General features: G+C 38.9%; 8 protein-coding genes and 1 long non-coding RNA gene across 10 annotated transcripts; 1 reads left to right on the forward strand and 8 right to left on the reverse strand.

The window, feature by feature from the left end:
* Positions 1-205: 205 nt before the first annotated feature.
* On the reverse strand, positions 206-40,563 carry LOC131993646 (collagen and calcium-binding EGF domain-containing protein 1-like). 2 transcript variants are annotated; one of them, XM_059359640.1, is made up of 11 exons: positions 40,201-40,563; positions 37,627-37,707; positions 7,363-7,415; positions 4,975-5,109; positions 4,598-4,735; positions 4,025-4,158; positions 3,382-3,493; positions 3,082-3,221; positions 2,609-2,644; positions 2,410-2,445; positions 206-1,429 (listed from the first exon to the last, which is right to left on the reverse strand). In XM_059359640.1, the coding sequence occupies exons 1-11, from the start codon at positions 40,311-40,313 to the stop codon at positions 1,241-1,243; spliced, it is 1,167 nt and encodes a 388-aa protein (XP_059215623.1). In that variant the 5' UTR covers positions 40,314-40,563; the 3' UTR covers positions 206-1,240. The 2 variants fall into 2 exon arrangements, with proteins under 2 accessions (XP_059215623.1, XP_059215629.1); XM_059359646.1 differs by lacking the exons at positions 37,627-37,707; positions 40,201-40,563 and adding an exon at positions 12,330-12,381.
* Positions 40,564-41,820: 1,257 nt separating this feature from the next.
* On the reverse strand, positions 41,821-61,897 carry LOC131993662 (uncharacterized). Its single transcript, XR_009396340.1, has 4 exons — positions 61,839-61,897; positions 51,296-51,421; positions 44,287-44,400; positions 41,821-42,136 (listed from the first exon to the last, which is right to left on the reverse strand). It is a non-coding gene; the product is annotated as an uncharacterized LOC131993662 (long non-coding RNA).
* A 9,211-nt stretch (positions 61,898-71,108) lies between these two features.
* LOC131989801 (synaptotagmin-5) lies at positions 71,109-84,327 on the reverse strand. The gene is made up of 5 exons (XM_059355136.1): positions 84,279-84,327; positions 81,451-82,445; positions 76,689-76,860; positions 73,961-74,127; positions 71,109-72,730 (listed from the first exon to the last, which is right to left on the reverse strand). The coding sequence occupies exons 1-5, from the start codon at positions 84,298-84,300 to the stop codon at positions 72,581-72,583; spliced, it is 1,506 nt and encodes a 501-aa protein (XP_059211119.1). The 5' UTR covers positions 84,301-84,327; the 3' UTR covers positions 71,109-72,580.
* An 11,229-nt stretch (positions 84,328-95,556) lies between these two features.
* Positions 95,557-108,065, forward strand: LOC131981243 (semaphorin-7A). Its single transcript, XM_059345461.1, has 12 exons — positions 95,557-95,713; positions 95,822-95,863; positions 95,954-96,064; positions 96,760-96,870; positions 96,988-97,127; positions 97,281-97,453; positions 97,978-98,080; positions 98,236-98,419; positions 100,041-100,156; positions 100,385-100,530; positions 104,274-104,338; positions 105,684-108,065. Exons 5-12 carry the CDS (start codon positions 97,095-97,097, stop codon positions 106,082-106,084), a joined length of 1,221 nt encoding a protein of 406 aa, XP_059201444.1. The 5' UTR covers positions 95,557-95,713; positions 95,822-95,863; positions 95,954-96,064; positions 96,760-96,870; positions 96,988-97,094; the 3' UTR covers positions 106,085-108,065.
* Positions 108,066-112,652: 4,587 nt separating this feature from the next.
* On the reverse strand, positions 112,653-162,020 carry LOC131992723 (AT-rich interactive domain-containing protein 3B-like). Its single transcript, XM_059358394.1, is given in 10 exon segments — positions 112,653-113,508; positions 113,676-113,768; positions 114,114-114,386; positions 116,782-117,041; positions 118,700-118,883; positions 136,766-136,838; positions 137,518-137,592; positions 159,754-160,386; positions 161,719-161,766; positions 161,768-162,020. Coding segments are annotated over 10 exon segments (1,929 nt in total). The 5' UTR covers positions 161,861-162,020; the 3' UTR covers positions 112,653-113,311.
* Positions 162,021-164,271: 2,251 nt separating this feature from the next.
* fam219b (family with sequence similarity 219 member B) lies at positions 164,272-170,385 on the reverse strand. The gene is made up of 6 exons (XM_059323972.1): positions 170,195-170,385; positions 169,414-169,522; positions 168,291-168,384; positions 168,113-168,190; positions 167,611-167,662; positions 164,272-165,787 (listed from the first exon to the last, which is right to left on the reverse strand). Exons 1-6 carry the CDS (start codon positions 170,267-170,269, stop codon positions 165,638-165,640), a joined length of 558 nt encoding a protein of 185 aa, XP_059179955.1. The 5' UTR covers positions 170,270-170,385; the 3' UTR covers positions 164,272-165,637.
* A 2,797-nt stretch (positions 170,386-173,182) lies between these two features.
* On the reverse strand, positions 173,183-176,226 carry LOC131989433 (cytochrome c oxidase subunit 5A, mitochondrial-like). The gene is made up of 5 exons (XM_059354650.1): positions 176,068-176,226; positions 174,496-174,612; positions 174,047-174,168; positions 173,530-173,652; positions 173,183-173,312 (listed from the first exon to the last, which is right to left on the reverse strand). Exons 1-4 carry the CDS (start codon positions 176,138-176,140, stop codon positions 173,539-173,541), a joined length of 426 nt encoding a protein of 141 aa, XP_059210633.1. The 5' UTR covers positions 176,141-176,226; the 3' UTR covers positions 173,183-173,312; positions 173,530-173,538.
* Positions 176,227-179,654: 3,428 nt separating this feature from the next.
* On the reverse strand, positions 179,655-224,948 carry LOC131985691 (synaptosomal-associated protein 25-A-like). Its single transcript, XM_059350850.1, has 8 exons — positions 224,756-224,948; positions 204,589-204,695; positions 203,204-203,245; positions 194,590-194,638; positions 188,393-188,510; positions 184,540-184,659; positions 182,662-182,806; positions 179,655-181,106 (listed from the first exon to the last, which is right to left on the reverse strand). The coding sequence occupies exons 2-8, from the start codon at positions 204,658-204,660 to the stop codon at positions 181,038-181,040; spliced, it is 615 nt and encodes a 204-aa protein (XP_059206833.1). The 5' UTR covers positions 204,661-204,695; positions 224,756-224,948; the 3' UTR covers positions 179,655-181,037.
* Positions 224,949-233,826: 8,878 nt separating this feature from the next.
* Positions 233,827-239,882, reverse strand: lrrc28 (leucine rich repeat containing 28). Its single transcript, XM_059324014.1, has 10 exons — positions 239,737-239,882; positions 238,953-239,192; positions 238,749-238,789; positions 238,576-238,613; positions 237,939-238,076; positions 236,356-236,562; positions 236,168-236,270; positions 235,240-235,424; positions 234,272-234,428; positions 233,827-234,088 (listed from the first exon to the last, which is right to left on the reverse strand). Exons 2-10 carry the CDS (start codon positions 239,118-239,120, stop codon positions 234,019-234,021), a joined length of 1,107 nt encoding a protein of 368 aa, XP_059179997.1. The 5' UTR covers positions 239,121-239,192; positions 239,737-239,882; the 3' UTR covers positions 233,827-234,018.
* Positions 239,883-244,888: the final 5,006 nt, after the last annotated feature.

A 244,888-nucleotide genomic window follows, 5' to 3' on the forward strand; every position in this document is an offset into this window, starting at 1 on the left:
ATCCCTGTTTATAGTGGTGAACTACACTGCATTTCCAGCTGCGACCAGACTAAAAGATACGTTCCCATTCATTGTGTATGGGGTGCAACCAGTTCACTGTACAATGCATGCTGGGATTCCTGGCTGGCAGACACGAGTTAAAGCAATTCGGTCACATGAAGTTGGCATGTACCGTGAGGCAGCATGAAATGAAAAAGTTAAAATCTAGATTTATACAAATTTTTATTAATCAGTGAGTTATCCCAGTTGACAGCTGCTTCACAGTTCAAAACTTTCAGCAGCCTTCTTTCTTTATGTCTCTTGTTTCTGGTCAACTCCCTGGTGAAAGTATGAAAATATGTGCACTCCTTGTCCCCCTGAACAGTTCACTTCAGGCCATCTCTCTGATTAAAAATATGTTCACAGTTGACTTGCCTGATAATATATGGGTTATAAAAGTCATTTAAAAAATATTTTTCTCCCCGGACCTTTTCCAATGCATAAATCCATTAAATCTTTTTAATGTCCTCATTTAAAATAATCTGTCCAAAGTTTGCATGTATTATATATATTTAACATCTTTCTTTGCTTATATATGGTTGAACATAATTTGTGGTAAAAGTTTTAAGTTTTATATATTTAAATTTGTTTCATTGTAAATTTTGAAAAATCGATCAGACATGACTGCTTTTGTCCAACAGCACAGGATTGGGATTTGTAATTCTCATGAATCTCGTGAATTACTCTCTGAAGGTGCCTGAGAGCTCAGACTTGAGGGCTGGATACTGCAGGCAGGTGCAGGGGGGGCTCACAGTGCGGGTCCTGGGTCTTTGTACCAACGCCCTGCAGGCAGACTGTCAGTGGCAGCAGAGCTTCCATGGGCAGACTCAGGAACAGGAAGAGATGTAGACGATAAAGTCCACCGTTTGAAGTGGTTCAGTTCAGATACCCAGCTCAGACATAAAGCCATCTTTCTCACTCTATGTCCTGCACACAGACCCCTCACTCACACCACAGCCTATGAAAGGCAGCCAGACTGGGCTTGCAGTGGTTCAGAGACTTTGCGGTTCAGTTTCTGTCTTCATAATCCTCGTGTCTCTCAGTTTCACTGTATGTTGCAGTGTCAAGAATGCAATCAAGGCTCCTTACCCAGGATTAGAGATTATTTACAGCCTCCTTTATCAAAGAAGAAACAAAGGGTCAAGTTTGGTGTTTGTTTGCTGGGTTTGAGTGACTGTTACTGTGTGCGGGAGGTCAGAGGTCAGGTACTGAGCAGGAGGTCTCCTTGTCCAGAGCCCCACTCTACAAAATCCATTTCTCCACTGGAATGAGGAGGACTGTCCAGAGAAATGCCCCGCCGCTCCCCAAACACCTTCTCCTGCAGTTCAATTATATCATTGCGGATGTCAGCCATCATTAGCAAAAGGAAGTCGAAGGAGCCGGGCGGTCCCTGTGGACAGAGGGAAAAGTGAGGAATTGATGATGGGGCAATGCATTTCATTTTTCACTGGGTTTAATGATCAATAAACTGGGAAGCCTTTTGGGAGGTGTGAGGATCAAAAGTCCTTTTTCTGGTATGTCATAACACGGACAACTGACAACACTAACAACTAGAATTCCCGCCTTGCGGTCGTCTGCCTCTGCCAACCGGTCGAAGTTGCAGTTTACATCTGTGACTGTCCAGAAAAATGCTTCAAATAAGGCATAGAAGTTACATATTCTAAAAACACACTTCACACACAGTTTCGACCTGGAAGCACAGAAGATGTTTACAATCACCACAGTTTCAAGGTGGACACCCAATACAAGTGTCACCAAGTGTCGTCCTATAGATGCAGAAGATTATTATAATAATTTTATACACAGAAGTTGGCTTAATGTGCCACTGAACAACTTCCATAGGAAAGAACAGGACCCTGTCAACACTGATTCCAGTTCTCTACACAGCTTCCTGCTATAACCAGTCAAAATGTCTGCTGTGAATTAAGGCATTTCTATATACTGTATGAATCTTAAAATATTATTAATATTATTTATTGACACGTGTATAAATTAGGCTGTCCTATGAAAGCTACAGTCCCTCATCGATTACTGCATCTACATCAAACATGAAAATAAAATGAAACCAGATGAAAGCTGATACAGATGCATCATACATGTACAGAGCTGAACATTTTTCTTTTGTGAAGATGACTATTAATAGGTTTACGGAGAAATATTCCAGTTAAAAAAGTGTATAGTGTATGCATCCTAAAAAAAAGCATGCAGGTATACATTTGTCATTCAAAATTTGTTTACCATTTACATAATAGAATATGTATAGGAGGTAGGTTAAAGACTGGAGCACTTTAAGAGCATGATTATGTGCATTTTTATATAGTAGCTTTAAAATGTGAATTTACAGTATGTTTTCAGTATAATGTTACTTACAGGTGGACCTCTGGGACCAGGAGATCCTCTGTCTCCCTGCAGATTAAACAAACACACAAATTAACTAGAGCTGTACAAGCTAAACAGTGCCAAATTGACTAATGTAAATTCAGAATATGTGAGTTTTTTCCACACGTGCAATCGCAAAAACAAGAATTCATAGCATGCATGAGAAAAAAAAAAGATGTGTAACATTGACCTTTAGTCCATCTCTTCCTGTTGCCCCAGGAGGTCCCTGTATGAATAGAAAGACACATGTATGTGAAGGTTAAGCAATATGAGGTGAAACTAAAATTTATGTTGGTTGGAAGTAACATTCCATTGGCAAAAAATACAATTGATTCTGGGATCTCTCTTATCTTCAACATAACAACAGGCAGATGTGTGTAGTTGTGTTTCTGACAAACATGTGCATGCATGGCTCATATATGGAAATTGTTTACAATATATATTGCATCTACTGTATTTATTCTTTTAGCCACTTTTACACGCTGAGGACACATGCGATTTCTCCCCCATTTGACTTCCTATGACTTACTGACAATGTCATTAGATAATAAGCTGTGACCTCCATGTTTTGAGATGACCTGAAGTAGGGGCTCCGGTGGGAAATAAACTGAAAAACAGATGTGGTGACCCCTACATTATGGAATTCAGTTTGTTTTATCTTACCACCGGCCCCCTGCGGCCTCTTTTCAAGTGTTTCAGGTCAGGCTCTGGACCCATGGGTCCCATGTCTCCCCGCGGGCCCCGTGGGCCAGGCAGGCCCCTGTCTCCTGGGTCCCCTCTCGTTCCTGGTTCTCCTGGGTGTCCTGAGGACAAAAGGATACAGCGATAAAGATAGTTATTTAGAATTGAGTGACGAACTGAAGAGCATTACTTTCTACAAAGCTTCTCAAACAGACCATGTAAAACCCTGATCTTCAACTTGCTTTGCTTTTACTTTACTTTCTACAGTTATATCTAACTTACCTGGAACCCCAGGAGCTCCTGGAGGGCCTGGAAGACCAGGAAGACAAGGGCTAACAGGACTTTTTCCTGCCCTCAGAGAGCGTTTGTCACTACTGTTGGCCAGTCCGGGTACCTACAAACACAAAGACCATTTAGGCGAGACTACTATCAGTAATACAGGAAAAGCAAAGCAGTGTGTGTAGTTTCCCACATTTTGATTTAAACTTCTGTTTTCAAGTCTCTTCCATGCTGAACATCTTAACACATTGGCTGTACTATGTTTAGTAATCAGTCGATTAGTGTTATCAACCATATCAAATGTAAAAATCATTCAAACATTCATTCATTCATTAACCTTAACCGCTTATCCGCAATCGGGTGAGAGGCGGGGTACACCCTGGACAGGTCGCCAGACTATCGCAGGGCTAACACATAGAGACAGACAATCACACTCTCATTCACACCTACGGGCAATTTAGAATCACCAATCAACCCTAAGTGCATGTTTTTGGACTGTGGGAGGAAGCCGGAGTACCCGGTGAGAACCCACGATGACACGGGGAGAACATGCAAACTCCACACAGGGTCGCCGGTTCACCTCATTCAAACATTGTTTTCACCAAATCTTTGAATTTCTGATATCATGGTCAAAATAATCAAGTACCTGGTTGGGTGACTGTGTGTTGCCCAGCCTTAACTTTAGCTGCAGCAGACTGCTTTTCATGCTCATAAAGTCCTGACAGGTGAACGAGCAGGTACCAGAACTCATTAGGGTGTCTGACTTCCCTGATGAACTTACTGCAAAACAAAACATGAATTTAAAACATTTATAGGACACACTTAGAATAACAGAAATATTTAATTACACCATTGTAGATGAGGCAAAATAACACATTTATACTGCATGGGATCAGCATAAAGTGGGCTTGTCTGTGTTTAAATTTGTAATTTTACAGTGCTTTACAGGGCTTTACAGTTTTCTTCAAGTCCTTAATTACATAATTCAAACAAATAAGCGTAAGATGCTGCCTCTGACTGGGCAGAGAGCCAATCAGAGTTCAGGATAATCCCTGAACACGCCCCTGATCACTGGGAATCACATCCCTAACATTCCTGTTACTGGTGTGACACTGTACTGACCAATATAAAGTAAAATTACACTCAGCAACAATCAAAGTTCATTTCCAGAGTATAAATTGCAAAACGATTAATTTTGACTAAAAACGTATAAACTCACAGTTGTTTACGGGGATGCAGGATCGTTGGTCCGGTGCGAGTATGTAGCCACTGTGACAGCGACACAGGAAGCTGCCCATCGTGTTCACACACTCATGGTCACACATGCTGCTGCCTGGGTGCTCACACTCGTCAATGTCTGTATGTAATATACATATTTAAAAATAAATCTCACAAAATGGAACAAGGGCGCAGTTTTTCAGTTAAAAATGCGGGGGAAAAAAATCTCTTCCAACATGTTAGTGCTGTTTAAAAAGGCACAAAGGATTAGTTTGAAGAACTTTAACATTTGAATATGCATGTGGATCCCTGTGGTGAAATGGCTGAAAAAAAGCCCATGACAGTATTAACCGAGAGATGAGAAGGGATTGTACTGACCCAGACAGTATGGAGATTTGTGGGTGCGGTGTCTCTCCCTGTCGAAGCGATAGCCGGGGTAACATGTGCAGACAACTCTTCCAAAGTTATCAGTACACTGCTGCTCGCAGGGCGATGCTTCACACACATCCACGCCTGCAGAGAGAGAGAGAGAGAGAGAGAGAGAGAGAGAGAGAGAGAGAGAGAGAGAGAGAGAGGAGAAGCAGAGGGCATGTAATAATAATAATAATAATAATACATTTTATTTGGAGGCACCTTTCTTGGCACTCAAGGACACCGTACAAAAGGATAGAAAAGAAACAGCAATAAAATACAATAAAATACACAGAATTAATAACAATACAACACAATAGATATATTGGGCAGGGTAAAAGTCATCAGACGGAATAAGCAGTTTTAAACAGATGTGTTTTGAGTTGTGATTTGAAATGGGGGAGTGAGTCAATGTTCCTGAGCTGGGGTGGTAGTGAGTTCCAGAGGCGGGGAGCAGAGCGGCTGAATGCTCTGCTCCCCATGGTGGTGAGACGGGCGGAGGGGAAAGACTTATTTATTACTGGATCACTATCATAAAAAACAGAGCATTGGCATTTATTGAGTTCTGCATTTGGACATCTCACAGTATGTAAAGCACAGGTGTAAATAAAAACATGAGTGAATGCTGAATTCCAGTTAGGTGCTTCGGTTTCAGGGTCCATTGGTTTGTGGGCATAAGTGACCATTCTTTAGACCAGCTATTCTCAACCAGCTATTCTCAACCCCCAGTTGGGGTCGCGAGATGATTTCTGGGGATCGCCAAATCATTTTGGAAGTCAGCGTGTGTTAATGTGTTTTAGTCTTTTTGGTAACTTAATGTCTTTTTTTGGTCATTTTGTGTCTTTTTTTAAAAATCATTTTGTAGTCAATTTGTGCCTTTTTTGGTCATTTTGTTTCTTTTTTTGGTCATTTTGTGTCTTTTTAGGTCATTTTGTGTCTTTTTTTGATCGTTTTGTGGTCAATTTGTGTCTTTTTTGGTCATTTTGTTTCTTTTTAGGTCATTTTGTGTCTTTTTTTGATCGTTTTGTGGTCAATTTGTGTCTTTTTTGGTCATTTTGTTTCTTTTTTGGGTGATCTGAACTGTGCGTGTGAGATTATGTTCAATGAGCTGGGGTCACGGACAACATGCATGTTAAATTGGGGGTCGCGACTCAAAAAGGTTGAGAACCACTGCTTTAGACAAGAGGTTGCATCTGACTGAGTACACGAGGACAAATACAAAGCCATCTATAACGGCAACCTGACTGCACCTGGCTCCGGGCTTCACCCTGCAGGGCTAACAGAGTCCATAATTACAGTCTATCCTGATTGAAAGGTCACCATGGTAATAACTTGTAAATCACAAGGTTGTCTGTCCTGAAGCATAAAACACCATGCTGTATTGAAGAAAAATTGTGATTGAAAACTAGTGATTGAGACCATGAACTCATTAGGAAAATGTTTACTGAGGTAATCAATTGAGCAGTAGAATCATTTTCTCATTGGCTTCTTTACAATGAGACTTCTTTTTGCAAACAGTGTAGCTGTTATTCAAATATCAAGTAAAACTGTCTGGTTAAAAGATATATACATCAATTAGGATACTGATCTTGATCAGACTGTGTGGTAAACTGGTGTGGTCCACATCTTGAGTTACTCTGTGGATTTTAGCTGGGTTTGAACTTTAAAATGTTAGTAGATCCATATACCTGTTGTACATGCATCTACATACATATATCGTATGTGCATGTAAACACCAATATAATAAAAATAAATACATATAATTGTTCAAGAACTTCCATGTTTAAAAGGCTGGTGTGCTGATGGAGGAACAGCGTTCTCTAGTGGCCGATGTGACTCACTGTTATTCTATGAAGCAGTTTACAGTCTATATGCCAAGTATCAGTGCTATAGACACCAAACCTGTTTGTCAATACTTGTATAAGTGTTCCTCATTATGGTTATCTAAATCTGATCTGATCATTTCTTACAAATACCAGATTTTTTGATATGGGATGGTCACAACACAGCCTGGCAGCTTTCTGTGCCAAACCTGTGAGCAGTTTGTTCTTTGGTCGGCCCTCATGTTGTTTGTTCCAGTGCACTGCCATGTGTTAAGTTATCTGAAACGTCTCCTTACACGTAATTACTCCAAAATGACAAAAAATTGACCACAGCATGTAACCTATTTGGACTTCTTTGGAGGTCCACACAAACAAATGTGGTCTGTACATTTGTAAATTAAACCAGGCTACATTATGTGCAGCCTGGTTTAATCTACAAACTGCTGTTGTGGAGAAATCATATCAGATCTGGAGCTTGTGAATCAGATGTGAGAGTTCATGAGCCAAACTTCGTGTAGTATGGTTTACCTACTTTCAGGTATGCACTGGCCCATCACAAACCTGAATCCGTCACAGCATTTCCTCCTGAAAATAAAACAACAACAGAAAGTAATCAGATGTTTGTGTTTTTCCCAGCATCTTAGAGTGTTCCAGTCTAGCATCATTATAGTAATAGTTTGTCATTTGTGAAATAAACTTAGTCGCTTTCTTGCTGAGAGTTAAATGAGAAGATTGATATGCACTCTGTGATGAAAGCTAATATTCTATGTTATTCATGTCTGTATGGTAAATATAAAGCAACAGGTTATCTTGGCTTATTCATTTAAAAAAAAAAAAAGTCTCATAATTTGTTTTTTGGGTTGATACTATTTATTAGCACAACATTTTGGTGGTAACTTTGACCCTTTTTTTTTTACTTGACAATTGATTAAAAAAAAACACCAAGACTCTGAGGAACACCGTAGAAAAATCTGTGCTGTAGTTTCCAAAACATACTTCTGTTGTGTAAACGGCTGAGAAGCCCCCTTATTGTCTATAAACATAGCAAAGCTATACATCCTCTGAATGCTCTCGATCTCTAGTTTGTGGTTGTTTCACGAGGCTGTGATTATGCTACAGGTCATGGCAGGTCATTTTATACAGTGAGGTCAAGTAAAAAAAAATGCTCTTAGAAGAATGAAATGTTGCTATGGTGACTAACATCATCACACCTGAATAAGATTGAGCTCAAAGAACAGAAACATTAAAATATGAAACAGTGTGGTTTCTTCCCCAGACTGTATGGGAACCCAGTGAGACTGCTTTAGTCTCTGAAAGTCAGCGAGACCCACCAGAGGGCAATCAGAAAGCTGACGGGATACACAGAAGCACTGCAGCCAGAATATATTTATTACAGTATATGTGGTGCACTTATAAACATGCTGTTTGAGCTTCTGGTCTGTTCTCTCATTTTCACTCCACAGCAAAAAAAAAGAAAGGAAAAAAAAAGTTGACTGATAGATGTAAATACTCTGTAGATGTGGAATAGGATTTTATTTGGCGTATATTTTTTTCCCCTGACCAATACATGAACCCTGACCAAATAAGAAACTAAAAACTATTACTTAAACTTAATTCATTTCCAGTCACTGCCTTTGTGATGTAAGCTTGTACCAGTTCAGTAGATGCAGTTTTTTTGAAACACAGCATTGTGCAATGAATATTGGGAAACAATTTCTCCCCAAATTGATTTATGGTGTTTGGCAATGACACTCGTCCAGCCATCCCGCAACAATCCACCACATGTTACAGACATTACAGTTGGAAAAACAGAGAGGAAATGGCTCAGAAACTGGAGCAGCACAGCCATGCAACAAATATAAAACACACACGCACGGACGCACACATGCACCCACGCGCACACACACACACACTTGAAGTGCATGCCGTTACCGGAGTCAACGTGCTGCCTCATTCACGGCCCCCACAAGACAACAAGTTGCTTTTATTCTCCTCCAGCCTCCATGCAGCATAACCCTAAATCACTCTGAGATGCCCCCTCCTTCTCCTGAATGAAAAATAACCTATAAAATGGCAATGCCGGTCTAAACTGATGAGATCCAGATGAGAGCAGCTTTAATCTGCAGCCTGTAGCTGGAAGTGTTGAGAGGCATGGATAAGTCTGGGCATGGAGCTGAGGTGGAGACAGGAGAGTGAGTGCTGGGATGTCACTTGTTCAGTCAGTCAATCAGTCAGTAAATCCATCAATCAGTCGGTCATCTCGGATGGGATAATGCAATGCAGATGCAACCAAATAGTTGTTCAACAGTCAGAAGGGAATGCACCGATCAAATACACCAGATTAGTATTGGTGCCACTTTTAAGCCATGACAGTTCCAGATTAAAGTTTCTTTCATTTTAGTGCCACAGCAATAATCTCATGTTACGTAACATAAAAATGATTTTAAAGATGACAATTTTAGCTGGATTAAATGTTTTAAAGAAACAGACACTAATTTCATCGGAGTCCCAATAACTTATTTTTACAGGTGAGTGCTTGCAGTACAACTGATAAATGTTGCTAAATTCGGTATTTCTCAGAAATGGAATCAAGCAGCATTAAGATAATAAAATGCCCACTGCTCTCTCAGTTTAGGGATACTGTCTAAATTGTAAGTCTGTTGTCCATTTATTTTAGTGAACATAGAAGAGAAAACGATACACTCAACACTGGGGTGTGTGTTAGTCCAACAAGTACCAAAAGTGTAGACTGTAACTAATACATTTAAATGAGGAGAAGCATTCTGGAGCTAACGTCAGCATGCTAGCACAAGCTTGTATTACGCATTGAGTAGGTCATGAAACACAAAACTTGCTGCAGCGTGGGCCAAGGAAAAACCCATTACATATTGGAACAGATCTGAATTGCAAGGCGGATACAAAAATGTATAACGTTCGTTAACATTGCAGAACAGGGCATTTGTGCTGCGTCATGTTCAAAACATTTGTTTCCAAGTGGGACATTCACATGAACGCTGGAGCATTTTTGTTTCCTTTGTTCTTCACTGTCATGCAAATACTAACAACTAGGGGTGCACGATTGCAATTTTCTGGCCGATCACGATCACTGATTTTAAAAAAGCCTGACCTGCTGATTCCGATTTTGGCGGATACTGATTTTTTTTATAACTCACAGCATACACCTTCAATGTTTGAATCTTATTTTATTGAAAAACAATCACACGGCATTATTTTTCTTTAACAAATAAAGGAAATCACAATGTCTGAGGTAGTTAATAAAATGTTGAACTTAAGATAAATAGCAACAATTTACAGGACAAATTAACAAAAGAACTGCAACCATAAATAAAGTGTCCTGAGTTTTTGATTTCGTTATAGTACAACATACATACAACAGAAGCACACATACGTGCAGACACACTTTCAGACCTTTGCGGTGGTAGATCAGATCGCTAGATAAGATCGGTTTGATGTAAAAGAATCGGCAGATAACCAATTACACAAAATGAAGGAAATCAGTGCCAATCGATCGGCCGGCCGAACGATCGGTGCACCCCTGCTAACAACACTCTGAGCAAGAAAACACAACAAATCTTCTACACTACTAAGTCAGCAGACTGACTTCCCAACTCAAGAAATGAACAATCCAAGGCTCATGTGAATGAATCATTGACCTTGGTGGAGGTCTGTCATTCTAGTTTCCTACTCGATTTACGGCATCAGACTTAACTCTCACTTCAACTCTGGATCCTACAAGGTCACTGCACGTACTTTCAAAGCTTCCTCACACACTCACACACATATACATCCTTACATACTGAGACCCTAATGTTAGTGGTACATTTGCACAAATGTATTACTCTAAAACAGACCAATTGAAAGCTCAAACAAGAGATTTACAGAGTCAACAGGGAAGATAAATTGAGAAAACCAAAGACAGAACGAAGAGTTGTAAATAGTGGAAAACACTCATAACAAAGACCCACATAGCAGCCGAGGCAAATTGATATCACAAAAGAAAGTTCTCCAACCATTACCACCACATCTGAAGTTTGTTCCTAAATTTTGACACATGGTTAACGTGAACTGCTCAGTTTGCTCAGGTTTCGGCAACAAAACTACTTATTGAGTATAGGTTTAGGAGAAGATCATGGTGTATTTAAAATGATTACACTAACTAAATCAACAGAGGAAAATGCACCCCAAAAGAACGTATCACAGGATAAAAGTTCTAAGTACTGCCACAAGAATAAAAGGCACAAGTGTGGAACAAAAGGATCAGGCTGAGAAGCACAAAAACACAAGGCAAAACAATCTAAAATTACTTTTAACACCAAGACTCGAAAACAAAAAATACGGCAGGAATGCTTACTGACAAAAATATAAGACACACTGGCACAGAAAAAGGAGAAGACAGAGACTAAATACACAGGGAAGGCTGGATAATTGGGAACAGGTGAACACAGTGAGGGATGGGGCAGGTAATCACACAAGGCGGGAAAACCTTCAACCAGGACACAAACAGTGGTCTCAGTCCTGCATTTACACATAGCCAGGTATTTACAGAAACAAATATTTCCCCTCCTCAATTTTCACTAATAATGGCATACATCAGATCGTTTTCAGAAAACTTTTCATTTACATGAACCTGCATAAATATGCCGTCAAACACCATCATAACCATGCCAGACCTATAGGCAGCAGCGTCACAAGAAGGATAAAGCTATGAAGGCCAATCAGAATCCTCAGAATTAACAACAACGAATGACATGAGTGACTTCCTGTTCCTTTCGAGGGTAAACATAGCACACACATGATGCTAATGTATTTTCTGTTGCATACTGTGATGTTCGGGAATCTAAAACGCAAACAGGAAAACAGCATTTTCACAAATCTCCACTTTGGCTGGAGTTTTCAGAAATTATTGTCAGTGATAAAACTTAGTTTTGGTGTAAACAAAAGGCCAAACCGCATGAAAATATGTGTTTTTCCTACGGGTCCTCAGTCCTGCAAAAAAAATGTTTCTTGTCCATCCGTCCTGATCTCTGCCCTTTGACTAGAAACAAATTGTATTGTGTATTCCTGCAGAAAATCTGTTTCCCTCTAAACATAATTGAAAATCCAGTTTTGTTGTATCGCAACCGTGTGACAACCTCTAAAAAACTAAACAAACATGGAAGAGCTGAAAACTGCAGTTCTTTGAATGGCCTCTTGAGTGAGTCATTCCCCATAGACCCCCATGTTAAAATGCCCAACTTTACAAAGTAAACATTTTTACAGCCAAAAAAAATTTTTTTTTGTCTCTAGGCTAATTACTCTCTTCATGAACGCCTTTTTGCCCATTTTTGTATTAGCCAGGAGTTAGGCATGGTAGTCGTTACTACTAAGATGGTCGGAGCCATAACACTTATCTTCATGTTGGCTCTCTAGAAACATTTGTGATAGGAATGTAATATTCAAGAGCCAGGACTGGATAAAGACATGAAAGCCTCAACTCACGTCAAAGATCCACAGAGCAGCGAAAGCCAAGTGATCTCACTGCCTCACACACACACACACACACACTGACAGACCGTCTGTCGGTCAGAAATGCAGCAGCCTCATCAGCTCTCCCTTGGGTGTTTGTGATAGACAGGACTGGGAGGCCGGAGGCTCTGAGCAAGCAGAAGAGGGCGGAGGGAGAGATGACCCGTGTGTTTTTGTTTTGGAATGTGAAAGTATGTTGGTCAGACCGACAACAGGCACGGTCGACATGACACAGCCTCTAAAACACAGAGCACTGCCCTCAGTGGGATCTGACTCATGTGTATGTGTGCGTAGAAGTTTGTCCGTTGGAAAAAGTGTGTCTTTTATCAGAGTTTATAATAGAAGTAGAAGTTGCAGTAGGATTATTTTGGCATGAAAGTGAACAAACGCTTAAAATGGGCAGAAAACACTGTCTGCCAGCAGCGTTGATTAAAAATACATCAGTAACCTACCTTCCAAAAACCCAGAATAATCATGTGTGTTCACATCTGCACATGCAACATGTGTGCATGTGTGTGTGAGTCTGTGTGAGGGCTGGGATACCATCCAGTAATTGGGTACAGCCTTTTAATGTCAGTCAGGGTTTATTAGTGAGAGCTATCCATGACGCTAGCAAGCTCCCTCTCGTCCTCTCTCCTTTTTCATGTCCTCTCTGTGCACTTTACTTCACTCATGCTACATCGAGTCTGTGATTTGAAACATGTCGATTTATATTCAGGCCGTTCAATCGGCCTCTTGTTTCACAGTACACTCCATTGGTTCTCCAGTTGTTGACATAATCTCTGTCTCTCTCTCTATTCTCTTCAGACTGACATGCTGTTGGCCTCGTGTTGCCCTCTGTCCATGAAACCTGATGAAGTGTCGACTTTTCCATCTTTATTTCATTCAGAGGAATATTTTTCTGTCCTCTGAAGACTTGTTGAGGCCAGGAGGAATGGTCATAGCTTTAAACAGCCACTAACTACTGCAACAATCAATATGAAGATTTCCACAAACAAACAACACACTGCATCCTAGTTGCATACACTGCAAAAAAAAGCCAACTTGTTTTTTTTGGCCTAAAACAGTGATTTAAGTTGGTTTAACTTAAAAAAATAAATTATTGATATTTAGGGCAATAATGTAAGTTAGCACAACAAAGGAAGCCAGTTGTATGCTCAAAAACAAGTTGGTGAGTTGTTGTTACTTATATCTTTAAGTTGGGGTTCACAACAAGGGACAATAGTTCTACTAACTCTTATTTCTTTGTTGTGAAATGCAGGAAAGTGGTGAAATTCGGTCATTAGCGAAAGCTAGCGGCTAACTGATGCTAGCGGCTAACTGATGCTAGCAGCGCTGCTTGTTACAACTACAAGATAGTCATTAGCGTATCTATGCTAACTCAAAATTGTGGTCGCAACATTAGCTGACATTTCATAGCGGCGTTACAATCGTGCCAATTCAGCACATTGCAGAAGTTAGCAGAAGTAAGGATTAAAAGTTATTACAATGTAAAATTGTGAGTTAGTACAACTTACAGTTGAGTTGACAAAAATCGGAATTCAGAGTTGAGCAAACTCAAAAACAAAACTTAAAATATTTAGTTTAATTGTCCAACTTAAAATTTTATTGAAGTTTGTTGCCTTGAAATTTTGAGTTCACCTAACTTTTCTTTTTTTGCAGTGTAGCAAGCGGGATGTGAGATGATCACATATGTAAAGTACACTTTTAAAAGTATTTTCACATCACATCAGGCCAAACCTATTCACATATAAAGTAATTCCTGTTTACATATAGAGGCATTTCCAGCCCACTTTATACTTTTATATCACTAGACTTATAGTTACTTTTTACTGCTTCTGTGAGTCAACTCTTCACAGATTTCTCTACCAACAGACAGCTCAGTACAACAGCTAATGTCACATTCAAAATGCACAAATGAAACCACCGATCAACTTCTATACCGTAAAACTGCTTTCAGACATCAAGTGGTTGCAGCCGCCACTATTGTCGTAGCAATATACAGTCTTTCCAAAGGTTTAATTTTATTTGACTTACATACAAATGGCAGTAATATGCGAAGATATTCTTCAGTGTGCGAGTAAAGGAGAGTAAGAAGAAATTAGCAATGGAGGATTCATACAAAGATCTAGAAGGACACACAGGGATTGCAGACCTCCGCCAAAGCGTGCCTTATCTTGCAATGTTGATGTTCCAAGTTGAGGGAGCATTCAAAGAAATTATTCTTCGTTTATTTTTTTTCGAGTGATCCAACACCACATGAATGCAGCAAAAAGCCCTATATTCAGTGTTAATGAAAGTCTAAATTAATTTGTGTATCCACCTGTGAGTTGGATCTGCTCCAAAATGAAATATGCTCTAAATTAACCCAAGTTACACCCTTCCACCAATTTTTATGAAAATCAAACTGCCGACAAACAGACAAACCAAAAAAATACCTTTTTGGTGGAGGTTAAAATTAGATTTGCAAATGTTATATGGTGCTCAAGGATACACATAATGTTAAAAAAGGAAAAGAGCCAGGCATGGTTACATCCTCAAAAAATTAACAGAACTAAACAACCACAGGACTGTAGGAATGCATTTTGACCAAAATTAGTAGTGGATTGCTTAGTTCTTCACAATTATTGCAACACTTTAAAAGCTCTGTACTAATCAAGAGCTATGTTTTTTGTAACTAGGCATTGTACGTATGTCAGATTGAGACTTTAACCTTGGGTTGGGTGAACTTCAGTATTGGCTCCTCTGTCTGTGTAAGCGAACATTAAAATTCAAACATGTTGTAATTAGTCGTAAATTGCGTATGTTTCACAGCTAATTAGCTCCACATTGAGAAAAAAAACATGATGATAGAAAGGTTTGGAGAGGATTTGGACAGCTTCTCTTGGCTTCCGCTGACACACTGTCAGTGTGGATATCAATAACTGTGACTGCTGGCTGCTGTCTTTGACAGCTTGTGTACCCAGAACGCAATAAATTACAATAAACAACGAAGTGGGAACAGGGTGGACTTTACATAGCTCATGCCAATTCGTTAAAAAATGCCTTAATTGGCTGTGATACAGATCTTGCAGAAGGAAAGAATCTGTTGCAAGCAGCAAAATGTTTCTTTCTGGTTTTTGTGAGCAAGATATGCAATATTAGTCACCATGACAAGATTCTGACATGACACAGTGGTGTCTCTTAAGGATGGCTGATGCAACCTCCAGCATGTAATTACTACTCCATATTCAGTTTGCATGCCAACGATCTCAGAAGCCATCTGCTATCAGTCTGATGATGGTTCCAGTGGAACCAGCAGGTATCCCGATAACAGATATCTGGGCCAAGACTTCCTCTGAGTATCAATCCTTGTTTAAAGTTCTATTAGCAAGTAGCCAGTTTTACTAAGCTTAAGCTTAGTTACCTAAGCTACTAAAAGTTAAGCCAATGGTTCCTGAGATAGCATTTCGACCAATGCATTCCCTCTATTTTGCGCTCAATACGGACTGTTAATCTGCAGTCACTCAAAGTCTGCTCAAATGTGATTGGTCAATACCACTCGTACTCAGTGGTGGAAGAAGTATTCAGATCCCTTACTTAAGTAGAAGTACTAATAAAACACTGTGAATTTACTCCACTACAAGTAAAAGTCCTGCATTCAAAACATACTGAAGTAAAAGTACAAAAGTATCAGCACCAAAATCTACTTAAAGTATCAGAAGTAAAAGTACTCGTTATGCAGAATGAACCCACTCAGATTGTTTTATATATTCTAAATATATTATAAGATTATTTGTATTGATGCATTTATGAAAGTATCATTTTACTGTTGTCCAGATAGGACTAATGTTAATTACTTAACACACTGTTATGTTTTATAAATGTGTAATCATATTAAATATATGGTATTTTTTCATGTTGAATCTGAAAAGTAACCAAAGCTGCCGGCTAAATGTAGTGGAGTAAAAAGTACAATATTTGCCTCTAAATGTAGTGGAGTAGAAGTATAAAGTTACATACAATGGAAATACTCAAGTAAAGAACAAGTACCTCAAAATTGTACATAAGTACAGTACTTGAGTAAATGTACTTAGTTACTTCCCACAACTGCTCGTACTACAAACAGACTACAAACGGAAACCAGAAGGCTTCAAGTACCAAAATCATGTCCCAATGGCTACAGATTCTGCGTTATTTAACATTCCACATAGACCTGATCCTATACAAAGCATCCTAACCTCCACCCGTCTATCCTCTTCTCTAGTCTTGTGTAGTAATTTTCTCCCACCAGCCCCCTGTGTTGGTGGTGGCTGATCCAGCAGCTACCTGCCTAGCCAGCGGCGCAGGCAGGCTCGGGTCCGACCCCAATCTGCTGCAGCAGCTGCAGCCAAAATCAGCACGGCAGCACTGGAAGAAACACGGAGACAGGATCCAGAGGCAGGCCTGGGCCTGGATCACTTTACACTGAAGATTATGTACTTTAGCAAGGGGTCTCCTTCAAGGGGGGGATGCTCACTGTTATGGTTTCCCATCTCGCATTACTGTGATTTATTTGTGCATTTGCAGGCAGGAATGCGCTACAAAGACAGGATATTCATTATAGCACCCCAAGAAAACTCCACTACCTCCCCGAAGTCCAGACAGTGCAGGGGTCCTGAGAGCAGGGCACAGTATGGATGATGCTTTCCATAGACGCTGCTGTCACTATGCAATATGAATCCCACTCACATTAAAGAAGGTTTTTCTCCTCGTTCGTAGGTAAAGTTTCTACATGTGAAAGGGATTATAAGAGGCTTCGGTGATGTCCTTTGAAATAAATCACATCTCCTGCGTATCGCCTCACATTGCAAAAATGTGGGATGATCTGAGGGGGATGTTCAGATGATGTGGGAGGAAATGAGTAAGAAATGAAGGAGGAGGGCACTGACAGGAGGAGGATGGTTAAAAGACAGCGATGAAGGTTGTTGTCAGTTTAAAGTTTCCCTCTTGGGACTCTGGTGGGAGGAACACAGGAAGTGGAGCTCAGTGGAGGTCAATGGCCTCTTGACACGCCAGGACAGGAGACCGGCCATGTGTGTGTACATGTGTGTGTGTACGTCCTGTCACTTTGATGGATGCTTCCTACTGATGTGGCTTATATGTGTTACAATTACAGCATGCTGTATTCATCAGCCATGCTGTAATTGATTTATTTGCTCAGCAGCTCACACAGTCGCGAAAACAGTTCAGAAACTTGGCTGTTCGTGTTGCGTTCGAGGGTGTGATGATGGATGACGCTGAAACGGATTAGCATGATGAGACCAACAAAGAAACACATTTTTGGAGGGCTGCCGTGTCCTTTCTTTAAATGTATACTTTTTTGGAGTGTGTTTTGAAAGCACATTTAAACTACTTTATATGAAGGCCATAATAATTTGTACTTTTCCACTCATTTGTCTCAAATCTTTATATTCAAAATGCCCTAAACTCCAAAAAAATCCTCTCATGATCTTGGAGTCTCCTCAAATTAAATAACACCAGCCTCACTCTCCTCCTCAAGGTGTGAAGGTGTTGCGCACATGCCCAGCTCTTTTAGTGTTGGCGTATAATTGCGTGTGTGTGTATTCTTTTCAAACGCTTGTGAGTATACATATGTGAAGGTGTTAGTGTGGCGAGCGAGCGTTTATTTGTTTTGCCAGCCAACTTCCAGGATCCAGGCCTCAGGGGAAACATCAGAGCTCCGGCCTAACAGAGGAAGCTTTGACTGGGAGCACAGGAGGTCTGAACCACTTCCACCAGAATCCAACTCGACCTGCACTTCTCCTCCCCTCTGTTATGCCTCACCTCTCCCCGCTTGCCTCATCTTTCCATCATTGCTCCTGCCAGTCTCCCATCCTGAGCCCCTCTTTAAAAACACACTTTAACTTTTCATCACTTGCTTTTATTTTCTCACTGTCACCATTAAAGGATCATGGCAGTATTTTCAGACATCCACTGAACGTTTGACACACTCAGCTTTTATATTAATCAGATGTAATTTCATCAATGTCTGTTAACTAGTGTTGTAATTAGAACTACTAGTTGTAACTAGTAATGAATGTGAGAAATTTCACTGTTAAGATGAAACAAGTTTTATTTTATGAAATAGATATGAGTTGATACACCGACCATGCTGTAATTTTACTCAAGCCAACAGTATTTTTCATTTAGTTGCCTGCCTTCAGTGTTGTGGTTGTGTGTCAGAAGCTGTCATAAATTTACTTTTTATGCAGTTTTAAGCCACTTTTTTAGGATGAACTTTTTAGATCTTGGCAGTTTTAATCGTATATTTAACCCAGGTGGAGAACGTTTACTTCTTTACATCTTTCCAATGTCTGAATCTTAAGTTTTCAGAAAAATAAGCTGAGCAAACATGGAAAATTGACTATAGCAGCAAACGCCAAGAGAAACTGACTGCAATGACAGCTTTGCTTCATTGTTTGCTATTGTTTTGTTTGAGAGGCCCTCATTGGTAGAATGTTACATAATGCAAGTATAAAGAATGTGAAATATATAAAAGGTCAACATTTTGGGAAATACACTTATCTTAGATGAAGTTTCATTTTGTAGCTATTTCTGTCAACACAACACTTTTCCATCTGCTCAGCACTTCCCTGCAGCGAGATTCAACATTCAATAATTTATTGTCATATCAACCAAAGTTGATTTGTAATTTGTTTTGGTGTGCTTAACAACATCAACATACATAATCACATAGTACACACATCAAGGAGTGTCCACAATCCACACACTGCCATTATTATAATTCACTAACAATAGAATAAAATAGTGCAACAATATGGCTCAAGCCCTTAAAGTGACAAGTTAAAGAGCATGTGCTTGTTTATACAACTACTGACGCATTTAGAATGCATACTGCTTTGGAATAAAAGCTATAGTAGAAGTGAAATGTTCTAGTTTTCATACCTGTTGAAGAAAACTGAATAGACGGTTTGCAGGATGTGTGTCCTGCAAAGTCCTTTAAAACATTTCAAACCTTGTACTGAATGCGATGTGATATAGTTCAGAAATGATGGGGAGTACACAGGCAATTATTTTTTAAGCTGTGTGTATCACTCTGTTCATCCATTTTTCTCATTGGCTGTAGAATTTCAGACTATACAGTCATTGAGAGTAGTGATGTGTCGTTCATGAGCGTTTCGTTCACTTTGAACTTATCTTTTATATGACTGCGGAGTAATAGGTAATCTCAGTGTGTGATTCGTTCATTTTTACGCGGTATGTTCACTCGTCACATGGCAGCTCCATAAACTCAGTCTGGACAGGAAAGGGAAAGGATCTATCGCGACAACTATGCATCCTCAAATTTAAGTCTCTTGTTCATTTGTCATAGCTGTAGAGGTGCAGCCACAGGGCTGTGGGCGTTGCACAAGTTAAAATGAACAAAATTACTTAGAAAAAATGTGTTCAATTTACCAGTCAGTCAGCGATTCGAGTCAGAAAAAAGACTTGAACTTCCCAACACAAATTGAAAGGGTGAACACACTTTCTGGTGCTCTGTAGAACTTTAACATTTCACTCACTGACACAAACAGAATAGTCTTTGATGAGCTTTCTTTTGGAAGATTGGGAAGTAGAATCATTTCCTAGCTATAGCATTGGTTGCAAGGTAAAGTTTTACAAATGTGTGAACTTCAGGGTTGCTGGTAGGCCTTTTTTCCCCAAAAATAATGAACCACTTCTTAAAACCAGTCAATCCTTAAGATATGATGAATAGCAAAGAAAATAACTGTAATCATAGAACTTTTATAGTTATTTAAAGAGTTTGTGTGAGACCAAACCCCTTTCTTCCTTTCTGTTCATTGGACCATTAAACACAAAACCTCAGATACCACAAACCAGATTTCCTGATGATTGAGAATGATGCAGAATCTCACCACCTCATTGTGACATTTTGTAAATTACCCTACATTCTTTCTTCCTACATGTTTTCCCACAAACCACTGACCAGACTTTAATGAAACATAGGCGAGTAATTCATTTTTACACTTCATGCCAGATTTTCAAATTGGCTCATAAGTACTATGGATTGGTCTGTAAGTGCTCTGCCATGAAGAGACAGTAACATTTATGAGTCAATATTTATGGCGCAACATTTATGGGGCAACATTTTTACTATTGCCAGATTTTCACTTGTTTAAAAGAAGAATTTCCTGATTGTGCCATGTCGTAAGCTCTCCCAGTCATCCCTGGCCTCTTGGATCTCATCCAGGCTCAGTATCACTGCAGGAATGTGGCTTCTCTGATCCTCTGAAGTGTCATTGTTAATTTCAGACCAGCGAAGTTGTCATCTTCGTCTCCAGTGCCAACATTATGTAAGAAACAAATGCGCTTGCACCTTTCTATGTGCCCTTGTGTGGAAAATAAGGTGTAGTCAGGTGTATTGTTTTTTTACATACTGTAGCTATCGTGGGGCAGCAGAAAGAGATTGCATCTTTGACCAACAGAAACCGGGTCTAAAGTCAATGGGACAGTTCCTGTTATTTGAAGATGCGGCTTGTGATTCTGAAGAAAGACAGTTGATTGATGAGTTTCATTCCCAGGGCGTCATATATCGATGTTGCGTCCCAACTACCAACCCAAAGCGTCAGTATTTGACAACCTGGGGATGAGACTCGTCAATCAACTATCATTCTCCAGAGTTGCATACTGCACCTTCTAAGGGCCCATGATTCAGATAGATGTGCCAACATAGGTGGATTCACAATGCACGTACACCCTGCTCATTAAACACACAGGGAGGTGCAGCAGCTAAATTGGTTATTGGTGAATTTGCTCATATGCATATGGACGGAAGGTTGGGAGAGGCAAAGAACACTTGCTTGCTTCTTCAATTTGCCAAATACTTTAAATCTTTTAAAGTTAATGGGAGATAACGATGAGTGGTTTAATTCTTTAACTCCCAAAACACACTTATGATTAATTTGGAGAATAAATAAAACCACTGTGTCCCGTTAAACTAGCAAAAGTTGAGCAGGCACTCAATGCACTTGCACCATGCACTTTAGACCGTACATCATTGATTATTTCAATAGGGCCCATAATCTGTTTTGCTCAATTCTACAGGGAAAAAGACGTCTGGTATCCTACTGTACTGACAGTGAACAGCAGTTGGAGATGTGTGGGAGGATATGGGAAGTGAATCTCAGACGAGTGATGTTTCCAGCTATATTTCTATCTGGACAAATGGAATAAACTGTTTGAAATGTTGGCAAAAAAAAGGTCAATTTAACTACTTTCCATCAGCATGACTGAAGTGAACTTACTAATCAGAAAACACATCCACAGCGTGTTGACAGTTTTTGTTATGATAAGTATTGATCTTACAAGTCTGCTTAACACATTTCTTCCTGCTGGATAGAAAATATTTGACAGATTGCAGTTTAATGTATGCAACAGCTGCAATGTTTTAGACCAGAAAGATTTATTCACAGGTCCAATGATACCAGATGTGAATGCCTCTTGCCCACATTGTGAATGTATCTGGGAAGCCACAGGAAGTATTGCGATATCGCTATTTACCAGGTCAACGTGTTTCCATCATTATTCATTGTATCATTTCTGGCATTAAATGTTGGCATAAAAATATGTGGGTGGAAACCCAGCTGTAGACAGGTAGAGCGTATCACGTCGGTCGTCAAATGTGTGACAGAGAGACAAGCTGTCAAAAGTAACACTTATATATACACAAATGCCAATAAAAGCTAAATGATGGAAACAGTGACCAAAGTGGGATGGGTAAGGCCAAGATAAGGCGAGTAAGAGGAGCTCAGGAGTGAGGTCAAGCTAACGACAGATCATTCATAATTATGTGTCTGGTTGCGTTTTCATGCCAGACAGGAAAACGGTTTTAAAGAAGGATCTTTTCACCAAAATGCACCGCAGGGAGTAAAACTGAGGCTCAGAGTAATGGACTGATAAGACCACGAGGGTCCTCTCGGTCTTCTAAATCAGCTTGCGATTGCCTTGATGTTGAAAAATCCTGGAAGTACTGAGAGAGTTATTACTGTTTTCAGTTGTAACTCCCCAGCTGTTACACCCCACACCTCTTCTACTCTTCTACTATTTTCAATTTTGTTACATGAGACAATGCTCCGTGCATACAGGAACACGCTCCCTGCTGGGCTTGCCAACTTCAAACAATACTGCAACAACAATGTAGTTCCAGTCTGTTATCAATTGGCTAGCGATTTGTTTTGTTGAGCTATTGACAGTGACAGCGCAGCCATAAAGGGAGTAAAAAGGGCTAATCTAGAGCAGATTGTCCACAGAATAGAAAGTAAAAAAATCCCAGCCATTGTGCTTGTCCAGAGGGGCCGTTCAGGTGCACACTAATCAGAAAAAGATGGAAGAAGATGACTGGAGTTTTTTGGGAGGTCTGACTCTGGTCTACAGCTCTACGAAGACAATTATACTTCCATTAAACACAGGAAGCGTAACTCAAAGGCCTTGTAAAAGTTTTCTAAGAGAAAATTAAGACAGACGACAGCTTCTCAGTGTAATGAACAGCAAAACTCAGAGTGGAATAGGTCCGCTGAAAGAATCTCCGAAGTGTGAGAAAAATGAACAGGTTGCTGTTCCCACAGCTTGAGGTTTGTTGATCGCAATCCAAAGTATACAGAGAGAAAACGCCAAAGGGAGAAAAGAGAGCGATAGTTTGAATAGGATGCCCCTGTGGACTTCTGGATGCAGTGCAAACAATCCGTAAGTGGATCGTGTTCGCTCCGAATGTGTTGCCCTCATGTGCGAGTCGACCATTTGTTTCCACTTGATGAGAGCAGAAATTTCACCAAGTGTTTTAACATTAAGCTGAAGACAAAAAAAATCACTCTATTCACTGTGTTAATGACAGGGAGTGAGGTGAAGACAGAGCTGTCAGTGCCTTGCTAAAAAATCCCCTGGATGACAAACAGTAGACTGCTGCTGGACGGAATTTAAACACCAGAACACACATACACACTATATGTACAAGCCACACACACAAACACACACACACACAAGTTTACAGTAAATGCAAAGTCCGACTCAATACCGCCAGACATCTACAAATTTACAAGCATAAAGGATGATCTCATTTATGTGCACCTGTGCATACACACAGACAGACACACACATAAAAGAATCGAATGTCGTGATATTCAATCCAGACATCTACAAAGTACCACAACACGCACACAAACATATTCACACACTACTCATAAACATATGTCCAGACACATGCAACACACACTGATGCAGGCATCTGGTCCTTGTTACCTGTTTGAAACCAAATCAAATCACCTCCTTCCATTTCAGTCAGAGGTTTCCTGCTGTTTGACTTAACTGGCTTCAGCACCTAATTTCACTGTTTAATGTTTGTCAATTTTTCTATTGATCCTATCACTGGAGGACATGCCACTGGGGCTGCTGATGGTTTGTGAGGCTTATTGAGCAATGATAACATGTACTAACAGAAGATTTCTTAGAGAGGTAGAGATACACAGACACACATTTAAAATTCATGTGAGAAAAAATGGAACATCATATATGCAGCAGGATGTTTTTTCAAGTTACAGCAGCAATGTAATAGCTTGTTTTATAGCTTGTAAGAGCGGGACCTCTGACTGCAGATCCCAGCAGGCCTTGCAGGGAACAGTGTGACACACACACACACACACACACACACACACACACACACACACACACACACACACACACACACACACACACACACACACACACACACACACACACACACACACACACACACACACACACACACACACACACGTCTGCTTCTCATCACCTGCTATAGAAAGCAGCCCTCTGTCTTTACAACCAGATACAGATGAATAGCACTTCAATGATGTGATACATTCTGCCTCGTTTCTCATTTAACTCTTCATCTGTCTCTCAGACACAGGGAGAGAAAAAGCCACTGTCATGTTGAAGTCCACCTCATTGACATAAATATTAGCTAACCAGCAAAAATAACAGCAAAGCTAGTGGTTCTGTTAGCATAAATATGAAGTTTTGGTCATTGGAAAAACAGTCAGAGGAACAAGGGTTGCTCTACGTCTGCATTCAGTCTCAATGGCTAGAATAGCCAGGCAAATAATATAATTGCTAACGTAACACATTGTATATATTCCTACTCACTGCCAACAAGAGTTAAAAACTCTTCAAAACGCCAAAATTCAAAATATACATTTTTATACATTTTCTATAGCCTATAGTGCTCCCAAGAATTCCCACAATAACACGAAAAAAAGTTGTTTTTGACAAACATTTCTTGCTTACAATCCAATGATGTAATGCTTTACCTGTTATAGCCTAGAAAATTCCAATTGTCGAATAAAACTTGAAAGATGGCTAGCAAGTGTCCACAATCCCAGTTTACTGCTGAGTATAGAGTAAACTACTGAGGGTCTATTAGAGGAGTAGTGCATGAGTGAATGAGAGAAGGATTTCTGATAAAGTCTTAACATAACAAAGCCATTAATATTATGGGTAACACTTGTGGCTTCATAACTATGTCAAATGAAAAGGTCTGCTGTAAAAAAAAAGAGCAGTGCCTACTGGGTAATGTAGTTCAATGGGCTATCACGTATTACCCAGAGATGACAGAGGAGAGTAGCAGCAGCTTGAAAGGAGTGTTGGTGTGAAAGAGACTGGCAGGAGAAGCATAAGCATAAATGATGATGTCATAAATGTGAGCCATCATGCACAACACCAGGAAGCTTCAACTTAACACTTCAATCAAAACAACAGTGTTGAATTAGTCATAACTGATTCCATACAACATAAATGTCCTTTCCTCTGCTCTGTCTGTACATATTCTAACTTTCTACAAAACTCCTGTCTGTCTAAATGTTGCTCTGCGATCTCCTTTGGTGAGTTCAGGTCCTCTGGGAGCACCGTTTCTGTGCACCGTATGCTTTTAGACTTAACAGCACTGTTACACACATGGAAAGTTAAGCATGGTGCTCTGCATTTCATGCTATCTGGGACCAATTGACCAGGAACCATTCCAAATATACTTCTTTACTTATAAATTTATTGATGTTTCTGATCCAAATGGGGGGAAAAGGAGAAGCAGAATAATACAGGAACAGAAGACAGATAGGGGAAGTACAAACTGGAAAAAATGAATAACAAAGAAAATTACAGAAGAGAGAAAGAGATACAGAGAAAAAAAAGTAAGAAGAAGAAAGTTGGGCAGGATGGATGGAGATGTATAAAAGGAAAGGAAAAACAGGGAAAGTGACAGCAATAGACACAAAAAGACACGAATGAGAGGAAAAAATCTGAGAGGGAATCCAAGAGGGAGCATGAAATGAATGTGTGGATGTCTACTGAGCGGAGCTGCTGAACGTCAGTCAGCATCCCACCACATGTCCTCATCGAGGTGGGAAGCCACTTACAGAGAGAGAGAAAAACACTCAGCACCGTTCCCCCTGCTCTGATTTCCCCTTCTTGCTCTTTTTTAAGACTTTTACGTGGTTTTCCAGGCAAATCCCCCACTGAGCAGTGCGCTCGGCCTGCCAGGGTGCAGCTTTATTTCGTTTGGATCAAACAAATACCTCCACTTCCAAACCCCCCCTCTCTCTTTTACTTTACTTTCTTCCCCTTTCTACATCTGCCACCTTCCTGTAGTTTTTCCTGCTGTTCACATTTTTATTATGTTTTTGTGTCACAATCCTCACTACACTGTTTGCTAATGGTTTTGGAGCTGTCAAAATTTTTTAAATTATAATAAAATATATGCTAAATGATCCGTCTTAGCACCGATTAGTCCAAATGAAAAACATGAATCATTATGTAGAAAAGTACATTGGATGGAAAGATATACATTTCTCCACAGCCAGACACTTTAAAGAAACCGTTCCCACCATTTCTGAGTTTTCTGGAATATTGTCCATGCTGCAAGTCCAAAGGTGAAATACATATTTCAATGAAAAATCAGTTTTGTTATTGTTGTGTGGATGAATTTCAGTTGTTACTCTCACATAAATCATTATCACAGTAAAGTGTAGTAAACAAAGACTGTATAAAATATGGATGTAGTCTAGTGACCCCTACCCATAGACTGTATAAATAATGGATGTAGTGACTGTGACGTCACCCATTGGTTTGTGGTTTGTGAAGCATCAAGTTCAGCGCTATACTCGTCGCCATCTTGTTTCCGATACGGGAAGCAGACCATATTTGGACTGTGGAGGAGCGAGAGGGATCTGACGACACTGACTACACGCCTCTCTACACCTCAACCTGACTGAGAGAAGTCGCTGCTAATTCATGTTAGCATTAAATGTAGCATTAACTGGGATGTTAGTTCTGGCTAGCAAAAAACAAAAACAAAATGTATCTTTCTTACCTCAGAAAACTGAGCAGCGACTCCTTGGAGTGTCTGTTAGTCCAACCAAATGCTGAACAAGACATTTTTACTGAACAAAACATTCAAATAAACTGTCATTAAGTGAAAATACAGTGTGAAAGGGTCAAAGTTATGAGACCAAACCAGTAAACGTCCTTTTTATATCTATATAACGTTATACATATTATTGACACGTTGCCATGGATACGCATTGTTCTGCTTCTCTCCTGATGACGGCTCGCCTTGTTAGTGACCTGTCAATCAAAGGTGGCCACGCCACAAATCATACGATTCTTTATCTTCTATTTTCTTCTAAATGGGGCCATTATTAGAACTATTAACATCAAATTGTCTTGAAGAATATTTTTTTACTAGCTATTGAGACCATAGTGTTGTCCTAAAAAAATTCTGAGGTAATAAATCAAGTGAGAAGTTTTCTCATTTTGCAAATGAATGGACAGAAATGTTTTTGCAGCCAAACATAGCACCCCCTGTTGGAATTTTCAGCAGAGTGCAGGCTTAAGGCACTTCCTGGGTTGCCTCACTGCTCAGAGGCCGCCTGCACCACACCAATGAGCCCCCAGGGACGTGCTCTTAATTATGCCCTTCTAACTTTAAACCTTGATCTAAAATAAATGGGTAAGATATTTTATAATGGGGAATTAGCTATAAGACCAATAGCCATCTTTTTTTGTACCAGGTTGTAAACATGTTTATTTCTGTAAAATTGGACATCTTAATATCGGTGCTAATGAGAATACACTGCTTTTTGGAGCCAGCCTCAAGTGGCCAGTAGAGGAATTGCAGGTTTGACACTTTTTCAGCTCCGGAGGTTGCTGCTTAGCGATGACCGCAGGTTCTCTGTGTTTAATAACTGAAATATCTTTTATGTTTCAGCCGATTCATTTAGTAAGCTGACTGCATGAGAGTCACAGTGATGTGGGACGCTGTGTCTCTTATGTGGCTTCATGTCTTTATCTGCCCTGTTTACTCTGTATGCGTCCTGTTAGTCTCAGTGTTTGTCATGTCAGAGTCTGGTTAGCTCTAAAACTCATTACCTCCGTTTATGTTATATCTAATCTGACTTGCTGTTTCTCTCTTCTGAACTGCTGATGACTCTTTTGTTTATGCACTTTCTTCTGAATAAGTCATGCTTTCACTTGGCCTGTTTTGCAACTAAGCGATGCATCACTACTACTAACACTGGGATTTCACAAGTGTGTAATGGAAGGAAGGTTAGTAACTTTGAAAGTATGTGCAGAGACCATGTAGGATCCAGAGTCGAGCTGAGTGCCAAGTCTAATGCAGTAAATCCAGAAGGAAACAAAGGAGAGGAGAGGGAGTTTAAAACTAGGAGATAAGGTTACTTTATCTTAAGACATGCAATGAAGCTGTCAAGAAGCAAAGTTCACACACTCTCACGCATGCATGACATACAAAATGCATCATAAAAGTTTGGATCAAAAGTGTTTCCTGTCATTTTTTTTTTCTTTTGCCCTAAAATGATCATTTTTGACAAGGACAAGGTCTGGATCAATTTCTCAAAACTAACCTCGATGACCTTCTCTGGTTAACATAAAGTTTAACAACCATCAAAGTTCTGTAATCACACTCACTTCAAAACAACACTTAGCACGTACAAAACTTGTTGTATATATAATTTGACCTGACCTCAACCCCGGCATTAATACTCAGGCTACTAGACGGAGGCCTGGCTTCTGTCTCTCCAGAGCAAAACAGAGAACCTGAGTCCAACAAGAAAGGGGGACGCTGTGGAGGGGAGATGGAGTCCAGGCCTGGACCTGAGTCAGCCTCCGTCGCGTCTCATTAATGGACACTTTAAATGTTTCTTGGTGACACACAGGGCAACTATGGGTGGAGGGGTTGTACTTGGGGCTTGGGAGGGAATGTACGCCTCTTATAGACCACTTTCAGAGTTTCCTAATGTTAACAAGGTCTTTAACATTTCCACCTTGTCCTTTCAGAACAAAATAACAAAGAAAACAAAAAAAAAAACATCCTGCCAACAAAAGTGCAGCATCACTTTTGATGGCAGGATGTTCAAATTATGTTTTAAACATACTGTGGCATGACCCTCAAAGCAACTCATTCATAGGGTACTCATTCTCCAGGCATCTCGTGACGGGCCTTCATGTCCGAGACGGATATGATTACATGAGCTGGCATGGTATATATAATGAGCAAAGTCTTTAAACTTAAGTAAAGAGTGGAAGCAACTGATGATCAGCAAACAAATAGCTAATCTTCAATAACCCCTTTTATGAAGCCATGCAGATTGCATGAAACACAAAGCAAAGTCTAAAGCTGCGGCCCACAAACTCAACCCAACAAAGATACACACTGTGGTTGTCTTAGTGAAGCAAGCAAAGCCCAACAGTGCAGCTCAACAACTAAAACCAGCAAAGATTTCAACTCACTGAGTCAAGCCAACAACAATGTTCACTGACTGAAAGCAACCAAGTACAAATTTAAAGCTGATGTGGTCTTTACAAAGTCATGGCTTCATATCTCTGGGTCTGCATTGGAAAAACTTTACAAGCTTTAGATGTTGATATTGTCTCATGTGTCGGTGATCAAACTGTTTATTAGACATCATAAAACCAGACTGTATGAAAGAAGTGGATGTAGCCTCCGGGTCTGAAAAGTAAGGCCAATGCCGTACTGCCTGCATTATTTCTAATGGCTAGCAGGGGGAGACTCCAGTGGTTGCAAAAAGAAGTCAGATTGTAAAATGATACAACTTCTGATTTGATTTATTACCTCAGAAATGTTTTTGTAATGAGTTTATGGTCTCAGTTCCTCGTTTTAGGTCTTCTTCAATACAGCAAGATCTTCCTTTTATAAATTGTGGTCCGAGTTACAGTAAAATGGACAATAAAGCAGGGTATAATTTAGGGGGTACTCCCTCACTGACAAGACACTTCCATAGTGACTTGTCAGTCAGGATAGAGGCGTAGCAATTCATATCCATGGCACAGTGGCAACATTGGCAACATTCTGTTTTAAGCCTGTTGTCGCTAGTCAAAATTAGCATCCTAATTACTATCAATTATCATGAACTAAATATGGATTCACCTTGCTAACCAAGCTAGCTTGCTAACATGTGCTGTGTTCCAATACCCATACTTCCCGTACTTACTATACTTAGTTTGAGTACGCAGGGTGTCCCGATTCCGATCGCAGCGAAAAGAAGTGTACCTAAAGGACCCGGATGTTGCCCTCATAACGGTCAAAACGCTGAGTGTGGAATGATGTACACTATACGCACTCAACGGCCGCCATCTTGTCTACGTAGTGGAAGAGGCGGAGCCAGGCGGAGCCAGGCAGAGCCGCTCAGCTCGAAAAAAATGCTTGTAATGGCGGCCGACGACGCTGGCGCATTCTCCACATATGCTGCGTTAATGGAGCCATATTGCCGGATTGTAGAAGTAAAGATTAAACAACACAAAGGATCATTCTTTCGCCGTTCAAAGCCGGAAGTTTTTCGCGGGTGACGAGCCGCGGCGGCTGTCGCGAGCGTCATTTCCAGTAAGTGCACCACGGAGTATTAGATTTGGAACAAGGCTCACCTGCTGAAATCTGCGTACTCAGTAAGTGCGGATAGTGTACTGCGTTTAAGTGTACTCATGGAAGTATGGGTATTGGAACACAGCAATGAGCATTCGTGAGCATTTGCTATACGGTACTTGGCCTGCTGGGCTGTTAGCCAGTTTAGTTAAGTGTTTCCTAGCACTAAATACACCATACATCTGTGACTGATGGGAACATAATTATCCATTATTTATGGAAATGTTTCACTCAAAACCACAAATTTCAACCTCACTGTGGTTTTAAGTTGAAAAATAAGGATCTCACCATAGCCAGTATTGCAAATTGCAGTATTTTCTTTTTTGCTGCCATTTTTCTTCAGTAGAATTAGTTAGGCCTACATTTTACAATTTCCAATACTGACACCAAATAACTGTGGGAACTTTTGTTTTGTGGTTGTGAGGGGTGATACACAAAGAGATTGAAAACCACTTTAGTTGCAGAAAAAGTTGGATTAATCTGGTTGAATTGCGGTTTGCTCTGCCTTGGCTTGTAACAATGGTTGTGATCTGGATTGCTTTATGTGGAAAAAGATTGCACATGTTTTTCAAATTATATCATTTGTTGCATAAATGTAAAAGGGATTGCGGCAAATTATAAAATCTGAAAAATGAAGCTGTGATCAGTTAATTTTGTGTTAATTCCTGGAAGAACTGAAAGGGTTTTAAAATCACACAGCCACAAAGACAAAGACAAATGTCCATCCACATTTATCCAGGAAACGGGGGAAAAACAACTTGGATAGAACAATACTTTACCATGTATGTTTTCAGCATACATGTGTATTGTTTTAAAGGCTGGAGATCACAAGAATGCACTCGCCCCAAACTGTATTTTGGCAACAGAAAGAAGAAAAGGGAAAGCAGCTACAGTATATCTGATGTGGATACAATCCACATATGAAACACATATGAATGCCAGTTGTTAAGAGGCCTTCCTGCCTTTAGCAGTCAGCACGCAATCACATTTTCACAGAGGCAAACCCTGTATGAGTAGTATAATGAGTCAAGACAGGAAGTGGTTGTGGTTAAAATGTAAGCCAGTATTACGTTTTTGACCAGTGGAACTTTTTCATACCAAAGCATAAACAGGCTCAAAGGATGAGAAGCAGGTAAACCATGTCAATAAGGATGTAGTCAGGTCACACACAGCTGTGTGAACTACATGGGCGGAAAGTAAGTGAGTGAGTATCTTATCTATAACAGATGAATGGTGAATTTGAAAGCAAAAATGTGTGAAAGGAGCCAGCAGTGTAATGATATCAGAGACCCCCACAAAGAAGCTTCAGAGGCAGAAATTCAGCCAAAATGACCAAAGCCTGTGTGACTCAGCCTTGAGATATTCCTTCAGGGAAAGTCAAGAAACAATGATTGTAAGCATTCCCTTTTTTGTAACCTCAAATTTTTAATCTCAATCAAATACAGTTGCACACTTTTCATCCAACCACATGCTCTGTTTTTTGTTGTACTGTGTGTGTGTGTGTGTGTGTGTGTGTGTGTGTGTGTGTGTGTGTGTGTGTGTGTGTGTGTGGAGGAAAGTGGGAAAGAGAAAATCAAATGGGAGAAGTGGAAGAAAGAGGACACATGATCCTAATTTAGTAACTGTCTTCACCTGATTATATCTTATAACTTAAGGCGCAAGAAATAGATGCACTTGAAAAATGACAGGAAAGACAAATCAAGGAAATGGATACAGCGATACAGCATTACTTATGCGTTATGAAACGTAATCTTTTCTCAAGTTGCCAATGATGGCTGCACATCTGGATCAGCATCTTGGCTTTTTGTCTTTGCACACATCAGCCACATTTGGCACATTTTCAAAGGACTTATTTTGCCTCACCATCAGGACAAAACCAAAGGTAATTCAGTTTATTATCACAAACATTATCAACTGTCATATAATCATGTAGCCAATGTAACTTTTGATGAACTGTGGCCATTTTACCCATGATGTACTGTTTTCTGCAATTATGGAATAATACGTTTGCTAAAATGTAGCGTACCACTAGAGCCAGGACAAAAAGGATTCCACCAATGTGGTCACTTTTTTCGCAAATGTGCTCAGTTATATGTGTTATTCAGCTGTCTCTAGCTAGAAGGCACATGAACCTCACAATTTTAACTCAAATGTGTAGGTTAATAGCTTCTGCAAAAAAAGAAATGTTGGGTGAACTCAAAATTTCAAGGCAACAAAAAGTTGGACAATTAAACTAAATACTTTAAGTTTTGTTTTTGAGTTTGCTCAACTCTGAATTTCTCTGGCACGATTGTAACACCGCTATGAAATGTCAGCTAATGTTGCGACCACAATTTTGAGTTAGCATTGATACGCTAATGGCTACTCTTGTAGCTGTAACAAGCAGCGCCGCTAGCATCAGTTAGCCGCTAGCTTTCACTAATGACCAAATTTCACAACAAAGAAATAAGAGTTATCAGAACTATTGTCCCTTGTTTTGAACCCCAACTTAAAGATATAAGTAACAACAACTCACAAACTTGTTTTTGAGCAGACAACTGGCTTCCTTTGTTGTGCTAACTTACATTATTGCCCTAAATGTCAATAATTTATATTTCCAAGTTTTACCAAATTAAATCACTATTTTAGGTAAAAAAAGTACAAGTTGGCTTTTTTGCAGTGTGTGCATATAATGTCATACATTAGTGCACTTCCCAGATGGAGGCAGGTAACTGAAGGCAGACAACAATTACCAACGCTGCACAAATGCTTAAGACCTGCAGCATTTATGGCTGTTTCAATGGATCACATTGGGGAAAAACAACTGATACTTTTGATAGATTGGATAACTCTATTCCCAATTTATACCTAAATTGTATTATCTTTATTTCAGGGGTTTTACTTGTTTTATTCTGTTTCACCATAAAGTGTCCACATTCTGTGTGTGACTACTGAAAACACTGAACACTTGAGATACTTCTAATCTCAGTTACTGCTGCTGTTCAGTGACTCTTCCAGGTGATGTAAATAATACTTTTCAGCTCTAGCCAGTTCCCATGTTTCTTCTCCAACAAAACAGAACAACACAATGCAATAAAGATGCCACAAGGAGAGCTGGATCATTGTAGCAACAAGATCATAAAGTATGGAAACAATAAAAATCAATCATGTCACCATGGCTTTTATCATCATCCATTTAATCTGACTAAGAGTCTGAGCTCACATATTGGAGCACGATATTATGGGTGTTATCTGCTGCAGTAATGAGCCATGCTGGGCATTTAAACCAGAAGAACATGCCAATCAACTGAAAGGATGGTTTACAGTTTAGTGGAGCCCATCTGTCCTGTCAGAGTTGGACTCCACAGCTGAGAGTGTTTAGAGGCAAAGGGTTCAGAAAGTAGAAGAAAATGAACTCTCATCATCATAAACCTGCTGTAACTGCCAGCACAGACAATACGGAGACAATTCATACAGACTCATACATAAACATGCAAGCTCACACGCACTCACATCACTCAGAATCTGGGTACGAATCATGTATATTTGGCTTGGCATGGCTGAAATCTGACCTCCAGCGAAGACAGAATAAGAGCACAAAATGGCCAGAACAATAGCAATATAGAAATCGAGCTGATTCACCCTCAATGCTGTGAAAACCACAGCGGAGGAGGAGGGGACCTGCGGCTGGCAAGGTCTTTGTTTAGATGGGGAGAGCAGTGACGGTTTACTTCTCCACAACACCACAAAACCCTCTGAGACAGACATTACATTTATATTTTGAGCATGTAGCAAACAGTCTTATCCACAGAAGAAGACAACTTGGAGACCGGGAATATCACAAACATTAAAACTAAGTGCAAGAATTGAACTGACAACTGCTTGGACACATTTAATACAGTTAGTTTCTGTTAAGACAAAATAAATCATCTCAACAATAATTGTTCAATATTTCTTAAATATCAGTATTAGACCTATTATAAAATATCATGCCTCATGGTAAGTGCTGCCATCATTAAAGGACCATAAGTGCTATAATTTGCTTCACTGTTTTGATAGAAACTAAGCCCATTTTCCTTTGGAAGGTGTGAGGTTTTTTCAAATGGTTAACATGTCATCTTCAATAAAAACTCTAGAAATATCACAGTTTCCCACAGATTATTTGAATATGAGAGAGTAGTGCCAGGTGAAGAAATAAGAGCAGAAAACCAGAAATGATTGGAAAGTGTCCAGCAGTCTGAACACAGCAGAGCTGTGGGTAGAGATTAGACTGTTACTCTGACCAGGTCTGGGTCAAGTACAGTTTAAAAACATCAATTGTTCAATCATAGTTGAGCAACCGTAACTAGGCACGGCAGGCCTGTCAAGCTTGTGATTTCTATACATGTTGCAGTGTGCTTGGGGCTGTAGAAGTATTGCCTAAGAAATATTTTACTAAGTTGTTGTTCCAAAATAGAGTATCTGTAACCATTAAAAAAAACTATCTAGAAACTGCATTTTCAATTTGACTCATGACGCCAGTGTTAGCTTAGTTAGCTATCTAGCTAGCTACAAGAGCCAAAATCTTGCAGGTGGTTCAATTTACGAACCTTCTTGACACCTGTTTGCTTTTCCACAGGCTAGAGTTATGTCAATACGTCACTGTAACACGACACAACACACTGGTACAACATATTTGTGCTGCTCGTCTTGATTGCTATGGACGTCGATTACGTTCTTATTAACACTGAATGTAAGATGTTATTGTTAGCCTTTGTTGTAAGCTAGTTAGCCCGCTGGGTCTAACTAGCTTACTAGCACAGACTACCTGGTATCAATCACATTGTTGTTAAACAAATAAAATAAAATTAATGATACAGGTTATAGTTGGTCTGGTTGGTCATGATAATCTGGCCCTCAGCCCCAGAAGTGGTTCGTGGTTCCAGACCAGCAAAAAGTTGGTGTCACTCTGGAACCAGTTTTTCTGGCCGAGAGAAAGATTAGGCACCGGCTACGACCCAGAGCTCGAACTGCCTTGGTTGAAAAGGGGTATATGTACACTATAAAATACACCATGGCAGTGTAGTCAAAAAAAATGTTAAAGCATCAACAGCTAGATAAGTATTGCTACTTGATTCAAACCATTGTCGATTATCAAGTCAATCGACCATCGGCACAAGCCTACTTCCATATGTAACTTACTTACATAGCGTCAATAACAAAGTTGACTTTGGTTTTCACGGGACACAAATAGCTTTCTCCTGGTGAAAGTGGTTTCTGAACGATCCATCCTGACCTCCTCCCTATATAGACTTCGCTGCTCTTTATACTAGGTGGCCTTATTTCCTTCTTTGCTCTCGTCATAATTACTACAGCCACTAGAGGTCGACTCTTAACAACAAACATTAATATGAGTCAAAATAAGCTGCATGTGCAGGCTCATGATTACGAAGGTTATATTTGAATTATACTGCATTATTTTAGGTAAATAAGTTTGAACAGTGAATAAGAACAGCCTGTCATTTTAGCTGGAAAAATTGATTGATGTCTAGAAATGAGAAGCCGGTTTTTGTTTACGTAAAAAGTAAACTGTAACTGGTTTCAGACCTACAAGACAAGAAGTAAACCTCACCCAGACAAACTATAACTTATAACATTCTTAATGTATATAAATGTGTGACGGCTGCTTCATCAGCTTTGTGTGGACAACATACTGCTCTCATTGTTAAGCAATATTTATGAGCAGACACAATGGACCAATCTGGTCGCCCCTGAAGTTATTTGCAAAATCAATTTGATCCAGGTCTGTGCTGAAATGCCTTAAGAAATATGGCAAGGAAAATACAACCTCATCTAATCCACCTCCTCCAGCACCACACATCTCTTGTAGAGCCAGAAATTAAACAAGACGCAGAGCCTGTTACAGTCTAACCTTGACAGTAAACAGATCAGATGGTCTGGCCTCACACCAGACCTGGTGCCTCATTTATTAAAGGATCTTCTTACGCCACCAACCATATTCAAGCCAAAGTTTGGCTTCAGAAGAAAGTTATCTAAACGTCAAAATGAGCGATATACATTGAGTGTCTCCTGTTGTGTACGATGTATCATGAGCTAAAAGGCTTACAACCTGACACGGAGTCTGCATTGAATTGATTTATTTCCTTTAACGTATGTTTCAAGATGCTCATACGATATGATATCAAAGGATGTTTTCATATATTAGACCCCTGAAGACAAATGTAATGGAGAAAAAAAGAGCCAATTTCATCAAGAAATATTTCATACCTTTCAAAAGCACCCCCATATCCCCCTTTCGTATGTTGTATTTATCTAAATAACAAAAACATTCATGATTCAAAAGTTAAAGCAAATTTGTCATCTATAATCACTACAAGGAGGGTGTAGTTCCTGTCTTGCTATAAATAGATACAGTAAAATAAAAATAACTAATCATATCCTCTTCTGCCAGACTTCTACTTTTTAGGTTATAATACAGGCTGAACTCCCTAAGGGGGATGCCTTCCTTAAATGTTTTAGCTCTGGACCTAAGCTGAGCAAGTTCAAGTACAAATTCTGTTTACTGTCACGAAGCCAGGCTGGTGGAAGTCAGTTCAGAGGGGAGAAAAACTGCATTACAAGGAATAACATAGCAATGTTAAAATCTGGAATTAGTAACCCCTGTTTTCTACCACATGAAGTTAGAATAAATTATGGTAAAACAAATATTTTGGCCTTTAAAGTGTAATTTAGTTATCAAAGGGAATGAGGAAAGTAAAACATCTTAATCCTAAAATCATCATTTAGTCTCTGAGTGATGATCTCCAGGAAATTATTATTTTTCTCTCTCAAGTGGATATATAGCTTCCAAAAGGGGGATAATATGTGTGGAGTTCTGGAAATGACACAGCTGGGTGGTTTAGTGGTTACAGAAACCGTTCCATAGCCCCAGAAAGTTTCTGGTTCAAACCTCACTTCAGGCATCAGCAGCCGCTTGTCGAAGTGTCCTTGAGCAAATCACTGTTTTGGGAAGTCAGCTGAATGCTGAAATATAAGCGTATAGGCTATAGTAACTCCCTGATGTCTCATGTGTACCCTCTTTTCCCCGGATCAGGATTCTTGGAACCTTGGTGGTATCTAGCGAACCAGAACAGCACGACTCAATCCTTTTTCCAAGCTGTACACTATGACACAGGTCACACTTCAGGTCAAGGAAAACCTGTGATTCGTCGGTAATAGCTGGGAACCAGCTTTTCAGTTTATTTTTGGTCAAAGTATTCCTTCCAGTTAAAATTAGGCTGGCTCAGTCTGATCTGACCCAGAGGAAACATCAGCCGCCATCCTTACCTGAAACAAGTGCTGTTCTTCCCCCCAGCTCTGACACAGGGATACTCCACGGTCAAAATCTTACTATCTGGACACTCTGCCCTAAGAGAAGAAAGACAGAAGAGAGAAAACAAATGTGATCAACTGGCACACTGCAAAAAGTTGGGTGAACTCAAAATTTGAAGGCAACAAACTTCGATAAAATTTTAAGTTGGACAATTAAAGTAAATATTTTAAGTTTTGTTTTTGAGTTTGCTCAACTCTGAATTCAAATTTTTGTCAACTCAACTGTAAGTTCTACTAACTTATAATTTTACATTCTAATAACTTTTAATCCTTACTTCTGCAATGTGCTGAAGTGGCACGATTGTAACGCCGCTATGAAATGTTAGCTAATGTTGCGATCACAATTTTGAGTTAGCATTGATACACTAATGGCTACTCTTGTAGCTGTAACAAGCAGCGCCGCTAGCATCAGTTAGCCACTAGCTTCAGTTAGCCGCTAGCTTTCGCTAATGACCGAATTTCACAACAAAGAAATAAGAGTTAGCAGAACTATTGTCCCTTGTTGTGAACCCCAACTTAAAGATATAAGTAACAACAACTCACAAACTTGTTTTTGAGAAGACAACTGGCTTCCTTTGTTATGCTAACTTATATTATTGCCCTAAATGTCAGTAATTTATATTTCCAAGTTTTACCAACTTAAATGACTGTTTTAGGCCAAAAAAATACAAGTTCTTTGCAGTGCAGCAGTTCCATGTAAACTCATGGAACAAAGGGAGAGAGAGGCAACAGAGGTTCAGGGCTGGGAGTAAACAGGGGATGTTGCCTTTCATTGTCTGCCCCTTAACCCCAAGGCCACCAGGGCTCCCCCATATTAATAGTTTTAACCAATTTCACATGGTAGCTGTCCAGTGCATCAGGAGGTTAAACCTCCAAAGACATGACTCACTTAATTATACAGTAGGCTATTATACATAAATGGCATTAAACAAGAGATTAATAACTCAGATGGCGATATATTGGCTAATAAATGAATTTGCTGCTTTTCTTTTTGTTTTGTTGTTTTATATTTTTATGAATTGAATATCTTATAAATTAATATGGGTTTTGGGCTGTTTATTTTGATGACTTCAGCTTGCAAACTCCTTGCAAACTTTGCATGATGAAACTGCTCACAACAAGCTCTGTGGATAATCTTGTTTAACTGGGTTATGATTAAAGAGAAGCTGCTGTGGATTTTTTCAAATGTACTTTTTGGCTCTAAGAGGACCACAAGCCATGTGCGATTGTGTGGCATTTTATTCGAGAGAAGGCAGCCATCAAAATTATCTAGATGATGAACAGCACTAAAGGTAAGAGAAAATATATATATATATTTTGGGGGTTCCTGTCTCTAAACAGAAAAAAAATCAGCTTTCCATAGAGATGCCTTAAATTTCATTAATAAAAAATCTTGAGCAAGATAAAACATTGTAGTTACAGTTGAAAATGTTTTGTAACATGTCAGTGGTCTCTGCTGAAGAAACTAGACGATAAAGACATCATTACTAATAACCTGAAACATATCTTTGACATTTCTGTACTGTTACTTACCAGCCTTTACTGGTCTAGCACTTTGCATGAAAATGACATTAAATATACACTGTAAATTTTAAGCTGTAAACAAAAACAACATAATTTTTAATTTTCAGCCAATGTCCAATGTGTTACAGTGTAGTCAAACCCAGACTTAGTATCAAATAAATGATGTAAAGAGCTTAAGCTATTTCTATGACTACAAAAGACGATCCCTTGATGACAGTATACATGTGAGTTTACACTCAACATAAACCTATGTACATAAACACACACACACACACACACACACACACACACACACAAGCAGCTTAATTTGTGTGGTTTCCTCACAGTATTGGTCGCATGTGCTCCCTCACATCCTCTCCTCACCTCCTGACTTACTGTGTCCGGGCACCTTAATAGCATCTGTCATGTTTTGTCTGAGCACAAGTAACATTTGGCTCCGTGCACCGCGACCGATTCCAACCATTTGGAGTTTCCCTTTTGCCTGTTGAATTTCCTTTAAAATCACATTAGATTAGGCGCGCTCCAGCGGTTCATCCAGGGGTCTGCTCCCTGACAGGCTGCTCTCACAGTGTGTCGTAAAGAGCACAAAGCAATAAAGCACAGACTAAACCATATTATGGCTTTTGGCACTGTTGGCTATAATCTGACAGGGAAATACTTGTTTGAGTTTAAATTAAAAACCGAAACAAACGCATAATATTAGTGGATGTTCCCAAGACGTTTACAGAGCTTTTAAGTCATTAATCTGTAAAACCACATAAGTAAACTGTTATTCAGACGTTGTGGTTCAAATTGAAAAAAACAAATTAATGTTGTTTCTGAAGAGTTGTTTTTTTTGGGGGGAGTTTTGCGGCATGAAGAAACAAAAAGATTAGTTAACCACTACATTACCAAATAAAATTAGGCTATTAAAGATGAGGTTGACATGGATCCATCAGCAAACTGACGTTCACGCACAAAAAATAAAGATTTTTAGGATCCTCTCATCAGGTCCATGAGACTTACCTCGAGGTGTCCACTGCAAGCGTTGTCCTGATAGAGCTGGCACCAGATTCCCACAGGAAAACAACACAGATAGCGCCAAATGGTAAAAGAGTCGCACCATAAAGTTGACCCATGTCCCCTCTGCGCTCCGGGACAGATGATCTGTTCGAGGGGAAAACGCCTTCACATCAGCAAAACGCCAATGTTGTTCATCTGTCACTGACCCGCGCGGGTGGTAGTATCAAAATATCAGAAATCCTCGTCAAGTATCCCGCAGAGGTGACGCACATGGAACCTGTGGGAGAATAAGTGCTGCGCGCTGCGTCCGGAGCCCCGTCCCAACTTTACGCACTGAGGCAGAGACCCCTTGGAGAGCTACTGAAGGCTTCACAGCCCAGTGTGTTCTCACTAATCCCTCTGGATTTACATTCCTGCCTTTAAAGAAGAGAGTCAGTATACACCCGCACTGCCCGTTGCTGATGACGTATAGCCTAATGATTCAGCTACTACTCATAATTTAAAATAGTTAGAGCCATTTATCCCCAAAATAGCCTACATTTAAGTTTATGCTGCTCGTATTTTGAACAATACTATACAATTGAATTCAGGCATTAGGGGGCGCTATTAGAGGCTGTGGCGCGTCAATGGGGTTAAAGTACATATTTGTTCTCTTTCCTGTAGTACTATTTATCAATCTAGATTGTTTCTGTATGAGTTGCCCAATGTCTGAGATCAGCTGTAGAGATGTCTGCTTTCTTTCCAATGTAATGGAACTACACCCCCAATTACAAAAAGTAGGGATTCTGTGGAAAATGTAAATAAGTAAGTAAGTAAGTAAGTAAACTTTATTTATATAGCACCTTTCACAGACAGAAGTCACAAAGTGCTTCACATAGAAATCATACACATAACATAAAAATGTACATACAAGTTTTAAAAGACCAAAACACCAGCAATTTAAACAACCATAGCAGTCCCGAAACAATTAATCAAAAGCCTGAACAAATAAAAATGTCTTCATTTGGCTTCTAAAAGTGACAACAGAATCTACTGAGCGCAGTGAGGGAGGGAGGCTGTTCCAAAGCTTGGGAGCAACAGCCTGGAAAGCTCGATCACCTCTGGTTCGAAAACGGGTGCGTGGAACCATGAGCAGATTCTGATCTGTAGACCTCAGAGCCCGAGTGGGGGTGTAGTGTAAATAAAACCATAATGCATGCATTTAAGTGTATATATTTGCAAAAAGTTTCCCTTTTGAGCATTAGATGTCTTGACTTTGTACGGTTTGCAATTAAGTGTAGGTTGCAACAGATTTATAAATCATTACATTCAGTTTTTCACAGCATCCACACTTTAACAGTGATGTCTCTTTCCAGAAATCATGACCCAGTTACCCAGTTATGATAATCCACAGACCTTGTTGTGAGAAGTTTAATGTGGGAACTGTCCTAAAGACAAAATAGTTTCTCTGTTATTTCCATTTATGGTGGTTTCATTTAGTTTTTTTTTTGCCTTCTCAAGAAAATGTCCTGCCCCAGCTTTAATGCACTAAAACCATAAACGTTGACTAAATTACAAAAGAGATGCAAATACGAGACAAATTGAAAAATAAATGAAAAGTCAATAAGATTAAAAGACCATATATAAAATTTGCCCAGAATTTAATAAAAGAATCAGCTTCGATTTAAAAACGAGAAACGTTGACGAGTCACAGATCTTCTGCTAAAAGCAGTTTCGCCATGTTTGAATTTAATGTTTGGGAACAACCAGACCAGTGCCGACCTCAGAGGTTCAGTGAGTCGATACAGTAGCAGAAGATCCAAACCACTTAGTGATTTATAAAGCAGCAGTAATTTGCCATCAGTTCTTTGACAGACTGGATTTCAATGCGGATATTTGAAATTTGCTATGTTGTGGTCTTCGTTGGGGCTCGAGCTGAATGAGCTGCAGCTGGCTCTTTCTGAAAAGACCAGAGACAAGCTTGTTATAAGTTATACAGAAATAAAGACATGGATTAACTCTTAAGCCCCATTACAACATGGATTCTGACAGCCATTATGATTCACTGACAGAGTTAAAATGAGCACCAAAATGTAATTTTTCACATATATTCAGCACACCCTACTGTGGGTCAGTGCATTTAATAAAGCAATTGATGTGACAAAACTACGATTACCATAAAGACATTTAAATCTGATTAATTATGATTTGGAATTTATTCTACCAAGCACCCAAAGATACACAGTGCAATGTATTTCTGAAGTCACATCTGTGTCCTATATTTGAAGGGATTGGGAAAATTTGTTTCTGATGTTTGAAAAAGCAAAAAATAAATTTAAAAAAATGTCGGCTGTTGTCATTGCTGTAACAAATCCATTGTGTGAGATGAGACAAGACTTGGTTTAGGGCCTAGAGCAAAAGATTCAAGACAGTGTCAGAGTGAGGAACAACTGAAAGATGTGGTAATCAAACTGACAGCCAATCAAATCGCAGAAGATTTACTGTGTGTTTCTGTCTCATGACCTGCCGTGTCTCATGCACATTATACACAACGTGACACTTTTATACTAATAAGTAGACATTTTTCTGTGATTGGACTGTACTTCTCATTGAAATAAATGAGAGTATTCAGTGTGTGTAATGTTTACATGATTGATTTTCTGTCTAATCCAATTTAAAGTGTATCATAATGCAAAAATGCAGGTTTGGAAATAAACAAGATAAACCTTAACACATTTATCTTTCAAATTTGGTTTGGAAAATAGGCTAAAAGACAAAGGAAGGAATTACATAATAGGAGAGGAGAGAGATTTAAATAAATAGCCTCCATGGAGAAGCCAGTTTTCTAATTTTCCGCTCATTATTTGTGTTGTTTTAATCACACTTGCAATCACAGCCTGATTACATGAGTTTTAAAGTTGGACTGCACACACTGCTATCTGATTAACCCAGCAAATTATGTACGGAATTTGTATTTTCACATTATAATGATGAATTGCAACATGCACGTTAACATCTTGACATTAAGGATGTTAATGAACTCATGTGAGTGACCCTGTTGACTGTACAAGTCATTTTATTTTTATTAATGCTGAAAAGAATATTCTTCATTTCTTTCAAAGCATATTAGTGTGGGATGAAAATGTCTGTACTGGCCAGCTAAGAACATGCTGTCTCTTTATTCCGCTGTTTGACATATGGCTAATATACAATAACATTAATACAAATTAGAGCCTACCTTAGATGAGTAATTGAATTAAATCAGAGCCAAATTGTACAGTATTACTCAACCTTTTCAGCCAACAGAACCTGTTGGGAAAAAAATCCTATAATACATCTCTACTAAACTGTGCATTCAGTAATGTATAAATGGCCAGGGAGTGATTTTGTGTTGAAAAGTTGTGGAGACATAAAAAAAAAAAAAAAAATCAGGCTTTTTCAATTTAAGGCAATGTAATGGGGATCAGTACAAGGTTAGAGTAGATAAATACGGCAGGCTAGGAAAAAATATCATAATGATGAATTAAAAGGGAAAGTATAAGCTACAATAGAGATAACAGTACAAAAACTAACTAAACTAATCTTAAAACTCAACATACCCCGAAAAAATGGTCATTTTAGAAACAGTAGGCTCTTGAGATTTTTTTTGTTGTTGTCATTTGTTAGTTAATGTTTCTTGGGGCAAGCTATTTTTCACAACATTTTTAACAAATTATGCCGTTACAAATGATGGGGATAAAATCAGCAATTTCAAAAAGTGTTGTGCACATGTCTCCTGCATCACAAATGTAAATGAGACCTGTGATTAATTGTACTAATAGTAATTGTAATAAAATTTAATTGTAATTAAAAAAAATTTAAGTGAAAGGTAGGATAAGGCCATCATTTTATTTCTTTTACACGAGTATTGCGTGATACTCTATGTAAAAAATGTTTAAAAAAAACAACACAAAGTCCCTATCTGAATGAAAAACACTTTACTGTTCCTGAATATGATATTTTATTCAGTGTGACTTGGTTGCCAGTTGCATTACTTGATTTTCTGATGATTCCTCAGAAGAAATAAAGCGTTATTCCAGTGTTGTGAGATCACATCTGACCAATAGTCACCTCAGTGGAAAGCACGGCGCAGTGGTCAGTGGATGGTCAGCCGATGTTAGGTAACTCTGTACTCCGTGGTCTCTTACACCGTCTATTCCCTCTGGTGCATGGGGTTCTTGGCCACTGTTCAATAGAAACAGCTGGTTTTATTCACCACAAATGAATCATGTTAGAAATACACATGCACTCACTTACACACATACTATGTACATGCATGCACAGGGTAACATGGCCTAGCACATCAAATTAAACTGCACAGTCTCCGTTGGCTCCGTTCCCTCTAGAATCAAATGAATTCATAACATATATAAAGCAACATTATAAAAGAACCGCAGAAAAAGGCAGCTGTTGAAATGGCAGTCTCTGCTTCATTATTACGACCACACAGGCCTTGCTTTCTCTTGTTCCCACGAAGGAGAGTCTCCTTTCTTGGTTGACTTTGGTTGTGTTTTTTATTTGGTGTTTGTCTATCTGCTCATAAGCAGGCTGGAAGAAATATGTTTTTCATTGAGGGCTGGAGCCACATTCTGCATCGCAACCAACTTGTTGTCATTCATGGATAAAAGTGCTCACTTGCGGAACACATAAAAGCCCAGACGTTTATCCTTAACTTCCCAGCGGAGAGGGAATTTTAAATTTGTGGCAGAAAATGGGCACAGCTTTGTTGCTCAACACCTTAAGTCATTGTGAATATACTGTACTGCATTTACCACTTCGCATTAGTTGAATTATATCTTTGAATTAATATTTTTTAATGCACATGAATCAGCTATTTACTACTAATCAGCTACAAAAATGTAAATATCTCAGTACCTTAAGACGTGAACCGTTTGAGCTGACCTGTTTAAAACATTTGCACGTGTCAGTTACTGAAACACTGAGTAGAAATGCTGTTATATGATTGGGACTTTAATCAGGATGTGACAGCTGAAATTAAGCCATTTCTAGTGCATTCTGCCAAACGGCACCACTCATTTTCTGTTGGACATGAATACAATTCCTTGCAGTGCATTTTATTTTATTGTAATGGTTTCCTGGTGCAATAGGAATGACAAGTACAACAGAAAAACATCAAGGGTGGTGAAATTTGTCTGGCGACTCAACATCATTACTAGGGTTTTTGGGTTTCCTCTTTGGTTTGTCCCTGGCCTCCAATTAAACTTAAACAAGTCCTCCATATCGAAAAAGTAGTTTTGTCAAAAATGACAGTATATGACCATTCTACTGACACTGAAAAATGGTTGCAGTTGTAAAAACATGGTTAACATTGTGACACAGAACTACTTAGGGTTAGGCAACACGACCATTTGATAGGTTTAGGAAAACATAAGGGTTTGGTTTAAATAAGCACGTTACATTAGTTTACACCCAACTATGTTTTCCTAAACCTAAACCCTGCTTTTGTACAGTGGAGTTGCAGAGGGGTACATTCTTAAGCAACAATATATACCTTTTTTGCAGTAATGTACGATTAAAATGTCTTCATTTAAAATAAAATATATATTCAGAATCAGAATCAGAATCACTTTTATTGTCACTGTACCTGGGTACAATGAGATTAATAAACACCACCAAGTCAGTGCGAGAGACAATGTCTCAGAAATAATAATAATAATATACAAATAATATACAAACAGACATAAGGACATAAGGTGCACACTTTGAATTGCAGCAGTGAAAAATAAATATGGTCCATATACACGTGAGATATTGCACTTGTTTGGAGGTATTGCACAAGAAAATATATATTCTCCTGGAGGCCCATTTATGAGGTGCACCTAAGTAACTAAGACATACACAAACAAGATGACTGTCAAAACCTGTACTGTAGAAGACAAACTGCTAATGACGAGGGAAAGTTTTAAAATAAGCTCAATAAATAAAATAGAGTTAAGACCAGTTTTCCTACCTCCTGGGACACTCTTTTTTAGCTCTTAAACACCTATTTTTTCCAACAACAGACATATGCAAACCCAGAGCCAGATCCCTGGGGAAATGTCCAGATAGCAGTGATGCATTTGAAAGAGCAAAACATTCAGTGTTGTTGTTGCATTTTTGTGATAAAATCTTAGACTTACAAGTACCTTCACTGCAGGATCAAATGAGTTTTTAGCAACAGCACACCATCAACAGGACTCAAATGACATCAGGAGCACCTCAAGGATATGTGTTGTCCCCACATTAGCTCCAAGAGCACTGTCCTTGATGATTATATCTGTGTTGGGTATGTTGGAGACATTAGCCTCTCTGGAAACCTTATCTCTTAACTCTCTTCTTTCAGACAAGTCGATGCAAGTTGAGGTTCAGCTTCTGAACACTGAAATGGTTTGACCCTGAATGACAGGAGATGGTAGGCAACTAAGTTGTTGCTGTTGTTGCTTGGTGGAGAGGCTGGGTTCATGGCTCAGCCTTTATGGCTGACTTTAAGTCTGTCTGGTTCTGGTGCAAGTTTAGATCATCAAACAGGGCACCGCCCAAAAGGAACCATGTTGCATTCTCTCATCTTCAAGACGTGATGAATCCCACTCTCCCACTACATGACCTTCATCTGAGAAAGTAATCCACCCACCACAACACAGTACATCCAGCTGTCCAGTATTACACACTGCGGTCTCTAAACTTTGACTGTAATAAGCTGGAAGTCTTTCTTTTAAACACTGTATGATTTTAGTCTTTCTTTGCCTTTTAGCAACTTTCAAACCATCAGCCAACTCAACCCATTCCCAGTCACAACAAAAGTCAAATACTGACGTTTAATCAGTGCCCCATAACATCAGATGTCGACGTCACAAGGTCCCTTTAATTAGTTAGTCTGTATGAGACACTCAAGGGACTCCAATGTACAACCATTCGTGCCATTATGAGACACTCAGAGCAAAAGGTTCATTTAGGTTGAATGAGATATGAAGTGGATCAATGTTCATGTCCTGTGTGAAACCAGAAGTCACCATTGTTATTTAAGGTTATCATCTCTATGTAGATACATCAAGTTCTACATTATTTTCTGTCACCCACGTAAGGCTACGTGTAGTTACATTTGGAAGTAATTATCTTTTTTTATTTATTTTTTATTTTATTTAACCTTTATTTAACCAGGAAAGTCTTATTGAGATTAAAAATTATTTTTTACAAAAGAGTCCTGGCCAAGACAGGCAGCAGCACAGTTAGTTACAGACAATCATTTAAAAACAACAGAGAACATAAAAATAGAGTCACAGTCAGAGCATCATCAAACAAAGCATGTACAGACAGAAGAGCCAGCTTCAACATCATGAAGTAAGGACTTAATCTTCACCCGAACCCTGTTTGTTTTTCATCTCCTTAACCAAGTAGTTTTGGTGTCTAAACCCAACGGTATGTTCCCACAGACACGGAAACTGACAGCACCATCCCTGACAGATGAAAAACTGATGCTAGAGTGTCACTTTTTGAAGTGCAAGGCCACTGACCAAGGCAAGTTGGGAGTGAGAATGGAAACGCTCACTCAAAAAATCATGATTTCCTGCTCTTTTAAGAATGGGTATCCCTTTTCATAAAGTAAGAAAAATGATCTTATACACTGCAGACATTACACACATTTTTTGACATTTATTGATATTAAATCCAGTGAAACACCTGCACATCAGAGACACTGTTGAAAACTTACATACCAAGTAAAAGCAGAAGATCAGAATTAGAAAATAACTGTGACTAATTCTATTTTCTCATCATGTTTTTTGTCCTTACAGTCCAGCATGATATGCACACTGGACAAGTTACATTTCCCAGTCCAGTATTCAAACTGTTGGCAAAGTATTAAAATCTCCCTTGCCTGATCAACGTAACACAAGTATCATGAACTCTTGTCACAGAGCTGCACAGAGATAACTTATTTTTACATGTGAACTCAGAAGACAAATAGATCTGTGTAACCTCCTATCATCTGTGGGATTTATTCATAATTAATAGTCTTTCACTGCAACACGAACCATCGAACGCTGCTTGTCAATAAAACGCTGACAAGGAGATGTATGAAGCAAACCTGGCCAAAGTTTTCACGTCTGTCAATTGAATATATTGCTGCAGCTGTTTTTATTGTAATTCTGTTGCCTGGAAACTGGGGGACTTTCAGAAATATGAGTGTTGCATGTCTCTCTTATCACAGTAAACACCTGACTGTTCAAGCCAAATAACACAGAAGTGATCCATCAGTGACAGAGCTGATCATGTGGAAGGAAAACTCTATTTTGTAACACGACTTGCATTGCACAACTCATACGTTTTGGTGTTGGTTTATGTTTAGCAGAGACAAAAGTTAATAAATTGACATTTGGCTGACCTTTGGACAAATGCTTTGGCTTGCTACTTTGTTTCTTTCAGTCATCATTTCTGACAATTTGTTGGTTTTATTACAACAGAAAGCAATGGATTTAGCAGAGCCTGTTCTTAAACAAGCATAGACTTCTCCTTTTGAATGTCTTCATGGGATCAAGGTGTTGTGAGGTGCAGTCTTTATTCGCACACCGGGGCCTTTGCTCCACAGGGACAATGCATGAACTTTTAAAAACACAGTGGCATCATTTAGTATTGTTTCATGGAATTTAAACTGGGAAAAAGTAGATTTTCAAGCTTATAAAAAGCTCTAGAGATGTGGCACAGCCAATGGAAAATTATTTTTCAGTTTACTTTAAAAGATTTTGTCCTCCAGCCTTCCAACTGCTGTTCAACATCTGACTTTCAGCTCGAGAACAAAGCTCTCTTTTGGAAAATGTTATTTCTAGTAACTTTGTTGCAGGTTTGCTGTGTTTATTAAAGGTGAAATACATGAACAGTATGAATCACCGACACAAATTTCCTAGAACTGTCAAACTCCAATTTCGTTTGCCTGCAGTATATCAAGCACTGTGAATCATAAAATCCTGTCTCCGGCCTTTTGTCTACAGAGATTTGGTTTCCAAGCAGCGCTATTGTGGGATGTATGTGGAATCTAATCAGAGTGACTGAGAGCTTATGGGGAGATCAATACGAAAAGCCTTAAAACTGTATGAATCATCAAAGTGATGAGGGAATATCCCAAGAAGGAAACTTCTGTTAACGTTACAGTAGTGTAGCTGATAGCATCCATGTATCCTGGTCAGATACCTGGCCTTTAATAAGGTGGAAGTAATGCCTGTTTAAGCAGCTCACGTTACTGTAGGTTATTGATTTTTAAATGAATAGTGCAAACGTTTGTCAGGCTCTGAGAGCAATGCTGTGGTGATCAGTGTGCATGTCAGTTACAGCCGATAGAGGTGTCAGGATGGAAAATGCATTACCACCTTGTGGTTGTTTGCCTCCACTGTCTGTCCAGACTACGTAGCCATGACAGCTAATGCTCCAAATATGGCTTATGCTGCAAAGCTACACTGCAAAAAGCCAACTTGTATTTTTTGGCCTAAAACAGTGATTTAAATTGGTAAAACTTGGAAATATAAATTACTGACATTTAGGGCAATAATGTAAGTTAGCACAACAAAGGAAGCCAGTTGTCTGCTCAAAAACAAGCTTGTGGGTTGTTGTTACTTATATCTTTAAGTTGGGGTTCACAACAAGGGACAATAGTTCTGCTAACTCTTATTTCTTTGTTGTGAAATTCGGTCATTAGCGAAAGCTAGCGGCTAACTGATGCTAGCGGCCAACTGACGCTAGCGGCTAACTGATGCTAGCGGCCAACTGATGCTAGCGGCTAACTGATGCTAGCGGCTAACTGATGCTAGCGGCGCTGCTTGTTACAGCTACAAGAGTAGCCATTAGCGTATCAATGCTAACTCAAAATTGTGGTCACAACATTAGCTGACATTTCATAGCGGCTTTACAATCGTGCCAGAGAAATTCAGAGTTGAGCAAACTCAAAAACGAAACTTAAAATATTTAGTTTAATTGTCCAACTTAAAATTTTATCGAAGTTTGTTGCCTTGAAATTTTGAGTTCACCCAACTTTTCTTTTTTTGCAGTGTACAAATTTAAAAAATTGGTAGCTTCACAGACATGGACTGCAAAGATTAGTGTCACCAATTTAGTATCCCATCAAATGTTGCCATTGAAAAAAATGTGTTGTTACAGTACATTATGATGTCACAGTGAAGTTGACCTTTTGGATATAAAATGTCATTACTTCATCAGTTTATCTCCCTGGATATGTGTGTGAAATGTTGTCACATTAGCATATGAATGCTTCAGTTATGGCCCAAAATATATTTTATGAGGTCACAGTGACCTTGATCTTTGACCTATAAAATCTAATTTGTTCACTCTTGACTCCAAGTGGCCAAATTTGAAAAAAATGCTTCTAGGTGTTCCTGAGATAATGCATTCATGAGAAGAACACAGTCAGACAACCCAAAAACATAATGCCTCCTGCCACGGCTGGCACCGAGGGATAAAATTAAAAAATGGGTATGCAGATTCTTTTCTAGAGATCTTCTGATGAGTGAAACTTTGATGGTAAACTTAAAAAGTTAATACAGCTAACGTTAATATCCAGGGGGAGGGCATGCTTTTAGAAACAGGCCAATGGCAGACTCAGACCAACAGTCTACATCCAGCTGGTCAAACAAAAGCCACGGAAATGCAACTGCTTCATGCATATTCAAGCCTGAAAAAGTAATTTTCAGCAGGTTGCTTCATTTTTACACAGTGAAAACTTCAATACACTACAGGCTATACATGATATGGTTCAACTTTATTTTTCCACCTCACACACTCCTTCAGTTCTTTGTATATTCTATGTGAAATACAATCCTAATCAAAACAATTTATGAAATGCTCATTTATGAAGTAATGGCTGAGATGAATTGCCATAATCAAAACCTGGTTTTCTTCGCAGCTCACACCATTCCTCCCGTGTGTATTAACGCCACCATTTAGCCCCCTTTGAATTGTGTCGCCCCCACTGTACCTGCACCATGATTTATAGTTCGCAGGAGGCTTTGAAAGGGAGAGTTTCTTTTGCTCTCACAGGTGCACCCAGCAGTCAGCAGCTGAAAACACAGACACTCACAAGCAAGTCCGGCTTTGACGTGACTCAGACCTCAACACATGTCACCCCGAGCAGCACCGCGGCCATGTGCTGAAGCTGTGTCAACTGTGATGGATTTGGCTCAGCTCGGCGGAAGATGACGTGAGCCTTCATAAGGAGAAAGGACAACAAGAGAAAGGGTGATGTGGGGACAAATTACAAAAGAACAAAAAAAAAAATCTTTCTTTCAGCCAGAGCATTGTGTTATCACAGCTTAGACAGTAAAAGACATCAGGCTGAGATGTCATAGTGAACAAAAAAATTGCAATGTTGGAATATGCTATAATATTTGCTGCTCTTAATGTGCGTTCTTTATAAGTGTTAGAGCCATTTTGTACATTGTAGAGAAGCTGATAAATAATTCAGATTTGTATTTCATAAGTTCATAGTTCTTTATTGAAGTTGTAAGAATGCCTATTGGTTCGTAGGAATTGCACTCTTCTTATTGGCTGAGATGTGTGTAACGTCATAATTGCTTACTTTGTTTTAATTAGGATTATGGAGACGAGGAGAGCTTATTATTATTTTGGATTGCTGCAGTTTATTGTTTGTAATGCTCAAACGAAAGGTTTTCAATAAACCATAAGAAAGAAACTGTGGGATTTTTTCGGCTTAAGACACGCGTCAACTACATCCTCACGCTCCATAATTGAAGTGTGCGTTTTAAGTAAAACTAGACGGAGCCACACTAACAATAAGGTCTTCCTCACTAAAACGTCTGCTGAAAAGTGATAACAGCAGCAACAACTGAAGTTTGTTTGGCACACAAAAAAGGAACATTTTGTTAAATTTGACTTCTCACTGAGAGTTAGATGAGCAGATACCAATACAAACTTTAAGTCAAGACAGCCGTTTCTGCTTTTTTTTTCTTTCATTTATGCTAAGCTAACCAGCTGGCTGTAGCTTCATATTCAGTTGTATCAATCTTCTCATTTGAATTTAGGCAAAAAAGAGAATATGACGATTCCCCAAAGTTCCCTTGTTGATATTCATTTCTTCTGGGGTTTTTTGTCTTCAAAACCGGTCAGATGGTTTAAACTGCCAACGTGTCTGATGTTCAGACTTGGTTTTTCAGACCTGGCAGGCACAATTTACATTAAAATGTTGTCTGTTGGAATCTCTACCAATTTGTTCATGAAACTCTTTCAAATATTCATATGAACTGGCTTCAGCATTAGCATGTTGCACATGCCGGCTGGTGACATAAAACCTTTTGTGCACTAAGTCTGTATAACTATAACTGAACTAACGAATAAAGATCACTACCTGCGAAAACATGTCACAATGTTCTGCAAGAGATGCCGAATTCAGGTTAGAAACACCACCACAATGAGTCAGACAACAAGGAACTAAAAGATTACAATTTTAATTTACTGACTGAAATGTGAAATATGTTTTCAGATAAAACTTTGAGTTATTAAGATGACCTTAAACTAATGTTGCAATAGTACAAATACTCCCTAATGATTTACTCACAGTGCAAGGTCTTCTTTTAAAACTCGGAGGGAATTTATCTTTTACTTAAAAAAGGAAAAAAAATCCTGCCCCATGTGTGACCTCCATCAGTCATGGTGGTGGTACTTTATAGTGGCTTAGTGGGAGGGTGTATGTTGATGATTGAAAAGCTGTGTAAACTGATTCAGGTGGGTTAACCCTCAACTACATCCTAATCAGTCAGACCCGAGGGGGATCCGTGACCCAGCAGCCGGGCGGAGAGCTCACACATTGTGTGTGCTCAGTGATCGGTTTAATGGGGTAGAAGCGGTGGCTATGTCTGGAATGCCTCCCAATGCGGCTGTGACCTCTTTGGATGGGAGGGATTACAAGCTGTGGGAGAGGATGGACCTCTTTTTTTTTTTTTTTTTATAAACACAGGTCCTGCGGTCAGACCTGCAGATCAGCAACATCACAGGACCACCAAAGGAAGTCTGGGACTTCAAGGTGCTGGCCTCAACAGTTTTTCTGCACGTGCAGACTTACAAGGTTTACAAAGACCCCCTGACTGAATGTAGTCTGACTGACCCACAATACAGACACTGTAGATTAAGGGGGGTTTAGCTCTTTGCATCAGGATCTCTATAATGTAGGGGTTTGACGAGATTAAAGTCCACAATATTTCTCGTTGCGTTGAAAATCAGTCTGCGAGATTTCAAATCAAATCAAAATTACTTTATTCATCCCCGAGGGGAAATTCAGTTAGTCTGGTAGAATCTCTGTTAGAATGAGAGAGCCTGATGGCTGTAGGAGAGAAGGATCTTTTGAATCTCTCCATCCTGCAACAGAGAGAGAGTAGCCGTCCACTGCTGTTTTTTTGGTCCATAAAGGTTTTGTGTAGCAGATGATCCGGGTATTTCAGGATTGCCTCGAACATCAAAATCAAACAAGATTTGTGAGTTATCCATCTTCTATTTGTGACCTGTGCGGGCAGTAAAATGAAAAGAAGAAGAGGAGGAGAAGGAGGGGAAGCAGCAAGCAGCCAGAATGAAATCGCAGGAGACGGAGGCTCATTAAGAAGAGTAAGAAGGAATCGAAGTGGCACAGTCCTCCTGCAGCAATCTCTCCCAGCTCAGAGTTGGAGTCTGCAAATTGCTAACAGGCTAACAGTTAGCTCTGCAGCAGTACAGTGTGTATGTGCTGCTGCTGCAGGAAGTGTTCACTTAGCGATCTCTGTTTGTTTACAACAAGCACTGGACACTTTGTGCACAGTTAGCGATGCCGGTTAATTCAAGATCACTATGTTTATGATAATTAGCCATGCTGCTTTGTTTTGATCAGCTGCTGATGTTGTGCAGTTAGCGAAGGCGGCCACAGTTGCGTCTCCCGTGTTTAATCCGTCTTGTATGTGATCACGGTCGAAACTGTCGCTAAGCAATTATGCGACGGTCGAAAACCATACGATACCTCCAGAGTCTCATTAATCCCTCTGGGGGATTTTATTTTTTTATTTAACTTTTATAAATTTTAATTTTAGTTTCAATTTGTGGAAGAAGAAAGTTATCAAAAGCTATTGCTTACATCATGCATGTAAAGAGTTATAATAAAACATTTAAAAATGCATGTGCAACTCGGTTAAATAAAAGTCTGTTGGTCCAGTCATATATTGTGTCATTGTAGTTTTCTTAAAATCTCGTCTTGTCTCATTCTCGTGAACCCAATATCACGTCTCGTCTCGTGAGCTGAGAGTATCGTCACAATCCTCCTTCATACTAAATGTATAAATACTTGATCCTGAAGCACTACAAGACTTTAAAAAATCCACTTCCAAATGTAACATGTGTATGATTGTATTACAATTCCAGCATGCATTGTGACATTGGGGATTAGAGCCTGCGCCTGGCAGTGATCTACCACTTTAACTAAACGGGACCACATGCAGACAAAAGTCAGATGTATGACAGTGAAAAAGTGTGCGTAGTTGGAACTCTATTCTCCCAGCAGACTTTTAATTTACACCCTGCCAGCATAAAGTAGGGGACTGAATGGGGAAAATGTGTAAATCTGCTCTGTGAAACTGCAAATTAAACAGCTCAGAAAAAGATAATGTGAAACCCTTGTCATGAATCAGGCCGCGCAGCCAGGCTGAGCCATACCTAGCACAGCTGTGTGGCCCGGGACAAACATTCCTGCATGCAGTAAGTCACACAGAGACGGTGGTAGAACACACACAATGGAAAGGACAGGATTATTCATCATCCTGTTCACACTCAAAGGAAATATTTTATATATTAACTGACTTTACAGGGGACGTTGTCCCAAAGGGAATAGAGGCAGGTCCACTAATGGGACCAGTTTTAGTCTTAATAGTGGCACAGGTCTGCTTCATGTCCCATATCCCAACTTAATCGCCTCGCTTTAATTAAATGGACAACGTACTTCCTAGGAACCCAGAGCTAATCAGATTACTTGGATGAATAATGATGACAGGCAATTCTAATTAGAGCTGTACACTAAATCTTATTCCTTGTATATGTGAGGTCTTTATACCACACAATATTAGCATGTGGTCTGTACCTGTGTCTGGCTGTATTAGAAAAACAAGGTGAAATTTGGCAAGTCAGTAAAAATGAATGGCACTCACAATATAAATTATAGACAGCTGCAAAGTGTATGTATAGCATTACTGTTGTACCATCAGTCTCAGTAAAGGATGTCTTTTGAGGTGTTAGTCAAACATATTATTAATAACTAGAATCTGACAGATATATCTGTTAACATATATTATCTACCGATCAAAGGCATATCTGTATCGGTATATATGCCATATGATATGTGTTGTTATGAAAAGTTTTTTTACCCAATATATAATGCAGAAAATGTTGCTTGGCATGATTTAGAAATGGTGTTAGCTATGTTCTTTTTTTTTAACAGTCAGCAATTATTTGAAACTGAACAGAAATTATGTTAATTACAGAAATTATGTTTATTTAGCCATTGATTTTATTCCTATTAATCCTTTTTTTTTCTCAGTTGTCGTTTATACATTTTAGTTTGTTTAATGTCTAACAATTTCAAATATTATTTTGTTTTTGAATGTTTACAATGGTTAAAAAAAAAAACAGTGTACAAACCAAATAAAAAGGTACATTTCCCTTCCAACTCAAAAAATGAATATACCGGCCACCATATCGAGAAATATCGGTTATCGAGAAATTTTCCACCTCTAAAATCGGTATCTGCATCAGTCTCAAAAATCCCACATGGGTCGAGCTCTATTATTAACCACTGTCACCAGAGGCTTCAAGGAAAGTGAGTAAAAAGGGAAAAACGGGGCACAACTGGAATACTGGCTAACTACAAGCTAGGATAAGGTGAGTTTACTTAAAACATTTGAGGAAACTCTGTCGTATTAAACTAGACAGTCTCCACACAGACCAGGAAACAGGACACACAAACTGATTACCTATCAGCAGAAAGCTGAAGTCACCAATCAGTAAAGGAGCTGTATCACAACTTTCAATACTGCAAAACTACAATAGGTAAATGACAGTTTGACTTAACATGTTTTATCCCTTAACTTAAAGACATCAGTTGAAAGTGCCTCTCTAATCACAACAGGCTTGCTGTTCTAAATAAGGATTTACAATCCACATTAAAATCGACACGGGTTTTCTGGCTACCACAATACTTAGCGCAACAACCACTTTGTTGTTTTTAAAGCAACACTAGCTCTGTTAACGAGGAATTACAAATATGACTGGAACACATCTTTGGCCAATCAAAGAGTTTGGTTGAAACTACCTGTTGTTTTATTATTTCCTTTTACTTGCTTTGCTAAAAGAATATACATGTTATAAGACAGACCTGCAGTGTTCCCATGGTCACTGACCTTAATAAAAACACGCTTCCATAATTTCCTTTATGAGGACCACTAGGCACTTGTCCCTGCATGCAGACTCACAGGTCAAACCTCAGAGACCTGACCGAGGCACTGAGGGCCCATCTCAGATATGTGAGATGCAATATAAACAAATACCGTACAAATTGGACTTCAGGCAACAAATAAAGTGCAGTGTTCAACAAAGCCGGCTTTATTCTAGAGAACAGGCCGCTTGGAAATGGGTGGGAAGTGGTGATTTTAAAACTGTAAAGGTTCCAGTAAGCAGGAGCAGATGGGGACAGTGTGCAGACTTGGTGTGGTAAAGCACTCTAATTGCTCGGTGTAAATGTTTGCTTTTATTATTCAACGGCCTTTACTGTTCCCTGTTAATGTGAGGTTTGTGAAATTCGTCAGCACTATAAAATGCAGAAACCAAGTACCAGGGGAGTCGTGTCATTAACAAACAATGATTTGAGCAAGCAGGGATGAATTAAAAGCATTTGATCACAATAATCAAAACCATCTGATGAACAGTCAATCTATTGCAGAGGCTACTAAAGAGGTAACTATCGGTTGTTGAGGGTCGGAGGAGAGAACTGTAGGACTACATCCGCAGAATCGAGAAAGGTAAGAAAAACATACATTGTACTCCCTAAATGCTTTAAAAACATCATTAAGTCATAATCTCCCATAAATTCCATGAACAGTTTTATTTTGAAATGAGCATTTACAGAACAACCATTGGCAGCAGAGAGAGCAGATACAACTTGTTACACACAGTTGAGAGTTTTATATGTCTTGGAATGGGTGTTTTCAATCAAGGAAACTGAAACAAAAGATATTTTCTGAGTTCATTCAAGTTTAATGAGGAGATGGACAATGAAAAAATAACACAGTTTATGGAAAGATTTCATTCTTAATTGTTTGTTTGATTACTACATGGACGATGTGCAGTATTTGTGTTGAGGTATATGATCAGTCTGCCATAACTCTAATATTGGGGAAATTTTAATTTAATTTCCTACAATGGAAGCTACAACCTGCATAATGTATGATAGAATATTAAGACCATCTCCCGCTCCTAAAACTATGTTTTATTACGACCCATATTTATGGATAGAGCAGTATAAAGAGTGACACAGTATACAGACTGCAGTTAGCGTCCTGCGTGAAACCAAACATCAGTGTTGGCTTGTCACATGCATAACTACTAAGGTAACAGAAGGGAAGTAAGCTAACAAATGTAACCCTTACCCTAAACCTAACAAAGTAGTTTGTTACCTAAACCTAAGTGGTTCTGTGGGTCATATTATACACTGCAAAAAAGCAAACTTGTATTTTTTGGCCTGAAACAGTGATTTAAGTTGGTAAAACTTGGAAATATAAATTATTGACATTTAGGGCAATAATGTAAGTTAGCACAACAAAATAAGTTTGTGAGTTGTTGTTGCTTATATCTTTAAGTTGGGGTTCACAACAAGGGATAACAGTTCTGCTAACTCTTATTTGTTTGTTGTGAAATGCTGGAAATCGGTGAAATTTGGTCATTAGCAAAAGCTAGCGGCTAACTGACGCTACTGGCTAACTGGCGATAGCGGCTAACTGACAAGCAGCGCCGCTAGCGTCAGTTAGCCGCTAGCGGCGCTGCTTGTTACAGCTACAAGAGTAGCCATTAGCGTATCAATGCTAACTCAAAATTGTGGTCGCAACATTTGCTGACATTTCATAGCAGTGTTAATCGTGTTGAGTTGACAAAAATCTGAATTCAGAGTTGAGCAAACTCAAAAACAAAACTTAAAATATTAAGTTTATTTGTCCAACTTGAAATTTTATCAAAGTTTGTTGCCTTGAAATTTTTAGTTCACCCAACTTTTCTTTTTTTGCAGTGAAGGGCAGAAACAAATGATCTATGTGGTCGTATGGGTTGGAGGAATTGTTTATTCTTATTAAATATTCTAAATATTCTAAATTTACAACAAAAGGATGGGTTAAATGCAGAGGTTGAATTTCCCCATTGTGGGATTAATAAAGTAATCTTCTTCTTCTCTGATCACTTTGTCATTTAGGTGTGTGTGTGTGTGTGTGTGTGTGTGTGTGTTTTATACTTTCATTGTATTGAAAACTGAATTTAATATTCTGTTCTATGATGTTGATGCTTTCCTATAAAACATTAAAAAACAGTTACCTTGCTCAATAACTACTTGCCTTTTCTCAATTTAAAAAAAGTGGAAACATTTACCAGATTCTTTTAGCTTTAGCTTAAATCTCACACGCTAGATACTGTCCACTTCAATCATCAGGCGGTTTCTTCACACCATGCTAGCCTTACAAGAGGGTTCTTTGTGTCAGACAGCTGAGAAACTGAGGAAATCAGGGATTTTCCACTAGTGTCAAACTAAGATTCTCACATGAGGACTGACGTGTGAAGTTCATTACAGAACCATCACAGAAAGGGCTGTTTTAGAGACTTTAGCACCTCGTATGAGAAACACGCAGCTGTGTGTGTATGTGTGTGACTGTACCTGCCAACCCTTGTGGAAGCCTGGGTGTATATATACACGTGTGTGTGCATGTGTCTGTGAATGAATGTGTGTGGTCTGTATGCAGCCTGACATACACCTCCCACCATGGTATAGAGCAGTTAAGGGGCTGAAGGGGTTAATAGGATCTGGGACTGACTCTTTCAGGTCTATAGGAACATGACAATAGACACAAAGTCTGTCACACCAAGTGCTTGATTTAGAACAATGATGCAGCATTTAATCTTCTCTGCGTCATACTTTATTGTGTGTCGCAGAAACATCACACCATGACTTTGATCTGAGACTAGAACTTCTTGTGATTGAACTGAAACATAACGAGCTGTGATCTTCATTTAATTCAAAACAACATCCTGGGAGGATAGTAGACAGTAAATAAATAAACTCTTACAGACTGGATGTCGTAATGTTTGCAGATATCAAATAATGTGTGATGCATTGTTTGCCGTTTCTTTTTACAATAACACTTTAAAAACTCACAGAGCTGACCTTCTGTGCATCACATGTTGGGCCTGAAAGGTTTCCCGTAACATCATTGTCACATCATCATCTGACTTCCATTATTGGTTTACTCCTATTTATTTATTTCCCCTGGCAGGCGAACAGAGCCGAGGTGACGCAGGGCCGGCGTCTGCAGGCTGGGAGTGGTGTGTAGTGTATGGAGCAAGCTGTTAGGGCTGAGGACAACAGCTTGGCTCATACTGCACCCATTACAGAAGAAGAAATACTATACGTGTATCAATGCGTGTCATTCTCAAACCAACTGATCAATCCTTTGTTACACGTCAGTGCTCTCTTATGTCTTTTACATTTGAGAATCGCTCGAAAACTGCATTTCTGATTCAGAACAGCTTTGTATTTAGGTCACAGTATATAAAAGTATGGCATTTCTGATTTCACCTGGGCCGAGCAGAGACGTTTAGAGGGGCAGGTGCTCCAAAAAATATCCCAGGAACAATATTTTAAAATCTTCCAAAATGTCAAACTCTTGCTTTAATAGAAAGACTACTTGTAGTTCTTGTTAGTGTTTATTATTATTGTAAAAACTTTAATAATCTCCATCAAGTCAATTCAACATAATTATGAAAGTTACTTAAGTGAAACACAGCATAATATTTCAACAGCATAGAAAGTTAATATTTTGGATGAAAAAGCATACATTTCTTTACCTCCGCTCTAAACCAGAACATCCCATTTGCTACGCTGAGGCATTTTAAAAAAACTGTATGCTAAATATAACTCAAAATATAAGTAAGTTTAATATGAGTAGAGGTCTCGACCCACTACACCTCCCTGCAACAGATCGATAGACTCTAAACTCAACTCATTTATAGAGGCCCTGGTAAAAAAGTTAGTTATGTAATGACTAATTTAAATCATATCACAAACCTAAAAACCTCATCTTGGGTAAAGCAGACTGCATTCTCTTCAGTCGAAAAAAACATAAATTACAAAAAATTAAGATGGTTTATCATTCGATGCACATGTCATAGACACATGACTTACACGTTTCTTATTTATCTTCTTAACATACAGAAATAAACAGTAATACAAAGCTCAGAGGTACAGATTAGCACTGAAAAGCAGATTTAAAGTTACATCCACATCAAGAAGTTTCACTGCATGTGTCAAACACATGGTTTAATGACAGCTAATGACTCATTATACAGCACAACTTCACTTAAATCCAGGAGGACAACAGTCCTCACAGCTACTAGCAGACCTACACAGACCTATTCAACAAATTGTCACCCTGTTAAAATAACCGCCTAACATATGACATATGACATTTATTGATCATTTCACTCAAAAAGGATGTAACAAAGGATGCCTATTGGCATAGTAATAACACTGTGTGTAAATTATGTAACTTAAGAGAAATAAAGGACTTAGGCAATTTTTTGAACATGCCTTGTGACTTAAGCAAGATATGGTAACACTTTATTTTGAAGGGGTCTACATAAGAGTCACACAAGCCTGTCAGAAACATGACATGACAAGTATCATGAGCATTAATGTTACTTCAAAGTGTCATTAATGTTCATGACACATCCCATGTCATGTTTATGACACGCTCATGTCACTCTTATGTAGACACCTTAGAGTAAAGTGTTACCAATATTAGTGTCAACAATAAAACACTGATAAACTAAACTGATAACTAAACAATCTCCCTCTAGCTCTTCTTTGCTGGGTTCTTATCTGATGTCTATGAACGTGGCAAATTGTCAAAGAAGTGATAATCTTAAAAGGGTAAAATCACATGATCTGATCAACTGAGGATGTAGGTGATTTTACCGTAAGTGGCGTCATGAGGAGATGATTTAGGCAGAAAACCCGATTTTGGCAAAAAAAAAATGACTTAGGCGATTTTTTTAACAGTGTGACGAAATATTAATCAACAGGTGACTGAAAAATCACGGCATGCAAAAAGGAAGAAACTGCACTGTAACATCAGCAGTAACACAGCAGCTTCAGTGTACAGGCAAACGGAGCACAGCACATAATAACCTTAATCACAGCACAGCAGGGAGTGAAATACTCAAATGTGAGCATCACTGTGAGTACCGACCATTTATCAGAAGAACCAGCAGTCAGGACCAACATTAAGTCGCATAATGCGCTGAGGCCATAAATAAAATGTGATAAACAATCAGGCAAAACTCACCATAAACACTGCCACTGTGTGTCTGCAGCGTCCTGCGTCACAGCTGCACGTGAGAAAAACGGAGGTCACGTCACACGATGACCTTTCACCTGCCGCAGGTCATCACGTGATGTAAAGTAACTGATGGCAGTCAACTCGTATTATTTATAGCTAAAATTAAATATTTTCTTGATAAGGGCCACTGGCAAGCCGGTCCTTCACAGAAAAATAAAAATACAATTCGAAAAGTCATCTTCTTAAAGGGACAGTGTTTTTTTTTTTTTAAGTGGGGTTGTTTGAGGTAATCCATAGTCAATGTATTACGTACAGTAGCACCCTCCCAGTTTGAAGAAGCAGACACTTTATTTAAAGCTCTGCCCACATATCTTTCTCATGTAGGATATTCTCCATAATGTTAAAATTATAATTCTAATCTGGATCACCTTGATCGAATATGGTCACAGTAACAGTCTTTTTCTGTTTGTTTTCTTTTAAAGCATGCACAACAGTAGAAAATAAGGTTCCAGTCTATGAATTACGGTCCTTGGTCTGAAAATTCTCCTGGGTGGAAACACCACTAATAGCACCCTTTCACAGCATCCTCAAACCCATCAAAAGTTCAAACATGTGTTTCGTGCCTGTCAGCAAACACAACAATGAAGATAGTTTGAATAGAAACGAGTCTCATGTGTTTTTGCTTAACGTTGCCTGGCCCGTTGTTTACACGGAGACGAGAGAGGCACACTGAGGCCAGCTGCTCTGGAATATTTGGGCCTCAGTCTTTAACACATCTTCACTGTAGCTTCCACCAGACTCTATCCTGCAGCTGCAGTCCTGCACCATGCTGTCCCACTGAATGCACAGCAGGGACAGACTGTTGTGGTGGAGATATGTTGTGAGTACGCGGCGTATAGTGTGACACCTGTTGCATTTCAAGTACATTCTGACTCCTTGTTTTTTTTTCATCAGCTCCAGTCTAAAGGCAGCAATGTTAACATATAGTGGCATAATCCTACTCTTTCTTTTCTTTCATTACAGAATGTAAAATCAAATTCGGCTGGTCTAATCCCATCTCAAGATAGTCTCAAATTACGTTTTGTTCCTGAAATCCACCCTTAATCAAGACTGGATTACAAGATTTAATCGGATATCATAATCCTTTTTTTCTTTGAACAACCCATTTTAAAGATTTGATCCAATCTAAGTGATGAAATCTGATCAGATCACTTCTGGGTTCTGGCAACAACATAATCTGAACAAAAACATATTTATGTTTAATATTTAGAGACGGGTGAGTGATAACTGTTTGCTTACTAACATTAAAAATAGTGTAATGCACCATTTTGTTATCTTTGCTATAACTTTGGCAACAGCTAATTCTACTATTGTGCAAGTTGGTAGACAAAGTTTAAATTAACATACACCTTCTTAAATTTTGTATGTTTTTTTGTGGTTATAAACAGTTAAACAAATTTTACCATCATAACATTATTTTGCATTGTGCTGCAGTTTTCTTCAAAGGCAAGGGGAGGGTCCAATGAAAATATCAAGAATGCTTTTTAAAGTGAAGCACAAGTTTCAGCCCCCTCCCCACACCAATAACTCAGTACAGTTCCTAATGTCATTGTGTTAAAATGTGTTGTGTCCACATTATGGTTTAGTAATCCAATCCAATCCCCCTTTATTTGTATAGCACATTTACACACACGTCCATTTACTACACAAACGTCTCCAAAGTGCTGTACATAAAATCAACAATAAAACAAACAATTCCATATACCAATCAGCAATAAATAATACGTGTATAAATCTAAAATGATGCCATAAATAAAACAATACAATCAAACAGATAAACATAGTAAAATAAAATAAAAGACGTAGTTAAAAGTCGACGCATGAATGTAAGACAGTAAACAGGTTAACATGGTTTCTCTGCCTGTCTCTCACTAACACACTGCCAGTAACCTAAACACTGTCCCTGTCTTCTCCGATCCAGCAGCCATTTGATCGGGTGCCGATAGACTCGAGACCTCTGAACTCGCTGTGATTTTGGGGCTCAGAGCAACCTGAGCCTGAGGGGTTAAAGTTCTGAGTTCTCTGGCGCAAGAGGGCGTGAAAGCTGGTCTAATCGTGACAGAGCGTTCATTAATCATGGTCACAGAAAGTTCTAATAAAGGAAAAGAGGCAGATCTAAACTCAGCTATGGCTCTCTGATCCTGCACCAGGTCTGTAGTGGGCTCCAGATGTGAGGGCCGACAGTGGGATCACTCACAAACACACGCACAGATCCATGCACGTTGTTTTGCATGTAACACCCACATGTAGTCACCACACACACACAAGGGATTTTGTAAAATCATGTGCAGGATTTTGCCATCAAAGAGCAAAGAGGCAGGGTGCATTTGTTTTTACGTAACGGAGCTCAAATGTGGCATTATTGTATTCCTGAGGTGGAGACAGCAGCTTTCACCTGGAGACACTGAGCGATGGCCAGGCCTTTGATGCTGTGTGTGTGTGCGTGTGTGTACGTGTGTTTGTGCGCGTGTCTTTGTGTGTGTGTATGTATTCTTGTACTTCCTACATAGTGAGGACCAGAACAAGTTTTTGAGGACATTTCTAGGAAGTGAGGACATTTTTGCAGGTCTTCAAAGGCCTGTTTGAAGGTTAAGATTTGGTTTTAAGGTTAAGGTTATAATAAGGTTTGGGTTTAGGTTTGGAGGAGGCATTAAGCTGTGATGGTTATTGTTAGGGTTAGGAGCTAAGGAATGCACTATGTCAGTGTGTGTGTGTGTGTGTGTGTGTGTGTGTGGCTGTGGCTGTGGCTGTTGCAGATAAAAACATCTCAGCAACAAAGTCATGTTTTTTTGTTGTTGCCCGATTCAGTTCAGGTTTCTGCCAGATGGCTTTCCTCAGAGATCCACAAGAGGGCGACATAGTTTTATTATGAATCATGGTCAAGCTTTATGGTTCACAGTCTGGCCAGGAAATCAAGTGTTAAATCAAGACAGTATAAAGCACTTAAATTAGGCTACATGAGAACATGAGAAATGCAAGCTTTGCAAGTATGTTGTGGGAAAAAAAATACAATGTCCACTGTATCTTAAAAACGTTACAGTTGACAGTACAAAATATTTTGATGATGGATTGCCTTGTACAGTTTCATTTATGTTTTAAGCAGTTTGGAAATTCTTTATGCATACTGTAAGGCACTGACTAAATGCTGCAGTATTCTCAATGTAACATAGAATTTACTTCTATTTTAAGATGTTTTGCCTATACAGTACAACACTGGTCACAATCTAAAACATATAAAAGTATGAGCACATAAAACATAAACTATCACTTCTTTTCATGTTATTACATATATCTGTGCTCTTCCTACTTTGACATCAATCTCACAGTGTCAAAGCGCAGTTTAGTGTTTTTTAACATACACATTCGCCGATAAAGTTGGAATAATATTGTTTTCAGACACAATCCTCTGTTAATTGTGGTTTCATTTTCATTTGATATGTTTGGAAGAGATTGATTAAAAGATATACACTTTTTTGTGAATGATAAATCACCATCATTTCATGGAAAGAGGTCAAAAATATTTTATTCCAACTTCCTGGGCGACCGTGTATATTGTTATTCATGCTAATTTATTTATTTATTTATTTATTAGTATCCCCATTAGCCATCACTCCGTTGTGGGAGTAATGGCTATTCTTCCTGGGGTCCTCAAATAGGACACAATTGAAATACATAGTAAAAGCATACAGAGTAACAATTAGAATCTAGAATCTCTGGCAGTTATTAGAAAAAATTACAATATTAAATTCAATAATTTACCAAAAAGTGGAATACCGATTACAATTCAAGGAAATTATTAAAAACAGTTTTTAAAACATTCAAAATCAATACCTGGCTTATGAAACAGAAAATGAAACAGAAAAAAAAAAGCTAACAAACACAGCAAAACAAAAACAACAAGAAGTATTCAGACCCTTAACTGAAGTGAAAGCATGAATACCAAACTGTGAAAATACGCCACTACAAGTAAAAGTCTTGCATTCAAAACCTTCATTGAGTAAAAGAGTCAAATGTCAAGTTGGTTTAATGAATTTGTTTCCACAGTTTACTTTTTCCTGTGTTTTGAGTTTTTTGGATTGGTCTGCGAGCGTGTGCGTGGTATGACTCAGAATACAACTGAGAGCAGAGGAGGACATGTCCCTTTTACCTCAAAACAGAAAGGCACTACTGTCTCCTCAGATGAAAGCAGGTGCACAGTGACGGGCAGCAAATGTCAGACGGCTGGTCTCGTGAAGGCAACCGAAGCAGCACAAGACTAAAGGAGTGAGTCACAGACTGGTCCTGTGGTGCAGAGTGGAGGACGTCAGAACTCTGTCAGCCTGCACATAATTCATTTCTAAACCATTGGCCACATTTAATAGTTAACGATGTTAGATCCTATGCTAATGATCCACACTTTATAAACTTCCCTTGCCACACACGGCATCAGCAATGCCTGTACCCTACTACAAATTAATAAACCTTTATTGGTACGATCTGTGCACTGTTTCAGAGGGGAATTATTACTGACGTGTGGATCAATAGTGCCAAAACAGAGTGGACAGTCAGACCGGTGGAGGGGTGTTTAGTGAGTCACAGACTGCGGCTCACTGGACTGAACAGACTTTGCTCTTGTTTTGGTATTTTATGGGAGAGAACACAGTGTTCAGTCTACTCTGTGTCCACATAGTTTTATTTTAAATCATTTATTTATCACAGTAATGAACACGGAACATTATGTTGTGATGTAGCATTATGCAGCACCTGTTTCCTCACCAACTCGTTCAGCTCTGTTCAACAAAGTATAATATGTGAGCAATAATGAGTAGTTTGATGAAACAGAATACTTTTTTTTACCATCCTTTCTTTTTTACAAGTTGTGACTTATAGCTTACTTCATGGTTAAATAATCATCTACTAATGCTCAACCTGTGATCAGTAGATAGGAGCAACTTTTGGGTGACCAGGTGAGTTATTAAAAGTAAGGACAGTAAAACGTGCTATATGTCACTATGAAGGCTAATAATAATTTCTGTGCATATGATTATTTGACTTTTTAATAGAAAGACTTCTTACAATATAATAAGCCTTCAGTGAAAATAAGTAATCTTTCACAAAAATAATATGTCCAACTGTTCATGTTCCAGCAGGAAATGAACAGTGGAGGGTCCAGAGCACTTTATCAGTTCATATACTGATGATGTATATGTAAAAGTGATTTTTTTGTACCCATATCCTTAAGTCAACTGTCAAATGTTGATCATTTTAATAAAATGTGGTCCAGATGCTCTGCAGTACTACTGGATATCAAAAGTCAATCAATTATTTATTAACTTGTGATAAAACTATTAGTTTGAACATTAAAATAAAACATTTATAAAGGGTTATTTATTAGGCAGTGGCACCAACATTTCTTCTGTATGTTAATCTTTGAATGTGAAAAAATCAAAACAATAGAAAGTGCCAAAAAGTGCAGGCTCGAATAGTCATCTGAGGCTCCAAAGTGAGTCTTTCCCTACAGAAACCAGTGTGAAAAAACAAACACAGCAGCATAGACACAAAATAGTTTTGTTCTCTTTACTTAATTTACCCGCTCATGACAACTGTACAGGTTGAATTTTTTTACAAAACTCCCCAGTTTAAAAGATATTAAAGCTTAAAGCTATATATGATTAAGGACATGGCCGCTTTAAGTGACAGGTGGTAGCTGTCACAGGTGGCTGGCTGCTGTATTCAGCCTGCTGCAGCTCACACTTCACCTCTTTACTCATTTTTGGTTTAGTCTGGAGTTAGGAGAAGAGAACAGCCGGAGCCACCACACTAAGCTTCATTTTGGCTGCACGGAAACCTCTAGGTCAGTGGTTCCCAACCTTTTTTTTGAGGGACCCACATTTTTACCATTGTAAACTTTGGCGACCCCCCATTGTCCATTGTTTCTATGTAGCCAAACTCAGTGTAACTTTCATGGTACTATTTCTTTTTGAGATATTCTGCATTTTCGTCTCCCTGACGCTTCGCCATTTTTCCATTAGCTCTGTGTTTCTGTTGTTAGGTGAGGTTACCACTAGGTGAGGTTACCTCTAGGTGAGGTTACCTCTAGGTGAGGTTACCACTAGGTGAGGTTACCACTAGGTGAGGTTACCTCTAGGTGAGGTTACCTCTAGGTGAGGTTACCGCTAGGTGAGGTTACCACTAGTTGAGGTTACCACTAGGTGAGGTTACCACTAGGTGAGGTTACCTCTAGGTGAGGTTACCACTAGGTGAGGTTACCGCTAGGTGAGGTTACCTCTAGGTGAGGTTACCGCTAGGTGAGGTTACCTGTGTATACTGCAGGAGGGATCTTACACATGTCCTTATTCTCACGATATAGCCTTTATTTTTAAATTTTTCTATCTTGATTTTTCTATTTAAATAAATGAATAAACGTTTAATGTAGCCCTTATTTAGTTGTTTTTGTCCCACTAATGAATTAAATGCTGACTCATAACACATTAGATTTATTACATCCCTTAAAAGAGGGCTTCGCGACCCCCCGTGGATCTTTGGCGCCCCCATGGGGGTCGGGGCCCCCTGTTGGGAATCACTGCTCTAGGTGACATCATAGACTATGCCCATATTTTGTCTCTGGCAAAAAAAATGCAAATACACATGCAGATGTTGTTGTTCTTTTAAATAAGGCCTTGTTACTCATCTCTCTCACTAAACTGATCTGATCAAGGGAATCCCACATTCTGCTCTTTGCTGCTTTGATTCATCCTTGTAACGGTGGCAGAGTCACTGCAGGCCCACACACACACTGTGGATGGATCAACAAAATGTAATTTACTAAGCCTCCCCCGGCAGAGGTGGGTAGATCAGAGGAATGAAGAAAGAGAAGCATGTCTGTATCAAATGCTTTACAGCCTCATGCCAGGAATGTTGTTTCATATCCTTTACACTAAACAGGCTGTGCACTACTCTGTGCTTTCATGTTTAACAGGTTTATTTCCAAGCTCCACAGAAGCATCTTGGGAAAATATTTTCTCAAATTCACTCTCAGTATTGTGAAGTTACAAGTAATCCCTCAGCATTGGGAAATAATGCTTATAGATTGACTTTATTTTTACGATCTGCATTTGTTGATTGAGCTTATACTTTAGGTGTCCACAGTTGGGTGAAGGGAACAAAAATACAACTTACAAATAAGTACACAGTTACCCATAAAGTTGGAATAAAATATGTTTTACCCTTTCCATGAAATGATTGTGACAATATGATTTATATTGATATGACAGATAAAGTGTATCTTTTCAAAACTTTATTGCTCAATGTCTTCCAAAAATTGAAATGAAGAACTGAAAACTGAAAAACTGAAAATGAAACCACAATTAATAGAGGATTGTGTCTGAAAACTAAATTATTCCAACTTTATGGGTAACCGTGTACATTGAATAAACCAAGTGTCAAATTAAACTATTTTTAACTTTGTTCTGGACCCTGTTTGGTAACCTCAAACACATCTGGAGCTTTTCTGAACCTCATTTCTTGGAGAGAAGCGTAACTTAAAGCCAGTAGAAGGTGCAAATAACAGCGAGGAAAGGAGCCATGAACGGCTTGATACGATGAGTGTAATTAAGTGAGAGAATGTGTTTTCCATCCAACTGGGCCCATGAGATATAAATTTCCACATTTCGCACATTGTGATGGTTTTCCGCCTCATAAGGACACGAGCTGAGGCTTTTTGTGTGGGTGTTTGCATTAGTGTGTATACTCTTACTGTGTGTGTGTGTGTGTTTGTGTGTGTGTGTGTGTGTGTGTGTGTGTGTGTGTGTGTGTCAGAAGTCATATTTGTTTGTTGATGTGATATGACATAAGGTCACCTTAGGAGTTAGATTACGTCACTTTTTGATTGCACAAAGTGTGGATATTTTTAACTATCGGAGAGACGTCACCCACTGAGAGGAGGAAACATCGACTGAGTTGAAGATTCAGTCATGGAGCATACAGTTGCCACAACATCTCAGGAGGGACCAGATGATTTGAAGGCAGCCAGGGTGAAAAATCCAGCATGAAAGACCAGGGTCTATATATATATATATATCTTAGGAATATTAAATAGAAACTGATTTTCTGTTATACTGTTCCAGTATTAAGACCAAGATTGAAGTTACTGTCTCTGTCTCTGAACTGTCTCTGTGGGCTTGTAAAAAAAAAATATATATATATATATATATATATGCTTCAGATTATCTTTTAGACTGAATATTTATTTTTTAAAAATGTAAAAATTTAAATACACACACACACACACACACACACACACACACACACACACACACACACACACACACACACACACACACACACACATATATATATTTATTATTAATATTATTATTATTATTTTTTGATGCTTTAGGTTATCTTTTAGACTGAATATTTATTGTGCTACACAGTTATGTTTGTGTGATGTGGCAGTGTAGTTGTTACCAGGATGATAAATTGGGATATTGTCTAAACTTAAATGAAACAAAATGCCATTAAGTTGAATTCCAAATTTGCTGCATTCTATTTATTTACATTTTAGCATCCCAACTTTTTTGGAATTGCGTTTGTACATTTTTTTAATGCATAATGACCACATTTACATGATCCTTTTCACAAACATATATTTAATAATAATCTGTCTCCAGTGTTTGATCTTCCAGGAACATAATAGGCATTTTAAATAAATATTCCCTCAAAAACAAATAATCCAAAAAAACAAATCCACATCTTTGGCGAAGATTCTTGAAATATCAAATTCTAAACTGTTCCCTTTTGAAAGACATTCATAAACAGTTAAGACAATACATGCCACCAGCAGGCATCAACATGGTCAATATACTGTAAATACAAACACAACACAACAGTTCCTTCCTCAACCAAAAGAAAATGTTACATGTTAGTATGAAAAACACTTCTGTCATTATTTTATATGTTAGAGTCCGTGTCAAAGACATATTGGTAACACTTTACAATAACCATCATTTATAGATGGTAAATAGACCATTTATAAATGGTAAACAGATAGTTTATTAATGTTTAATCATCATTTATAAACCACATATAGGCCATTTAGAATGGTGGATAGAAAATGTAATAATGTATCAAATAGATTACTTTACCATAAACAAAAACAATTATTAGTTTATTAATAGCTTTACACACATTATAACATTTTTAACACCATATTAAGTATGTAAATGATTTCAAAATTATTCTTATACCTTTAAGAAATTGCTTGAAACTATTTAAAGATGAAATATGTATAGAATTTTGTAAATGGTTAATAATAATTGGTTTATAAACCATCTATAAACATCACTTAGATGGTTATTGTAAAGTGTTACCGACATATTTCTTTATTCTGGACATTAGTTAAAAAGAGGACAGATAGTAATATTCCTATTCCAGGGAGAAATTTAATTAATTTAATGTAACTCTTTACTGTGCAACTCTGCATTTATATCTGTTTCATTGACCGCAGAGAAAACTGTCAGTCAATGCTGAAGTCATAATCAAATCAAGTTTATAGTTATTCTTGACTGAGACACTGCTGCAGATTGTGTTCAATAACAAAATCCAATAGTACAGGAGCCGCAGTGTATGAGCAGTGTATGTCAATATGATAACGCTGCTGCTTGGTCGCAGTCATTTAGCCAACAAAGACCTCATGTCTCACAGTAGCACTGCAGACAAAATGCAAAGTGGTTCTTAGCTGCATTCATCTGTTTGGCATTATTGTTGAATAAAGTTGTAACTATTATAGAAATCCATCTAAGCTGTGATGAATGTGTGAGTGTTTATTGTAGCTTCCGGTGGATTAAAAGAGAACAAAAAGCTTACAAATCTTCTCTGGAATTGAACAAACCTAAACAATAAATCAGCAGGCATGCCACACAAAATGAGGCTGCTGTAATGGCCTCGTACATATCCATACAGTACTGTATGTGGACAAATACTGGCACAGTAATACACCACAGCAAACCACATATATGCTCCGTAACCTTCGACAGAACATCTGTCGCCTCTTGGCTGAATACAAACAGTAGCACAACATGAGCGTACAGTTATACAGACTACAGTTTGAAGAAGTCACAGTGGAAATAATCACAAAGGCAATGCTGGGCTGCAGAAAACTGGTGATATGGAGAAAGCTGGCACACACTCCTCCACCATACAGTGATCAGTGCTGCTCCCTCTGTAGATCTGCAGATACTGAATAATTGTCTCTCCCTAGCAAGTGCTAGGGAATAGTGTCCCCTAGTAACCCCACAGTGCTTTTAAAAATATCCCATCTTCTTTTAATTTATTTTACATTTAATTTTGTTTTGTTTTTGTTTTTTTGTTACCTTTGTCAATTCTGTATTTTATTGCACTTTTTGCACTTTTATGTGAAGCACTTTGGTGCGGCTCAACCGTCTGTAAATGCGCTATATAAATAAATTTGTCTTTCACTTTGACTTTGACTAAAACAGTATGACAAGTTATTTAACTATATCTATTGATAAATGACTTGGAAACCTATCAAATTTGCCAAAGCTACCAAAATACCACGAAATAAAAAGACTAAAAATAATACTTTGAAGCCGGTGCACACCGATCGTACTTCTTCCCACCAAACTCCACCTCTGTGTCTCGCTCACTGGGCGTCAGAGGACAGCAGCCCCACGGTCTGTCAACCTGTCCTACAGCACATCTGATTGGATGGTGTGCCAGCGAGCCGTCTCGATTTGTCCTCGACTGCACATTTCCTTCCAGTGTCCCTGTCCCGCCTCTGAGGCATCGCTGCCAATCAGCACACGGCCCAGAATGCTGCTCTTAGTGTAGAGACGGCCCTAGAGATAGAAGAAGAAGAAGAAGAAGAAGAAGAAGAAGAAGAAGAAGGAGAAGAAGAAGAAGAAGAAGAAGAAGATTACTTTATTAATCCCACAATGAGGAAATTCAACCTCTGCATTTAACCCATCCTTTTTTACACACAAGTGAACACAACATGCAAGGAGCAGTGGGCAGCACATTACTGCTAACTGAAGATATACAGAGAGATAACTGAATTACAAACTGTGAACAAATTTATTTAACAATATCTCAGCACACTAACATAACCTGCATGGGTAACACTTTACAATAACCATCTAAGTGATGTTTATAGTTGGTTTATAAACCAATTATTATTAACCATTTACAAAATTCTATACATATTTAATCTTTAAATGGTTTCATGCAATTTCTTAAAGGTATAAGAATAATTTTGAAATCATTTACATACTTAATATGGTGTTAAAAATGTTATAATGAGTGTAAAGCTATTAATAAACTAATAATTATGTTTGTTTATGGTAAAGTAATCTATTTGGCATTTATAAATTATAGTTCAACATTATTACATTTTCTATTCACCTTTTCTATTCTAAATGGCCTATATGTGGTTTATAAATGATGATTAAACATTAATAAACTATCTATTTACCATCTATAAATGATGGTTATTGTAAAGTGTTACCCCTGCATGTTACTGTTGTATGTGTAATGTCCGTATAAGGTTGCCAATAAAGTTGGAATAAAATATTTTTTACCTCTTTCCATGAAATGATTGCGACAATGTGATGTGAAGGTTTATATCTTCTCAAAACAGTATTATTCAATCTCTTCCCAATATATCACAATGACAATGAAAACACAATTAACAGAGGATCGTGTCTGAAAACAAAATTATTCCAACTTTATGAGCAACCGTGTATAAGGTCATAGGGAAGGGACTTAATATGATTTTGTCATCATCACTATATAAAAAAACATGCACAGTTTGTCGATGTGTGAATTTCTATTATATATATATTTTTTTTTAATCAGGGTGACCTTATGATTTATGATCACCAAATAAAATATTGTTTTTTATTAAAGAAGATGTATTTTCTATCTTTAAAAAAAAACAGTTTGTTTCTTAAGAAAAATGTAAGTTAAAATAATCACAATATGCTTAAAACTCTTAATATGGCACAAACATATATACTTAAGTGCCATTTTAAGAGTTTTAGGAAATTTTGATAATTATCGGGATAATACACCTGCATGACGATAAACTCGAAGGCCAGCGGTAGCTGAGTGATGTCACCGACGGGCAGATCAAACAGGAAGGGAGCGTTCCAGACGGGGTTCGGACCGCTGGCTCCTTTCGTCTCCTTTGTACCAATTACTTTCCCATCCTGAAGCAAGTTGATGACAACATAGTGGTCTGTGGGAGGAAAAACATCTGCAGTCATGATTTTTTTTTTTTTTCTATTTACACTACCAGTCAAAAGTTCGGACACACCTTCTCATTCATTCTTTTTTCTTTATTTTTATAAAAATCTTTTACATTGTAGATTAATATTTAAAAATCAAAACTATGAAGGAACACATATGGAATTACATAGTAAATAAAAAAGTGTTAAACAAACCAGAAATATTTTATATATCTTAGATTATTCAGAGTGACCACCTTTTGTTTTGATGGTCTCAAACACAAATTAACTCTTGACGAGGCACACCTGTTAACTGAAAGAAGAGAAAATGAAAGATGAATGAAAGAGAATAACAGAAAAGTGTAAAGGTGTCATTAAAGCAAAAGGTGGATACTGTGAACAATCTAAAATCTAAAATATATTCTGGTTTGTTTCACACTTTTTTTTAAACCACATAATTCCATGTCTTTAATATTAATCTACAATGTTGAATATAAAATAAAAAAAATAAAAAAAAACATTGAATGAGAAGGTGTGTCCAAACTTTTGACTGGTAGTGTATATTTGGATGAAAATGTACAAATACAAAGAGCACATATTATATTATTATTGTTATTATTATTATTATTATTATTATTATTATATTGATCTACATCATGACCCTCTCTGAGCCACTCTCCACTGTCACTGCTCCAATTCTGCATCATCACTTGAAAAATATGATTTCCCTTGTAAATCCATTCTAGCATGCTAATTAGATTTACTAAAATTAAAAACCAATGAGTCATTTTCAGACAAGATTTATGCATCTGCAAACAGCATGTATTCAGACAGATTTCAGGAACAATTTCATCCTGAATCTCACACAGAATTGACCAACTTGTTTTTCTCTCTTCTTTTTTCTTCAAAGCAGAGCTTTAAATCAGATGCAGTGAGATATGATACAGACAGGAGGGGAAATGACACAGGGCTGATCGGTTCCTAATCTGATTATTCTACAAACCAATCAGGGATCCGGTCTGTCTGACTGTAGCTGAGGCAGTACAGAAGAATACAGACATGGTTTATGAGACTTAATGAGCAGTTTACATGTGTGCTCATGTATGTTGCAGTGGCAGACTCAGGCTGTCTGAGGGACAGGGATGAGAAAAATAAAAGGTCACCAGCTGCAAGCTGTGGGGCACCCAAAGTTTTTTAGCATATAACAGCCTATGTGACACCGCATCGCATCTTCTCAATTTTAAGGGCGTCCTACAGGGCACTATAGCTTAACTTATTATAACTTTTTTTTTCACTCTCACAGCTCTAATCGACCGTGTTTCCAGCAGCCTGAAGAAGGATACAAAATATCTCAAATAAATCGACTGAGTGAAAGGATTTTAGTCATCGGATGTCTGGACAAGCTGAACTTGTCAGGGTTTCCAGCAACCCTTAGTTATATTCAGTTCATTTTGTTTTCATGCCATATCATTTCAGATCCTGCCACTCCCACCTGCCAGTTAATCAGTTCATTCCCTTCACCTGGTTTCCCTGCTCATCACCTGCAGGTCATTCCCTCATTAGTTCCCCTGTATTTATACTGGTCCACTTCCACTTGTTCTCTGTCAGATGGTCTTGTGTTTCACCAAGCCTTCCAGCGCTCTCTTGTCTGTTTTTGCCTGATCTACCTGTTCTGAACCTGCCTGTTTATTGGATTTTGGATTCTGGATTCCTGCCTGCCCCTTGTTGGATTTGTTTGCCTGTTTGGACTGATCTCCCGGTTTTGACCTTTTTTCCTGAACAATTAAGTAAACGGAGTTTCCTGCTGATTTACTGTCTCTGTGTTGTGCTTTTGGGTTCTACTCTGCCAGTACTGGTGATCCTTACAGAACTAGTGTTAGCGTCGGCTCACTTTGCAGGAACTCCTGAGGACACCAAGTCAAACGGCCTCATTCAGTATTTTTACTGGTTGTAATCAGGAATACCATTTGTTTTGGAAAAGGGTGTGTGTGGATAATTGCGCTCACAGTAAGAACCTACTAAACACTTGTCTAGAGCGTGTACCACAGAGGCTTAGTCCTCGCAAGCAGGTCTCTCCCTTTCACTCTCTTTCTCTCCACTATCAATAAAGCTGAAAATGGCCCAAAAATATATAAAAAACAAAAACCCAATGTACAGTGAAGTAATCTGAAGTGGGAGAAGCTGACAGCAATGGTGCTGATGACTACCATGATCCCACACTGCATTACCACTACTATTTTGATTAAGAGACCCCATAACAGCAGAAAATTACGTATTGCGTGTTTCAAAGATGATCACATGTATTTTGTATTAGCTTCTACTGAGTGAACTGATCCCAAACCAGCTGTAATTATGTCTTCTTTAAAAGTCTCGTCACAAAGAAAAAGACGTCTGGCATTTGTCCAAATGCTTAAAACAACCTATTTTTACGTTTGACAGACAATTCTCCTCTTGTGAATCAATGTTACGGTCTTTCCTTAACCTCATCCAGTTAGTTGTAGTCATATGGGGTATTGCTTGAGGCAGACAAACAACCTGTTTTAGTGTTTGAATATAAGCAGAGGATCTTTACCTGGAGCTCCTGGGATCCGTGTGAGCTTGGCCAGATTCTCTGCCTTTCGAATCATCACCTTGATGCGCTGGGCCAGTGTCTGGTACTGCAGCAGGATGAACAGCTGGCCCAAAGCCTTCTGCACACACACCGAGCTCTTCCTGCGACCCAATGTTTCCTGAGAACTCACACTCTGAGGGTGTGGGGGAAAAGATAAATAAGAGTGAGAGATTCAGCATGAAAAAATTTCTTCTTTCACTACACAGCAGATGTTCACTGCATCTTTTGGGAGGCTGGGAATGGAACAAAACTCAGGAAAGACACCAAGGGAATTGAACAGAATCAAGCTGTAAAGCACCAAAACCAATGCTGATGAATGTGTTTCTGTAGTTCTGTGAGTGAATGACACAACCAAGGCATATATACTGTCAGAGTCAATGTCTGAGTCCCCCTTCGTGCCTGTTTGAGTAAAGGAACAGGCTGGGAGTTTCAATTTGAATCAGTTTTCTTCATCTGAACATTATATCCAAAATATAATTAGATTTATTCATGAGGCATATTGGATTGACCTGACGGAGGAGCTCAGCTGGGCCCAATCTGTATCAGATTTCAAATCACTTAAAGTTAATTTGTATTATTGCCGATATGAAGCTGTCAGGGTGGAGCATTTTCTTGCCAATTTGACGCTCCTGCGCCAAGGCACTCAGGATAAAAGTAATAGCTAATGTGTAAATATGATCAGATGTCACGTCAGATCTCATTTGCTTGCACTGTTCGGTGTGGGGTGAGTCATGGTCTGCTGTCAGCCGGCTGAGTGTTCGCCCGCCAGCGACTTTCTGAGGCCGGGCAGCAGAGTGTGAAGGCGATTTCATCCAACAAGTGAGATTCGGTTCACTGCCTGTCTGTCACTGGAACTTTGCCTCACCGAGCGTCACTCACACTGTCTTTTACGTTATTCTGATAACACACATTGCCAAACAAACCCTAAAGCTATATCACTATTTTTTTTTAAGGAACTTAAAGTTTTTGACCTTTCATCAAACTTTCCAGCTGATACTGGTCACTTCATAAACTATTGAGAGGTTAAACCTTTTAACATTAGTTTTGCTCTTGTTTGGGAAGAAGGTGCACATTCAGCCTTCAGTCCTGACCGACTGTATAGAACTGTGATACAGCAATAGAGAGATTACAAATTAAGATTTTACATTTGACTTCAGGTATTTTATTTATTTATTTTCTTATACATCACACCTTCTATATGATATGAACCATCAACTAAAAATGCTCTAGCTAGTTCTGTAAAGATTAATGATTAATGTAAACTATTAAGTTAAAAGAGTCACAGTTATTTAATTCAAGCTTCTTAAATGTAAATATTTTCTGGTTTCCTCACTCGTTTGACAGCAAACTGAATATGGTTGAGTTGTAGAAATATAACTAGACAATTGAGGATGTCATATTTGGCTTTGGGACCATTTTGCACCATTTTCTGACATTTTAGATCAAACAAAAGAAAATGATCAACGGATTAATCAACATAGAAAATGATCATTAGTTGCAGCCCTAACACTGCCCAGTATTAAAAAAAAATGGGTTGCATCCTTCATCACCTTTGTTTCTCTTCTATTTTTCCGATAAAAACTGCAACTGCAGAGATTAAGTTATGTGTATTTTTTTTTTTTAAATAAACACAGACACACACATAAATTACTTTTGTGTTAAAAAACAATATAATGAAGAATATTCTAAGCTTCTGCCAAACAGTGACACAAAATATGGTTTCTGGCTCTTATTTTTGCAGAGACTGCAGGAGCTTGTTGTGATTTGGTTTATCTCAGGTTACATAACAAACCCTAAGAGACTGATTCTATGAGTCATCCAGTGATCGTAATATAACACTGACAAACATACTTATGCAGTCTTACCATTATTTATGCAGGAATCGTTGACTAAAAATTCACACTCTATCAACAGCAACTTCACATTCAAACTGGCAAAAGTTCTAATAAAAAGACGACTTTCCTGCCACTGGTGGCAGCACTGAGTGGACTGCTGTGAACCTTATTTCCACAGCATGGAACTCACTCCTCTTCTACTGCAGATAGTACTCCTCAGCATAAGTGGGATTCTCAGCTAAATGCCATCACATCGCTGCATGAAACTGCTGTGTCATCATATTCAACAAGACACTCACTGCATCCTTTCATCAGCAACCAAACAAAGCAACATCTGCACTTTGTGCTTGTCAACTGTACGACTTTTGTCAATTTTCCCTGGCCGATCAGTGGGTTGCAGTCTTTTAACTCCACCTTAAAGTATCAGTGCAGCTTGTATGAAACCTCGACGAGGTGGTACCAAAAATAATACTAACTACTATCCACAACTTTAATGGAAAAGCATAAAAGAGCAAGCCTAGTTGAGTAGAGCCATGCTGTAGAATGCAGTTGTTTATTTACATTTACACAGTACTTCACTGTCCAGACTTTTGTCTGTAAAGTTAAGGCAACAAAAGCACTTTGATTGAGATTAGTGAAAGATTGAGGTTTCAGTAAATGAAAATAAACATGTTGTGTTGGTTATCCAGTTATGATTATGATGTGGATGGTGAGGGTATTGTGTAATGTGAAAGGATTGCTATAATGCTAAGTATTAAACTCCCCAAAAGTTGGGATTCTGTGTAAAACGTAAATCAAAACAGAATGCATCAAATTCAGTGTATATTTACAAAAAAATAAACTTCAGTTCTCAGTTTGAACATTAAATACCTTGTCTTTGTATTGTTTATTGTTTATTATGCTTTTCATCAAGGCCCATCTGTTTTCAGCCTGAAAGATTTATTAAAACCAATTTGGTGCCAAAGCCCATGCTCGCAATTGTGTGGCCCAGGATAAAAGGTGAAGATCTACAGAATTATCCCAATTTTAGCTCAGGTGATAATATATTGGATTAGAATAGGTGTAGATGTTGATCACTTATTCTCAGTTCAGTCATCAGTTTATGCATTTCTTATTAAAATTCATGACTGAATATAGAAGGCTGAGGTTTGCATAAAATTATGTGTGGATGATAAAAATAAAGTGCTACTCCTTTGGTGCTAAAATGCACAGTCCTTATTTTGCTGCCACATCAGAGCCCTTATTCCTATGAAATGTCAAAACAAGTAATGGGATGGAGATGAAAAATCATCAATACTTCAACTTGGTCCCATTACACTGATTACAAAACATGCTGTTTTAATATAAATCCAGGATGTCTTGACATTAAAAGATGGAGTCCCTACTGCACAGCCTCCGTACACACGCCCACTCTTTAAATCTTTTGCAGCACTCCACATCCACACAGTTACACACACTGGCAGCTGCTGTCATTGAGAAAGAAGAAGGTGATGGTGTGTGTGGGGGAAATAACCATACATGGGCATGGAAGGAGGGACAGAGAGACCTGACTCTGATTTTCACATTACCATTAAATGGGAAATGAACACAGCACACATCAAAAATCATAATAACTGACTGAGTAATGTCCACTGAAACAACAGGACCCCCTCCCTTTAAGAGCCAGTTATTAATGCCCTCTGCTAGTGTTTCAACACAGCCGCAGAGGGCACAGCGTAGGCGCCTTGCCAATTTGCTGCACTCTGGTTGTTTGCTCTGCAGTCGCTAACAACAATGTCACCATGACTAACAACAGTGGAAAAACAGCTAATGGGAGAGCTGATTAGACGCTACATTCCTTCATGGATAAAACATGTTACATGCTATTTATAGGCCAGCGGGCGTAGCTTCACTATCCGTTTAATCAACTGAAAATGCCGACTTTGTTAAAAAGATTTTTGAAAGAAATTATGTAATACATATGCTATGGTAAAGGCAGAGCATTGCATACAGCCAACGGCCAAAAAAAGAGTTGCAATCTCCAAAACCGACCCAAAGACTTGCAAACACATGCACACACAGACAAACAAACACAAGAAGACAGTCCACCCGGCTTTAATCTGCAATCTTGCGACATGACTGTCTCAAAAACTGAAAAGACCTGACCCAACCTGTACTTCTTAAATCGCTATGGGTCCAAGGTCTGTGTAAAATCTAGACCGGATCTGACAGGACCCAAAAGGACCACATAACTTAAAAAACACATGCTGCATCTTTAGCCAGGCAATTAAATTACTCTACTGACTTGAATGTCTCATCATGTAGTAGCTTCTTTTTATTTAGTCTGACTCAACAGATTTAGACTGTAAATGATGGTAAATTCATGCAGCATTCTCCTCCCCTTCCTCTATCTCTGTTATGTATTTTGTAAGTGCACCGTCGCTGCATACTGGACTTAGTGCCAGCCAAGAAGATTGTGATGAATACAAACAAGCCAAAGCGCTTGCTTTCCTGTATAGCACAACGATAATGGTTGAAGTCAGCATTGACAGTGATGTAGAGATAGGTCTGTCTCTGGGAGACTACTTTTTATTTGAAGCAATATTTTGGGGAACATGCCGAAATGTGTGTTCATATGTTCTTGCCTTTTTCTGTACCATCATCCTTAAGCAACTGTCAAATAAAATGTCAAAATGAATTAATATAAAACTCTGCAGACATGCTGACTTGGTTCTTAGGCCAGGTCCAGACAGGTCCTAATGGGGTTTGTGTCTGAAGACTTCTAATCTGCAATCTGCAGAGTACAGGCAAGAGGTTTTCAACTGCACTTTTGTGTGTTTTTCTCTATATACCCTTTGCTTATTGTACTGCATACATCAACTAAATGAAATGATGCAATCACCATATACCTTTTTCAGTTTGCTTTTAGTTGGGCTGAGCTGCCTGGTGTAGGTGGTGGTGGTATCAGGCTCCCAATCCATCTGCTCACAGGGCAGCTCCACCACCCCCAGCGCAGCCTCTCTCAGGCCTGAGAAGTCCCTGCTGTAGACAGCAAGTCTCAAGGTGCAGCTGCGCAGCTCCTCCACAGAGCCCACCTGCAGCACAAAGCTCTGGTTTTGGAGGTCTGGGCTGAGGCTGCGTCGCCGAGAGGCTACCTGCTGAGGGGAGGGGCAGAGGGGGGGAAGGCTGGCCCGGACAAACACCCCGGTGCGCCTTCGACTGACCCCCGAGAGCCCCATGATGTTGACCATCAGGGTGCCACAGGCAGAGGAGAAAAGCAAGGAGAAGTGCAGGAGAGGAGCTGGCTTGGAGGAGACGGAGCTGGAGCCATACTGTGAGAGACTGGGCTCCCCCTGCTGGCTGGGAGATCTGGCAGCACCAGCAGTCAGTCGGCTGCTCTCGCTGTAAAGAAAACTCTCGCCGCTCACAGTGCTACGCCGACCCATCGCCCTACGGGACTTGGACACCAGGCTCAGTTTAGTGAGGGAAGGCAGAGAGGCTCTGCCCTGACGTGGAGATTTACGGGGCGGGCAGGGAACTGCTGGGGTGCTGAGGCGCCGCATCGGTACAGAAGACCTGGATTGCACCAGTTCAGCCGATCTGGTAGGGCTGTGGTCAAAGGGCAGAGCAGTGAGGTCATCCTCAGAGGGAGAAGAGCTGCTTTTAGAGAAAGGAAATTCCAAAACGTCACCATCCAGCTCCTCATACTGCTGCTTGACAGGCTGGGTACACAGAGATGGAGTCAGCGTCACAGTCACGCTCTCAGCAGGATGAGGAGACAAGAAAACTGTCTCCTTGTCCTCCGAGGAAACACTCTTCCTTCTGCGACAGCAAAGGACGCAACCGAGAACCAGACAGTAGCAGAACACAGCCAGACCCACAGCCAGCAGGATCTGCAGGTGAACTACACAGACAGGAAACAAAGTGGTCACAGTTTAATATCATGTTAGTGGGATTAACCCATTGAAGCCTGGAAAGCGGATACGTCCTTTTGTAGTATTTGTATGAGCTCTCAAATACTTTTTGAATTTCATTTCTATCTGCTACAGAGGCTGAAAAATCTATTATCTAGTAGAAGCGTTGACACTTCTGTTGAATTTACAGATAAACTTTTTTTAGAGGCTTATTTTAAAGTCGCCCAGAGGTTTTACAGGCGTTTCAGGCGTCAATGGGTTAATGAAAGAATGAAGAGTGACACAGAGTATACCTGTGAGTGAACAAGTAAAAAGCAGCAGTCAGGAGCGAGAAACAGAGATAAAACAGAAAAAGAGATGAAGACAAAATCGCCACACACTAACAAATGAAATCAGTTTCAGTCAAGAAAAAAACTGAAAGACAGACTTTCAATAAAGAAAAAATCATTACAAAAGATCTTAGGACATCTGACTCTAAATCTGATCTTGTTGTGTCTGCACTCTGCAGCCTTGATGAGATTAAAGAGGAAATGTCTCAGGGTTGGAATCATAATTGTATAAATGATATTGTCACAGTTGCTGCACTGATCCAAAGCAGGAGCCGTGCACAAGCAATGTGTTAGCGTCAGCTTTCACGGTAATCAAATTGTGAGTGAAAAAACATAATTTTTTGAATACAATTTCAAAATAAAGTTCTTTGAACACACTGTGAATACAGTCACGACAGAGCTGCCCGAGTCCCTGAGATTGAAGCTGTTAAAGCTGAGCCCTGATGTCCATTTAACGTCAGATAATGAGGGTGTACTGGATGACTCATGCATCACACACACACACACTGGTGGATAGTGGTGAAAACAGGGCTGGAAAGCTGTGAGCTTCAGCCGGTGACCCTCGCAGGGTAAACAACAACTGGCACAAATTATACAAAGCTGGGTTTTTGTTTTTTTGACCATATACATATATTTAAAAAAAACATTATTAGGGAGGAATTATTTTATGTTTTTCTCATAAATGAAAATATAAGAATATTGAGTTTAGGTGCACATAATCTTTGATAGGAACATGTTTGTTTTAATTAAGAGCTTGAGAGAGCAAAGACAACACAAATCTCATCTGATTAACTGAGGGGTGTGTCCCAATAATTACCTCATCACAAAACACTTATCAGAGACTTTAAGATCACTGCAGGAGGTTTATACACACAAGAATGTGATCACTATCAAAGCAAGTGAGTGCTACCTGTCAGTGCAGATCAGTTTCAGCTCCCCAGACTGCCTCCATTAAGAGATGAAGAGTACAGAGGGGGCTGGATGCAGCAGTGATGTTGGAGAATAAAGGCTGATGGGATCGCTTGATAATATGAGTCAGACCGGCCAGCCAGTGGACATGATTATAGACCAAATGAGGTAATGGTCAAACCTGAGCTGTGCCAATTCAGCATTTTGCTGCATACAGCTGCTGGTAAATTTCACTCAATAAGGCATTACTTTCTTTTAGTTTGAAAAGCTTGTTGTAACCTCCAGCCTAGAATAATCTATGTTATCTACCTACAAGCTCTTGGTCCTTATTCATACAAAGTTATCTTAAACATACAGAGGGACACCTGCTCCCTGCACACTCAATGCCTCAGTCTGAGTGCATAAAGTGTGAGCTGCCTCCTCCTCTTCACCATTCTTAAAAATTGCAAGTAAAAATGGCAGCGTAATATCTGCAACGTTCTGGCATACAATAAAATAACGAATCTCCAAATGGAAACAACTCCGACATATAAACATTAGAGATGAAATAAAAGCAGTAAAAGTCAGAAAAAGAAGACTTCCTACCTCCCAGAGTGTACTGCGACATGTTCCCATACAGTTTGATGTGTGCCCTGAGTCACTGTGAGCGCTGTTTATGAGAGCGGTCCATCGCCAGTGCGCAGGGACCTGAAGCCTTCCAGCCAATAGCTTCATCGGGTGACTGAGCTTTTACTTCAATCGCACTGATTGAACGTTAGAGGCAGGAAAGGTTCACTGCCTTCTTAAACACAGTCCAGCCTACCAGCACTGCCTGCCGTCATTTCTATACACTGCTGAGGCCCATAGGTCTCTTAGTGTACGGCTTCAGCAGGACTAATTACAGGCGTCAAAGGGTAGGATAATTGTGACAGAAATACGCAAATATGTATATAAACAAAATAAAAGAGGATTTAAATCATTTATCAAAATCATCATCATTCTAGCAGCCATGTTAGGGACTCGTGCCAAGCCAGATATTGTATTCAATATTGTAATCTACACAATTTATACAATTATTAAATAGTTGTTTACTAAATAAACTTGAATGGCATGGATAGATTAATACCAGGCAATAGTAAGGGACTGTATGAAAATGAAAATTGTTGTTATGATTATTATGATTATTATTATGATTATTATTATTATTATTATTATTATTATTATTATTATTATTATTATTATTATTCATCTCATATGATGATTTGATGTTCATGCTCTTTTTCTCTCCTGTTTTACTCCTCAAATTTAAAACCTTTGCCATGCATTGAACAAACTATTAGTGGACTGTAAAAACAAGAGTTTTTTCCCCCTTATCTTGTTAGATTTCTCTCAATCACTCATTTCTCTTACCGAGGAGAAGACCAAAAAGAAAAAGAAAAAAAAAAAGAAAACACCGGTGAATGGAAATAAGAACAAACTGTGGATGCACACAAAAGGTTTGCATTCTCTTAGAGTATGGGTCACATGGGTATAAGTGACCGAGATCTGCCACCTACTCATCCAGCACAAGGTTGTACAAACAAAAGGCAGGATGAGTCACTCCTCACCATATACAAAGGCTATGTACACATTTCTATACATGTACTGAACCTCTTCACTTCTTCCCTTCCAGTTGATGAGAAGGGAATGGGGAGAACGTCTCCATGGCACTGTGTTTTGGTCCGAACTGAGCTAATGATTCCTCAGAGACAGCTGCAAAAAGCTTGTCAACACAACAGTGTTTTTCAAATTTATTCATTCTGCAGGGGGTCATTCTGCTACAAAAACAACCCATGATCTGCAAGATGCAGCAAGATAATGCCACACTTCCAACATCTAAAATATTAAAGTGTATCATACTGTATTGTGAGTGTGTGCATAAACTGATCATCTATGCAATTGCATTTGATGACCTGGAAATTTCTCAGATCAGTACAGGAGGAACTGTGCAGATGATCAGATAAGCATATGAATTTGTTCTTATAACAGTTCAATTTAATTCAACTTTCATATAACTGCAGCATGTACGACGAGCTAGAGAGCCCAGAGCAGGACCAGGACACATTGGAGTGAATTTATTTGAGATCTTTGGGGAAAGTTGAGCTGCTCCTCTCGCCTTGCTGTCATCAAAATCCTGATAAGTGACTCAAAATATAAATCAATGTAACTCCATTTTGTAAAAATGAGCCCATCAACTAATAGAAGACATTCTGAAATCTGAAGCATGCACCCCTTAATGTCTAAACATTCAACTGAGGACAGCATTATAGATACACCAAACACTGAATCAACTAATTCCACCTGTAAATATCTCATTTACAAAGAGATTTGCATTATTTTGAAGTCTGACAGTAAAAGAAATATAAAAGTAAAGAGCCAAAATAAAGAGTAGAGGAACCAATTACTCGAGCAAAGTGTGGCCACTAGAGGGCAGTATCAATCAATCAAACACACAAACTTCATTCGGATAGCACCTTTCCTGCAGGTCAGTGCAGGTTATTTAAACAGTTTTACAGAAGCTGACATTAAGACAGACAACACATGTTGACAGTAAAACAGTTTAAGAAAAATGCACATGAGAAATAAAAATAATGAATACAAAAAATAGGATAAAATAAAATAACTACATGAAATGCATGAAAAATATAAAAGACAATTGCAAATAAAGTATATACAAGGGAACAGAAAGTTTTGAAAAGTTTTTAGATAATTAACCTACCCAGCTATGGAGTTCACACTTTGTCTACAGCCATGGACTGAGCTATACTGGGAACCCAAAAATGAAGATTGATGTACAGATTATTAACAGCAGCACTAGGTCCAGATTTCAGGTGAGGCCGGCTTGCATTTGGCGGAAAGGTCTAAGAAAACTGGTTAACCCTTGAAGCCTGATGCATTTATGACACTTTTTAAAAAACTGTTAACCCTTTATCAGGCAAAGAACTATATTTGGTAACTTCAGGTAATATTTTGAGAAAAAAAGTTGCAAATTTACTAGATTAAAGTGGCAAATCTACAAGAAAAAAGTCGCAGATTTTTTGCAACTTTTTTCTCCCAGATTCACCACTTTAACCCTGACTAGGACACTCATTGAAATACTTGCAAATTCCAAATTTCAATCCTAGAGAATATTGGAGGATATTACATACTGCCAGAATGTGGAAAAAAAACTAAAAACATACGAAAATAATAACAAGATTAAAGTGGCAAATCTACGAGAAAAAAATGCGTAGATTTATGAGATTTAAAATGGTCAATCTGGGAGAAAAAAGTAGCTTTTTCCCACTTTTTTCTCGTAAATCTGCGACTTTTTTCGCAAAGATTTGCCACTTTAAATCTCTTAAATCTGCAACTTTTTTTGTTGTAGATTTGCCACTTTAATCTAGTAAATTTGCAACTTTTTTCTCGAAATATTACCTGAAGTTACCAAATATAGTTCTTTGCCTGATAAAGGGTTAAGATAAATATCACATTTTTGTTTGTTTTTTGTTTTAGGCTCAGATGTTTCAACAGAGTCAAGACAATGTTAACAAGAATGGGGCTTTTTTTTATTACAATATCTCTCACTAGATAAGGTATATTATCTAGTGTAAACCATAACATTTATGAAAAAGTATTTGTATTCAATTTAACCCTGAGTTACAGTACAATTTTGACAGACATCTGCCAATCAATCAAAAACATGTATCATCAGTATAAATACTGTAGACCCTCCAGAGGTTTCAGATAGTTTAGTAGAAGAAAATCTCCATCTCAGATGTTTTTATTTCCTTTTTGAATGTTCCTTCTTAAAATGTTGACTCTTTTCAGCTCAGTGATTTTCTGAATCTAAAGCAAGCCAGAATCCCCTCTCACTCTTAGCTTTGGAAAACCACACCACAAAACCTATCACACAAGAATCGAAAAACCAGGTGAAGCCGCAGAAAACCCCTTCACAGGAGTATTTCCATATTGCTTTCATACGCTCAATCAGTGTCACTTCTTTCTAAAGCTCCATTTCTCACTGAGGGCGTCCCTGGGCTGATTCTGTGATGGAGGTGTTGAGTGGAGCGTGCTATTCTAAATGAGGTGGCATTTTTGAAAAGATTTTTTCCTTTCATTTACCACCTACTCTGCTCAGCCTCAAACCTTTCCCCACAGAGTTAAAAAAGAAAGTTAGCTACTTTGTAGAACAGTCATATGAGGGTTTGATTACATTTTGTGTCTTTTAAACTAGAGTAAGTTTATTAAAAATGTTTTTGAATCGGTAAAAAAGGAAATCTTCTCTCAGAGAGAAGGCCTCGTGTCCTTGTTTCTTAAGTATAGGTGATGAGTTTAAAGACCTTACTCTCCAGTATATAGCTCACTTTCTGGTGATTTTTTTACGTTGAGTTTTTGAGAAAAATAAAATTATTTTTGCTCTGACTTTAATCCTAACTTTTGGATAGATTTTTATCCTTTTCTTCAAGTTTTGTTGTGTTTGTGAAAGACAGATAAAATGGGAAGGGTGTGGGTGGGAAATAGATACTTGAAGCTGAACCAATCCAATTGTTTTTTTAAACAATTGATCAAATGACTAAGTGTAACATGAACAGGTTCACTCTCAGAGACAAACCCACAGAAAAAATGCTAACCAACTCTGTCATCATCTTCAGCACATCTCTAGCCCACATCTTGTTTCCACCACTGGCCCGCATCTGTGATAAACCTAATGTCTTCCTACAGTTCCTGTCCAAACCAGCTGGTGAACGTTGTGGAGCTAATTATTCTTAGGAGTAGGTGGAGACCAAAAAAGGAGCTAAAAGGAGTGTGACAATTGGATTCACGTTTATCAGGTGACTCAAAATGAATTGCAATGGTCGTCTTTGTATGCAAGAGGTAGCTTTTTTTTAAACATTCGTCATGCCATTGTGCTTTTAGTTTGCTACGCTGACCCAAGTGGTGCTAGCTAAGGCAGTTTTAAATAAGAACATAGATTTTAGTTGAAGGTGATGACTCAGTCACCCATCTCACCACCCTGTCACGATCTTTAACCTTCAACTAAATAAAATACAGTACGTCCCTGAGCTTGGAGAGAGATGACACGCCTGTTGGCAAACATGTTGATGACCATGAACCATGAGCCTTGTTAGGCTATAAATACAGCTGCCCTCAGGCCAAAGGGGTCTTTACAGAGGCCTTATGTCGCTCCAGATTAAAGCATTATAGCACCCGGGGTCACTTTTTCTGCTTCTGGGTGGATGGTTACATATCTTTCATGTGAATTCAGATGAATGAGCTACTATCTATATGTAAAGGACTTAGCGTTATCCGTCAGCGTGTTGATAACACAGCAAATTGTTCAAGAGTCACTTTCGCAGTCACATAGTCTCCATATGTGTGGGTTGTATATATAAATTTTAACCAAAGATGGCAGTATGATCCTTTATATTTCATAGAGGACCACATTGATTTGTTGGCGTTCCCTTATTATACATTCACTTAATACGAAGGGCCATTCAAGACACAGAGATATTTAAAAAATGACTCAACAAGTTTTACTAGTTTCTCTGACGAGAAACAGGATTGAGTCTAGTTTTTCATTTGTTGTATTAGATTACTTGAAGGGGTGCCGGATATGCTGGTATTGAAGATAAGTTAAATGTGTTCATCCGAGAATCTGTGCCAATATCAGAGTATCTGGCTCAACCCCTACTTAATAATAATTGAATCTAGGCTCAGCTTTTTTCTTGGGAATCACATACACTCCATCTTTCATACCCCTTACTGACACACAGACTCACACCAACACATGGATTGATTTAAATTCCAATACCTTCCAAGTTTCGAACGAAAAGGACCTGAATGAGGAGCCAGAGGAGCAGCAGCAGCACCACGCCTTCGATCATTCCCTTACAGAAGAAAGAGACGACAAGCTGCCACTCAGGCTGGTTGGGGTCGTCCTCTTCGGCTGGACGAGCCATCGATGGGTAAATATCTGTAGGAAGTTGTTGGACAAATTTTTAGATTTTCCAAACATGTTTTTATAAAAATATTTACCCTATAGCTTTGATACAGATTGTAATAGTACGAGCTTTTAGCTTGCTCCACAGTGGGTTAATATGAGCTCAAAACCTAAAATGTAAATCGTACATGGAGAACCAGGAACATAAGCTCATGGATGAATTATAAGAGCTGTATATTGGAAATGCCCACCTAGCGCATATGTCAAAAAACTTTCTAGCTTCCGTATTTACTTTTGTGTTATGTGGCTTGCTGAAGATGCAAAGAAGTATCTCCTGCTCAGCTCACATTTATGATGTAATCACAGATCCCTTTTCTCAGCACAAGGAAAGTTTTATAACTTTAAAACCTCCATAGATTAAATATATACATATATATATATATATATATATATATATATTTATTTATTTATTTATTTATTTATTTTACAATGGTGGCAATGGTGGTCTATAGAGGGTGGCCAATGGAAAACAATTGAGTTGATTAGTTGATTAATAATGAATGAATGAATAGACTATATTTAAATAGTTACAAAATGTAACAATTAACTTCCATGAACTGAAAACAGGTTCTAAAAGGGTCAAAGTTTGAAGATTAAAACACACATGTTTGGCCCTGCCATAAAGCATATGCTGCTTTAGCGTCCATTTACTGTAAATGGGACCAGAATTAACAAAATGAACTTGATGTTGTATTGAAGAAGACTTGAAACTTGAGATTGGAGCCATTAACTCATTAGGAAAATGTTAATAAAGTGCAATAATAAAGGTCATTTTCTCATTGAATTTGCCATTGGACTTTGTTTTGAAGCCAGTTGAGTCGCCCTCTGCTGGCCATCAGAAACAATGCAGGATTAAAGCACCTCCACTTTGGCCTTACTTTTCAAACCTGGAGGTGTTCACTCTACATTGTGTATGAGGAAACTTAACACTCTGTATTTCAAGCCCTCAGCACAAATGTATCATTGGATGGAGAGTAAAATTTGTCTTGGGTCTCACAGAGATGTGACTAGCACCTTCTGCTGGCCCTTTTCTCTCCACATTCTTCCTCACAATCTGAAACATGTTCAGTATCAATATGGGAAATTCTTTCTTGAGTGATACTCATACATACAAAATGTTGCACATAACAGAAGATGCACATTGAAAAAAGTTGTTCAAATTTAACACAGCATTCTCTCATATTCAAAACTGCTGATCTGCAGGAATACATTCAGAGGAAACTTAATATTGCCTGATAAAACATTTGACTCACATGTGTTGCGCATCTTCACTCAGTATCCATTGGCTGTTGGTGTATTGGCAGATCAAATCCTTTGAGCATGAGTAACACTAATCACTCATAATATTACTGCCTTCTGTTCTTTTCCCTGGTGGCATTCTTCATTGTGTGTGGTGAGTATAGGATGAGTTAGCTCTGATTATCAGCTGCAGTCAGCTTTCAGCACATGTGCTGCAGCAGCATTTACAGTATAGCTGGCCAACATCCAGCCATAACTGCAGTCTGTTGGCCGAAGACACTGCAAAGTTGGCTGCAATTAGCCCCAGAGGAAGTGGGAATCTTTAGGAAATGCAGTGACTGTATTGTTTTACCTCTTTGACTATTGTGATTTAAAAAGATCAAGCCTGGTATGTCTTGGTTTCAGTGTGGTGATAACAAGTCTTTCAGCCCACAAGGCTGTCCCTTTGAGGGGTTGTACATTGTTTGGCTGGTTGAGTGTGTGACTGATTTAATAATGTTGTCTTTGCTTGTTCTCCATGAAAAAATTAAAAATGAACCAAAACCAAATAACTTATAACAAGCTTATAACTTCCCTGATAATCTGACTGATCATCTGAGTGTTTTTTTTTTTTTTTTACTTTATTGTAGTAAAAGAAAATCCAGTCAGCAATGAACCTACACTGTCATCTGCTGGAGGCTCAGGCAATCTACAGCAGATTGTGATTTTAGGCTATTATAAGACATGTCATAAATCCCTGCTGTATTATATTCCATCCATCCACCGGATAAACCTCTGAATTTCCCTGGTGTTGTGTAGTGGATGATCCGGGTATTTTAAAATGGCCTTGAACATGTTGACAGGTCATCTCTCCACCACCTCCTCCAGTGTGTCCAACCTGGCTCCAACCACAGAACCAGCTCTTTAGACCAGTCTGTCCAACCGCCTTCATCTCTGTGTGTGATGCTGCCTCCCCAGCAGACTGCAGCATAAAACAACACACTACCACCACAGACTGATAAAACATCTGCAGCATCTTACTACAGATGTCCAGAGATCTGAGCTTCCTTCAGAAAAAGGGGCGGAGAGAGCGTCTAGAGGCGGTAGAGAGCGTCAGTGTTTAGGGACCAGTCCAACTTATTATCCAGGTAAACACCTAGATACTTATAACTTGGTACCACCTCAATGTCCACCCCACTGGTATTCACTGGCTGGAGAGGGGGCTTGAACCTGCGGAAATCTAGGATCATCTCCTTAGTCTTTGAGGTGTTCAGTAGGAGATAGTTCTTGTGACTCCAGTCACTGAAGGCTTTTATCAGATCCCTATATTCAGATTCATGTCCATTCCTGATACACGCCACAATAGCAGTGTCGTCGGAGTACTTCTGGATGTGGCAGGACTCAGAGTTGTATTTGAAGTCCGCTGTGTACACCCAGCTGTCTGGACTTTCCAGCCCTCCTCCTCATCTGCATCTCATTTCCTCATTATTAGGAAGGAGTGAGTACTAGTATCTGTACCTGTTCAACCAGCTAAATGATCTTTTACCGACACTGAATGGGGAATTTATTTCAACAGGAAGTGGGCTGGACTTAACCAGAAGGTAATGTTTAAGAAAGAAATTGTAATACGTTCATCAGAAGTTGTTTATTGATTATAAAACTATTGACAGAATAGGATAAAACTTTTGATCAGCATATTTAAGATAATCATCCATCCATCCATTATCCTTAACCCCTGATCTGATCCCAGCTGTGTTTGGGTGAGAGGCGGGGTTCACCCTGGACAGACTATCACAGGACAGACACATGAGACAGACAGCCATTCACGCTCTCAGTCACTGAGTCCCCAATTACACCTAAGCTGCACGCTGACACGGGGAAAATATGTACACTCCACACAGAAGAGCAGCATGCCGGAGTCAAACCAGCGACCCTCTGTGAACCACATATTATGAACTAAAACATGCACCTTTACTTAATAAAAAAGTATTTAAGAAAGAAAAGAAAGAATTGTATTTAATGTTGCCTTAGTAAAGATGTGTGTTTTATAATAATAATAATAATAATAATAATAATAATAATAATAAATAAATATATAAAATAAACCTCTACTGATTTTTTTAATGCAAGTATTACAATAAAATAAAATAAAAAAAAACAGAACATGTCTGTTATTCATAGTGGGGGGCTATATTTCGTCACCTTTCTAAAGTAATGGCAATAAAGTCATTTTTTGACCAAAAATTATTATTATTATTATTATTATTATTATTACTATTATTATTATATTTTTTATAATCGCCTGGTGCTATACCCACCATTTTTGTGTGTCTTCTGAAAACCTGGAACAAAGGACATTCCAATAGAGGGTATGAAAATTTATGAAGAGGCAGGTCCCGTCACATGAACACACCCAACCGGCTCTACTACTGAAGTGCAGAGCGAACAGCGCTACTTTGAGTATCTCAGACAGAGAATGGCGGTCATAATTATACTGGTATGTTTGTTTGCATCATGTCTCATGGATAGTTTGCCGAAGGTGACCTTAACGCATCGGCCGAGGATGACCTTCACAGATAAAGGTATGAACATATACGCAGACGCATACCACTTTGAAACACGAAATAGAGATGATGGAGCTGGTATGTCGTGCATACAATAATAAGAGACAAGGGTAATGTGTTACAGTTTTTTATTACGTTTCAAGGATGTGAGTTTTTTTCCGGTTAATATTAAAGTAGGCTATGCTAAAGTAGCGTTTCAGTGTTGTGAAGCCCAACAGTACATCAAGTCCGTAGATAGCAGGGGACTGCAGGGTTTTTTTTTAATCAAATAATTGCTCATCTGGCAGCAACATCTGCGATTTGGCAAGTTCAAGTTTCAGGAAAAAAGGAATTCTCATTTTAGTATTCCTTGTGAATGTTGATTGATATTTTCATTGAAGAAGTGCATGAATATCTCTTGACTGTCTACACTGTCACACACACACACACACACACACACACGCACGCACGCACGCACGCACACACACACACACACACACACACACTAAAGTAATTTATATTATTATTATTTAAATCGATTATGCCTTGTGACATCAGAATATAAATCACAATTTTAAATATCATATGTCATGTTGTGTTTTATGGTATTATCACAGTATTTAAAAAAAGTTTGAACTGAAGAATAAGATTAATTTATAAGATAAGAATATAATTAATTCATACACTTCTAGAAGGTTTCAGTGATTGAACATATTTTGGAAAAGGTATGACGTCATAAAGAACAATGGGCCCTTTTTAACAGAAGACGTTGTGACGCACAGTTATAAATAATAATGTGAATGACATTCCATGTGGTTTTGTCGGTATGTGCATGCGGTCACATTGACTTACTGGGACACTTGCTGTGATGAGTCAAAAATGTCCACAGTGGAAAAGACGTGTCCAATGAATATTTTGCTTGCAAAGCATTGTGACTTTTACATGGACACTTGGCTGAGTGTAGTTGTGGAAGGCAAGAAGCATCAACAAGCAGAAACAACACTCCAGAAACTTGTTTTAACATTACAATAAATATTGTGTAAATTACAGATCCATGTCAAATTACCCTAATAATTCACAAGACTTTTCACCTGATTGATGAGGAAGTTCACATATGTTCCTCTTCCTGCTGTATAGGGATGGTTTAGCCTTGTTTTGGCTCTACCATCCATTTGAATTATGGATAAACTAATTAAATTTATGAATGAAACTAGGAAAGTGCAGATCTCTGCCAGGTGTTGAGAATCTCCTGCACAGCATAGCTCTGATCGATCCAAACTCCACTCAGAAAACAGAAAACAAACATTTTAAAGGTTATTTGCTTGTTGTTGTCTGATGAAGCATGAATTTTGACTTTTTACACATTGACATTATGGTGTAGTAACTTCAACATACTTTTCCCACATTTATTATTGTCACAATGTAGTGAGAGCAGAACTGGTTTATTTTGTGTACATACGGATGTGTTAGCAGTGGCAGTCATGCAGATGGACTTCCTGGAGAAGTTGAAGAAACCCACAGACTTGTTTGCGGGTCCGAATCAGACAGCGGATGTTGGCTAATCGCTGACATATCGTCAGCTATCAGTATTGGTCTTGTTGTCTGATATGACACGAGAACACATCATATAGTGCAGAAAATAATGCTTGAGGCATTTTAGAAATGATAGAAATGATGGCTGAAAAGCATCAGCAAACAGACTTTAAGGTGTAGGACTACTTCCCCAAATATGGTGATGTAGTCGAAAATGTAATGCATTATATGTACAATGTGTAATAGTATCTAATAATTTTAAATATGCTTTAAAAAGTGATTTGTTTCAGAAAGCAGCCATCTGAGAACACTTCCATGGTCATGTCAGTCAGTGCAAATCTGCAGTCGTATGCATACTGCATCCAACAGTATGTCCTGTTAAAAGAAGGTGTTGGATGAAAAGTTGAATTATCACCAGAAATATTACAATTCACCTTACAGGATATGAATATCTACATCAAATTTAATGACGTGCTATCTAATAATTAACAAAGGAAAGTCAGGGATCATTGAAATTCTCTATCGTGGAATCATGAATGTCTGTCTGGATGTTTGGAATTTGCAATGTTCAGCACTTCATTTTTATTATAGAGACGACAATCAAAAGGTCACCTTTACCTGGAGACCATGCACCTATTGGGATTATTCTGGGGACAGAGCCGGACACTGTCATAGCTGCTGGACAAAGACACCTGAATAAATTCAACTTTCAAAATCCTCAGAAGGTAATGAACATCTGACATCTGTTTTATTATGTTTCCTAATCAAATAACAGATAGTATAGCTTTATTGTGACAAGGAAACAATGACAATGACATTCTCTCTCTTCGCAGCGTCCCGTGAAAACAGACGTGACTTGGGAGTGCTCCAGCAAAGTAAAAGAACTTAACAAAACTTAATAGCAATCAGAAGATTATGTAACATGTTGCTAAGATCTGAACATTTACAATGTTTTTGTCATTTAGGATTGTAACTATAACATCACTGTGGTCCCCAAGAGAGAAGGCCGAAGAGAAAACAAAGAGAATGTTTTTCTATGCGGAACCAACGGCAAGCAAACACTGTGTTGTAATATGGTAAGAGAAAAAGAAAAACACTTCTGCTTATTGTTGTTGTTTGATGTGTTTCAAACAACAGATGCAAGTACAACATTTCCTTGATTTCTTTTTTCAGATGAACCTGTAAGATGCAAGAGCTTTTATTCATTAGGTGTACTGGCTCCTCAAATCTCCTTTGTGCTACCAAATGAAGGACAGTTTAAGATCTTGTGTTTTGTGTTTATTTTAGAGTTTAGCAGAGGAATCACCCAGCTGCCGTCGCTCTGAAAGTATAAACATCATAAGTGAAAGCATAAGTAACTTTGTCATAAAGGAAGGTGAACAGTCTGTGCTTGTTGGTGAGTTTTACGTACACATAGGATTTGTTTATTTTTTCAGACGTCTGTGCACTTTTCCACCCCACTAACCTGCTTCACTCAACAATTTTTTAATGATTTTGTCTCTTTCTTTGCTACCTATGGTGCTGGCGCTTCCTCCCTCTGGCATCACAATACAGACACATTATGCCTTTCACGCAGGTTTTGCTTATATGCAAAATGAAAATATGAAAAGTGAACTGATGCTTGCTGCAAGCCAACAGCATAGTGATGCTCCAGCGAACTCCCAGACACACATCAGCATCACGCTTCTCATCTCAAATAATAAAAAAAAGACTTTAAATTTATATATATATATATATATATATAATATTATCATTTGTTCTGTCTTTTCAGATTCAGATTCAGGAGATAGTCAACTCTACATAACATACTCTGGATCTCCACCATATGTCGGCATCCACAAGTTTGGGAAGAACAAAGTTGCGCCAGCAAGCCATAATAAAGGTTGGCCTGTTTGCATGGGGATAGATCAGCTTTCCCTTGAGTTATTTTGTTAGTTTAATGACACAGAAGTGCCCAGAGCTATAAAGACAAATACTTACTTTGCATTTCTGTCTTCAGAGCAGCACTATGTGGGTTTGGAGATCAGCAGACAGGATGATCCCGAGAACGCCAAAGTGTATGCCTTCTACAAGGAGAAAAACAGAGACAAGGACCTGTACAGTGACATGTGGCTCCCTTTTGTGACCCGGGTTTGCATGGTGTGCAATTAAAAATTATAATTGCATTTTACATTTCTTTTTCACTAGATTTAATATATAAATGTCATTTTTTTAACATCAGATGTGTGAACAAAGTAGCTGCTACATATGAATTATGGAGTGATAGATCCTTTGGTTGTGCATTGCTTCTAGAGAGATCGTGGTGGTCCGAAGAACAACATGCAGCTTACCTGGACGTCTCAGTTGAACGCCAGGCTCTTCTGTGGAGACAGCAAAGGGTATTTCTCTGAGCTGGTGGACGTAGCTACTGTGGAGGCAGGACAGTGGCAGGATACCCAGGTCTATGCACTCTTCAGAAATGAATGGTACGACTCAGTTATCATTCATATACTCAAAACACTGCTGCTTCCCAAGTTTGAGTCATGTTGTGAGTATAGAAATATCCCAAACATGGAGTACAGTATAAGTATTTTAATACAGTCATTACAAAGTGTGGTTTCTTTCCAGCATCATGGGATTAAACTCAAACCACATTTAAGTCAGGAGGAAACCAGAATGACTTTGCTGTTGTTGAGTCATTTGTTATGTTGGTCAGTTCAACCAAAAGAAAATCATGTGGGACAGAAATAAAGACGAAAAATGAAACTCAAGTTGACAAAAAGGGCTTTTGTAGATCATGGTTATTTTTCTCTTATTTCTCTTAGCAGACATTTTGTTTGTGTTTCCTCTTTTTTTGGGGAAGTTGACTGCAGTTCCCCTTTCTAAACTTGGAATGTCTGTTCAGCTGCTTGTCACGGCCAGCATGGCTAAAATATTTACTGATCTCAGTAGTTTCTTGTTGCTGAGGATGTCTCTGTGTACACCAGCTGACCTTTGTGTCTCTCTGCAGGGGGATGAGTGCTGTGTGTGTCTATAAATTAGGAGATATCGAAAAAGTCTTCATAAACTCCCCATTTAAAGGCTCAGACAAGCAAGAAGGCAGGTCTAGAGAGGTATGTGTCACACAAAAGGATCTTAAAAACAAATATAAACTTCTCCTTTTTGCCTCCTTCATTATTGTGCATTTGCTCCGTGCAGGAATGGAAAGGCATAACCACAGTAACTGAACCATCACAACACAAACCAAAACATATACCTTTTTCTTCAGTGTGTTCCAGACAGCACAAAGATCCTTTCAGACACCTTGAAGAAAATTGAGAAGAATACAGATATGAAGGACTCGGTCCAGCCTGTGGACAACTCTGGCCCGCTTCTCACTAATCACCACAACTACACCCACATATATGTTGACGGTTCCCAGAAGAGAAGCACTGTCCTGTTCCTGTCTCTAAGTGAGTAAACAAGTTAATTAAGGGAAGTTAATACTGAGAATACTGTAGTGTCCTGTACTGGACATCTGGTTCCTTTTAAGGTCATTACAGACACGGGTTCCTGTAAATCGTTTTTTACACTTGACATTTGAAATTTTAATGGTTCTCTATACGACATTCAGAGTATAAATATAACAGGAAATAACTAACTATTATGTAAAGATATGGTGGATTTATGGCGTCCTAAATGAAATGACACAATGTGTGTGTCTGTGTCTCTGTGCTTTGCTGTGGAAGCCAGTCCAGCCATGTGTGTATGTTAGTGAATGTAGGACATCCATATTGAGAGCCTATCGATATGCTCTGAATGTCGTGTACAGCACCTTTAAATAAGCAGGAAAAGTTCAATTTAACACAGCTGAGATAGAAGCCAGTGCTGCATCTCTACATGCCAGTACCAAATACCTGGCTGGCAAAAAAGGCCTGCAGACACTTGAAGCCTGATTCAGCCTTGAAGCCTCTGAGCTAAGACTGAAAAATGAGTTGTAGAGACACACTGATCACCTGGAGGGCAAATGTGGGTGTGTGGTGTGATTCATTGAAGGGTTAATCAAAAGTGTAATGTATCATGTACCCTAAGGCTATATTTTCTGTAAAGTTGAACTTCAACATAGTAGTAGGTAGTAAGTAGAATTACAAGAAAAACAAGTGTGTGGTACAAGTTGGCTTGAATTGAACACAAAAAAATTGTATTCGAACCTTATCCTGGAAAAGACTATACTCTATTCCCTTTTTGCTATGAACAGAGCTTTTAAGCTTATAGTCTTTGAGTATAATCTTTTTCTGAGATCAAAACAAACAACCTTTCTCACGACTTTGGTTTTGGTGTGAGGTTTATTTTAATTTCCCAAGAACAAAGTAGTTTGCATCATTGCACCGACTGTAATAACACAAGAGGAAGACATGTTTCAAGATGTTTCTAGACTAAAGGTCCATTGTTCAGCAGGTTCAAAAACATTTACAATTCAAGTTTAACTGAAATTAAATTCAACACACTTTTTGTTTAAGGTTATATAAGTTATCATGATGCTGCTGGTATTTATTGAAAATAAAAAATAAAAACAATTTCAGACATATAATAACAAATAATGTCCTAGCTTTGAAAGAACTTTGAAAGGCTGACAGCAAGTTTTGAAAACTATATTAGTTGTAATGGTGTAAAATATGCTGTGAACGTTTTAACCACATCTGTCTTACAGCTGCTAAGGTGGTGCTGCTTTTTAATTATATTGTGTGATCCAAAATCAGCTGAACCTATCCATCATGACCATCCTTACAGAGGTCCATGCTCTCATTAGTAAAAGACTGAAGACTGTAAAACAAACTGAAGTTTCCCATGCTAAAGGGGAAATATATAAATGTAATAAAAGTTGGAGATAATCAACCTAGAACAAGTGAATCATTATGCTCTCAATAGCACTACTTCTCCATTTACTATCAAAACTTTTGATAAGCTTCACTGGAAGCATGCAATGAAGTGATGAAACATGAGTAGGTTGATTTGTAACCAAGGTGTGTTTGTGCAGGTTTGAGTATTTAATCATGTGCCTGTTTCTGTGACTCTTCCTGTGTATTCATACAGATAATGGAGAAATTCACAAAGTGATGCAGAATAACAGTCAGACCATTGTCATCGCTGAATACCACCCTTTTGAGCACAGAGCCCACATCCTCAGCATGATGCTTAACCCCGACACTGTGAGTAACGCAGCTCTGTCTACACAACTGTCCTACTCATCTGGGGTGGGAGTTTTATTCCTATAAAAATAACGGTTATGGAGTTAAAGGGGGATTGTAGTACTTCTTAAAGACGAGCATGCAACTTGGATTTATTTAGATGAAGTCTAAACTTTTCTGAGGATGTTCAGGTTTTAATAAAAATATCAGAAATTTGCCTGTTTCAATTTTAAGTGTGTGTCATTGCAGGGGAAGCTGTATGTGAACTCCAGAAATGAACTGGTCCAAATGGATGTTGCAAACTGTAATCAGTATGGAAAAAGCGTTGATGATTGTCGCTTGTCCAGAGATCCCTACTGCATTTGGAACTGCAGCCACTGCATCCCTAACATCCAGTAAGACTGCCCATATTCATGTATTGTACTGTAGTCAGTATTCTATAGCCATTACATTGTATAGTCAACATTTATTTCAGGATAAGTTAAAACAACAAACTTGTCTTGAAAGTTTGAAAAAGCTTGAAACCAGGATGTGATGCAAAAAAACAGCAGTCCTCTCAAACATTGCTCTACATTGCTATTTCAGTCAGACAACTCACTTGATGCATAATGTGTTTATTGGACAATGAACTTGGATTTAATTTTGGCGTCTAGGCTCCGACCTCATCACTCCTCGGCAGTAACATGAGGTATTGAGGAGTGATATAATAAATCCCCTGTCGGAGCCTACAGGTGGATGCTGGGGTGGTGGTGGGGCTGAGGAAGCAAGCGGCAGTACAGATGCAGCAGCAGCATTGGCAGGCAGAGGAGAGCTGAGGATTACACTCATTTTAAATAGAGCGCTAGATTGGATAGAGGGTGTGTTTTGGCGGAGGATGTATGAGGAGTGGGGCATGTTGTGTGTATGGCAGCACAGGTCAAGTTGCCTGCCTGAACTGACTCACAGGCATCGCTCCATTAGTGGTTATAAACTGTACAGGGTACCGCTGAGTCATACGCGTGTCTGAAGAATCATCCAAGCACACCCTGCAGTGTGTACACATCTGCCTTTTATAAATACTTTTTAGCATTACGCAGATAAATGGTGCGACTTGGTAGCGCTTGCAGCTGATTCACAGTAAACTGCACCCATTCAGGAGTCATCACTTCCCATGTGAAGCAACTCTGATAATGATTATGTAGATCATGTTACCAAAATGTTTCAACATCATAAGGTGACGACCTTATGAAACAGTACATCTGGCCTGTTTGAAAACTTCATTTTGGAGACAGTCCCAACCTGGTTTCAGCTGTCTGTCTTTTAACAACAATTAATTGCACATCTGTCAGCTGTTTTGGCTGTCCTACAGACAATGGGTACATCATTTCCAGGGAAGCAGGTCTTAAAACTCACACTCATGCAAAGTAAACTGAGCAGTTGTTTTAAGTTGAGCACTGAGCATAACACTGTCATGAGTTTTGGCCGCTAAACAGCAGTCACTTGACTTTAAGAGGCTTATTGTCACGTGTGTGTGTGTGTGTGTGTGTGTGTGTGTGTGTGTGTGTGTGTGTGTCAAAATAGCCCAATAGCATGACAAGAACTGGAAATAGAGACATAGGAAGTAAGAAAGGGGTGTTTGCTACCCATGGCCCAATTTGGGCTGGTGTGGTGCCATCACAAGGCCTCTGGTGTTGTTGTTATGAACAGCGATAGTCCAGTTCGATGGCAAAAATTAACTTGAAATGGAGGTCTTGGTAAACCAGTGCAGTGGACCAGTGAGTGAGGTCCGAATGGACCAGAGCATTGACACAAATAGACCAGTGAAGTCAGTGAACTTAACTGAACAAAATACAATGAGAGAGGCCAGATAGACCAGTGTGATGAGTTAGATCAGTTAGATGCTGGATAATAGCAGATTAGGGCACAGGCAAACAACATAAACGGTAGCAGATATATAGCATTTGAATAATGACAAATAGCACCGCCAACACTTATAAACATGGCTTAATAAAGAAGAAACTGAAGATTTGGAACAATGATCTTGAAATGATTATTTATGACCACATGCCCTTTGCGACAGAGGGGATGTTTTGTGGTGTTCCCATAATTAATGCTTGATTTAAAAAGAGTCTGATACTTTAGTATTAGGCAAGAAAACGCAATCTCTGAAATTTCTGTACTTGTTTGGCCTTGAGCAGGGGATGGTATGAGAATGTTACTGTCTGGACAAGTCCCTCGAAACTGCTTAATAGCAGCACTGAGTGGATGACAATCAGGTACAAACATTTTAAACCTGACGCTTCACTTATGGGGAGTGGAACTTGGACTGTGTTGATTCTCTGCCATGATGAAAGACCATACCTGTGAGCAGGTGAAGCATGTAGACAGGAAGCAGAGCGAGGCCTGGAGATGACGAGGGACGATGAATGAGGCAGAGGCTGATCACTGTCAGGCGTAACTAGGATAGCTTAGGTTGACTGCACGGTAGCAATCAGGGAGTGTCCTGAGTGGGAGAAGGTTCCTACCACTTTCTACTTCCAACGAGATAGTGAAGACCTATGTATGTGAACATTTGCCAATTTCGACGATCAGCAATGGTAATGAACAGATGAACTGTACAGCATTGCGAGCAGTGCACGGGTAGCAGTAGCATGGACTACTAAGGAGGGAATCATATTTGATAAGAGGCAGCAGCAGGGTGATAGGCTAACGTAGTAGGTGTGGCACTGAGCTATTGGCTGTGTGGAGAGCTGATAACATGGTCGACAGAACCAGACTATGACAGCAAGTGATTATGAGTGAGCATCCATGAGGAGCGAATGCTTAATGTATAAAACAACATATGAGACAAGTTTCTTGTTATAGTAATAAAATATTTCAGTTTCCATCTTTCATGGTCTCATGCACGTACATGGTCTGAGCTGTTGTGAATTTGCATTTATTTTCAGATCGCAGCAACTTTTATCTATGAGGACATCCTCATAGATAAAAAGGGGGAGGATAAAACACAACAGCTTTCCTGTTATAATGATAATATAAGACAGCTCTTATGTTGCAGCACTGTCTTTCAAGTAAACGCTCTTTGCAAATTGTAGAGAGTTGCATGGATCATATGTACAGGTTTAACTACTTTCTCCCCTTACATGTAGTTTCAGTCCAGCTATCACAAACTCATAACAAGTTCATTTAAATGCAGTTCACCTGTAACCTGACAGACTGGTTTCTCTGTAAAGCCTTACCACTGAAAGATTCAGTGGTAAGGCTAGATATACATTTCCTGGTATGTGGTGAGGTGAGGAACTAGTGGTCTACACAGCGTACGTACAGGAAGTTTAACACATTTAGCACAGAGGAGTACATCTGCATACACAGTTCCTGCAATGTGGGTCATGGCTTTGATCGTGAAAATCTCTTTTCCATGTAGTGCATTATAGAAACATTTGTCAAAGCCTGGTTCATAACTTGCTCAATGACTCAAAGAGGAAGAAATGATTAATATTTGTATTATCATTTTACATAATTTGTCCAGATGTGGAAAGGATGGCACAGAGTGATACCTAGAGTGTACGTTGTGTATTCTCGCTCTGAGTAATAGTTCAACTGGCTGTGCATCTATGGTGTTGCAGTGCAATGACTGCAAGGAGCCCCCCTGAGCCCCCCTGAGCCCCCCTTTACTCTACTTACAATGAGGTGACGGAAGTCAAGAACGGAAGTTGTAACCTGCTTCCTATATTCTGGTGAAGATCTATGTGGCATCTATTCAAACTAGACTTAATAAGGGAATCTACCTTACAATTAATTACCGTGAACAGTACTACATGTGGATGATTACCTTAAATAATATACTGTTTTTTAAATAACATTTATTTGGAGTTGTTTCTCTGAATCATTTCAAAGTTAAAGAGAAAACTGGCAGCTGTGGTATGCAGCAAAATTAGAGTCTGAAAGCACAGCTAAAGTGCATTTTCTGAACTTCTTCTTTTAGGGGCTTGTGTTCTGTAAGTATTTTAAGATCATGTCGGCTCCAAAAGTGTCATTAGCCCTCATTATTTCAATCTAAGGTAACTGTGCATTGTGACACCTGTGTACTGTGAAAAGCTCACAATGTATTTATTATAACTGGCATATTTTCTGACTGAGCTGCCCTCTCCTTTCACAGAGGCACACTTCAGGACAAGACACAAGAGGACAAGTGTCTACCAAATGTTCACAACCCTGGAAAAGGTATACAGATATTCATGAGTTTACTGCAGTCTGAGAAGAAGTTTGACATACTTTATATGGTGTACTGAAAAACAAGAAGTTACATCATACAAATAATGTGTATGTGTTAAACCACAGATTTTTTGGAAAATGCTTAGTTTTAGTTTAGTTTTTATTAGTTTTAGTGTTAGTTTTTCTGTAATGGGGTATTTGTTGGGTGTGAGATTCAAAAAAGTCTCAATAAATGTTACTTTTACTTCCTTTGTCTTATCCATCTCAGCCCCAATAAGTTTATTCAGTCATAAAACCAGACAGATGAAATAGATTTCATATCAGCCAAAAAGGTATGAAAAAAATTGACAAAGATGAAAACCAAGGACATTTTCACTATAGTTTTGGTTAGTTTTGTAACCACATAAAACAGTTTCAACTAGTTATCGCTTTTAAAAAAATTCTCGTTTTTGTTTTTGTTCCAGCTGACAAAAATGTTTTTTCAATTCTAGTTTTCATTATTTTAAGTTTTCGTTAACTATAATAACCTTGGTCTGCATTGCGATAAAATTACAGTTTCGTGCCAGGTTTGGGAGTGTTGTATGTGTGCAACATTATGATTTTATAATTTTTGCTCTAAGGCCGATACTGTATTTGAATTGGATTTTTTTACCGTCTTCATCCTAACCCAACACATGCACTTTATCTCCAAATAAATAGCTAGGCTCTTTAAATCCAACAATACTCACTGAAGTTCAACTTCTCAGTGTTCTGCGTTCTGAATGTGTTTCTGGTAGGGTTGTCACGATACTAAAATTTTCAACTCGATACCGATACTCAGGAAAATATTCGATACTCGATACCATTTTCGATACCACAAGGATAAAAACAAAAACCCCAAAATTTAACAGAAATATTTGTATTAACAAGAAAAATGCAACATGTAAAAATGAACAGAACCACAGGTTAAATATTTATAATAAAAAACGGTTGTGCAAAAAGAAACTGCAACTATGATAACAAGCTTCAGATACTCTATACTTTTGAGAATGAGTATTGTATCCGGATACAATGTTTTAGTATCGATACTTTTTTGAGTATCGATACTTTTGACAACCCAAGTTTCTGGTTAAATTAGGCGCATTAAATATCGCCTTGCTTTGTCTGTCTGTAACCTAAGAGCTGAATTTAAGTGGTTTTGAACCCTCACGATCTTATCTTACCATATGCTTCACATGATACGGGAATGACTTAGCCACTTCCTAGAAGCACATGTTATCTTGCTCTACATGCAATGTTGTTTTGCTCTTGTCATGCCACTGCCACAATGAGTGTTGCCCCTCACATCCCTGACATTTTCATTTTTCACATTTAGAGTTTTACACCTCACATCACCAACCCCTGACTGATACACCTGCAGACGAGACCAAGGAAAACATCATCACACTTTGTTCTGGGTCCAAGTATTTCCTCAGGTGCCCAATGTTGTCCCACCATGCCCAGTATACATGGCAGCACCCTAAAAGCAACACATCCTGCAGCATGAGGGAGAAGCACTGCGATTTTCTGATTGACAACATGGGTGATGAGCAGGTGGGAATTCACAAATGTGTGTCGGAGGAGATGGGCTACAGAAGAGTCCTGGTAGAGGTCCAACTGAAGCTGGGAAACAGGGCTGCGGGCCGTTCATCAAGCCCACTGGTCTGGCTTGGTCTCCTCGCTGTTCTGATTCATTATTCTGAAGAGTTTATCAGACAGTTTGTAAGTCCTGAGTAAGTAACATAAAAAGAAAACGATAGCGATAAACAACCCATCCTCCTGCTAAGTGCTTGTAGTCACATGATAGCTCAGGCCGAAACATTATACAACACCTATACCAAAAAATTTGGGATGTTGTTGAAAATTTAAAAAAAATACAAAGAATGAGACAATTTGCAGATTCTGTTCAATATATTTTGTTCCAAGTCCTAACGGTAATTATTTCCTTTAATTTTACTAACTATTTTTTGATTGCACTTTTGGTATTTGTAGATCAGCATCATTTTGAAGTGTACTTTTAAATGAAAACAGACAATCTAGCCAACAATCTGTTTTATTGCTTGACTGAAAACTTGTGAATGTACATAATTAGCCCTAGCCTTAAAGAAGCATATTGTCAAAAGAATGTGAAATAGAAATGTACGTGTAAATACTCAAATGTTTCTTTTTTAGCATGTTTGATATCTTTGACATTTCACTGGGGGTGTTCGTCTCAGACTCCACACAACCAGAGTACTTTTAACCATTTATGATGAAAAATGTATGATAAACATATTGATTTTGTTCTAATCACAGTGAGAAACTACACAGAACTGTAGTTTCCCACTGAAATATGGTGAAACCAATAGCTGGCAGGTAAATGAGTCATGGGATGTGCAATAAGATAGGAATATTATGTGTTTTGTTTCTGTTCTTTTGAAATACCACCTGTTTTACATCCGGTTCCTTTTAATGGGAAATTCTACAAGGGCGAGCTGTAATTTTCTATGTTGCATACTACCTCAAACTTGCTTAACAGGCTTTCGACATTTTCTTGTTCGTCAAGAAGTCAGTATAGCAACACATTGTGAAATTGTCGAGATGTTGAAAATGCAAAGTTCAGCTGTTCATTTTTCAGCCATGCCTATTTTGGCTAGTAAAGTGTGAATGTGACCAGACGAGGTCATTGTGAGCCTTAAAGGAGCAGTGTGTAGGATTTAGTGGCATCTAAATACACCTCTGCTCGCACCTCTCTTTCCAAGATTGTAGAGAACCTAAAGGGGCCTTTGAGTAATGTAAAAACACGAAAATCCCTCTCTTAAGCCAGTGTTTGGTTGAAGGGATAAGAAGCTAAGAAAAACACAATGATTTTTAGTTTCAGGTGATTATACAGTTGTTAGGTATAGATTCCATTTCTGCCAATATTCCCTCAGTCCTATACACTGCTCCTTAATGGTGCTTTCAGACCACCATTTAATAATAGAGTTTAATAATAATAATAATAATATGTTTATTTATGAAGCACCTTTCACAGACAGGGTCACAAAGTACCTGGCGGAAAAAAAGTATTTTGTTAACTTTTCTGCTTCATTATCTTAAATCCAGAGTTTTAGCTGTCTTATATTTTGTACCGATATGTTTGATATGAGAGTGGTAGGAGCAAGATAGTTGATGTGATCGTAATCTTTAAAGGATCAGTTCACCCAAGTCACACATACACGTCTTTAACATGTTACATTTGTGTAGATCTATGTACGCATCACATACCTCTCAGTGTTTTTAGCCAAGCAGACAGCTTTAGTTTTACTGGATATATCCAACTCATAGATCTCTTCCTCAAGTCCAAAGGAAATTTAATTAATTTATTTATTCTCAGGGACAATGTGCGTTAATCAACATCAGTATAAATGTGCCAGTACTCGTCAAAAGGCACATTTTCATCTGCTGTCCTTCAGCCAGATGTTAAATTGGCCAATAAATCAACAAATGGAGGTCAATGCTGCAGCATTAAAGATTTACCAGATGTGTCCTGGTTGCAGTTTCTAACAGGATATTTGAAGAAACTTTCCCGGTGTACGTAATGATATCTGCTACTGTGTACTTGAAGTGATTGAGTGCTTGTTTGTTGCAAGATCTTTAATCTGCATTTGAGCCATTCAATGAATTTATTTTTGTAAGACAATATTTAATAGTATACTTCAAGCTATGTGCATTGCTGCTTATTCATATAAATAAAGGTTTTCAACCTGCAGTTTACTGTCATTAATTGTTACGTTCTACTAGTTTTCAGCACACTTCAGAAAGGGAAGCAGCAGTAAAATGAATTTGCAACATGCATGCAACACTTCACACAGTCTGCAACACCCAGCTTTGACAAACATTTCTGCTATCAAATGAACCTTAAAAGTGAAACTTATTGTTGCAGTCACTGTGAGAAAGAAACTACTTGTTAGTTTGTCCCATGTGCTCTAAATGGGACAGAACCATTACGCGTGGGAAAATACAGAAAGAGTTGATGGGAAACATTTTTTTTCACAACTCATATTGTTTTCCTGAACCATTGATCTGCTGTGTGAGGGGGAAGAAAGCTGTCACATCGAGGCCACTTGGGGAAAAAATGATTGATCATATTCAAATATCAGAACCACTTGTTGAAGCACCTTGAAGTGGCATTTCTGGTAAAGGGAATTTTTATAGACCTGTGACACAGAAACCTGTAGTGGAAAGCGGAAATAAATGTTTTTTTTTTCTAATCGAAAATATGTGTAAGAGGAAGTGACAGTTCTCGGTTCACCAGCATGAGGTGGGCATGATTAACAGAGCACAAAATATGGTGGTCTCAAAGGCCCAACACTTTAAAGAGGAAATAAAACAAACACACATGGAAATAAGATATAAAGTAAAACTTTATCATGACATACAAGTTTAAAGCCCTGAGAACCATATCTTTATATTACTAATATGAACAAAACTGAATGTGTGAAAACCACTTTGGAAAAGTGCTCCTCTTAAATACAATCAGCACAAACCAGTTTTTACAAGCATTCATGTGTTTTGTCCTATTTTTTTTGTTTGCTTTAATCAAAGAGAAAACTATAATATCAGTAATATCATTATTACCATGTCCATAATAATAATAACAGTACAAAAATATGCACAAACCCCACAGTTGAATTAATATACGGAGCATTGTACAAGCCAAAAACAACAACATAAAATTGATAAATGAGGTATTCGATAACCACTTGCATATGCGCCTGTTTTTACACAGATCAGGTTAGTTTTTAAACAATTTAAAACTGAATTAACTCCAAAATCATCTGAGAGACAAAAGGTTCTGCAGACTTCCAACTTCACAGCTTCCTGAGTGACGAGACCTCGCCTACAGTTACTGACGACACAAATCCAAAAAAATGCAAACCCAAAAACCAACGTTGCATTCAGCGAAATGACCGCAGCTTCCGTCAGTACTCGTCCCTCAATGCAGCTTCAATATCGAACGCAACAGTGACTGCAGCCCACTGCCCTGAGGTATTGTGGTATGACGAGGTAGGGGCGGTCTCTAATAGACACACACGCACGCACACACACAGATGCAGGCTCACAGGCACAACGCATCATATATACTCATCCACACAGCAAACCAGGTGGCAAGAGCTTGGAGGTAAGTGAGGTGACCAGAGGGTTGCTGGCTTGAAGCCCAGAGATCAGAGAGGAGAAGTGAATGACCAACCCTCAATACTTTCCACTCCCTAAAAAACGAACAACAAAGTGCCATTCTAGCAGAAGATGACTGTGGGTGTAATGGGCAGCTCCCAGTCAACAAAACGGGAACTATACAGATGTAAATGAGACTAATGTTGGAAAGAATTTCCCCATTTACACCAAAAACCCATATTTTTCTCAATATCTGTGTTGCTATTTATTAGTCTAGATCATTTTGGTGCGAGCTGCAGAGTGCTGGAGGTATCAGCTGTAGAGATGTCTGCCTACTCTTCAATACAATGAAACTAGATTCTTGTGGTGCTCAAAAGCACCAATAAATACATTTAAAAAACTCAACAGCAATGTGTTTTTTTTTTTTTTTTTTTTTTTACAGATGTCAGTCATCACCTGATCAAAGTCCACAGACTGTGTTGTGAGTAACTGCATGTAGGAATTATACTAAAAAGAGTTCCTACATAAAATATTCTAATATATTCCCATTATATTCCAGAGAAGGCAGACATCTCTATGGCCGATATCTCCAATACTCAACAGCTCACACCAAAACAATCTAGATTGATAAATTGTGCTCCAGTAAAGAGAAAAATATGGATTTTTAAATTTCCACTGTGTTTTTAAAAAAATTCATCAAAACTCATGTTTGATAAATCACCTCCTACTTTGATATAAAAGATGTGGCAGTGACACCACCTACAGTATACCTAATGGTATTACAGGTTTAACTGCAACCACTTACTGTATTTACTGAACCTGCTTGCACACACAAACTCAAACACACACACATACATACATGCATACATACATACATACAAAGGCAGTGAAGCTACACTATCAAACACTCTTTGCTTAGACTAAGCAGATGAAACAGAAAGCCTGGAGATTAGAAACAAGAAAATGTTTCAGTAACATAGCCTAAATTATTAAGCTCAACTGTTACTGAAAACATAGTCCACCAAAAAAAAAGAAAAAGAAAAACACAAATAAATAGCAAAACACAGTTGTTGCCAAAAGCCTGAATGACAACTGGTGTCTAACGTCTGATTGAATTATTTACCAAAATAAAAAGACTCTCCAAAGGATTAAGCTCGAAGAGAAAGACATTTTCCCAGCCAGTTGAGTAGTGAAAACTGCACTGGCTGGATCTCACCAGCAACTACTTTAAGGCAGCATCTACAGTTCTCACCTTTATAAAATACAGTTATGTGTCATATAGGGTTCTGAAGGGTACACCAAAAAGGACTTGTGGCACCGTCCTCAAGTCCTTAAACCCTCAACTGTGATCTGCACTGCAAAACATCTGCAAAACCTGACACGTAATGGCTAAAATACTAATGAAAGCAACAAGGCTGCCCACCTCGGATCACACTGGGCTTAAAGAGGTTTCTAAACGGTTAAAATGCCTCACATTCAACACAGATAAAGCTAGAAAATTATTTTGCATCCTTTGTGGTATTTCATAATGCTAAAAAAATGTACTTTAAAAGGGAAAAATACCTTACATTGGAGGGATAATTCAACTATTTTTGGATTATCAGGAGATGGGTGTTTTTACACTGGCTGAGAGGGCATGCGTGCAAACTGGGTGTTAAATCCAGCACAAAGAGCCCATAAGTGTAAAAGAATTAAATTGGGGGGACAGCACTGGAAAGCCACAGCATCTGTCCTGGTGGAAAAACTTGAATAGCTGCTAATAAAAATATGTAATGCAATCAGATTTTGAGTCATTATATAAATTTACTTATACCATTGAAACATTCCAATAATCAGGTCAAAACGTGAAACAAGGGGTTTTACCTCACTTTAAGATATTTTTACTTACTTTAGGAAAAAAACTAAAGATTAAATGGGATCAGATGCGATGTTATTCTTTAACTGCCGTGCTCTGCATCACAGCAGGTGTGGGCAGGATTGTACGAGGGATCAATCAAGAGGAGCGACCTGGTTAGTCTTTGGTATCTAGCTGTGCAATAACCAGAGGCTAACGTGAACCAGAGGATTTGGGTGTTAAAACACTGGTCACATGATTGTACACATGCATATCATTTTGCCGCTGTCGTAAAAAAAGACGCAGTCTAATTTAAGGTTAACATGGTCGATTGTTTTGAATTTTTTTGACCCCTGCAACCTGGAAACCGGTTGACAATCCTACAAATCTACACGTGTCAGTGAGGAACTAACTACTGTTTTCCTCTTCCCTGAAAAAAAAATGCAGATTTATCACTCTTCTCAGACTTAAGGAACCAAAAAAAAGAAAAAAAAGAAACAGAAGCAAGCATAAAACAAGTTATACAAGTGAACACAGGAGGAGAGGGATAGCAAACCCATCCCAGTTCTGTTTGTCCCCAAAAAACCACCAGCAGCGTGTCAGTACGTTCATGTTCAGTTCAGGTAGGATTTCCATCACGGGTTGTGGCGTCAAGTCTTGATGGCTTCGCAGCCGTATGAGGTATGTAGTGTAGCTCTCCTTTTGAGAGAGTCTGATGAGGTATTCTTGAGCAGTCATGTAGACGTGTGCATTCTTCAGGTATGAATCCCTTCTTTTTTCTTTAAATTAAAACAGTGATTCCTTGCAGTTGTCACATTGCTTCCTGAGAGAGACGCCCTCCAGAGCAGAGAGGCCAGTGTGAGGTCTGAGAAGTTTGTATTGACGAGGATGCCGTCAGATTGACTTCAGCCCTGTGGCTGCGGCTGGAGGAAGGATGCACAAATGGGGGACAAATAACCCAAAACCTGAACCTTTCTGTAACATAAACAGGAGCTGGGTGGAGAAATGGCCAGCTGTGGGTGGATTAGAGTTTCTTTTCCCCCCCAACTTTGTGCGCTACATGTTTAATGACAGTTTGTGTGGACCTGCGATAACTTGACTTTAAGGTGGACATAAAAATCCTGTGCGTTGCAAGAGAGAGGTAAGAGTTTGGTGAAATCATGTCCATATTGGGAGGTTTTGTGTAAATCATTAACCTTCCAACCAATATAATTACTTACTTATCTGAACTGAGGGTAGAGTTGTGAAGCTAGGTATTTAATGTGCTGATCTACAGCATCTGATCATTCACCAGTTTGAGTCTACAGTGTGTTGAAGAAACCTGAGTGGCCCGGGTTGGGGGCCTGTCACTGTGAGGTGGGGGATCTGTACATGAGGTTCCACTGGTGAGAGTTACCCGACTTCCCCTGATTGCAACTAGGTCAAAAAAAGAATATAAAAATAAAGTTGATTCAGGTTAAATATACTACAGCTCCTGAGGTAAAGACACCACTGCAGGTTACTTGATTTGAGGTATGTAAAAAGAGAAAAACTAAAAACAAAATCATTCTAAAACACAAAATCAAAAAGACAACAAAATGGCAACAAACAAACAAAATGTCCTAAGATAAAACTTTTCAAGTTCAGTTGTGACTACACCTGTCAGTGGGTTTTGGCTGAGCTGATTGTGTTTAGCATGTTCATTAGGATTAACAAGTGTATGCATGTGTAGATTGTGTGTCTGTACGTGTATACTTGAGTGTGTTTGTAGTGTAGTGCATGTATGTGTTTGTACGTTGAATAAAATGCATAGCTGTGCGTTTGGGCACGTGCCGTCATATAATATTCTTGGGCTCTGTGTTCATGATTGGACAGCCAAGAGGTTGACAGGGTTGATGAGGTATTTGTTGTGCAACAGTTTGTTATTCTTATCGGTTTCTCATTGTACTGTATATTCTTGCTGGGCCTCCCGGTGGGAGAGAGGCCTGGGGAGCAGGTACAAAGGGCAGCCTGAGTTAGGGTGACCCACTGGGGGCCGGCTCAGCCGAGCCAGGGCCCTTGGAGGAGGAAGAGGATGAGGGGCTGAGGGTCTGAGCCAGGGGTGCAGAGAAGCCAAAGCTGGAGCTGGTTCCAGCAGGGGAGGCTGAAGCAGCAGCAGCGGCTGACATAGCAGACCCCGGGGCCCCACCAGACTTCTGGGCAAACAGGGTTCCTGCAGGAAAACAGAGACAGCATTACATAAACATGGTGCCATGATCACTACAAGGGTAAAGTTAAGGATTTTTTTTATCATCAGAGCTGACATTCAATTAAAGTATTAAAATCATGATGATTTGACAGCCCTACTATTTATCAATGAATATTATAAACCATACAAACCTGAGTACATTGTGCCATTGACTTCCACTGAGACAGTGATGCTGGCATTTCCATTGGTTGAGATGCTCAGAGACATGTCCTGCTGCTTTTCTTCTGGGGAAAAAAATTTATTTTTTATTTTTACTAAATTCATGTGACATATATATTCGCTCAAAATTCTACATTAGTACATTTAGATGTGATCATCCAGAAATACTGTGCTTAGAAATACTCTGCTGTTAAATTGCTACCAATTTGAAATAAATTATTTGGCATTTTATATCTGTGTGTAATGAAGGTTTCGTAGAACTTCAACATTGACATTTTTAAAACAAAATGTCAACCTTGAAAAGAAAAACTTGTCTAACACCAAGTTAATCTTTTCCTCAATGGAAACACTAAAGTTAATTCATTATTTCAGGGTTCTTATCGTATTTGACAAACACTGGTCGCACTGACCTCTGGTGGTGATGGTGGGGGCTCCCAGACGCAGGTTCATGGGCATTTGGGAAGCCATGGCCAGCAGGTTGTGTTGGAAAGCCTGCTGCATCAGGCGTTGCTGCTCTTCTGCCAGACGGGCCATCTTCCTCTCTGGCCCCTCTCCTCCTCCGGTCTCCAGCTTTTCTCTCAGCTGCTCCAGTGTGGCGGCTCTTGCCAAACCTGCAACCTGCTGGTGACCCAGGGCAAGCGCCATGGAGGGTCTCGCTGCCATGATGGAGGGGGTCAGGTCATCTGGAAGAGAGAAAAATGGGAGAGTTATTTTTATGATTTTTTATGGACCCATTAGTCCATCTACATGGACTGAAAATAAATTCAGGAATGTAAAGTAGCAGAATGCAAATGTTTGTCTATGTCAGCCTTCTTGCCCAACGTGAGCTTGGAGGGTCCAGCCTGTGCAATGCTGAATAGGAAACGGGAGTATTAAAAATGGATGGGTACAAATCATTAAATACTTCAAAAGGCCTGTATGTTGAGACTCCAAGGCTACATTTACATAATTGTACTTATTTTGGATGGTGTTTTTATCTATTAAGCACCCATTGTTATCTGCCAATATTTGCTCTAAATAGTTTGATTGGTGGTCTCTACAAAGGTTGCTTAGAGCCAATCAGATGAGATGCGAGACGATGTCTCCATGTGCCGCTAAAATGGCTCCACCAGTCTGGGAATTCTACCAGGTGTCAGAAAAAGACAATAAATCTGCAATTTGCCAGGTGTTTTCCAAAAGAAAGATTGTGATTCATTATCTGACCATGCACCTGTCCTATGACAGCATTCTGCATAATAATTAGCTATACTTGTGTGTTTGAGAAATGACATAAGATTCAAAACTATTAATTTAAATAAAAACAAAACAGAGCTGGTTTGAGCATGCAAAGCAGTTATGCAGCATTAGTGAGCGTGACATTCAGACCACATGTCTTCCTATCTGACCCCATAAAGAGGTTGACAGGTAAAATACAGTGCATTGCACTAGTCAAACCGTGGATACTGTCAGGGTCCGCAGCAAAGTCACATTCCAGCCAAGTCAAAGTGACATCAGATAAGACAGCGGGGTAATGACAGTTATCAACAGGATCCTATTGATGTGGACTGAGAGCTTCAAAGTTCATAAAGTGTCCCCCCCAGCGTGGGAACCATGTTATTAATCAGTAGTAAAGGTGAGGGCTCTCAGCAGCCCGGGGCAAAAGTGGTCCACACATAGACTTAAACACCTGGATGGACTACACACACACGCTCATACAAAAACACTGAAAATGCTCAAACAGACACACACACACACCTATGGCAGGATCCAGTGGAGGGAAGAAACGTGACTTGTTGCGCAAATATAATATGCAAATGCAACCGCACACTCACATTCTAACATTCCTGCATTCGCACGCTGTCATACCAACACACACACACACACACACACACACACACACACACACACACACACACACACACACACACACACACACACACACACACACACACACACACACACACACACACACACACACACACACACACACACACACACACACACACACACACACACACACACACACACACACACACGACAAGAAAGAAGAGCATGCTTGAGTTGTCATGTAAATGACTTTTAAATGCTTTGTAACCATGATGATAATGAAAAAGCTCCTTAAATCTTTAAGATGTATCTGTAAGTACCGTTTCATTCATGTGTTTATCCATTGCTATGACAAGATGTAGTTTTTCTATTTTGCAACAGAGGGCAGTATTTACCTATAAGTACTTCAAAGTCTAAGGACATGTAACTGGAAGCCTCTAGTTCAATCCAACCAGTACAGAGAGGCTACCCTCTGTAGTAAACATTTACCCAGTTTAATATAGATTTCATAGATCCAGAGAGGGGGTTTCTGAACATATATGCTTGTTTTATTCTAGCTACAGCCTCCTCCCCCTCCACAGTTACACACATGTATATCTGAGAGCTGCCTGTTTTGGTTTGTTTTAAAAGGTAACCCCCACACACCTTGAACTTATTTTCTTACATGGAATTTATGGAATAAAGATTACCCATCGGGTTCGTACAGCTTTTTTAGGGGTAAGTATCAAGCACCTTTCAAGCCCCAACAGCCCCATACCAAAATTGTTCCAAAATTGTTGAAAAGAATGTATAATGACACATTTTACCTCCTGTTTAACTTTGATTGTATTTTTTGATCAGGGTTATTTGAAGCTTGCTAATTTCCAGAGTATGGGATCAACATGACATATTTAGCTGCTAGCTAGCTCAGGTCATCAACTCCTGGGATATTTATAGGATTGTTTAATTACAAATATTTCAAAAACTAAAATAAACGATTTTGTAGAAGAAACACCAGTTTATGTTGAAAATCAAGCATTTTTAAGGAGTTCGGATTACAATTTAGTTTTTTTCCTAAACTTTATAATGGTTAAAATTAAGATTTTGTACGAAGCCTCAACATCCTCTTTAAGCTGGTATGAAGCTTTGTGATTTATTTGAAAAATAGATTTTATACTTAGTGATATAAAACTTGTCAAAGTAATAAGGTTACTGTCCCTAGAGGTTTTTATTCAAGCTGCTAAAAGTCTCTATAATATATATACAGTATATTGTCAACTGTATGTTTCCTACCTTTCTTCAGAGAGTGTCCTGGTGAGGCCTGCAGGCCATTGAGGGCCCCTGAGGCTGCTGCACCCAGAGCTGAAAGGTGCATCTTGGGAGGTGAGAGGATGTGGGGAGCTGTGCTGGGAGAGGGAGAGAAGCGGAAGAGGCTGCTGCTGTAGCTCGGACGACGACCCTCGCGTCGGTTGCTGTCAATGGCGGCCTGGAGCTCACCTGGGGAGCTGAGGCCTTTCCTCTCGCACTCATACGGGTAAAGATATTTCATGTACCTTAAAAGAAAAACACACAAACAAAGCAATACATCAGATCAACACAAAAGCATTCACATGGCCAGTATTAGCCTTGCCATTGGGACACAGTGGCTTAATCCCTCTCAAAAACATAAACACAACCAAACCAAAGTTTTTATGCTGTTTTGACACAATACTGGCTAATTTTAAATACTTTAAATAAACTACATAAGCACATTATACTGGCTGTCAGTTTTAGTCCACAAACAGTAATCTCTGTTGTTTTTTCCCAGCTGGCCAGAAACTAAATTGAAAAAAAACCCCCCCAAAAAACACTAGTTAATTGTTAAACTGATTATTTAGTTTTAGAATGAACCTCTTCTGTTGTTTATTTCGTTGAATTCATGTCTTTCTGAATGCCCCCCCACCCCCTCGATTGCTGGAAATCAGAGAAAGAGTTCACATGTACTGCTGTAAAACTAGTCATTTAGCCAATATGTTAAGTATTTTCTCCCCTTCTCAACTGTATCTGTACACCAAGGACATCTTATTTTAAAAGGATGATAATGTCTTTATTTTTTTGTTTTTTTAGCGAGAGATCAGTTTGTCCTTGTGGTGCAAATACATAGACAACCAATTGAGGAGTAGGAACAGATTTTTTTAGCTAGTAAAGGCTACTATACATTATCCATTTTTAGTTTGCACGTTTCAATCAGTGGTTGGATTGAGTTTTTCCATTAAAAAAAATGCTGCGATGAAGTATCCTTTTTTCATTTTATCCTGGCACTTCTATCACATTAATTCTGTCCCTGTCTGAAGTCAGAAATCTAGCTGTTTTAACTGTGTTTCTCTTATCCCTCACAGTGATTATAGAAATGTCATACAAAATCATGTTATTCCGGAAAGCTGACAACAACCTTAAGGGCATGTATCAGCACATGATTCAATGACACCTGGTCTGACAATTGTGCAATAGCATGTTTTGCATGTTGAGTACACTCAGATGACATCACAGGGGCTCTACAAGTAAGCACAGTCACGGCTCTGGTATTTTCTTCATCCCATAAGAGCATTCGGTAAAATGAACATACATTGTTGTGCATGCTGACCGCATAACGGTGAAATAGCAGATCAATAAGAAGCTAAGAGCAGCGTCCATTACATAGGGCTAACGGAGCAATGCTACACAACAGCCCACCAACATTAAAAATACATAAAGGTTCATTAGGGCACCCTGCTCATGGACAAGATAGAAAGGTGTTACAGCTACTGAAGAATTTTTATTGAGACAGCACAAGCGTTTCTGTCGCGGTTTGGCGTGCAATCTGTCAGTCAAACCCCACCTTAGTCATTGTGAACTCTGACCCAAATCACATCAATAAATCTATGGGAATCAATGGGTGCTATGTGTGATGTAATGGACGGAGGGATTGAATGTGAAGAGGGAAGGTGGCCTGGTTGAGGAAACAAACCCGCATGTGTATAAACACACAGGCAAGGATTAATATTGACATCCAAACTCAAATCGACACACACAAAAATCTTCCTTATTTATGGAATAAGGAAGGTGCTTGTTTTCAGCTGAGAAGCCACACACTTGAGATTCGTTTATTTCGTTACAGTAAATTTAATTACAGTTTACATAACATGTGCAATGCATTCATGGGTTGTTTTGTGACACAGATGCAAAGACTTACTGTGTGCGCAGGGTGAAAGCAGCACTGGTGATGGAGGTAGGAAGGTTGAGTCCCTTTGTGATTTCTCTCCAGATCTTCTTGTTGATAACCTCCACCAGGCCTCCCTTTTCTGTCACCAGCTTGTACAGCATATACAGATCCAGGACCTGCTTGGCCATGATGGGGATACGATTGACTGGGGTTCCTGTGGAGAAGAGGAAAACCATAAAATAAATCAATACGGTATGAATCATACATCTGAATCGGAATAGCTTAGTGAAGCACAATGGATGCTTTATGGTGGATGACTGTATTTCAAAGTGCATTTGTGTATCACATGCATTTTTAACATGGGTAATCCCACAGGGAATGGAACCCTTAATGCCGACAATTTCTCTTGTGTGCATCCCTGCTGAGACATATTGGCACCTAACACAGAAAATACATTTAAAGGTGCTACAGTGAAAATTACAAAGCAGGATGAATTCAAAAGTATACATCAATTCATCCATCAAACAACACAGAAACACCCAGAATAATTTTAGACCTCTAGATACTGATTCCAATGCAGTCAAGATGCTGGTAGAACGATGGTGTCAGGCCTGTTGCCTGCACGCCTGTTAAATCTGGCTTGAAAACATATTAGCCCAGTTAAGGCAATCTGGCTTGACCTGGAAAAGGGGATTCCCAAACCACACAAAGCAAAGCGGCTCTAGACTTTTGATACAGATGCATTAATCTTGTCAACAGCTTATCTGCAGTGAGGCTTGCAGGGAGCGTGTGGGGAGGAGGGGGGGTGGATAACGCACAGGGAGGAGGGGGTGGTTCGCCGTATGCAACAGAATCAAAAAGTGCAATGCAACAGTGTAAGCATGAAGCGGGAGGAGGGGACTGAGGATTGTGACGACCTGCTAATCCATGGGCAGCGGTGGGTGGGGGGCTCCTGGATAGGCCAGTATAATGAAGCTCATTTAGAGGATTGTACTGAGTAAATCCACACCCCTCTGCTGTTAGTGCTGCTGGACACATCACAGGGGAGTCGCACAGATTTGCCCTCACAGTTAATGCCAGGCAATCCTTCAGCCCCTCCACAGGCTGCTCTTAACCTGGAATCAGACTCATTAATGACTTTGTAAAATAGCAGTGTGATCAGGCCATGAAGATTAGCCCTGGTTCATTTTCTTAAGTTAGCAACATGTCTTTAAGCCATGTGCAAGGGGACTACGTGAACACATGGAGCTACATAATGCGAAGATCAGGAAGGTGTAGCAGCACTGTCGGTCCACTATGGCTCTGACCTGTTAAGTGCACTACTTAATATTGTGGGGGTTTTAAATTAAAGGTGTTGTGTTCATTAAAAAATACTCAGAAAGTTTGACCCCTAATATTGCAGATATTTTTAGAAGACAAGGTATGGGCAGAGAGAGAGAGAGTTATAACCTGTAAAATATGCTGTCATGAACCAGTGGTTCTTTTAATATTGACTAATTTCAAAGCAAAATTCGATAAAGTTTTTAGGGGTTCAAGGCAAAGGTGTCAAAAAAAAGTGTAAAAAAATTGTGTGATTGTGTATTGTACATGCCTACAAATTACAAACATGGGCGGGGGAGATTTGAGATTTTTAAAAATTACACGATTATAGACAACCAGGATAACCCATAAAGAGCAGAAAAACAGGAATGCATATTTCCGATGGAAACAGTTGACACCTGTAAAATTGAATGTAATCCAATACATCATCACTGCAAATAAATAGATAAAAAATCTAATATTTGATTGTATTAGATGGTTCTGGTTTATGTCAGGAAACAATAAATATAAAGCCCTCCGATGCTGCTTATAAGAGCTCCTTTCATCTTTAAAATGACCATAACAATAGCACCACAGCATAGTGTATGGGGTTAATATTGTTTGGTCTGTTAAAGCTGCAGAAAATACTGTTCTGGGAAAAAAGACATCTTATCTCCAGAGCCAATTAACAATTAGCAAAACAAGATGGCCTTTGTTAGGTTGCCAGCTTCCTTACAGATCATTTGGATTAGCTTACCTACGTACAGAGCAATTATCTAGCAGGTTTTTATTTAACCTCAGGTCTGTATTCACATTTAATTATCCAATAAGTCAAATTAACCATAATCCTTCCAAACAAATATTTGCTTCTAACAGGAGGTGTTCGCTATTTTCAAATGGTTGAATTTCAGAATTAAATTCAAACATATAGTGAAATAACTTTTTCAAATCAGTTGCAACAATTTATATAGTAGAACATAAATTTGTGTAAAAATGAATAAGCCGGTAATGTAATAGTATAAAAGGCAACTGCACAATAAAATTTAAAAAGGTTCCTTTCAGACTAAAAAAAAGAGCAACTTTATTCTGAGGTGGCATGGTAAACTAAATGTAGGTGGCAGACCATCCACTTTATCTCTGGGCAGTAGCCACATTTCCAGAACACGCAGCGCGTCAAAGCACCAGGAATGCTTTGCTGCCAGCGCCTTGTCAGTTATTTAATGCAGCGTTGGACATCAATCCTGCATCAAACAATTAGTACAACTAGAGGGGTCAGAGATCAGCCAGGGGTTATTGATGTGTGAATTAAACTGCAGGTCAGCAGGAAGCCATGTTTTCATACTGGCCTGGACGTGAACAATGAGAGCACAACAAATGAGACACAACAGTACTGGCCCCATAGTGACAGGCCAGCAGTTAGTTCAGCTTTAATTCATGCCTATGCTTTTATTCAACCCTTTATCAGTGCCTGCTGTCAAATCAGGGCAGATGTAATGTTTTTACAAGGAAGTACTTTCAAAGCAGATAAACACATGAGAAAAACAAAAAACAGATAGGACACATTTCAGATGGGAGAGCATTTTGGCCATGTGATTGTGAGAGGAAACTAATGAGCCATCTATATATCTTAAGTGTACCAGAGGCAGTTTTGAAACCCAAAACAGCATTAATTAGTCAACACTTGACATCAGCCAGGTTTCACATTTCAACGTGGCTCGAGCACATATGAAAGCGCTGGGAAAGCACCTTTGATAATACCGTAATTGACCAAAAATCACATTAGCAACACTTGGGCAGTTAGCCACAGAGTTCCCTAATTTGAAAGTCTGCCTTTGGTGTCCCACATCTGCTCCGTTTCCAACCCTGGAGACATTTAGCTCTAACAGGCTTAATTAGACCAGTCCAAAACATTTCTTTTGATCGCAGCAGCACAACTCCTCTGCCTCACAGGGCCTTCAACATGCACTTTATTAGACTTTTATAATTGTCCCTTCTTCAGCGTTATCGCTCATTTTTCTTTAGCGAAGAGTAGAGACACCATGATCAGCAATGTTAAGAGACTTCATGCCATTAGGCCATGTGGGCCTCAAGTAGGCAACTATTGGGTATTTCATCTCTCTGTACAGCCCTGATTTGTCCACTCGGCTGCTCTGAGCCAATCTGTAATTGGCTGCAGGCTTCACCTCCCATCATCCTTTGCCCCGGACTGATTTTCCCCGAGGGACAGGGCCATCAGGAGCCTAGTGATTAATGGCACAAGGGGTCAGAGGTCGCTCTGGTGGGAAGTGCCGCGGCTGAGGGCCCCTGAACCACTCCCTAAGTCCTTCCTCCGACTTCCACAGTGAACAGAAGAGCGACACGGCTAGTCTTCAAACGGCTAGACTTCAAATGATAAGGCGTATAGATAGAGGGCCAGACAGAAGGGAAAAAAGGGCTTTGACAAATGTAGGCCTTTTAAGGACAATACTTTTAGAGAGTGTTTGATATTAGGTGGTACCTGATATTTTGTGTAGATAAATTATTAATTATTTTAGGTAACACCTGAGATAATCTCACAGCAGAGTAGAAATCATTTACACTACAGGAGCAAAAATGTGTATAATAACTAGGGGTCTAACAATTCACCAAATCCACAATTCAATGAGACAATTTTGTTTTTAATGTGAGGATTCAATTTTCTATTTAAACCTTTTTTTCCAGCACTGGCAGCTATGCCATTGTTAGACTATAAAGTATTGATTCATAAAGATCAGCATTGGTTCTATGCCCTGACAACTCTCATTTACATTTTTAAATTCTTCTTTAAAAAAGATATGCTACATACACTATATATAGCAGCCATTTTTTTCTAGAAGGTATCACAGTGAGGCCATACGTTCAATTTTTTTTTATTTAAACAATCCTACTTTTGATTTAAATAGTTGAAATTGAAAACTCATTTCAATCAATTTTCGATTCAGAATGGAAATTGCGACACTCCTTCATTTAACACAACACTGTAATAAAACACAGTTACGCAAACTCCATCATGAAGTTAAACATGGAATCAAGTAAACAGCCTTTCTGAGGCTGGAACCATTGATCAGATACCATATATAATTTGTTATAATCACTTACTGACCCCATGCATTGAGCAATAGCAAACAGAGTGTGACAGACAGAGACAGACTGTCCATCAGAATCAAACATTAACATTTCCCACCTCACATCCAGCTTTCTATCTCAATGGGAGAACAGAAAGGGAACAAGGTCATTTGATCTGACCCCTGACCTATATTTAGTAGGAAACAGCTGTTCACATTAAAGGGCCTCTATAATAAATCAATCGGGTGCCCCTGGCGCCAGTAGTGGTAAATTACATATCGCTGACTTCACATGATGGGCATTTTTTAAATAATTAAGTGACAGAGCGACAGCCTTCCAGCGGACAACACACAGGAAATGAATTTTTTACTGAATGAGCATTGGCTGGTGTGAGGTTTCACTAACTTCCACAGATGAATTCAGACAAAGAAAAGGAGAGGGAGACACGGAGATGCAGCATAAAGAAAGAGACATTTTTTGCTGCCTTTAGGAGGGAAGGATGGATGGATGGAAGGATGGGAAGAAAGAAGGGGGGAGGTGGCGTAACTAGCCAGCTGGAGAAAGACTGGATTACTGCTGTAAGGAAGGTGTCAGCCAACACAAACAGCCGCTGGCCTCATGGCAGTGTCTGAGTCCTTTCAGAGCACCCACCCACCCACACCTTCCTCCCCCCAACTCATCCACCACACAGCAGATAAGACCCCTCCAGCACTACGTCTCACTCCATTCACTTCCTAAGTTCATTTTAGGTATATTCATTTTGCCTATTGGACTAACTGTTAGTAAGAAACGTTAAATAGTATGTTCACTCAGTTTTAAGCCACATTCTTCTTCTTTTTTTTTTTTTAACTCTATATTTTAACCGGATAAAGGATTGTAGTTATCGAACAAAAAGTTATCAGAGAGGCAAGCTGAGCAAACGTTAGCAGCAGCTCTTCTAGCAGCCCCTCGCCAACGAGCAGAGAAACACAGATTTTCAATGTGAAATGGCTTTATTGAGTGTTTTACAAGGTCAATTTGTTTAGGTGAGGAGGAGACCTCCATGTACATGGTCGCCCATAAAGTTGGAATAAAATATTTTTTACCTCTTTGCATGAAATGATTGTGACAATGTGATGCATACTTGACAGATAAACTGTATAACTTCACAAAACTTTATTAATGAATCTCTTCCAAACATATTCAACAATTAACAGAAGATTGTGTCTGAAAACAAAATAATTCCAACTTTATAGGCGACCGTGTATAATGTAGCTCCCGGTAAAAAAACATTCTGAATGACGAACACTGAAGGAATCATAATCCAGAGATACTGACTGCACCGATAGCTTTGCACCGTCTTTTGCTATTGTTTTGACTGAAAGAGCTCTCGTGGCAGAAAATTACATATTGCACATTCAAACAAGTACAAATAAAAATCCCAAAACAGAATGCAATGATTTGCCAAATGATTTTCAGCCTACATTCAACTGAATACAGTACAAACACAAGATATAATGTTCAAACTCTGAAAAATGTATGTAAATATATACACTTATTCTGTTTTTATTTAAGCTGGCAAAAACTGCACCAAGTATCATTGCTGGAATTTCCAACAGCCTTGGTGCTTTTCATCCACACTTCCAATTCATGAATTGTGTCAATATAGAACAGCCCAAACCCTTTATAAACATGGGACAGAGAGACACTGACAGGAGAGACAAGTGTCTGGACTCCACATGCTAAGTGTTTACTTTATGTCGGGCAGCCCCCTGGCTGTTTAGTTTATATGTTCGTATGTCAGGGAAGCATATTGTCAGGACCCTGCTCTGCTGGGGCATGTTTGTTTTATTTTTAATGCATGGCCAGGGACATAAAAGGTAAAAAAGCCTTGAGTGTATGGAATTTGCTATCTTTAGTCCAGGCAGAGCCACCACTCGCATGACGGACCAATTCATATCAAGTGTTAAGATATGTACCCTCCACATAAGGGAAGTTAAATGTAACGTTACACTATAGATACATCGCTATTCTAGGCATGAAGCCACAGCTGATACAGACAGAGAGATAGAAACATAGTGACGGCTGTCTAATAAAGTCTATATTACAGTATTGAGGGTCGATATGCTCCATACCGTTGGCTGCGTAGGTGTCATTCCTGTCATGCCAATAAAGTGCAAATAATGTGAATTGACAGAGGCAGAAAGGCAGAGAGACAAAAGAAGGCAGACAAGACAGGAAATAGAAAGAAATAATGGCTTATCTTCTACCAACTGTGCTTAACTGTGATGATAAGGAACACAAAGAGCACAGGCCTGCATGCCTTTGTTAAACTCAAAAATAAAAGACACATAGGGTCCAGAGAAGCCACGTGTTTCCATCTACAGAAATGAGAGATGAAAGCAGCCATATATCCTATATCTCTCATTTCATGTTGTAGCCCTACATTGACTAGAATCTTCACAATTGGAAAATATCAAATACTGCTAACACCTTCTCTTCCTTCCAGGTCTCCTTCCGTCCCAACAAAAAGAACAAATACTAAGAGGGGAAAAGAAAGCAAACATTCAATGATGGATAAGTCACTTGAAACTATATTTACTCAAGAAACAGTGAGAGTAGCTTCTCTGTAAGAATTATTACAGTGTGCAGACGCGCCAGTATATTAAAGGAGCCGTCTTCTGTGCACTGTTAACTGCTTCAGCCTGTGATGTAAAACATCACAAAACTGGCGAGGCTCCAAACAACAGCCAGAAGCTGTAAATCTCACTGGGTGCTGCTGTTCACACACCAGGGAGGCTGTCAGACTACAAATAATTACACTATTAGAACTTGAATTACACGATTAGAAGTTTGTCAAGTGCAATTTGGCAGTAAATCTCTGCACTGACAAGCCTGGCACAGTCCATGATGTCTAAAGTACTGTTACTGTTATGTCCCGCCTTAATCTTCTGACAGTGAAGCATCTTTGAAATGAATTAGAGACGAACTGAAAGAAAGAGAGTGAGAGAAAAAAAAGAGAGAAAGAAACATGACTCCTTCTCCATGGGTCATGAAGATGGGTCACCTGGTGAAATAGAGGGGGAGGGGGATTGAAAAGGTTGGATGGCGCGAAAAGTGAGATGGCCTCTGCAACTGTAACCCAAGTCCCTTCAATCCCCAGAGACCCAGCAGATCAACTGACTGGACCCCAATCAACACCGGCTGATATGGAGCTGACAGAGAGATGGATGAATGGACGGACGGACGGATGTCTCTTATGCTGCATGATTATTCAGGCTGACTAGTCTTACAATTTATGAAGGTTCTCAGAAATAGAGACTGGCAGGTGTAATGCTGGGCAATATGGAAAAAATCTTCTATCCCTATACAGGTAATTTCATATCTAGATAAAATATTTTATGATTAGGTATATTTTCTGGTAACTTCAGCTTCTCATATGCAATGATCGGGACATAAACTGTTCTTCAAACGACACAAATATTTCCGCAAGGCGGTTCAGCCCCTTATCTTTCAACAATGTGATAGAAAACCTATATATCGAAGAATATGTACAATATACATCTTCTTCTTCTTTTAAAAAAATATATATATCATCATATTACCCAACCCTAGGTGGGTGTATGCTACATAGGGAAATTTTAGTTTCTTCTCCCAAGACGTCTGTTCATATGAACAAAAAAAAGGGTCACTTTCCACGAAAAAGATGTGGATTCACAGAAAGCCCCAAAAGACTCTTCAACAAATAAAATAATGCAAGCAATACAAGTTTAGTTACTCCAACCAGCAGCCATATTTGAAGTTAACCATTCACTATCTGGGAATGTTTGTCTTCCATTAACATCGAGTTGACCAGTGAAATTGTGCAGGTGGCTGATGAATTTGCAATGTACTAGTCAGAGGCCAGTGCTTTGAGTCCGTTATTGTGAGGCCAGCATTCTGCACACTCATTTTATGATTAATGAATCTGATAATAAAATATCTATTGCATTATACAGACCTACTATTAGGAATTGATTTGACATTGCTTGACCTTTAAAAATGTTTTTTTATTTTTTTTCAAATAACTGCATGTCTTCAGCATTGAAGGCTGTACGCCTACACTCGAACCATAGCAACCACCTAAACCTGTTTTATTGGTCATGCATGAGCCATGCATTTACTGTGTGAACAACATTTCTTCACCCTTGTTGCACAATTCTGGTAGGGCTTGGTTTTGGTGCACATGTTTTATTGCTACTGCTGTCGAAAGACCTAAAAAAATGTTAAAATACTTTTTGGAACACAAATACTAATGTGTGTAAAGTTAACAAAATGAACAGAAATTTCTGCTCAAAGACGTTTGCAATAGTCTGTGCTACAGACATACTTTGATTTGCACTCAAGTGTTAAATTTACCCAGTTTTACAACATTGTTTAAATGCAACCTTCATTATCTCACTCCTCCATCTGAAGTTCATCTGCCCTACTTGTCTGAACCAGCTTTGAAACACAAGCTGTAATTGTGATTGGACTAATAATATCTCTAGGCAAAAAAATATTTATGAGCAAGCTTTGGATACAAGGGCGAACACCAGATGACAGCTACGACATTTTCAGTGGGGGGAGGTAAACCTCTGTTGACATATACAGTGGTTATAAACACTGATGATACAGGCCTGTATTGTGAGTTACAGTCAGTTAGGAAAAACGGTCAATAAAAGTTGTTTTCTATCCACAAGCTGAATTACTCAAGAAAAAGCACGAAGATTTAAATAACTATACTCTCAACTACATTTGAATATTTTTAAGATTGAGTACAAAAAACATGCCTACGAATGTCTTCTTTTTTTAATACATCAAATATCAAAGACTACATATTACATTTAAAAATAATTGCAGCACCAGATTTTATCCGTGAGTAAATGTATTCTTGAGTCACAATTTAAAACTTAACAGCTTGGTCAAATACAGTGGATGACCTCTGCACTATATTTACATCTTACTGGAAGATGAAGTGAGAAAAAAAGCAACCCAATAGCTTGGCCTTGTAAACAGCCATCTTTGATCTTTGTAGAAATGTCAAGAATGTATATGTCACAGCAACATGACAAAGGTATGTTGTACGCATAATAGAGGGAGGGGCTTTGTCATCAACTGTAGATTCTTGCGACAAAGCTGCAGAGGTCAACCTTTTCCGCTTGAGTAGCTTGAAACTCAGGTAAAACAAATCTGAGAGATCTGAGAGACAGACAACAAGGGTAAGAGCAATATTTAGACCCAGTAGAAAGAATAAGAGTTAATAGACCATGCAAGAGAGAAACAATGTAAGGAAGAGAAAGGCCATGAAAAAAATACAAGTGAAAAGAGAAAAAACAGGAACTACACTATCTCTTCAGTGACACTGTAGCCAACACTAGTGACAGTTCACTGGTGACGCTGGGTTCTGCTGGTTTAAACCGTAAGTAGGTGGCAGTGATGTCTTCACTGGCAGGTGCAACATTGAGGGTGTCCCTCTCCTTTCTAGCAAGCTTTATAACACAGCTAACTGCTTCAATCAATGGACACCCGGATTGACAGATAAAGCCATCAGCTGACGGGTCCCATTTGGGGCCCAGCACCACTGATCAATACGGGAGACATCAGCTGCTATAAGCCGAAGGATATGTTGAAACAGGCGAAGAGGTTGTTGGGGGGTTGTGCACTCATCTTGGAAATTTCAACTGCCATCAATGCTAATTACTTTTGGCTTTTGGAATCCATGACAGTGGGTCATACATTTACCTTTCAAGGATTCAGCTGATGGTCTTAATGCAGATTGACTTCAAATGAGGTCACAGCAGAATGTGCTTTAGTCCCTACATTGCAAACAATAGTCTGTGTAAAAAAAAACACTTCTTAGTAAAGAAGGGAGGGTGCTAAGTACTACATTTTCAGGGTTCACACAGCTGATTAGGAGTAAAATTCAAGCACTTAGAAAGTACGTTAACCAAGAATTTCAAAATTCTCTATGCTTTTATTATCATATCTAAATTGTAACTGTAAATGCATTTTCCCAAAAAATATAGTCTACAGAATGAATTTATATCTACAGCAATCTTTAATGGTATTTTTGATAACGCTAATGCTTGCTAATTTCCGGAGTAAAGATTTGAAGGGCGTGGTGTGAGACGCCAGGAGACAATAAACATGTATAATAATTGTTTCATTTTAAAACATTAAGATTTTTACTTCTTTTTAAGCACCCCAGGTCACGCAACAGAATGAAACAATAGGAAAGGGGTAGTGGCTTACTGATTGCTACAACATGAAAATTCAAGTTTTAAGTCTGGTTGCAGAAGATGAAAACTAATCTCTGCAGTGTCATCTACCATAATGTGTTAACTAACCATTACCAGTATCTAATAATGTATCCAAAACAACAAACCACATCAACTGAAATGCCATCAACAATGAGGCTTTAACATTTGCAGCTGTGTATCTCGTGTCCATTTCTTCCCGCAAATCAAGCGTCTTGTTTTCCATTAGGCCCCTTTGCACTCACATCTCCGTTACTGTGTGGCTTATGCAACACTGCTGCAGAGCTGCACTGGAAGTGAGCTCAACGGCTATTGTACTGGTGTAGGGCTCCTCTGGGGGCTGTAATGTGTTTCATACCATCCATCACAGGGGTGTGGAGGCCAGGAAACATTGCTTTAAGAGCACACACAGGACACAGATGGAAAGGCAAGACACGCAGATATGCAGAGATAGCAGAAGTTTGGGAAATTTGTTCATCACAGGAGGGCTTCATGTGGGAACAGCTTAACAAAGCCCCCACCCGCCAAAAAAAAGTGAAATAAAGTTTAACATTAAGGTAAATTGAAACACACAAATCATGTAAAGGAAACTGTATTTCCAAATAAAGTAGATTTTATAGGCGTAACAAAACCTCTGAATCCAACATCATTTATCATAGCCTGAAACTGTAGAAACAGAAATTACCCTCAACAAATTTTGTGCGACCAAATCCAAGCTTAAAATAGGGATTTTATCAACATCAGCACTTACCTGATCATTTAAAAACATAAAATTCTGTGTCGCATGAGAATTTGCCAATATTGGTAACACTTAAGAGCACTTAAGTGTTGTATACAAGTTTGATTTGATTCAAATTTTTGTAAAATAAATTATCAAAGACATTTAACTTGTGTTTTTTATCTCCAGATTTCTGGCATTAAAACTATGTTATACTGCAAAAAAAAGTCTACATGGCTACTTCTAGCCATGATTGTGCTGTTTTTATTTTTGCCAGGACGTACATAAAGAGGCAGTGAGGAATTTGTGATAGGAGCAAAAAGCGCCACAAAACTGTGTGGAATTCAGTAAGTTTATTATAATGTGGCTTTTAATGCTGTATTTACCCAAACGTACTAAGATCTAGCATATGTCCATCATTCTTTAATATCATTAGTTGTTGTTTCTCATACCTTAAAAGTTCCTTTATGAACACATTGCTTCAGTTTCAGCCACATTTTACTTTCTTGGTGTTGTAATATCATCTTCATAAAGAGGCAAATGTATTCCACTGAAGCCAAAACAAGGATGCATGGATCTGAGGAGCCAGTGTTATTTTTACCCTGACCGATGACCTCGCTGGGAAGCATGAATCTGCTTGAGGCCTGCACTCGTCCTGTTCCCTGCTCAGTTACTTATGAGCATGGTGATTAAGAATCTCCCAGCTCTGCAGCTTAGAGACTCAAATCCCTGTACAGTATGGTCGTAATTAAAGATGGACAGCACAGTGGCAATCCACGGCTGTGGAAAAGCCCGGCTAAATGACAGAGGAAATAACAGGGAGGCAGTGCGGATTGGGGGTTGGGATGGAGAGACGGAGAAAGGAAAGAGACACAAAGAGTAGTCTTGGTTTGTAAGAAACAAACAAACAAAAAATAAAAAGTCTAAAGATTCTAATCTAACATCTCCCTACACACCCCAGACACAAAAACATCAGGAAAACTACTATTTCCTTTTGTTTTGAAGGAAGAGAAGAACATCACCACCGTAGACGTCCTGGCTCCCTGAAGGTTGGGCTGTAATTTGCCAGCCAACGGGTGGAGCCTACCAAAGGCAAAGATAATCTCAGCCCTTACATATATATCAACACGGAAACCACAAAATCTTTGATCAAAAATGCAGGGGAGGATGTGTCCATTAAGAATAGTTTTGCCTCTTCTTTTGGAGTCTGTCTTGGTGTAGTGATTAAAAAGCAGTGGTTGGATTCTGTGTATCATTTGGGTCCCCACCCTTTTGCCTGATTATCTTTCTGTCTGGTTGGTGAGTTTGGTCAGTTTCAGCCCACTGACAAAGTGCTTTCAAAGGGAAATGAAAGAGCAGGGCCTCGTTCCTACACAAGCTGGCCAATACCTCCCTTAACCTCACCTCTGTCACCCTCGTCTTCTACTGTGGTTTCCCTGTCTGCCCTCTTTAGCCTTTCTTTTCTCCCCTTTCACACATACAGACACGCGATGGTCACTCCCTCGTCTGCTGTCCGTCAGCGTTGCCCTATCAAAAAGGTTGGCCCCCACTTTTTGGGAGATCATTAATCATTCCGTGTAGGACAGGAGGCCCCTTAATCCAACCCCTCCTCCCCCCCGGCCTCACCGAGTCGGCCTCACCGAGTCGGCCACAGAGCGGCCCTCCGCCCCTATCCCCCATGGTGTTATCAAGTTTCAGTGGTTGTAACTGTAGCACAATAAACAGAGGGGGAAGGAGAATGGGGTGGGGGCAAAGGAGGAGGAAGGGATGGAGACAGAAAGAAAGACAAGAGAGGACAAAATGTCATTTCCTAACAACATTTTATTGGGGCACTCTAAGTAAAACATGCTTCTTGCGTCTCAAAAACGGCATCCACTTTGTGAATTGCTTCTTTAATGAGCCAGAATGTAGAAAGTAGATGAAATAAGTTGATTACCGAATTGCAGATGAAAACTGTTATTTGTGTAATACCTAGCAGTTCAAAAAGTGGATCTCAAATGAAATTCATTTCACCCGCATTGAAACGCTATCTAAAATGGTCGAATGTGCTCACAATACCCAGTGTTTTTATTGTTAAACCAACCAGGTGCTGCCACTTTCCAGAAGTTGTGGGGTGTTAACTAAAGGAAAATGAGGCCGTATCAAAGAGCCAGAGAATGTTCCTATTGTAGTGCGGTGTTTGTACAGAGGGCCCGCCTGTTACGAGGACCAGTGTGAGGCTGACCGGGGGAGTAATATAATGCATACATGGATCCCCCAGAGCCCATTCATGGTGTAATTGGTGTGGACAGAGCTCTCGGTCTCAGGGTTACAGTTAGGGAACTTCCTCTAATGTCCTGCTGGGAGGCCATTCTTCCCACACCAGAAAAAAAATCCAGCTTAACCAGGACATAAAATGTATTTTCTTCAAATGTAAAGAACTGGCAGAAGATGAGCTATTTTAATTGTCATGTTTCTCTTCATTCATCCAGCTTCAGTGTTCCAGTCCTGCTAGTGGGAATACCCACTGTAGTTTAATCAAATTACAGTCTCAATCTGATTACTCTGAATATGCATGTGAACGTAGCCAATGTTATATTGTGATATATATAATGAAATATGCAATTACAAATATGGAGGTAGATGGTTTTGGGCATATCGCCCAGCCCTAGGTCTGACCTTTTCATCTTTTAGAAACGGTATGTGTTGTTGTTATTGTTGTTGTTTTTTCAGTAAAGGAAAATAAGATTTGAAGGAAAAAAATTAGACTAAAATATGGACTTGCTCAATTTTGACAAAACAAAAAATTGGGCTACTTTAATATAAGGCCCCTGAAAACATTATTGGCAGCCACAGTGGAGATTTGTTGTAACAGACAAACCAGAGCCACTGTCAGTAGGTTTCACTGTGGAGCTGCAGCTACACGACACATCTCCATTATAATCATTATCTACTCTTGTTCCCTCCAACTCCTTCCTCTAATTCTGTACATCTTCCTCCAACCCCATCAAGACCACTATATTTGAACGGCACAGACAAGTCCAGCTTTCTACTTTATTAAACAGACCTTAATCTACTGCGGAGGGATTTTCTCCTAAAATAACTCTGAAGCAGCGATAGAACACCATGTGGTCCCTCTTAAGCTGAATCTACACTTCCCATTAAGAGTGTCACACTGGGATGGATCTAGCCTCTGCTGACGCGACGTGTGGGGTTTTTCATACTGGAGCAGAAGGAGCTAAAACACTTGTCTTTACCCCGTCACCCCCTCCGTTCTCGACTGGTGATTTCACTGAACAGGAGCCTCTCTCTCTGGCTCTGTCCATCACAGCCTGTGGCCATTAATCATCTCAAGTGGACAGCGCTGACAGGCAGTTGGCTGCATTACTCTTTTATTTTCTTCCTCTTTTTTTTTCTTTATTGCACACCCGTAGCTCCCGCAGCCTCACTCACTGCTCCCCCCTCGATTACCTCTTCACAACCTCACCTCCTGCCCCCAAACCCCCATCCCAAATGTGAAAGTGGCCGGGTGTCAAGCCAAAACAAACATTCACCCATCTGCTTAATCGAAACCTTTGAGGTGGTTAATGGCGTCAAACCTTTTCTCTGCACTCCCAGTGGGCGTGAAACAGCAAAACCTGTAATGGATATGATGAACAGTGATGTCTGCGTTCCTCATGAAGGCTAATACCCTCCACCCACACTCTTCCAGCATGAGCAGCCTTGGTGCATTTACATTACATTTACATGTCAGGCCATTAGCTGTGTCTCTATCTGCAGTGAATGTCAGCTGTCTAGTAGAACAAAGCTGAGCTTCTTCTTTTATAAGGGAGCAACAAATAGTATGGAGATCAATGGTGAAAGTGAAGGAAGTCTGCAAAGACATAAGAGCCAAGGCTGTAAAGGTGGAGAGGATTTGTATGCGTGTCTTCTGCCAATTTTGTGATGCAGAGCCCATCAATGGGCCCCTTTACACACAGACAGACTTTAGGACAGCTGCTAAAATTCCTCAACCATTAACACTCACGCACACACACGTGCCTGTTTTTAAGCGCAGAGGCAGGAAATGGGAATCCCTCGTAAGTTTTCCTTCCGCTGTTGCTTTCCTCTCAAGGCCTGGAGGCCCCACGATGAGGTGGGAAAATCACTTCACCATTTGTCTCTCTCAAACCAATCTGCTTCACTAAATGAGGTGGTATTTTTAAGCATTCTGCTTGTGAGGTCAGTCAAATGAAGAGGCTGTTATTTCCACGTGTTACACAAAGTGACATTTAACCAAAAAGGCTTTAAAACTCTTCCATCTTAAAAAAAGGAGTGCAATAATCTTAACCCTATATCTATCAAGTGAAATGGAAGGAGGAGTAGACACACAGTAATTAGAGGGTGCCATTAACAAGAGCTTAGCAAGGCTTGCTCTTCATCTCTTATACTCTTGGCACTAACAGCAATGCAACCAAGCAATTTGTTCCCTGTGATTAGGATTGTGGTTTGAGAGACAGCAGAGGTCAGCCAAGTGTCTCCACTCTTAAGGGAGGGCTGAGAGACTCACTCTAGAGCAGCTGAAATTATACCCTTCCCTCCTGCGCAATGGACACATCTAATGTCAATAGCAACACCCCTGTCATATATTGCATTCATATTTGAAGCACAACGGAGACATGGCAGTTTAATTTTCACCTTTCCAGTTATTTTTTCCGATGCCCTTTCACTTCCCTCAATTGAAAACACTCAAATAAAAAAAAACCTTCTTCTATTTGTCACCATATTCTTTTTCCTTTGACTCACACTTGTCTATTATAGATGAGCACTCTGGAGACACAGTAATATTTGTTACAAGTGTTGTCAGCCATTGACCCTTGCATTCTCTCACATGTACTGCCAATGATACAGGAACGTGATCCGTGCAAGTGGATTCCAGTTGCACTCTTTATAATTCACTCTGGAAATTTAATTCAGCTAAACAAGTTAAACAAACTGTAAATAACATGAGTTTTCAAATTGTTATAATTTAATCTGGTTGTTTTTGTTTTGAAGTGGGGTGCTTTATAAGCTTATGTCTCTCTCTAATCAATCACATATTTTATTCCACAATCAATTACATATTTTATTCCACATTTGTTTGGCTCAAAACACATCAATGGGACAATTTAAAGAAAGACAGGCTTGTTTTCACCTTTAAGTTAACCTATTTTTTCCTATCCTAAGTAAATGCACATTTAGTGGAAATAATGTGACACGGCGCACTGTAATCAGCCAGTTATCTGCTGTCAGATGGCATTTAAGTCAGCTTGATGGATTTCTCCGTCTGACCAGCGTGAGTAAAGGGTCAGCGAACCACTCCCAGCGTCTGCCACTGGACAGAGATGCTAACAGGGCCCTGACAGATCCTGTCCCTCCCTCTCTCTGGCTCTCGGCTTAATTCATCACCATCCAAACAAGACCCCCGAGTGTTAAGACCAGACCAGACACTCAGAAGCAGCTTCTCTCGTGAATGTGAGCTCGCCAACATGCATGTCCATGCACACGGACCCATGTACGCAATTTTACACACCATCATCATTTGTCACAGTCTGACAAAACAAACTATGCATCACATAACACACTTGCCTACATATTGTATCACCAATCATAGCCTGTGACAAAACATAATGAAGTATAAACCACACACATGCTCACGGACCATCATCACCCATCATAGCCTGCCAAAACATAATGTAAAGTATGCACCACTGTAATAACATTGTGATTCACCTTGGGAGGTATTGCTCAAGTCATGTAACTTGCTTGGCAACAGATTTGTCTGATAGAAGCCTAAGTGCATTAACTGCCCTGGTCAGAGGGGTCTCGCAGGCAGTGTCAAAGCAGCACGCGGTCAGCTGAGCCTCCCCGGCTGTTGGCCAACTAAATAAGTCAGACTATTGCCAGATCCGCTTGGCTCTCACACTGCAGAACCACAGGATCAACAGGGGCAGATCTCACCTGCTGACCTCTTAAAGCATTTACTCTGGGGAGGGGAATTAGTAAAGGATTTCTTAGCTAGTGAGAGTTACAGCATGTTTTTTTTAGTTGATAGGTGACATAGCACACTTGAAAACCATGGACAAGCAAATGTATGTCTAACACCAAAGAAGAAAAACAATAATATAGAGATATACATCCTATTGTTGCTTAGTTTCTATTGGCTCCAACAGTTGTAAGACCAGTTGTGCTGTAGGCATAACCCCGATCAATCTATAGTGAAATTCCAGATGGTCTGTAAAAAAAAAAAGACAGCCACCCCTCCTCACACTGACACAGGAAATGACTCTTAAGAAATGGAAGTCAGGTGGTATTTGCTTTTTCCACATAGGCAGAGAGAGCAAAATTCTCAGAACAAGGTCACATTTGTGGCAACACTCAACAGAAATGTATAAAGCAGAAGTGTTTCAATATGACTTCAAAAAACTTAATGTTTTCTTTTTTTTTTTTAAAGTAAAATGTATATTGGGCTGTCTACTGGATATCAAGCCTGAAACCATATAACTAAATTTTCAAACTGAAATGTTTGTAATGTATGAAGTAAATAGAAAAATGTTTTTAGAAAGCACATTCATTTACTTTGAGTATTTATTTGGAACTCACGTGAATCCCAATCAGATTTTTAAGTGAATGCCAAACCACTTGGATTTGACAAAAGTAAAAGCAAATCAATGCTTCAGATAATGAAGTCAAGAAGCAGCTGCTGGTTGATATAATGTGAATTCTGGAGGGCACTCTTACCTCTTTTCTGCATGAAGGTGAACAAGTCATCCAAAAACTCCTTTCTTTTAGGGTCACTGTCCAATTCATATAACTGAAAGAGACAACAGAAGCTTATTAGGACCATGGTGGACCAACTTGTCAGTTAACTGCATGTCGCCAACAGTCACCTGAAGTTCTTGCTGTATGTCTGTCACTGCTTTAGTCACAACCATGTTCAAATTGCCACAGGAAATAGCAGTCTGGCTGTTCAGCCCAGTTTATGATGCAGTTTTGAATGCAGTCTATTTTTTTCCATTTTGGTCCAGCGTGAAGAAGAGAACCACCTTTTATTATAAAAACTCTCTTTTCAAATATATATTTTTTGCTTTTTATGCCTTTACTAGATAGTGGATATACAGACAGGGAAGCGGAGACAGCAAGGACTGCTGCAGCAAGGATTAAGCTTTTGTATATATTTCATCTCCACATTTACTTCTTTGGCTCTATCAAGTGAGTTACCAGTGCACCCTAACTCAAGAACAACTTTTAACAGAAGAGATGAGGCAACATGAAATGCATCTGGAGATTCTTGGAGTGGTGGTCTTGGAGTTTCAGGGCCATCAACATATATTTAGAGATCTAAATTTGGAGAATGTTTCAAAGGAATAATCTATTCACAATTTCCACTAGTGTGACTTTTTTAAAGAATTAACATTGTGTAGATGGTGCGAAAGCTCTTTGGTTGCTCAATTACTAAAGCCACTTGCTGATCATAGTCTGTAAATGCTTACCTTAGCAAAGTCTCTGGAGGCCTCTCCTCTTCCTCTGCTACTGTCCGCCTCATCTGCCCAGCCTGCATTGCCATTCTACAACAGCCAAGAGAAAACACAGATACGGTCAGAAAAAACAAACAAAGTGGTTACAAACACTTACAGAGAGGATCCAGTCTGCACTAGTCTGGTGGTGAGTCTTTCTAAAGTAATACAATTATCTATTCTCAAGATAATTTCTTTAGTATTTTATCTTTATTCAATTGTAGCAGCTAGATAGAAACAGGAAACATGGGGCAGAGAGAGAAACGTATTTCATGCAGCAAAGGTAGTTTGAAATAGAACCAGGGACATTGCCTTGTTCCACCACTAATGTAGTTGCACATTTGTAATTCTTAAGAATGGGCTTTGAACTTTAACATTTTGTTAATGTTTTAATTTGATTTCTAAGTGCAAAGATCCCATTCGGTTGACATTGACTGTTGGTCAAAAAGTTCATGTCGGGCTAAAAAGAACGGGTAAACTCTGAGCTAATTACAACAATGACCAACATTCTGCAACAAAAACACATGAAAACTAATATATACTCAAACTCCATGAGTGCATTTTTCCAGGGGTTGGAGGAGTAACCTCTGAAGTTATTGTGCCCCTGAGCTCCTGTGTCCCCTCCCCCTTCATCCTCAAACATCTCCATTTGACCTAAACCATCTGCATCTGGGCCTGCCCTGCCCCCACCCATGTCTTCCGACCCAGCTGGATACAAGGGCCCCCCATCCTTCAATCTTAACGCAGCTGTGACGGGTGGCCAAGTTCATGGAGTGTAGCTGGCTGTCAGGAGGGGCCAGGGGAGGGTGTGTTGGTCAGTAGCCCTAACGCACACACACATTTGCAAAGATCATGGCTGTGTGTATGTTTGTGAGTGTAGGGAGGGGGGGCAATGGCCCCACAAGACGGGAAGGAAGGAAAATAGGGGCAGAAAGGGGTGCACGGTATGTGCCGACCAGGAATGTCTCCTAAAGACAAAACCTATAAAAGCATCAGGAATCAAAACAAGATCCGTTTGGAGGGGGACGTTAATAGCTGCAGCCCAGGGTCTAGTTTCAAACGGGAGCCCATTGGTCAGTGGCAATTACAAGGCCTGAAACGAGAGCCAGGAGGGCAAAGGTTGTCAAGGCCCCTGAGAGCAAGTCATTTTCACCCTCTCACTCTCTATACGTGTAACGGTTGTCAACATTCATGCTCCCTAAACAAATACTCATCAGCCATCAACTTGCAAATCAACTGCAAATGGTATGTTTCAGGGTAGAGTTAAACGTGTGAAGACTTTGTTACATTTTCCCTCCTTAACTAATAGAAATGACTGATGAGTTTAGCTCCAAAATGCTACATGTCCACTATGGAAAAACTAATATTTGAAGTCCAATGTTCAAATGTTTAGAGACACACTAGAAGATCCATACCTTTTAGTGAGTGAGAGTTCTGTCCATTTTCAAAAAAGCTATTACTTTATCACAATAATTTTCAACACAAGATATCTGCTGAGAAGTCAGCCCACAAGCAAAACTAATTTCTTATCAAAAATGCATTATGTTGTCAACTCACATTATCTATAGTATGGCGTAGAGATTACAACAGGATCGTCATGGGAAGGTAAATATACAGTATTGTACATTTGGAGGCCTTATAGACCTTTGCACACAATTTGACCACCTCTGTTAACCTTTAACCATTATAAATGATTATAACCGGAGATAATTCAGATTGTAGCCATGTATAATCTCACATGCTTACTCATGCATGTAAAAAACTTTGCATTCGGCACCTTTAATACGTGCTGGACGTTCCCTATTCAATGGCCCAGAGGTCGACACTGTGTAATCTTACAGAGAGTAATCAAACAAGAAGCCATAAAACTTCATGGGAAGCTCCATTATTCTGCTTGTTAGCAAGACAAGTATACTCTGCTATAGGCCTGTCACCATAATTATGTTATCGACTTATCAGCCAGAGAAAATTATGAGGTTATGTCAATTTATCATACCATATCGCCTGTTGTGTTTGACTTGCATGTTTTTGTTCACATAAGACTGTCACCAACATTTTAGCCAACATGATGCCAGAAAAACTGCAAAATTATGCTATTATAAGTAAGTAAATGCAAGTAAGTAAGTAAGTAAGTAAATGTGCAGAATACTAATACCCATTCTGAATACTAGATAAACCTGTGTGTGAATGTCTCAAATGTGGAAACAACAAAATCTAGAATATTTGAAACAACAACATGGCTTCTGTGCCTGGATAGAGGACACATTAATAGACATTTTTAATCACTAAACACAGTTCACAGTAAATATGATAAGGCACACTATCATTTAAACAGATCTCTCTGGCTCTTTTCTAAAGTGAATTACTGTGAGCCAAACCAGAGTTCGCTCCCATTTCATCAGAATCAAAAAGAACCAGTAACAAAAGAACCAGTAATAGCTACTGGGTTACTGGCCTTGGATTTGTTAGGTAAACACAAATATGTTTACACACAAACCATATGCACGGCAACACACACATACACTAAAGTCTCCCAGAGGGACAATGTTATGGGAGCACAGGGGTCAAGGTGTTCCTGACATCAACCAAAAACAAAGGTCTAAAGTGACAGACAGTATTCTCTTTAAAAAAGCCTTTTCTTAAATGTATCGCTGTGCTTTGGCTTTTAAACCTGTTTTTAATCTTGTTGTACTCTGTAGCACCTTGGGATTGCTTTTAACGATGAAAAGTGCTTTACAAATAAAATGTATTATTATTATTATTATTAATACTATTACAGAACATTACTGTCCAGTCAGCGTCAGACGTTGGCTTCCTGCTCCATCCTCTTTGCCACTTTAACTGCTTTTCTAAGGTGAAATTACCAGAGTTTCACAAAGATAGAGGACTACAGAACCTTTACTCCCACTGATCATGTGTAACATACATACATAGATTACTTTTGACAATCGTAATGCTTTTCTTCATAGTGCAGTCATTGCAGTTACGGGGGCCAAATCTTTAATTCTCTACAAATCTGATAAAACATATTCAATAGTTTAGTCTATTATAGCAAAGCTGAGAAGTGACTTTAAACATGTGGTGCTTGTAAGTAGTGATGGGAGAGTAACACAATTAATAATATGATAATTATAACAACATTATCTTGATATGCATACACTGGAAAAATACACTACATTTTGAAAATTACACTGTGGGATCTTAAAATCACATTAGTTCCACTGATTTGAATTGCTTTACTAAAATAGATAGATCACTCTACCAGCATCTGTTGCAATTTACCAGACACATACACCTGCTCCACAACATATTCCCTCAAGTTTGCTCCAACAGACAGGCAACTGACTACTGTAGCATCTGTGGAGTGCTCTCCACTACTGAACAAGGAGTGTCAGTTAGTCCTCTTCAACTGTAAAGAGCCAGCTGGTATGACGAAAAGGACACATGGCTGTAGAAATAAAGGCAAACTACTGTAGTACTAAATATGTATGAACTACATATGAAACAAGGCTAGACTTTCGCCACGATTCAGCACAACAGGGCTGGCTGGATGTTGCTGCTGTTGATATAAGGTCTGTCACGATTTCAAGAAAATAAAAAATAATAATAATGATTTGAAATTAAATTTCAGTTTTAATTATGGAAATCAAAAGGAGGATCAACAGAATTTGACCATAAGGCCTCAGTGTGGTACTTTCCCCCCCAAGCCCCATGGCTATCATATCACTTGATACCCTGCAGCCAGTGTTCTAAAAAATAACTTATAATATGAACGACCGGATCCAGCAATGTAATTCAGCTGTCACTTGCAATTACACAGACAACTTCACTTGGCTCTATAGGAAAAGTCTGCTTTTTTAGCTGGTTCAAAAAAAGCCCGTTAACCATGAATAGACATGTTGGGTCTTGAATTGGGACCTTGGTCAGCTGAGGAATGTTAACACTATGTTGCTTTTTTGTCAAGTTAAAGTGGATACTGATGTTTTGCGACCACTCCTTATGATCAGTCACCTCAGCCCCTTCATCACATGCAGTGCTCCACCCAGAAATGACTTCTTTAAAAACAGAAATTCCCACACCCTACCTATATTCACGACAGGGATGTACAAGGCTCGTCTTGCCTGACATATTCCACAAATTAAGAGTTTAAAGCACATATCTTTATTTTTATGTGTGTATTATGATGTATTATAAGTGCCTTTGTGACTGAAGTAATTTTTTTTACACATTAAACAGACGTGTAATAGCAAGATATTTGTGAGTATATTTATCCAAACTGCAATTCAGTTAGGTCACATGAAACCATAATATTTAATTGTTTTTGTATATGCGCTGCCTGCATATATTAATGTGTATCTGGGTGTAGAGTGAACAGAAGTCTTCATATATTTAAGCAGCCCATGTTTCCTCTGCATCTCTCTCATGCTGTTAGCAGGTTTACAGGCCAGGCGGTGGGTGGCCTAATCACATTATGGCCATACGTGACTGACTGGCGCATCGCCAAATCAGGGATAAGAATAAGGTAGATGACCAGAAGTGAGCTGTAGCTGGTCAACGCCAAGGGAGGGGCAGAGGGAGGAAAACAAGCTGTCCACACATTGACATAAGGCCCTTTCATACTGCAGTTTCAAGCCGCAACATTTACGGCTCTCTAACGTCTCGCCTACAAAATTGGTGGGACTATTGGAAGTGGCACCACTATGAATCAGCGATCCCGGCAAGGCGGAATATTTGACGGCCACATGGCGTCTAACCACGTATTATTTGTACGACAGTAACCAAAACAACAAAAGCAGAACATCTTTGCTTGAGTATGCAGTATCTGTACAGCGAGAAACAGCACAGCGTTCAGTTTTTACGTCAATACTGTTTTGAAATCACCTGCCACAGCTTGTCGCTTATTGTCCATGTAGTGCTACTCCTCTGTTACACGTCACTATCGTCTCCTCCCACTATCGTCTCCTCCCACTATCCATCCACCTTGTTTCGTGACACAAGACCACACTTTGAATCGTCCCTTTGCGGGATCACAATGAATGCCCCAAGGTGAAAAACCAGCACAAATATTTACGGTAATATAGCTGGAAAATACCTAAAAAAATTCTGACCCATGACAGCCACCAAGGTGATCACCGCTTAATTTTAACACATTTTAATTTTGTATTTTTCTGTGGAGTTGGTAAAAAATGGGTCACAAGTCACTCTCAACTATTATCCTAGATATTACATTTATTTGTGAAGTCTGATGTCCCCTTTAATTCATGCCTTTTTAAGGTGGAAAAGATCACCAGTAGTTAAATCCATGCTTTTATTGTGTATTCATGTGCCATTATTGTCATATAATAATACAGCAGACCTTCCGTCTGCAACAAGTTGACATTCTTTGCATATCCATCCATCTGCACTGGACAAACTACGCAACACACTCCTCCTTGAATGTCGATGAATAGCTTGAGGCTAATTCTACGCAGCCATTATAGAAAGATGTCTGGAGTACAGCCACCATTTTAGTGAGGCCAGGCATGCCGGAACAAGAAGGGTTAATGGCTGCTGCTTGGGGAGTGGGGGATGGATGGCATTGATTGCTCAGGATGTTGACGGCACTTCTCCAATTTAATAGTGGAGCTGTTATTAGATGAAGAGCCTTGTTCTTAATAAAAGCATCATGTGATTTGCCTTCACTCTTCCAGTAGAAGGTTGAGTGGGCTCAAATAGCAGCCATTCAGCTAAGGAGATTCTCATTGTGCCACACTCACTTTCTGAAATACCTTAAGATAATAAAAGCAGGGGAAAACTGGTTCAAGTACATTTCCAAACACGCTTTGAAAAAGGTCAATTGCATACTGTGCATGCAGCATTGAACCTATGTGAAGTAGGCGATTTGTATACTATAGGTAACAGGCTGGGAGACTCTGACTGGTGGGATGGCAGAAAAATTAGAAATGTGGAGTAGACCTTAAAACATTTGTTGTTTTGCAGCCTGCCAGCTTAATCGTGCAGACTAAACTAGGCCTAATGAAGAGAGGCACGTGCCATATTAGAGCCCTGTTAGCTCTGAGCCATACCCCTAACCCCTGTCTTCCCACTCCGAGCTAGTGTCATGACTCTGTGTCCCACCCTACACAGCTCCACACTGCAGACCAAGTCCCCAGGGCCAGAGCCATTGAACAGGAGGCAAATCAATAGCCCTGGATGTGCAAACACAGGGAAGTCCCCAGCCCCCTCCGGACGCAATCTCACAGCACACGTCAATACTCATCATCCTCAGTCATCTACCGCCACGCCAGGGAAACTGAGATGAGGCCAGAATCACAGCTCCCAGGGTGACCTAAGCCCTTCACTTCCAACAAGACACCTTAACTTTGTATAAATAGTGAAGGTATCCATGGGAAACCCTCATCAAATGGTGGTTATCTACAAAAAAGAACGTGTGTAAATAGCCACACCTTGCCCTCAATGGTAACAAAATACAAGCACACACAAGCAAAGTCCCTATAGCAACCCCAGCTAGTAAATTAAGAGCAACAAAATGCCAGAATACAGCACAGCACTGCCAGAATACAGACACAGGAGGGGAGGTGACCAGTGAAATTCACTAACATTCCTGTACAGCAGTAACAGGACCTCACAATAACAGGAGAGCCCCTCTCATCCCATAGGTACTCTTAACATCTCATTCCCGGACTAATCTTTTTTAGCCAAATTGCTGCCTGTCAAAACAGTTCAGCAAGGGAAATCTTTTAAACAGACACAGCAGCGGTAATTTCATCACAATCAAGGCCTCCAGCAGAAATCTGGATTGAAGCCAACAGTAGTGATATATGGCGAGAAGCCAGAAAAGTTAGTAGTTTACCTTACTTATTTTGTACATGAAACTGTAAAGGGGTAAAAAAAATAAATACAATGTGCCAAAAATGTACTGTTGTGACCTTATATAGACAACTTTATGTACTTGCTTTGTACACTTATTTATAGAGAGAACTGGATCTGTGATTAAAGCAGATTACATATAAAGTAGTAAGCCTGTTTCCTTGTCTACTGGAGAACAAGAGCCCTGATGCCTATAGTTTAAATCTTTAAAGAAAGCGAATCTGCTTCCTCTCAGCATGCCTGTAAAAACAAGCATTGTGGGGGGGGGGGTTTCTAATCTAAATCAAATAAATGGAGCTGATCCCACAGCGGGACTCCAGGAATCATTTATAGTGGCTCTCACAGTCGGGAAGGGGGGGAAGAGGGGAAGGGGGTTCATGGGTGAGGGGAGGGTGCATTGGGAGTTGGCCTGAGCGGATGGCATCCTTTACTGGCTAACTACTGTAAAAGATCTCATGGTGAGCTGCCCATACGCTACCACCAACAAAGGCTCTGGCTAATCGTAATACCATGTGCGACAAGAGGGAAGTAAACCTCACTGCCACTCAGGAACATATGGTACAGAGCCTGCTTACAAACAAATCCACCACTGATTCTCTGCTCTCATAAAAAACTATTATAAAGCATAAAAAAGGGTCACATATTACATGAGGGCAGGCCGGCAGCAAAAACAGGACCCGGGGGCATGCCTGCTTCTGAGTGTCCCGTCACTCAGAGGCAGTTTGTAGCTAGAAGAGATTTCTGGCTTTTGGGGAAACAAACAAAGTGGCAGGGACAAGGGACTAAACGTCCAGGGGCAGAACGTGTTGCTACCTGCCTGGCCTCAGCACCTCTAAACAGGCCACTGAAAAACAGGCCTTCAGGCAAGACCACCCCTCCCTCCATTAATCACTCCAATTACAAAGCTGAAAAAGAGAAACAGAGGAAAAAAAGAAGGGGGGGGGGGGGGGGTCACAGATAGAAAGACAGAATGAAAATAGGCAGGCAGGCAGGCAGACACATGTAGAAGAAAAACATATATACTGATCAACACACTTTTTCACCTCATCCTCAAAAGAGAGACAGAGACGGAGAGCACAACAAGACAGACACATGTATGAAAGAAAGGGGTTGATCTGCATATTTAGGTCCTGGGTAAACATGTCTGTTGGTGACCAGCAAGTCTGGTTTGTCAAATAAACTGACTGCATTTGTTCAGCTCCAGCCTTTTCACCAAGACACCACATTCCACAGGCAGAGGCCCCATCCCCCATTACACTAGCTGGCCCCTTTCGCTGCCTCACACAAATGCAACGTTTATAGGCTGGTGTGGCCAGAAGTTCACACTCATTGGTTCAAAGACCCTTTCACAGCCAGAGCAAACATTTTAGTGAATCACATCTGTGCCACCACATACAGTACTCCATAAGTTAACCCTTTCCCGTAGTGTTTCAGGCCCATAGGAAACTCGACCTCTGAGAACTAAATATGCACAAACTTGTATGGGGCCCCCTCAGTAACCCCTCACAGATAATTTGATTTGAAGCCATTAGCTTTGCTCTGTGAAGTGTACAATAACAGATACTACATATTCTCCATTATGCAAAGCCGTTACTATTTCACAAAGACATAAATTAATTTCCCAGCACATTAAGGCGAAAAGAACTGTACAATAAAATCACTTTTTTGGGCCCCTTGTAATCACTGCCGCTTTGAGTAAAAAGCTATACTGCTGCATTCAGGTCAAAGCAGCTATTAGCTGTTTCTTCTGGGTTAAAAGCTTTGGCTAAAAATACCTTGCATATCTCACATCTTTCAAAGAGCAAGCATCCACTTCACCCCCATGCTAATGGCAGCTGGAGACATCACACAGACCTGATAGGCCTTTATATACATTCTCATTATACTGACAGCACCGGGAACTTGATACATTCACAATCAACAAAAAACCTTCACTGCTATTAGGACACATCACATCTCATTGAATATGAAATGACAGAGGTCACGCCTGTAGTCCGATGGGTAAATTACTTCTTTGTCTGGTGCATGTTGATGGTGGGGGAAATCACTCTTGGTATTTCCAGGGTTTCCTCCATCACAGAAGTTGGTGTTATGACTATCTCTCTAAATCTGCAGTATCAAATGTTCAAACCATAAGCGCAATTCACAGCTTTCTGTAGAGTCTAATCGATAGGAAGCTATTTCTCTGTTCAGAGCCATAGGTATCTGTTTCCTCTCAGCTAGCGTTAAGTGTGCAGGGGCATTCCACCTCTGACAGGCCCGTACCCCCCAGAGACCCGGGCTGGGATGATGCAGCCCGTCACGCATCTGGAGCTCATCTCCATGGGCCAGCAAGCCACTACATCTCTACTGGATGCTCAAAAGACAACAGAGACCCACTAGACACTTAAAAAGAGCCACATTTAGTGTGAGAATGATTGAAAATAAACAAGAAAACACATTGTCATTGTGTCATTGACTTGGAGGTTATGCATCCAATTCTGGCCAGCAGCTATCAAGATCACTGGTTGAGAATGTTTCTGTTATCTTCTTATCGTTAGTCATTTACACTTTTTGACTAGTTGAAAAAAAGCACACAGTTCTCCTTAACTCAACACCGTATTTGTATGTGACCAACAAAGTAATGTGCCATGGCTATACGGAAGATAAATCCTGCCTGTATCACGCTGGAAGCTAATGGTTGCTAATTAGCAGAGCTAAAAAGCTTGTTGTTAACCACATTAACATGCAGAGTGATATGCAGGCCGGCAACAATGATCCATATAGGCCTGCTCATCCCGGGATTTTTCCAACCAGCACCCCATGAAAAGCAACAAGTAGCCAATCGAATGCAGTGTGGATTCTCGTTGTTTGTGGTCCCTCTTGCCAGCGGCACCAGAGAGAGAGCCACACTACAGACACAGTTATACTTGTTTCTGGGTCAGCCATTTATAAACCACACTATCCAGGCTTTCAAGAAGTAGGAGATTAAAATAAGAGAGGACTAAAATGTCATAATACCTGTCTGTCAACATATCCAGATATAGTGTAACATTTACATTAGCCTACTAAGATAAATTACAAGTTCTTTAAAAGCCTACAATATTGTAGACTCCTTGTAACATACAGTACATTACATGTATTTGTTAATAAAATTATTGTTTTTGAGTCTACCTCAGATATGTAAAACGTAAAAAAATGTCATTATCTGACAATAAAGAATAGTTTAATCCATAATGAACTACTTCAATCAGGAGAAAAAATCAGCCTCTAAACTTGAAAGAAATAAACAAAAATGAACAAAATTACAAAAATGTATCATGATAATTATTGATATTTACTGATGTGAAAATTTGGGTAACTCCCTTGCCGTGTATACAGCCTTAAGGCACAGTACCTAATTAAATGCCTGCTCAAAGACATCACAGAAGTATGGTACATATGATCAGATAAGATAAAACTGTAATGATTCTCATAGGGAACATGGGTTGCTGCAGCAGCAAGGAATATGATATAGATAACAGAGCAAACAGACTGTACTGAATGTGAAACAACAGCAGCAAAAGCACATACTGTGAATAGTAAAACTGATAGATGCAAAGACAGAGGGTTTTCAGTGAGGTAAGCAGATGTTTGCAGAGTATATTCATTTTGCCTTACTTTAATTTAATCCAGCTCTCATGGTGCACAGCTATCCTACACATATGTATTTATATATTCTTTTTTAAACAAGTGTTTTTAAAAACGTGCTACTTCCACAGAGCATAATTTGCTCTGATTATCTAATCCACCTTCTTATAATATATGCATACTTACTCATGTAAAGTTCACATGCATAACTAAATTTCTGATTCCAAAGTATAACTGGAAATAACATTGCCTCCAAATGCAACCAGATTTGTTCCAATATTGTGCTACCAATCATTCAGTAAACAGCACTACCACTTCTTAAGCAAATGCTCTAACCAAGAAACCCTCTCTGAGCTGAAAGCATGGAGCTTCCTCAGGTTTTCTAATCACATTTATTTAGGACAGGAAAACCTGAGATGTCTTTGTTTGACCAGATGGCTGGCTAATCAAGGCTGACTCCATTGGGGGTTGGGGCATCCCAAATCTGCCACAAACATTATTGAACCATGTTCCACATTAATATGCTGATGTTTGTTAGAAAAGAGCCCTGGGTTCTGACACACATTATGTAAATTTCAGACACAGACGATCCCACTCAGCAGCTTTTTAAGAGGGACAAGGCGTGGCAAGATTATATATCTGTTGTCAAATAATAAAGTGCAAAGGAAAACTTCTGCCCAGCAGGCTCCATCACACCGAAGGAAACATTTCTGATAACCTCCTCATGCATATAGTTCATAGAATAACCTATATACACTCTGTCCTGGCTGTTAATAATTCAATTTTCTGTGCTACTCTTTAATCATTTACTAACATGGCTTTTGAAATTATTGACTGCGGCTGACATGGTCCATAGTACTATTCACAGTGTGATTGTCTATTAACCAGATCAGCTACAGGCCTGAGCCTGATGTGCTTTTTGTCATCTGAAATATTTTTTTAAAAGCCTTACAAGAAGTGAATCCAATTAATTGTGCCCCACAACCATTGATTCATTGATTGATTGGCATTCCACTTTCTGATTACACACTCTATATAAATATTTAATGCATATCAAACAGAAGACATAAACTGCTGTGAAATTCACAGTCAGGTATTTATTTTTTGTTTATGACATGTGGCAAAAAGCTGCACTTAATTGTTCTAATTCCACCACTTGAATTATGACGTGCCCAACATCTCTGTTGAGCTTGTTTGCTTTAATTACTCTATGAAATAGGTCTTCACAATTCTCCAAATTTGATTCACTTAGACAATTTTATGATCACAGTTCAATTATCGATATAAACATCCTTCCGGGAAGCTAATTTCAATCAATATTGATTCAGAATTCAAGTTGTGACACCCCTGCCATGTAAACATACCAATACATATATCACAATTTAAAAATGTTCCATATGCTTTTATCCTGAAAAGCAGGGCCCATGCTCTCAGCATGCAATCTGTAAAGAGATTCTGTCCAAAAGAAGAGAAAATCATGCTATGTTTCATGTTCTTCAACATACCTCTGCTCTCCAATATACTGTGTAAATGAATCACTAGATTACAAACAGGACTTTGCTCATGCTAGTAGTAATAATGCTTTTTTTTTTTTACCTATATGAAACTGTGTATACACTGGCACATTATTTAGGGCAGACATGCCTGATCGATAGATCGCTTTTTATTGTCAGTTTCTTGTGATGATTGTGATTCAGGAAGTGAACAGCTTGGAGGATGTACAGCCCTGAATGTAGAATGTAAATGTTGGAAGCTGAGTTGTGAACACATTGCTTTCAGTGTAATGTGACGTTTCCTGGGCAGCAGCCAGGACCTTTTTTTTTTTTTCTTCCTTCCTCCTCTGCTGGTAGCTCCCTCTTACAAGCACGTGATTACACTCGGCTTGTGTTTGAAGACTTGGCAGCCACACAACCTGGCCACATGCTAATATAAACTACATGGGATTTTGGCAGGCAGCGCAATGACTGTGCAGACTGAAAAGCAGGCAGGCTATAGTGAAAGGAAAGCCTTCTGTACCTCTTTCACCTCCTTCTCTGCTGTGTTTACCCAAGGGCCTTGACACAGTGGCCCAGTTAGCACCTACAGGCCTCTGACACCAGTCTGGAGCTCAGCCAAAGCAGTGTCAGAAGACAGCCAAGAAAGCCACTAACAATAGACTACTCTCACTCTTCACCTCCTTACTGCCCGGCTCTTTCTACAAGGAGCAAAGCAGAGGCGAGAACCGAACGAGACAACATCTTTGGTCTGCTACTGCAGTTTGCCAGTTGGAGAAAGTTGTGGCTGCAACACAAACATTCTCATAAATGCCACATTGCTTTAAAACCCTTATATGACACAGACTTCCCCACTACAACTGCAAAACATTTTTTTGATCACCGACTGTCTTGTAGGTGTTTTGATTGGGACCAATGGATCCATATCCAATCTGCACTCTATCAAAACGCTTGAGCCTTTACTTAAATTACATCCACAAAATTTTGTTTACACATAGAAAAATGACCTGTGTCCTAGCATTATCATGTGGTGCATCTCTGTCCACAGTGAAATTCCAAAACCCATTAAAAAAAAGAGAGACAGACACTGCCTGATGACCTGCTAAGTGTTAGCAGGTCAAAGTCCTATTCCGAATGCTGTGAAGCTAAAACTTCAGAACTTGAACCAGCGCCTGAGTAGAGGGCTGAATTATATGACAGTATTCAGAAAAAGGATTGCAGTACTTTATCTTAAGCTGTGTTACAATGAGGACATTATAATAACATATACCATTGTATATTGTGAAGCCTCTTCCCAGTAAATGATTGTGATGACCTTTCAGGCACTGTGATTTTTCACAATTAACAAATACAATGCATTCAAGAACATTGTCTTGAGGCAATGGCAGAATAGATGGGGCAAGGGGTATTGAAACAGATGGTGGTAATGCACGCTTAATAGAAGAAGTGGGGTGAGGTCGGACGTATGTGTGCATGCTAAAAGACATCTCTTATTTTCAAATACATTGTCAGCCGAGTCCTGTGATTGGTTTGCTCACACCATGTGAAAGCGTCTCTAGTCAGACGGACATAACCTTTGCTTGTCCCTGCAATGTTACTGCTTACATTCAATGCACAGTCGTACCAGTATTTTTCCTGAAATGTTACACAGTCTTGAGGTGGGAAATTGACGATACAAGATTTCCCTGGTCCCATTCACAACATGACCCATTGCAGAAAATGTTTCCGAAACATTTTAAGGGATCTGTGATAAGGGGGTTTAGCGAAGCCACTTTACATGGAATCATGATATCAAACTACAATACTTATTTTTGACACCAACTGAAATGTCTTGGCAACACAGCATATTGTACATTATATAGCACATTTTAAAGCATTTTATATTTGATTATTAAGGCAAGATTTTGCATTTGAGAAGTTTGGCTTCTTTAGCAAAATTAAAATAAGGGGCTTTGTTTTGCAAAAACAAAATATTGAAAAGAGTATAATTTACTGTTTACTGTGGCAAAATGTTTAGCTTGAGATGGCTTTATGCTAGAAAATGCAGCTAAACTGCATTTCAAATCGATCATAAAAAGGCTTTAAATACCAAATGCTTGCAATGACTGAACCACATGAGCAAAGACAGACCGAGAAGTTAAACACACAGTATATCTGAGACCACACTGTACATGGTACAAGGACAACAGGACCTCACATGCTGTGCCAAGGGTCACTGCAACACACAGTGTGAACAGTAGCCTATATACGTCTGTACTTTATATATCACTATATGCAGTCAGCCTATATAAAACTCAAGGAGACTTTGCTCTACAGTGTCATATGACCCTAGCTCTACTTCCCTGCAGCTGCCAAAGGGGTTGGTGGACGTCTTTGTTGCATTTGGCTATTTCCCTTTCTCTGTTTGCCTTCATTAAAGAGCAGGTGTTGAGATATGCTGAGTGGGAGTGGTTGTAAAGGGCGAATGGAACCAGAAATGGTGTGAGGAGGGGGGCTTGTGGTTTCACTACCAACTGATCAAATTACAGCAGGCATCAGTAGCTCAGTTTCCATTAGAAGCAAGGAAGTCAATCCTCCAGGGTCGATTTGGGAAAAAAGTGTGACAACTCTAATGGACATGCAACATTTGCATTTAAATGTGAGAACTTTTTGCCTTTCATTTAAATTAAATGGAGACAAGCAGTGTGGCCCTCAGTCACGATGCGCATGAGGGGTCTTACAAAAAGTAATTTGCATGACGTTGCAGGAGCGATCACTTCGGCTGAAAGGCAGACGCCCTCTAATACAAAGGCAAGAAGACCTTGTGCTCTTGACAGGTACATTTGGCAAGCCAATATAATATGGCTCTGTTGAGAGGAGCACAACACATTTCTTGTAAAGACATTTTGGTTATTCAAGGTAGTAGTGCAAGTTAAGTGGGATCTGAATGGAGGCGTGGAACACTCAGACTACCCAACTCTACACAAACAGGTCCACAATGCAAATCACTAGCGCATATATATATATATATAATAAAGCCACAAAGGAAATGAGCATTTCAACATCCTAACAGCTGCGATATCTATCTCTCTGAAGGATTTATAGACACAAGAAACAGGGGAAGTCCAAATATGATCCACAACAGGTTTACAACTGACACATGTAAATTAAGTTTGGGTTTACTTGAAACACTAGTAGCCAAGAGTTTTCAAACCATGGGACCACAGTGCTCAATTTAAAAAAAAAATCAACAAATCTAATTCCAAAAAGGTAAGGACACTTTCTTAAATGTTAACAAAACTCAATAATTTGCTATTCCTTTAGGACATATATTCAATTTTAAACTGTGCAAAGAAGAAATAACTTCAGCATATTTTATGTTCAAACTTATGACTTTTTTTGGGTAAATATACATTGTAAATTTGATTTTTTTGCAAATTTTTCCCCGGTGTCCCCACTTTTTTGGAATTGGGATTAAGGACCATGAATCCATGAATGAATGACCCAACACCATCTACATCCAGTAGTCCTGTTTGTGGAAGGCAGTCAACACACTGCCAATTAGTGTTGTGTTTGACCTGGCCATGGTGTGTCCGAGGTGAGGGGACTGGACACACTGCGAGAAGCCTCCTCCTTTCTGCCAGCAGCAGATGTGCCCTTTGGGACTCAGACAAATAAAAAAAAGTGTCTCTGCCTGCACCAGCGGGCCCTCCCATCCAACTCCTCCCATTCAGGCCCTTTGGCTTTTTTCTTTTACAGCCCCTGTGACACTGAGCAAAATGAATTGAAAGATCACCAATCAGGGGCCCGACTACAACATGGACATGCACCCACCCACCCCCATGTCTCTTGTTGGGAGCCCCCGGTGGGAATGTTCACTGTTTGAAGAGTTAACTCTTTAATTCCGTCTGGAATGTTTCCTCTGGGTGGGGCAGCGTACTGTGTTGAGCCAGACCACTAACCCCTCTTCTCCTTCCACAGTATCTCCTGCCCCCTCTCCCTCCCCCCTTCATCTAGCTACTAAATTCAATACCTCTATTTCTGGGCAGGGGGAATCGTCCACACATGGCTGTTAAAAGCAGGTCAGCACAAAATGAGGCGTAGGCTCTAATTCAGATAAATCTGAAACATATAATTTGCATGTGAAAATTTCCTACCCAAACTGATATTTTAAGGTCGCTTAACAGATGTTTGCCACCGACACATATGTACCAAAAAACATGTAAAAGTTGTCAAAATCTCATGTTAGCAAGTTCAGATCACTTGAGTACTTAAGTACTTGTCAGGTTGGTGCATCAAAAAGTAGTTAGTAGTTAAGTAGTTAAGCGTAGCATATCAGTGAGATGCCTACCCTGTATCATAAATAGCATATTAGTAAATGTAATTGTCAAAAGAACAATTGTATTAAGCTACAATTATCTGAGGGTCTTATTTTAGTGCCTTTTTAAAAACCTTTTCTATTTAATTTGGATACATTTTGCAATAATAAATGTTATGCTTTGAACAACAAAATTGTATTACTACACTTTGACCTTCATATGCACCTATTTCTAAATACAACAGATAATTCAAAGTTAAATGTTCCAATAGAGCCTATACCAACTCTGGGAATGTATGGCAAAATATAATAATGCATCATTATTTGTGCAGTTGTAGACCCTTATTTGTTTTCATCCTGACGCAAATTCAACCGTAGCCATACACGTTGGGCTATATTAAGCAGAGAGCAGCATCAATCAGAAAAATGCCATTAAAAAGGCAATTCAGAGTTAAAAGCCCACTCGCCTCCATCCAACCCAACCAGCCTGCGGTTAATGAGGCAAAGCAACGTTCGCACAGCATTGAACTACAAACATAAACTGAAAAATCCCAGTGCAACGCCCCATATAAATGTCCCATGTAAACACTACACCTTAGATGGAAAAATAGTGTTTTGATAGTTTAGTACTTAACAGAAAGAACAGAAGAAGATATTTTCTGTTATAAAGTGCTTTTGTATTTCATTAATTTACCAAGCGAATCAGCCAAAAACACATTTTGGAGTTGAACAAATGTATGACTTGAAAATAAGTAGAGAAAGAAATGATAAGTCAGACAAAATGTTGAGGAGAATTTCACCCCAGTGAGCTAAAAGTTCAGACACCTTTAGCCAGCCTCATCTGTGCGGTGATCAGTGTTGTGGCTAAAGGGGGAGATTTGAAAATGAGATTAACCATTTAGTATCCAGGGCACGGCATTCATCACAAATGCCATTAGTAATATAATTTTGTAGTCGTGAAGTCATCCAGATAAAAAAAAAAAGAACCTGATGAGGAATTAAAGAAATTCACATTCACAAGGAGAAATTAATAAGCAAATTTGAAAAGAGCATTAATAATTCTAAGTGAGAGCTCATCAGGAATACATGTAAAAACAAATAAGAAAATATATTAGTGTTCCATTTATATTTAAATTAAATATTCCTTGACACATAAGGCACCCCAGTTTACAAGTAATTCCTTTTTTGTTTTGATGCTCAAAAAACCTTAAATGCAGGTACCACTGAACTGTTCTAAGAAGATTTTAGCAGCACTTAAACTTAGCTAAGCACCAATTTGAGTTGGTCATTTATTGTTCATTTACTATTTTTTACAGTCCATCCTTTGTCAGTTCATACATGTGAAACAATTACTTTCATTGTGATATGAATGCATTGTCAGCATTGACAGCAGAAGTGAAAAGTCAGGGCTGAGGTTTTCAATTCCCCAATGTGGCTCAACAGCCTGGGAAGAGCAGTAACAATACATGTTTCACAGTAAAACTTATTGTTCTGAACAAGCAGTGCAACATCTTTTAATGGACCCTAGCCTTCCTCAATATTCCTCATCTGAATTACCTTGGTTTGCAAGCGGTTTGTACAAATAGGGGTCAGACGGTAATTCCAGCCTTATTACATCAGCCTTACAGGAAGTCCAGTAAACAGAATAAGACTAAGTACACCATTTAAAACCCACTGACAGTTATGGCATGTGAGACACCAACACAACACTCGAGCAGAAACCGGGTCAGGTTGGCGTTTGCAGCATGTGCGAAAGGCAGCGAGGCCTCCCAGCTCCCACCGTGACACTAGTGAGAGACATGGTGATACTGTGTATGTTTCTCACACATCTAGCAACCTTCCCAACACCACTGCAGCGGGTGTGCTGATTCACCAGGGTAGATTTGTTCCACATTCCACGGTCAAAATGAAATCTTGAGTGCATCTGCTTAATACAATGTCCTCCTCATTTATCATAAATGAACCATAAACGAGGCCAAACATTCCTGCCTCTAAAAGCTCACACACAATCCTTATTGATCTCTGCGCTGCAGCCGTGCAGCTCCCCACTTCCTGGCTGATGTGTTGCTGGGGCGACAGCTAAATTATGCAACAGCGCTGGCTCAACAGACAGGCTTCAGTGCTTGAGCAGCAGAAGCATGGCTCAATGGGGTGGCAAATTATGGCACAGCTCAGAAGTAACAGATGCCCCGTTACCACCAGAAACCAGATTTCAACCACTGTGGTCTGATTGCCATTGTTGGCCACTAATTTTGTTTCTGCTCTGACCCAAGTTGTAGACTAGCTGTGCCTTCTTCTGTTCTGCCCAGGCAAATTAGAGTACTGCTTCTGCACTGATTTACTAAGTCTGAAATGTTGAAACAACAAAGTATCCCATCTTATCCAGATTTGCAGCATCTCCACATTAAAACCTCTCTGGTCTGACCCTAATGACAAACTACAAATCTAACCAGGCTGTAGGGGGTAATTATCCAGCCTCTTGTAATTGAGCCAGGCTGAGACATGACATTGTACAATTAAAATTGACTCCTGGCTTAGTCCACATTTCCATTTCCACTGCATGCTACAGCTAGACTTACATGGAATCTTGTTGTTTGGTTTTCATAAGCGAAGGTTTTGGATAGTATCTGGCACTTTTTTGGTACCACCTCAATCGAGATTCAAAGTGAGCTAAGCCAATAGTAGAAGGCGTTAAAACTACTGGTCGGGGAGATTAGTCACAGAATGTTAGCTGAATTTATGTAAATTCCATGTTTTGAGCTTCAAAACTAAAAACATTACAGTGGCATAGTTGGTCCCCAACTTTCTGTACACGATGTAGAAGTAGTAATTGTCCAAAATTATTTTTATTTTTGAAAAAGTAACATTTTCTCGGAGTAGGACACCCAAACCCCCTGTAAAATAAGTATTGCACAAAGCTGGGGAAAATGCTGGCAATGGGTGTCTCAGCAGTTTCACGCAGCATTATCATGGCGCCAGTGGTCAGCTGAAAATCCAGACTACACTGAGTTTTCCACTAGTACCCCCAGTACTAGTGTAAAACTCAATTGAGAAAAGGACCTGGCACCAAAAGCGAGTTGAGTCATCTTGGGTCGAGCTGAACCTTGAAGAGTAAATGAGGCATATGTGACAAAATGAAAAAGGGAACCAAATTGTGCAAGCTTAATTGTCATAAAATAATTTTCTGACTTTAATCATGGGACATGACACAACAGCACCAACACCCTGATTATAAAGATCTTGTTGCATAGTTCTAAGTACTCATACCAGTTTCTATATCTTGTACCTTTGTCATCACAGTGCCTCTGTGATCACAGCAATTAAAATGTAGACATGCTCTGCTCAGACTCCAATTTGTCTCATTTTTCAGAAGACAGGGTTGCAGCATGCAAATCTAAAACTTGTAAACCTGTGGAACAAAAGCCACTGTGTTCAGGCAGCACCTGTAGCACACCACACAACTTCTGTCAAACAGCCTATCAAAGTGAAGCGCTGTCACTAGTAGGACATAAGACACAATCTGTGTTCTGCAGGCATGATTAAAACTATTAATCACAGAGGGATTATCGCAAGGAGTGGAGGGGTCTATGGACATGTGTGTGTGTATGTGAGCAGGAGGAGTGGGGGGTGGATTACAGGGGTCAGCAGCCCCTGTCCCTCTGCGGCGGAGGCCAAAGTGCTGAGGCCGGCCGGCTGCCCACCCCGGCACCCTCTCCACGCGACGCCTTTGTCCATCCCCTTGTTTGACATTTATTTACTCTGGTGTTTAGGACATGGTTGAGGTCACCACACATACATCACTGACACGAAAACACTGGGTACCCGTGTCCATCCACCCCCATCTGACCTGTACAGGCTCTTTCACCACTCATGATCACCCAAAACACTAAAGAGTACAGGATGACACGACAGACTAATCAAATGGCTGTCAGTCAAGTGTTGCTCCTGGCAACTTACATACAATTACCTTGTTACTACACGGATATGCACTGGTTGTTTGCTCTTATTCTGCAGTATGTCACTGTTAAGGAGCTACATCTGACCTTTACAATCATAACAAATTAGATGCTTAAAATGTTGGTAAACTAGAAAAAGCAAATTATGATCCTGTTGTCTCTCCGTGAGCTGCTGAGACAAACTCTTTATTTATCGTCTGCTATTGTTCAAGTGAAGAGCATTGCCATATCTCTGTCAGAGTGGTCGCAGCATTTGCACACAGGTTGTTTGGTTAAAAGCCTCCACCTAATGTGACAGGCAACATGAAATGTAAATGTTAATGTAAATGGTCTTCCGTCCATTTGTGTCTCCTCGCCGGCCATCCCATATCTCCTCTATCTGCTTTTAGAACATAATAAAAGTGCTCCCTACATTATTACAGGGGGTCGGTATTTGCGGCATCTGCCAGGCTTGTCTCTGGCCTCTCGAAGACAATGACATCAAATAAAACAGAAAAAAAAACAGTTCCCCTGCCTCCACTGTCCCCCTCCCCCTACAGCGGTGCAACCTGAAACTGCCTGAAGAGATGAGCCGTCATTAAATACTGCAGAGCTGACATAATGACAGGAAAGATAAAAGAGAGGAAACAAAAAAAGGCCAGACCAATTCTCGTCCCATAATGCCTCCCCCAACCCCCAGGCTCAGCCCGCCCCTCCTAATAAAAGACACCGGGCCACAGATAGGGTATTGGTCAGCTACAACTTTGCTGCTGTGATCTTCTGTTCTGACAACGTTCACACAAAGCCTGGCCATCTCCCACTATACTATTCCACTCTTTCTGACAACCATGAAAACAATAAACAGCCCAAACCATGCAATGAAACTCCATTTCATACAATATTCATATTCAAGTGATGTTTTTAATTAATTTCCAGCAGAGCCCTGTGAAGACAGAGGCTCAAGTATACAATTATAACAAAATAATACTACAGCTCCTCCCACCACTATACTACTGCCTTCCCTAAATTTGGAAATGTGGTCTACAGAGGCACCATTCAAAGACATTTGCCTTTAAATAGACAGTAATAAAATCCAGACATATGATAGTCCAGCAACCTCAGCCCACTGATCAAGCTCAGATACAGTATGTCCCCTGACACTGCCCACTCTTGTGCAACTAAGGCTTTTTATAGCACCCACATGCTGCTGAGCTCTCTTTAACCTGCTATGTCCCAAGCTATGATGTTAAACCACATGTAGCTCGGCTTGGTTCCCAGTTGGCATTCCAGCGTTTTGTAACACTGTGCTGAGGCAATATTTACCTTCAAGGGAAAGTGCACTTGGCACACAGCCGAAACTCTTGGGTTGGGGGGTGTGACAGGTTGCTACTGTGTACTACATCCAAACTTCCCACCCAGCCAAAATCCTCGTGCTGACCCGGCCAACCACCCACAGTCTCACAGCAGCAGTCCTGCCCTGGCTGACTCCGCTACCTGGATCAGGGCCAAACCAGAGCCTGAGCACAGCGCCAAGGGGGACAGAGAGCGAGACACACACGCACACACACAGAATGTGAGCGCAGAGGGAGCGAACTAGTGAGTGTGAACACATTGCGCCCCAGCCTGGCCCTCTGCCAGGACTCACTTAGGAGGATTTTTAGCCACAAAAGCCAATCGGCGGTCAACCATTCACAGAGATTTGAAGTGTCTCACAAAGATACAGCTGGAGAGGTTTGTCTTACAATCAGATTAAGCAGTTGCTCACAGCAGGGGCTAAACTAAGAAATTAAACAAAACGCTGAAAGGGAGAGTGGTGAACAGCAAAAAAGCCGTATGCCTTTTGTTTACAGTGAACAGCGTTTTGGAAGTCCAAAATTCATTCTAGATAGAATAATTCTGCTTTAAACATGTGAAAGGCCTTGGTTTGACATAACTCGGAAAAGACCAATCAGGAAATTAAGAAGTTAGAAAGAAATGGTGTGGCTCAGAGTCAAAGCAGGCCACTAACCTGTCTGAAGTGATCATCAAAGCCCCAGTCAGCCTGTCCATTAGGAGAGGTTGCAGAGTGTGGCCCCGCAGGAGACAGGCCCTCGTCTGGTTCCTGCTTCACTCTGACAGGTGGCGATGCAGCCCTCTGGGGGGCTGACGCAGAGTAACTACCAAATGGACGGGCCGGGATGCGGGCGGCACTCTGCTGCAAAGCAAGGGTCTGCTTGCGGAGGAACTCCAGACCGCTGGCACTTCCCTCATCCTCATCACTGCCCTCGTCCCCCTCCATCATCTCGTTGTCATCATCCTCATCCCCGGAATCCCGGCCTCTATCCTCGTCATCCTCTCTTTCTGAGTCCACACTGCTCTGATTGGAGACCCGGGGAGGTAAACCGCCACCAGGGACCCCTCCAGCCAGGCTTTTGCCCATGAAGCTGGCCCCAGAAGCCCGGGCAGCTGCCAGGATGGCCTGCTGGGCAGCAACCTGCTGAGCATACATGATGTGGGCCTCTCGCAGCTTCCTCTCCTTGCGCTCCATTTCAAGTCGGGCCTGCTGTTGACGCTGGAGCTGCTCCATTACTGCCTCCAGCTTCATCCCCCCTGTAGAGCTGCTCTGAGGAAAGGCAACACCAGGCTCCTGAGACATGCTGGGCTGTGGGAGGAAGAGGAAGAGTCATGGATGATCTACCATATATCTAATTACCCCTTTACCTTATTAGCCCCCACAACACACACACACACACACACACACAAATAAATAAATCAAAACTATACTGGAAATGACGATGAAGGCCGGAATTATGCATTATACAATAACATGGATATGGTACATGTAGTAGTAAAAACTCGCTAATTTGTAACTCCTTGCTCTCTGTCACTTTAGTCAATGTTTGAACTGGGGGCCTGAGCTGAAAGCCTAAAAGTCAAATTTTGGATTATACTTGTTAATATAAACAAAGAAAATATGTGTACTCCCTGTTGGCTGAAGCTCTCAATTTTTCAAGTCAAAGACCTGATCATGTGTAAATGCAGATACAATAAAGCATGTTAATGAAAATTTCCCAACACTGTCTGCAACCCCAGTACTGTAACCTGGCATATCACAAACCATTGAGGCAAAATCTTTGCAAAAAAGGCCCAAAGCAATCCTTAAAAGACCTGAGGGTTTAGAGAGTCTACACAGATATCACAGCCAAACGTCAAATCGTGGACACTACAGCAGCAGGCTGCGAGATATTCTTTGGTAATACCAGAAGAGAAAAAAAACAATTAAATGTTAGTTATTTACTTATTCTATTACTATGACTTCTTATCGGAGTAGTACAGTTAATCCACACTACGACATCCTATTCCACGTCAAATCACCTTTGTCAAAGCAAGTTGTGAATAACTGGCTTTAACTATTGCGTTTCAGTGAAGAAAGTAAAATGCTAGTGTTATAAGTAGCTAACGTTAACTAGTGATCAAACTAGCTAGTCAACCCGAGAGGCAGAAACTTCAGTGTTAAATTAAAACGAGGGCAAACCAAACTGCATGTATCTTAATAAAGCAAACAACAACCCAAGTGAAGAAAAAACAGTTTAGCCAAATTGTCAAAAATGTACGCCTTTTCCGCATTTGGCTAGCTGCCACATCCTCAAAATACGTGCGTAACGTGCGCGTATCCTAATAGGGTTTTGGATAAGTTTACGCACAAACAAGCAAAACTAGCCTTTAAACGTTCGTTACTGTTGTAAAGCTGTATAACAATGTTGTCATAAGATTGTAACATAAGTTTTTTTAAAAAAGAAGAAAAAAAAGTAACATACCATAAGGTGAAATTAGCTCTGAAAGTTTTTCTTCGTTTTTCTTTTGGAAAATGTCACGCAAAGCGAGCCAACTCTTTCCCGTAACTAAGGCGGTCAAACTGCGTTTTTCGAAAGGTTTTTTAGCTCGTTACAGGTCGGAGAAACGTAAAGAAACGCCAAGCATTACCACGACTCACCATTTGTGCCTTACTACTGCTTGAATTGTCCACCATCCCTCCTTCCTTCCTTGGCTCGAGCGTCCTTCCCTCGTTTGTGGCACTCGTTCAAACACTTGTAAACACACACGCGCGCGCGCACGGGGGCAGAGATCCTGTGCATGCACCGTAGATGGCGACTGATCCGCCAGCAGAAAGAAGCCTCTCTTCTGGGCGACCGCTGCTAATGTCCCTGCGGTGCTGTCGTTCTTCCCCCAGTGCTCTTCGTGATTTTCTTCTTTAATAGAACAGGGGACCGACTGGAAAATGGCCCGATCTCATATCTCGCAGAGCGCTGAGGTTACTCCCTTCAGTCGTTTTTTTTCCTCCCCTTCAATTGACACCCCCCGCATGGCGCACAACAGCATTAGGCCCGCCCAGCGACAGCAACAAGTCTCACAGCCTCTTCACTTCAATGACACGCTTTTTAAGTACCTTTACCTGCAGTTTACTCATATATTATACATATATAATACACATTTATTCATTTGTTAAATTTAGCATTTAGCAGGCGGAAACTAGATGTAGATATACCTGTGCACATATACTATAAATAATTTACCCAAACTATTTTTATACTATTGATAAACTAAGCTAAATCTAAAGTATACATAGATATATGTTTTTAATTTATTTACACTGCTGCAGTTTTGCACTAAATTATCCTTATTGTTTATATTGTATAGCGTTTTTTAATGCATTTTGTTTTTATTCTATTTAATTTAATCTTTTTTCCGTCCTTTTTTTTATGTACCTGTCTTTTTCCATTCAAAAACTACTATCTATCTATCTATCTATTCCAAAGACAATGGGAAAAACTTGCTCTGAATGCTACATGACATGGCAATGATTATGATGCAATGTTTGAATTAAATACTACCAAAGCCTCATCACAAGGGGCCTTAATCAATGGGAACTGCATTATTGCATTGAGAAAGCTGCACAGCTCTGTGCTGCCCCCTTGTGTATAACGTGACTACATCCTGTCAAAATAGTTGTTTCTATCAACCACATAACTGTATACATAACTCATTTAGATCCCATAATTAATGGACATACTGCCTTCTTACACAAGCACTACCGGAAACGATTCCTCCTGATTATAATCACAGTCATACACATTAAAGTATAGATAATAGCTTTATTTTAATAATGTAAACCAATAAACAGTACAATCAAATAAAAAAGATTAGTGTTTACCATCATAAAATAACTAAGTTATTGCATTTAGCACTCAATAACACTATATTGTCACAATGTTTTATAACAAGCAGATTGTCCCCATAGTTGCATAGTACAGGTGCGTCAAGTGTACTTGCTACTGACCACTGGTGTTAAGTGCAATATTCGTGTACATAGAAACATCGTGCAGAGCCAGGGCCGGGGTCAATACACTTTCAATTCAGCTGTTACATTTAAAGCATTTACCTCACACTTGGATTGAGTGTCTCACACTCAGTGTGATAGCAGAAATCACTTCCATTTCTAATTCACCCACATTAGAAGAATGGAGCGCTGTGAGGAGAAAGTGTACATTCCCATGTTCTTAAAGTAACATTTTTAACACCTAGCATTTCAACTGCAAATGTTTTAACACAATCCACCTTGTGAATTGATCCCGACTCTGCAAAGTACACATTTAGGTCCCTACTTTTTCTAGCACAAAATGTTATATTCTTTACCATCCTTAAATTCTGTATGGTGGTCAAGTGGTCTGCTATACCTTTCATTTATATGACTGACAGTTACACCTTTTATAACCAACATCACAGCATGAGACACAGCAGTGTGGCCCACACACACACTTATCCTGACTCAAACATCTATGCACTTCAATAGTTGTTCAATCTTAAACTCCATTTACTTTACCAATGTGTGTGAAAGGCAAATTACTTTGTAGTCACACACGCGCACGCACGCACGCACGCACGCACGCACGCACGCACGCACGCACGCACGCACGCACGCACGCACGCACGCACGCACGCACGCACGCACGCACGCACGCACGCACGCACGCACGCACGCACGCACGCACGCACGCACGCACGCACGCACACACACACACACACACACACACACACACACACACACACACACACACACACACACACACACACACACACACACACACACACACACACACACACACACACACACACACACACACACACACACACACACACACACACACACACACAAGCACAAGCACAAGCACACATACACGCACACACACACACTCACAAACAATCTCCTGAGAAGTGATCAGTGTCACTTGCTCTGATATTGAACATGTTCTGTTAATGCATGGTTTAAAAAATGAACACCAACAATCAATATTAAAAATATGACCCAGACTGTAACATGAGTGAGCAAGTACATTTTTTAAAGTTGAAAAAAAGAAAAGAGTTAAAAAAGATTTCCATTTTTCAGCACGTATCCAATGTGTAGAAAGCAACAGACAAAAACAGAAATAAAAACCACCGCATAGTTTCTGTATGCAGATGTGGTTTGCTTTTTTTCATCTGTAACAACTATTTTTAGTTTCCCAAACAAATATACTCATAAATAAATAAATAAATAAAGCAAAAGGTACTGATTGAAAATGCAAAAAGAAAAAAAAAAATTCTATCCAATCCAAATAGTTTATTTTAAAAAAGGGAATTTAAATTAGAAAATAAACAAATGTAATCTTAAGTATATTTTTGCTTAAATGTTTTTGTAACTGCTTTTTTATGACTGAAGTGAATTGTTTTCTTTCCAATCAAAGTTATTTCTAAAAATACGAGATTATAAACTTAATGTTATTGGTTAGTTAGTTCAGTAACTCATCTGCTTACATGTTGTGCCATACACAGGAGTGTAACATTTGGTAAGAGTACATATTACTCTTTCAAACAGTGGATAACTCTGTACGACACATTTTCTCTTAATGTATATCTTCTACAGGCAGAGGATGAGTCATTCCTTCTTGGTATGTTTGCTCAATAACAACTTGTATAATGTGATAAAGTCTTTTTCTTCTCAGACACAGAGCAAATAATGCCAAAGTAGGAGAAGATAATTCTCTGCCAAGCTTCTCTTCTACACCTCATTTGAGGTAATGGAGGGAGAAATATTTGCCAAAATAAAAAACTATCATGACATGTGCAAGAAAGAACCTATGTGGCTGCACACAGTCGCTATACATCCTATTTTTAAAGTAGTGCTCTGCACTATTTTATTTTGTATTTTTAAGTCGTTCTTTCTGCTGGACTGGATGTCATATTTTCCCAAAGTGGTGACCATCTCATTTTGGAATGGAAGTCTAATGTAGTTTTTAAGGGCAGACACAGAAAAGAAAAAGAAAAAACATCCAGTTAATGCAACAACAGTCTGGGAATGTCCATGATCATGCTAGGTGCCTTCATGTAGCAGTTTGTTAATAGCTAGATAAATTCATACTCACCAAGGGCCAGAACATTAACACACAAGACACCATATGTATGCATGTCGTGCTAAGAGGGCCGCAGACTTGTTCGGCAGAGCGCAAAACACAGTAACCATCTCTCATTTAGGTCAATGATGACCTATCCCAAATAATTATTTACTCAGCCACTCCTTTACTAAGCAGTGGCATAGTTAGCATTTCATGAAGTTCTATAAAAAGAAAAATTAAAAAATTGGTCAAGCTTTGGGGTCACAGTGAATAAGGCTTGTTCTTATGTCCGTCCGCGTTTTCATGTGGGTTGAACGATCTTGGTGCACGTAGTCCTGCATGAACAGGAGTTTGGCTTCAGAGCTGGAAGTCCTCAGGCAGCACAGCATGGGAGCTGGGTTAGAAGGAGGGCCTCAGGCACCAGTGACTAAAGCCAGGGACCCGTGCCAAGCCTTTAAAAAGGTTCGAGTCACAGCACCGGCATCACTGCATGGAGCAGGACGGGCCCTCAGTGCAGCAGCACACAGAGGAGCCCATGGCTTTGGGCGGAATCAGGTCCAGGTCCTCGTCATCGGGGATCTCATCCAGACGGTAACCATCCTGAAGCAGCTGCCGGCTTAAATCAGGATGCACCTGGAGAGCAAAAAGAAGAACCTCACTAACACACATACACATCAGAGTAAGGTGGCTTGATTACTAGTGCCTGCTGCTCTGAACCAAACTAAATACATATTACTAATTGTTTAGCTACCTCTTCCCTCAACTAAGCAAAATCAGTTTACCTCAAATACAGAGGGTATAAAGTCAAAATACAGTTTATAATGTGATATTTAAAAATGTGAATTTCAAACATCAAATATATTACATGTTTTCGAGCCACAGCAGCTACAGTATGTTGTTTACAATGGATATAAGCTACAGAAGTCAATAAGGATTATCATAACTGTGTCATGAGCTCACCTAACTTGTTCTAAGATACTTGGACTTTTGGAGGAAACAAAGTTACTTCACTCGCCAGGCAAATATTATCTACAACCCCTATTCAAAAAAAGTTGGAATGCTGTGAAAAACAGAATGGGACCTTCAATTTACAGCACAAAGACAAGATATTGAATGCTCAAACAAAGAAAGTTTTTGTTTTTTGATGTTGAGTTTGATGCGTTTATGTTTTGTGTTGATGTTTTACAACTTTTGAGTTGCATAAACTGATAGATTCAACTGGCTTTTGGGTTTAAGTTAACTTGCCAGTGATGCAAACAGTGCTCTGTTAACACTTTAAGAAATTCCAAAGTCATGATGAAGTGGTAGGAGGCGTTTTTTTTATTTTACTGTACAAACACCTATCCCCAGTCCCCTTCAAATTCAATATATATTGTAGTGGCAATTTTGTCAGAAAAAAGTACACACGTGTGTGTGTGTGTGTGTGTATATATATATATATATATATATATATATACACACACACACACACACACACACACACATATACATACATATATAATATACATACATATCTATAAGCACACATATATATATATATATATACATATATACACACACACACACACACACACACACATATGTGTATATATGTATATATATATATGTGTGTGTATCTATATATATACATATATATACATACATAAATAACTGGGATTCATGCCCGGCCAGTGAACATATATACACATACATATATACACATATACATACATACATAAATAACTGGGATTCATGCCCGGCCAGTGAACATATATACACATACATATATACACATATACATACATACATACATAACTGGGATTCATGCCCGGCCAGTGAACTATGCATTGACTTTTAATATATTTCTGTATGCATCTTAGCTATGATGAAAATGTAAGTTACACAACAGCAATGCGACAAAACAGGTATGACAGAGCTCTGCTGCAAAGCAGCACAAACAACCCAGCTATATATCTGAGGTCAACAATTAGCCAGAGGCTCAGTATGTTTAAACAAAGACAGCCACTATTTATTGTATGAAAGCATACAAACACAGACAAGCTCTGCACCTGATTTAAATGTTGATGTATGTCTAGCAGTTTTACTCATAATAGGCAAGTTGTTTTATATTTTTATACCATGTTGGGAAAATTATCTTCCCTTTCAATCCCTTATCAATGTACTGCTTGCTAAATGTGTATAATTTGGGTGTGATGCTATCTTACAACACAACCCTCAAATAATGTGCCACTTTTTGTCATGCAGAAACTGTGTGGTGACCTGAATGACAGGTGACAAAGATGGAAGGGCAAAATGGAAAAATCAAGGCCTGGTTTATAATAATATAAAATATATATTTATATTCAAAATATGTATATAGTTTTATGCAAACACACAAACGGCTATAGTCACACAGCCAGCAAGACTGTGTGTGATTATGAAAACATCTGAAGAAGGTCCCTTCGGGCCTAACTCACCTCAGCTGAAGAGTATCCTGAGGAATACTGCTCAAAATCGATCTCTTCATCACTGGAAGGACAAGTAAGACAGGTTGTGTCATTCTGGTTTAAAAACAACTCTGTGTCTGTCATAGACTTTATAGACAGCTTCCTAACAGTGAAGCCAAATACTCGATCGCCCCCTAGTTGCTGGCTTCAGTATCAGTCATAAATCCTGCCCCTTGTCATGTTAATGGATGGGACATGGGCCAAACTAAAAACTCAAATCACATGTCAAATGCATACATTTTCACCAAGGATATTTTGTATTTTTAGCAAGTTCTTTTCACATAGATGTTTGTGCAAGTGTTTCTGATAAGTTTGGTTTAAATTAGTTATTTGATACCAAAAGGGGGTGTTTCTTACTCACTATTGGGCAGTCAGGTTTATGGGTGGGACCTTGAATGTCCAGGTGACATGAGACATGAGGTGTCCAGAGCTCAGGAAATCAACAACAAAAATCAGACTGGAGGAAGCTTACCTGTCTGAGTCCAGTGCAACCAAAGTTTCCTCCGCGTGCTGACTCAAAGCAGCGTAGCCCTTGTTATATTTCACTGTCCTAAAAGGAGAACCAGAAGCTGTAAAAAAAAAAATCATGCAAAACAAACTGCTTTATACTGACATCTCTAAAAGCAGCTTCCTCTTTCCTTTTTCTTTACCTCTTAGCTCCTTGTCTGGGCTGATGCATCACTGGAGGACCTGGTGAAAGGGCTTTCTTCTTCAGTGCTTTCCTCGCCATCTCCCGATGTTTCTCTATAAATAATAAGAGGCATTTGTGTACTGACTAGGACTGATTGGATGACAGTCAAAAAAAAAGCTCACATAAGAAGTGGGCCTCATGCAAGAACCACTTGTACGAACAGTTCTTAAGTGGCTTGTACAAGTGGTTAAGGATAACTTGCCACATTCACAAATTTTCTCTTATTTTTAATTGTCTCTTCGGTACAAATACAACTTAAGTGATTGAGATCTATTAAAGGAGTCATGCAGTTTTTCACTATCGGATTTTATATTTTATTACTTTGAAGCGATTTTGAGTTAGAAAATCCTATATTAGTATGTTAGATAAGAATGACTGACATCCCTCTGTTAGACCTATAGAATAATATCAGAATATGCTTTATAATTATATATAGTTATATATATATATATTATTATATAGTTATGGTTGGAAATGGAAAAAATAAAATAGCATACAATAATGTACAAATACTTGTGGCATTTTAAAAATATGTTTATTCATACGTGTTCAAGTTGGGTTTCACACATAGCTCCCACAAAATTAGATCCCAAAAGTCAAGAATGTTTCTGGAATCCACTTGATACACAGTTTTGAACTCAGTTCCACGACTTGTTACCCTTTCCCTCTTCTATTTCCTATATGTTAACATATTTAAAACATCGACTAAAGGGAGTGTGAAATAAGTCATGTGTCCCTCTGATCTCACATGACAGATTCAAACTACCGTCACTTTACAGTGCATAAAACCCGGCGTCGCCTCTCCCTTATGGGGAAATGCCAGTCAGTCTGCAGTAAACAAGTACAGAAATGTTTGTGATGAATGTTGGCTGTACGGACGGCTTTCTATACACAGTCCTAATGAAACTGGGGGACCCTGCTCATCACTGTCACAGGCTCAGGCTGTGCTGACCTGCCAGCTGCACATTTAACTTTCTTTAGCCGTGCCATTCTGCACTAAAAACAATAATTATGAAAGGACTCTTGATCAACAGACAGATGTAATAATGACATGGCTTATGATGAGTCAAGAAAATGCTTACGTAGTTTGAGGTGGATTGCTGGAGCTCTGGACATGATGTAAGGTCCTCTTTTTTCCACAGGCCTGATCCCTCCATCAGCAGTCTTAGGCCTTGCACCATTACTGGGTCCCTGATATTGTAGAAATTAAGGATAATCTGTATTTCATACTCATGTGAGGCAGCCAAGTGACAAGACAATAATAAAAATACTACATTTAATCAGAGGGTAATAAGGGCTTTTCCTTATCCGAAGCAAGTGTCAAAGGACAGAGGGTGTCATATGTTGTACAGATTGTAAACTATTCAGAGGCCAAATTTATAATACTGGGCTATATATACATATATATATAAAACTGACTTGACATCACGTGATCTTAAGTGACAAGCCTTATAAAGTTTTCGGGGTGTCTTACAAGTATATAAACTAACTTCAATGTGACAAAATATAATCATGAACAAATGTATTAATGTATCTTGTAGCAGTGGCAAACCCAAACAATTCACAAACCAGATGATTTAGTTCTTTAAAAAATCAAAAACTACGAATTTTCCCATCGTTCCCTTCGGCGTATGAAAATATCATCAATATTACGTGTATTTTGGCCCATTAATCATGTCATTCGATATAATTTACCCTCACACTTAGCAATGTCTAACGACAGAGAGCTGACCATCTCGGCACATATTTTAAAAGCATGTTTCAACTACATAACTGTCAGAAATCACAGGCTAAGCTAGTCAGCTAGCCTCCCAGTTCCTATTTACAAGCTAGCGTTAGCCGGGTAGCATTAGCTAGCATTACCGACAAAACTTGTGGCTCCGATTGCGCCTCCAGCAGACTGTCCTTCTCTGGTTCCTCTATGATGTCGTTCATCATCTTGGCGTTAGTTGTCACAATTTACACCTCAACACAGCCATGATGACAAGTGTCCCACCGGCGCCAGACTTCTTGTTGTTGTTTTTCTTCAGGAGCAGGTAGGCACTTCTGTTAGCTAGCTAGCTAGCTATGCTATGATCTTCTTCTTCTTTGGTGTTTATTGGCAGTTGGCATCCTTTTCGTTGCATTTACCGCCATCTGCTGGACTTAATTTTTTTCATACTTTCCTTCTGTTATATTCTTTGAATTGGTCCAGTTGTGGCAAGAAATCTCAGAAGGATTTTCCTCCCTTCTCCAGATTTCCCACCTTCTATTATATTTTTGAAATTTTCTCCTCTTATAGCTGCCTTCTGCAATGCGTTTCATAGCACCAACATTTTTATACTGTATATTCATATTTATTCTGCACTGGAATTCTATTCTACTCCTTCTTTAGACACTTTATATTTTATTGTATTTTTATATTTTATTGCTTGAAGTATGCCTAGGTTGTTCTTTTTATTTAATTGTGTTGTTATTGTCTCTGTGTGTAATGCTGCTGCTACACTGTAATTTCCCAGCTTGGGATAAATAAAGTATATCTATCTATCTATCTATCTATCTATCTATCTATCTATCTATCTATCTATCATCCTTTCCGTCTCCCTTTCATACTCAGGACACGCTGTTACCACATGTTCTACTGTCTCCCTCTCCCCACAGTTACACTCACCAGCTGCATGTTTTCTTATTATATTAAGTGTGTTATTTAACCTACTGTCCCCTATTCTTAGTCTACTTATAATTACTTGTTCTGTTCTATTATCACCATAACACCTGCCTCCCCTACTACACTTTTCAGTTTGTATAAATGTCTCCCTTTTATCTCCCTCTTCCAATGGTGGTTCCACTGACTGATTATTTCTTTCCAGATTGGACTTTTCTCCTCTGCTTTTGATAATTTTACTTTCATTTCCACCTCTTCTACTGCTTCCTTAGTCATTTTGTCTGCTTTTTCATTTCATATTAACCCTAGATGAGCTGGAACCCACATGAACACTATTTCCCTCCCCTGTTGTGTCAATCCGGATGTTTTTAACAGTACTTCATGTAATATTTCCTGATGTGTTTTGGCTGTCCTGTTTTTAATGCTTAATATTAGCTATGGTATGATGCTATTAATGGCAAGATTCATATTACTTCCGGGAAAAATCTTTCAAAGTAAAACCAAACCAAAGCTGCTCTGGCACAATCATAAAACGCAGCGTCTTAACGCTTTGGATAAATAAACGTGATATGCGCCATCTAAATAGATTTAATGTAATGTTTGGTTTGTGCAGTAGTTCGTCATGCTCAATAGGGTAAGCAATTACTTGGCAGCACAACAACATAGACGTCAAAGTATACCCAAGTAAACACGAAAAATAACGATTGCAACGATTCAAATGTAATTATAATATATAAAGAAATGACTGTATAGTTTGTGGCGAAGAATGACAAAAATATTAAACTCTATGAAGAATGATTTCTCCTTTCCGTTTTCCTTTGTAGATGCGGAGAAAGCCAGGAGAAACATTTTCAGCCACCTGTCGCCATCTGGCGGGCGAGAAAAGTTTTCACTGCAAAATACCTCGACTGTCTTCTTGACAAACAAATCACGTTCTGTAATGACTTAATGCAGCGGATCCCAAACTTTTTCAGCCGTGCACCCCCTTCTATGTCCCAACTGGGTTGACGCACCCCCAATCCCCCACACCTTCAAAAAAAAAAAAAATGCAATAAGAGTTTTTGTAGCCATATTAAAGGTGGAGGATAATGACAGGCTCAGGATCAGAGGCAGAAAGAAGATCAGTTGGGAAAATTTTATAATATTTTGAGAATTGCAGCAAATTTAAAAATTGCAGCAAATTTAAATGAGCGTGGAGTGAACACGACCCCATCATCATAACACAGGTTGGAAAAATGATACTAGAACAAGAAGATAACTTCTTCTACGCTTCATTATAAGATCAAAAACAAGCAAAAATAGATGCAAAAATGACCAAAGATGACACAAAATGATCAAAATAGACACAAATTGACCAAAAACACATTTAAAAATTACCAAACAACCAAAAAATAGATGCAAAACTGACCAAAATAGATGCAAAAATTAACAAAAAATGACACAAAATTGAATAGCCTGTATTTATTAATTAATTAATAACACGTCTTTTTTGTGTGGGGGGAAAAAATGTAATTGTGTCATTATCAGACCGCCATTACATTTTTCATCTCGCGCACCCCCTAACAGCAGCTCACGCACTCCCAGGGGTCCACGCACCACACTTTGGGAATCCCTGACTTAATGAATCTGCGATTATCGTAACACCACTGGTTTAAATTCTGCCTTATGAGGTCTGTCTTCCTCTATCTAAAATTGAAATACGGTTTAAAATATCACAGCCCTGTTTATTCTTTAACTGCTGCTGTTTGTTTGTGACCCTGCACTCCATACACTATGTACTTATTTGCGAAAAAATAATACAATTTGCTTTTATTAAAAGAGTTTGAATAAGGATAATGTAAAAACCAATTCTGCAGCACTGGTTGACAATTTGGTCTTTCTAGTTTAACCATCATAAAATGCTCTTACCGATATTCACTGAAATAGAGTGGAAGCTGTTGTATGTTTATAGTCTTCACCCACTTTCATTTGCATAACACACCTTTTTCAAAACAGACACTCTTTATAGCAAAGGTGTGACTAAAAACATTAACAATGGCTCCATTCAATGGAAGTAGCCCAGTAAGCCAGTGACAAAACTCCTATATGGAATGCAGCCAACATCAATATTATTTACACAAATGCCTTTCCTGCTCTGATGAGTCAAAGCATCTTCTGTAAAAAAAAAATAATAATAATGTCAAGAAAAGAAAGCATAACACACAGTCTTCTATAATTGGTTTTCTTTATTAGGTCCACCATTTTGTACACAATAGGACAGCATGGATTTAATCAACAATATAGACATATTTGACAGGAGAGAATCAGGAGAGATCTTCTCTTTATACATCAAATGACCTGAGGAAAAGGAAGAAAAGAGATTTTAGGCTGCAACCAAATAACATACAATATAATTTATGGTCTGCTGTACATTCATAAAGTAGGCCAGCGAAAAACATAAGGGGTTTGAAGTAGCACTGGACAGCATCAGTATTTATGCACAAAGGAATTCTCTCTCTAAAGCCCCATCGACTTCCCAAGTCATGTCTAGTAGTATATTATCGTGCGGTCTCACCTTGACAGTCTACAACTTGTCCATGCCCAGCTCTTCTGGAGTTGAGATGCCGAGTTCTGACAGGGTGGGCTTCAGCTCTTGGATCAGGTAGGGATATATATCTTTGTGTGGGCCTGCTTTGTCCTGCAAAACACAAAAAAATCAACACATGAGAAGAATTTTATAATTGGCAATACTTGCAAATCTGGTAGCAAGCAGTTATGGGATGATGAGTATCAACCTATACAATCCAGTGAATTATTTGCACTTAGGGGTGTTGCATTAAATGTTTGTAAATTAACATTATATATAGTATATATTTAAAAACAAACAGTAATATTGTTGTGTGATAATATGGACCATTATTGATACGTCTTTGCCTTACAGTGACAAAGACAAATTCCTGAGTTCTGGTAAGTTAAAGAGTTGTCATTCAAGTTCTGAGTCTGTCAGGAGTCACACTTCTTTACTGAAACAAAGTTCAGCAGAAATGTTTGTGATGGACCAGAAGTCAAACTATGAAGGGATGATCATTCACCTTAACGGCCTCAAGGATGCGGATGGCACTGGCCAGGTCGTTCAGTCTCCGGCAAGCCCTTAGTGCCGAATCCAAGATCTTGGCCTCGGGTACCAGGTCATAACCGATCAGAGTGTTCATCCCTTTAGGTTAAAAATAATGGAAAAAAGCCTCATTACTTCAAAGGATTCACAACAATAAGAAGACCAAGTAGAGAGAAAAAGTCATATTCGATGGACTAATAAACCCATGCAATAAATTCCTTATACATTTAATTTTGTTATAGGTGGTTACAGTAGGAACAAACCTCAGTACCAACACTGCTGGACAAAATGGAAAATTATAATAAAGAACCAATAGGCATAATTTACTATACGTATGTCTGGTATTTGATCCAAACTAACATTAGCTAGACAACGACACATTGTCAGAATATAAAAAAAGCACAGAATGTCAATTGACGAAATCACCTTTCCTGAGTTCCCAGGCATCTATGTCAGGCTTGCTGAAGTATGTTATCCAACGAGCATCAAACTCCTCATCCGTCTCCACCTGGGCATGGGAGTAACCTCTGGAGGCCAAAGGAGCTGGAAAACAAGAGGCAGACAGAGAGATTTCGTCTTCTTTTTTCAATACCAGTGAAAATATAACACCAACATTTTAAGAAACTTGCAACATGAACCTAGTTGTAAATTTCTACATTTTCCTTTGATAACCTATATAAAAGGAAACATCCGATGCAATGTATTCAGACGCTATAACAGCAACAGGTTGGCATGGGATATGACATGTTTTAAGAGTGAATTGCAGAAATTCTTTATTGCAGGTCCTGAATCACACACACAGGACCAGTGACATTTTAAAACTGAAGTGCATCCTACACAGCTATCTCTTCAAAAGCTCTATCACCTTAAGAAACACAATTAAAATCAGTTTGCACAAAACATTACAGGACACTGCACATCAAACTGACTAAAATAACACAAAAAACTTCACCAAAAGTGTAACATATGACATTTATTGATCATTTCACTCAAAAAGGATGTAACAAAGGATGACTATTGGCATAGTAATAACACTGTGTGTAAATTATGTAACTTAAGAGAAATAAATGACTCAGGCAATTTTTTGAACATGTCTTTGTGACTTAAGCAAGATATGGTAACACTTTATTTTGAAGGTGTCTACATAAGAGTCACACAAGCCTGTCAGAAACATGACATGACAAGTATCATGAGCACTAATGTTAATTCAAAGTGTAATTAATGTTCATGACACATCCCATGTCATGTTTATGACACGCTCATGTCACTCTTATGTAGACACCTTAGAGTAAAGTATTACCCATAATAGTGTCAACAATGAAACACTGATAAACTAAACTGATAACAACAAAATCTCCCTCTAGCTCTTCTCTGCTGGGTTCTTATCTGATGCATATGATTCTGATGATTTAGGCAAAAAAAAAAAACAATTTTGACAAAAAAAAATTGTATTTTAACAGTGTGACGATATTAATAAAACATCTATATACAGACAATTTCTTGGAAGTAACGAGAGCTGATCAGCTGTAGCCCATGTACAGTAAGAGTTCAGGACAGTCAATATGGGGGAATATTAGCATCAGACAGGCCGCAAAGACTTTCACAGTAAACCGTACATTTTAAAATGATATCTATATACTTTGAATATTATGGTTCACAGGTTTGAGTTAAGCATTACAAAGTGCTGCGTATAAACTGCGGTCAGTGACACTCCTGAACCAACTAAGGAGGGTCATCACAAGGTCGTCACTTTTTAGCTTAAAATAATTTCGCGGTTCTCCATTAAAAATATAATGTGTGTGGTGGAACTGCGAGAATATATTAAAATCAAAACCACAGTGATGGCTAATCATAAAAATAACTCAATGTCACCCGGTGTTAGCTTTCACACACAGCAATAGCTAACTAGCTAGCTAGCTAGCCGGGCAAGCTCAGTGTAGTCCTCTTTATAACAGAGGCTATATAACTTTACCCCGGACAACCAGCGGACAGTCCTACCTGAGTAGCAGGGTCGTGACCGAGCCAGGCTCCGGACCCCGTGGGTTGACAGTCGGAACACGGCTCGGAACATGGTACCGCAGAGGGTGCTAACCGTCCTATGCGCTAAAGAGAGAGACTGGACGGACAAACACGAAGATGAGGGCAACGAGGGTCACGTGGTTGACGGAGATAGCCGAAGAGGTCTACGTCACAGCCGTTGATAGGTTCGCTTCGTGGCCACTTTATCTCACTGTGGGTGAAAGTGATTTATGTTTGACCTCAGAGCTCCGGAACAATTTATTTATTCAGCTCTGCCATTGCTTCAGGACAGGGCCAGGTTAACACTTTGCTGTAACCCTGGGCAACAATATTCAAGGGCCCCATCATCACGACCCCAGAATCACCATAATCTGGCAAAAAAATATAGAATAAATTACAGTAATATACAGTTAATATACTCAATACATCAATAACTAAGAAGTGAATCTTAATGTACAGATGTGCAAACGCTCATAGAACTACAAATGCACCACTATGTCCTCTTGTCAAGGCCACTCACTCACATATGATGTTATGAAAACAAAACACATCAGCATCAGTATAATCTGGCAAAATTGACCCACCACATAGATAATAATAATAATAATAATAATAATAATGCTTATTTAACCCATAAGAACCCAGACCCAGTAATCCTTAAAGGAAAATGATGGGGGATATACCACAGACCAAGTGGACCACATAGAACACATTTATGATGTTTTAAATAAAAAATGTACCCCAAAATGTCAAAGATCTGTGATGTGAAATATATGATACATTGGGCATTTAAGGTATTTATGTTTATGATATTTCTTACTTTAAAAAAAATAAAAAATTTCTGCTTACAGAAACACAGATTTGCCTTTTTCTTTGCATCTCCACAACATTTATCAAAATTGTGACATTAATAGTGCTGTTTAACAACAAATTCTTTTTTAGATTTGTTTTTAAGTAACAAAATAAGAATAAATAAATCAATAATAAATAAAAACAAATAACCATGTGCCTTTTTGTTTGCATCTCCACAACATATATCAAAATTGTGACTTCAATTTCTTCAGGAAATATGGTGAGAACAAGTTAAATGCAATGCAGGACACCCTATTAACGGATTAGAATTGTTAAATGGGTTTAAACTTAGCCATTTAATGAGTTAAGATCAAGCATACAGCTGAATATGGGATATTCTAGAAGATTTAAAGTGTTTGTTACGCGGGTGTCACAATGGGTTCTTATGGGTGAAAATAATAAAATTATTTGGAAGGCACCTTTCTTGGCAATCAAAGGACACAGTACAAAAAGATAGAAAAAATAGGGAAGGAAGTTTCGTCAATTTTCACAAAAAAATAAGGAAGCAACCACTTTCAAAGCATCCAGTATTTATTTAACAACACCTACTCCCAGCACAAATGTATTGAATTGATAGAGCCATCACAAAGGAAGACAAGACACAAACAAAAATCAAGAATCTAGAATCAAGTAGCATTTTGGTCCTCAGCTCATTTTAAACAGAAATCACCCTGTCACCTCAAAATTCATTTTTGAGCAATGGCTCCGATGGACAGTTTAACATATAAGCAAGAGATAACCAGATATTTTGCTTGTGCCCACACTGCCTCGGGCCCTTTAGAGGTTGTGGGCCCCTTGGCAATTGCCCAGTTGCCCATATGGTTAATCTGTCCTTGCTTCAGGACAATTCCCAACACATTTCAGAGAATCTCTGATCATTTAAGAGAGATTACCAATTTAATCTACATCATATTGTCACAAAGTTCCCTAAAAAAATGGGTTTTTTTTTTGCCCATTTGTGTTCAGTTATAGTATAAGATAGCCCCTTTTCCCTATTTCTTTTTTCCTTTTTTTTATTTTATTTTTATTTTTTATTTCATATCTATGTACAACATAATTTTAACCTGATACGATGATGCAATGCACCTTTAAACATAAGTCAGCCTGTTACATCATCCTAGTTTATGTATGATGCCTCAGTGTTTCTGTATTTGTATTCTCTATTGTCAATATTTTAATGATGAGGATTTTGAGGTCCCTTGAAAGTAAAGGCCATCTAGTTGGGGCAGCAACTATCATTTAGTGATGACCTCAGGTAAACATCCTCAGGACTGGGACTGGCTTTCATTTTATAATAAGTATTCCAAATTGTCACTTTTTATATTTGTATAAGAACGTAGCTCATCAAAGCAGCAAATATACCAATTTTTAGCCCAGAGAGTAAGTCATGCTCCCAAAGCACTTAGTCCTCCACTTTCCCTAATGCAACTTCATAGCACCTTTCATTAGACACTCTCTGCCTGATAAACAACCACAACTTTCAAACTCTACATGCACAGTTTGTAATGCAGGCTACCTAAAAAATGTAGTCAGTCTGAAACCCAACTGAGTCTTAAATGCTCATTTATGAGATCCAAGAGAGCCACAAAAGCTGGATAGTATCAATCTTAATGAGAAAACAGAAATTATGTAAAATGAATTGAGTGCCCCTTTAACATCAGGGCTCACCTAAAAAAGAAGATGCAGTTCACGGGCATATAATACCAGCAGATGGAGCTCTTGATTTAAAAATACACTCAAATCAAGTTTGACAAATTTCTTGGTCCAGCAGTTAAAAAAACTTTTAGAATAAGTGCATGCGAGGAGCTGACGGGTTGACAGATTTCATGACAAAACACGATTTTATCATTTTATGGTGAAATATGTTGTATTAAATGATCCACAAATGGTCACATATTAAGGGATTTCTTAATTTAATAACATGGCTGATAATATTCATCCATTTTCTTTTTCTTTTGCGGTTATGAAAACACATCACATGCACGCAGAAGGGCCGTGTAATGGATGTAACCAAGGTATAGCGGATTACCATGCTGTGTGTTGTGGTTCAAGTTTGTGTGTGTGTGTGTGTGTGTGTGTGTGTTTCAGTGTTCTTAGTGACGTGGTAAACTCTAATCCGCCCTAAGCCCAGGGCACCACAGTAGATGTCCATTAGTGTAATATTCTGCTGCACATCTTTCCTTCCCTGTCCTCTTTTTCTCTCTACCATGTCCGTCTTTTATTTTCTTCCCTGCTCTACACTCCTAGTGCTTTAAATGTTGGTGTTGACCTTGTTGATTTTTTTGCCATTTATTTCCAGTTTTAGAGCAATTACAAGTAGTTAGTGTAAGCTTCCTGCGGGAGACTGAAACAGAAAACAGCCTTTTTAAAATTTGATTACTGTTACATTATATTACACTTATGGTACATTGTGGGTTGTAAAATGTTTCATACTCCTGTGATTATATAAAGCATGTAACTCTGTGTCGAGGCTGAAGACCATTAATAACTGTCACCTGTCTGTCAGTGAAGGAATTACCAGTGTTAGTGTTTGAATGACATCATATGAACCTGTTCATTCAAGTATACGTTGGCAGGTAATACACTGACTACTGATAAGTATGTCATACAACCCGACTTCAAAAATCAGATGAACACTGAACCTTTTTATATAAAAACTGCATTTTTTTCTCCCTTATTTCCCATTAATATAAATAAATAGAAAGGAATCTCAGTTTGGTTCTACAGTTATGATGGTTTTATTGGCATTTTCCAAGGTATTATTTTACAGTGACGGTCACAGTCTGGAAAGGTAAAGAGGCATGAAACAAAAAGAGTGGCACTCTTGCAGATAAATATGGGCCTCTCTTCTGTGTGGCCTACATATGTAGCATGCGATTGCCATGTTAAGATATTTCTGTCTGAATAAATGAATTATTCAGTGTCTTCTAGCAGCGGATGGACATGCATAACACACTTAATGCACTACTACTTAATGTTGCTTGGGTTGAATCATGGGTAAAGCAGTCTGGCCTCGGACGTGAAGAGGTTGTGACCCCCCCTGTAACTTAAGCAGACAGTTGAATTGGTTGCTGTTGTTCTGTGACCTTTAGCAAAGCTCCATCTTAATCATAATGTTAGCTTTTATGGTTAATGCCCAATATTTCTCTTGAGTCCCATCAACATTGCTGTTTGGACCACAACTAAATGTTAAATATTTGCATATGCATTGAGTCTTATGATACATATTTGATTAATTACAACAAATCAATTGAATATTCAACCCTTGCTTTTGAATGGTTAGATTTAGCTCCCTGAGGAAAAAATATATATACTATACAATCAATGGCATCAAATTGTGTTAATACTGCTCTGTTAATAGAGTTGGTAAAATACCGGTGTGGTAACAGTCAGGAACAAAGTGTTCATCCGATTGGCTCAAATAGTTAACAGTGTGTCCCATGATGTTATTAAGATCTGAGCGGCTCCACATCAACATGAAACATATTGAAACAGTGGCCTTGCTTTCAAGCTGTGAGGGCTGTATGTTCACTATATTCACTGCAAATCACTGTGGTCTTATCATGTAGCATCACAACATCTTAACTGATGAATACAAAGTGTGTCTTACATGGGCAACACCAGAATATGGACATGGGGGGAAGGACATCAGGGAACAAGGTGTACATACAGTTTATATTACACACAGACTTAAAAAAAAAGAAAACAGGACACATGATCTAAGTCCATGAAGCCATTTAAGAAGCACTATGTACAGAGTGGAGACAGTTTGAGTGGATGATGTGTAACAGAACTATTATTTCTTAACAAAATCAAAAGAGCAACATCACAGATCAACATTGACAACAAGGGGGAGGGAGGGAAGTGATGGGCATCGGGGATGGGGTGGGGGGGTGGGGGGGCAGAGGAATGTATGATATGTGCATGTGTGCAAACCTCTACAAGTATCACAATAAAAGCATGGTTTTGCAACGCCTGCTGTCGAGCATAGGAAGCGGGCGTCGGGCATTGGTGTCGGGGGGCTGGGTTTGGTTGGTTGTTATTTTTTTAGGGTGATTGGGGTTGAAGAGGGATGAAAAGCACTTTTTCGTTGCAGTTTAGCCACTGCCCAACATCTTTGTAGCACGCTGGTTGGCCTCGTCAATCCTGGTCTTGTTGGAATCAGCCTGAAAGTAACACCAAACAGTTTAGCTAGCAGCCATTAAATGATGTGAATAAATTACTTTATACAGCTTTATTCTAACGCTAAACTTTGTAGGAACTTTCTAGCGATTTGGGGAAACGATGAGTCATACAAAACAACATATATTGATATACAGTACAGGCCAAAAGTTTGGACACACACCTTCTCATTTATGTATGAACACATATGGAATAATGTACTTAACAAAAAAGTGTGAAATAACTGAAAACATGTCTTGTATTTTAGATTCCTCAAAGTAACCACCCTTTGCTTACTAGAATATAAGACATGTTTTCAGTTATTTCACACTTTTTTGTTAAGTACATAATTCCATATGTGTTCATTCATAGTTTTGATGAATCTACAATGTAAATAGTCATGAAAATAAAGGAAATGCATTGAATGAGAAGGTGTGTCCAAACTTTTGGCCTGTACTGTATATATTGTATCTATATTGATGCAGGTATAGGTACTCATACCTTGACTTAGATACAGGTTCCTGAACCACATCTTTTTTACATGAATCATTTCAAACGCTTGTTTCTGGGTCTCACCTATAGTTCACAATATTTAGATACAGGCACAGGTACTCATACCTTGACTTAGATACAGGTTCCTGAACCATACTTTTTAAATACAATTTTATACAATTCATTTTAAAATGTGATCCACACTGTAGTCAAGCCTCTCAGAATATAGCAACACACATCTAGTCCCATCTATTTGCATGTGTTCTTCCTGCATGCCTCTACAAAGTGTTATGCTAGACAGCTAATCACCCGCATTATTAGATGTTGGTATAAGAATCAAGAAACCTTTTTGGTCTGTGCCTAAGAGTATCAAGCTTGGTTCTCAGCCCTAATCTTACCAAAGGTAAACACAGAATTTAGCTGCCTGGAATGGCCATTATAGCCGCATTTATGGGAAATATGCTTGAAATCAACAAGAATGCTCCTTTAATGAAGACATATGTACCAAACTAATAGACAAAGTACACAGCTGGGGTGTTTAACACCTAGATTTTCACCCAGATTCTGGCCATGAATCAGATTTGCTCCATTACTGTGTCAAGCCCAAACTAAATCTGCTCAAAATCAGCACTGCCACAACTGCTGTTACTAGCCTAATGTTAAGCATGTAATCCATGCTAAATACTCTATAGATTAGCAACTGTTCACTCCAGATTTGTTGACTTTCATTTATTTACTTAATCCACAGTTCTGACTTTAGATGTCTAAATCTAACCATACTCTGGTGGCCTCAAGAGTTTTCCATACCTTCTCCTAGCATGAATACCTACAATTGGTTATTTTAAAAGTATTGTTAGAAATATAGTGCCATTTGTATCTGACTTCTAAATGTACTGGAAACTCTGTTGGCACTGTGTCCACCTTGGATTAAATGCCTAGCAACAACTGAAACTGACATGTTTCCACCAATCAGTATAAATTTAGAACAGTGAAGACGCAGCTGCAACAAACTCATGCAGTCGTCTTGAAATAATGGAGCCAATATTCTCAGTGCTCATTGTACAGTACCTTCTCCATGATCCTATCGATCTGGCGGTTCTGGGTGTCGATCTCCTGACCCATGTCCAGGGCCATGTGACGCAGATTGCCGATGATACCGCCCACCTGCTCCAGGTTCTCATCCATCTCGTTCTCCCGGGCGTCATCTGTTACCCTGCAACACACCAAGGAAATAGACTTTTACAGTGTTCCTGAACAACACAGGAGGAGGAAGTAGGATTGGTTATTGGCCAAAGACTGTGTTGTAGCTACTGTTGAGGTCTATCACACTATTCATGAACAAATAAATCACATTGTCCTTTCAATTTCCATTCAAAAGGTTTGGGACATTTCCTTAAAAGGACAAAATAATATTGGTTACTGGTTAAATGTATTACACTACCACATGGTCTGCTGAATCTCACACATGGTTCTGTAGCATAGACAGCACTCCTGTTTGTTGCAGGATGAATAAATCATGATTATTGTCTATGATCCATGAGGCCTGAATCAAATGCCATAGTATAACTAAATTATTCCCAAACAGAGGGTTGTGACCCCTTTAACAGGCCAAAGAACTTATCTGAGGGTCAGAAGACTTAAAATGGAGTTCTGCTAAACATATCTGAACTCATTTTTATTGGACATAACAAATCATTGTGTTTCAAGTGCTCAAGTTTTAACATTTATTCAAATGACAAAGTCTCGAGTTAAATTCTCAGCTTATCTGACACTAATTATCGGAGGAGTTGAAAGTATACGGTTATTTTAAGGGGTCACACATGAAAAAGACTGAAAACCAGTGGAATAAGAAATCTCTATGACTTACTTTGTTGCACTGTTTTTATTTTCTTCTAAATTTAGAATAACTACATTGCTATATTGAACCCTGACTTCTTGTTTTTCTAAAATAGAGTGTGCTACTTCTGCACACTCCGTAAGCCCTTAACATCAAGGTAAATTAAAGGGACAATTCAAAAATACATATTTTTGCTTGTACCTGTTGTGCTATTTATCAATCTAGATCGTTCTGGTTTGAGTTGTCATGTGTTAACGATATCGGTTGTTGAGATTTCCGCCGTTACTGTTATAGAAAGAAAATAGTTTGTTTCAATGATTCAAAACAAGGTCTGTGGCCATGACCGGGTCGTTGCTCTTTAGTTTTTCAGATGTAGAAAACTAACCCTCTCCAACAATCTGCAACTCACACCAAAATAATCTAGGTTGATAAATTGTACTAAAGTCAAGAGAATAAAAAAGTCAATTTAACCCATTGAAGGCGGGAAAGCATTACCGCATTTCTACCATTAAAACTGGGGGTGCTGTTGCGTTATTCTACCATTAAAGCCGGGAAAGCGGATTCGTCGTTTTGTATTATTTGTAGTTTTTTCCACCTACTTTCGGTCTCTTGGCCAATGAAATGCATCAGAACACATGTGGGAGTGTCGCAATGCAACATGGGACTTTTCCAGAACTGAAATCATGGCGGAAGACGACTATAGCGGAGGGAGCTCAGATATAACAGCTATAAGCTCTCAAATACTTTTTGAATTTCAGTCCTATCTGCAAGTTTTTTTTTTAAATACCCCATAAACCCATAGGTTTTACGGGCATTTTTTCCAGGCATTTTAGGCCTAAATGGGTTAAATAAAGATTTCAATCAATCCCAAAAGGAATAGTATGAAAATCCAAGCTACCAACCGACATATTGTATATAATGATGGTAAAATATTTCTTCAAAAGTTAAAACCTATTCCAGAATAATTCCATATTATTTCATATAAATATGCATATTAACAGTATCAGATACTAAAATACACATACATACACAAACAGCAATATAAAAGCTACAAACATAGAAAGCATGCCTGCTACACACACACACAGACCAACACAAACACTACTTACCTGCGGATGAAGCCCCCACTGATTGCCATCTGTTCACGTTCGTCCATCACTCGAGCCCCTGGCTGGCTGTTCACCACTCCATCCTGGTTCGCTCCCCAGGCCTGGCCCCCACCTTTAATCCTACCACACACACATTTCAGTCAGGGCCAGACTAACTGTTGTATTCTCTGATGGTGCTTGTATTTGTATGTGTATATGTATGTGGGTGCTCTTGTTTGTGAATACTAGGTGAGTTGTATGAGTGAATGTGCACTGTAAAAAAATGTTTTGTTTAATTTACGGTAAAATACCGGCAGCTGTGGTTGCCAGAATTTTACCATAAAAAAAAAGAGTGGGTTTTCTACTGTAAATTTAAATGTAAATACGATCAAAAACTGTAATTTAGACTGAATATTCATGTTGTTTTTAGGGTAATTGTGTTTTTGTGACATTATGGTATGTCTCCATTAATTTTACATGAATTGTTTTATATTTTTACAGTAAAACTGTTTTCAAAAGTTTTGTACTATTCCTTGATTTACTTGTCTGTTACGGTGATGTGCAATTTTTTATTTAACGCCCTATTTCTCATGTAATTTGACAGTGTTTTACTGTAATTTCTACAAATATTTTTTACAGTGTGAGTATATGTCAGTAAATATGTGTGACACTGTTTATGTGTTATTGTGTATATGCATGTCTATTTAAGTGCATTATTCCTAGCAATTCACTATTAAAACATATACATAAATATATATGTTTGGAATGCATTGCAGAATATGGTGGTAAGCCAATTAGCCTATTAAATGCAACATGGCAGTCACATATGACAAACTTGCATACGTGCTTTTTCAGTTTGTGAATAATTGATCTAACATGCAGATCAATTGAATATGAGCACAATAAGCTCACATGTGGCTTGTGTTAGAAAGTTATCAAGGTCCTTTAAAAAGACTGAGAAAACCGTCTTCCACAAGCACATAAAGTAGAGCACAAACACAGAACATAATGACCGGACTCCAGACAGAGGAGACACAAAAACACACATGCAGAGTGAGAGGACATGCAAGGCCGAAACATAATACACATGGTTTGACACAGGAAGGGGAAACATGTAAAGAGGAAGGGGATCAGATCATTAAAAGAAAGCCGAACAGTTAGATCTGTTGTGATGAAAACCTGTGAGTGAACGGCGATCATTTTGAAATACAGTGATGAGCCCTTCATTTCATCTGGATGGAAAATCTGTAGGATGATACACTGTATACAGTCAAATAGGCAAATCTAATTCTTAGCGTTTGTTTTATTATGCTTGGAGTATCTGATGAGTGGAGGTCATCACTGAGAGCAACTCAATGAACAAAGTTCAGGGTATTAAATAGTTGTTTTTGTTCACTTATCAATGAAACCCAACTACTATATACAGCATTGTTGCTGTGAGGTGGTAAACCACACCCATCAGGTACCCCAGTTTATAACAACAAGCAAGAATTATTTTTCTTATGCTATTTGACCCTGCTATTTGATCAGATGAAACACATGACAAAACCATGTGATACATAACAAGTGGTTCATGATATGAAGGACCAAAGAGCTATAGAATAGACAAGATCTGAACCCAAAACAATCACATATGGAAGCAGGGCCAACATGGAGGCAGCACTCCTAATATACCTTCATACAGACAAGAACAAAATCAAGCCAAAATCAGGTGGTGACTATTTAAAAAAAACACCAACTGCTACAAAATGACAGCTGTTGTACAAATAAGGCAGATCAGTTGCATGTGCTACTGTCAAGATCCTGTTCAGCCCTGTTTTGGAGAAAAGAATCGTCTGTTGTTAAAATGTCTATTGACGTATTTAATCTCCAGAGTAGATGTAAAAATTGTGGTGGTACACAGTGAAGGCAATGGAAAAAATAAAATGTACTATTCTGGGTAAGAATAACATAACTAACACATAAGGTTTTTTGTTTTGTTTACACATTTCCCCAAGAAGACAAAACAGCACATTCTATCTGACTTGAGATTTACAGTACTGCATTTGATAAATACTTAAGTCATCATTTAATTCCCAGAAGAATATCTGAGAAACATCTTGCTGCAAACCCACCACAAAATAAGCCATATATAGTCATTTATTTCTTTGTTTGTCAGCCACTTGTATTTTCTATAGCTCTGAAATAGACAACTGTATACAGTATGTGTATTGATTGGAGTGTAGTAAGCTTAGACATGACTCAGTGGCCATAGTTTGGCTGTTGGGGGCCAGAGATGAGCTCACAGAGGAGTTTGAAAATCCACCTTCATGTCAAAGCTTACAAAGCACAGATTAAAATGGTAGCACCCAATGTTGAGAGCACTTAGAGCACAGGTATACCTCACTATTTTTTTTATCAGTGAGGTATTTCATGATGTCGGCCATTAGCAAGTTCCAGGCCAACCCCGAAGTTAGCATCGCCATGGAGTCTATTGAGAATTCGCCTCTAGGGTTTTTGCATTGGATTTTGGATCATTGCAGAAACTAAGATCTGTGGCAAACACACATTTCTGATGCTTACACGTTTTGTTCAGCAGGATAATCTTCATAAATGAATTATTTATCTTCATAAACAAATTATTATTACATCACTGTAGATAACAGAAGTAATAAGCTAACATTATGCTATAGGGAACTGATCCAATGTCGCATGACTTGAATGTCACTACCATTAGCTTCAGATGGTCTCCGGCAAGCTGAACAAGCTAGCAAAACAGTAGCCTTCTAAACTGTTTATTAACCTTATCTACAATCTACGACTAGTGACGCGATGATGTTTAATGTCTCCGACTACCACTGTAGATTCATTTAGCAGCCGTCCTTTAAAGGACACATAAAAATGTCAAAATTCATAAGCGGGGCTATTTACTAACATGTTTTATGTTGTGTATTTATGTGTACAACAAAACGCGAACTTAAGCTTGTGTTAACCACAGACCTTATTTCAGGCTTCTAACCAAAAAAAACATTCAAATCCTCATTGAGTTTGCCAGGATAGATCACATGGCGCAAAAACATGCTAACTCACTTCCTGGTTTAAGAACTTATTCCTGTTGCGCCCTATAATTACTACTGATCTGAGGCTCATATGCCAAAGGTGGTGTGTTAACTCTCAATGCTTTAACAGGTACTTTTACTGGATGTGTTTGATTATAATGTTACTGAAATTATGAAATCAGCTTCATATCTGAAATAACAGTACAGTTGTAAACTGTAATGTCATGGACTTGATTAGCATAGCAGCCATTTTTCTGAAGAATATATCAGGTAAAAACCTTAGATGTCACAGTGATACAGTGTTGTAATGAACTTTCTTTTAATTTACTGCAGGAGCCCCATTTAATCAAGTACTTTATACAATGTTTTGAAATGTCATTAAAATGAATAAAATTCAAGTAGTGAAGGCAACTAGTTGATTCTTTGGTTGGACTTTGTACGCAGCATGACGTGTCATGCTGCAGGGTTAGGGTGGGGACTTGGGTGGGGTGTAGGGGGGTGGTGGGTGTCGTGGCCCAGATCCCTGCTGATGCTGCTACCTGCTGGAAGAGAATCTCTCATCCAATGTGGAATGAAGGGCTTTTGATGAAAACAGAAAATAAAGTGCAGATGTGTTTGTTGTTCATGCATGCACACTCTTTAAGTCAAGCAGACACACCCACACATGCATGCACATCACTGGTGCCTGCTCCCGAGAGAGTGTTGTTGTGGCTATGGGCCTGTCTGCTCACACCACAGTTCACCATGCTCTACACACCAGAAGCAGGCAGGCGGATAGAGAGGCAGGAAGGCAGGCACTGAAACACATGTAGTCAGGCAACACAGGCGGCACCTACTTGTTACAGGGACATGAACATAGACCACAGAACTGTCCTAGATTGTTCAAATTCTTTTCTGCATCCTTCATGTCCTTATTGATTTGGTCCATTCCTTCCTCGATGCGCTCCAGTTGTTCTGATTACCAACACATTGTCATTTTTCCCAGCAAAAGAACGAAAGCACATGAGAAGAGAAGAGGGGAGGAAGAAGTTGCGGGTGGGTCGGACAGGGAGGGGGAGTAGAGAGGGGAAACAAAGGAGAAGAGACAAAAAAAGACATTGACTGTGACAAGAGAGACATCAGACATCACCACCACCACCAGCACTGGACAGGCAAGAGCTCGGAGCTCCTGACCGGTACCTACTTTTTAATACATGGGCATATCAGACCACAGCATTGTCCTATATCTTTTAAATCTTTCTCGGCCTCCTTCAGGTCTGCGTTCACCTTGTTCATACCCTCCTCCACACGATCAAGTTGCTCTGGTGAGGACAAAGGCATGAGAGCAGTGAAATAAATTTGACTGGTTTTGTTTTTCCAGGGTTGGCGCTCTACACTACGGTGCAAGAGGCAAAATGGTTCGGCTAGATGCAGAATGCAAAGCAGGCAACAAGCATCGAGAGTAACTGTTGACACAGTGGCGAAAAAATATTGCTTTGCAAGTGGATTTATTTTGATGGAATCTGCAGCTTTTGTGTCCTACCTCCATCCAAAGTGAATAAGCATTTCATCTGAGCGGTAGTAACAATACCTGCATCAGAAGCCGGATGCTTCATCCACAACTGCATCTGAGCATGAAGAGGTTAATTCTGCCACTTGAATCTGAATACTACTGCACAATGGGAGCAGTGATAGGTGGCAGAGGGAGTGAAAGAGACCGTGATAGGCAGAGTACTGAAAAGCAATTGAATAAATGAGCAACAAATCATTGAACAAATCAGGAAATTAGTGTGATGAAAAGCACCACTCAGGCAGGTGAAGCTGCCGTGCTTCCTAACTCAGATGGTCAATAGGGCACGGAGCTATAAAAAGCACTGATTCAAGGTCACATCCTCTCTCTGGCTGGTTAATGGTTATAGGACAGGATAGCTGTAATCTCCATCACAGGGAAGGAGTACTCTGTCTTCTGGGAACAACTCCTAAGGTTTGATTAGTTACGTTGCAGTGAAGAGGACACAGATGGTCATATAATCCTGGATCAAGATTTATAGAAACAAGTGCTACTAATCAATAACATACAGTATTGTAGTGAAGCAGATTGTTAATTCAATTTAGTCTCCACGTCTGATAGTAAATAACAAACTTGTTTGAGCCTCTGCTACCAGGGTCAAGGTGTCAAAGCTGAGGTTTCTATAGCCTAGACTGTATTTAAAGACGCCAAAGAAGCCAAAACATTCAAATCGAATCCATGTTTGAGTGTTCACTATTTTACTATGTTTGGTTTAATCATACAGGAATAAAATATGTGTTGCATCTTTATTCTTGACAGATAAAGTGTATATCTTCTCAAAACCTTATTAATCAATCTCTTCCAAACATATCACAATGAAAATAAAACCACTATCAACAAAAGGATTGTGTCTGAAAACAAAACTATTCCAACTTTATGGACAACTGTGTAGTTATTGGATGCTATAAAAGGGGTGCAATGTCACGGTTGTCCTCCCATTTCATAAACATGCAGAGCCTGGGCACATTATTTACATCTTAGTGGTAGACAACAAAAGAAATTCCCTTTGCTCGGTTGGCTCTTTAAATGCTTTTCATCCACCTCAACTCTTCTAAAGCACTTTTTTTTCCCGTGGAAAATAAACAATAAAAGCTTCAAAACCAAAAACTACACAATCGAACATGGTTTAGGAGGAATGTGTTCCAAATTGAAAATTAACAACATCTGCAAACAAGATTACAGGTTTCCCTGATATTAGCATGTAGCTACACGCAGCAGTGTGCGATGTAAACACTGCTGTAATGTAATTTAAGCAGATGACCATATATAAAGATCTGACTCAAGCTCGAGCCAAGAGACACAGGGCATCCAGAACAAAAGTTTTACTTTCATATAAGTTTATCGCATAAATTGAAACGTCTCAGGTATGGGACAGAAAATAATAATAGGTCCCATTTAAAGCTAAAAAAAAAAAGATAGGAAGGATTTAGATGAATTTTCCGCTAACTCTAAGATAGAACTAGACTGTACAGTAGAAGACAACTAAATGGCCTCCTGCAGTAATCCCAGGCAGAGTGAGGGATTGAGTTGAGGAGGAACGAGAGAGAGAGCATTGTTTATCTCCATCTTCGGACAGCCAGGCCAGCCTGCCTCCTCCCCTCCGACTGAGGATTATGGTGAGAGATCCTCCCTTCCCCTCCTCTCTCCTCAGTCACAGGTTTAACCACTTACAAAGGAGGCGGATGGAGGAGGATTCAAGTCAATGAGGAATGAGCACAACAGGCCTTTTTCCCCAACATATTTTTACTTGTTGTAGTTGATGATTACAGGTGTTACTTAAACATTAATGATGTTTTTTCTACCCAGTATGCCATGATACTGTGACAATAGCAGGACTCTGAAACAGCTCCCTATTTACATCTGTGCTTTTCCTGCATTGGCATGTTGAAATGTCTTCTGTGAAAAAAGCAGATCATATCTATGTACAACTATTATTATATTGCCAATTTGTATACATTATTAGAGGACCACAGGTAAGAGGAATCAATAAAATGAAGGAAATTGCTGTCCTTAAAGGTGGAAGAACACTACAGATGACTGAAAACTGACAACACAAGCAGCTTAAATCATCTTTGCTTTAAATTCTGGGTCAATTTTGAATGAATTCAGCATCTATAGCATCATGTTTAGTTCTCAACTGCATTTGAATTTGTTGTTTTTATTTGCGGCTGAAGAACATGTATATTGTAGTATTTTTTAGCTGTGTGTCATGCCAAAATGAAAAACAAGCACTGAAATAATTATACCTTGGTCCATAACATAAACCTATAGGATCTTTACATTATTCAGGAGAGTCCTGTGTTTCTACATGCAGTAAAATTGAGGTTTTTATTAACTAAAAGCTTGAAATGGAAATACAGAATGTGTAAAAACACTTCTGGAACCAGCGACCCCATTTCACCACTGACTTAATGACTTCAAGCCACAACTCTGTTTCTGACCTCTGACTTCTGAGAGGGGTTTCTCACACTTGGGCCTCATTTTCACTGCAATATATAGGTCCTGCACCTCTATGAAAGAAGCTAGAAGTAGGTCTTTTTGTGCAGTAACAATTTTATAGTGCCCTAACTCAAGTTGGACTTCTTTTAGAATGTAGTTTACAAAAATGTTGAATTTAAAGGGAATCTATATATTCAATATTTTTGTGTTTTTATTATTATATTATAAATGAACAATGTAGAATAAGCTTAGACTTGGTTCTTTCCTGATGGAAGTGTTTGTACACATGATTCATTCATGGACTATCAGAAATGTAAAAATCCAACAATATTTTTAGTACATTTTCTGGCTATCATAAATTGTGTTATCTGAGGTGTTTTTTCAAAAGAAAACATGCCTTCAAACCCACCAGCAGGTTGTGGGGTGTTAAACTGTTCATTTAATCTCTTAAATGAAATTTACTCACAGTGTTATGAGATAAAAATGAAGGCAAATAAGACACTGATGTGTGAGATGAGTGCCTGGAAAACATCCAGGATAGCTGGTTTATGTGTTGATGTGTAAGTGAATCAATGTTTGGTAACAGAAAAAGATAAAAGTCACTGGGACAAGCTGTAATGGTCCAACACTACACAGAGATGAAGTGGTAAATACAAAGATGGAATAAACTGCAATCTCCACTTACAGCTTAAGAACATAAATCATCCTTGCTGCTTGTACATTTGCAACCTGCAGTAGGTTCAATCCAACCAATAGCATGTGCTTTGAGCTAAAACAGTGCAAGTTGCTTCTGGCTGAAGCTCACTGAGGCAGAGCTGCAATCCATCAGCCCTGACTGAGGCGTAATTCAGGTCAACATGCATGAGACAGCCGAGCAGGGAGGGACTCATTAGCTGCAGCAAGACCTCCGCAATAGGTAATACATCATTGTAGGAAATGAAAATTCTCCTCCTATGTATGATCTACTTGTGTGTGTGTGTGTGTGTGTGTGTGTGTGTGTGTGTGTGTAAAGGGCAGAAGGATTAGTTACATTCTAGTTAGGCAAGATTGAGTTCTTGAAGTAAATCACATGAAAATATGTCTATGAACATTAGCCTTCAACAGTAGAGGCTTGCAGAGTTCAGCAGTCATTGTAAACGGTAAGAAAGAGCTCAAAAAGAGAGGAGGATAGACGGAATTAATGAAACCAAGCTTCATCATTATTGTAACCAAAGTGATCCCCAGGCAAGGAACAGAAGAAGAAAAATGTATAGAGGTCAGGAGAGAAGAAGCGAAGGGAATGAGAACAGGGGCTGGTGGGAAAGAAGAGAAGGAGCGCGAGACTGAGAGGAGAAGAGAAGAAGAGGAAGACAGAAAGAGAGAGAGACAGATGGGGGATCAGGTTAAGAGGACATTTGCTGAGAGGCAGAGGTAATTTAAATCTGTCAATTGATTGCTGTCCTGTGCTAACAGCGGTGAACCGTGCACTGACGCAGCCGGTGCTCTGCAGGCAAGAAGACAGGAGGAGAAAGAGAGAGAGGAAACAGGCTATCTGTTCCTTTGACAGGCCAATTAGGCTGCTCTTTCACGCATGGAGCTGAGCACAAGCCAATAGTGCGTTTTATGTGGGGGGCACGGGGCGGCCGACCCAGGGCCCACACTCTACAAGGGGCCCCGTAAAGAGCCCGTAAGGTCACTACCTGCTTTATTTCCCTTGACCACACATTTAATCTGACTGATTTAAAATGTTACTACTATTGCAGAGTTTTGGGATTAATTATATTGCATATTATATATATTTTTTATTTTACTTTATTTTTATTGTATTTTATTGTATTTTTATATTTTATTGCTTGAAGTATGTCTAGGTTGTTCTTTTTATTTAATTGTGTTGTCATTGTCTCTGTGTGTAATGCTGCTGCTACACTGTAATTTCCCAGCTTGGGATAAATAAAGTATATCTATCTATCTATCTATCTATCTATCTATCTATCTATCTATCTATCTATCTATCTATCTATCTATCTATCTATCTATCTATCTATCTATCTATCTATCTATCTATCTATCTATCTATCTATCTATAATACAATCTTTACTCTAGTTTAACTGAAGAATTTAATATTTGTTTTAAGCTGTTTTCAGCTTGGTCCAAAAAGGGCCAGCCAAGGCAGCCTGTGTCCATGTTATCAATGTTTAGTCTAAACGCCTCTCTCTAAATGCTTTTGCATTAAAAACAACGCCAGGGGAAACGTCCTTAGAACTGACTCTGAAGTCACAGACATCTTTTTGTGTGATGGAATGGTTAATTCTCCTTGTACAAGTTAATTCATAAAATATTTCAATGGCAGCCATCTGAGTCTCCAATTTCCAAGTATCGATTCAAAGCTCCTTTTATTCTTAATGGTGGATCAAGCTATAATTTGGGCAGAACTGGAGAAGGTTTGGGGGAAGAGGAGAAAGATTATGTATGTGTTTTTGATGACCAGTCAAACAGATCATTTTCTCCCCTCAGAGAAAAGTGGATGGTAAAGTATACCTTTCACAAGCTGACGGCTGACTTCTTAGTCATAGGTCATCTCAGTCCCATGTTTATCACCTACAAGTGGTTTATGTCCCCTTTTCTATTGCTCAAAAGTACTTATTTAGTATAGCTAAATATAATCTGTAAGATTAACTCAATATAGATGCATTTGTCTGGCAAATAAGCATGAAAGTGTAGTAATAGCAGGCAAAGCAGAAGGCTAGCTCAACAGTTACATCCAGTATAATCATTTTTAACCCTATTAGCTCAGACTGCAGCAAAGGCTGCTTAAAAAGTCTTGGCACAGTCTCACAAAGAAATAAATGGTTCTTCTGCTTTAGTAATTATAGAATCATAAAGGTCATTTTCCTCTGTGTTATAAAATTTCACTGGGACTCTAAGGCGTTATACTGGACGTACTGCTAATGTTGACTCTGCCAAAATATAGCATGAAATAGCTGCCAGAGAGAATCGGTAGCAGATTGAAAGTGCAGACAGATGTTAGAGAGATAATGTTTAGTGATCTCTCCCTGTCAACTTACCTCCCTGCTCATCCAACATGACCAGAGTCCTGATGCCGGCATCTTTACTCTAACAGACAGACAGAAAGAGAGATGGAAAAAGGAAAGAGAATTGGGAAAAGAGGAATAAATGTGACAGGTCAGTGAAGGTCAACAGAGCAGAACAGAGCAGAGCTATCAGGACAGTGCAGTCGGGTCAAATTACAATTTAAAATCACTTTTTAGAGCGTGGCTGAGATCGTCTGAAACAGCTTGACTTTAAAAGAATATTTTCAACGTTTTGGGAAATATACTTATTCTGTTTTTTGGCAAAAGTTGGACAGAAGATTTATGCTCATATCTGTGTGATACATATGAAGCTAGACTTTGAAGACTTGAACTATGGCGATTGAGACCAAAAACTAATTGGGAAAATGTTTCCTGTAATATGTGAGAAGAAGGCTCATTTTTCTCATAGACTTCTATACAAACAGACTTGTTTTTGTTACCAGAGGAGCCATTAGGAAAAATGCAAGTTTAAGGCACTTCTGCATTGGCTTCACTTTTTCCACCTAGATGTTGATGCTTGGTCCAAAGGCAACCAAATCCAGCTACCTGCACCTCTAAAGCTAAAATAACAACTTGTAATTTCTTAGGCTTTGGTATGCATAAAAAGAAAAGTGATATAATGTGTTCATTAATGAGCCTTTAAGGTAACAATGTGCAACTTTTGGACAGTGCCAGACCAGGCTATTTCCCCCTTTTTTTCCAGTCTTTGTACAAAGCTGCTTTCACTCCATATTTACCATCCAGACATTAAAGAGCAGGATTGTTCTTCTCATCAAAGCTTCAGCAAGACAGCAAATAAGCATGTTTTCAGAAAAACTCAAACTATTCCTTTAAGCTAAAACAATGAAAAAGGGATGTAATGGTTTCATTTATTATATTTGGCCCAAGAATTGAGCAAAGTCATGGAAATAAAATACCTCACCGCACTGCGTATCATGAGAATGATACACAAAAATGTCTTTTAGATAGAGAACGTATACACTACAGTATGCCACTTTGTTTCAGGACCAGCATTTTAAAGTTACCTACATTGGGAGCTTTTTAGCATCCTTATGAGGACAGACTCTTATCCAACTAATCAACAACCAGACATAAAACAAAACTGCAAAACAAAGCTTAGAGAGGATAAGAAACACCTCTAGAGAAAATCTGAAAAAGCCATAAATATATTCATGCACAATCCTGCACAGACTTTTGTGATAAACTCGTCCACCAAATGGCATGTGCTATATTTGTAATGTTTACTGGGCTGGTACCAGAGATTTGTTGAAAAAGCTCCAGTAATGTAACATTCGGTTTGGCTCACACTCAAACACACAAGCGCAGGAAAAATATGAAAATTCACGCAGACTGGTACGTAGTTGTTTCTCTGTGCATGTAAAGCTGGCCTTCCTCTCATAAAAACACACAATAAGCACATTAACCACTATGCATACAACTAAACAACAGCTTTGTGCTCTCCTTGAGCCCGAGGCTTCCTCTGACAGATATTAAAAACCAAAGGCCGTTCAGTTCATGCATCAGCTATTTTGGATCAAAGTGTGCTCTGACCTTCTTGGAGCAGTGATAGATAGATAGAGAGCAGTGCTGGAGGCCAGTTAGACATGCCACTGATATTAGTATCAATAAAACCCACTGCGACAGAGATCAGCCAGTGGTCATGGATCTGTATCTGTGTCAAGTTAAATTGTTTTCTCCGGAAACATCAAGTTAGAGGGTAGAAAAGTTGTATAATTAGAGTCTGGAGGGTTGAACTACAGTTGAGGAGCCTTGTTTACCCACCAGGGGACCATAGGAAATCACAGCCGTGCAAGTGGAGGCTCCTGAACTACAGGACAGGATATCTGACCACGCCAACTGGCATAGTCCTATGCGATGACATCAGATATTTCTGCACGGCTCGTTAGACGCACAAAGACATGCACACAGACTGTCAGGTGATTTTTTTTATATACTTTGTTGTTGTACAATGAGTCTCAGGAGGATGATTTCTTCGCTCCCAAAATAGTTTTCTACCCAGGAAATGAACAAGGAAGGTGGTGACATCTTCTCAAGAGATTAATAAAGATAAATATTTAAAACCCATCCTTCTTTCTTTGTTCTTCATTTCTATGCTTAGCAGCAGCACTGGTGTGGAGCGGATCCTTTTCAGAATGAGTTTAAAGCACATTTAGTTGACTAAAAAATACTGTCTTTCATTGTATTTCTTAAATTGTGTTCTACTCACAACCCCGTTATCCAGACATATAACTGACAGACTGAAAGTGGTGACTATATTAGTTCATCCCTAAAGTAAACACACTCAGTGTCACTTTACCCAGCCTAAATGACATTTAGGAAAGTAAAAGGCAATACAACCAGAAAAGAAATGAAAAATATATAATAACTGAAAAGCAAATAGACAGAAGAAAGCGATAAAGAAAAGAAAACAAGACAAAGAAAGAGAGCCTGAGGTTTGTTGACATTAAGACAGAGTCCTCTATAGCCTGGTATTGATTTTTCATTGAGACGTCCACTCCGCTGTCTGCTTGAATCTATTCTAATTCAGTCACTGTGGAGACAACTGCTGCTGCGCTGCTATTGGTCAACCAACCACCGTTCAGCCTGCCGGAGGTGATATCTGATAAACACAGCAGCATCTACAGGAGCTTTACATTATGGAACTCAATCAATTGATCTGTTGATTGGTTAAACTTGTACATGTATATTATGCAATTCTTGGCACAGCAGATGATGGCCAAATCCACAACACTATGCCATATTTTTTTTTAATCTATATCTATACTATCTATATATATATATCTCACAGGCAACTAGTTTCTAGTCGTGTAACAGCCTGCATGACTGTAGTATCACGTCTTGTGTAATGTATTCTCTGACTTGAGGCCTGACACCGTCCATCAAATCACATCTCCTGTTTCTCTTCTCCACAGAGGCATCACGTTTGGACTTGATGTCCTTCAAAAACTCCTCTCCACCTCTCTGTTTATCTTTCACACTCTCCCCATCTCATTCTGATTCTCTCTTTTTTCATTTCCATCTCTCTTACCCGCTTTCTTCACATTTCATTCTGAGCTGCGGAGTGGTTTCTCATTTTCTGCTCCCTGCTTGGTGTGAAGATAACAATGTTCATAAAACCCTCAATATCTCTGGATCTTTCTTGATAAAACCCCTTCATAAAAATGAACTAAATGTGTTGCATTACAACGTGCATTCATTACACTACATCTCACCATTGCTGATACACTTTAGATACTGTACGGGATTTATGCTGCTAATCCACAGATGTGTATGTGCGACCAATATTTAATCAGTAAAAACAATTCAATGAAAATGTAGGATTTTTAACACGAGAAATAGTAACCCTGCTTAGTTAGATTCTCACAGAGGCAACATTAGTTAAAAATAAATACAATAGAATTAGAGATTTATGCAAAATTTGAATCAAACAATATATTACTTATTTGAAAAGAGCTGCTTAACAGCTGTGCAGCTGATTAACTTTATATAGCCTAGCCTCATATAGCCAGACCTGTCTCCACAGCACTGTGTCAGCACTGGAGAAAGGGCTGGCTGGGCTCATTTTCATTCTGAGATCAGGTGAAAAAAAACAAAAAAAACGCTGCAGTTTGTTTGTATATTTTTTAAATAAATTGTCTCGACGGTGCTGAGCCCAGTATGCAGTGATGGCGCCGCTGCAAAATAGATAGCGGAGACAGTGGAAGGGGGAAGTCTGCTACATCATATATGCAACCAGTGGCAGACTTATACCAGCAATCTACGACTAAACTTAGGATCAAAACTTCTTTTCTCTTCTTTTCTTCTTTAACATATAGCACTCCTTAGCAATGACAGTTAGCTCTTAAAGCTATGTACTTACTCGATTCCTATGGTCTATGTCTAGTGCCATCAGGTTGAATGCACTTATTGTAAGTCGCTTTGGACAACAGCGTCTGCTAAATGACATGTAAAAAACTGGAAACAGCCAGCCGGGCTCTGTCAAAGGATCTGTGTTTTTGCTAAGCTAGACCGGTTCAACTAATGCAAATATTAACCAATCACATTGCTTCAACTCAATGCATTTAGACATGAAGAAAGGTGATTTAAGTGACTTTAAACATGGCATGGTTGTTGGTGCCAGACGGGCTGGTCTGAGAGTTTCACAAACTGCTGATCTACTGGGATTTTATCACACAACCCTCTAGGGTTTACAGAGAATGGTCCGAAAAAGAGAAAATATCCAGTGAGCGGCAGTTCTCTGGGAGGGAATGCCTTGTTGATGCCAGAGGTCAGAGGAGAATGGACACACTGGTTGGAGATGATAGAAAGGCAACAGTAACTCAAATAACCACTCGTTACAACCACGGTATGCAGAAGAGCATCTCTGAATGCACAACATGTTATTAGCTACACCTTGTTAGCTAATAAAGTGCCAGTAAGTGTATAAAATGAAGGTCACGTCACTCACTGTTCCACAGAATGAATTATGGGTCACATTTGCCCGAGACAAGGACACATTACATCACTGGTGTTTTTACAGTCTGACCACTAACTGACATTGTCATACAGTCTTTCTGTTTGTGGGCATCACAGTGATTAAAAACACACACGCTGATGTTTCTAGGAAATAAGGTCCATAAGTGTTTTGTGGCTTTTATAGATGAGTTGTGATACATGACAATACATGAAAATGTACTGTACATACTGATCATCCAATGAGATGCATAGAAGGAGACCATCTCTGCAAAAACAAACCTATATTGTATTTCATTGTATTTTATAGCATCTTTCTATAATTTGTTATGCAAGTGTTTTCAGATTTACCTTTGAATCTGTAAATTTGCATTCCAATAAATGGATTCAACTGTGTTTGCTTTCTAATGTAATTTCAGGCATTTCAGATGAGAAACCATGCATAATGATGTTATGATACGGCCTCTGCATGGATTTTACAATTACATTTTAGGTATTAGGCCCATGAGCTCAACCACTGAATAAGTACAAAAGTAGAATAAGCTTTAATTTCTGGATCACTGAGATTATAAGAAGCACAGAGTGAAGAGAGGACGAGTGTGGAACAGTGTGGGTGTGATCCTCAAAGGATCATGTAATAAAAGGTTTAAGAAGAGGAAAGAAGCCTTAAAGAGGGAAGGGTTGGGTTTCTATGAGGTAATTTCACCTGTCTTTTTACTCTCTGCTTAGTTTTTGGGATTAAAACCCAGTTTTTGTTTGAATGCATGTCAAATTGTTCTGGCACTCAAGAAAGATGTTGTTTTTTCAGAACATTAACACATTACTGATGTCAGTTCATTTATTACAATCCTCATTTACAGCCAGCGTATTGTTTTATATATTTTCATGTAAGGACACTATGATCCGAGTGTTATGGGGATGATTAGCTATAGTTATTAGACTAGCTAAAAACACTAGATACTATCAGCTAATTTACAATGAAGAGAGGATATGATGAAGATGTTCAGCAAACAACATAAAGAACCGTGATTTCAGAGTGACAAACATTGTTGGAAGCAATGAAAAGGCACAAAACCACCCCAGAGAACAAATCTGATTATGGAGGAAATTGTTTAACTAATTTACTTAAATGACCAACTTCTTATTGGGTTAAAAATATTTAGTTAAAATAATAATTTTTCCTCACTACAAGCTGCCAAATCAACATCCAACACCTGCTCAGAGTCATAGGGATAAGTAAAATGGTATCAAACCATCCTGTTTGTTTGTTTCATTGGTGAATGAATAATAAGAACTGGTAATGGCAATAATCTGGGTACTGCTTCCAGTGTTGGAATGTAACTAAGTATATTTACTCAAGTACTGTACTTGTGTAAATCTGAGGTACCTTAATTGGAGTATACTCCGTGTTAGAGCCATTTTGTATATTGTGGAAAAGCTGGTAAATAATTCAGATTTGTAGTTAGTTCTTTATTGAGGTTGTAAGAATGCCTATTGGTTCGTAGGAATTGCACTCTTCTTATTGGCTGAGATGTGTGTAACGTCATAATTGCTTACTTTGTTTTAATTAGGATTATGGAGACGAGGAGAGCACACTAGTTTTTGACCGTGCTCATAATTATTATTATTTTGGATTGCTGCAGTTTATTGTTTGTAATGCTCAAACGAAAGGTTTTCAATAAACCATAAGAAAGAAACTGTGGGATTTTTTCGGCTTAAGACACGCGTCAACTACATCCTCACGCTCCATAATTGAAGTGTGCGTTTTAAGTAAAACTAGACGGAGCCACACTAACACTCTGCTACATTTTAGAGGGAAATATTGTCATTTTTACTCCACTACATTTATCTGACAGCTTTAGCTACTTTATAAATTGAGATTTTTGCAAACAAAACTAACTGCTTCAGCTCGAGAGCTCGGGACAGCTTACAGTAAATGCCATCGCTTTTAATATATTTCTATATCAGATCCAACTGGACCCAAACAAGCAGGTATCACTGCACAGATCTAGGGCTGAGTGTGCTCCCTGCTCTGACTGCTCTCCACTTATTCAATTAGTGTAAGCTTCACTATAAGCCCTTTTAACACAGGACGTATTAGCATGTGCCACACCTTACTGGAAAGAAAGGTTTAGTGTGTGGTCAACAACACTTCCATCAAAACTATGAAACTATGAAGACTATAAAATTGGCATGGCAACCTCTACTTGCAACATTATTGAGTAATAAATAAATAAATAAAACTATTGAATGAAAGTCACTGTGTTCTATGATTAGTTTCGATCATCATTAAAAGTCCAGTCACTTAAAAGGTTATCTATGAAAAGATTATTCAGGCCATAAACTTAAACAAACTCAATATAGGTTTTTTATATTTATTGTGTTTTATAAAGAGGCATGTTGAGTCTCCATGCTGTCCTATTCCTACATTACAGTTTACACTGAGTTGCCTGTTTTTCTGGGGAGATGCAAAGTGAGAGGAATAAAGATGACATGCTGTCAGCAAAAGAGGTGAAGAACAGCCAAAACATGACGTGGTCGTGATTTGTCTCTGCGTCATTCAATGGTTTCAGTTCAGGAGCTTCCATGTGGGAGCACTACAAGAAAACACATCCTGTACTAACAAATCACAGGTTTGTTCACATCAGCGACTAACAGCTGAGAGGAACAATTGGGATTCCCTTGGTATTATCTTGAAAAGGGCAAATATTCTGCTACTGCCAGTGAAAAGGCTTGTTTGTTGAACAGGCCACTGTTGAGGTCAGCCTCAGGTCTGGCTCTGTCCCTCATGGCTTTGTCTCATTAAAAAAGGGTGACTGGTCCAAGGGTCAGAGCCAGGACATGTCTCAGGAGCCAGCAGCAGACACAAGCTCACAGCAAACTAATGTCCAATGAAAAGTACCAACACAAAAGCAAAAGATATCATGAACTTCCTGTCTCCATAAACATAGACAAACATCTGACATCTTATGAAAGAGCATCATATGCAGCGAGGTCCTCCTGAATGAAAAAGAGCATACAAACTCATGTCTCTGCAGCGTTCTTCTCCAATGCTGTCAGTGGTAAAGACCAATGAGATGACTGATCATCTAAGTGAAAATCTAGTTCTAATTCACCTCCGGCATAAAGTAGTAGAAGTAAAGTTGAGGGGAAAAGTTAAACCCTGTACTGAGAAAATAACTCTCACAGCCATCATATGCTGCATTTCCACAGCGAGGTATGACACGGCTCTACTCAAATCAACTCGGCTTTTTTGTTGTTTCATTAGCAATACCACCTTGGTCAAGGTTCCAAGCGAGCTGAGCCGATACTAAAAGGTGGGGTAACACTTTACAATAACCATCATTTATAAATGGTAAACAGATAGTTTATTAATGTTTAATCATCATTTATAAACCGTATATAGGCCATTTAGAATGGTAAATACATAATTTGCACTAACTAAATCATATATAAATAGGAAAATAGATTATATATTAATGTAAGTTTATAGTTACTTTACCATTAACAAACAATTCAATTAAAACTAATAGTTTATTAATAGCTTTAGTTGCACTCATTATAACATTTTTAACACCATATTACGTATGTTAATGATTTTGAAATGATTCATATACCTTTAAGAAATTAGGTGAAAACATTTACCGATTAAATATGTATAGCACTTTGTAAATGGTTAACAATTGGCTTATAAACCATCTATAAACATTACTTGGTTGGTTATTGTAAAGTGTTACCAAAGGTGGTATTAAAAGACAGCAAACCACTGATTGGTTAAGAGAGAAGTCACTCATATGACGCAGGACTTCCTGCAGAAACCTGCTAATTTCATATGGCCAAACTACCATCAATAGAGAACACAATTTATTCATTTACTCGATCCAGAATTTAAAAATAGCAACTGCTCCGTAAACTAAGCCATACAACTGACGAGATGTCGGTTGCCTAACAGAGCTGTACCATGCAGTGGGAGCACATCAATGGGCTCCATCTTTATTATTTAGCATAAGACAGGTGTTAATCTATATATATAAAAAAACACCTGGACAATTCATTGTTTGTGTAATCACATGATTGTGACTGGTCATGTGACATGTGTCATCTTTAAACTCACCTCCTCGACCAGAGCCAGCATACGCCGAGTGCTCTCCAGAGACTGCAGGGACAGAAAGAAAGGGAAATAATTAGCAAATACACACACAACACCTGTTGTTTCAGGTGCTGAAGTGAAATATTAACACACATTTGAAAGGTGAACAATAAAAAAACTGCTAATATTCAAATGTAGACAAATTACTGACAGTCATATAATTATCTTTAATTATTCCTCTCTCCTCTGATCGAAGGATTAATTATCTGATTTCTACCTTTTGTTTGCCAACTTTCCACCCTCTGCAGGATCATCTACTTCTTAACTACACACTTTTTCATTCCTAGTCCTCATTTCACTCTTTCCTCTGTGTTATCACCATCCATCTATCCATCCCTGCCTTCCTTATTTTTCCCTTCGTTCCTTCCATCACATCCATGGAGCCTCTTGGCCTTACATTATCTCCTCATGAATGTTTAATAAGGCCATTTGAGCTGCTCTATTATTCTGCTGCACAGAATTATCTGCTCTTCCTGAGCTCCTCTCAACTCATTAAAAAGGGCAAAGTTGTCCTTTCCCCCTAAAAAAAGAACAGTCATGATGGGAGACTTTGAGAACAAATTGGTGAAACAAGAGAGGGTCACATTTAAACAGCTGTGTCTGTCAGCCTGCAGGCTTTAGAAATACATTAGTATCCTTATTAGAATAGGTAATTATTGTTGTGTCATAAATGAAAAATCAGGTTTGACTGTAACAAAAAAAGTCCTCACTTTTTCTCGTTTTTCCACTTTCTGTTGTACTTCTAACTTCACCTACCAGTGCATGGTTGGTAACATTTTTCTTTTCTTTATTTATTTTTTGGGGCTGTGTGCAAATGTTAGTAAAGAATTATTCTTTACTAATTTAAGAATATTCATCTCCGTTACTAACCTCTTTCTGGATTACCAAAGATGTTATTCTATTGTTAATGTGACATTTGACTGAACACCCAAAAAAGAGTTGAAAATAAATTAAAATAGAGAAAATTATGATAATTAAACCCTTTGTTTTACTGAGATTAATGACACATTAAAGTGCATTTAGAGAGTGTATAACAAGCAATATCAGAGAATATTAATCAGCTTTGTTATATGATGAATGCAATCATGATACAAACTGGCCAAGTATAAACTAATTTCAACTATTACAAAACTATTAACAAAAAACACTTCAGCAGGTAATACACTGTAATCCCACTGAACTGTACCACAAAACTACATATAATTTAATATTTCCTTACAAAATACAGTATAATGTGATTTATTATCTTAATCATATGTGTTCATATCATAAACATATCAGAGTAGATAACAGTGTTTGTATCAATATGTGAGCATGTTTATGCAAATGTGCATGTGTGTATACTTTACATCATCAGCTATCTGGTCTGCGCGTGTCTGCAGGTCTGCCAGCTCATTGCGCATGTCTGATTCGTCGGCCATGATGACTGTTGAACTTTGACCTCAAGCAAGAAAGACTGTGAGGAAGAAAGAGAGGGAAGTTAGTACATCAACATGTTTGTCAACATTATTTTTCATACACCAGTTTAAACGTTTATTAGTTATTGAAAGAAAATGTGTTTTCAGGCATACCAGCAACATGGCTAAATGAGATCTATGGGAGACACAATGGAGACACATTCCCACACTGCTGCACAACCCTGATCTAATCACTGCCACGCCTGATTTGGTGTGAATGCAGCCTTAATTCACTTCATTACATCTTTTAAATGAATGTCTATTTCTGAACCGATTCCCCATCTGTTGTCAGAATCATGTCGAGGTTGGACAGATTGTTGTAAAACAGCAGGGTCAAAGGTTAAATCATTCTAGTAGCAGCTATTGTCAAAGTGTCCTCCAGCAAAACAATGAAGAGCTTGACATCATTCTTGACCTCTTTTCTGGACCCTAAAGTTACTACTTCACAAAGCACCATTTCACACAAATAAGAACTTTGAAACACAACTGGGTTATGTAGTTACATATAGAAGTTAACTTACATACGCAACTTAAAATAACAATGTTGACTTGAGGTTTCACTGAGGACACCAGTAGCAACATGGTCTCACAGGAATCCGTGAAATAGCCACGGATTTGCTTAACTCAAAATCCGTGAAATAGCCACGGAATCACTCAAATTTCCGTGAAACTGACACGGATTTCGCTACAATGCAAGTTAATGACAGTCATATCCCGTGGCTATTCCAACATACAAAGAGAAAATGTACATTCACTGAGTGAATATTTAGAAAATAAAACATATATTTCTCACTAGAAATGTGATCAAAATCCATTTTTATGCAGAAACTAAGTCAAAATATTGATTTTTCACTAAAAATGAGAAAACTGTCCGCCATGTTTTTTGTTCTGAACGCCAGAACCTTGAAAGTCACGTGACTTGGAACAAACCAATAGCCACGGGATATGACTGTCATTAACTTGCATTGTAGCGAAATCCGTGTCAGTTTCACGGAAATTTGAGTGATTCCGTGGCTATTTCACGGATTTTGAGTAAAGCGAATCCGTGGCTATTTCACGGATTCCTGTGAGACCAAGTTCCCAGTAGTGGTCTTGGATGGTGAAAAGTCCTAAGTTTGTACCCATCCACCCTGACCTCCTAGCTACATGTGCACTCTTTATTTTACACTATCTTACTTCCTCCTTTTCTTCCATTATAATTACTAACAACAAACCTCAACATGGGTTATAATAGTGTGAGCCTCCTGTCTTAATGACGTGCAATTACGTGGGTTACATGCAAATTATAGTGCATCATTTTTCATGGGTATAACTTTGACAGGGGATCAGAACAGCCTGAACTTGAACTACTTTGCACAGTCACTGTTGAAAGCACAGAAAAAGACCTCCAATACAAGAGATGAAACTTCAAGATACAGAAGGGCACCAGAGTTGTTGACTGAGCCAAAGTAAAGGGCAAAATGCTTACCTCATAAGCACAAGTGATGCATAATTTACTATATAAAACACTGTGGGTAAATGGCTTTTGCTTTTGTTTACAGCCTCAGTCACACACGCAACCAACCATGTGCACCCAAAAACACACTGTCCATTGGAGAAAGAGTGCTGCTAAAGACAGTGAGTTCAAAGCTCCACCCTGCTGACCCTCCTTGGGGATCAACAGTGAATCAAAATGAATCGGGCTCCATCACTCCAACAGTTTGAAGAAAAAGTATCAGGTCAGAGACAAGGGTCTATTTTTGCTCCTGTGACACGCTGCCAGACAGTATTTCATATAGCCACACACAGTAGGGCTGGAGGTATGGTCCATGAAAAATGTATGTGGCTGTAACTCTGCAGGCTGACGGAGCTAAATGCTGCCGCTCGTCAGGACGAAGGAGGCGAAGGGAGCCAGCTCAGTCACTATGTTCCCTACGTTCCTTCTCTGTGCTGTGGTTTCTCTGAACAATTAAGCCTTTAATGAGGCAAATAATCTGATCCAGTCCAATCAGATTTCATTTGTGCATCTAATGCGTTTCTGTTTGTATTGCACAAATCATATTCAAGAGTTTTTGTTCTAATGTGGCTTGTCGCTGATATAAATTTAACAAGCCAGCAGCTTTCAGCTCTGGGACCATTAAAGCTTAATGTAATCTAATCTACTGCAATATACAGTGAAGCAATGGGACCAAGGGACTGCTGACTTCTGGACTCAATCAGATGCCTGCAGCTGCAGGAGGAGACTGTCAGTTTGATTAATTTGCCACGGTAAAATAAGATTCCACACCTAGGTTTTTATGGATAAAAGTGGAAAAGTTTTGTGCTACAAAATCAAGTTGATTTTGATATGACATTGCTATGGTGTACCTTGTGTTATGCAAGGGTTTAAAGCCCCTAATGATGTTTGAGACACTGTAAAACTTTAAAACTGCAAACACATCTGGGAATTCTGTTGATGTACCATATTTTGGCATCCATCAATCAGTCCCTGTCTCAAGATCTCTGAGGTGTATAGACACAAGGTCAGTTAGACACAGCTGGATGTTTGATAAAGTATCTCCTTGTTCTGCCCCGCCTTCTGTCTGTCTGTCTCCATCCCGACGGAGCCGTCAGGGCTGTTAATAATTGAACATGTGCCGGGAAAAAGATGGAGGGGGAAAAAAAACAGCCTTTTCAAAGTGCCTCTCTCCTTTTTCCATGCCCTCTCTCTCTCTCTCTCTCTCTCTCTCTCTCTCTCTCTCTCTCTCTCTGTTTTTGTCTGCTATGCCTGGTGCACAGATGCACTTTAAAATATTTATGTTGACATTTTACATTTTAGCCATTTGGCTGATGCTGTAAGTCAGAGCTCCGTACAATGGGTGAAACAGCAGAATGAGCATCAGTTCATAGATCGGCTATATTACAGGGGATTCACACAGAGGAGGTGAGGCCTTGTGTTATTAAAGAGAAAAATCCATCATTTTATAGTTGTTTATAATTTATAGACAAGGAACAGTTCCTCTGACGATTTTACATTACTTTTTAAAGTTGAACACAACTGCTGAGATACAACAACAAAAATAAGTGCACACACTTTCTGAACACAGACTCAGTTCATTTGAAGAAATGCGTTAAATTATTCCATTTTTACTCGTATCTCTCTTCTGTTTCTGGAAATGGATATGAAGTTTCAAAATGGCAACAAACCAAGACTAATCACATCCATTGCCATGCTCAAATCATGCCCACTTGTTGACAGCGTTCCCGTGTTCCTGTTGTCAATGGCAACAGTATTGATGCATAGATCTGCACTCTTCATGAACTGAAATGAAACGTGACACAGTGCCTTTACAAACCTTTAACACCAGCAACAATAACTGGAATGAATATAGAGAAATACTGTGGCATCTGTCTCTTTAAGCCAGTGCTCTCACAACATTAATCTTCCAGTGTTATAATCTGCTATGGTATTGATCAGCCATTGATTGCATATCTCTTTGCTGTGGAGCAACTTCCTGTTCTCACACACACACACACACACACACACACACACACACAGCTTCATCTTCTCACTTCCTGTTATATTGACTGCGACCTTTCTTTCCTTGTCTGTATCATTCATCATTTATCAACATTTTAACTCATCCGTTAACAAATTTGTCTTCATTTTACTTTCAAATCAAATCACAATCATTTCTCACATACACGAGAGTAACAGTACAACATATAGTGAAATTCTTAAACAATTAAATGTTCTGGTGATGCAGTTAACTGTGTATTTGCTATATATACCGAGTATAATTGTGCCTTCCACCACTTATCCCTTATTGGATAATCATTGGTCACCGCTGACCTTAAATCTTCTTATCTCACCGTTCAATATTGTGTATAATCACTGCATCTCTCTGCTTATCATGCGCTCCCTCCATCTCTGTCACTGCCTCCTACAACACTCATTTTGAGCTAAGCTTTACCCTCAGGAAACAATATGTACTGGACATACATTCAGCACATTTGTTTGACTCAAACATGTCTGATCAATTTGTCTGCTAACAAATTAAATTAATTTGCTGTTAAAACAAGACAAAAGCTTGATCCCAAATCTATAATATACACTAAATATAACCATGTCTGAATTGTGTTTCATTGTAAAAGTGTCAAAAGTAGGTATGCTCAAAACAGTCTGTATACATACTAAAAAAAAACGTTTAAGTGTGCCACTGATGAACACTATTTTCCCACATTGCAATGCACAGAGGTGCCTACAGCTGGAACAAATTAAAATAAAATGTGGAAGTTGGTGACCAAGAACACTTTAGTAATCAAAAATAGCTATTCAATCCATGGAAAAACCTTTTTATTTTATTACTAAATGTCATGACAGTCCATCCAATATGTCCAGACACTGATCTACCAAATGATCCCGCTGTCTTAGTGTGTGAGTTACTGTCACACAAACCAAAAACCAGCAGAGTGCTCATGTTAGCTCAGCATGGCTCTCTCAGCTGGGATTTTCGAGTAAAGACACTACAGTGTCCCAGTAACCTAAATTCTGAGAGAAATCTATTGATTTTTACTTGTAACACCACTTCATTTAGATCCACAAGAACACACTCGCATTTTCGGTTATCTCACTCTTTCCAGCTTGCTTTCCCTATTTGATCATAATTACACAACAAAAAGGCTTATATGATGCTACCAGCTGTGAGTGCTGGAAGATTTGCAAATGGTACAAAATCAAAACTGATAGATCTGCATCATTGTGTTTTGCTGGTGACATGTTGCAAGTGACAAGTTTTACATAGAAATAAATTATATTTCCAATCTTTTTTTTTTACTGATACACTATAACTCGTCCTCTTTTTCCTCTTTCCTCCTCCTCTGTCCATCCACTTCACTCCCACTGAACACCACTTCCTTGTTTACGTGTATCACAGACAGACAGACACACACTGTAAAAAAAGATAAACAATAGCTACTCAATAAAATTGAGGCAACAGATTGCACGCAATATTATTAATTAAATCTAACTACATTACAAGTTGAGTTAATAACAACTTAACAGGAAGTGCCTGTCAATTAAAAACGGACTAATTCTATTGTGTTGGATTCATTCAAAATTCTCTTGATTTAGAATTACATACACATAAAGATTATATTTAATGTGGTCAAAATAAGTAGATTCTATCTCAAACATTTTTATATTAAAGTAACTTAAACAACTGCCTCAAAATCAAGGACACATTTATATTTAATACATTTTATAAAATATATTAAGTAAAATGAAATGACTACAGAATAATTTATTACAGTGCACACACACACACACATACACACACATACTACAGTCAAGCTGACATAACACAAGGTCCGTCCGTCCCCATCCCCCATCGGTGGCCCTGCTGGCTGTCACTCGTCTTGACTGACGGCTGCTGTAAGGCCTGAACTGCCAGGCTCAGCCCGCGGAGAGATTAAAGTCAGCAGGGAAAGAGGATTTACTCTCCACTGTTTTCTCTCCTCTCTCTCTCTCTCTCTCTCTCACACACACACACACACACACATACACACTCACTCCTCACTATCTATCTCTTCTCTCATGCTTTCTTTGTTTCACTTAATGATTTCCTGTCCATGACTGCTTACAGTCTATGTCCAGGAACCAGAATAAGAGGGCAAATATTACATAAAAGTCAGTTTTTCTAATCTGTAGTTGACTGATGTAACATAGGAGCAATACACTTTTTTTTAATACGTTACAGCTGGTGTCAGGTGATCCAGGTGAGGGCAAATCTTCTAGCTCACAGGCAGTGACCATTTCTTAAAATCTTACCAACTACAGAAACTTTTATTACGTCAACAAAGATTATGACAAAAACAGCATAATTGTCAAGGGATGTGTGGAGCAAGAACACCAGAGTTACAATCGTTTTCCATCCAAAATGAGTAAGCATGATAGGAGAACATCGACTTAAATGGAGACATTAAAAGGGCACCAATGAATTATTGATCAAAATATTAAAAGCATTAATCCTAAAAGCTAAAAGGAGATGCGGAAACAGGATGAGAGGAGGTTTGGAAAGAGCAAGGACATGACCTCAACAAACAAAAAAGGTACACTAAGATCCCGAATGCAGCAGCATGTTCACTATTTATCACAACGAAAAGAAAATGGAAATTGTTTTCTAATTGGACCAAAGTGTAGCTGCTGATATGTGGACTCCTACATCTGTCATTCTTTCTGCATTGCTCTTGTTGGTTAAAAAGTCCATAATTTGTTTCCATCTTGTCTCTGTCTGCCTCAGCATCACATCTTCTCCTTCCTACAAAACAATGTTCACACACTACCACTTCACGTCATGTTGTAGAGATCATTTGAGCTAACTTTGTTGCATGGCATGTGTATGAACAGAGTGTAGAAGAACAGAGCAGCATACAGTTGTTGGCACAGAGCTCCAAAAGGGGACTGGATTAGCACTGTCATAGGCTGACATGATTAACACACAGCTACACAGAAGAATCCAACAAGCTATTTCAGGCAACAAATAGAAATCCTGTCAAAGCATACACATGGAAATTTCCACTCTGAAAACCCAGGAAACACCCTGTTGAAAATATAGCATTTGTTTGTATAAAGAGGAGCCTTATTGAGAAGACAATGTTTTTACTTTGAAACTACAGTGTGAGACCTGTTGGTTGGAATAAAGTTTGCAATTTGTACATTATTATGAAAACTATTCATTATATATTACCATATGATATGCTTGACATTCAAGTGGTTAAGCTCCGAAACTGAAATGGGTGTTTTTTTCCTCTGACATATTGTGACTCTACAGCACTAACATTACAATATATGGAACAATTATTTATTAATTCAACCAGAACTCAGGTTGCGGGGCACTGGAGCTAATCCCCGCTGACATTGGGTGAGAGGCGGGGTTCACCCTGGACAGGTCACCAGACTATCTCAGGGCAGACACATAGAGACAGACAAGCATTCACATTCTCATTCACTCCTACTGGCAATTTAGAGTCACCAATTTAACATATTCTTTTAACTGGCACAAGAAAGTATGAGCACATTTCACCTGTTTTAGCTTCACTGCACTGGCTGCCCGTTCATTTTAGGATTCATTTTAAAATTATTTTATTTGCTTTTAAAGCTTTAAATGGTCTTGCTCCTCCTTACCTTTCTGAGCTGTTGCACCCCTACTCTCCTACCCGCTTTCTCAGGTCAGCTGACCAGCTTCTCCTGAGAGTGCCAAGAGCTAGGCTGAAGCTCAGAGGGGAACAAGCTTTTGCCATTGCAGCTCCAAAACTGTGGAATGAATTGCCGCTGCACATCAGACAGGCCTCCTCACTGTCTCATTTTAAATCTCTTCTTAAAACCCACCTCTTCTCGTTGGCTTTTAACACCACGTAGAGTGTTGATTTTATGTTGATTTTATGATTTTTTGTTTTTATTGTATTCATGCATATTTTATTTTGTGCGGGCAGTTCATTTTATTTATTTTTATCCCATTTTGAATTTATTTTATCTTATTGCATCTTACTGTTCTATTGTTTACTACATCTCTTTGTATTGTGTTATGTATTTATTGTTTGTGCAGCACTTTGGAAGCCTTGTGTTTGCTAAAATTGTGCTATATAAATAAAGTGTATTGGATTGGATTGGATAACATAAGCTGCATGTTTTTGGACTGCAAACTCCACACAGAAGAGCCTCAAGCCGGATTCAAACCTGCGACCCTCTTGCTGTGAGGTGAAAGTGCTAACAACTACACCGGCGTGTAACCCACTGAACAATCATCCACCGAAAAATTAACTCCCATGGCGTCCACCATTCCTGAACACCAGAACTCACAACTTTGCGCTTTCAGGAAAATTCCAATAACGATTTTATGAATACCAAAAGACAGTATCATTTATATTAACCCTTCTCATAAACACAATAAACATGACCCTGTTTGAAGGCAGCATCAACAATTGCCAAGTGTTAGCAACATTATGCTAAGGTTAGCAGAACAATCGGATCGGTGGGCGGATTGTTCTAATAGAGGCTTTTCAGTTTTATATGCATTACATTACATTACATTACATGTCATTTAGCAGACGCTTTTGTCCAAAGCGACTTACAATAAGTGCATTCAACCTGATGGTACTAGACATAGACCACAGGAATCAAGTAAGTACATAAACTGTCATTGCTACAGGAGTGCTATATGTTAAAGAAGAAAAGAATAGAAAAGAAGAAGAAGAAGAAGAAGAAGAGCACATTTTTTTTTTTTTTTTTTTTTTTTTTTTTTAAATATATATATGTGTTAGGTGACCATGGCGTAACCGAGGTATTGTTGGAAGAGATAGGTCTTCAGCCTGCGGCGGAAGATGTACAGGCTGTCTGAGGTCCTGATGTCGGTGGGGAGCTCGTTCCACCATTTGGGAGCCAAGATAGAGAAAAGTCTGGAAGAGGTTTTGAGGCGAGTTGACCCACGGAGGGTGGGAGTTGCCAGCTGTTTGGCTGATGCAGAGCGGAGAGGACGGGCAGGGGTGTAGAGTTTGAATGCATTTCTTTCTAAAGCATTTGGGAATTTTTTCCCCACAGTAACAAACTGGTATGAACTGAACTGCGACTATGGCTACTGCTACACTAGTAAGCTTAACACCTTTGTAAGAATTTATGAAAAACACCTGCCTGCAGGTAGATTTAATGCAGCCTGGATAAAAGATACATTTAAGAAAGACAGTTTCTTCTTTGTCTTCCACTGCTTGCAAGACCAACTGAGGAGAGATGCAGGATAAAAAAGCTGAAGTCACACTTGTTCAGCATACGTCGCTGTAGCAGACTGTCAGGCTGTTGAGATAAACTGCCTCGACTCTGAACCAAAAAGACTGCTATCAATCAAGCTCCGTGTTCAGTTGAGATAAACACTGTTTGTGAGGAAAATAGGACATCAGGACACTCTGGCCGCACGGAAATTCACAGTCCAGGAAAACCAGGTCAGCTTGTGCGTTGTTCAGTTGTATTTTTCTCACGGGTTTTTAGAAGCACTAACCTAAATCTGGGGGGATTTTTAGGATCACTGGTGCACATTTCTCTCTGTTTCATGCATTTGTTTTTGCGGCTTAGTTGGAGAGGCGGTGGCAAATGAGAGAGTGTGCACAGTGTGACTGAAAAATTAGCATTGCTATTTCTGTAATGCTCCTTTTCTTTGTGTAATTGCGAATAAAGCTGTATAATTGAATAGCACACAAGTGAACTCTGGGCAGCCAGAGGGTTCCTGCAGCAGCAACAAATTAACCCTACAGGAATGACATGCATGAAGGAGCAGTAATGGGCAGCTGAAGAGATTTCTTCTCCACATCTTACCTCATGCACAATAACACTATAAGGTAAGAGAGGTGATATAAGTGACTTTGAATGAAGACAGGGCAGAACTGGCTTTAAAGAACATTTAATAACCTCTTATTCCCTTTTTCCCTCATCTATTTTCACTAGACTTGACTTCCTATCTTTCATCTATTCAATCTTTCCTCCTCAAAATTAGTACATTAGTAGGTCAACCAGACTGCGGCTTAAAACTTTATTATAATGGCTTTATAATAATCTCCATAATTATAACACAGACATGCCACCAACACCTACGTTCTGCCTTCTGTCAACTGAAGGAGGCTGCAGACTGAACAAGTCATGCTTTAAACGACAATTTTAACACTTTTCTACACTCGAAAAAACGAAAACATCACACAGGGAGAACTGGTTCAAGGACGAGATGGGAGCAGCTACAGGACAGACACGGGTGTGTGTGTGTGTGTGTGTGTGTGTGTGTGTGTGTGAGGATATAGGTGTGGGTGTGTCAGAGTCGGAGGGTCCAACATTTTACTACATCAAAGCAGAGCCATGTTTCATTATTCACTGGATAGAGGCAGGTCAACATTATTAATGCAACAGCAGTGTGTGTGTGTGTGTGTGTGTGTGTGTGTGTGTGTGTCTGTGTCTGTGTCTGTGTGTGTGTGACAGCCTGACTACATACAGAACATACATTCTGGTGTTTAAAGGTGCATGTGTGTTTTCGTACACACTTACACATGGTGCATGGGGGTACAGTTGGTGTGGTCCTGGGTATCTATATTATCTATATTTATATTATAGTATCTATATTATCTATCACAATCAGAACCAGATCAGAAGTAATTTGTTGTGATGTATTGGTGCAAAAGAACAAAGTACTAAATGTAAATATATATTAAGAAAGCAAGTACTTCAAGTCAAAAAACAGCAGCACACATAGAAAATATGGAGAATAGAAAAAGTCAATATGTAAAAAATATAAACAGTGGAAACAGTATGTACAAATATGGAGTTATGTAAATGAGAATCATTACCCAGCTTTCCTTTATCATTATAGCAGTTAGTTGCTCCAGATTACATAACTTATTTTCACGAGTTTTTCTCTTTAATTTATCAAATAATACGACTGTGACCATTTGGCATCCCAACTTGATTTAGCAGAAGAAGTGCACTTTAAAAAGAAATAAGGCTGAGTAGTTCCAAAGATGCAGACTTTTACAGTAATACTGCAGATTTTACATTTCTAGGTCATCCAAGGTGCACAACCATAGACTACATGAGAGAAGTAGAAGTAGCCTAAAGGTCTTAAAACTTAATATCGCCCTTCTTCACCGTGCTTCCATGGGTACGAGTTTCCATGGATATACAGTATATGCTGCTGGTTATAGAAACATTAACCAAACTCTTCTTTACGTCCCTGAAGTCAGTGCACAGCCTACAGGAGAGCCCATCTGACAATGCAATGTATTTGTCAAAATCCTCCTATACTGAAATTATTACCTTAGCTAAGTGTATCTCACTGAGTTTCACCTGTTTTAACTGTCTGGGGATGTAGATAGAATAAGCACTCAAAATGTTCTTGCTGAAGCAAAACAGCGCAGAGAAAAAGGAAATTTCATGTTGACACTTAGATGATTTAATCTGGACAATGAATCAGTCTTCACCTGAACTGATACTGTTGTTCTCATCATAAATTGATCGACTGATAAACTTTATTATGTCATATGGGAAAAAGCAGTTGCGCAGACAACATACAAGTCTAAAAAACAGTCCAAACACACCAGAACAGTATAGCGAGACCTGTGATGCCGGGGATCAAGCCCCTGATGCAACTTGTTATCAATATCTGTCTGCCATAAGGATTAAAAAAATATATTAAGGCACAATGAAATGAGGTAAACAACAACAAAATTCAAATATTGGCCTTATGTACACTGTTTACATGTACTGAAAGCTGTGAGTTATCTGACCACCTGTGCACAGATTTCTTTCCACTTTCTTTTGCAGTCAATATACTTTAATGGATCACACACATGCAGTTGAGTCGTGTTACACTACAGGTCCTCTTATTACGTTGAAAAAACACTTATCCTGTCATCAGAGAGGCTCTTGTTAAGATGGAGACCGATAGCCTTCAATAATTACACCTTAACACATGTAAACACACACATGTACTCTTATATTCAGTGATGCCCTGTCAGCCTGTCAGTCGACTCTAACCTACCAAGCAGAGCAATATATTTATAATCAAATCTGTCACAGAGAAGCAGGAGGATAAAGTACCTGCTGACACAACATATATAGCATCATCCATTCTCAGACAACCTTCATATTATATTAGATACGTCCACACAACACAACATAGAGGATCAGGGTTTTGCAGTGTATCATTTCCTGTAGCTCGTGTTTCTTTGTTTGTCTCCATGCTCTGCTGTGTCTCTCGTACAGAGGTTAACTGTTCTATATATATAAAAGTAAACAATGTGATTTGAACATCACTGAACGTCGGTGCCTCGCACTTTGTGCTTCACATTTTACATAACTAAGTCACTTCCGGTAGTCTCGTCACTCTCGTAACTACCGGAATATACAAACATTTATTTCTTGTTTAAACTGTCTTTTATAACACTTAACCAGGACGTTTTTTGCCTTAAACCTACATCAGTGTTTTTGTAGCCAAAATCAACGAAACCGCAGGATTTTTTACAACTGCGAACTGTATGTGTATGTATAATGGAACCTGGTCTCAGAAATCCGTGAAATAGCCACGGATTTCGCTTAACTCAAAATCCGTGGAATAGCCACGGAATTGCTCAAATTTCCGTGAAACTGACACGGATTACGCTACAATGCAAGTTAAAGACAGTCATATCCCGTGGCCATCCCATTGATATTTTTTCCTATTGGTTTGTTCCAAGTCACGTGACTTTCAAGGTTCCGGCGGTCAGAACAAAAAACATGGCAGACAGTTCTCTCATTTTTAGTGAAAAAATTCATATTTTGACTTTGTTTCTGCATAAAAATGGATTTTGATCACATTTCTAGCGAGAAATATATGTTTTATTTTCTAAATATTCACTCAGTGAATGTACATAATCACTTTGTATGTTGGAATAGCCACGGGATATGACTGTCATTAACTTGCATTGTAGCGAAATCCGTGTCAGTTTCACGGAAATTTGAGCGATTCGTGGCTATTCCACGGATTTTGAGTTAAGCGAAATCCGTGGCTATTCCACGGATTTCTGTGAGATCATGTTGGTTTAATGACGTGTGCGATATTTATGCTTCACTCCGCTCTGTACCGCGAAATAATCATATGTGTCATTTTGACATCTGCTCATATGGTTAGATGTGGGTGGTACTGACAAACTTTTTCTGTATAAACCAGAGCGTTTTCCTCAAAACTTAACCAAGAGCTCTGTAAATATTTTCTGCCGTAATCTCAGAATTAACAATATAGCAGAGACGGTTTAGAAGCTTCTATCTAGTATATCTCAATACAGTAACCTCCTGGAGTGCTGCCATATTTGTCATATCTATAAATCCTTTATTTCTATATGGTTTGACTTTTCTGGTGTGCTCTCCAGTGAAAACTAGAGCCTGACTGATCAGGATTTTTGAGACCAATGCCGATATTATTTAAGAGGGGGAAAATTCAGCGATAACCGATATGCCGGCCGATGTAGTAATTTTTTGAGCTGGATAAAAAATAGACAGAAATTAGAAATTTATATGGATTGTGCACCGATTTTTCACCACTCTGCAAATGTCCCCAGAGAGCTACTTCCTCAAACATAACACTTTATTAAATACTATTAAAAATTATTATACATAATATACAACAATGTATTACATTGTCAGCTAATTTTATAATGATAACTGAAAAAATAAGGAAAAAATAAGAATAAAATAAATAGCTTAATAAATATCATTACTGTTCAGTGTCAGTCAATTGCTGACTATTTCAAAAAAAGAAATTAAGAGCTAACAACATTTCTAAATCAGACTAAGAAACATTTTCTGCATTGCATATTGTGTTAAAAGAAAGTTGTCATAACGGCACATATTGGACAGCATATACAGTCATGGAAAAAATTATTAGACCATTGTTTTTTTTCAATTTTTTGTTCATTAAAATGAAGAAGATATTAGAAAAAACAAGCATGGTCTAATCATTTTTTCCATGACTGTACACCGATACGACAGGACTTTTGACAGGCCAATATCAGCCGATAATATCAGTCAACCGATATATCGGTCGGTAACAGTAACACGCGTTGTGCACAGGCTGAGAAAAATCCATATTTTCACTCTTATTTATTCAACACATTTGACTCCAATGCAAATTAAATTAGTGTTTTCCGCCACGGGTAAGATGTGGACCGAAAGAGGCTCTGACCTTTACATTGCTGCTGGTTGTTAGTTGTGTCAGAGATGACTGTTGATGTATTACTCTATTATTAGAATAGGACATTTATTATTAGAAAATATTAATTAAGTCATATATTTCACTTCCATTACAAGCTAATAAAATATTTTCACAGACACACAAACCACCAGTGCACACATACTGTAGCTCCATGCTGACCTATAAGCAGTAAACACATATGCCAAGACGTGACCAGGCCAGAGAGCATGATGGGAGCCTGGGGGATAAACTATTCAGACAGAACACCCACCACTTCATGCCTGACTGCTAATATACTATACATGTACCAACAGCCTCACACACACGTACACAAATGCATGGACTTAAGAGTGCTCTAATGTGCTTTTTTTCAGTCTGACACACAGAATTCTAATTTTAGAATGAAAATCAAACAAGAAAATCTCCCTGCACAGGACAGAACTGAGACATAAAATTTGAGCCGCCAGTCATTTTATATCATTGTGGCCAGACATGGTCCTAGATGCATTAAAAAACAAATTTTGGGTGGTTAATAACACAATTCGCTCACAATCTTCATCACATTTAACTTCAAAACTAGACAGTGAAAATCAAATTGAGAATGCAGAAGTGCATTAAAAGACTCTTGTCTTTAAACTCTCGTAGTTGCAAGAGCAGCATGAGCATAGGATTCATTTAACAATATATAACCACCATATTAAAAAGATTCTTTTAACTTTTCATGTGAACAAAATGTACTTGAGCCAGGGCTATGAGTCATTTCATTATTTTATATTCAGTTCCTTTACCATTCATTAACACATCAAAAAGCAAACACTAGGTTTCATCCACTTTCAGATCCAAAACGTCAGATGTTCAGAGAACGGCGTTGTGATCGAGCCCCCTGAGGTCCAGCCAGGTTGACCACAGTGGTTGAATGTGAATGTAACAAGGTAGAAAAGCTCAAACAGAGCTGGTTTTCTGCCCACAGCAACGCCTGCCGGGGCAATATGGCCTCGCCGAATTAAAACATTCCCTATGGAGAGACAGGAAGGACACACAGAGGGAGATCTGCTGCGGAAAATCACCGAGGAAATTGGGAAGATAAATGCCTGAGCGTGTTATTTTGCAGTTTTTTTCCATTGAAATGCCCCCAATGATGACATCTTTTGTTATTCAAAAAACACTGCCCTGTAATTCTCCAGTACTTTGCAAACATAATCACAAACCCTAGGGGCTCCTTTCTGGCAAAAAAAATCCCTGTAACGCTATTATTCTCACAGCAGCTGCCACTCAGCACTGGAGCAAAGAGGTATGAGGTCACAACCTGACCACCTGGCAGTGACTGTAAAAACACAACATTTAAGATGCACGGCTCTGATTTTAACACCTTCACCGTGACGAAGGATTACGAGACGCCAAATGACAAATGGTTCCCAGCGTTCAGCCATTTTTTTTTTGTCTCAGCTGAGCAGGGATGATGGAGCAGATTGTATTTCCACGTTATATAATCCAAAGGAGGGCAGGCAGACAGAAAGCTATGGAGGGCGGGATTGAGACGGGCAGATTAACCAGAGAAATGGATGGAAGGGAAGACAGACATGTGCAGAGGTGGATTGGTCTGTCAGAAAGGAAGAAAATAAACACTAAACTACACGTTTTAAAAGATCATTTCAGTAGATTCTTTTTCATAAAAAAAGATGCATCTAGCATCTGCAGCCACCTACAGACATCTTCTTCAAATGTTATGATGTGTCAACATCAATAAATCAGAGCAAATGATGTGCAGGCACACAGATATGCAGGCAGGAAAACCTGGTGGTGTGGGACGTTACAGGAGATTCAAAGCAATCATCTGTGGCCTGCAGGGATAATCACTGCAAAGCCCCACTGTCCCATTCACTGAGGATAAAACCCACTGGATTAATCTGTAGGCCTACAGAATACACACACACACAAACACACACACACACACATAGATGCCCCACAACACTTACATAACACATGCACCACTCTCTCTCGCTCGCTCTCTTTTACTTTCCCTCCCTCATACACGCTTTCCCTTTTTCTTTCACGTTCGCAGCCTCGCTCTCACTTTATGTTCCCGCTAACACACGCAAAACCTGGAGCGCACACATATACACAAACACACACACGCACTCTTCACCACCCCCTCCTTTCCAATGTTTTTCTCCTCTCTCCCTCCGCTCGTACACATTCGAATGGACACCTGTCAACGTGCTGCTCTTAACATGCTGTTCATTTATACACTCACACTTTCTGACAGGCGCCTATAGTACGCTATTAAAATAGATATAGGTACATATTCGCATACATTTGCATGACATAATGATGAAGAAAGACATGTAAAAACTATTGTTTATTTCCCACAGGATGCTGCGTTTGCTGAAATACAGACATCATGGTGACAGGATACACACACGCACACACACACACACACACACACGCACACACACACACACACACACACACACACAGTCACATATATATGACTGTGAGGGGCCGATATTTCTAGTGTTTTCCCAGTTTGTGGAAGACTTGGAGGGGTGTTAAGTTTATAACTAATATCACATCAATTTGGACAATTATAATGACTTTGTGTGCAAAATTTTAGGGAAAAAAAAGCTACAGCAGACAATAAATAAACAACATACATTTAAAGACACAACTGGTCAAAGAGGTCCACTGGGGACCAACTACAACCGTTAGATGTGGGGAAAGCCATTTAGTTAGTTTTGATTTTCTCCAGATTGATTTTACATTGATTTGGCTTAGGTGGTGCTTGAAAGACTTTTAATTGTCAGGAAAACCCTCATTTCCCTGAGAGATGCTATTTTTTCTTCTGAAATGTTGACTTTTTAAAAATTCAGACATTTTTACCCCTAAGAGGACAAGAGGTTGATGTGCATCCCTACAGACTGTAGCTCCTGAGGAATCAGGTTACTACAGATCCGCCATGTCATCCTGATCAATATGAGAGGATATACATTTCACAGTTTCAAACATCATGACCCGCTTTGTCGATGGAGTGTCAGGATCAGGATACAGAGTCTGTCTCTGTGGTGGTCAGCGCAAGAAACTAGGATCACATCCTTCTAAATGATGGTTGGCTGGATTTTAGAGTACAAGTGTTAAAGGTGCTCTGAGGAGTTTTGAACAAGCAGGACTGTGTGATGATAATAATCTGCCAATATGTATCATGACACAGGGGTTATGATTCAATATGTTGCATTTAATTGCAATATTGTTAACAAGATATATTGTGATTTTTTAAATCTAATTTTAGGATAGCTGTCTAATGTAAAGAACACACTCCTATATGCATAAAATCTGAGAAAAAAAATGTATGATTACTGATGCAATCACTATCTGGGATCTGCATTTGCATTTATCATATTTATCCCTATAACATCATAGCACCACTTGTGCATTCTGTCTACTACAACTCTTTGCATTTAAAGAATTAATTAAAAAGCATCACAGTGTTTTTCATAATCAACACAAAATAAAAAAAACATCAATATTTTCTTCAACCCCTACAAGAGAAAGATAAAGTCATTGTTTTGCAAGTCACAAGAAAGTGTAAAGTCTTGGCTGTGGATTCCCAAACCTCACATTTTGTGTTTTTAAGTCCTAAACAAGAACTAATTTGTCCATCTGCTGGTCCACACTCAACTTTCCCTAATGGGGAATCAATTACCTGCACACTTTCTAACATAATTTTTAATCTTCGCAGATATCATTAGAGTTAGACTCATTACAGTTGAAAAGGCTAAAGTCTAAAATCATCAGTATTAAAGTCAGCTGCAAGTTTCTTTTGTTTTTTTTAAGTCAAGCCGAAAAGACACATGACTCAAATCCACACCTCTGCGAATGTTTAAGTACACACTGTGTGGGTGAGACCAAAACATCCTGCAGGGCTTCTAAAAACATCTGCTCCTCCCAGAAGACTTAACTTAAGATGACAAACAACAACTCTATTTGGATAAGTGCATCCAAATATTAAGTATTAAGAGTGCATTTCTAGACATCGTATATATAAAAATCCCACAGGGTAGGAAAGGCAGCAGCTGTAAATGTGATCTCCTTGCTCATTTTATTTGCTGAAACCCAATAAGTGAGCAACAGGCACTGACAAGAAGATTGTGATCACAGTGCATTCTTGGATATTACTGCTTTTCTACCATCTGGCACTTTTGTCGCAGATTCCATTGAAATTCGAGAGTGCAAAAAGAAGAAGATGAATAAATAACAAAGGGAATAAATTAAAGTGTATGGCTGTGAAAGGGATAAGAGGGAAAAGTGTGTTGCTGTTTGTGTGTATGTGTGTGTGTTTTTGACAGATGCAGCAGGAGGCTGGTGGTAATTTCTCACCATTCTGTGGGCAGGGTGATGGATTGGTGAGTGATGTGTGCTGCTGAGGGAGGTGAGAGGGGGAGGACATTTTCCCAGCAGGAAACTGATTATTTAAGCACCGCGGGTTCATGCTCATGTACAAAAAATCTGAAGAAAAAACACCTGTTTCACCTGCAGCCTCCACTAACCTGTTTTTTTTTTAAACTCTGTGACACGTTACCTACTTTACATAATCAAGTGCTGCAATGCAATGCTACTCAACTTTACAAAGAGTTTAATGCTGATTTCATTGATATTGGTCTGATTTTTTAACAAAATAATTTCTGCAGCAGATATCTAAGAAGAGAAATGCTTAAAAGGTCAAACAAGGTAGGATGTGTTTTAGTTGGCTGAGGTATCAGCGTGTGTTAAGTGCTTCACAGTTGTTTCCTAATTAATGTATCTATCTGTTTACTTCTGCTAACAAGAAACACCACAGGCTGCCAAACAAAGACAACACACACACACACACACACACACACACACACACACACGTGTTGATCTACTTAAGAGTTGGCCTGAGCTCTTTGTCCTTGCTGACTTTAACACAGATACGATGGCAGGACGGCAAGCAAGGAGGGCCAAAAGTTTTTGTATAATGCTTTTTCCTGAAATGGAGGTGCAATACAATTATGGAATAATACCATTATTAATGTAGTGATTCTGAAGCCCTGCCTTGAATAATAAACAAATAACAATCATTCACCTATTTTCAAATGTTTCTAAGTCAATTCACAGCTTCACAACATGATGATGCAGTCCCGATAACTTTACTTAATAACAATATTTTATGAAATGAGCCTTTGTTGTTAATTTTAGAGAGAAATAGTGCATCAATATATTGAGTCAGAGCTGTAACTATTTGTTCCTGTATCCCGACATGGAGACACAGCAACAACACAGTTGCCAAACTCTTGGTGTGCCAAACAACAACAGTGTTTTTGGCGTTCTTACTGAGCGTTTCCACCACGAAGTACACACTTCTTCTCACATAGATAGATAGATAGATAGATAGATAGATAGATGACGACTCCCTATTCAGACAGTATTTTTGGTATGGCCAAAGAGCTCTGACTCTCATAGTAATTATTAAGTCAAAGGTCAAAGTTCAAGTCATCATCTCTGCCTCTCCTCCATCACAACACCACTAGCCATGGCTACTCCTAAGAGACTGTGTAAAATAAATACAAAATAATCTAGAATTCACCCAAAATAAATGCCATCAAAATGTGACAACGTAGAGGAAATCATTTCACTTGTTTCCAAAGCAGATCAACTTGTAGGAAGGGTTTTTGCCGCTCATTAATTGCCCTGCCTGCTTTCACAACCTGATAAAAACTTCTACGCAGCAGCGAGAATCGGAGGCTGGCAGATGACCCACATTTGTTTAAGGAAAATGGAAATTGTAATATATCTTAACAGCACAGATGTGATTTGTCCGCCTGTCTGTGGCCGCTGGAGCTCAGTGTGCTGCTCCGGAGCTGTCCGCGGTGCTGAACACTCTTCACTCTGCAAAAGGCTTTAAACCCGCGAGTTAAACCCTCCACTTCACTACGACCCTTCAGAAACACGGAAAACAACTTCACCTGGGCTGCTTTATCCTTTAATTTAATCCTTACAACAAACAACTACTTTAATCCTGTAATATATTTAAGACGGAAGCTCCGGTTTCAAACAGGGACACAGAAAATTCCACAAACTTCGATCCTTTCAGCAAATAAAAAGACACGTTTTACCATCATCCCTTCACTGGCTCTGTAAAACTAGTCCGTGTTGAACAAATCACGGAGTGAATAGCTACAGGAAACAGACAATGTAACAGCTGCTGGTAAAAACTTTAACAAGAAATAAGCTGCAACACACATCACATTTTATGAATAACTCAAAAGTGATGTTCTGTTTCTACCAGTGGACCTAAATTAGTAAAAAAAAACAATGGTCAAACCTACCTGGTTAAGTTTCTTCTGCTCTTTTTCTTCTTCTTTATTTTGCTGTATTTGTTTCGCTTCTGGATGAAAATGTCCGTCCGTGCTGCCGCTCCACTCAACGGGACTGTCCCCGGTGGAACACACCGCCCTCCTCCACCACAAGTGTAAAGCCAGGCGGAGTGAGAAATCACACACTTCCTGTTAATATTTTACAAAATAAAACCAGCATATATACAGTAACCTCTTTGTGAGGTAAAATGCCTTTTGTTTTGTTTTGTCCGCTACAGCAGCATGATAGACTGGCTACAGTGACATGTCCTCTTGCCGACTTTCTCCACCAGTTCCGTTTCTATAGCAACATTTCCTGCCCAAGCTTCTATTTTATTAACTTTTCATTAACTTGAAGTTTACCCGACTCAACACCTCCTCGGATACCATATTCAGAGGTAACATTAAAAAGAAACTGTCCTTCAACAACAGTTCCCCTCCACATGGTTCCGGGCTGCTTGGTCCAGTTAACAAATTATTATTATTATTATTATTATTATTATTATTATTATTATTAATAATAATAATAATAATAATAATAATAATAATAATAATAATAATAATAACAACAACAACAACAACAACAACAGCAGCAACAATAATAATAAATTGCGTTCATATAGGCCTAGCGCTTTTCTAAACACTCAAAGAACAGGCAATACATACATTGTACAAAGAAAGTAATAATGCCCAGATTAATAATTTCATATTGTAGATGGACAGTTTCAAACCTCACTGTATTATTTATTTATTTTTATTATAGTTGTAATTATTATTGCTGTCATGTGTATTGTAGTAGTAGTTGCTGGTCTTATTTCTGTTGTTCTTGTTCTTAACATTTGTTTAGCTATTATTATCATTATTTAATTTATTAATTTAATGTTGTTGTTATTTATTTATTTATTTATTTATTATTATCTTTAAATTCACATGTGTGTTATTTACATTTGTGTCGTGTCGCTTTTAATTTGATGGTTAAGTCACCTCACTTCCTGCCTCACTGTGTTCAATTTGATGCTGCTCACAAAATGGCCGCGCCCTCTGATGTCACAGGGAGTGAATAAAAGGTTGTTTTATACAGGCACATCACTTCATTACATCTGAGAGCATGGCTGCCATAAACACTAGCAAAATGAAAGAAACAAATAAAGAAAAACTTGGGGGATGGGCCTACTTAAAATACACCCTCAGGAAGTCAAGTAGATTTTTGTTTTGTTTTTGATTTATTTATTTTCTTTTTACTACTACTCGTTAAAAAAAGGCTGGAAAAAAGATTTAAAGGTCGAGATTTAAAAAATATTAATAAAACATTCAACCTTTTTTGACCTAAATTATGAGTTATTATTTTTGAAAAATTGAGATTTGGTTCTTCGAGCACAGCCATGAGTGGAGATTGTTCCAAAAGGCTGATGAAAACCTACAGGTATTTAAAAAAAAAAAAAAAAACTGGACACTTTTTGTTTACACATATAATAACCAGGCAAGGCTGGAGGATGATTTATGGCAATTATTGTTATCATTTCTTTTTTAATTTGTGGTAGTTTAGTCTGACTCCTAAGAGAGCAGGATACGAAAAAATATACTGAATAATAATAAGATAAACTTTTGATGAAATGAAAAACTATACAAAAATGTATCAATAACATAAATTGTCTAAAGTTAAAGGGCTACTTTTAGGATTATTAAAGAGATTAAAATCCAGTGTAAGAGACTGAGACAAGAGACAGAGGAAGGATGTGCGCAGTGCTTTTCGTTTTTTTCCCGTTTTTTCCATTCCATCCATACACACCTGACCTTCTTTCTCTTTCTGCAGAAGACAACCTGCTGGGACCCTTCAAAGGGCAAAAGTAGTGCAAGTTCCATCCCACATACACTAATACCTTTCTGCACTCAGTAGTTGTCATTTCCAGCACTGAGACACTGACCTACTGATGGCTGCTGGCATTTAAATGATGTGCGGTAAAAACTTGCTACCACCACTTCTCTTTTATTCGGCTCATTTTAATTACATTTTCTGTGAGAAACAAAACCAAAACAGGATGACATGATGCAAGCACAATCAGTAATTGAAATAAATCAATGTCATGGTTTTTACATTTGAAAACTAACCTGTGTGAAGACTGGCATCAACACTGGAATCCACTGGAAAATGAGAGTGTTAAAGTTGGCATCTGCCTAAATTTTAATTTTCCAGTGAGCTTCCCGCACGCCTCACACATCCATACAAACCTGAAGCATTTAAGGCAGAAGTGAAATAATCAATTCACCTGGATAATTGCTATTGAGCATGTTCCCCAGCCAGATATCTCCCAGTCCATCTGGAAATTCAAACACTTAAAAATTTGCCTCTGGCCTTTCTAAGTCATAGATTTCTGCAGGGCATCTTCTTCCCAAGTTTATTCAGTGAAGCTTTGTCCAAGCGGATTCAATACACAATGAACTGAATGTGGTCATTTAAATAAATAAAAAAAAGATTCTTAGAGTATCTGCTCGGACAGTTAGGTGAAACCATGGAATTTTAATGTGCTGCCTTCCTTATATATTATTAGCCAGGGAATTAATTATTTGTGTCCTTCTGGCCTTGACAGGATGTGTTTACATGATTCATATCTGCAGCTAAATGTGCACATAGCAACAGTCCACATCCTGCAGAAGAGTACAGCACTGTAAAAAAAAAAAAAAAAAACCTGGATTAGAGAGGTCAAAGGTCAGAAACACAGTGCCTTAATTATTTCTGGGACTCTGGAAAGATCATGTCAGAGAGGTCATGTTAGATGGAGAGAGACATGGTGAGAGAGAGCTGGGGAGTTGTACAGATAATACCATTTTACTCCTCCTCCACTGTCTTTCTGCAGCTTCTTCTCCTCTCACCGTCTTCACTGCTGCTTTAGAAAACCCAACATTACACAGACGTTTCTTCTTAACAGCAGCACATCCATCCAGCCCTTCAGGTCTGATAAGAAACATCAGATCAGCACTGTTTCTGATTTACACGAGATGGATCTGCCTTTTCCCCGTGTGGCCCAGATCGTTACCAGGCCATCGAAGAAACCATTAAAGACTTCTCTCCCAGATTGATGATCCTGTAGCGTTCACTGTGAGCACAATGAATCTCTCTGGACTGTATACATCCAGTAAAACAGACATTCATTTATGAGCAGTTTCTTTGTATTGGTTACAAGTAGTGAGGCGGTTAATTTGGCAGTGACACATGGAACAGACAGTGGAAACAGCTCAGCAATTCCTCTGAAAAAGCTTCATTTTTAGGCCTTGATTTAACACATCAAGCTCACCAGATGTACGTGAATGGAGAACCCACCAGTATAATAAGACTATCATGGGAGTAAGACTTTCCCAGAGAACAGGGCTGGAGGCAGGGCTGCTGAAACAGGTGATCTAAAGCAGTAGTTCTCAACCTTTTTGAGTCGCGACCCCCAATTTAACATGCATGTTGTCCGCGACCCCCGCTCACTGAACAAAATCACACACGCACAGGTCAGATCACCCAAAAAAAGAAACAAAATGACCAAAAAAAGAAACAAAATGACCAAAAAAGACTCAAAATGACCACAAAATGACCAGAAAAGACACTAAATGACCAAGAAGACACTAAATGACCAAAAAAAGACACAAAATGACCCAAAAAGACACAAAAAAGAAAAAAAATTACCAAAAAAGACACAAAATGACTAAAAAAAAGACAGAAAATGACCACAAAAAGAAACAAAATTACCAAAAAAACACAAATTGACCAGAAAATGATCAAAAAAATACACAAAATGACCAAAAAAGGCACAAAATGACAAAAAACACACAAAATGACAAAAAAAAGTCAAAATCCAAATGATTTGGCGACCCCCAGAAATCATCTCGCGACCCCAATTGGGGTCCCGACCCCAAGGTTGAGAATAGCTGATCTAAAGTACAAACACAGATTTTTTGAATTCATGATGTGACATCTCACAGTCCGTGTTATCTACAGTAGGCTGAACAGCACTGGAGTCAGCTGTTGCTCAGTCTATTAATCCCCCCCGCCCAATCCCCTTCACACTCTGCCCCGCCTGACTCACCACAGGAAATTACTGTGGTGTTGCATGATGTATCCAAATGCCACAGAGTGTCTCATTATATGAGCTCTACAGCACAGCAATTAGTTACTTCATTCACGTGAGTACTTGTAAAACCTGAGCACCATATAAGATGATAAATTATTAGACACATGATAATTCATATATGTAGGCAAATTGTTTTAATGAATAAAACATATTTATTTACTATCCTTTTGAGCATGTATAAAAAAAAATCAACATTTGGCCACCTCAGTCAAGTTTCAACTCTGAGATTCCCTTGTGTTATCAGGAACATTCACTATGTTAATCACAACCAGAGCTGCTTGAAAAAGTATAGTATAGTAAAGTATTTTTATTAAATAAATATACAAACATACAGTCATGGAAAAAAATATTAGACCACCCTTGTTTTCTCTAATATTTTGTTCATTGTAATGCCTGGTACAAGTATAATGATGAATAATATTATAATAATAACAATAAAAATACCTCATAAGAGTTTAATTCACGAGCTGATATCTAGCCATTTTCCATGGCTTTCTAAATAATGATTTTGGTTATTATCAATAATACCATGGAAAATGTCTAGATATCAGCTCTTAAATTAAACTATTTTGAGCTATTTTTGTTGTTATCATTATATTTGTCCAAACAAATGTACCTTTACTTGTACCAGGCATTAAAATGAACAAGAAATTGAAGAAAACAATGGTCTAATAATTTTTTCCATGACTGTATATACCGTAAAAATACATACTAGAAATATAGGAGAAATGTAAATGTAAAAGAGGCGAAAAGATTGACTAGCTAAACTAGCTAAAAGCAAGTAAACCATTCAAATAGCTACCTACAGCCAGGGATGGACAATTAAAATAGTCTCCTTAAGGTTAACTGTTACTACTGAAAGGAATAAATTAAACAGATAAGTCTTGCTTAAAGTAGCCAAATTGAAGGAGATGGATACACAGTCAAATAGTTAAAAATATTAAACCAAAATAAATAACTTAATATATATATATATATATATATATATATATATATATATATTAAAAAAATAGTTGAAATACTTAGGTAAAAGTAAAAAAAAAAGAATAATACATATAGCTAAAAGCAGCCCAAAGGAAAAAGAGCCTTAGCTTAGCTTGAGCTATGCGATAACGAGCTACAAGCTAAGGTTAAATAATGGATACATGGTGGTTTCAGCATGAATGCAAACTTGAACAAACTTGTCCAGCACAACATGACATTTGAAACATGACGGGTGGTTTCTTCATCTGACAGGCCCATGGAGGCTCTGCTTTAATGTGTCATGTGATAAACACATGTCTGAGTACAGAAACATATCTGAAAAGTCTTTCTATTCCAAGTCTTTAATAAATCTTCCTACGTTTATGTAGACTTTCATCATGTTTCGTGTGTGTATAACCTGTGCCTTTGTTTTCAATGAACATGCAGTATGAGAATCTGTGATATTACATATGTGCAGTCTGCAGAGATGTGATAGTCCCAGAGGGAGGGCAGAGAGCTGAAGCACCAGCCTGAGAGGAGCATCATGGTCTCAAACACTTATCTAAACGTGCCATCGATCCTGGTAATGGAGCTGCTGTGCTTTCTGCTCCACAACCCTCTATTATGACTTACATACATACACACATACATACATACATACATGCACACAGTATTTAGGCTTCAAGTGGCCACTCCTTTTTCAAAGCACCTTTCATTGTTATTTATAGGCCTGCCTCGCTAAAAGAGTCACTGACACACATTTCACATGAATTCCCTGAAGCAAAGAAAATAAGAGGTGTTTGTTGGAGTCGCAGGTAAGACAGAGTGTTATTAGTGCTTTTATTTTTTTTTCCTCATCTGGATCCTCGGTGCCTTGCCATGTCTCTACACTGTCAATCAATTTGTGCTGTGTGTGAGTCTGAGTGTGTTTGTGTGTGTGCGTGACTAAATGCGTGTGTGCATGTTTGTGTATGTATACTTACAGATGTGTATGTGGGGGAGGGAGGGGTGGGTTTTGTCATTTTTATTGTTTGTTTTTATTCTTTTTTTTTTGTAAAGCACTTTGTGTTGCATTTTTATGTATGAAAAGCATAATATTATATTAATTATTATATTATTAATATTTGTATAACTAAAGTTTGATTTGATTTGATTATAGATGATGGCTGGTACTGTATGGCAGAGGAACGGGAGTTAAGCAAAGCTCCCCTGGCAAGTTTTACTCAGGGTTATTTCCTGTTGCCAGAATGTTTATTAGGTCTGTATCCCACATGCAGAAATGTCAAAGGGCTAGACCAGGGTTCCCCAAACTACGGCCCGCAGGCCACTTCCGGCCCACCAAAGCAATTGGAGTGGCCCACTTAACTATCCCAAACAATCCCTCTAAACATGGCCTGTTTTTTTAAAATTGCATTTATTATATATTTATTTATAAAATATCCACATGTAATCATTAAGGTAGGCGTTCTAATTAAAATTGACCTTATTGTGAATTATTTACAGTAGTAGCTAATTTTCACCCCCTCACACAATGGTACAGTACAGGCCAAAAGTTTGGACACACCTTCTCATTCAATGCGTTTCCTTTATTTTCATGACTATTGACATTGTAGATTCATCAAAACTATTAATGAACACATGTGGAATTATGTACTTAACAAAAAAGTGTGAAATAACTGAAAACATGTCTTATATTCTAGTAAGCAAAGGGTGGTTAATTTGAGGAATCTAAAATACAAGACATGTTTTCAGTTATTTCACACTTTTTTTGTTAAGTACATAATTCCATATGTGTTCATTCATAGTTTTGATGCCTTCAGTGAGAATCTACAATGTAAATTGTCATAAAAATAAAGAAAAACGCATTGAATGAGAAGGTGTGTCCAAACTTTTGGCCTGTACTGTATATTCCGATCTACGTGATGCCAAGCCGCAAGCGTCAAGTTTTTGCGGGCAAGGCAAGCTAACGGAAGAGAGTCGGTCAACAAAATGTGGAAAATTACAAAATTACAAAATCACATCACCTCATTGTTAACTGGCATCAGCTTGTGTTTTTATTTTCTACAAAATAAAAGGAATATCTGTGGTACTTCAAATAAACATGTGAAGACTTTTTCTTACTTTTTTGCAAACCAACAGGTGGTGCTAAGGCCAACAAATGATCGTTATATTTACACAATAACACTGGTGGTCACTTTGGCCCATATCATTTCCTGTTATAGACTGAAAGAAAAGTTGATGTGACCCCCACCGAAAAAAGTTTGGGGACCCCTGGGCTAGACTGTCCTGATCTACTGACATTAACAACGACATGTCAGTGATTCACAGAATTACAGTTGATATAGTCAGAAATGTAGCTCAGAGACTGCCCACACATATATACATTCATACATCCGGTGCTGTAAAATTGACAGAGGACAACATGTGCTAAGTATTCATATTCAAAATGACATAACTGTAAACTGTGTCTTTCTATGGCTGAATGTTTAACATGCAAATGTCCAACTGTCACATTAACACCTTTCCGTGCATCCATCTGACAAACTCTCTTGGGTGTAAAAAAGATACAAATTCACTCAAAGTTGTTGAATTCAGGCAACATTTAATCCCAAAAAAAACACAATCAAAACTGATAAATTAGAATTATACAACATAGAAATGAACATTAATACACAAGCATCAGTTGAACAAGAGAATCACACAGTGCACCTTGTTTCCTCTGACCTCAAACTGACACGGCCTGCAGATGTTTAATCTGTTGCAAAGATTTCCTCCTTTTCTTTGTACACATTGCAAACAGAGTGAATATAGGTTTATTTGAAGATAAAAACATTAGTTTTAACATGTTAATAATATATTAATCTCTGTACCAAAATCAGTATTTCTTTTTATAAAAATGGATAAATGGATTTATATTGCAATTAAATTTGCAAAATTTGGATCCCCTTTTTTTTTCTTCTTTCTTTTTTTTTTTTTAACAAATATGTGAGACGAATCCTTGGTTTGTTTTACTGTTTTCTAGATTTTATAAATACATTAACAAATCTTCTTTATCAATTCTTCTTTATCAGTACTAGCTGCTGAAATCATGACACATATCAAATAGATGGACATTCTTTTACAATCAATTATAAAACTTCAAATTTTCTTCAGTAATCAGTAAAACAAACTGTACCACAAATGTTAATACCTCGAATATGACGCCACAATCAGCGGGATGTCTGCTGCAATAAAGTGGTGTGTGAAGAACAGCTGATGTCACAAAAATGAAATGAAAAGAACAAACAAACAAACATTGCTTGTTGTTTAAAAGTGCCCATTTATGAGTAGTTACTTCAGGTTTAATACTGTTAGTTTACTGTTCACACATGGTAGTTTAATTTTGATCCCTCCACACACGCACAGGATTATAATCCTCCCAGCTGGTTGGATTCAGGAATATTATGTTGATGCGAGTTTTTGACTTGAAACATTGCTGAATGTGCCGACAACAACATGGTCTCACAGGAATCCATGAAATAGCCACAGATTTGCTTAACTCAAAATCCGTGGAATAGCCACAGAATCACTCAAATTTCCGTGAAACTGATACGTCTTTCGCTACAATGCAAGTTAATGACAGTCATATCCCGTGGCTATTCCAACATACAAAGTGATTATGTACATTCACTGAGTGAATATTTAGAGAAGAAAACATATATTTCTCGCTAGAAATGTGATCAAAATCCATTTTTATGCAGAAACTAAGTCAAAATATTGATTTTTTCACTAAAAATGAGAGAACTGTCCGCCATGTTTATTGTTCTGACCGCCGGGACCTTAAAAGTCACGTGACTTGGAACAAACCAATAGTCACGGGATATGACTGTCATTAGCTTGCATTGTAGCGAAATACGTATCAGTTTCACGGAAATTTGAGTGATTCTGTGGCTATTCCACGGATTTTGAGTTAAGCAAATCCGTGGCTATTTCACGGATTCCTGTGAGACCAAGTTCGCCGACAAACATCCACAGAGAAGGCTTCTCTGTGGACGTTTCTATTGTCAGTCAAGTACTCACAGACCTTTAGATCCACACCAACTGCAGGCTGCTATCTGCCACCTCCTGGAAACCACTCAACAGCTCCCGAGCAAATGTGTTCAGGGTGAAGAAAACAACTCATCCCTGCAGGTCAAAGGTCCGGAGGCAGCGACTGGAGCAGCAATAGGCCACAAAGCTCACAGTCGTCCTTCAGTGGAAATAAAGAAAAAAAGTGTGAGCAAGATGCATGTTTAGCTGACAACAATTATTTTGCTAATACAAGCAACATTTGTGGTTATTAAAAGCAAATAGGGGGATGTTGTTGTATTCAGTTGCCTGCTGTGGCTCTGTGCTCAGTCTGGGAAGGGAATGGAGGCGTGTTTGTTCTGACCTGCGGTGCACTCCTGCCAGCGCGGTGTCACGGAGGGGGAAGAGTTTGGGATAGATGATGGTGAACATGGTTTGACTGCAGCGGTGGCAGTGTCCCAGAGGGAACTGCAGCAGGTCCAGCAGGCTCTTTGGGAGGCTGATGGGAGGCAAGTTGAGGTCTAAAACACAACAATATAAGTCATTAACTCTATGAGGTCAAACAAAGTCATTTTTACTATATTGATTAATAACAAACTTGCTTGCAAACAAGTTTTTGTCTGGCACATCCATTGTTATTTAAACTTGTTTTTCTTTTAGTTGACTTTATTTTACGTTCAATGCAGTGCAATCATAGCTTCCTACTGTCAGACACTGGGGGCTGCTCCGTATAAAGAAATGAATGTTGTCAAAAGTATAAAAATTTGTTCTTAATATGCTTAAAACAATACGATTCCTGTTTTTATACATTTGATGGTATCTTAAGTACCAGAACTATTAAAAAAGGCAGCACAAATGAAAACAACAGGGAAGAAACTGGAGGTAGAGGCACATTATTTTTCTTTTTGCTGGAGTATCGACAATAGTAGTAGTATAGTTATAGTTTAATCAATCAATCAATAAATCAATCAATCAATCAACCAATCAATATCCTTTATTTAACCAGATAAAATTAATTGAGATTAAAATCTCTTTTTCAAGAATGACCTGGCCAAGAAGGCAGCACCATGATAAAATAAGAACAATCAACCATAATTCTCATACACCACATTCAACATCAATTAAAGTACATACAAGATCAGGGACAAGACTATATGAAGATTGAGATGAGTACAGTTAAAAATGAAATACATAAACTGGTGACAGATGAATGAATAAACCTTAAAACAAACAAAATCAAAATCATTAAATTAACTGTGTCAGTGAGACACAGCTGGACTAATATCTACAAATATAAATGCATACAGGTGTAGGAGGTGTGTAACTCCTCACCTGTTGGCCGGTCGTGGTAGATGCGGTGCAGGGTTCTCATGGCGAGCTCCTCCAGAGGAACCACGTTATCCGTCTCCGAGCCCACAACATTCACCTCAGCTGGAAGCCCGACCAGAGCCTCGCTCAGCGCCTCACCCAGCACCTCACCCAGGTCGCCCTCCAACACCTGGGCTGATACGCCGCACCTGACATATATGGTCCCTTTAATCTCATATGCGACGTTGTGTAACTACATTTCTTCTATGGGGTTTCCATTATAGTTTTATTTTTTATATACACTACCGGTCAAAAGTTTTAGAACACCCCAATTTTTCCAGTTTTTTATTGAAATTCAAGCAGTTCAAGTCAAATGAACAGCTTGAAAGGGTACAAAGGTAAGTGGTGAACTGCCAGAGGTAAATAAAAAAAGGTAAGGTTAACAAAAACTGAAAAATAATGTACATTTCAGAATTATACAAGAAGGCCTTTTTCAGGGAACAAGAAATGGGTTAACAACTTAACTCTATGGAGTCTTGGGCTATTTTGTCCATTTTTTAATTATTTTCATGTCTTTGTAAGTCATTTTGTGTCTTTTTTGGTCATTTTGTGTCTTTTTTAGGTCATTTTGTGTCTTTTTTTGTCATTTTGTGTCTTTTTTAGTCCTTTAGTCCAACATAAAATGTGATTTTGAATCTTTTTTTTACTTTCAAAACACTATCATGCTCAATAAAGAATTTTAAATGTTGCAAATGTGCATTAATTTCAGAGTACATTGAGACATAAAACTGCATAATTTTCAATTAAATTCTGGAAAAGTTGGTGTGTTCTAAAACTTTTGACCAGTAGTGTATGTCGTTCTACTATTCAAACAATGCATTTACTAAATCATACTGCTGTTTATCAAACTGTCAGATGTACTGCATGCAATCACTGTGATAAGCTGTTTTACCCGCTGCAGCCGATGACCTTGTTGTACAGGTATGAAGGAAGGCCTTTTAGATCGCCATTGTTGTCCACAAACACAAACTGCAGCTCTCGTGATCTGCCCAGATCTGAAACACACGCAGATATTAACATTGCCTTGCTCACAATATCTACATTGCTATGGCAACGGACAGATAAGGGGGTATTACGGACCGAGTGGCAGAAAGGTCAGCCTGTTGGCGGCCATGGAGAGCTGGTTGAGGCGGTGGAGCCAGCAGAGCTGCCGGGGAATGTGGCTCAGCAGGTTGTGGTCTGCTATCAGATTCTGCAGAGAAGCACAGCGGTGCAGCCGGTCTGGTAGAGACGTCAGCTGGTTCCTTGACACGTCCAGAGTCTCCAGGTCCTGCAGAGCTCCGATCTCTGAAGGTGTCAGACAGACATGAGAGGGAGCCTGAAACTGTCTTTCCAAATGAAATCTCCATTAGGGCTGAATAATTTTAAAAAATGACTTAACTGATACTACATCATTATGTTAATTTGTATTGAAAAACATATTAAAATGATTATGGTGTGACTTTTTAAGGGATTTAAAGCAGACAATATGTTTTCGTAAGTCCGTAGAATGTTATGTGCAGGCTAGGACACCTCTGCAGCACAACAATATTTATTAAAATATATTTATTAAAAATTAAAATGGTATTTTGACAAACATTTCACCTTAGAACAACTACTGTGCCTCCTGCAATTTGAATATTGCAAAAGGCCATATTCCAGGTTCTAATACATTTTTTGTTAATTGTTCAGCTCTAATCTTTACCATTTGAAAATACAAATCTTACAGTAAAACAGCCCAAAGTCACAAAGTGGAATATTTCTTCAGAACTTGCAATTGTATATGCTGACAGAAGCATTACTTTTCAACTTATTCACATTTTCGAATAGTCTTGAACTAAGAAAGAACCCTGTGTGCTTCTCAATATCACGTCAGTCACTTGAAGATAAATACAATAGATTTTCTAATGTCTTTAGTATGTTTAGGTACTAATGTGGACATACATGTTTGTTAATCCTCCAGATTAAAAATTAAACTAAATCATCTGGATTTTAGCTTCAGTTTTGATAACTGGTTTCTATATTTGTTGTTCTCACTGTGTTGAGGCCAGACAGGACAAGAAGCCGTAGTCCCTTTTCTTTTGTTGAGAAGCTCTGCTGCCCTCTGCTGGCAAATCAAATACTTACAACTGAATTCCAGTTGGTGTTCTCACAACTTGGCATTGATCAATGAATATGCCTAATACTGCTTCATATCCCACAGTGTAGGGCTGTCCTCTACTAGAACATCTTAGTAGACTAAACAGTAATTGGATAAAAAAATGTTATGAAAAAAGTTTTTCTAGAAAGAATTATGCAAAAGCACCAATTTAATATTTGTGTTTACCAGAGATGTGCTCATAAGATTTTTGGAAATAAGTCTTTCAGCATGAAAAAAGAATAATGCGACTAATGTTACAAGTAAAATGTTAATCAATTTTCTTGAGTTTATACCATAAATTAAGCATAATAGTGTTATTTAGAGTGGACTGTGTGGGGGAAACAAACAGACAAACAAGGGTAACACTTATGTACAGCCATGTTGATATGTAAACATATCTTCTTCTTTTTTTGAGTTTTGAAAAAACATTATGTAATTTTAAAGTTTGGTTGTTTTTTTTGGTTGACAAAATAAACTTGACTTTGTGCTTGAAGAGGACAATGAGGAAAAAAGGACAACACAACAGACAGCTGCTTTGTTTTACCTGGAGGAAGACATTTCAGCTGGTTATTAGACAACATCAGGTGCCGTAGAGACCTCAGTCGGCCGATCTCTGGACAGAGGAACTGGAGGGCATTATTGCTCAGGTCCAATGACTGCAGCCTGGCCAGGTTTCCAATAGCTGCAGATCAAACCACAGTCATTATGGTGAAAGGAAAAAACTTAACAGGCACATATAAAGGCTTAGCAGTCAAAAACAAGCTTTTGGCTGACTTCATGAAGGTCTTCCTAATGTACAGTTTTAAATCATGTTGTGTCATGTCAGTGTTATTAATGTGTTATTTATTGTTTATAAATTTGATTCCAGACTTTAGTTGTTGTTTCGTGTAGTCTTTTGCTTAAAGTTTGAGAGGTTTTTATTAGTAAATTGTTCATTCTCATCTGAATCAACTATTTCTTGCCACATAATGAATCACTTTTATTTTGTGTTTTAGAATTGTAAAAACAACAAAAACTGCAAAACACAACTGCAAAAAAGCATTTGATAACTATATATTTGACCATATAGACTGTCTCAAAGTAGGACAACAATGGATTCAATTGCTGTTAAGTAAAAGCTAAGTGACAAGAAAAATCAGTGTGGACACCGGCACATTATTATGCCAAAACAGAGGACTTACCTTCAGGAATAATGACTATGTTATTTGAATGCAGATACCTAAAATGGAAACAAAAACACAAGTTATAATGTCAGTGAAGTTATGAAACACGATCATCTCTTCATGGCAACTCTTGTCTTTCAAATAACAATTGTTCTGATTATATTAGAGCTACAGCTTTTCAGAATACTTACAGTTCAATTAGATTTGGGAGCTTCTGAGCAAGATTGTCAGGCTGATAAGAGAGAGAAAGCAGAAATAATAGTCATAAAAAATAAACTTGTGAAAAATCGCCCCTTTTGTCAAACCAACAGAAAGGTATTGAGTCCTGTTCTGTTTAACATAAACACTATCAGTGATGTCTGATACAGCAAAATCAGCATGTACTATATGAATACCAGTGTTGTTAGTGAGTTCCTCTTCATGTACAGCCTCTCCAGAAACTGTAGTCCTTCATCTTTTAGCAATTCTACGGGGAAATTATTCAGGTTTCTGTAGTTAAGAAACAGCATTTTGTAGCGCTCCTGCTTGGCCACGAAAATAGTCTCATGGAGTTCAGTTGCCATTTCTGAGGAATGCTCTCCTCCCCAGTGGAGGAGACTTGGCAGTGCCTCCTTTCTCTATGGCATTACCGTTTCCTGAAAGAAAAGCAAATGAACAGATGCATTAAGAGACAGCAGTGTTTGTTTCTTTGACATTTACAGCTGAGAACAAACAAATCATAACTGACAATGCAATAAAAGCAAATATGTTTGTGCACCATGTTTAACTCAGCTGCATACAACGGGGACGTATTTATTTATAAACAGGTGACACACTGCATGATGACGTGGAAAATAACAAATGAAGTCAAATTTCTAATTCTATAAACATTCTGACAAACTATGTTGTTGTGTGTGGCAGTGGCAGCTTCACAGGCCACTTGAGGCTAAATAACCGCCAGTTACATTAAGTTTCCCGCTAGTTATGACATCAACAGCGCAGTTAAGCTGCTATTATAGACGAAACATAATGCAAAAAGAAACAGCGACATGTAGCTAACGATTTGTTGCAGACTAGCGTCAGTAGCATCTAGTTGTGTTTATATCTGTCATTCCTAGCATCATTAGCATGCTAGCTGAGTGGCCGCTACTAGCACACAAATATTGATGACAATAAGTCCTATAGAAATAAGTTATTTACCTTAAATGTGCAGGACCATTTTGTTCTAGTTTATTTCCCACAAATGCATAACATGGCCCACCTAAAGCTGAATGTCTGTTTGTGAAAAGCTGATGTTAAGGAGTTGGTGAACAGCAACAGTGCCCTGTCGTCAACAATATTAAACGTCACTGTCACGTCACATGTCACGTGCTTCTTCTTCTTCTTCTTCTTCTTCTGATGAATGAACTGCAGACAAAACACTGCTGCTGCTGCCACCTGCTGTCAAATGATTAAACTGCATTATATCGTCACACTGTTAAAATAATTGCCTAACTCATTTTTTCAAGTTTTGCAGGAAACACAAAAAACTTCACCAAAAGTGTAACATATGACATTTATTGATCATTTCACTCAAAAAGGATGTAACAAAGGATGGTTATTGGCACAGTAATAACACTGTGTGTAAATTATTTAACTTAAAATAACTTAGAAATAAATGACTTTTTTGAACATGCCTTTGTGACTCAAGCAAGATGTGGTAACACTTTATTTTGTCTACATAAGAGTCACACAAGCCTGTCAGAAACATGACATGACAAGTATCATGAGCATTAATGTTACTTCAAAGTGTCATTAATGTTCATGACACATCCCATGTCATGTTATGACATGCTCATGTCACTCTTATGTAGACACCTTCAAAATAGTGTTATCTTGCTTAAGCCACAAAGGCATGCTCCAAAAATTGCCTAAGTCACATTTGATTTTGACTTAGGCATAATAAATCTGCTTAAGTCACACACTTGACATAGGCCATTATCTTAAAGGGGTAAAATCACATCATCTAATCAACTGAGAATGTAGGCGATTTTAGGAGAGGATTTAGGCAAAATCATCTATTTTGACAAAAAATTATTTAGGCGATTATTTCAACAGTGTGAAGATATGTGACATCCTTCATGTTAAGTGCGATAAGGTTTGGAGCTTTACTACAATACATTTTAGAGGGAAATACATAACTTTTATGACGGCTAAAGTTGATGGTTACTTTGCTTGCAGATTAAGATTTTAAGATAAGATAATATAGAACTTTATTAATCCCAGAGGAAATAATTGTGCTAGGTAAGAATAACACAATCAGTTAATAAGTTATGAATAAATAAAAATATGATAACAAAATATATTAGTATTAACAGAAATAATTGCATATAAGTAATATTGCAATACTACACTTTGATAAGAAAAAAGTAATTTGCACATACTTTTATAAGTAGTAGTATATATGGTCAGTTTTTGTTAATGTGATGTGATGTATTGGCAAAGATCAGCCCTCCCAATGGTATATAACATAGCTAAAAGTATCTCAACTGATAACACACTGCCTACATGTTAATGTATTAGTAACTGAATTCTTATTTATTTCTAATTTCTCTTCTAATTTGTCTTTAATATTTCTATTATAGGAATAAGTGCATTTTTCTTTCCCCTCTGAGCTCAGTCACCTGCACCAATGACCCAAATCCTGTTTATAGTTAATATGTTCCTCCCAGAGGCAAAAGAAGATTATATACCATCCAACAAAACTGTTGTGGGAAACTATTATGATAAGAACACTCCTACGTTGACATAAATATGGGTAATAAGTAAAGATAGCAAAAATAAGTATTTCAGAAAAAATGCACCAACCTTTGAAATATATATTTTTAACAGTTTTTCTCATATAATTGATTATATTTTTATGCAATGATTTTATATTTTATATTCATCTTTTTGTACAGAGATCCCACTGTATCTCTTTAGTAGCTAGGACTATGCTGTGTAGGAAATCATTGTAGTCACAGAACGAGATAAAACATGTGAAACATGTGGAACTGTGGCCCCTTATGGGCATTGTTTGAATTGTGGCAACGGGAGCACAAATAACACACTTCCCAACAAAGACAAGCAGTAAAACAGTTTGCATACATTTTTATTCATCTTAAATCTTGTGTAGAAAAAAAGAATCAGAGAAACAGACATTCTCTTTTCCTTCAGCCAATCATTTTTCCCAGTACTCAGAATATATTGATAACAGGAAAAAATCTTATAACAGCATGTACAAAAGAAAACCAAAATGAAACCTCAATCTAACAGATCATTTCAATAGAAATGCAAAAGTTGGAAGGCTATGAATAACTTACACACATCAAAATCTTGGGAACAAATTGGCCATCGATGTAACAAAAAAAAAGGGAAAAAAAGGAAACTAATTTGTTCGATTTGATGTCCACTCTGTGGTGTTCCAGTGGTAAAAGTGAGGCAAAGATCAGACCACAAACACTGAAATACCCATCCTGACCAGCACCAGACCGCCACACCAACCAAGGATTCTCAACCCAAATCAGGGAGGAGGGACAAGGATGCCAAGGATTTTTTATGAATCACAATAGCAACAGGTCTAGGCACAAGGAACAGCGCCAAAAGCGCCGTAATGTCGGTAAAGACATGAAGAAGTAATCCACAAAATATCTTTAACTTCACTCATTAATGAGCAACATTAAAAAACATGCAGACCACCTGTCAGTTAATTCATTCCTACAGACGATGGAAAATTGGAAACGTCTTTAATATGCCTTAATAAATAATGACTCTAACTGTCCCAAATACTAGAAGCATTATTTAACATCATGTGTATCATTGAAAGTTAAACAGCTTAAAGTTTCCCAAACTGGACACACACATCCCCAGAAAAGCTTTATTCAAGCAGCCTCAAAATGTCCCTCCGTACGTCGTGAAAATTAAACCGTTACACTGAGAAAAACTGTCAAAATGTAGTCCTGTATATACGTGCCTCTAATTCCCTTCCTAACGTGTCAAAAGAGATATAGTAACAGCATTTTTTCAGGACAAACACCTCAGCCAAAAAAAAAAAAAAGAATACTTTTTCAGACAGTAACTCATTTCGCTCCAGTTTCTGCATCAAAACACAGAAAGCTGTTTAACAACACTTACTGCTGTTTCTAAAATATTTTTTTAATCAAGACAGTTTAATCAGTAGTTATATTTGTCTATATTTATGTTACAAAGAATTACTTAAAATTTTTATCCAGAATTATGGATCAATATTTTTGTTGTTGCAAAACAAGCTCTACCTGGATAGGAAAACATAATCCCAGTTTGGGCAAGGGATTAAACAATTTTTTAGTGTGCGACAGATGAAACATTTTTTTTTCATTAATTATGAGTTACATTATAAATCTTTGTGGATTCTGGAAATTCCTTCAGAACAGCAGTAAGAGTTGTTAAAGGCATACTATGCAGGATTTGTTGCTACACGCGAACATGGCCTCTTTTCTCCGTGTCCACAATTTTCGTAATATTGTGCCCAAACGGTGACGCCCAGAAACGTCCCGAACACAGAAAACTGACGAGAAAACATACAGGCAGAATGCGGGGTCTTTAGGAAACATCCCGCATAGTATAGCTTTAAACGACCAGTTGAGTTTTTCCAGGATCACTCAGTATCTGTTTGAAAAAAAACGATGCAGGGCGATGTGACTTGAATGCAATGGTGACAGATGAGGAGGTCAGGGGGGGAACACAGCAGGGCGACACTTCCTTCCTCTAACAGAGCGTCTGAGAAATAAATCCTTCTAGCAAACCAGCAGCTGTTATAGTCTATTGTTGATTATCCACACGGTCGAGAGACATTTTCACCAGCATTAGCCTGGTTTTCACTGTTGACCGTTATGTTTCTGTGCCCCCTCCTCCCTCTCCAGGGTGGTTTGGTTTGTGGTTTGACTTTGACCGTATTAACAGCACTCAGTATGATCGTCATTACAGCTGGACAACAGAGATGAGATGTTTGTTTTCTGTACATGTAAATAGATTTGAAAAATAAAAGTGAGGTAGATGGATGGTTGAAGGAATAACATAACCTTCCCCCGAAATAGCAACAAAAAAAACATCAAAAATATAAGAGGGAAAAAACTTGTGGGGAATTTGTACAGTGATTTACACTTCACAAAAAAAACAAAAACTTAAATAACCATCCGGGCTGGGAATCCAAACGTTTTGAGGTGAATGAGCCTTTACTATCTGTTACACAAAGTCCTCGCTGATTCAGATTGAGCATTTTGATGAAAGAACAGGAGAAGAGCCTGAGTCCTTTTAGTGACACCCTCAGTTATTCATAAAGCATTAAAAAAAATCTCTGCGTTGTAAGATAATTCCACTTTTTTCTCAACCCAATTAAACTTCAGCAATTGTCTACAAAAACGTTAATATGTTGAAAAAGATAAATAATGTGGATTACTCCAGCAGCATAAAGAAAACCACCCTTGATTCAAGAGAGAAGCCGATTAGCAGAAAGTGAAATTATCCGACAGACAGGTTTTTGTACTTGCCTTCAGAAAAATAAGATGTTATGGCTCGCCGCTACATTAAATTAATTCTATTTCGCATTCATTCGTACTTTGAACTCAGTATTACACAGCACAGACACGTGAGCCCTGAAACTGACAAAATGTGGTAAAAGGTTATCAGATGAGAATAGTTAGTTCAACAATAAAAATGGAGCAAACAAAACAGTTCTTTATGTACGCCCTGAGACGACAGTAAAAAAATTATTTCTAAATCAGAAATAAATAATTTTCTCTCCTGTGTTTATGACTTAACAGAAGAAAAACTAGATTTTGTCAGAATAGTCTTTTTAAGTTCCATTTTTTTTTGTGAAACAGGCAAAATCCTGCCAAAACCTTTTTTTCTCATGTTCTTAAATCATAAACAGAGTAGAAAAAACAATTTAGACAATTTAGACAATTTAGAAAAAAGACTTTTCATCTTTATATACCAAGTTGTGGTGTTAAAAGTATAAAGCATTATAATTCTTTTCATGCTCCATCCTAATTAACTGACAATATTTTTTATTGAAGTACTAGTTATAATTTCACTCGTCTGTTTAGGTTTTACTGGATTTTGTCAGCATTGGGGCTCCATACAATAAGTGCAAGGACTCATCCAAAACTGGAACCGCCCCCCTTCTGGTTTTAGTAAGAAACACTGCTAATGATCAAAGAAAATGAAATAACAGAATCAGAGGAACATAGAATCAGACAGAGGTTAACACACACACACACACACACACACACACACACACACACACACACACACACACACACACACACACACACACACACACACACACACACAC

This window comes from Centropristis striata, chromosome 2, assembly GCF_030273125.1.
Source record: "Centropristis striata isolate RG_2023a ecotype Rhode Island chromosome 2, C.striata_1.0, whole genome shotgun sequence".
NCBI classification, from domain to species: Eukaryota; Metazoa; Chordata; class Actinopteri; order Perciformes; family Serranidae; genus Centropristis; species Centropristis striata.

What these genes read in the sequence shown, in the direction of transcription:
- lrrc28 (XM_059324014.1), bottom strand. Translation starts at nt 239,120, where the DNA reads ATGGCAACTGAACTCCATGAGACTATTTTCGTGGCCAAGCAGGAGCGC. An exon ending in AAGGTCATCGGCTGCAGCGG is followed by an intron (nt 235,425 to 236,167) that starts GTAAAACAGCTT and finishes CATATATGTCAG; the next exon opens with GTGCGGCGTATCAGCCCAGG. An exon ending in CTGGCAGGAGTGCACCGCAG is followed by an intron (nt 234,089 to 234,271) that starts GTCAGAACAAAC and finishes TTTCCACTGAAG; the next exon opens with GACGACTGTGAGCTTTGTGG.
- LOC131993646 (XM_059359640.1), bottom strand. Translation starts at nt 40,313, where the DNA reads ATGGGTCAACTTTATGGTGCGACTCTTTTACCATTTGGCGCTATCTGT. An exon ending in ACACACAGTCACCCAACCAG is followed by an intron (nt 3,494 to 4,024) that starts GTACTTGATTAT and finishes TTGTGTTTGTAG; the next exon opens with GTACCCGGACTGGCCAACAG. An exon ending in CTGGTCCCAGAGGTCCACCT is followed by an intron (nt 1,430 to 2,409) that starts GTAAGTAACATT and finishes CTCTGTCCACAG; the next exon opens with GGACCGCCCGGCTCCTTCGA.
- LOC131985691 (XM_059350850.1), bottom strand. Translation starts at nt 204,660, where the DNA reads ATGGCCGACGAATCAGACATGCGCAATGAGCTGGCAGACCTGCAGACA. An exon ending in CATGTTGGATGAGCAGGGAG is followed by an intron (nt 188,511 to 194,589) that starts GTAAGTTGACAG and finishes GTTGGTAATCAG; the next exon opens with AACAACTGGAGCGCATCGAG. An exon ending in AGTGGGGGCTTCATCCGCAG is followed by an intron (nt 182,807 to 184,539) that starts GTAAGTAGTGTT and finishes GGTGTGTTGCAG; the next exon opens with GGTAACAGATGACGCCCGGG.
- LOC131981243 (XM_059345461.1), top strand. Translation starts at nt 97,095, where the DNA reads ATGTGGCTCCCTTTTGTGACCCGGGTTTGCATG. An exon ending in TGTCCTGTTCCTGTCTCTAA is followed by an intron (nt 98,420 to 100,040) that starts GTGAGTAAACAA and finishes GTATTCATACAG; the next exon opens with ATAATGGAGAAATTCACAAA. An exon ending in TGTTCACAACCCTGGAAAAG is followed by an intron (nt 104,339 to 105,683) that starts GTATACAGATAT and finishes TTTCACATTTAG; the next exon opens with AGTTTTACACCTCACATCAC.
- LOC131989433 (XM_059354650.1), bottom strand. Translation starts at nt 176,140, where the DNA reads ATGTTCCGAGCCGTGTTCCGACTGTCAACCCACGGGGTCCGGAGCCTG. An exon ending in TGCCTGGGAACTCAGGAAAG is followed by an intron (nt 174,169 to 174,495) that starts GTGATTTCGTCA and finishes TTTAACCTAAAG; the next exon opens with GGATGAACACTCTGATCGGT. An exon ending in GCATCCTTGAGGCCGTTAAG is followed by an intron (nt 173,653 to 174,046) that starts GTGAATGATCAT and finishes TGTGTTTTGCAG; the next exon opens with GACAAAGCAGGCCCACACAA.
- fam219b (XM_059323972.1), bottom strand. Translation starts at nt 170,269, where the DNA reads ATGATGAACGACATCATAGAGGAACCAGAGAAGGACAGTCTGCTGGAG. An exon ending in GTTGCACTGGACTCAGACAG is followed by an intron (nt 167,663 to 168,112) that starts GTAAGCTTCCTC and finishes TTGTCCTTCCAG; the next exon opens with TGATGAAGAGATCGATTTTG. An exon ending in CAGGATACTCTTCAGCTGAG is followed by an intron (nt 165,788 to 167,610) that starts GTGAGTTAGGCC and finishes TTTGCTCTCCAG; the next exon opens with GTGCATCCTGATTTAAGCCG.
- LOC131989801 (XM_059355136.1), bottom strand. Translation starts at nt 84,300, where the DNA reads ATGTCGCAGTACACTCTGGGAG. An exon ending in GTCGCAGTACACTCTGGGAG is followed by an intron (nt 82,446 to 84,278) that starts GTAGGAAGTCTT and finishes CTGTCTGTGTAG; the next exon opens with TTCACCTGCAGATCCTGCTG. An exon ending in CTAAAAGCAAACTGAAAAAG is followed by an intron (nt 76,861 to 81,450) that starts GTATATGGTGAT and finishes CCACACCCTCAG; the next exon opens with AGTGTGAGTTCTCAGGAAAC.